This window comes from Peromyscus californicus, unplaced genomic scaffold, assembly GCF_007827085.1.
Source record: "Peromyscus californicus insignis strain IS unplaced genomic scaffold, ASM782708v3 Scaffold_11__1_contigs__length_118956290, whole genome shotgun sequence".
Classification (NCBI taxonomy): domain Eukaryota; kingdom Metazoa; phylum Chordata; class Mammalia; order Rodentia; family Cricetidae; genus Peromyscus; species Peromyscus californicus.
Genome location: NW_026294402.1, coordinates 101,249,026 through 101,535,877, shown reverse-complemented (window position 1 = coordinate 101,535,877; position 286,852 = coordinate 101,249,026). Strand labels below are relative to the sequence as shown.

Below are 286,852 nucleotides of genomic sequence, written 5' to 3'. Positions count from 1 at the left end.
CATAGATTAAAAAGAAAAGTCCCTCTATCGGTCCAGTGAACAGATACTGAATATTGGGAGTTTGTTGGCTAGAGAAATGGCTAATACATGACATGGGCTTTTGAAATATCCCAGAAATCAATACAACTGTCATGTGAACATAATACATAAATGTCCATTTTGGGTTAGTGAACAGTCCATTGTATAATGGGAATATAAAGACATCATAACATTATTTATAAACTAAGACAAATTCTTATTAAATGTGAATCTCAAAAGAGAAAGGAAGAAATTACCAACAGTTGACATTATTCCTCTTTTCCCCAAAAGGCTTGTAATTTAAAATCGGATGAAGGGAAACAAAGTGGGTAAATAAGACACAAAATACAAGACACTATGCTGTAAAAGCAAATAATACATACTTCATATCAAACACTGACTTCATCCCCCAAAGTGCAGACAAAGGCTGGCTCCACGTGGCCGATGTCAGAAGTAAGGACCCATCCTGAAAGAGGAAGGAGTTAGAGAACACTAGGATCTTAGTTACACGTGCCCACAGTGGACTAGAAAATAATATATTCCCAGGGGCCTAAAGGTGGTTCTTTTTTTACAGTTTACTTACTGTATTGCATGTATGTATGATATGTAGGTATGGTGGCACATGTGTCATGCATATCGAAGTCAGAAGACAACTTTGTAGAGTTGCTTTCTCCTACTTTTACATGGGCTCCAAGGAACAAACCCAGGTAGTCAGGATTGGCATGGTGAGCACTTTTACCCATTAACCCATCTTGCTGGCCTAGGCTTTTTTTATTTGTTTTTCTTTAGTTGAAATAAGGTCTATGTACTTGGGGCCTAGAACTTACTCTGTAATCCAAGTTGGCTTTGAACTCACAATCATCCTGCCTCAGTTTCCCATGTACCACCACACACAGCTAAAACTCTATCAATAGCTGGCCAAATATCTCATACTCTTTGAGACATGAGTCAACATCAACTAGACTTTCTAGTTAATGGCTCATGTAAAATCCAATAAAAGGTAAGACTCCTTAACTCTGGCTCCCCAGTCCATACCAAACTGGGAGCAAACGGGAAGGAACTCTCACCCTGGAAGGTTCAAGGTGTGTGATGGCTGAGTTGTGACAGTTGTAGCTGGCCTCTTCCTGTCCACTGAATACATTGTAGAGCTTCAGCTGCCCTGTACAGGTACCAAGCATCAGGAACCGCTCCCGAGCTGAGAACGCACAACACGTGAAGCCACTCTCATCTTCATTAGCTTCCCGGAACACGGAAATAGGACGAAATCTACACAAAAACAGAGAGAAAGTGCATACATCAGAGCAAGGAATATCCGGGAACTCTGGAAAACAAACTTTGCTAGAGAGTATGAGAGAAGAGCATTATATTTCAAAATGTGAAGTCACTGAATTCTGAAACATTACAGTGACCTTCGGTAGTTTAAATTTTCAATGAAAAAGTGTGTGGTCCCATGATCTGTGTGTAAGATTTGTAAAGAACCAGACAGAACACAACATGGACAACACAAAAGGCAAATTTGAGAACTGGCTAGAAACCGTGAGTTGTTAAACCGTGAGTTGTTTAAGTTCTAACAAACATACTGGTTATGATGATAGCAAAGGGATCAAAATACTGCCAAGAACCTAAAACGAATCAATAATTGACTTAATTAGTTCACAAAACACATAAAAATGATGTTCAGTGATACTTTAGGCCAACAAATGACTTAAACTAATCACTCAGTGATGATACTGACCAAATACTGATTTAAAAAAACAATCATTCCAAGAAGCATGGGGAACCTCTCCTTACCTGCTAAAAATAAGGTGCCTATCAAAGCATCCGCCATCTACCCCTCCATATTTTGGAAATGATGCCCTGCGGTTTAGCCTTGAGGTAAAGTTTATTGGCGCTTGCCGCCTCTGTTTTGGCTCAGGACACTGGTGAGGAGTAAAGAGAGAAAAAGGTGGACAGGTGGCAACGGGGTTCTTGCAGCGAGCATGTTGCTCTCTAAGATACTCTGTGATGATACTGTCCAGCGTAGGTGGGGAAGGAAGATGTCTATCCAATTGTTTTTTTATGGCAGGGCTCTGGCTGTATGCGCCGTGGTCCGACTTCTGCCGCAACACTCGAATTTTCCTGCCATTGCACGGTGATGGCCTCTCCCTGATAAAACTGATCCTACCAATCAAAGGGGAGTTGCCTGCATATGATGGGCCAGGCAAAGCCAATGAACCCTGGGGGGGGCGTGGCGGAGGATGGGCAGGGGGCGCAGAAGGGGCAGAAGCACCCACAGCAGCATGGCTGCCCAGTCGACTTGCAATGCCATTGGCAATCCGAGGGGTCCGGGGAAGAGAGACAGGAGAAGCAGCAGCAGTTACTGGGGTGAAGGCAGAAGAGTGTGAGGCAGCAGTCATGGGCAAGTCAGCCTCTCTGGTCAGCACAGTGGCTGTCTCTCCAAGCCCTTTAGAAATGAGATGGTTCCGTATCAACAGGAGCAGTTCTTTCTCAGGGAAGGAGATCCTGGACTGGGCAACAACATCTGCTTTCTGTAGCCGTGCCAGCGACACGTCAGTGCCAATGAGAAGAGGCTTTCCTGACACTCGCTCAATGAGCTCAGCGGCGTATTTGCAGAACTTGACATGGTCGCTACGCTTGTCCTGCAGCACTGGCTCCTTCATCAGCTGTTGAATCTGGCAGCTACTAAAAAGGGGCAATTTGCTGATAATCTGTCGAACAGTGCTACTTCGAGACAAGCCCACTAGGGCCTTGCAGGCCAGGGCCCGGATCTGGTCTGCATCTGTGATAGGCATCTTGATGGACAATAGGGACAGAAGCACCTTGATGCCATTGTTGGACTGGACCACATTCCACATCTTGGCCAGGGTATGCTCACTGCTCTTGGGGGTCTGAGACAGCTTTCTCCGAGGAGTTCCAGAAATAAATTTACCAATACTGGATATTCGGTTATCTGGGCCACATACACAATTGATGATAATTTGAAGTGCTGACTTCTGAATTTCAGCATCATGGATAAAGAACTCACCCTCAGCCACTCCCAAAATAATGCTGATACCTGTAACATTTAAAAAAAAAAAGTGTATTACTCTTCATAAAACTGAAAGCTAGGAGGACCTAAAATGGACCTAGAATTTACACATCCATCTTTATTGTGCACTACTAACAGCAGCCAAGTTATGAGATCAGTCAAATAAATGGGCATGGCAAGATGGTTTATTGGGTAAGAGCTCTTGGCATCAAGCCTGCTGACCTGAGTTTGACCCTCAGAACCCACATTTGTAGAAGGAGAGAATTTATTCCAGCAAGTTGACCTCTAACCTCCACATGTGCACCATGGTATGCAAGAACACACACAAAACAAGTAATAAAATGTAAAAAGAAAAAAATAGATGGATCTTAAAATCATTTTAAATAAACTAGCCCATATGCAGAATCTAGAATTAAAATGAAACAGAAAAACCCACACATGCTAGGACATGACATGCTGTGGGATAATGCTCTTGTATACTGTAAAGAGTTGTCACTAAAATTGGTTTAATAAAATGCTAATTGGCCAGTAGCCAGGCAGGAAGTATAGGAAGGGAGGGCAGACTAGGAGAAATCTGGGAAGAGGAAGGGCAGAATCAGGAATCACCAGCCAGATGCACAGGAAGCAAGATGAGAATGCCGTATTGAGAAAAGGTACCAAGTCACGTGGCTAAACATAGATAAGAATTATGGGTTAAATTAAGTGTAAAAGCTAGTTAGTAATAAGCCTGAGCTACTGACTGGCCAAGCACTTATAATATTAAGCCTCTGAGTCAATTATTTGGGAAGCAGCTGCCTGGGGGGTATTTGGGAGTTGCTTGCAGGACAGAAACTTCCGCCTACAAGGACGCCAGTATTCAGAGGCTGAGGCAGGAAGATACCAACAAATTCAGGGCAAGCCTTGGCTACATAGTAAATCCCAGGCCAGGCTGGGCTACAGAGTGAGAATCTGTCTCAAAAACAAACCACCACCAAAAAAAGGCATGGGACTAGAATGGGGCCTAAGAAAGAGGAAAATGAAGGTGACTGTTTTGTTTTTTGTTTTTTAATGGTTGGCTTTTTGCTTTGTTTGTTTTTTTTAGACAGTCTCTCTCTTCTTAGCCCAAGCTGTTCTGGAACTCACTATGTACACCAGGCTAGCCTCAAACAAAAAGATCCACCTGTTTCTGCCTCCCAAGTGCTAGCACTGAAGGTGTACAACACCATGCCCAGAGAAGGAAGAGGTCTTGAAAAAGGCAACACACGAGGGTGATGGGGGAGAAAAACAAACAAATAAGTGTTTGTCCCATATGGAAAATCTAAATTTAGCTATGTGTAAGTATGACATGAAAGTAGAAAGGGGACAGGAATATTGGAAGAAGGAAAGTGGAAGGCATATATGAACAAGGCACTATAATATACGGTATAAAATACCATAAAGAAACACATTCTAGCTGGGCAGTGGTGACGCATGCCTTTGATTCCAGCACTCAGAGCCAAGCAGATCTCTGTGAGTTCGAGGCCAGTTTTGTCTACAGAGCGAGATCCAGGACAGGCTCCAAAACTACACAGAGAAACCCTGTCTCGAAAAACCAAAAAAAAAAAAAAAAAAAAAAAAAGAAAGAAAGAAACCCATTCTATAGGGCTTTAAGGGCCAAGGAGACAGCTAGGAGGGTAAGAAAGTTTGCTGTATAAGCCTGATGACCTGAGTTTGATCCACAGAACCCAGATAAAAAGCTCAATGCTGTGCTGTTCTGTAACCGCAGCACTTCTACAACAAGACAAAGATAAGAGAACAGACTGGTTGGAAGCTAAGCACCCAAGCAACAAGATAGGTCGTGTCTCAACAGGATGAAAGGAGAGAGTTAACACCCAACAGCTGCCTTCTGGTCTCCACATGTGCTTCATCTACAGGTGTACACACACAGATTTTTAAATGTTTTTAAGTGAATTCACCTCAGCAGCCTGCTCTTAATAATGTGTGTTTTCTGTTGTTGTTTTTTGAGACAGTTTCTCTATGTAGCCCTTCTGGTCCTGGAACTCACTATGTAGACCAGGCTGGCCTCAAACTCAAGAGATCAGCCTGCCTCTGCCTTTAGGGCAGGGATCAAAGGTGTGCGCCACCACCACCCAGCAACATTGTTTTTTTCAAACACAAGCTTTCTCTTTTCTCATGTTTCTTAATACTCAAGTTACCAAACTCTTGTTTATCCCAACTTATTAATTATCATAAAGGTAAAGTTCTGGGAAGTGCACACATCCTAGACAGAAGTATCTGACCCATTCAGAAATCCTAAATTTCTTAGCATGATTATCTATATGAACTGTATGGTGTCAAATACAAGGACAAACAAGGAACCCTCCTCCACAACCTTCTATTCCAGTGGTTCTCCACCTTCCTAATGCTGCAACCCTTAAATACAGTTCCTCATGTTGTGGTGACCCCCAACCATAAAGTTATTTTTGTTGCTACTCCATAACTTGCTGTGGGATGGTCTTTCTGTATGCTGTGAATGTGTTGCTACCATTGGTTAATCAAGAAGCTGCTCTGGCCTGTGCTAAGACAGGATATAGCCAGGTGGGAAATCCAAGCAAAGATACAGGGAAAAGAAAGGGGAGTCAAGAGAGACGCTGCAAGCTGCTGGGGGAGCAGTATGTAACAGAATACAGGTAAAGCCACGAGACACGTAGTGATACACAGATTAATAGAAATGGGTTAATTTAAGATGTAATAGCGCCGGGCAGTGGTGGCGAATGCCTTTAATCCCAGCACTCCGGAGGTAGAGGCAGGAGGATCTCTGTGAGTTCCAGGCTAGCCTGGTCTACAAAGTAAGTTCCAGGACAGGCTCCAAAGCTACACAGAGGGACCCTGACTCAAAAAAACAAAACAAAACAAAAAAGATGTAACAGCTAGCTAGCAATAAGCCTGAGCCACAGACCAAACAGTTTGTAATTAATATTAAGCCTCTGAGTGATTATTTTATAAAAATGGCTGCTGATCAGGTGGGACTGAGAAACTTCAGTCTACAAAAACTGATTTTGCTGCTGTAAAAAACTGTAATATCTGATATGCAAGATATCTGATATGTGACCCATATAAAAGTCATTTAACCCCAAAGGGATCTAGACCCGCACACTGGAAATTGCTGTTGTATTCTAACATCCTGAAATTAGGTTACAAACATGACCAGAAAAGCAAAGGCAAATTATCACACAACAACAAAAATGGCAAGGTGCAGGCTTGAGAGATAGCTTAGTCTGTAAGAGTCAAGAGTAGTAGCATATACTTGTATCCTAGTACTGGGAAAAAAGAAGAATATTCATTCCCAAGGCTCAATGGCCAACTAGCCTAGGCTACGTGGTGAGTTCCAGGTATCAAGAAGAAATATGGTTAATCCCTGAAGAATGACACTTGATGCTGTCCTCTGGCCTTCACGCACACGCATGCACTTGAATACATTCATTAAAACTAGCACAGGAACAAGGTGCAACCTACCTACAGTGGATATAGTGGAGCCAGCCTCGTCCAGGACATCCACTGACTCTGCCAATTGGAGCTGGATTTTTGGCACCACAGTGAGAATAGCCAGGACATCCAAAGCAAAGCGCACAGTGTCATTCCTAGACAGGAAGAAGAATTAATCAAAGGAGACTACAATACAACTACAAAACACAACTTTAAAAAAATAAAGAGGGCGGTGGTGGCGCACGCCTTTAATCCCAGCACTCGGGAGGCAGAGCCAGGAGGATCTCTATGAGTTCGAGGCCAGCCTGGACTACCAAGTGAGTTCCAGGAAAGGCGCAAAGCTACACAGAGAAACCCTGTCTCGAAAAATCCAAAAAAAAAAAAAATAATAAATAAAAAAAAAATAGAGATATAACAGATTGGAACCACTATTTGAAAGGTTCTAAAATACTTATTTTCTAAAATATTTAAGACTAAGAATATACTGGACACTCAAAAATAATCTGAAAATATGAGATACAATTGTAATTACATTTACTTATTCACATGTGTGTGTCACAGTGTATACAGTCAGAAGACAACTTGTAGGAATTGGTTTTCTCCTTCCATCATGTTGGTCCCAGAGATCCAACACAGGTCACAAGGCTTGGAGGCAATTTCTTTTCCCACTGAGCCATCTCACTTGCCCAAAAAAGGTTTGTTTGTTTGTTTGTTTGTTTTTTTAAAGATTTATTTATGTCAGGCAGTGGTGGCGCACACCTTTGATCCCAGTACTCAGGAGGCAGATGCAGGCAGATCTCTGAGTTCAAGGCCAGCCTAGTCTACAGAGTGAGTTCCCGGACAGCTAGGGCTACACAAAGAAACCCTGTCTCAGAAAATAAATAAATAAATAAATAAATAAATAAATAAATAAATAAATAAATAAATAAATAAATAAACAAACAAACAAACAAACAAACAAACAAACAAACAAACAAACAAACAAAAGACTGGATGTCTCCACATTCCCAATCTGGTGCTGGAGCCCTGGGGAACTTCCAGAGACCTGCTGGTCTTCAGTCTATATCCTTAAGAGTCCTTAGGAAGTAGATTCTGATAGGAGCAAATGAATGCCAAAGCAACAAGAGACATTTAAAGCCAGGAATGGTGGTGCTCTGAGGAGGCAGAGGCAGGAACGGGAGCAGGAGCATCTTCATTAGTTCAAGGCCAGCCTGGTCTATATGGTAGTTCCAGGACAGCTAGGGCTATGTAGAGATCCTATCTCAGAAAAGATGAGGAACAAACAAGTGTTTATATAGGCCAAGAATTCATTATCCAAAATTCTCTGGACCAAAACCACTTCAAAATGACAGTGCTTTTGCAATTTTAGAGTACTTGGACAGAATCTATCACTTGAGAATTACTAATCTAAAAATTTAAAATCTAAAATGCCCCCAAATCAATCATAGCTAACTACCCTGTAACCAGTGACAATCATTTAAAAAAAAAAAATTATTCTATAGGAAAGGGTTCAAAATACAATTATGTGAAAGAGAAAATGTAGGATACAAAATCTAAAATTTGAAAGAACCAAATATTTATAAGAAGGTGGTAAACTATCAAGATCACTTTCCAAATAATCTGGCAACATCTACTAAAGGTGAACATGAAGAAGATACAGTGTATCTTGGGTTCTACACACCACAGCCTCAAGAGACACCAAAAGACATTAAATGTAAAAAGGAAAAAACAAGTGTCAGACACAGTTAGGAGACTTATGCCTATGATTCCCAGCACTGGAAGCAGGCAAGCAAGGCTGAAGCAGGAAGTTGAAAAAGAGCCTGGGGGCTGGAGATAGTTCAGAGGTTAAGAACACTGCTCTTCCAGAGGTCCTGAGTTCAATTCCCAGCAACCACATGGTAGCTCACAACCATCTGTAATGAGATCTGGTGCCCTGCAGGCAAACATGTAAGCAGAACACTGTATAAATAATAAATAAATCTAGAAAAAAAAAAAAAAGAAAAGAAAGAAAGAAAAAAGAGCCTGGACCTAATTCTTTTAAAAGAGAGAAAGGAAAGAAAATGAAGAAGGGATGGAGGGAATTAGAGGAAAGAAAGAGAGAACAAACTCCCACAAGTTGTTCTCTGACTTTCAAACATTCACCTTACCACTTATTTACCCCCACACAAGTAAGGAAGTAAGTAAATAATAATTTAAAAGCCAAAATCACACCTTTGAGAACATAGAGACAGATTAGCAATTAGTCACTTGCTACCAAGCCTGACTCAGTTATGATCCCTGGGACTCACATGGTAAAAGGAGAGAACCAACACCTGTATGCTGTCTCTGACACACACACACACACACACACACACACACACACACACACACACACACACACACTCACTCTCTCTCCTCTCTCTCTCTCTCTCTCTCTCTCTCTCTCTCTCTCCATATATAAGTAAAAAATATTTTTTGAAAAATCACATTATAGGTGGGCATCACAGCACACACCTTTATTCCCAACACTCAGGAGGCAGAGGCAGGTAGATCTCATTGAGTGCCAGGCCAGTCAGGGCTACAAAGTGAGACACTGTCTCACAAAGTATAAAATAGTAAAATAAGGAGGCTAGAAGATAGATCAGGGGTTAAGAGCACTGGTTGTTCTTCCAGAGAACATGGGTTCAATTCTTAGCACCTACATGGCATTTCACAACTGTCTGGCTCCAAATTCCAGGAGATTCGATGCCCTCTTCTGCTCAAGATCCTAAGCTCACATAAGAACACATAAGCTCACACAACCACACAAATAAAATATATAATAAAAATAATAATAAAGGGGGGATAAAAACATAAAATAAAATCACATTCTTTTTCTTTCTTTCTTTTTTTTGTTTGTTCCTTTTTGTTGTTGTTGTTGCTGCTGTTGTTGTTTTGAGACTGGGTTTCTCTGTGTAGCCCTAGCTGTCCTGGAACTCATTCTGTACTCTAGGCTTATCTGGAACTCAGCGATCTGCTGCCTCTGCCTCCCAAGTGATGGAACCAAAGGCATGTGCCACCACCACCCAACCCAAAAAAAAAAAAAATTATCACACTTTCATACTTAATCTTCTTCTTTCACAGAATCAAGTATAAAACTTCAACAAAAGCTTGTTAAACATGTATTATGTGAAACTGAACTTTAGTTGAAACTTCTAGTCCCACCTTGCATAATAGGTCTTCCAATTGCAGGCAATGGAAATAAGCTGCAATAAGAGCTGTACACAGGAAAGCTTGAGGAAGACTTCAGCAGGTTCCCAATACAGCTGAGCTGGGCCATATTCTATCAAAAACTCCATCATTTCCACAATCTGCTCATGAGTGTATGAGCATGCCTATAAGGAAAGGTATGTATTATTATAATACATAAATGCACCATCTGCTACTTATCAATGCTTGCCAAAAGATTTTAATAACAGCTTTCAATTACCACAGTTCTTGAGTCATCAGTCTATATGTAAAACAATGCCCCATAATGCTTAGTCCTTTATTTGTAAGGGCACACATAATTTAAAAAAATAATAACAAAAGGTTGATTTGTGCATATTTCTAAAGGTTGAAAAAGTAGCACCATACAAACAGGTATCAACTTGAGATTTTTGAAACATGCAGACATTAATCTTGATCCCAAACCTATCAAATAAGTTCCAAAATGATAGAGAGCTAGAGTTATGGACACATCCTTTCCAAAGAGAACTTCTGCACAGGAGGCAGGGTACTTAGCACTTTTCACAAAAGCAAGCAGTCTGACTCACCCTTCAGTCCCTTTAGTTCTGGTCTACCACATTAGTAGTGACTCACAAGTGGGAACAAAAAAGGTCCTTGAAGTTCATCTATTACCTTCACTTTTAATTGTTCTGCTTTCATATAGGGCAGGTAAAAATGCGTAAGTTTGTCCTACAAACATGACACTGGGCTCAGATGGGATTTCAGACTTGGAGCTGCTGCTGCAAGTATTATTATTATTATTATTTTTGTTTGTTTGTTTTTGTTTTTGAAGACAGGGTTTTTCTGTGTAGCTTTAGAGCCTGTCCTGGAACTCACTCTGTAGATAAGGCTGGCCTCGAACTCACAGAGATCCACCTGCCTCTGCCTCCCAAGTGCTGGGATTAAAGGTGTGCACCGCCACCACCTGTAGCACGAATCTTAATAGTTCTTATTAATAAAAATAAAACCTGAAGCCAGGTATTGGGGTGAACGCTGGAAGATCAGAGAAGCAGAACAAGCTACAGCCACCTCATCTTGCCAATTCCTCAGCTGATCCTGTTTCCTCAGACTGGAAACAGAGCTCTGAGTCCTCATCCAGAATGAATCTCAGCTGAACTGTTGCTCAAAAGCCTAAAAGCTTAAAAAGGCTCTAGTTCCTGGTCCTCATGCCTTAAAAACCTTTCTGCTTCCTGCCATCACTTCCTGGGATTAAAGGAGTGAGTCACCATGCCTGACGGTTTCCACTGTGGCTTTGAACTCATAGAGATCCAGACAGATCTCTGCCTCTAGAATGCTAGGATTAAAGGCATGTGCTACCACTGCCTAACCTCTATGTTTAATATTGTGGCTGTTCTGTTCTCTGACCCCAGGTAAGTTTATTAAGGTGCACAATTTTGGGGGGAACACAATACCACCACAACCACCTGGCTTTTTTTTTTTAGTAGTATTAATTTTTAAGACTGTGTCCTGGGTCAGGATATACTTAAGGTTTTTTTTGTTTTTTGGTTTTTTTTCTTGGTTTTTCGAGACAGGGTTTCTCTGTGTAGCTTTGCGCCTTTCCTGGAACTCACTTGGTAGCCCAGGCTGGCCTCGAACTCACAGAGATCCACCTGGCTCTACCTCCCGAGTGCTGGGATTAAAGGCGTGCGCCACCACCGCCCAGCTGGATATACTTAAGTTTTACAGCACTTATCTGGTATGTTATGAGACCCTGGTTTTGATACCCAACTCAGAAACAAGAAATAAAAAAATAGAAGACTAACTGGTCATGGTGGTACATGCTTTAATCCCAGAATTAGGAAGCAGAGGCGGATAGTGCTCTGAGTTCCAGGCCAGCCTGGTCTACATAATAGAGACCCTGTGGTGGCCATTCTTGGTTGTCAACTTTACTACATCTGGAATTAACTATAACTCAATCAGCCTAGCACATTTATGAGAGACTTTTTCTTAATTAAAACATTAAGTGAGAAGACCCACTTTTAATATGGATCTTTAGAGGTAGGAATACACATTTAGTCTTTTGAGGTGATAAGATCCACCTTTAATCTAGGTCACATTTTCTGCTGGCAGCCTATAAAAAGGACATGGAAAAAGGAAGCTTTTACTCTTTGCCTGCCAGCTCTTGCTCTCTCTAGCAAGTCCATTCCTTCACTGGCATTAGAGCCTACTTCTTCGGGATTCCGTCATGTACTGAAGACCAGCTGAGACATTCAGCTTCATGGACTGAACAACTACTGGATTCCTGGACCTTCTGCTGGTATACAGCCATTGTTGGGACTAGCTGAACCAGCCTATAAGCCATTCTAATAAATTTGTGTGTGTGTGTTTGTGTGTGTGTGTGTGTGTGTGTGTGTGAGAGAGAGAGAGAGTGAGAGAGAGAGAGAGAGAGAGAGAGAGAGAGAGAGAGAGATCATTCTATAAGTTCTATTCTTGTAGAGAACCCTGACAACAGATTTTGGTAACAGAAGTGGTTCTAGAGCAAAAGAAGTATAATGATGATTTTTTTGTTGTGGTTTTGGTTTTGGTTTTAGCTTTTTGAGACAGGGTTTCTCTTGTGTATCTCTGGCTGTCCTGGAACTCTATAAACCAAGCTGGTATCGAACTCAAGAGATCCGCCTGCCTCTGCCTCCTGAGTGCTGGGATTACAGGTGTGTGCCACCACCGCCCGGCAAGGACAAATTTTTTAAAGATCTGGAACAGGCTTTCTAATTTGCCAATACCTATGGTTATTGTAGTCCCTCCAGTTAGTTACTGAAGCCTCTCCTAGAAGACTGGAGAGCATTAAAAGCCCATAGTATGAACCATTTTACAAACTTAAGGAGGCAAATGCATTTGCTTATTCACCAATTCTAGAGGCAATGGATTTGGTGACTCTATATAAATCTTTTGAAGTTGGGCAGTGGTAGCAAACGCCTTTAGTCCCAACACTAAAGAAAACAGAGGCAGGTGGATCTCTGTGAGTTCAAGGCCAGTCTGGTCCATAGAGCAAGTTCCAGGACAGCCAGGGCTTCACAGAGACAAAAAAAAACAAAAACTTTTGACAGTTTGTGGAAAAATAAGGAAAATGATGATGCTAGTTGGTTGTTCCTAGCATCTCTGGAAAAATTGGTAAAGGATTGGAATACACTCTGTGATAAAAGTAACTCACTTCTAGCATGAGAGAATACAGTGAAGGACAACAATGTGATAAGACTGACCAGCTCCAGATGCACACAGTCTAAAAGTTTCTAGTGTGCCCTGGTAGGAAATCTCTCCAGCAGCCACACAGCTTAAGTTTAGAAAATATACAAAAGCACTCATTATTAAACTGGCTGAATTACGAAGAAAATTAATTCCCAGCCTCTGAGGGTTAAAGTAAGGGTACTGATAGGTAAGGAATGGGATCCTGTAACTTGGGATGGAGATGTGTACAAGACCCTATTTAAAGCTGACAACTTTAGCCGGGCGGTGGTGGTGGCGCACGCCTTTAATCCCAGCACTCGGGAGGCAGAGTCAGGCGGATCTCTGTGAGTTCGAGGCCAGCCTGGGCTACAGAGTGAGTTCCAGGAAAGGCGCAAAGCTACACAGAGAAACCCTGTCTCGAAAAACCAAAAAAAAAAAAAAAAAAACAAAAAAAAGCTGACAACTTTGAACCCTCATGATTCTCAAGAGTTTATCTCACCTCAGGGAGTAGTCTCTCCATCTTCAACAGATGTACTCCCCCATCCCCTGATATAATTGCCTTTCCTCCGTTATCTGAGGAAATTAATCCTTCATTGTCTGCTAAACCAGCAATGACTTTCTCTGAAGAAGATGCCAGGCAAGACAGTACTAATGTCCCTCAGGGCCCACCAAGAGTTGCCTCTAGACCTATAACCAGACTAAAAGCTAAGCAGGCTCCTGGATGGAAGACAGAAAATGTAGTCCATGAGGAAGCACACTAAACTACTAAAGAGCTTAATAAGTTTGCTAATTCATTCAAATAGAAGTCTGGGGAATATATGTGGGAATGGATTTTAAGGCTGTGGGAAAATGGTGGAAGAAACATAAAACTAGACTGGGCTGAGTTTGTTTGGATGGGTCCACTGGGTGGCAATTCTAGGTTTAATATGGAGAATATGCAGTTAAAAAGGTGTCAAAATGCTAGGTGGTAGTGGCACAAGCCTTTGATCCCCAGCATCAGGGAGGCAGAGGCAGATGGACCTCTGTGAGTTCGAGGCCAGCCTGATCTACAGAGCTAGTTCCAGGACAGCTACAGCCACACAAAGAAACCCTGTCTCCAAAAACAAAAACAAGGGGTTGGGGATTTAGCTCAGTGGTAGGGCGCTTGCCTAGCAAGCACAAGGCCCTGGTTCGGTCCTCAGCTCTAAAAAAAAAAGACAAAATAACAAAACCAAAACAAACAAACAAAAGATAGCAAAAGTTTGTTTAAATGGTTGGCTGAAGCATCTGTCAAAAGATGGCCTATTGAAAAGGAGCTGGCAATGCCTGATATCCCTTGGCTTAGTGTTGATGAAGGGATTTTAAGGCTCAAGGAAATTGCAATGCTAGAGTGGGTAAGCTGTCTAAAACCTAATCCCCCACAAGGGGAAGGCCCAGAAGACATGGCCTTCACTAATCCTATAAGATGCAAAATGGTGATGAGGCACCAGTACATTTGTAGAGCTCTGTTGTCACCTTTTTCCTTGTACCAGACCTTAGGGTTGGAGATACTGCTGCTCAACTGGATGAATTAAATGCAATGGGTTAAACTGAGCCTCAAAGTAGCAGGGGCCACCGGGCGGTGGTGGCGCACGCCTTTAATCCCAGCACTCGGGAGGCAGAGCCAGGCGGATCTCTGTGAGTTCGAGGCCAGCCTGGACTACCAAGTGAGTTCCAGGAAAGGCGCAAAGCTACACAGAGAAACCCTGTCTCGAAAAATCGAAAAACCAAAAAAAAAAAAAAAAAGTAGCAGGGGCCAAGTGGCAGCACTGAATTGCCAAAAGCAAGGTGAATATAGTTATCGTAATGGGCAGCAAAGACAAAATAATGTCCATAATGGCCTGACCTGGAATGGGCAGCAAAGGCAAATAGATTTTTATGGTTGCATGACTCATATAGACCTGTGGTACTGGCTAATCAGTCATGGTGTTTTCAGGACTAAAACAGAAAAGAAGTCTACCACGTTTGATTTACATAAGCAGAAAATTTCTCAAACAGAGCCAGGCGGTGGTGGCGCACGCCTTTAATCCCAGCACTCGGGAGGCAGAGCCAGGCGGATCTCTGTGAGTTCGAGGCCAGCCTGGGCTACCAAGTAAGTTCCAGGAAAGGCGCAAAGCTACACAGAGAAACCCTGTCTCGAAAAACAAAAAAAAAAAAAAAAAAAAAAAAAAAATTTCTCAAACAGAGAAAGACTACAATTGGACTGCAGCAAGAGAATCTTCACCTATGAACCAATTTCCAGATGTAAGCATTCTTCCATGGCCTTTGCATCAGCTCCTGCCTTTAGGTTCCTGCCATTTGAGTTCCTGCCCTCACTTGCTTCAATGATGAACAGATATGGAAACAAATAAACCCCTTTCATCCCCAAGTTGCTTTGGTCATAGTGTTTCATCATAGCAGGGATAACGCTAAGACAACCTGTCTCAAAAATAAAATTAAACAAATAAATAAATAACTATTCTCTTACCTTGTATGGAGGTTGAGGGTGCACAAGAATACCACCCTCAGTCCTCTGAAGTGACTGCTTGACTTGTTCCAATTTAATGGCCAAGTGAGCTTCAAAATACTTTCGCAGAGCCATGCAGGTATGTTTGCCAGTTTGGCGGCTAGCAAATATTTCATCATCACTCAAAAGTGCACCCTGGTCTTCCAAATTTAAAATCTCCAAAGTACTGATCTATTAGTGAACAGGTATGAGATTGAAAAGGAGATGGGGAAAGAACACACAGAAGAGAAAAGTAAAAAGATAACAAAAAACGATTCTGGTAAATGTTTATGTTCAACAGTACTGACAAGTATACCCATATATACAACATGCTAACAGTCATATGAAACAAAAAATGACAGCTTCTAATCATATTAAAATATATACAGAAGGTGAAGTATAGTGGTATATTCTTGTAGTCCAACACTTGAGAGGCTGAGACAGGAAAATACTAAGTTCCAGGCCAGCCAATCTACATAGCAAATCCAAGGCTAACTTGAACTACAGAGAAATTGTCTTAAAAATCAAAAGAGGGGTTGGAGTGATGGCTCAGCAGTTAAGAGCACTGGCTGATCTTCTAGAGGAGCCAGGTTCAATTCCCAGCACTTCCCAGCACCAGCTCACAACTGTCTGTAGCTCCAATTCCAGGGGATCCAACACACTCACACAGACATATATGCAGGCAAAACATGAATGCATGTAAAATAAAAATATTTAAAAAATCAAGAAAAGGAAAAAAAGGTACACCAGCCTAAAGTTGTTGCCATTTGAAAAGATCAAAATTAAACAGTTGCAGTGTGTGGTAGCCCACAGTTGCAATCCAGCTCCCAGCACTTGGGAAGCAGAGCCAGAAACATTGATACAAGTTCAATGTCAGCCTGGTCTACAAAGGGAGTTCTAAACAAGGCTACATAGTGAGACCTTTTCTCACAAAAGAAAGAAAAAAAAAAAAAGATGAAAAAAAATGTTTATCACAGCAACCCTCCTACACAATTACTATGTCAAGATAGATAGATAGATAGATAGATAGATAGATAGATAGATAGATAGATATGCATGTCTACAATGGCATAGAGAACAGGGCTAGGTACAGCCTTCAGCAGTATAGTAAATACGCATGACACCCTGGGTTCAATCCTTAGCACCAAAAAACCAAACATAAGAAAGTAAGAAAAACTCATTAAGTAAAGGAGAAAAATACATATACAACCAAAGCCCAAAATGCCAATCAAAAATGTACCCAGCTGGGTGCAGTGATATGTATCTATGACCCCTGCACTGGGAAGTAGAGGTAGGAGAGGTAGTAAGTAGTTCAAGGTCATTCTTGGTTATATAGCAAGTTAGGGCCAGACTGGGCTACATGAAACCTTGATTCAAACAACCAAAAAGAAATTTCTTCTCTTCTACATAATGTCTTTCAGGATAACCAAAACAAACAAGAACCCTACAGCTAACTGAAGAGCCAGTGGAAGAACCTCACCAAGTTTACTAGGCGACGAAGACCATCATAACGGTCAAAGAGCTCCAAGACAGCCCGGAATGAGAAGCAAATTGAGAAAAACATTGTAGCATGGCAGCATCCTGAAGCATGAGAACATTCCATTAACCATAGGGTATAGTTCACCACATCAGATAGAACATTGTGGGGATGCATGCAAACCTGCAAAAAAGTAAATAAATTAAATAAATATAAAAATATATTTTAACATTTGGGGCAAATGTTTCTTTAAAAGGGATGAAAAGTTCACCAGTGTAGATAGAAAATTTTATAGAATACAGTGATCATTCTAAGTCAATTCTAGAATATAATCAATTTCAAACCTGAAAACTACCTAAATTTAATTAAGTACAACCTATACTTACCGAGAGCCATAAAATACATCATTTAATGCTTCTAAAATGCTCAGTGCATAAAGTACTAACATCTTGCTTAATAATTATAAAGAGGCTCAGAGAAGTTAAGGACTTTTTTTTTTTTTTTTGAGACACAGTCTCACTTTATGGCCCTATCTGGCCTGGAACTCACTATAAAGACCAGGCTAGTCTCAAACTCACAGAGATCCACCTGCCTCTGTCTCCCAAGAACAAGGAGTAAAAGCATGTGCCACCATGCCCAGCAAGGACATTCTTAAAAGTGGCGGAGCTTACTTTAACACTGTCTACAACTGTACTACTATCTGCTGCTCCAGTGATTCATACATGTGTATGTCTCCTATGAATTAAACAATTAACTGTCAAACATTTCCTAGTTTTGCTTGGTACCTTTCTCTACATTTTAGCCATAATTAACTTTGTGCATATAAATAGTTTAATATTCACAAAAAGTAAAATTTTAATTATTACGGTTATCTTAGTAAATGAGCAAAGACAAAGTCAACACTCAAGACATCACCAGGTTTACTTAACTTAAAAAGTCATGTACATACACAATATTAGAAAAATATTCCTAGTACAGAAATAAGCCCTCTCCTAGAAATACCCAGGGGAACCATCACTTTTCAAATTTAAAACCCACTCACTTTTTTAAAAAAATGATCACTAACATGAAAGACTTAGGGAAAAACAACAGACTCAAATTAAGAATGAGAACATCTGGGGCTGGAGAGATGGCGCAGGGGTTAAGAGCACTGGCTGCTCTTCCAGAGGTCCTGAGTTCAATTCCTAGCACCCACATGGTGGCTCATGACCCTCTATAATAAGATCTGATGCCCTCTTCTGGTGTGCAGGTATACATGCAGAGCACTCATATATAAAATATAAATAAATAAAAATAAAAAAAAGAATGAGAACATCTGAAATTAGTTTACTATCTCCATCACAAATTATTTAACATATATAAAGCATTACCTGTTTTTACAGTAAACTGACTTTAAAATATAATACAGCAAAAAAAAAATTTATATATATATATGTGTGATATATATATGAATAATACAGCTCTACCAAAACAAATGAAAAGTGTTCGGCTACTAATCATAATGCCACAGAAATCAAAGAAAGTAAATAAAGCTTGTGGAACATCTGTCCTGCACTTTCTCAAAAGAGTTAAATTTTTCTAAACAATTTTACATTTTAGGATGCTTTATGAGGATAAACATTCACATCTCTCATGTCTTTCCTAAGAATTTCATCTTTCAATTGTTCATTTCTTCTTATCCAAACGCTGATCTGGGAATGTGCTATTTTAAAGAGATAGTCCCCACCAAATCCCATTCTCATCACATGAATGGACTAGACTTACTCTCTCCATAGCATCCTGGTTGTAGGACAGGTAATACAAGCACATGGATACACCAGTTGCGGCCATAGAAGGACGAGGAATTTCCAGTAATTTCTGAACTCCACCATGTGCAACAAATTCTGTAGCAAATTTGTTATGGAGCAGGAGAGATGCTAGGTGCTAAATAGTAAGAACACAGGTTACAGGAATAATCAAAACATCACGAATCTCTTAACATAATGTCAGCTTCTATAAAGAGTCATCTATGTAGAGAACCACCCTCTCACAAAAGAAAAGCTAGAGTAGAGGGAAAGGAAAAGGGGAAAAAAAAAGATGGGAGAAAGAAAAAAGAAGAAGGGCTGGGCCAGGCAGTGGTGGTGCACGCCTTTAATTCCAGCACTCCGTAGGCAGAGAAAGGCTGACCTCTTTGAGTTCGAGGCCACCCTGGTCTACAGAGCAAGTTCTAGGACAGCCAAAGCTACACGGAGAACCAATGTCTCAAAAAACCAAAAAAAAAAAAAAAAAAAAAAACCAAAAAAATGGGCCGGGCAGTGGTGGCGCACGCCTTTAATCCCAGCACTCGGGAGGCAGAGCCAGGCGGATCTCTGTGAGTTCGAGGCCAGCCTGGACTACCAAGTGAGTTCCAGGACAGGCACAAAGCTACACAGAAAAACCCTGTCTCGAAAAACCAAAAAATAAAAAATAAAAAATAAAAAATTGAGATACTTTATTGTATTTATTTATGTGAGTGGCTATGGTGTTACATGTAGAGGTCAGAGGACAACTTGCAAGAATTAGTTTTCTCCTTCCACCATGTGGTTTCCAGAGATCAAACCCCAGTCATCAGGTTTGGCAACAAGTGTCCTAACCCAGTGAGCCATCTTACTGGCCCTAGATACGGTATCGACTGGCCCTGAAGACTGGCCTTGAACCCACTGCCTCCCCAAAGCTGGGATTACAAGCATGTACCACAACACCCAGTCAAACTTTTAATGTTAAAGTTTTGTTAATTTCATTTTAAGGACAGGGAGTCCAAGAAAAGTGGGATGTTCTTTGTATTTCTGAACCCAAGCGCCTCAAAGACAGGGCCTCAGGAGAGCCACAGCTCCCCCTCCTGTATCCAGAACAAACAATACAAGTTTGCAATTACATACTTGAAGAGATAAAGTCAATGGCAGCATTAACAGGTATATACCCTCTTCAAAAGTTCTCAAGACCTAGAGCTGGACTAAGTCTTACATAAAATTCAAATTCTTTCCTTCATTATCCTTGTTTGTCATAAAGGCCTCTACCATTCTTCCCTCAAGAAGCAGCTAAACTAGGTATCTATTCCCAGCAAGTTGGGCCACATGAATGGTTTTCTCATAATGTCACTAACATACCACCATGACAATTCACCATCACAAAAGGTGGAGAAATAGAATAAGCAGGCTTAACATTTACCAAGAAACCTAGTTTTATTTGAATCCTTACCACATACAAACCCACTTTATCTCACCCTGTGAGCAGATCCTGTCTGTTTTCTTTCTTTTTTGATAGTCTGGGCCTGGAACTTGCTCTGTAGACCAGGCTGGCCTCAAACTCAGAAATTTGCCTGCCTCTGCCTCCTGAGTACTGGAATGGTGCAGTACCATACCTAGCCTCAATTTTCTTTTAAACCATTGTTTCTATTTGACTGTTCCTTTCTGTTCCCTTCTCTTACACAGCTTGAATCTTCCTTTTGTACAAAATGATATACCCAGATTTGCGCGTGCACGCGCGCGCAAGAGAGAGAGAGAGAGAGAGAGAGAGAGAGAGAGAGAGAGAGAGAGAGAGAGAATGATGAATATGTACGCAAGATAGTATGTGGTTGCCCAAGCAGAACATCAGATATCCTGGAGCTGGAGTTACAAGCAGTTTTGAGCTGCCAAATATGGGTTCTGGAAACCAAACTAGGCATTTTAACAGCTGAGCTATCTCTTCAGCTCCAATTTTGTTTCTAAGGATCTTTTTTTATTCCTTGTTCATACAAATTTCATTATCTTTTGTCCCTTTTGTAACTTTTTAAAGGAACAGATGAATGATAATTGCAATTGCAATTCCAAGGAGAGTGAGCGAACCCTCAAAGCCACTATCCAATTGCACCTTGTTCAAAGTCAATGTTGTAACTGAATGCAGTATTTCTGGGCCACTGGACACAGCTCCAACCTCCAGTACCATTCCACTGTTCAAGACATAACTCGAGTACACTCTTTAAACAAACAGATACAGACAGAAACAGACAAACCCCACAACCACAGATTACTCCAATTCCGTCTGATCTCAACCGAACTTAAAATGTCTGAAAGACAAACTTACCCATTTTGAATTCCACTTCAACATACTTTATAACTGTACTACTGTTTGATGCAGTAGACACTGGTGACATGAGATTAACTTAATCAAAATTAACTAAAATTTAAAGCCAGGCCTGTAGTAATTCACAAATGTAATCTCAACACCAAAGAGGCTGAGGCAAGAGGACTGCTGTAAGCTTGAGGCCAACCTGGTCTAATATGAGTTCCATGCTAACCTATGCCTGAGACCCTGTCTCAAAAGTAAATAAATGAAACTTCAGTTCTTCAGAGACACTATATTTTAAAGTACTGAAAAATCACATATGGTTGGCCAGTACTGCTGTACTAACCGCATTTAACATGAGTTTCATAAACATCAAGTACTAATAAAATGCTCAGTGACCTAATATTTTTAAGAACTTTACCTTGCCAGACGGCGATGGCGCACACCTTTAATCCCAGCACTCGGGAGGCAGAGCCAGGCAGATCTCTGTGAGTTCGAGGCCAGTATGGTCTACAGAGGGAGATCCAGGACAGGCACCCCAAACTACATGGAGAAACCCTGTCTCAAAAAAAAAAAGAAAAAAAGAAAAAGAACTTTACCTTGAGTGCCTCAAAAGTAAGCAGGACATCATTAGTCTGTTTCAGATCAATATAAAACATCATCAATTCTCGTGATCCAAGTTGCATGAATATGGGAAGTAACTGAAATGAGAACCAAAAAAAAAGTCTTAAATTGTGGCTTTTTCACATTCCCTGTATTTTATGAAGGAAAATTATTAAAGAAATGAAACCACAAAGAATAAAAAGAAAGTTAAAAGAAAATTAAAAAAAAAATTGAACCCCCCCCCCAAGAATATGTTCATATGTTATGGTGGGTTTGAATAGGAATGGCCCCCACAGACTCATGTGTTTGAATACTTGGTTCATAGGAAGTGGATTAGGAGGTGTGGCTTTGTTGGAGGAAGTGTGTCACTAGGGGGTGGGCTTTGAGGTCTCAGAAGCTCAAACCAGTTCACTTCATGCCACCTGTCAATCCAGAACTCTGAGCTCCTTCTCCAGCACCATGTCTGCCTACATGCCACCATGTTTCTTGTCATGATGATAATGGACTAAACCTCTGAAACTATGAACCAGTCCCAGTTAAATGTTTTCCTTTATAAGAGTCGCCGTGGTCATGGTGACTCTTCACAGCATTAGAAACCCTAAGACCTATCTATGTTCACATACCATATGCTTATATGGATACATTTTGAGCAAACCAACCTTTATCAGGAGTGACCTGCAATAAAACGTTATTTATTTGAGAAAAAGACCTTTCTGGAATGGAGTTAAGAGTATGTCAGTGGCTAAGATATAACCATAAAATGCCCTAGAGATAAACATAATAGACCCAAAATGTGAACACTACCTTATCCCAAACACTTACCTCCTGATACTCTCCTAGAGGGGTCAGATACTGGAGAATAAGTCGCTGTTCAATAGCAGGAGTCATAGGATAGAGGGTATAATTGGTGCCAATCACCCAGGGGGACATTTCCGACCAGCTGCTATTAGACAGCTCAACAAACACACGATCTGGGTCAGAAGATGAGAAACCCAACTTCTGCTTGGCCTTCCTAAAGTTCTCTCTGTCACCATGCTTTGTAGACTTATTCTTCTTGAATCCTGAGGCTTCCTCAGGCTTAGTGGCTGAGTTCACTCTACTACTGGTCTTGTGACTTGAATCCAGACGAAAGGAGATGTCCATATCTCTAGAAGCTTCTTGTTCTCCATCCACAACATCTACTGCCATGTCACCATAGTCCATATCCACAGCTTCCTCATCCAGAGGCAAAAGTGGCTCCGAAGAAAGCTTCCGTGGACTAGGACGCTTATTTTCCTGGCGCAGAGCCACTTCCTGAAGTTGTAGCTCTCTCAGTCTGCGAAGCACTATTGCCACCTAGCAACAAATATTTGAGTAAATGAGTTATTTATTCTGAATTTTAATTTACATGATTTTTACTAAATAATTCTTTTCTTTTGGTTTGTTTTATGAGACAGAGTCTCACTCTTCCTTTACCTCTCAAATGCTAAGATTTGTAGGCACATGCCACGACAAACAGCTCATTATATATTACTTCCCTACTAAAAAGAACTCAATACTCACACAGTTAGCCCAATGTCTGGGAATAGTAAAGATCTGATAAATTAGTTGATTTGATTTCTATATTTTGATGAAATAAGCTAAGGCTAAAAGTGTATTTTAAGTGGCGCGTGGTAGCTCACACCTTTAATGCCAGCACTCAGGAGGCAGGTGTATCTCTATGAGTTCGAGGTTCAAGGCCAGCCTGATCTACAGAGCAAGTTCCAGGATAGTCAGAGCTGTTACACAGAGAAACCCTGTCTCAAAAAAAACAAAAAACAAAAACAAAAACAAGTCTATTTTAAAATATGTATGTGTGTGTTTTTTCCTAGAAAACCAAAACCAGAAGATTTGACATAAAACACACCATTTACAAGTGGTCAGTTTGGGCCAAGGTAGACTGGGCTATGCATCACACCTAAAAAAAGCAAAAACTAGATTTTTAATTGGCTTTAAAAATCAAAACTAGCCGGGCGGTGGTGGCGCACGCCTTTAATCCCAGCACTCGGGAGGCAGAGCCAGGCGGATCGCTGTGAGTTCGAGGCCAGCCTGGGCTACCAAGTGAGTTCCAGGAAAGGCGCAAAGCTACACAGAGAAACCCTGTCTCGAAAAACCAAAAAAAAAAAAAAAAAAAAAAAAAAAAATCAAAACTAAAGATTTCAAAACCTTACTGACTATATATTGTATGTCACTAGCAACTACATAATCTAATTTCCAGGTTTGCCCTTTAAATCTTTTAGTACTGATTCTTGGGGCCAATATTAGGAACTGATTCTATGTTTACTTGAGTGCAATGGTGCATGCCTATAACTTCAGCACTTGGGAAACTGAAGCAGAAGGACTGTTCCAAGTCTGAAGCCAGTCAGAGCTACATAATGAGTTCAAGACCAACCTAGGCATACAAAAAACAAAAACAAAAAAAAGATGTCTTTTTTTAAAAAAAGAAAACACACAAACCAAAAAAAAAAAAAAAAAAAGGAATAGCAAAGATATAAAGAATGATACTACATTAAAGAAAGGGTTTCTATCTGGATTTCAATATGAATTGCATTTCTTTTAAAATTTAGAATAGTGGATAAATGGAAGGGAGATGAGTAAACTAGTGAGTCTAATAAAATGTTAATAATTCACTCAACTGGTACAGATTCAAATATTCACTAAAATTCTTTCACCTTTGCTACATATTTCAAAATCTTCAAAACATAGAGGTTAAGGAGAGAAATGAAAATAGGACATAGGTTTATATGTTATGATCCTGACAAGATAAAAAAAAGTTTTAATGTAAAAAAAGAAAAGTAAAATCAAAACTCTTCACTATGGAAATAAATCTTAAAGTCTGATATAACTATGTTCTAGTACAAGTTTTTGATATTCAGATTCAGGTAGCAAGTGTGCAACAATTCATGCTAAGATGGTCCTTACCAGCTGTGAATTTTCATCTCTGTAGTTGGCAGCAATATCTTGATTTTCCATAGCACCTCCTAACAGTCCAGTAGAATATGTCCTCAGTGGCTGATCAGCCTCTCGGGCCCATTTGAAAAGATTTTCAACAATTCCTTCCTATAAGAAAGGACAAGAAATAGTGCAATTCAGAAAAGGCCATTTTCATAACTAAAATTATAAGCCAACATTTCTATCTCATGACAAAAAAAGTTAATGTCTATTTCAGTGATGGACCATAGATGGTTCAGTCGTTAAAGAGAGCCTGCTGCATAAGTCTCAGGACTGAAGTTCAGATCCCAGCACCCACATAACAAGCCAGGATCCCACACATACCCATAACAACTCCAAGGGAGTAAAGAAAACGAGGACTGCTGGGCCACCCTGGCTTCCAGCCCAGTAGAGAAAATGGTCCAAGGAAGACTGCCTCAAAGAATAGGCGGACAGTGATTTGGCAGGCCACCTGATACCCTCTTCTGGCCTCGAAGTGCATGTACAGGCCTATACCTACACATGTGCACACACACACATTTAAAAACTGTATTCCAGTGTTGTTCATAAGAGTAACTAAGTTTAATCTCCATTACCACAAAGGAAGAAAAGGAGCAAAAACTTAAATGAAATCATAATATACTTTTTAAAACCTGATCTTAAGATTCTGAAAAACACTATTTCACCCATATAGCAGGTAGCTATCCAAATAACATAAATAACATACTTTTGTTGCTTTTGGAGATAGAATCTTTTTTTTTTTTTTTTTTTTTTTTTTTTGAGACAGGATTTCTCCATGTAGTTTTTGCTGCCTATCCTGGATCTCGCGCTGTAGACCAGGTTAACATCGAACTCACAGAGATCCACCTGGCTCTGCCTCCCAAGTACTGGGATTAAAGGCTTGTGTCATCACCACCCGGCGGAGTTAGGAATTTATGTAGACCAGGGTGGCCTTGAACTCCAAATTAGCAAAAGATGACTTTGAGCTCTTGATCCTCAAACTTCAACCATCCCCAGGCTGAGATAACAGCTGTATACCACCTGATTCAAATAACTAGTTTTTGAATTTGTCTTCTGTCTATCTAGAGCACACATTACTACCTAAATAAGAAAAAATTAACAATTACTATAGTAACAAACACAAATCCAACAATTCAATCCACTCGATTCAAAAACACAATGACTTTTCTTCTATTAAGTCACCTTTTCTTGAAAGACAACTGCAGTTTCTAGACCTGGCATGATGTCCAGTAGCAGTCTGCAAGCTGCAGTATTTAAAGGGGGCTCTCTACTTGTCATCACATACGCATTCACCAGCTGGAAAGAAAAGGGAGGAAAGGAAAACAAAGGGAGGCATTGGGGGAGAGGGGGTAGACATGATCAATGTACAATACATACACATATGGAGAGAGAAATGTTAAAAGGAGTCTAATCAACTCGTATAAATATGTGTTAATACTTGCAATTTTTAAAAAAGATATAAAGGAGTACTATTTGTTCTGGAATTAAATTCAATCAAAATTAATTATTAATTATTAAACCTATTTTTTAAACTTCCTTTATTATTAAAATAAGTTAACAACATCCTTAATTTGATTGCATTGAACTGAATATATCCCCCATGGCTTTTTTTGGGGGGCGGAGGTGTATTTTGAAATAGGTTCTTACGTAGCTGAATCTGCACTACATCTCCTCCTTCAGCCTGCCAAGTGCTAGGATTGCTTACATACATAAACTATCACACTGGTTCCCATCATTTTCTACCTCCACACAGAAAATAATTTCATCACAACCAGAACTTTGTCAAAAAAGCAGCTCGATTACTTTTTCAATAACCAAATTTAAAAAAAAAAAATCTAACCACTCTATTCTCAACTTTAACAAAGTTTTAAGGTGACAGAAAACTATTAAATAAATAAGCAAATGTATGATTATCTTCTGATAATTTCTGGAGGAAAGAAAAAGCAAACCTACTGCATTCATGAAATCATCATTCTTGAAGAGTATTCTCAGCAAGTGGCCCAGCATACACTCTGGATCAGCTCGACCTACCAAAAGAAGAGGGAGGCACAAAAGAATAGGTAATCCTGTCAAACAAATCAGACCTATAGAATAACATCTGGGTTCTTATAAATATAACTAATAAACTGTCAGCAAAAATAAACAGAAACAAAGACAAAATTCTTTGAGTAAGTTTAATAAGAAACATTTTTAGGACTAGACATGGTGGCACACATCTTTAATCCCAGCACTTGGGAGGCAGAGACAGGAATAGCTCTATGAGGCCAACTTTACACACCCATCTAGAGTTACATAGTGAAATCTTGCCTCAAAAAAAAGTAGCAACAATAATTTTAAAGAAAGAATCATTCTCTAGGGGCTGGGTAGATAGGTTAGTCACTAAAGTATTTACCACGAAAACATAAGGACCTGAGTTTAATCCCTGAAACCCATGTAAAAAGCCAGGCATGGCGGTGCACACTTGAAATCCCACTACACCAGCCATCCTAGCCAAACTGGGAGCCCTAAGTCCCAGCAAGAGACCCTAAGAACCAGATGGATAGCTCCTAAGGGACAATATCTTAAGGTGACCTCTGGCCTCTTCATGCACACAAACCAACAAAAAAGTGCACTCACATACTAACATGTATATGAAAATACATGCTGTAGAATAATCCTTCTGTACCCTGTGAATATGTATTATTCTAACTGGTTAATAAAGAAGCTGACTGGCCTATAGCAAGGCAGGATAAAGTTAGGCAGGACAATCAAACTGAGGATGCTGGAATGAAGAAAGGCAGAGTGACAGAGTTGCCGACAGATGCAGTCAAACACAGCTTCTTGGTAACCGCCTTTTCTCCGACGAGCTCTGCTGACAATGAGCAGAGGCGTGACAGGTTTCCTTGGCTCAATGCTATCGGCAATAAAGGGTGGCTCTTTTTAGAGGCCCTGCTGCCAAACACTAATGGTGTTCATAAGCAGCTGGCGACACACTGCTGGGTAACGGCCAGAGTAGACCCAGAAACTTCCCTGAGGTGGGGCAGTAAACATGGCTCCCAGATCTGGTGGTAAACATACCTCTGCCATGAGACTAGGCTCTCAGGGAACCAAGGAGAGCACCTAGAAGAACTACAAGACACAAAATGTATATTTTACTTGCTTAAACATATAACAAAAGAATCATCTTTGGCTGACTTGTGTAAAATACACAGCCTATACTGTATTAATACAGATATGTAGCAGAGTGGTGGTGGTGCATAAGCCTTTAATCCCAGCAATCGGGAGGCAGAGCCAGGCAGATCTCTGGCCTGGTCTACAGAGTGAGATCCAGGACCGGCACCAAAACTACACAGAGAAACCCTGTCTCAAAACAAAACAAACAAACAAACAAAATACAGATATGTATGTTACCTTTAAAAGTTTATGTATTTTCAGAGCAAGGGGACCAGACACAAGTAAAAACAGATGGTCCAAATGATCCAGCATCCAGAACAGCTTCAAGGATGCTGACTGGGATGATCCAGCCTCATAGAATACTGCAGCCAAGACTTAACCATTATCCTAAATTTTCTCACAGTCCAAAGATTACCAGCATCCCCAAACAGAAAGTAGTCTAAAGAACTATGCCCACATTCCCAAAAAATGGGTTATCGATGTTTATTATCATTAAAGGGGGGTTGGTTACAAATTGTTATTGATCACAGTCAAGAAAAAAGCTAAACAGAGTTAAATTCAAAGATCTCTTTCTAAAGGAAAAAAGGGGGATAGGATATAGAAATGAAAGGACAAAAGGGTAGATTATTGAATCTGCTTTTAAATCAAAACAGCAACTACTAGTCTTAAATATTTTACATTGGTATGGATTTTTGTATATTAATATAAATTTAAAGGTAATATTGTACTTTATATTTCTACTCTTTTGGGTTATTGTTCTTATACAACTCATTTAAAAATGTAATGTATAATTAAAAAATTCAGCTTAATAGTTAGCTATATTAGTCAAACATAATCAATCATGTTAGATATGTTTTCAAAGTCATAAACGGATATATTTAGATAGATAAATGGTCTTCAAACACTTCAAAGACCTACAGAATATGGCATTTAATATATTTTTCTAAGGCTTTTCATGACAGTGAGACACGTCTGCTCCAAGCAGCACAAATCTACTTCAGAGAAGATGATGGGCATAGAAAAAACTCCACATGGAGTTTGTTTTCTTTATGGCAAAAGTTAGCCATGTGGGCAAAGAAACTGCCCTTGCCTCAACTGCTGACAGTTACTGTCCAAACTGAACCAGCAGGATGCAAGAAAGGCAACTGCCGAATTTTGCCAAGACAAGGTAGGACAATCCTTCAGAATTCCTGCTTCACCGGAAAGTCTGTCAGATACACTAGGCCTGTGGGCCAAAGATGGATGCCCAAACACTACAGCAGAACTTCGAGTGACTGTTCAGGCAGTGAGATATCCCTATCATTGGGCAACATTTCACCCTTCTGGGATCTTTGATAGAGCTGAAGACTAGAAAGTTAGCTATAGTTTTACTTAGTTATGAAGGCAAATTAGATAACAAAACTTGGGACTCACAAAGATAAGATAGATGATAGCATGTTTTCCTTAATTTTGCCAAATATAAATAAAGTAGATATTGTAACTAATTCTTACTTAATAACTGTTTGTTATATATAGTTTTACTATGTTAAGGTTAAAACCTCCCTTTTAATTAGACAAAAAGGGAAAAATGCTGTGGAATAATCCTTCTGTACCCTGTGAATATGTATTACTCTCATTGGTTAATAAAGAAGCTGATTGGCCTATAGCAAGGCAGAATAGTTAGGCCTGACAATCAAACTGAGGATATTGGGATGTAGAAAGGCAGAGTGAGAGAATTGCCAACAGATGCAGAGAGAACAAGATGGAAATGCCGTACTGAGAAAAGGTACCAAGCCACATGGCAAAGCATAGGTAAGAAATATGGATTAATTTAAGTGTTAATTTAAGTGGAAGAGTTAGCTAGTAACAAGCCTGAGCTATAGGCTGAGCATTTGTAATTAACATTGAGTCTCCGTGTCAGTTATCTGGGAAGCAGCTGTGGCACAGGGAAACTTCTGCCTACACATACACACACAAACATATAATCCTCCCACCACCCCCACATACACACAGAAGGAAAGAAATTGCTGGTAGTGGTGGCTCAAACCTTTAATTCCAGCAACTTGAGAGGCAGTGGCAAGTATATCTCTTATGAGTTACGCCACCACACCTGACTTATCACAAATATTACAATTTTACTAGAATTGTCTCACTTGGAGAAATAGCAAAAAAAAAAAAAAAAAAATTGAGAGGGTCTCAATATGTAATCCTGGCTCCTGGCTAGCCTGGAACTCACTTCATTTAAGTCAGGCTGGCCACAAACTCACAGAAATCCACAGCCTCTGCTTCCAAGTGCTGGGATTAAAGATGTGTGCCACCATGCCCAGCAAAAATATAAGAACATAATTACCACAGAGAGCCAGGCAGTGGTGGCATATGCCTTGAATCCCAGTACTAGGGAGGCAGAGACAGGCAGACCACTTGAGATTGAGGCCAGCCTGGTCTACAGAGCAAGTTCCAGGTCAGCCAGGGCTACACAGAAAATCCTATCTCTAAAAACCAAAGCGGGGAAAAAAAATTAACACAGAGGACACTATCAACTGTAAAGTACTATTAGCAATTTTCCTTTTAATTGTTTTTTACTATTATCTGTGTGTTGGAGGGACGTGATGTATATGTGTGTATATGAACATGCCACAGTACATCACAGCACATGTACAAAACTTAAGACAACAATCTTGAATGGTTCTCCCCTTTACATTTACATGACCTCTAAGGGTCAAACAAAATTCAGCCTGTCAGGTTTGCAGCAGGCACTTTTACCCACCAAGCCATCTGCAAAGCCCAACAATTTTCTTTTATAAGAAAAAAGAATACATGGGCACAGTAGACCATGCCTGTATCTCAGCTAATCATAAGGCTATGGTGGAAAATCAAGAGTTCTAGGCCTGTCTGAGCAATATAGCAAGATCCTCTTTCAAAAGAAATAGAAAATAAAGTCTCAGACATAAGAGTATACATCTTACCAGGATGTCGATCATCAAATGGGTCTGGATCTCCTTTACGATATTCTTCAGTTTCTTTTTCAATTAATTCTGACATCCTAGCACAAGAAGAAAAGAGTCAACTCTGAACAAGCACACAAAAAATGCCAGGCATTGTAGTACACACCCAAAATCCCAACACTCAGGAGGGTGAGACAGGAGGCCTGCTTTTAAATTCAAGGGCAACCTGGGCGACACAGTGAGCATCATCAGGCCAGCATCATCGAGACCATGTTAGAAAAAAAAGCAAAAATAAAATTCAAAAAAATGTACTATCGACAACAATCAATCAATAGTCAAGGTGTAAAACATAGAAAAACATGAGTGTCCTGAATAACAAAATCTAAATAATCACCTCATAGCATAATTTCCACTCTTAACCTTATTCTTCTCTAAACTTTCTTGCATCACAAAACATTACTATCACCTCAGAAACTTAAAGTCAACAAATCCTCATTAAAATCTTCATTTTCAAATAGGCATGGTAGCACATGCCTGTCTGTTCTCACAGCAATCAGAAGGCTAAATTTCAAGGTTGAAGCCACTCTGAGCTACACAACAAGTTCAAGGCATCTGGGATTGAAAAAAAAAAAATTCATTCTCCTCATCCCACCTCAGCAATTCCTGTAACTCTACCTACCAGACATCTCCTGATACCAATCATCTCTAAATTTGACCACTGCTATCCTTAAACAGACCACTACCATTTAACTATCTGAACTACTTCTAATACCCATTTTGCAGCTCCTGCGTTCTACTTCTCTGTTTTACTTAACACATTTCTGTCTCCAGCTTCCAGAGACTAACTATATTCCTTGAATTAAGTCCAAGTACTACACAGCCTGAAATTATCTAGCTTCTACCAGTTTTGTGATTGCTTCTTCTATTCTCTTTTATTAAACTTCAAACACATGACCCTCTGCTATTCAAAGAACCCAAGTACATTCCTACTTCAGGGCCATTTCGTTTTCTCTTTGTTAGCCTATGTTCCTTCCACCATCTAGGCCTCCACCAGGGCCCCAAGTAACCATTCTGCTTTTACTTACTAGACATATGTTTTGCCTGTTCTAGAATTTTACATAAATAGAATCATATAAACTTATCATGCCAGGATCCTTCTGGAAAAACATCCATGCTGTGATATCAAATTCCTTTTTATTCATGAACTTTTTTTGATTCTTGTGTGTACAGGTGTACATGTGTACATACATGTGGAGGTCAAAAGACAATCCTAAGTATTATTCCTCAGGAATGCAGTCCACATGGCTTTTCTTTGAGGCAGGGTCTCTCACTGGACTGGAACTCACCAAACAGGATAGGTAGGCAGATCAGCAAGCCTCAGAGATCCTCCTTTATCATCCTTCCCAGCACTGGGATTACTAGTATACATCACCAAGCCTGACTTTTTTTGTTTGCTTGTTTTAAACACTTGGTTCTGGGAATCATACTCAACACTTGAAAGACAAGTACTTTAGTAATTAAGCTATCTCCCTCAGCAACACCCTCCTCCCCCATTTTATTCTTTTGTGGCAAAATCTGATGTAGTCCAGGGTAGGCTCTAACTCCTTATGAAGGTGAGAATGACCTCACACTCATGATACTGATCTCTGCTTGCCAAACAATGGCATTAAAAGTGTGTGTCACTATGCCTAGTTCTATTCCTACACACTTGATGAAAACAAGAAAATTACTTGAATATCCTAAACAAGTCTGATATTTTGGTCTTTTTTAGAGAGATTTTATATATAGATTTTAAGCTTAGTTTAATCCTTTAATCTATTATAATAGTAACTCTCTAACTGTATGCTATCTACCTCCCAAGTCAAACTTGCCTACATGATTTAGCTATACAAACCTAAATTCCTCACTTTTTATTACATTTTTCTTTCTGTATATGTATGCATGCATGTATGTGCAAGCACATCATGACAGCATATGTGGAGGTCAAAGAACCGCCAAGAGTTAGTTCTCTCCTTCCACCATGTGGGTCTCTTGGATGTCCTGAAACTCTATATAGACCAGGCTAACCTCAATTCATAGAGCCCCACCTGCCTAAGGCAAACATCACCAAGTCCAGCTAAATTTCCCACTTTTCAAATAGTATGTACCTGTGTGGGGGTTATGTGCACATGAGGGCAGAAAAAGCAGCTTCACCCCCAGGAGCTGGAGATATTGGTGGTTGTGAGCCACACAATATGGATATTGGGAACCAAATTTGGATCCTCTCAAAGAGCAATATGTACTTGTAACCATTGAGCCATTTCTCCAGCCCCATAAATTTCCCTTTCTTCTAGTTTTAAACTTTTTAAAATATTTTATTTTTATGTGAATGAGTGACTATCTGCATGTATGTATTATGTGTACCACATGTGTGCCTGGTTGCCCATGGAAGCCAGAAGAGGATTCAGATCCCTTTAACTAGAATTACAGAGTTGTGAACAGCCATGTAGGTGCTGGGAATTGAACCCAGGTCTAGTCAGTACTTTTAACCACTACGCCATCTCTCCAGTCCTGAATTTTCCTTTTCCTATTTTTTATTTTTATTTTATTTTACTTCTTTTGCTATTGGGTCTCGCTACATAGCCCTGGCTGTCCTGGAACTCACTACATAGGCCAGGGTGTCCTCAAACTCAAAGATCCTCCTGCCTCTGCTTCCTAAGTGCTGGGATAAAAGGCACACGCCACCACATCCAGCACCTTTTCCTTCTTAAATATTATCTAAAGATTTGCAGCCCATATCTCAAAAATATTCTTTTATCATTCTCCATCTCATCTTCTGACACAGTGCCCATTTCTCACTGAACTCAGAACTTGCCAACTGCTATATTTGATAGCCAGTGAGCTCCAGAAATTCACTTGTCTCCATCCGCCTGCATTAGGGTTATAAACACAAACTCGTACCTTGTTGGTTTTGTGAGTTTGTTTGTTTGCATAGATGCTAAAGAGCCTGGTCTACAGAGTGAGTTCCAAGGCAAATAGGGCTACACAGAGAAATCTTGTCTTGGAAAAAAAAGAATAAGAAAGAAAGAAAAATTAAAAAGCAAAAAGAGCCGGGCGGTGGTGGCGCACGCCTTTAATCCCAGCACTCATGAGGCAGGTGGATCTCTGTGAGTTCAAGGCCAGCCTGGTCTACAGAGCAAGTTCCAGGGCAGGTTCCAACGCTACACAAAGAAACTCTTTCTGGGGTGCTGGGGGGGGGATAAGCAAGAATTTTAAAAAATCCGATTCTATCAAAATATTCTTTTATTTCCTTCCAAAACCATTGTGTGTGTGTGTGTGTGTGTGTGTGTGTGTGTGTGTGTGTACATAAGCACATGCATAAGGTCCCTTAGAACTAGAGTTACAGGCACTTATGAGAAGCCCAACATGGGTGTTGGGAAACAAATGTTCCTAACCACTCCGCCATCTTGCTATCACCAATACACCCATTTTTTAAAAATATTGTTTTGTATATATGAAAAGTAAAATAAGATTGTGTGGGGGGAAAAAAAAAGCTATTCTTACCTGGTAAGGATAGGTACCATATCCTGCCCACTGCCATGGTCCTTTTCCCACTGCTCCAGCAGGGTAGTGAGCTCAGCTTTGGAGTCCACATGCACCACTACTGTAGTCATGGCTTGGCCTAAAGAAGTCAAAACAGTGAGAAATGAACAAACAAACACATCTGACATAGTTCCTACAAAAAGAAAAGTGTGAAGGTAGTAGGTAAAGGATAAGTCAGAGTCTGAGGCCAGCCTGGGCTATGTATTTTTACTCCAGCTAGGGACACAGAGAGACCCTGTCTTCAAAATGGGGAGGAAGGGGGACCCTGAAACTAAAGAGATGATAGTTGCCATCAATTGTGAATCTACTAAATACCACTGGGTTGTAAATTTACAATCTTTGGGGATGGGAGACAGGCTCTCACTAGTAGCTCCAGTTGACTTAAAACTCACTATGTAGCCACCACACCAGGCTTACAATTTTTTTAAAGGCAGAATGTGTAATGCCTAGGCTTGTTTTAAACTCATTTTATACCCAAGAATGACTTTTATTTTCTGATCCTCCTGCTTCTACCTCCCAACAAGTAGGATTAAGAGATATATAACCATTATAGAGGCTTGGGCAGTGCTGAGGATTGAATTGAGCTTCATGCATGCTAGACAAGTGCTGTACTACGTAAGAACAGTCTAGCCCCTTTTTATTTTTTGTCATATTTTTAATGGAGGTTAAAAAAAAAAAAAAAAAAACAAAACCTCACCATGCCTTTAAACCTAGCACTTGGGAGGCAAAAGGCAGAAACATCTCTGTGAGTTGCAGGACAGTCAGGAAAAGAAAAAGCTAGGCATGGGAATGCACATCTTTAGTTCCAATACTTGGGAGGCAGAGGGAGGTGGATCTCTTAAGTCTGAGATCAGCCTAGTCTACAAAATGAGTTCCAAAACAGCCAGGGTTTTGATAAACAAAACAAACAAACAACTATAAAGGAATGCACTTAAGCAATCAGCCTTCTAAAATACATACACTGTTACAGTTTTGTGCTTTCACTTACTTTTGGTTGACATTTTTGTTTTGTTCTTTGACAGTGACAGGGATTGAACACAGGGCCTTCTCATGTTAAATAAGAACTCTACTGCTGAGTTACATCCCTAGCCCTTGGTTTATTCATTTTATTGTTTAGTACTAGGAATTCTAGAGTCTCAGATATATTAAGAAACCACTCTAACACTGAGTTACCTCCCCAGTGTTTGTTTAGGATTATTAGTTTTGGTTTTTTGAGTTGTTAATATTTTGGTTTGAGTTTTGATCTTTTTGTTTCTCTGACAGGGTTTCTTTTTATATAGCCTTAGCTGTCCTGGAACTAGCTCCGTAGGCAAGGCTGGCCTCAAACTCACAGAGATCTGACTGCCTCTGCCTCCCAGTGCTGGGATTAAAGGCTTTTGCTGCCACTACCACCCAGCTTGTTTTGGTTTTTGTTTTGTTTTTTTGTTTTGTTTTGTTTTTTTTGTTTTTGAGGGGTCTAGTTCCCAAACCGTCCTTAAACTCACTCTGTCACCATGTAGACCTTGACTGAGCCTTCGATATTCCTGGATCAGCTTTAAGTCCTGGGCCTTTAGGCCTGCCATACTAGGCCCACTGAAGTAGTTTGAATATAATTGGCCCACATAAGCTCATAGGGAGTGGCACTATTAGGAGGTACGGCCTTTTCGAAGCATATGTATCACTGTGGAGGTCTCCTATGCTCAAGATACATCCAGTGTGGACACAGGCTCCTGCTGCCTGCAGATCAAGATACAGAACTCTCAGCTCTTTCTCCAGCACTATGCCTGTCTGCACACCTCCATGTCCCACCATGATGATAGTGGACTAAACCTCTGAAACTGTAAGCTACCCCAATTAAATGTTTTCCTTTATCATACAGAGTTGTCATGGTATCTCTTCACAGTAACAGAAACCCTAAGACACTCATGTAGCCTGTGGTTTGTTGGCTTTTGTTGTTTTTATTTTTGTTTTGAGACAGGGTGTCACTATGTAACTTGGGCTTGAACTCAAATTCATGATTGTTCAGCTTCAGCCACCTGAGTACTAGGATTACCACACCTACTGCATTAACATACCATTTTCAAGGTTCCTCCACCTATTACCACAATTTAAAGAAAAGTTTTTCAGACAGATTTTCTCTGTGTAGCTTTGGAGCCTTTCCTGGAACTCACTCTGTAGCCCTGGCTGGCCTCGAACTCACAGAGATCCACCTGCCTCTGCCTCCCGAGTCCTGGGATTAAAGGCGTGCGCCACCACCGCCCCGCAAGAAAAAATATTTTTAAGAAAAAATAATTTTTAAAGAACAAGAAAGTAGTTGGGCAATTGTGGCACATACCTTTAATCCCAGCACTTGGAAGGCAGAGGCAGGCAGATCTATGAGTTCGAGGCCAGCCTGGTCTACACAGTGACAGCCAGGTCTACACAGAGAAATTTTATCTCAAAAAAAAAAAAAAAAAATGTAATGAAGGGGAAATTCAAGGACATTAAAACAGTAAAATTTTATAATTCAAGTTAGAAACACACACAAGAGTTGCAGATCCAGGACAGTGGTAGAACATTTGCATGTTATTACAAAACCCTGGGTCTGAACTTTAGCATATATTTAAAAAGCTAGTCTGGCTGTGCTGTGGTGGCACATGCCTTTAAATCCCAGCACTCGGGAGGCAGAGCCAGGCGGATCTCTGTGAGTTCAAGGCCAGCCTGGTCTACAGAGCGAGATCCAGGACAGGCTCCAAAGTTACACAGAGAAACTCTGTCTCAAAAAAAAAAACAAAATAAATAAATCAGTCAGTCTGGTGGTGGTGCATGTCTTTAATCCCAGCAGAGGCAGGCAGATCTGAGTTTGAGGCCAGTCTTGTCTATGGAGTGAGTCACAGGACAGCAAGGGCTACAGAGAGAAACCTAATTCCACAAAATAAACACAGGGAGAAAGAATATACAGGAAAGCAGTTAACTGTTTAAACTAAAGGTATTCACTTAATTTAGCTTTTCTACTAGAAGGGTTTTTGTTTTGTTGTTTTGTAAGATTCCATTTCAAAAAACAAACAAATTCAGGATCAGAGACAGGAGGATCTCTGTTAGTTTCTAGGCCAGACTGGTCTACAAAATCAAGTTCTAGGCCAGCCAGGGCTGTTACACAAAGAAAGGGTGTAGGGTGGTTCCTAGGTTCTGTCATCCCCAAAACATCATCCAAAAAAAAAAGGTTAGAACTGAACCAACTTTTTGGTCAAACTAATTTAAACTGATTCTCAAATATATTTTGGTTGGTTGGTTGTTTTTTTTTTTTTGAGACAGGGTTTCTTTGTGTAGCCCTGGCTCTCCTGTAATTCACTCTGTAGATCAGGCTGGTCTTGAACTCAGAGATCCGACTGCCTCTGACTCCCAGAGAGTTGGGCTTAAAGGTATGTGCTACCACCACTCAGCTCAAATAATTAAATACAAAAATCAAAGTGAAAACTTTGTGCAGAATTGCCACCTGTGAATTTAAATGTGTATGCATAAACCTCTAAAATGAAAAGAATACCCAAGATATAGATGAGTTATTATGGCAAGTAACTGTGTGTAGGATGTTTTTTATTACACTTTATTCCATTCTACCATTTGCCCACCATTTTGCAACTTTTTTTTGTTGTTTTTTTTTTTTTGGTTTTTTTTGTTTTGTTTTGTTTTTTGTTTTTCGAGACAGGGTTTCTCTGTGTAGCTTTGCGACTCTCCTGGGACTCACTTGGTAGCCCAGGCTGGCCTCGAACTCACAGAGATCCGCCTGTCTCTGCCTCCCAAGTGCTGGGATTAAAGGCGTGCGCCACCACCGCCAGGCTCATTTTGCAACTTTTAAATTAAACCACAAAATAGGTCCTCTTCCCACACTATACTTAATGGCTATTTCAGCAAATATTGCCCCCATATCTAAGATAAAGTCCATGTTAAAACAGATCCTAAGGCAAAGAGGAAAGGTGGGAAACAGCACTCCTTTAGGAAAGTTGCAACCTTCACTTAAAAGGAGCTGAGAGGTGTAGCTAAATGGTAAGGCCTGTCCCTGAGGCCCTAAATTCAATTCCTAGCACGAGGAAAGAAAGGGAGGGAGGGAGGGAGGGAGGGAGGGAGGAAGGAAGGAAGGAAGGAAGGAAGGAAGGAAGGAAGGAAGGAAGGAAGGCCAGCCAACTCGAGCCTATGGTGCATATCTGTATCACAACACCAAAAAAGCTGAGTGGGGTGCATTCGCAAGTCTGAGGCCAGCCTGGGTTACATAGATTCTATTTCAAAAGACTTAAGGGAAGGAGAAGAGAGGTCCTGGGTCAATCCCCACTAGAGGGGGAAAGGGGAAAATTTCGAATTTACAACTTTAAGCAAAAACTCAACACTCTGGCACATGATCATATATAACTTTATTACTGTCCATGACTATCTGCTTTACAAAAACAATATAGTGGTAATAAACCAACTCCAATCACTTCAATTTAACACGGAGTTCGTTTTATTACATTTTATTAAATTTAACAACTGAACGACAATGTAACAGTAAAATACTATGCTCAAGAAATGTGAAAAATCCTTCAGATTACCTTAACACCCAAAAAATATATCCCCACTAGAAAACGGTTAATGAAATACTGCTACATACAAACACAAATTTTGACATCTGGAAGAAATATACTATAATGACTCCTAAAGTCAAAATACATACGCTTATAAAAGCCTTAAAGGTAAATGCCAGGAAACCCAAGATGGGGAAAAAAGCCTTCAGGTGACGCTACCAATGAACCTCTCACGCTCCACATTAACAAAGGGCTTGCAACAGGAAGATAGTGCTATAATAAATTAATAATTAAAACATGCAGGCAAGTTAAAAGGCTTCGCTGGAAGGAGTTATGGAAAACAAGAACGCCAGGCATTAATGGTGCACGCCCTTAATCCCAGCACTCGGGATGCAGAGGCAGGCGGATCTCTGAGTTTGAGGCCACCCTGATCTACAGAGCGAGGTCCAGGAAAAAAAAAAAAAAAGGCAACACGAGGTAGACAAAACGAGTCGTAGTCATTTACGCAAAAGTCATTTACTACTACACACACTCTAAGAGTTAATTCCTCAACAAATAGGAAACTAGAGAGCTATCACTGCAGTAAGAGGAAACAGACCGACACCTTCTAGAAGCAGGAGAGAGTGAGCGTGAGAAAGCCCAACAGAAAACAACAAAAAGCCCGGCAGGCAACCTTAGGTCAGTCTCGGCACCCGCACACCTCTCTCCCCGTCCACGCTGCACCCGTCCACGCTGCACTGCATTGTACAAGTAGGAGGGGTTCCCGGAGAGCTCCTCCCCGTCGCCCGGTCCAAGAGCAGGGCGGTGGGAGGCGGCACGAGGCCGAAGGAGGGGAAAGCCCGCCCCGGTGACTGAGCCTGGAGGCGGAGACACAGTCCGCGAAGGGGTCCGTCGTGCGGCGGGGAAGAGGGAGCCCCACGCCTCGTGAGGGACAGAGCAATTGAACGAGCACCTCCTTCAGGTAGAGGCGAGCACACCCCTGCCCCCCCACTCCGGGCGGAAGAGTTACTCCAAGGAAGCTTCTTTAGAAGACCGAAGGAACAACCTGGAGGCCCCGCCCCCGAGCCCGGGATCAAAACCAGGAAAGTCCTGTCAGGCCCCGGGCCCAGCCTCCCGGGTGGTCCTGCCCGCCCCCTCGCCGCCGGCAGCCGAAGCAGGTGCCGCCCCTCCCCCAGCGAGGCGCCCACTCTCCCGCCCAGCCGGCCGCGCGCTCGGCCTCCTCGTGCCCCTCCCGGAGAGCCGGCTCCTTCCTCTCCCGGCTTACCTTCGCGGGCGGCTCGGCCGCTTCTCCCCCCGACCCCTCCAGCAGCCACAGTTCACACACACCGCCTCTGGTCCCGCACTCACTCTCCCTCACTCACACACACAGCGCGACCACGGCTCCTGAGCGGCCCACATATTATGCGTCACTCGCATGCTACGTACCGTGCGCGCGCGCGCGCGCGCAAACTTGGCGCGAGGCTCGCGAGCAGGGAGGGGGGAGAACGTCGGCGCCGGCGGAGGAACATCAAAGCGCTCCTGGGAAATGAAGTTCCGCGTTTCAAGGGCGGGGAAAGTGGGGGCTAGAAATACCAGTAAGCACCTCCCCAGCGCATTGGCTTCTGGAATCCGTAGTTTTCTGTAGTAAACGTGCATTCCTGTGTATTTACTGGCTACTTCCAAAATCGGGAGCGAAAAGTGAAGGAAGGAATCGATCTTTCTAAAGCAGAACTGGCTACAGCTGCCTGATAACTTGGTCAATACTTAATTCTACCCTGTGTCATCGGAAGAGCTCAGTTGTACTATGATTGACACATAAGCCCTAGAAAATGCCAGAGTCAAAGAATGCATTTCACACAAATGTATCAGAAATTACAGTACTCGTTAAGAAGAAACTCGCTAGTTTTCCTTTGGCTTTCTGTTCAAAACAAATTCGGCAAGACTCAAAAAAGCATCGTATTATATGTGAGGCAGGTAATTTTTTTAAAAAGCCCTTCAGCGAAGACTGGACTGACCACAAAGGTCATCTAATTCGATTTCTTAATTTTAGAACTGAGGAAAGTGTAACCCAGAGTAAATGACTTGCCGAATATCACCAGGCAAAGTGAAGAAGCATCAGGAGGATCTATCTGACTTTGTCCCACAGATCCTATGTCAGAGCATGGAAGATAAACTCCACAATTGAGCAGAATCTTGACAAGACCTACCCCAACGTCAGGCCTGATGCTCTTGGAATTATTATCATTATTGCTCTTGGAATTCTCAGTGTGTTCTGTGCGTTTCCATAGAGTTCCCACAGTCAATACTTTCACATGGAGATTATAAAAACTGTGGGCCTATTGTTATGAACAGATTCTATGACTGTTAAGCCAATAGCCACCAGGCAGTGGTGGTACGTGTGAGTTCAAGGCCAGCCTGGTCCACAGAGCAGGTTCCAGGACAGCCAGAGCTACATAATAAAGAGACCCTGTCTTCAATAACAAAACAAAAAAAAGATACGGATTTGGAGGCTGGAGAGATGGCTCAGCAATTAAGAGCACCTGCCTCCTCTTCCAGAGGACCAGGATTAGATTGAAAGCACATGGCAGCTCACAGTTCCAGAGGATGAGATACCCTCTTCTGGCCTCCAGGCATCATGCATGCTTGTGGTGCACCCCCCAACATACATGCAAACAAAACACTCATACACATAAATCTTTAAATTTCTTTTTTTTTCCCCCTTTGGATTTTTTTTTAATCTTTCAAGATAGGTTCTCACTATGCAGCTGTGGCTGAAATTGTACCTCCTTACGTGGACCAGCTGGGATTAAAGGCAACCAGCTCTAACTTCAAAATCACAGAGAACCACTTCTGCCTTCCAAGTGCTGGGATTAAAGGCTTGTGCCACTATTCCCAGCTACAACATAGACTTCATGATACTTCCAATACCACTTCAGGCAGCTTTCCTGCCATATACCCCCCTGGGCTGTGAACCCAAAAAGTAGCAGGATGGATCCTCTAGGTATCCTCCCTAATTCCTTGGATACCTTGCCTCTGCCTGTGGTCAGCTCTACAAGAGCCCTTGGGGGAACCCCAAGTCCCCTTTATCAAAGCAGGAGTCACTGCCCCACTCTGTCACCAGAGGGCACTACTCCACTTAGGAACCCAGTCGGGGTAGGGGGCTGGGTTGGTGGCGGCTCTAAGGGGCATCAAGGAGAGGTCTGGGACATTTGGAGACTCAGAGGAAGTACAGGGCCTGTCTAGGAGCAACTCCCCCAAGAATCTCCACCCTAAACAGGTGATGGCAGTACATGCTTAGAATCCCAGTACTTTGTGTGGAGAGATAGGGATCAGAAGTTCAAAATCATCCTTGGCTACCTAGCATGTTTAAGGCAAACCTAAATATGAGACCTTGCCTCCAAGAAAATACCAAAACATCTACCCTGTACTCCTGCAACCCTCCTTCCCCCACTGTGAACACCGTGTAAACACAGTCACATGCCTGCAGACACTCCAGACTCTCATTCTGGGAGGAGCAGTGGGGTGGCACCCAGGCTTCCCTAGCTACACATCCCTAGTGTGATCATTGCAGAGTTCACAGGAGGGGCGTTACCTACATTGCTAGATGCAAAAGCAAGTATGTGTATTAGGCACTAGTCTTCACAGCCAATACTTTCACACCTAAGCACATATAAACATAAAACCACAGATAATCCAGGCCTGCACACTTTGCTTGGTTCTGGTACATTTATTCTGAATCCTTGAAAAGGATTGTTCTGATTTGTCTGTTTATTTTTTGCCTCTTTGGTAGAATATCTGTGACCTTTGTCCTACCCTGCTCTACACATTTCTCCCTACCTTGTGGTACAACTAAGAAACCCCCAGCATGGTGGTGGTGGTGCAAACCTTTAATCCTAGCACTCAGGAGGCAAAGGCAGGCACATCTCTGTTAAGCTTGAGGCCAGCCTGGTCTACAGAGCAAGTTCTAGAGAAACCCTGTCTCAAAAAACAACAACAAAAAAGATGACCCCCAGCTGAAAGAGGAAGGAATCATAGAGCTCCCCAGAGTCAGAAAGGACAAGAGCCCCAGCTCTGTCCCCAGCATCAAGGCTTACAGTCTTAGACATAATCTACCTCTCCCTGTCCCAAGCATACTCATTATTTATAGGAAAATCCACAGTAGCAAGTCCTCTGGGCCTCAAGCTCCAGCTCCTTCTATAATTACTTTTCTCCAAGTGCCTCGTCTCTAGGTTCACCCAACCCAGGTGTTTCTCCCCTGGTGCCACCCAATACCCCCTGATTTCTTCCAGAACTCACTTGGGCTAGAAAATGAGCATCCCCTTATGCTCTCCTGTTAACTGGAGGACACTAAACTACCAGTGTCACAGAAGTTACTGAAAACAGTAGTGCTATCAGGCTCTGGGGATCCCTACCTATGCAAAAAGGAAAACTCAGTCATTCACTGACCTACCCAGCAAGATCCAACAGTTCTCCAGAAAATAAGAGGAGGAACACTACCCTATTCACCCAAAATGTATGCAGAGGCCACTCCTGCCTAATTATATCCATGTACAACACTTCATTTTACAGAGAAATAAACTGAGGATCTACAGATAATAGTTTAATCCTCTACCTTATCTGATGAGTTCAAAACAACTTCATAGAGGCCAGAAGGAAATAAGGCAATGACCTCCATCTCTACCCAGCTCCCACGTCCCTGGGCCTCAGACATAGAGAAGAGCCTTGCATAATTATTGAGGACAATAATAATAGGAAATGATTAGTGTTCCTGAAATTCAAATTGAGCTGACCATCTGACAGCCCTGTGTCAGAACCACTACTCAAACACAGACTTCCCAGGTCTCCCATTTCTGCTCTTTCTGGAACCTCACTTCTTCTGAAAAATGGTGAGAAACAAGTTAGAGCTAGCATGGTAGCACGTGCCAATAATCTGAGCACTGAGGTTAAGGCAAGAGGATCAAGAATTCAACGCAGAGGGGAAATGGCTCAGTGGGTAAAGGCTCTTGATGATTAGCCTGATGGCTGAGTACAATTCCTGCGACCCACATGGAAGGAGATGAGCCAGAGCTGTCCTGTCCCCTATAAAATGTAATTAAATATTTGAAGAGTCAAAGACAAGCTTTGGTTGGGCTGGAGAAATGGCTCAGAGGTTAAGAGCACTTGTTGCTCTTGCAGAGGACCTAGGTTCAATTCCCAGTACCCACATGATGGTTCACAACCATCCATAACTCCAGTTCTAGGGTAACCAGAACCCTCTTCTGACTTCCCTGGGCATCAGACACATACATGTGGCACACATAACATGCAAGCAAAGACTCATACATGCTGTGGATAATCCTTTTGTACACTGTGAAGATGTGTTGCTCTCATTGTTAATAAAAAGCTGATTGGCCAATAGTTAGGCAGGATTTTCAGGACAGAGAGAATGCTGGGAAAAAGGTCAGAGTCAGAGGAGACACAGAGCAAGCAGGATGGGAAGTACATTCATGAGGTAAATGAGCCTCAGGGTAGCACATAGATTAATAGATATGGGTTAATTTAAAATGTAAGAGTTAGCTAGTAACAAGCCAGAGCTAACGGTTAAATATTTTTAATAAGTCTTTAAGTGGGTTATTTGGGAGTAGTTGCTGGGACACAGAGAAACTCCGCCTACACATACACATGAAATAAAATAAATCTTTTAAAAAAATACTGGGAAAAAAACAGGCAAGCATTGGCTCTATGGTAAGACTCTATCTCAAAAAAAAAAAAAAAGAAAGAAAGAAAAGAAAAGAAAAGAAAAACAATAGGGGCCTGGAGAGATGACTCAGAGATTAAGAGCATTGGCTGCTCTTTTAGAGGTCCTGAGTTCAATTCCCAGCAACCACATGGTGGCTCACAGCCAACTATGATAGGATCTGATGCCCTCTTCTGGCATGCAGGTATACATGTAGAGCACTCATACATAAAATATAAATAAATAAATTTAAATAATAATAAATAAATAAAAACAATGGTTTTCCAATCAATATTATTAAAGACAAGACAGGTTTGGTGGTGCTCTCTTTAATCCCAGAACTCAGGAGGCAGAGGCAGGCTGATCTCTGTGCTTTTAGGGCAGCCTGGTCTACAGAGCTAGTTCCAGGACAAACAGGCTACACAGAGAAACCCTGTCTCAAATAACAAAACAAGAAAATTTGGATCAAAAGTTCAAAGTCATCCTGGACTGTTGTGGAACAATCTTTTTCTATACTTTCATTGATTAATAAAAAGCTGACAGGCTGGTTGGTGGACAGGAAATTAGGTGGGAAAGCAAAACTGAGAGTGGTTGGAAGAAGGAGGGCAGAGTCAGGAGTCGTCAGCCAGAGGGAGATTGAGTTGGACAGACAAAATGGCATAGAGGTAAAGGCCACGAGCCTCAGGGCAATACATGGATTAATAGAAATGGGTTAAGTTGTAAGAGCTAGTTAGTAATAAGCCTGAGCTATTGGCCAAGCATTTATAATTCATATTCAGCCTCTGAACCTGTTATTTGAGACCAGGTGGCCAGGACAGGAAACATCTGATTACAGTGAACTACATAGAGAAGTTTCAGAACAGCAGCCTGGGTAGACTATATAGCAAGAATCAGTCACAAAACAGATTATACAAACCAAGGAGTCTGGGCTCCCTTTTCAAAAACTTGATTAATAACAAGGCTCAAACCCTGTCTGTGACTCCTTCTGTGTCACTGATGGTTAGAGATAAAGAAACAATTTATTTTATTCTAGTAGAATTTGAAGAAGTAGATGGGTCCATGGTTCAGTTCAGATTTGGAGGCAAACAGACCAGGCCTAATACTGCTTGTGCTGGCTAGTTTTATGTCAGCCTGACACAACTAGTCATTTGGAAAGAGGGACTCTCCATTGAGAAAATGACTATAATAAAATTGATCAAGGCTGGGCAGTGGTGGCGCACACTTTTAATCCCAGCACTCGGGAGACAGAGCCAGGTTGGTCTCTGTGAGTTCAAGCCCAGCCTGCTCTACAGAGCAAGATCCAAGACAGCACCAAAGCTACACAGAGAACACTCGAAAACACACACACACTCACTCACACAAAATTGTCCAGTAGACAAATCTGTAGTGCATTTTCTTAATTATTGCTTGACACTGGAGGGCCTAACCCATTGTGAGTGGTGCTACCCCTGGGCTGGTGGTCCTGGCTGCTATAACCAAGTCGTGAGAGAGCAAGCCGGTAAACAGTGTTTCTCCATGGCCTCTGCTAGTATTCTTGTTTCCAGGTTCCTACCCGATTTCTTACCCTGGCAGCCCTCAGTGCTAGACCTATAAGCTGTAAGGTGAAATAAACCCTTTCCTCCCTGTTACTTTTTCTCACAATAGAAAAGCTAAAACACTGTTGCTCCTTTGTACTAGCTCTGGGGCTTTAGGCTACTTCATTTTTCTTGAGTTTTGATGATGACAGTGGAGTACAGGCTTTCCACATAAGAAAAATGAGCTTTATATCAGAATAATCCTAGAGCATATTTTCAGCTGCCCTGAAAAAATAGAATAGCCTCTTTCTTTTGAAGAGAAAGAGGAGTTTGAAACAGGATTTCACATAGCCACCCAGACTAGGCTTGAACTTGTTCTAAATAGATAGCCAAGGATGACCCTGAACTCCTGATCCTCTTGCCTCTATCCCCAGAGTTCTGGGACTACGGGACCATACCTAGCAAGGTAGAATAGCCACTTCTCGATCTGTTTCTCCATTCTTTGTCCTAGCAGAGAACTTTCTCACCATTGAAAGCCACACCTCTAATCGAAGTTGAAGGATAGTAAAGGACGGGGAGTCTCTTGGATGTAAAAGGAGACATGTTCACTCTTTCCACAAACCAACCCATTCATACTGACTTCCTGTTGAGCTGCTGTCTATGTTTCAAATCCTTGCTCAAAGCACACTTACCTCCTTCCCTGGGATTTGCTGGCAGAACAGTGATGTTGTTATCAGTAGAGGCCAGAGAGGATGGCCAGAGATAATATACCATGCACTACTCTTCACAGTGTACTTGCCCCACACAAGGCAGGAACTTAAGCATGAAGGGAGCCGAATGTCCTCCAGGTCCTCCCCCATCCCCATTCCATCTCATTTGATCCCCCCTCCCCCAGTGAATCCCCAACGCTTCTGACTGCTGGAGTTTTGCCCATTCCAGAGGCCATGCTCCAGCAGACTTGGAAGACGGGGTGCAGGATTTTGGTTTTTTTTGTTTGTTTTGTTGTGTTTTTGTGTTTTTGTTCTTTTTTGCCTAACCAATCAGTTTTTGACCATACATACATTGGCACAAACTCAGCTTGTGGCAGATCCGTCATCACCCCTCACCTATATATAAAACCTATAAAGTCTGCCTGCTTTCGTTTGGGGGTGTGATTTGTCTCGATCTCTGGGACCAGAGGACCCGTCGAGGAGGTGCTCTGCTCAAATGTTATACTTTTTCAACTCAGCTTGATCTGGCTTACTGTGTTGGCAGAAAAAACTTATTATTGACGGGGGTTGGGGGGGCAGAAAAACCTATTAGTTTATAGCTATAAGATTTCTACAGAATGCAGAGACTCTCTGGTCTGACTCATTGGGAAATGCTCTAGGGAGTGATTGGGCAGAGCCTATGGAAAATTCACACCATCAGTTCTTTCATTTCAAAAGAACAGCCATGTCTAATGAGAAGATCCTGGTCTGACCTGATCTCCCCCTTCCTCCCCTGCCCAATTCAGACACCACTACCGTCACCCTATCTCTCCACAAGTCTGGATGATGAACCTGGGCCTAAGATATTGCCAAATACAGCCTGGAGTACCCACTTGGGCCTGGAAGCCAAAGCCATCGAGGAGAGACATTGCTAGGTGCAGAGGTTATCCTGGGCTCTTACCGAAGGGACAGCTCTTCTTCATTCCCTAATAGGTGGGGGTGTAGCTCTGTGAAAAGTCACATGATGTTCCTGAAGGGAGCCCCTTCTGCCCAACTCCTGATCACTGGGTTCAGACTTGTCACAAGAGATTTTTGTGAAGTCACAAAGCTGACTCCCTCTACACAGGGCCAAGGACTAGGACAACCAGGGACTAATTGGATATGACTTAATGAAAGGGAGGAGTTCAGAAAACAGCCTTTGGACCAAAGAGAGGAATGTGGAGCCTGAAAGAACTCATTGGACCAGCCTCAGTTTGAAGTGGGTGAGGGGATCTGTCAGAGACCTGGGTTTGAGGACAGTTTCTCAGGCTTCATCACTACCTGATGGGAGCTTGGGATTTTGGTCCTTAGCTGTGTGCCTGACTCTTGAGACTCCTTTGGGGGACCTTCCCTAAACTGAATACATATAAGAATCCCGATTGTTAGCATTTATTCCATGGGAAAGGGAAGTTTAAACCTTTGACCCAGAACCACTTTATCCCTTTAATGAAATCCATATAGGATCATCAATTTGTTTTGTCTGCTTCCTGGGCAAGAATGGGCAACCATATTTTGCTACATTGAAAAGCAGCCCTGCTGGAGATGATAGCATATGTCTATAATTCCAGCACTTGGAAGATGGAGGCAGGAGGATTAGGAATTCAAGGTCAACCTAGAGTGGAAAAAAATAAAAATAAAAGGGAGGACATGACTACTCCTAAAACCTCGGGCTAGTCTGAACTACAGGAGACCCTGTTGAAGAAGACGGGGTGGGGATGAAAGAGGGAAAAAAATAAAGAAATTAGACTACTCAAGCCGGGCGTTGGTGGCGACGCCTTTAATCCCAGCACTCGGGAGGCAGAGCCAGGCAGATCTCTGTGAGTTCGAGGCCAGCCTGGACTACAAAGCGAGTTCCAGGAAAGGCACAAAGCTACACAGAGAAATCCTGTCTCAAGAAACCAAAAAAAAAAAAAAAAGAAAAAAGAAAAAAGAAAGAAAGAAAGAAAGAAATTAGACTACTCAAAGGAAAAACAATGGCAGCAGAAAAAAATGAGTGCTCAGTGCCCATGGTCTTCTAAATGTAGAGACTCACCTCCTGAAGAGCCAACCAGAGGAGAACACAGGATGAAAGAGAACACTCAATTTATAAAGGGTGGAAAGGCAGTCACTGTTGTGGAGGCCACAGTTTTTACGATGAGAGCCACTGACAGAAACCATGTTTTTAAAAGCAACTAACAAGCCGGGTGGTGGTGGCACATGCCTTTAATCCCAGCACTCCGGAGGCAGAGCAGGCAGATCTGTGAGTTCAAGGTCAGCCTGATCTACAGAGAATTCCAGGACAGCAGGGCTACATAGAAACCATGTCTTGAAAAAAAAATTTTTTTTTTGATAAAGGCTGCAGAGAAAGCTCAAGTAGTGGAGTGCTTGCTGCTCTTTCAGAGGACCTGAGTTCAGTTTCTAGTACCCACACAAGGCAGTTCACAACCACCTGCAACAAAAACTCCAGGGGATCCAGTGTCGTCTTCTGGCCTCCATCAGTACTTATAGACATGTGACTGATGCGTATACATAACTATAAATAAAGTACATTTTTAAATGAATAAAATCATGTTTCAATGTAGGATTCATGAGCCCCTGCTCTGTACCTAGCTCTATATGTGAGATCAAAACAGGAACAAGAACAATACGCCTTGCAAGGTAATGGGAGACCAAAACAGGAAAAATGTGCCTTGCAGGTCAAGGGATCTGTTTGCAATTAAGACAGTTAACAAGTTCCTGCCGGGCTGTGATGGCAACTAACAAGCTGGGCAGTGGTGGCGCACGCCTTTAATCCCAGCACCCGGGAGGCAGAGCCAGGCGGATCTCTGTGAGTTCCAGGCCAGCCTGGGCTACAGAGTGAGTTCCAGGACAGGCACCAAAACTACACAGAGAAACCCTGTCTCCAAAAACCAAAAGAAAAAGAAAAGAACAAGTTTCTATCTACCCTATGTTTGTTTGACCCATCCGCACTGATACCATCTGTCCTGGGTGTGCTTAATGACATGTGGGTAGGTAGGAGGTACATGGTAGGAAATATGTCAGGATGTAAGCTTGTCCCTGATTGGACCAGATGGGAAATATATATTATACTATGCCTTCATAAGCCTCAACAAAATGTAAGTAGTCACCATTTCCTGGGAACCCTGGAATGGTCCTGGCCAGAGCCCATCATCCTGGCCAGTATTTAATTAAAGCTTGTTTCAAATTTGGCTCAAAAATTGTGAAACTAGTCTTTCTCTCATAATTCTCAGGCTCAACACATACCCTTTGTACCTTGAGGTAGGAAGGATGTAGCACATTGTGTACTCTACTGGCCTTGTTTCAAGGGCCCACAATCCAGGAACTGAGAAGTCATACCATCCTTTAAAAAGAGGGCTAACCAGGTGGGGTGCTGCATGTCTTTAATCCCAGTACTTGTGAGGCAGAGGCAGAGTCAGGTGGATCTCTTGTGAGTTCAAGGCCAGCCAGGTCTACATAGTGAGTTCCAGGTCAGCCAGAGCTACATGGTGAGACCCTCTCTCAAAAAGGGGGGGGGGAGGAAGAAAAAAGAGGGCTATTGGTGCTTACTTTGGCAGCACATATACTAGAATTGGAACGGTACAGAGATTAGCATAGTGCCTACTTAAGGATGACACACAAATTTGTAAAGTGTTCAATATAGTTTAAAAACAAAAACAAAAAGATGATTACTAGGGCTGGAGTGCTGTGAGAGAATTGCTTGCACTGCAACCCCACTGTGCCAATAAAGCCACCTTGACTCAAGGACTTAGTCAGCAATTGGCTGACTGGGATTAGCCATAGAGTTGTTGGAAGACTAGAGAAATTGGAGAGAGGAACAGGAAAAGAGAAGGGACTGGGAGGAGATTTTCTGGGACTTTTGGATGGGGAAAACATGGAGAATAGGGTCAGCCGATCGCTCCAGCACTGTTCCTTGGATTTATCAAGTTTTTATCTCAATTTCTGACTCCTGAGATTTAATTCTGTTTACCAGAACAATTTAGGTAAACGCTATGCTGGAGTGTAGCTCAGTGTTAGATCATTGGACCAGGATGTCAATGTGTTCCATCCACAGCATCAATGAAGGAAAAAAATAAGAGGAGACTGGGACGGTGGTGGCGCACACCTTTAATCCCAGCACTCGGGAGGTAGAGGCAGGCGCTCCATAAGTTCGAGACCAGCCTGGGCTACAAAGGGAGTTCCAGGAAAGGCTCCAAAGCTACAGAGAAACCCTGTCTTGAAAAAACAAAAACAAAAACAACAAAAAAACAGAAGAGGAGACTGTATCCTGACCCCTTCCCAAATGAGAGGGGAACACAGAAGACTGAGGACTGCAGCAGAGGAGCTGGGCTCCTCTTCCTCTCTGGGTCTGCAGGCATGGACTAGGAGTCATTCATTTTTCTAAGAGTAGGTTCACATTGTGTGCCTCTGGTTGGTTGGATCCTCCGGCTTGCCTCTGCAAAGTCCGGGGAACCCCTTTCCTGTCTCTCTCTCTCCAAACCCTGCCCACTCAGAGTCTCTGAACAAAGGAAGGCACCAAAAAGCCCAGTTCCACGTTCTTGGCAACTCTTGAAATGCCCCCTCCATGCCACCAGCCACCCAAGTTCCTGCCTAACAAATCAGCTTTTGACCATACTTGGACACAAACCCAACTTGTGGTGGACATGTCATTACCCCTCATCTACAGTCTATTAAATCTCCCTGACTTAGCTCAGGTGCATGACTTCTTTGGCTTCATTCTCTGAGACCAGTGATCCTGCCCAGGAGTTGCTTTGCTCCAGATACCTGCCGTTATACTTTTTCAACTCAGCTTGAGCTGGCTCACTGTGTAGGCAGAGAAAATTATCAGAGGCAGAAAACCTATTAGTCTCCTATATGACCAAGGAGTCCTCTTGGCCATTTTATCACTGCCTTTAAGCCATGCCTTCATGGAGGGCTTCTGGATCTGGCCTCAAGGAATAGAATACTATGACCCTGGGAAGTTCCCTCATCTATTTTCATAATTATGTTTTTGCTTCATCTATGACCTTTAAATTGTATTGATACTACTTTTGCACAGAATTTTTTCCAGTAAAATTTTGTGCATAAGTAGATAAAGAAGAGGCCGGGCGGTGGTGGCGCACGCCTTTAATCCCAGCACTTGGGAGGCAGAGCCAGGCAGATCTCTGTGAGTTCGAGGCCAGCCTGGGCTACCAAGTGAGTTCCAGGAAAGGCGCAAAGCTACACAGAGAAACCCTGTCTCGAAAAACCAAAAAAAAAAAAAAAAAAAAAAAAGTAGATAAAAAGAGATATGTTGTGATTTGAGAGACATGACAGGGCAGAGTCCTTCCAATTCTGAGAAGTCCCTAGGGTTCCTACGAACTCAGTCTGAAAAATGTGTACCATGGACCTTCCAGGTTTGTCCTCTTGCATCTGTGACAAAGCATGTCTTTTATGAAGGATGGGAACAAGACAAAAAAGTGCCACCACATTCAAAAGCCACCTCAGTCCTGCTCAGAATATCTCCTTCACTGCTACTATTAGTATCTGGTTTCAGATCAGTTCTTTTCCAACTGGCACATATTGTCAAGCCACCTTCACCTGCCTTTTCACTCTCAGCTTTACTTCCTATGGGTTCTGAAATCAGCATCTGATTTATTGTGGCCCAAAGCTCACAATAGTTAGGATAACACCCAGGACCCTACACGTGTTAGGCAAACTGGGCTGTATCTGCAGCCTCATATGGTAGGCACAAGTCATGAGCATAAGCTACCTCTCTGTCCAGCAGACAAAGGATAGCAGTCAGTCTTTTTCTAGATACCTGACTCTGCACTGTGATCCCTGTAGACACAATTGTCATTGTTGTGCCCCACCACACACACACACACACACACACACACACACACACACACACACACACTACTGGAGATCAACCCAGGGCCTTACATGCCAGGCAGATGCTTAAGCAAATGAGCTACACCCTCAGCAGTCCTTGTCCTTATTTAGATGTAGGGAACATACTTGATTTCAAAGGGTGTCCTGCATTAAGAACAAACCCTATTCGTTTTCATTACCCCTAGTTGCAAATCAGAAGGGAGGCGTCAAGGTGGGCTGCCTACTCCACAAGTTAGGCAGGTCTAGACTTAGAAGCTTTTGTTCCAAAGAATAAATGAGAAGCCAATAGCCTTAGTTCATTCTAAGGAGAGCATCAAGTCAGGAGAGCAGAGCCATAGTGGAATGGACCTTATTACAGGAATAGAGAGCTGCATGGTAGCTGAGGGCAAATACTAGTTTGCCCTTTTGGCTGCAAAGGTAGAAGAAAGAAGTACAGAAATTCCCCGGGACCAGACAAGGAACAGAATAGGACTGTGTGGTTGTTTGAATGAGAATGACCCCATAGGCTCATATATTTGAAAATTGGGTCCCCAATTGGTAGAACTGTTTGGGAAGGATTAGGAGGTGTGGTCTTACTGGAGGAGGTGTGTTACTGCAGGTGGGAAGTTTCAAATCCCCACACTATTTTCAGTTAGTCTTTCTCTGCCTCATACTTGTAGAAGATTGCTGCTTACTGGTTGCTATCAATGGCTGGCACAACTTGCTTTATTACACAACCCAAGGCCTCCTGCCCAGAGATGGTACTTCCCAAAGCTCCTCCCTTGAATCAATTATTAATCAAGAAAATAACCCACAGATAGGCCCACAGGCTAATCAAATAGATGCATGCCTATAATCCAGACACTTAGAAGGTGGAGCCAAGAAGATCAGGAGTTCAAGACCAGCCTAGGCTACATATAGTCTGAGGGTAGCTTGGACTACATAATACACTGCTTCACAAAACAACAAAATAAATGTTTATAACATGGTCAAAACTCATACTGAGTATAATAGGAAGAGTGAACTCCAATTTTAGATAATAGTACTGCTTAATGTAACTTCATCAATTTTTAAAGAAAAAATTGAGGGGTTGGGGATTTAGCTCAGTGGTAGAGCACTCATCTAGCAAGCACAAGGCTCTGGGTTCGATCCTCAGCTCCAAAATAAAGAAAGAAAGAAAGAAAGAAAGAAAGAAAGAAAGAAAGAAAGAAAGAAAGAAAGAAAGAAAGAAAGAAAGAAATAAGAAAAAGTTGAGTTAAGGTCTCATGTATCCAAGCTGACTTCAAACATATTATGTGACCTGAATGAGAAAAGGAAATCAAAGGGGAAAGGCCATGACTGATCCTAGGTATGGTGGAGGAGAACGCTTATTGTAGATAAAAAGGACAGCATATCAGAGGCAGAGACATCTGGGAGAGTCCAGAGTGGACATGGTGCTGGGCCATGTGAGGAGAGGGGGAGGGGAAGGAAGATGTAAGAGAGGCAACCAGGTGCAGCAGCCAGAGGGGGGCAAAAGGTCAAAAAGGACGGGTAACAAAAACGGCTGTATTGTAGAGAAGAGCCTCTGGCCACAGGGTATGCTACCCATATCCTGTAACAGGCAGGGACTAAGGGATGCTGCCATTTGTCCCAGGGTTTGAGACTTAGCATAACCAAGGAAGACCTTGAACTTGATCCTCCTATTCTGCCTCCCTAGTGCTGGGATTATAGGAGACACCACCATGTCTGGTTGTGCGATCCAGGGGTTCAATCCCAAGATTTGGTACAGTTTAGCAAGCATGTCACCAACTGAGCTACATTCCTGTTTCATCAATTCTAATAATTATATCATCATGGAGTACTTAGTCGTATTTTTCTAGAATTGAGAATTTGATCCACAGCATGGTCCAAAAAATTCACTGAAGGCAAGTAAAATAGCTCAGCAGGTCAAGGTACCTAATAGGTTTTCTGCCCCACCCCCATAATAAGTTTTCCCACTGGCTCAGTAAGCCACATCAAGCAGAACTGAAAAAGCGTAACAGACATATTGAGCGAAGCAACTCCCGAAAGTTCTCTGGTCCCAGAGATCAGGGCTGGAGAAGCAGCACACCCAAGCCAGGTGTGCAGGAAAGTTTTATAGACTGCATGTGAAGGGCGATGATGTGTCCGCCACAAGCTGAGTTTGTGCCCAAGTATAGTCAAAAGCTGAGCACTTGGGTGGGGACTTGGGTGGCTGACAACTTCAGGGGAGCAAGCTGCAGTAGCTGCCAAGAGTGCAGAAGGGGGCTTCTGGTGCCTTCCCTTTGTTTAGAGACTCTCTGGATAGGTGGGGTTTGGAGAGAGAGAGAGAGAAAGAGAGAGAGAGAGAGAGAGAGAGAGAGAGAGAGAGAGAGAGAGAGAGAAGGATGAGGAGGAGGAGGAGGAGGAGGAGGAGGAGGAGGAGGAGGAAGAACAGGACATTCTGGATCATACAGGGGCAAGCCAGAGGATCCACCCGAACAGTACCTTTGGCTAAGCCCAGTGACCTGAATTTGATCCCTGGCACCCAAATGTTTGAAGGACAGAAACAATTCCCACAGTTGGTGCTCTTTTTTTCTTTGTTTGGGGGGGCTGTTTGTTTTTTTAGATAGGTTTTCTCTGTGTAACAGCTCTCTCACTTTGTAGACCGTGCTGGTCTCAAACTCAGAGAACTGCCTGCCTCTGCCTCCAGAGGATTGGGATCAAAGACGTGCACCATCACCACTGCCCAGCCTATAATCTGCCCTCTTATCTTCACAAGTTTGCTGTGGCACATGTTAATCCCATCTATTGAGAATTAAGACCACCAGCAAGGTTTAAGGCCAAATTTGAAGCAAGCTTTAATTAAATACTGGCCAGGTGGATGGGCTCTGGCCAGGTCTATACCCAGGTTCCCAGGAAATGGCCCCTAGTCACAGTTTGCAGCAGCTTAAGAAGGAAAACCCTTGGGGGCTGGAGAGATGGCTCAGTGGTTAAGAGCACTGGCTGCTCTTCCAGAGAACCTGGGTTCAATTCCCAGCACCCACATGGCAGCTCACAACTGCCTGTAACTCCAAGATCTGACAGCCTCACACAAACATACATGCAGGCAAAAGACCAATGCACATAAAATGTTTTAAAAAGGAAAACCCATAATTCATTGCATTTCCCATCAGGTCCAATCAGGGGTAAGCATACATCCTGATGCACCTCCAGCCTATATCCAGTCAGGGGCAATCCTATATCCTAACGTATTTTCTGCCTGTGAAAATATGCGGATGGGTGAAACAAACTTGTTTAGGGAAGTAAAAAACATGTGGCTTGTTATCTCCCATAAACAATACCCCCAGCATTTCAGGAACTATCTGTCCTTAGACAAGGGGCTTGCAGATCAGAGGCATTTTTGTTTCATGGGTCTCTATGGCATAGTAATTAAAACTTAAAATGTATCTTTGGTCTCATATTTCCCCTTTGAGTTGTATCCTGAGTCAAATCCGTGACTCTATGATGGGTACTTGTTTATATTGGGATCTAATAAACATCAGCTTAATGGTACCAAGACAGGAATTATCATTTAGTTAAGGTATCAGTGATGCAAGAACCAACAGCAATTAGCAGAAGCAGAAGGGCCAAAGGTCCTGTGATGGTTGACATCAGAGTTACTATCTAGAAGGGACCTGGAAATGAGAATGGGGACCAGTTACTTACTTCATCTCAGGTCCCCTTTTTTGCTACGAGTTTTTTTTTTAATATAGCCAGGTTATTTCTAATGATTCCTGAGTAGTTTGTATAGAAACAACAATTTTCTCTCAAAGCTAAACAATAACATCTTTATTTTAATCGAGCAGGTTGTGTGCTCTGTCATACTATAGAACTATTTCAGCTAATGAATCTACCTATTGATAGATATAAATCTATTTGGTTTTAACAGGTAAATTCCTGGTATGCCAATAGGCACTATAAGTAGCTATTTATATATGCCAGAGAGTTTCCTTTTGTTCTAACATTTCAGCCTGTTGGGGGGACAGGGGGCAACCTACTCTCTTCTGTAACTACTTCCTGCTAAAACTAGGACATTGTTGTCAGGGTCCAGGAAGGCTGGAACGGTAGTCAAAGGCAAGGAGGAAATTCAGGCAAAGGGACATTCATCAAAAGCATCTGGTTCACTGACCCAGCTGAAGAGTCAAGGAGCATTCACAATGACTGGACTGGTCCACATCTGCTTTCAACAAGTCCAGGGCTCATACTTGTTTGCAGTAGGTTGTAGTCAGAAGCTGATGCCTAGTTGTGTCTGTCAGTCAACTGGAAATCTGCTGAGACAGATATAGACTAGGGAGGGACAGAAGTTAACACTTAGGAACTTAAAGGAAAATCTTACATTTGGAACTTCCAGGCCCATTAATCCTAGTAGTTGGGGGAGAGAAGGAACTCCAATACCATCTTCAGGAATAGACAGGTGGGGAAGGAATCTTAGGCTGTACTTATCTGGAGTCCTTTTGATCTATGAGAAGTGGATCCAATTCTTATGACTCCTTTGATTCTCTGAAGCTTACATAATTTTTACAAAAAGACATAAAAGTTTTAGATATATTAGCATTACCAGTCTGTACTGAATTCCACATTGTAGAAAAAGCAGGTAACAAGTGTCTGTAAAACAGCTGGAGTAGCTCATACCTTTGAGTTCTAGCAAGAGCTATAGATTTGTCTTAAAAGCATGAGCATGTTTTCTCTGTCCAGCAAGCCAGATATGGATTAGACTGAAATGTCTTTAGCCCAGTGAGAAGCACCATTAAGACTATATTTAGAAGACAACCAAAAGAAATCTAAAATATTGAGCTTATGACTAAACAGTAAGTAGTCAGTGGTCTACCAGCTTATCAGAACTCTATTAATCAATGTTAAAAGTCTGAACTTTTGAGATCTTAGTGTAACAATAGCATAGAAGGGAAAAGAAATTAGAAACAGTTTTCATTTTTGCATATCTTAAATCACTTATTTAGACATTTACAACTTGCATTTACATCTTGAATCATTTTCTGAGATCCTCAAAACTTACTTAAGCTTTCACATCCACAAAACTTCATATAACTTAGACCCTCAGAACTTACATAGACATTAACATTTTTTATTTCCATTTAATCATTTAACAGAAACATAACCAGTTATTACTGAGAACAGCTGCAGCCAGCTTGTTAGCTCATTTCACACATAAAAATTAGGCTTTGCCTCTTCTAGAGCAAGGCAAATCTGTCTACCTTCTCAACAGGATACCTAGTAGCTCTAGAAAAAGCAAGGCCTAATTTTTACATATGAAATGAGCTAACAAGCTGGCTGTAGCCTTGGGGGAGAATTTGGTTGCTGGCCGCTGCGAAGCTGACAAAGATATAGTTAGCCTAGCAATCAACACCATCAGAGATCTGAGAAGGATAAATTATAGCTTGAAGTATAATCCAAATGGCCAATGTACCAACTAAAATTACAGAGACCAGTCCATTACCCAGGCAGTCATCCCAGACTCCTGTGCTCTCCATGGCACTGGGGGCAGAGTTACCAGGACAGCTTCAGTCTTTGGCTGACAGGTCCAGAAGGTGAGAGGATTTCCTGTGGAGAAGGAACATGGGAGAGACTGACTTTACTTTGTCTAGTAAGTAAGTGGGGCAATCAAATCTTCAGTGTCCTGCTTGTACAATTTGGGCCAGGTCCTGCAGGCAAGTGTTGCATTGGGGCAGTCTTGCCCAGTAGTTAGCATTACCACAATCCAGGTAGAGACATTGTGATGCCCTTTGATCTTCTTTGAAGACCTTAGGGTAACTGCTAGGAGCTGGGTGTCTCTGTCTATCATAGTCAGCTTTTTCCATTAAACATTTTAAATTCCATATTCATCACTATTATCTATTAAGTATATCTGAGCTAAACCTATACTTAGCCTTGAAAACATACCTAACATGACTACAAGTTTGATTATTATTTTTTTTGGGGGGGGGCTTCAAGACAGGGTTTTTCTGTAGCTTTGGAGCCTGTCCTGGACTAGCTCTGTAGACCAGGCTGGCCTCAAACTCACAGAGATCCACCTGCCTCTGCCTCCCGAGTGCTGGGATTACAGGCGTGCGCCACCACTGCCCAGCAAGTTTGATTATTATAGATGACTGATTACTGATCTGTTATTTCTTTTATTTATGTGTGTATGTATGTATGTATGTATGTATGTATGTATGTATGTATGTATGTATTATACAATATTCTGCCTGCATGTGTCCCTGCAGGCCAGAAGAGGGCACCAGATCTTATTACAAGTGGTTGTGAACCACCATGTGGTTGCTGGGAATTGAACTCAGGACCTCTGGAAGAGCAGTCGGTGTTCTTAACCACTGAGCCATCTCTCTAGACCCTGATCTGTTATTTCTTAATTATACATTATATATTTTTTTTTTTTTGGTTTTTCGAGACAGGGTTTCTCTGTGTAGCTTTGCGCCTTTCCTGGATCTCGCGCTGTAGACCAGGCTGGCCTCGAACTCACAGAGATCCGCCTGCCTCTGCCTCCCGAGTGCTGGGATTAAAGGCGTGCGCCACCACCGCCCGGCGTTATATTTTTAAATGAGCTGAATAGGTATAATACCTTAAACAAGAGTAGAAACATATATACAGTATAACAAAAATAACCTTAAATTTGCATCAATATACAAAAATCCATACCAATGTGAAATATTTAAGACTAGTAGTTTTTGGTTTCAAAGTCGATTCAATAATCTACCCTTTTATCATAACATTTCTATTTTAAAAGTAGATTCAATAATCTACCCTTTTCTATATCCCATCCCCACCTTTTAAAAAAAAATCACTGAATCAAACCCTCTTTGTTTATTTTCCTCTCTGACCATGACCAATAACTTATAACCAATCCCCCTCAACAATAACAAACATCCATTGAATGACCAGAAACCAACCACCTCATCTCTTGGAAATGTGGGCATCAGGTTCTCTAGACTGCTTCCCATTGTAGGGGGTGGAGGGTGGGGTAGGAGGAGGGGTGGCATCTCTAGGGGATCCTTAGGAAATTGGGAAAATGCTCAAGCCCTGGAGAACTAGCTGCATTATTTTTTTGTTTAGTCTCTGTGTGATGGATGGGAAAGTATAGAGCTTATCTGAAGTCTTGCCTGGAGTAGTCTGTGAAGCAGAGCCATCTCAGATAGCAGCTTTAAAATTGTTCTGGGTGTAGATTTTTGAGGAAACTGTCACTGGGGCATTCTGAGAGGATGGATTATTTAGGCTATTTGTCTTGTCTTTATTTATGTCTGGTCCTTTTGTTGTGAAAGCATACAAACTTTTAAATGTAATATACATATCTATCCATATTAACACAAGTATGGAATGTACGGTGTGCACAAATCCAGCTAAAGATGATTTGTTTTATGTTTGAGCAGGTAAAAGGCATCTGTCAACTTTGTAAGTCTGTTTGGACTACATAACCAAACTGTTATGAGGACTCTGTAGCCAACAATATTTATCATGTCTCATCCAGTCTCTGAGCTCTCCCCATGTAAAGGGATCAGCATATGTGTCACATGTCCTGTAGCCTTTCCTGGCTTTCCCCCTCACATCTGCAGCCAAGATTTTCAGGAGGTCTCCCGCCTTCAAATCTGATCTTTATTAATTTAAGAAATCCATAGTATTTCATTTTGTAGAAACAAAAGCACAACCTCTCTCCAAAGGCAACACATTTCCTGACTTCCATTCTGAAGCCAAGACATCCCTAAAAGCATTTAGGCTGGTTTAATTCAGCAGTTCCTTCCACAATCCAATGTCTGTCGGCAGTTGCCATTCACTCATCAGCACTTCAAAAATTCAAAGTCAACAAAGCAACATACAGAATCCAGAAGCCTGGTGTATTTCACATTCTTACATGGCTTTTTAAATATTATTTTACTCTTTCTTTAAAGACTTTATTATTTTTAAACTATTTATTTATTTATTTTTATGACTATTTATATTTATTTATTTTTTCTTTCTTTAGCTCCTAAGCACATTTTCAAGCACATTATAACCTGTTCAGAGGTTTTCTTGGCCTGGACCTGGCTTTCCCCCCCGCAAGTCTGCAGCGTTCTCTGACTGTGTGAGCCAAAACCTAAACTGTTAGGCAGCAGCTGGGCCCTCGGCCACGCAGCTATGGTGGCTGGCTCTGCCTGACTAGGTTCCCTGAGAGTCTAGCCTCATGCTGACGGGTATAGGCAAGAGTCACATTTACTGCCCCAGCTCTGGGAAATTGTTGAATCCACTTTTTGGAGTCCCAAGGAGCAGCAGCTGACTGTTGTGAGTGCTTTTGGAGAGGCCCAGGTGGCAACTGTGGTGGTGCTGACTGGTGTGACTTTTCTGTCTATGTAGTCATGCCGTGCATTGGATGCCAAATACAGTTTACAATAACTTATTAGCTTTCATAAGACTAGGACTTGCTGGGGTAAGGCTTTTGAGCAGGGACTGGGGGAGCCTAGAGACTAGCATTGCCCTACACAAGTTAATAGGCACCACAGCCATATGTTAATGGAAGTGCCACAAGTTCCTTCTGCCAGACATAAGAATAACTCCATTTTTATCAAGCAGGAAGTTTCTTCAAGCTCCTGAAGGAATGGGGGCTTTTGTCTAATACCTGACCTTGGGAAAAGGACTTTATAGCTTTATCTGTTAAGTTTCAGCCTTAAAAAAAAAAAAAACACTTTCTTTATTTGGTTTTTCGAGACAGGATTTCTCTGTGTAGCTTTGGAGCCTGTCCTGGAACTCACTTTGTAGACCAGGCTGGTGTTGAACTCACAGAGATCTGCCTGGCTCTGCCTCCCAAGTGCTGGGATTAAAGGTGTGTGCCACCACTGCCCAGCAAAAAAACAACACTTTCTGAATTGAGGCTTCTTTAGTATCAAAATAAAACTTTCAAGTAATAAACACAGTCCACAGAGACTGGGAAGTTTCCTGATCCTTTTATAGTACACCATTACAAAATATAACAGTTTCTTAAATGACTCAGTTTATCAATATAGCTTAAGCTTAACAAAGTTAGCAAAGACAAGTAGGCTAGACATACATGCTCAAGCATGAATATATCTTAGGTATGTCAGTGGTTCTCAGCTTTCCCAATCCCTTCAATACAGTTCCCATGTTGTGGTGACCCCTCAACCACAAAAATCATTCTCATTGCTATTTCACAACTGCAGTTTTGCCACTTATGAATCTCATTGAAAACATCCAACAGGCAAGTGGTCCTAGGCTACCCCTGCAAAAAGGTCTTTCAACTCCCAAAGATTCATGACCCGTAAGTTGAGAAGCTGCTCCAAGCCTTTGCCAGACTGCTTAGGTCATTGTCTTGCTGCATCATAAGATAGGAACATCACAATTTCTGGTGTTTAGTATTTGGTGCTCATAGCTGTGGCCTTAATTTTTAGCTTTTTATTTATCTTTAAGTTCAAATATTAATATAAAACATTTTATAAACTTAAAATATCACATTACCTTATAAATTTAAATATTTTAAAAGCTGTTCCTTAAAAATATCGAGTTTTTTAAAATTTTCTGTAAAACTCCAAAATTTCCACTTAAAAAAGTTTAAAATCTCTCAACTGTGTGTTCCTGCCCTATCAAAAATAAAGTATCCTTTTTTTACTTCAAGAGGGAGAAACCAGGGCATAACTGCAATCTGCCTAAGGTCAAGCCAAGCTCCAACAGTGCAAAGAATTCAGAGCTCAGTATCTGGGATTCATTCGCAATCCTTTGGGTTTTCTCAAGAGGCCTGGATCACCTCTTTGGCCCCACCCTCGGCAGCATTACACGTAGCCTGCCTTCTGGATCTCAGCCTGCTCCGTTTCATTGTGGCTGGTGCTTCTGGTGACTATCACATGGCACTGGATGAAAGGTTTACAACATGCCCCCATGGTCAGGCGTGTTCGCATATGCCCGACGGACACTTCCGCCTAGCCAGTTCCAGGTCAGGATAGCCATTTCCGTGTCAGGGCATCTCGCGTGACCAAGATCCGTGATGTTCCATTGGCTACGTAGTTGCGCAACGTGGCCATGTGATCTACGCGCTTGCGTGTAGTAGTGACGTTGATCTGTCCACGCCCAGCCTTTAAAATCTGGCGCCATGTTCCTGGTTCCTTCTTCTTCTCCACACACGTGCTTCCCGCAGGCCTGTTCACTCTCTGTCCCTTTATCTTTAATAAAATTCTTATTAGCGGATTCTGTCGTGTTTCCTGACATTTCTGTGCAGGGTAAGAACACAGCGCAGCCGAAAAACTAACACTGGCATTTCCAAAACTGCTAAGGTCCACCATTGCAACTGGGCTTTCTTTAGAAACTCTAGCCCTGTGACAATTGGAAAGCCTCGGCTGTTCCCCATTACCCCTTAAAACCAATTCCACCTGGGGGACTCTTAAATTACAAAGTTTAGCTGCCAGAGCAAGGTACATTCTTGCATATAAATACATGGAGGCGCACCTTAAATACCTTATTAAACAAACATTGTTTTTGAATCCTATCTTTCATAAATCTTGTTTTCAAGACAGGACAGGAATTATCATACAAAAATCCATCCTAATTCAAAATATCTTGGAGCCCTTCTGTTGTGTCCTTGGTAGACCCACTCCATGTGGTCACCTTTAATCAAGACGGTGTTGTAATTACATGACATTTGTCTTCTCTAACCCTAGCAAAGATGGCTACCAGCCATGTAGCTACCCAAAGATGGTGAAGTCATATGATATGCATCCTCTCCAATACTAGCAAAGATGGCTGCCAGACACATGGCTGAGCAAAAATGGCGAAGTCACATGACATCCACCTTCTCCAACTCCAGCAAAGATGGCAACCAGCCATGTGGCTGCCTAAAGATTGTGGCAATCCAAAATGGAGTCATGCCTGTGTTTCCTTTCAAATTACTTATGCATAGATTTTTAATTATCAACTCCTGGTGTTACTAGTTTTAACTTTTTCCATATTTTACCATATCCAACAAAATAAACTAATAAATCTCAAGGTGCAGAATGTTCACATAAAGGAAACCTCATGTTTTGGCTGCTCTGCTCTGCTTTCTTTTGCCTGTCACTGTGCCAAGCAGTTCAACTGACACAGTGACAGAAGAAACGTTTAAACATGCCATAATCCACCTCTAGAGCCAGCTTTCCAATAAAGAACAGCATAAAACAACTTTAATGTTATCCACACCCAAAAGACATCTGAAAGCCTACTAACCCAAATCCAGTGACCAAATTGCTCAGAGAAAAATTCTGAGCCCTGGCCATAAATGCAGCCATGGCAACGGTGGTGATTGGCTGCTGTTGGCAGCAGAGACAGCAAAAATATCCATCCGACCCATTTTTGTCTCAGCTCCATGCCTGCAATAAAATTTATGGACACAACAGAAAACACAGACATAATTTTCCAACAAAACCAGGAGACACAGGCCAGGCAGTGGTGGTGCACACCTTTAATCCCAGCACTAGGGAGGCAGAGCCAGGCAGATCTCTGTGAGTTCGAGACCAGCCTGGTCTACAGAGTAAGTTCCAGGACAGGCTCCAAAGCTACACAGAGAAACCCTGTCTCAAAAAAACCAAAACCAAAACAAACCAAAAAAAAAAAAAAAAAAAAACAAGGAGACACAATCCTACAACCCTCTTGAGAAACAGACAAAACATTCCAACAAGACAAACTTACGAACACACCAGAAGACAAAGACAGACAAAACTTTTCAACAAAACAAGCATACACAACTTTCTTGAGAAATAGATGAAACTTTCCAACAAGACAAAACATTCCCTGGGAAACAAAACTTTCTAACCAGAACCAGTACCAGAATCAGATGGGTGGGAGATGCCTTGCTATATGCCCTAGACAGGAGAATATTGGGGTCCTGTCCAACCCCCTCCATATCCCACATAGGGAACCCCAAAACAGAACCAGACTATGACTCACCAGGAAGCCTCTGTAGAGTCTTGCTACATTTCTCAACTTGGAAGTTCACTCCCATAGTCTGAGAACTGAATGAAGACAGCCTCAGAGCCATGGAATGTCTCAAGGTGCGTGCCTCCTGAAGTGGCCCCTCAGGCCAGGAGTTCCTGAGTGAAGGTCCAGCTTTAGAATTTGGGTGGGTGGTCTGAATCTTGCTAGGGCATCCAGAAAATGTTAATCCCACCAATCGAGAATAAAATCACTACCACAGTTTAAAGCTAAAATTGAAGCAAGCTTAATTAAAGGCTGGCTAAGTGGATGGCCTCTGGCCAGGTCCGTACACAGGTTCCCAGGAAATGGTTCCAAGTCACAGTTTGCAGCAGTTTAAGGAAGAAAACCCAGCCAGGCATGGTGGCACACACCTTTAATCCTAGCATTCAGGAGACAGAGGCAGGCGGATCTCTGTGAGTTCAAGGCCAGCCTGGTCTACAGAGTGAGTCCCAGGACAGGCTCCAAAGCTACACAGAGAAACCCTGTCTTGAAAAAACAAACAACAAAAAAAGAAAATCCATAATTCATTGCATTTCTCATCAGGTCCAATCAGGGACAAGCATACATCCTGACATATTTCCTGCCTGTGAACCTCCCACCCACATGTGATCAGGCACATCCGGTGCAGATGGGTCAAACAAACTTGTTTAGGGGAATGAAAAATAGGAGGCTTGTTGTCTCACATAAACAATAGCCTCCAGCATTTCAGGAACTATCTGTCCTTGGGCAAGGGGCTTGCAGATCAGAGGCGGTTTTTTTTTTTTTTTTTTTTTGTTTTGTTTTGTTTTGTTTTGTTTCATGGGTCTCTATGGCATAGTAATTAAAACTTCAATTGTAACTTTGGCTCTCATGCATGTGTGTAGAAGCACACATACAAAACAAAAAAAATGAATAATGTAATTAAATTATTCCCCAGTAATACAAAGGCTAGGAGTTCAGTGGTAGAATGCTTGCTTAGCATGCTTGATTTCCTAGTTTGATCCTAGCACTTTATAAATCAAAATAAATTGATACAAATGTACTACTATGATACAGGATGTTAAAAATGGGAGAGGCTGTTATGCCTAGATCTCAAGGACTCCCAAAAGACTACCAGGAAGACCGAATCCCGCATATAAAAGCAAAGAGCCTTTATTTCAAGCTCCAGAGCTTGGTCCCTCTGTCTGTCCGACACAATGGTGAGAGCAGAGAGCCTTGAGCTCAAGTGGGGCAGAGTTTTTATCATAGCAGAGGTTGGGGTGAAGGGATTTCCAGGGTCCAGGACCCTGATTGGCTGACAATTGTCTAGGGGTATCTGTAAAATGAAAATAGGTGTGTGCTAGACTCAAGGGTATCTGGCCACCTTATCTAATGGTTTGAATGTTTGGGATGTCAGGTGCTTCCTCATCCCTGGATGGATCCCTGGGTGGTATCAGCTTAAGGCTTTTCCTGGATCTGGGTGTTGCCTGCCAGTAAGCCTGTCACAGAAACTGTGTCTAGGTCCCTAAGCCTGTCATGGCTGCTGTGTGGTCTAGCTGTTTTGGGGCCCTCCACAGAGGCATCACAAGTGTGGAAGCAAGGAATTATACACTCTGATAAATTCTGCTGTGAACTTAAAACAGCTATTTATATGAATACAAAGACAAAACCTCAACCCATGGATTTTCATAGGTCATATGAAATAACAGATAAAAGGGCTTAATTTGGCCCAGATGAGTTTTCTTTTAAGAGGAGGATACCTGAGCTTGGGATGCAAGTGTTGGTATTATGTACAAGGTCCTGGGTCTGATCCTCAGTACCGCATAAACTGTGTGTGGTAGTATATGTTTGTAGTCCCTGTATCTAGGAGGTGGAAGCCAGGAGGATCAGAAACTCAAGGTCACCCTCAACTATTTGTCAATTTGATGCCAGGCTGAGATACCTGAGACCTTGTCTCAAAAAATCAAAAACAAAAGGGAGTGGTGGTGAGCACCTTTAATCTCAGCACTGGAGAGGCAGAGGTGGGTGGGTCTCTGAGTCTGAGGTGGGCCTGGTCTACAGAGTGAGTTCCAGGACAATGTAGAGAGACCCTGTCTCAAACAAACAAACAAAAACATGAAATGGGATAGCACCAGACACTGTGGTACTCATCTGTAATTTCAGCCCTCAGGAGGCTGAGACACCTAGGAGGATGGTGAGTTTGATGCCAGCTGGGACTAAATAATAAGGCCCTTTTCAAAGGAGAGAGACAAAAATAGACAGACAGATAGACAGACACTCACTCACACATACAGACACACAGTCATTTTGCTACCCAGGCTGGCCTAGAACTCTTAGGCTCAAGCAAACCTATCTCAGCCTGCCAAGTAGCTAGGATTACTGGTATGCACCACTGCACCTAGCTGGCTTTTGTTTTATTGCCCTCTCTGACCCATGTTTCCTCTCAGCGGCTACCCATGAGAGGGAAGTCCAGAGAATCAGGCCTTTATCTCAGTATGCTGAGGCATCAGAGGCTTTGTCACTAGCTCAGCTACAGGGCTTAACTGGTGATAGTGCAAGCCAGGCCTCTGGGAACAACCACTGATCTCTGTCAGGATCAGGGTTCTATACTCAGCTCAGACATCTGAAAGGCATTGGGTACCTACCCTATTTATGCCATCCTATAAACAGGGTTATGGCTTGAATATGAGGTAACCCCATAGTCTCCTGAACTCATCCTTAGTTAATCGGTGATTGAACTAAAGACACGGTGTTCTATCATGCTCTCGCTGCCTTACCCCTGAGTGGGTGGGTTGTTTTATACAGAGGAGGATGGAGCCAGTCACAGTGGTCTAAAATTTCTAAAACTGTAATTTCAGAAGTCTGGAGCCTTAGGCAGAGGTATCATGAGGCATTCTAGGCTAGCCTGGACTATATAGTAAGACCCTGTATCAAACAGACAAAAAAAAAAGAAGAGGAGCAAAGCTACCAACACAGGAAGTGCATTCATTTTTTATTCTAGCTCAGGTGGTGGCTGTGTCTTTTCCCCATTGGCTGGAACCCAACCTCACAATCCTATACAATTGTCTGAAGAGTTGGCCCACTACACCAAATGGAGGATAGGAAGGGGATCACTGCTTCCAGGAGAAAAGGTCACTGCTCCAGACCATCAAATATCTGGAATGGAACAGTGGGCCTTTGTATAAACAAAGGCGGAGAAGATTAAAACATTTGCATAAAAGTCTTACAAGGTGGGGGAGATAAAAAGATCATACTTCCTGGTCCTAAACAGAGTTTTATAGTATTCGATAGAAAAGACATCTGTTTGATATTTCTTACAATATGTAGCTAGGGCCTTCCTTGAAAATTCAATCCTCCTGCCTCAGCATCCTGAGTGCTAGGATTCTAGGTATATGCGACCACACCCAGACTTAATATGAGTGAAGTATTTCCTCCCTTGAGTTCCTGCTGATAGTTCTGTGCTCACAGTAGTTATGGTTTTGTTATAATTACACTCATGTGCTTGTCTCGCCCAGGAGTCTCATGGGCTGTGGGGCTTTGTCTTTGTATAACAAATCCCCAGAGTCTGTTGACTGAAATGGAATCCCCTTAGGCATATGGGTAGGTTGGGGAGCCTAAAGATTCCCTGCAACACATGCTGACTGGACCAAATATTGTACCAGACTTTCAAGGTATGGAGTCTGACCCAGCTGGGCCCATCTGGAGCAGAGACAATTCTACTAAGAATGAGATGTTGAAACCAAGATAATTGCAAAGGTGCAGCTGAGTCTGGGGAGGTCCAGCCAGCCTTACACAGATTGTGCAATTGCCTTAAGAGTGTGGAGGTCGGCTACATTTCATATGAACTAAATAGACCTGTACGTACATTTAGCAACCTAAACTTCACATTTAGTGTTCTTTTAGTTTAATATTAGATTCCATAAACCTACAATTGATAGATTTCATGCCCTTTTAGGTATGGAATGAGATACTTAGAAATACTAACAAAAAAGTATTCAAAAGGTTAATTTTGCTTATAACAATAAATTAGTTCAAATTCCAGCTTTGAGCTTTCTTTTAATTTAATTTATTGTTTTTTTTTGACAACGGGTCTCTGTATTCTAGTCTAGTCTAGCTCTTGAACTCATTAATTATGTGGACCAGGCTGGCCTCAAAATCTTAGCATCCTTCTGCCTGAGCCTCATAAATACTGAGACTACAGGTTTCAGATGTATGCCACCATGCCTCACTTTGTTGATGTTTTGTTTGTTTGTTTGTTTGAAACAGGGTATCACAGTACCCCTGGCTGGCCTCCAACTTGTGATGTATCTTAAGATGACCTTGAATTTAGGATTCTCCTGCTGTGAGGGCTAAAGTTATCTTTTAAGTTTAAATTACTGTGCATAAGAAAACTATAAAACAAAAATGCCTCTACTCTATAATCCTCACTTGTCCAAAAACAGATAACTTCCTGGGAATGCTGGGGACTGTTCATGTAAGATGGCCTCATGGTGGTGACACACTCCTTTGATCCCAGCACTCTACAGGCAGAGGCAGGCAGATCTCTGTGAGTTTGAGGCCAGCCTGGTCTACAAAGCCAGTTTCAGGACAGCCAGAGCTGTTACAGAGAAACCCTGTCTTGAGAAACAAACAAAACAAGATAACAAGCTACATGATTTCACCTCTATGCACAAGGTTGTTTGCCCCAACTGCATACGATATGCTTGATCACACATAGGTGGGAGCTACATAGTCAGGAACATCAAGATGTATGCTTGCCCCTGATTGGAAATACATAGCCTTGTGGAGTTTGCCTTTATAAGCACCTGACTAACTTGGTTCGTGGCCATTCTCTGAGAACCCCAGGTATGGACCTGGCCAGTGTCCGTTGTTCTGGCCAGTGTCCGTTGTTCTGGCCAGTGTCCGTTGTCCTGGCCAGTGTCCGTTGTCCTGGCCAGTGTCCGTTGTCCTGGCCAGTGTCCGTTGTCCTGGCCAGTGGCCGTTGTCCTGGCCAGTGTCCATTGTCCTGGCCAGTGGCCGTTGTCCTGGCCAGTACTGAATAAAGTCTACTTCAAATTTGGCTCAAAACCTGTGCTAGTAGTCTTACTCTCCCTGGTGGGATTAACACTGCTTCTACCTCCCAAGTGCTAGGATATGGATCAATGCCTTATCATGATAATTGATTTGCAAATATCTTTCCCATCCCATAGGTTGACATTTCTTTACTAATAGAGCCATTTGATATACAGAAGTTTTTAGTTTTGATGGAATCCAACTTACCTTTTTTATTGCTTGTGCTTTCATTATTATATCTAAAGCCAAAACATTGCTAAATCCAATGTTAAGCTTTCCTCTGTGATTTCTTCTAACAGTTCTATAGTGACAACTCTTAGGTTTTCTTTTTGTTGTTGTTTGTTTTTTTCAAGGCAGGGTTTAACTTTGAAGTTTGTTTCTTTCTTGTCTTTGAACTTGGAATAGTCCTCCTGTCTCAGCCTCTGGACTCCTGAGATGGTGAAAGTGAGGCACTCGCTCAGTTCCTGAAGTTTCTGTGTTGATTTTTAGGGAGAGGTGTCTGGATGATCTGTCTAGTGATGACTGGTTGTTGCAGTCACCTAGAATTACTGTACCTGAATTCACTTTTCCCCTTTATGTATAGCAATTTTTGTTCTAGGGGGTTAAGTGTCCCAATATTTGGTGTGTATGTATTTACAGTTGTATTATTATTATTATTATTATTATTATTATTATTATTATTGGTTTTGATGCCTGTCCTGGATCTCGCTCTGGCCTTGAACTCACTGATATCCGCCTGGCTCTGCCTCCTGAGTGCTGACTTTAAAGGCGTGCACCACCGCTGCCAGACAGAAGGAACATCTTTTAATTGAACACTTAAGACTTTCAATATTCAGGGCTACTACTGAAAAGTGTGAGCAAATGTCTCCCTCTGTGTCTAGAGGTTTGCTGGTTTACTGAGTTAATGCTTGACACTCTTGGTGAATTCTCATTTGTTTATTCTTCTTGTGCGATGTATTCTTTTTGGAACTCTCTTGCTTGTGTGTATCTTTCTTCCTCTTCTCTATGCAGATTTCCTTTAAATATCTTTGGCAATACTTACCAAGTGGTCATGGTTTGAGTTCATGTTTATCATGGAAAGCTTTATTTCTACTATTTTAATTTAAAAATGTACTTATTTACTTAGTTATTTGGTTTTTGTAGACAGGGTCTCACTACATTGTCTAGGTTGGTCTCAAGCTATCAGCAATCCTCCTGCCTCCCAAGTGCAGGGATTAAAGACAAAACCACCATGCTTGGCCAGAAAAAAAAAGAGTCGGATCCTCTGGACCTAAAGTTATAGATAGTGAGCCACCCAATGTGAGTGCTAGGATCTGAACTGTGGTCCTCTAGAAAAGCAGCAAGAGCTCTTAACCACTGAGCCCTCCTCTTTTAGTTTTAAAGGATATCTTTGCTGGATATAGTCATTTGAACGACAGCTGATTGGTTTGGTGGCTTGAAATACATCAGCCTATATTTTCCTGGTATGTAGTGCTTTGAAGTAGCTTTGGACTTCTCTTGCTGTTTCAGTATTCTTCCTGTGCCCTGTGCTCTTGGCATGTTAGCTATAATATGATGCTTAGAGGTTCTTCTCTGGTTATAGAGCCAAAGATGACTTTGTGCTCATCTTACTGCTTCCATCTTCCAAGTGCTGGGATTGCAGGTATGGACATTATGTCACGCTCTCCCTTTGGGGAGTGTCCTCCTAGACATGGATATCCATTTCTTTCTCTAGATTTGAAATCTTTGGGGCTACAGAGATGACTCAGTGGTTAAGAGCATATGCTGTTCTTGCTGAGTACTGAGTTTGGATCCTAGCACCCATGTAAGATGACTCACAATAACCTTTAAACTGTAGCTCTAGGGAATCCAGCACATTCTGTCTTCTACATGTACTGGCATACACATGGTTTATACTCTCACAGACATAAACTTGTGAATAAAAATACTTTTTTAGGGCTGGAGAGATGGCTCAGAGGTTAAGAGCACTGACTGCTCTTCCAGAGGTCTTGAGTTCAATTCCCAGCAACCACATGGTGGCTCACAACCACCTGTAATGAGATCTGGTGCCCTCTTCTGGCCTGCAAGGACACATGTAGGCAGAATACTGTATACATAATAAGTAAATCTTTTTTAAAAAAATACTTTTTTAACAAAAGAATCTCATTATAGATAGATGGTTGTGAGCCACCATGTGGTTGCTGGGAATTAAACTCAGGACCTCTGGAAGAACAGCCAGTGCTCCTAACCTCTGAGCCATCTCTCCAGAGCTCAGTTGGTAGAGCATGAGAGTCTATCTCAGGGTGGTGGGTTCAAGCCCCACATTGGGTGCCACTTCTTACCATCAATCCTCGTGAGTCTATTAAATGGGTAACAGAATTTATTAAGATATAAATTGAGGAAATACACTTATGATTACAGAACAGAGTAGAGAGCAGAATTAGTCCTCTGATCTGACCAAGAATGAATCCACCTTGGAAGCAGGAGCAGGGAGAAGGGCATGTCATGTGACCCTTCTCCAACCCCTTATAAGAGGTCACTGTAAAATGTCAGGAAGCACCACCTCCTTTGGGCCTTATAGCCCAAGGTCATGGGCGGAGCAAATACCACTACAAAAGAAAATTTAGGTTTTTTGAGACAGGGTTTCTCTGTGTAGCCTTGGATATATTGGAAATCACTTTGTAGACCAGGGTGGCCTAGAACTCACAGAAATCTGCCTGCCTCTGGATTAAAAACTTGTGCCACCTTTGCCTGGCAGGTGCTCTAATTTTTGTTGAATACATTTTCTTTGCCTTCAATTTGTATCTCAGTTCCACCTTCTAGAATACAGATTCATTGGTTTTGTCTCTGTGTTCTAGACATCTTTGTTGTTGTTATTTTGAGACAGAGTTTCTCTGTGTGTCCCTGACTATCCTGGAACTCCCCCTGTAGACCAATTTGGCCTTGAACTCAGATCCACCTGCCTCTGCCTCCTGAGTGCTGGGATTAAAGGCGTGCGCTGCTGCTGCTGCTGCTGCTGCTGCTGCTGCTGCTGCTGCTGCTCAGCTGTCTTAAAGATCTTAAATGCTGTGGTTATGATTTTTAAAATTACTATCTAAATGTAATATTTCTTTAACCTTGTTTTCAACCCCTCATATTTTCTACTAGTTGGTCTATTTTACTGTGATGCCTTCCTTTTTTATTTTTTCTTTTTCTTTCTTTCTTTCTTTCTTTCTTTCTTTCTTTCTTTCTTTCTTTCTTTCTACCTTTCCTTCCTTCCTTCCTTCCTTCCTTCCTTCCTTCCTTCCTTCCTTTCTTTCTTTCTTTTGACAGGGTTTCTTTGTGTAGACTTAGTTGTCTGTACATGAAATTCTAAACAGTCTTAGTAAATAAGAAACACTGAGCCAAATACAGAGTTAAAGCCAAAGAGATCAGATCAGAGCAAGAGCCACGACTACCTTATCTGACCACCTCGCCACCATCGCTTCCCCCAGGAGAGAGACTTTCTTCCTATGTAACTTGTCTTTTTATTGCCTTTCTGTTCTGCCTTCTCATTGGCTCTAAAACCAACTACATGACTTCCTCATCACTGCCTGTCTATACAGACCTCCAGGTCTCCATGGTTGGTACTGGGATTAAAGGTTCGGATCACCATACTTGGCTGTGTCTTCGACCACACAGAGACTCTGCCTGCCGTGTGATCAGATTGAGGGCGTGTGCCATCACCGATGGACTTCTGCTTAATGGCTCGCTTTTACCTCTGATGTCCAGACAATTTTATTTATTAATATACAAATAAAATCACATTTCAGCACAAATAAAATATCACCACAGTTGTCCTGGAACTCATTCTTTAGACCAGGCTGGCCTTGAACTCAGAGATCCACCTGCCTCTGTCTTCCCAGTGCAGGGACTAAAGGCGTGAGATGCATCACTACTGCACAGTGTGGTGCTTTCCTTTAACTTCATCGTTATTATTAGTTCCCATTTTTTATTTTAAGTTTTTTAGCTCTTTAGTTGATTTATTAATATCCTTGAGCTTTTGTAATTTTTGAGACGGGGTCTCATATAGCCTTTAATTCCCACTACTGTCTCCCAAATGTTGGGATTATAGGCACGTTCTACTATCTGGCTTCAGTCACCCTTTCATTCACCAACGTTCCATGTTTTCAGCATTTCTATCTTTTTGCTGAAGTTCTTGTCCAAGTCTTCACTTTATCATTTAGGTCTTTTTTGTTGTTGCTATTAAACAACAAAACATTCTTAGAAACTACTTAAAACCTTTCACCATTCCTTATTGAACTCACGAGATAGTCTGCACATAAACTGCAAACTTGGGGAATTTTCACTGAGGAAAGATGAGTTTACTGTAATCTGATCTTTTACAAAGTTACTGCAAGGGCCAGCAAGATGGCTTAGTGGGTACAGATGCCCACTGCCAAGATTAATGACCTGAGTTTGACTCCCGCACCCACATGTCAAAAAGAGAGAACCAACTCCCACAAGATGTCCTCTGAACCCCACTTGTGCACATCTCCAATATATATATATATAAAATATAATATATAATATATCTAGTATATATATTATATATATAATATATAATATATCTAATATATCTAATTCATTTGAGGATATTATGAACCCAGAAAATTGTGGTGAGGATATAACATCATTAAGTAGTCAGGGAAGAGCCAGGCAGTGGTGGCGCACGCCTTTAATCCCAGCACTCGGGAGGCAGAGCCAGGCGGCTCTCTGTGAGCTCGAGGTCAGACTGGACTACAGAGTGAGTTCCAGGAAAGGCACCAAAACTACACTACACAGAGAAACCCTGTCTTGAAACCCCCCCCCCCCCAAAAAAAAAGCCAGGCGGTGGTGGCGCATGCCTGTAATCCCAGCACTCAGGGAGGCAGAGGCAGGTGGATCTCTGTGAGTTCGAGGCCAGCCTGGTCTACAGAGCTAGTCCAGGACAGGCTCCAAAGCTACAGAGAAACCCTGTCTCGAAAAAAACCAAAAAAAAAAAGAAAGAAAGAAAAAAAGTCAGGGAAGTTCCCGAAGGGCAGCAGTGATGTCATAGAACAATGGCTTCCTAGGAGGAAGGAACAGAAGGGACTTTCATCACCAGGGGAGCCAATTTTGGCCTCTGAAACTCCAAACTCAGTTGTAGGAGAGAAGGGTAAACATAGCTGTTTTGATAATTGGGCTTTGCATCTTCATTTTTGGGGAGATGTAAATAAAGCTCCTTTCTTAAGTCTCTGGTCAGCCTTCTATGTCTCATCTTTGTCCCTCTGGTCATCTTTAGGACTATTATCTGAATATATTTAAACTTGCTTTATAATTTTGAGAGCTGGTCCTAATAGTTGGACTGGTGGCCCACACCTTTAATCCCAGCACGTGGGAGGCAGAGGCAGGCAGATCTCTGAGTTTGAGGCCAGCCTGGTCTATCTACAGAGTGAGTTCCCAGACAGTCAGGGCTACACAGAGAAATGCTGACTTGAAATCCCCAACCACCCCCCATAAAAAAGAAAATGAAAAGAGAGGTGGTCCTCCTACGTTGCCCTGCTGGCCTGGTGTTTACTAGGTTGGCTTCAAACTTGTGACAATCTTCCTACCTCATTCAGGCGTGTATTATGCTCAGTTTTTGAGCCTTGCCTTTTCTTTTCCTTTTCTGTTTTTTTTTTGAGAGTTACTGAAGGCAGTTTATTAGAATGTGGGGTAGGTTTTCAACAGCAAAACCTTCACATGTTTCCATTTCTGGCTCTAAGCAGAGTACAAATATTTATTTATTTAATTTATTTTTTAATTACACTCATGATATTCATTAATTACACTCATGATATTAATTACATTTGTGGTATTCATTAATTACACTTGCAGTATTCATTCAATAATTACATTTATGATGTTTATTAATTACATTAATTGTATTGATTTTTTATATTCATGATATTATGTCCTGATACTACTGTCCATTTGTGGGTTTTTTTCCACCACACAAAACAGAGATTCTGTACTTAGGAAATCATTGCTCTATATTCCTTTATTCTCTATCTTGAGTTAACGTCTAATCTTTCTGTCTCTATGAATTTGAATGTTCTATATATTTCATGTAATACAATTCTATAGTATTTTGTCTTTTTTTTTTGAATGTAGAAACATTTTATGTACATCTGCAGGAGAAATAATACTCAGATAGCCTGAACATAAAAACAGGTTTTAATTTAAAAGTTCAGAGTTATATTAAACAGTAAAATATTTTTTCTGTAGAAAATAGTATAAATGATAACATTTCCCAATAAGCCCTTTTAAGTCAAATGACAGCCAACTCCTTTTGTTTGTTTGTTTGTTTGTGGTTTTTTTTTTGGTTTTTTCGAGACAGGGTTTCTCTGTGTAGCTTTGTGCCTTTCCTGGATCTCACTCTGTAGACCAGGCTGGCCTCGAACTCACAGAGATCCGCTTGGCTCTGCCTCCCAAGTGCTGGGCTTAAAGGCGTGCGCCACTACCACCTCGCACCTTTTTAACTCTTGAAGCCAAATTTGCTTTATCTGTCACCCAAGGGTTTCTGTACTAGGAGGCCACTGGGAAAATGAAAGACTGACCTCAGGCTGCAAAGGGAAGTAAACCAGGTTTGAGGCATGCTTTGTCTATTTACAGCCTAGGATTAACTTGTTCTTACAGCAGCAAAGAATTTCCAGAAACGGTGAGCATGCTGCTTTCTATGCCCCAGTCCTTCTTTTCAAGAGGGTGCTGAACTGCCTTTAGACTTCAGAACACATTTGTAAATCCCAGAAAAATAATCCAAATGGAAATTTTTGTGTATTACACAGTGATTAAAAACTTCAGATGCTTCAGAGCTTTTCAGAAGAGTTGATTGGAACAAGGTGAAGAGTATGGAAGAGTCTCAGAAGTCAAGCTGGTGAGTAAGAATGGAAAATGGAGAATATGTAAAATTTATGTTACCTTTTTTGGGATTATCTGCGTCATATCTGAATTCCCAAATAGATAGTTTGGGAAAGCACACCTGAATGTTGATAACCTAATTTGTTCTGAAAGTAGCCATATCTGATATGTGGAGGTGTGAAAGCCCAGAAGTGAGATGGAGTTCAGAAGAGAATTTTTATACTATTAATTTCATGAGGAAAACAAAATAAAACTTTTAAAAAAAATAGACCCAATATTTTCATCTTCCACCCATATTCACTTCTTGCGGGGAGAAGAGCGAGCCAAGGGAATGTAGTGAAGAAAGACAACAATACAGTTCATAGGAAAGTGGAGAGTACTTGCTAACAATTTCCAACTCCAGGGAGAAAATCCTGTAACCTTAACCTGCCCCGGAGTGTCAGTGATTAAAAAAAAAAAAAAAAAAAAAAAAGCCCCCATCCTCAGCCCCACTCCCCCGAGATTCTGCTACTCTTCTAGATGATTCTGAAGACAGCTTCGAACAACAGAAAGCGCTAGGCGGGTAGGGATGAAGGGCGAAAGAGCAAGAATTACATGGCTCGCATCAATTCAAGGGAGAATAACTTCTTTTGGAGGCCACAGCCGTGGTAGCATTGACTATCGGCAGCAACGAGCTTACGCCAATGTAGTCTTTTATATTCGCGTCAGATCCTTCCCGGTAAGTTTTGATATTATCCCAAAACTGAGAGTAGCTCAGACTGTATTGTACAGTTCGTGTGTGTATTTGGTGGCTAATGAATGCAAATCCATTCACATGGACCCACCACTTCCAGGCAGATTCTGGCCTGGGATTTTTATTTTTATTTTTATTTTTAATCTCGCTTATTCCTGAACAGGTCCTCTGTAGCAAATGCACCTTACTCAATAGGCAAGAATCACTGTTTAGTATCCGTCACAGGGAAAGAACAACAGGGCTCACAGCGGAACTTTGCTGCGGGTGGCTCGTGTTCCCGTCCGGGTGGCCGGGAGAGCGGGACGGGAGGGGGAAGCTTTCTGGTGCGGACCGCGAGCGGAGGCTGAGAGCGCCGCCGCCGGAGAAGACCGACCCTCGGCCAGAGCCAGCCCGCGGCGCCCGGGCCTGGCTGGCTGCTTCCCGCCTCAGCCGCTGCTCCGGCTCCCGCCGCCGCCGACACCGTCCAGGCGGGCGCGGCGGAACGCGAGGTCCTTCGGCCCAGCCCGGTCCGGTGCGGCCCGGATCCGTGGCACGGGAGGTGAGAGCCCTTGCGGTCCCCTTACTCCCTGCCGGGGCCGCTGGGACCGGCAACAATGGGGACGCGGCCAGGGTCCCCGGCGTGCAGCAGCCTGGGGCAGCCAGCTACTCCTGACGGCTTGGGCCTTGGGGGAGCTGAGTCCGACCTGGGAAACTCCAGTGACTGGAGGCTTAGCGGGGGTCTTGGCATCCACCCGGGGATTCAGTGGCTTGATATTTGGGGATTTCGTAGTCAAGGAAGGGAGTCGTAATTACCGAGACTTAACTACAGTGGCTGTGCGCTCTGGATGCTTGATACCGGCGCCCTAGAAGCTGACCATATCGTGGCGTGGTTTGAGTGAGAGTGAGTGGTTGTAATTCGAATTTTAGGGGCCTCTGTGGCTTGGTCCCTAAAGCACACAGGGGCGCGTCTCCTCCGTACCCCCTCGGGAGGTCTTGGAATTTATTAGACTGGGCTCGGGCTTGGGGAGAAGAGGCATGGAGAGTTTAGCTTCTCTGAGGTAATTGGTGACTAGTTCCTGGAAAGGCAGGAGCTTAGTTGGGCACAAAAGAGTTGAGCAAAGAGCTAGATGGATCCTTCGAGACTCAGATGTATTCGAGTTGAGTGGTTCTCAGGTAGGAAACTTGTCGCAGGAGTAGTGTTGGCTGCCTTGGGTTAGGATGAGGCCGATGTGAGTTGTGAGCTGGGAGGGAAGAAGATGGCCGGCAGCTGCTGGGGTCGAAGAATTGGCTTTATGTGGGTCATGGTGGCGGTCCGGGAGTAGAACAAGAGCACTTTGCAGAGTGGGCTTCCTGATAGAGAATGACCTCTTACTGCGGGGGAGTGGGTGACTCAGATCTGTGAGATTGCTGCTCTCGCAGGCGGATGTGGCTGACTGTGTTGGTGTCTGGACTTTGAGGCTGGAGTGGGTATTTTTTTGGGAGGGGTGGTAATGAATTTGTTCCAGAGGAGAGGACAGTGTGGACCTTTCCTTCCTACTCCAAAGTCAAAGTGGTGGCTGTCGCTGGCAGTCATTTAAGTAAGGAATTTCTTAGTGGTATTTGAATCCAAAGCTTTTCTCTGTTCATTTTTTCCCTTTTCCCCTCTTTATTGAACTGTGACTCATACTTTGTTTTTAGCACTGTGGCTATTGTTTGTAACGATAGACAAACTTAGACCCAATAATAATGTTGTAATCCTTGGAGCTTTCAGTACAATTCTTATAAATCCAAACTAATTTAAAAGACTTCATTAATTTGTTTTCTGTTATTTTAATATATGTAACTATAGAGGATGTGAAAAAAAAAACATCGTTTCTGCTGTTCAAAGCTCTTTAGATCCCTAAATCCATGACATTTCAATATCTCTTACTGCTGTGAAGTGATTCTGTTAAATCTTTGTCATCATTTCAGCATCCTTGCTAACTCTCACAGGACATTATCCTAACTATAAGTGCTATCTGTCTTCAGTGCTTTTGATCTGTGCGTTGTGTTTCCATGTTACAGTCTATAGCATTGAGAGGCAGTGTGTAAACTCTAGCTGTGAGTCTTACAGCTGGGCATCAGAGCTTTGGATGCACTATTCAGGTAAAAGTTGGTGTGTTGTCATATGTATTAAAGGGAAAGCTATATGAACAAAGCCATATCAGGATCAATGTACCATCTGAATTTATCTAGAGTGTATAGGATGTATTGCCTATTTGCAGGCTAGTATTGTGAAGTGAGAAGTGAAGTACTTGTGTACCTATACTGATAGTTCTAATTCTAGGTATTTTTTTTTCTTTAAATTTAAGAATAATTTCTGTTTTCAGGTGGTGGCACCCCTGCACTTGGGGAGGCAGAGGCAGGCAAATCTCTGAGTTTCAGGCCAGCCTGGTTTACAGAGTGAGTTCCAGAACAGCTAGGACTACACAGAGAAACCCTGTCTTTAAAACAAAAAGAAGAAGAATTTCTGTTAAAAAGTTCTCGTTCTCTCTCTCTCTCTCTCTCTCTCTCTCTCTCTCTCTCTCTCTCTCTCTCTCTCTGAGACATGATTTCTCTGTGTCTTCGTGGTTGTTCTGGAACTCACTCTATAGACCAGGCTGGCCTTGAACTCAGAGATCTGCCTGTCTCTAAAAGTTTCTCTTAAAAAAAAAAAGATTTGTTATTATTATTATATTTTGTGTATATGTGGGTATGTGAGGGTGTCTGTGGAGGCTAAGAGGTGTTACTCTTTTAGGAGCTAGAGTTACAGGCAATTGTGAATTTTGATGTGTACTTGTGTACCTATACTGATAGGGTGGGTGCTAATAATCAAACTTGGCTCTTCTGAAAGAGCAGTGCTCTTAACTGCTGAGCCATCTATCCAGCCAGGAGTTCTTTTTTGTTGTTGTTTTTTTTTTTTTGAGGGGGGACGACAAGGATTCTCTGTGTAGCCCTGGCTGTCCTGTACTCACTCTGTAGACCAGGCTGGCCTCTGCCTCCCAGGTGCTGGGATTAAAAGTGCCACCACTGCCTGGCCCAGAATTCTTCTTAAAATTCCTTTTTGAGACAGTGTCTCACTATGTAACTCTGACTGCCCTGGAATTCGTTATGTATGTCAAAGTGACCTCAAATTCACAGAAGTCTGCCTGCCTCTGCCTCCAAGTGCTGGGATTAAAGGCATGTGCCGCCATGTCCAGCTATGGTTTATTTTTAAAACAGAATCTCAAACTGTAGCTCAGGTTGGCCTAGAACTCACTGTGTAGCCCAGACTTCAGCCTGGCCTTCAACTCAGGCAATCCTCCTCAGCCTCTCAGGGTTGTGATTATAGGTTTATACTCTGCAAGTCATTTATTCATGTATAAACTTATGATTTGCTGCCTTATCCCAGTAACTGTGTTAGGCGGCTCTAAAATGATATTTTGACATTCTAATAGTGCTACTTTACAGTTAAGAAGTAGCTGTATGAAGTTATGAAGAACAGTTATGAAGAAGTGACTCAGGTATAGCAAGGTTTATGAAATAGAGCAGTTAAGTATTCCCACTCCCCCAGACAGGGTTTCTCTGTGTAGACCTGGCCATCCTGAAACTTAACTATATAGACCAGGCTGTCCTCGAACTCATAGATCTGCCTGCCTCTGCCTCCCAAGTGCTGGGATTAAAGATGTGCACCACCACCGTCCATCTTAAGTTTTAATAATTAAGTACATTAATTTTGAGTGATGATAATTGCTTGTCTTCATGTTTTCATGCAAAGAGCTTAGCATGTGTTCACACTGGTATAGGGTTGCATTATTTTATCTAAATATACCTGTTAAATTTAAGTACTTCTGTGGGGAAAAAAAACCACAGGGTAAAACATTTTGTTTCTGTGTGCTTGAGTTAGCAGTGATTTACAGATAATATGTACGTATTTAGGTTTTTGAGGAAGCCATCACACTCTCCCCTCATACTGTGGTTTTGGAAAATTGACTCTGTATTGATGGTTTTGAGTGTTGTTCCCTGTAATAACAGAAATAAGATGGAGGGAAGGCCCCATTTCTTCCTTTTCCTTCCTTCCTTCCTTCCTTCCTTCCTTCCTTCCTTCCTTCCTTCCTTCCTTCCTTCCTTCCTTCTTCCATTCCTTCCTTCCTTTGTTTCTTTTTTTGTTTTTTGTTTTTTGTTTTTGTTTTTTTTTTTGGTTTTTCGAGACAGGGTTTCTCTGTGTAGCTTTGCGCCTTTCCTGGAACTCACTTGGTAGCCCAGGCTGGCCTCGAACTCACAGAGATCCGCCTGGCTCTGCCTCCCGAGTGCTGGGATTAAAGGCGTGCACCACCACCACCCGGCTGTTTTTGGTTTTTGAGACAGGGTTTCTCTGTGTAACTTTGGAGCCTGTCCTAGAGCCTGCTCTGTAGACCAGGCTGGCCTCAAACTCACAGAGATCTGCCTGCCTCTGCCTTGAGTGCTGGGATTAAAGGTGTTCACCACCATGCCCAGCTAAGGCCCGATTTCTTATCTTTTCATGCATAAAATATAGACTAAACCCAAGTTTTCCCTTAGTTAACCTTCATCCTAGTAAAAATTCTTCCTTTGCTCTCTTTTTTTTTTTTTTTGGTTTTTCGAGACAGGGTTTCTCTGTGTAGCTTTACGCCTTTTCCTGGAACTCACTTGGTAGCCCAGGCTGGCCTCGAACTCACAGAGATCTGCCTGGCTCTGCCTCCCGAGTGCTGGGATTAAAGGCGTGCGCCACCACCGCCCGGCTTGCTCTCTTCTTTTTATGTGTCCTGATGAATTAAATTTAAAATCAATATACTTAGATCATAAATTCTTTTAAATAGCACTGAGATTTTTATTTCATCTGGCAATTCTTGGTCAAAGAAAGTAAAACTGGTTCATACATTGCTTTGAAGACAAGGTGACTACTTAAGTATTTTTGACTCCTTGAGTGACTCAGCTTCACTTCAGTTTGAGAGAGATTTCCTTCTTTTTTGTTACTTTTGAGACAGGGTCCAGATGTAACCCAGGACTGCCTGTAACTCTGGATGCCTCTGTCTCCACCCACCAGTGTTGGGATATCAGGCCTGTGCCACATCTGGCTAGACTTTTCAGTTTCTTTAGAGGACCTAGTACAATGGGAAGAACAGTCTTTAGAGTCATTCTCCTTTGCTGCTTTTGTTATTTTGAGATAGGGTATCTTATAGCCCAGGCTGGCCAGGGTCTCATGTAACCCAGATTAACCTTATGTAGTTAGGATGACCTTAAACTTCTGATCCTCCTCCCTTCACCTCCTGAGTGTTAGTATTTCAAGTGTGCACCATATGCTGGCATATATTGTGCTGGGGATCAAACCCAGAGCATTGTATATGGCACTTGTATATAGCACTCTACCAACCAGATTGCATCCTAGCCTTTACTTTTGCTTCTTGCTTGCTTTTTTGCTCATTTGTTCTTGAGACAGGTCTTACTATGTAACCCTGACTGGCCTTGAACTTGCCATTCTCCTGCTTTAGCTTTCTAAATGCTGGCATTACTTGTATGCACCACCAAACTATTTCTTGCCTTTGACCCTGGGCAAGTGGTGTGTATGTGTGTACATATGCATATGTATGCATGTTCATGTGTGTATATGTGGGTGTGGAGGCCAGAGGTCAACCTTGGGTATCTTTTTTTTAGGTTCTGTCCACCTTGTTTTTTGAGATAGGGTCTCTCACTGGCTTCCTTAAGTAGGGTAAGTTGATGGCTAGCAAGCCCTGGGGATCCTCTTCTTTCTGCCTCCCAGTTCTGGGATTACAGTCACATGATACCATTCCTAGGCTTTATATGTGGGTTCTGGTGATAAAACTCATGTCTTCATGTTTGCACATCAATCACTTCACTCTTAACCTCTCTAACCTTTATAGGTTGTAGGACGAATGGAGATACAGGCATATCAGATGATCAGCGTTGGCTATTAATAAAAGGTAGTGTTGTGTATTACTGTAGAGGGGCTGCTGCTATACCACCTCCTCCTCTTCCTCCTTTGCTTTTTCCTTTTTGAGGCAGGTTCACACTATAGCCTAGACTGGCTTTGAACTTGTAGCAGTTCATTTACTTCATCTTCTTGAATGTTCAGTTGCAGGTGTCAGCCACTGCACCTGGACTCAGGAGCTGCTATTCTAAATAATAGTAGTAAAATGTAGCTCGGTGCTTTGTAGAAGTGAGGGACTCAGTTACCTGGTCTGATGTGGAAGGCAAGAGCTGTCCAATGTGCATCTGCTGGTGCTCAGATGGGAGGAACTGTTGAGATTGTCTTTTTCTCGTACTGGTAAGTAGGAGTGCACATATAAAGCCCAACACCTATAGCTTTTTTTCTCTGGCAGTTTCTGTGGCATGTCCTTGTTTGGGAACAGTGAACATGCCCAGTGACAGAACACATCTCTGGCTTTCTTCTGTTGGCTTCTGGGAACCTGTCTTTGGTCTTTCTGTGTGGAGGGCTCCAGATGTTGGAGAGATTTGTCATCTAATTGGGCTACTCTGATAGAATCTAACACTCTGTTCAGACATTTTGTTTTATTCAATTTTTGTCTCTGTGTGTGTGTGTGTGTGTGTGTGTGTGTGTGTGTAGAAGGACAGAGGGGTATCAAATCAAATCACCTGGTACTGGAGTTACGGCAATTGTGAGCTGCCTTATTTAGGTGCTCAGAATGTGCTCTTAACCACCTAGCCTCTTCCCAGCCCTCAGACATGTTTTTGATGGACCAAAGGTTGCAGGCTTTGTTAGAGAATTATTCAGTCTATTTATTTATTTATCTTTGGTTTTTTTGATATAAGCCCTAGCTATCCTGAAATTCACTCTATAGACCAGACTGGCCTTGAGACTCACAGATCTGCATACCTCTGCCTCCCTAGTGAAAAACAAAATTCCAGTAATAATCAAGGGGAAAATTAAGGTGTGACCAAAATGATTTGACATAAGCAACCCTTAAATCCTCTGCAATCTTACATTAGTGAAATCTACTGTTCATTTTAGAGATGTCTTCAAATTCCAGTTAAGAGTAAATAACGTTTACTGGCCTGGAAATACCATGAGCATCTCACATGTCTCTAATCGAACCTTTTATAAAGATTTTTCAACCTGGCCCTTCTTATCTTTTAGTTTCTCGTCTAACGTAATGATACTTGCGACCAAGTTATAAAGTTGTAAATGGTTTTGATTCTAACTTTTTAGAGGCCTAACTGAACTCATTGTCACCATATTCAGGAGGTAAGACTGTTTGACCAAACTTTATTGGGGAATTTGAAGTCAGTGATTTTAAAGCTGTTCATACCAGTTCTCTTCTTGGGCTAATATTGTACAAATGCTGAATAGTGTATGGTCAACTTTAAGACTTGAGCCAAGAATTCAGACATCTCCTCTCCGTATTCCCACAACTTCCTGAGAGATTGAGCTCAGGCTCTATGCATGTTAGGACAAATATTCTACCACTGAGCTTCATCCCCAGCCCTGTTCTTTTTACTTGTTATTTATTTTTCTGCCACCTGCATCTAATGCAAACTTCCCTTGGATGGCTGTCTGTCCTTTGCAGGCATTGCAGTTTGGGGTACTTCTCTAACAGTCATACTGAGTTGTTCAGTTTTGGCATTTTTTAATGTGGTTGTGTACACCTTTAATCCTAGCACTCAAGGCAGAGGCAGGCAGATGGATCTCTGTGAGTTCAGGCCAGCCTGGTCTACAAAGCAAGTTCCAGGACAGCCAGAGCTACACAGTGAAACCCTGTCTCAAAAAACAACAACAAAAATATGTGTATGTGTGTACACTGCATATATGCCTGGTGCCCTCAGAGGCCAGAAGATGGCATCAGATCCCCTGGAACTGGAATTAACAGGTGGTTGTGAGCCACTTGATGTGAGTGCTGGGAACCAAACTTGGGTCCTCTTCAGGAGTAGCAGGTGATATTAACCACTGAGCCATCTCTTTAGTCCAAGGACAGGATTTTTAAATTTTATTTCCCTTTTCTCTCTCTCTCTTTTTCTGTTTGTTTTTCAAGACAAGGTTTCTCTGTGTAACAGTCCTGGGTATCCTGGAACTCACTTTGTAGACCAGGCTGGCCTCAAACTCACAGAGATCCGCCTGGCTCTGCCTCCCGAGTGCTGGGATTAAAGGTGTGCGCCACCACTGCCCAGCCCCTTTTCTCTTTTAAAAATATCTGTTTATTTACTTACTCTGTGTGTGTAGGTCAGTTGACATGTGGAGGTCAGTGGACAACTTGTAGGGAACTTGTGATTCTCTTACCTTAGTCTCCCTGGTGCTGGGATTACAGATGAGTGTCACAACACTCAGTTTTGTTTACCTTTATATCCCAATACCTAACGGTTACTGGCACAGAGTAGCTACTTGGCAAATGTTTGTTGAGGAATTAAATGACCTCTGCTTGTGGATGATCTGAAATCATTTTGTGTGTAGTGGTGTGATGAAGGTCCTGACTTGGATGCATCGGGTCTGCATGGACTCTAAAGCAGGCTCTGCGTTTGTATTCTAGATTACTAGAGGCGTCACTTTACTTTACTGGGAAAATAGTGTTTATTCCATATCTTCTTCTTTAACACAGGGTCTTGCTGTGTAGCCCAGGCTGGGTTTGAACTTGCAGTCCTTCTTCCTCAGCCTTACAAGTACTGGGGATAATGGCATGTGCTACCAAACTGCCTGTGTTCATGGGTTTGAGGGCTGGGGACTGTTACTTTCTCTTTTTGGGTCTTAGGTTTCTTTGGTAGCCAGTGTGGCAGCTCCTCATTGGTATTGTTTAGATTGTCCACTGACTGTTGATTGTGCTAGGCATTTGCCCTCATTCATAAAAAGTGGCTAGTTTGTACCACTAAGTCCGGACAACTGCTGCGAAGCTGCCCCGTTTGGGAGTGGGAAATGAATTCAACAGTAGGATGTTGTGCTGGTGGGCTTTCTGGAGGCCTCGATAGACTCATCGCCACTGAACTCCAGAAAGAGGATTATTTTACTAAGCTTTATTCGGGAATTTGGATTCAGTGACTGTGGAACTGTTTGTACCAGTTCTCTGCTCAGCTCAATACTGAAGTTGATAGATTGTTCTACGATGCTTCGGGTTCTATTTGTTTACCTAGAAGGCACAGAAGTATGTTGTACCCCTACTCTTGATTATTGAGAAAATTTATCTCTGTCTACCTATCTCCTTCCTTCCTTCCTTCCTTCCTTCCTTCCTTCCTTCCTTCCTTCCTTCCTTCCTTCCTTCCTTCCTTCCATCTAACTATCTGTTCAAGCACACATGTCATGGCACATGTGTGGAGATGAGAGGTAAACTCAAGGGAGTTAATTTTCCTCTACTTCCACTATGTTCCACCATATGTGTTCTGGGAATCAAACTCAATTTGTCAGGCTTGGCAGTAGGAACTTTTCCAGCTGACCCATCTCTGTAGCCTTCACTATCTAGTTTCTTCTTTTCCTTTCAATTCTTTTTTTTTTTTTTGAGACAGGATCTCATTATATGTAGACTTGGCTGGCCAGGAACCCCTCACTATGTAAACCAGGCTAGCTCTTGACCTCACAGAAATCTACCTACCTCTGCCTTCCAAATACTTTCCTAATGTTGGAATTAAAAGCATGTCTTACTACAAGATACTCTCAGTAGTAAAATACACAGCAGCGTTTAAATTACTGTGATTTTCTGGGTGTAGTGGCATGACTTTAATGCCAGCAGAGGCAGGCAGATCTCTGAGTTCAAGGCCAGCCTGGTCTACATAGAGTTCCAGGACAGCCAGGGATATACAGAAAAGCCCTGTCTTGAAGAACTCTTCCACCCAAAGAAAATACTGTGCTTTAATTTTCATGGGTGATCAGATTATATAGAAATCCTTCTGAAAGCTGAGTGTTAATAAGCTTATTGAAACTTCAATAATGCAGTTACTGTTTTCATGCAGGTAACAAACATATCAGACTGAAGAAAAGAAGAAGAAAACATGAAAAAATTACTACAATTAGGTTTAGCACAAAAATTGACATGATATACAGAGGAAACGTGAGGCGAAGCAGAAAGTGCTTTAAATTGACAACAGCTATTAAGTTGAAGGTATTTTTGTGAGCAATGTTGCAGTATTGAGAAGTTGTTTTAGTGTAAGTTGGATGCAATAAAAACGTGGAAAATTTCAGCTTTCGCAGACACACTGAAGGTGCTGACACTCACAGTTTGATGAAAGCGCTGAGGAGTACAGAAAATCCTTGCTTTCCTAAGTTAAGCATAGCCCATGTATGTGTCCTTTTTGTTTGTTATGTGTTATTTTGAGACAGTCTCATTCTATAGCCAAGGCTATCCTAGAAATCCTCTGGCCTTAGCCTTTGTGGTAGTTTGAATGCAATTGGCCCCCATCATCCCAAAGGGAGTGACACTATTAGGAGGTGTGGCCTTCTTGTTGAAGTAGGTGTGGCCTTGTTGGAGGATGTGTGAGATGTCTTTTGCTCAAGCTACACTCAGTGGGACAGACAGTTAATTTTCTGTTGCCTTCTGATCACTATGTAGCCAGTGCCACGTCTGCCTGCATGCCGCCATGCTCCCCATCATGATGATAATGGATTAAACCTCTGAAACTATGAGCTAGCCACAATGAAATGTTTTCCTTATAAGAGTTGCCGTGGACATGGTGTCCCTTCACAGCAATAGAAACCTTAAGACACCTCCTAAGAACTGAACTTATAGGCATGAACTACCACATCTGACTATGTTGTACTTTATGGACCAGCGAGATGGCTTAGCTGGGAAGGGTTGCTTGCCACTAAACCTGATGACTTGAATTTGATCTCTGGAACTCAGGATGGTCTGACTCTACATGCACACTCCATACCCTAAATAAATAAATAAATGTTGAAAAAATTATATAGCCAGAGATAGTGGACTCATAACCCTGGCTCAGGAACATAGCCCTGACTCAGGAACTCAATATATAGACCAGACTGGCTTCAAACTCACAGATGTACCTGCCTCTGCCTCCAGAGTGCTGGACTAAAGGTATACATCATCATCACATCTGACAATAAAATAATTCTTGATGATCTAATATATTCCCAGGAAGCTTTATTCAAAATATAGAAAGTACAGAGAAGCCCTTCCTTAAAAAACCAAATAAATAGCTGGATTATGGTGACATACACCTTTAATCTCAGCACTCAGGAAGCAGAGGCAGGTGGATTTCTGGGTTCGAGGCCAGCCTGATCTACATAATAAGTTCAAGGACAGCCAGGCTACACATAGAAACCCTGTCTCTAAAATAAACAAACAAACAAAAAACTCCAAAAGCAAATAAATAAAACAAAATATAGAAAGTGATAGACATTGTATCTTAAACATCTATCATGTGAAGGTAAACACAGGCCTCAAGAGATCACTTGCCTTTGCCTTCCTAGTGCTGGCTTTAAAGGCATGCACCACCACTGCCTGGTTAATTTTTTTAAAATTTTATTTACATTGATGTTTTACCTGCATATATGTCTGTATGATGGTATTAGAGCCTTTGGAACTGGGCTTACCGACAGTTATGAGCTGTCATGTGTGTGCTGGGGATTGAACCCAGGTCCTCTGGAAGAACAGCCAGTGCTCTTGACTGCTGAGCTATCTTTCCAGCCCCTTGTCTTTTATTTTCGTAAGATAGTCTACAACTCACGCTGTAGACCAGACTGGCTTCGAACTCCCAGAAATCTGTCTGCCTCTGCCTCCTAAGTGCTGGGATTAGAGGCGTGTGCCACCACCATCCAGCTCTTCAGTGATGAGGACAAATAATACTTTCTACGTTCACCCAACCTGAGGAAGACTCCTTTGCGTTTTCTGAAGCTTTCCCTCTGTTTTATTAGTCGAGAGTTGCAGCAGGTAACTTAGTGTGAGAGCTTTTAATGGGCTGGCAACAAGGAGGACTCCAGTCACATGACACAAAGTGTCTTCCACAGAAGTGTCTAATAGGAGCTTTTACCCCCCAGATGCCCACACAGTGGCACCCTGCTCTCTTAGATCAGAAAGCAGCTAAGCAAAGAGCTCCAGAATGTAGGAGTTCAAGGGGAAACAATAGAAAGGTTCTCAGGGAAGAGAAAATGGGGAATTTATGGAACTTGGGAGGTGGAGGCAGGAGGATCAGGAATTCAGGTTTCTCTTCCACTGTGTATGAAGTTCAGGGCATCCTAGGCTACATGAAACCTTCTCTCAGATAGGGTATGTAGATAAACATAATAATAATAGGACCTAATAGGAACATATATGATACCATGCCCAAATTTTATGGATAGGAGATTTCTGGGGGATCCTCATAGGGGGAAGGAGGGAGGAAGGGAGATGGGGGCTTATTAGAACAGCTTAGTGTGATCCAGCTAGTCCACCAATGGCTGTCTATCAACAGAAGGTCCGAGAGTCCAGTCCACAAGGCTGGATGTTTCAGCTGGTCTTCAGTATATACACTGGAATCTCAAAAAAGTAGTCTGAAATGTCAGTTAAGGAATGGACTTACCAGCCAGAGCAAGCAGGCAGAGAGAGGGCACACTTTCTTCTTCTATGTCTCCTGTACAGTCTGCCAGCAGAAAGTGTGGTCCAGATTAAAGGTGGTTTTTCCCACCTCAGAAGATGAGGATTAAAAGTGGGTCTTTGATCATTGCATGAGTTGGCTGTTTGAAACCTGGGGCCTATGCAGGATCGCTTGGCTTGGCCTGGGAGGAGGGGACTGGACCTGCCTGGACTGAGTCTACCAGGTTGATCTCAGTCTGTGGGGAAGGCTTTGCCCTGGAGGAGATGGGAATGGGGGGCGGGCTGGGGGGAAGGTGAGGGAAGCGGGAGGGGGGAGAACAAGGGAATCCGTGGCTGATATGTAGAACTGAATTGTATTGCAAAATAATAATAAAAAAAAATGGGGAAAAAAAAGTGGGTCTTTGAATGTCAAGTGATTTAATTAGAAAAAAAACCTCTCACAGGTGTGCCAGCTGCTTGGGTGTTAGTTAATTACAGATTAGTCAAGTTGACAACCGAGAGTGGACGGCCACCACACACGGTGAGCATCTTGAAACTGAAAGAAGTCCTCACAGTAACTCCTAGAAGATGGCCATGGTAGTAGTTCTCTCTCCCCATCCTTCTTTCCTTCAAAGAGTTATTTTGGGCTTTTTTTTTTTTTTTTTAAAGATTTATTTATTTATTATGTATGCAGCATGTGTGCCTGCAGGCCAGAAGAGGGCACCAGATCTCATTACAGATGGCTGTGAGCCACCATGTGGTTGCTGGGAATTGAACTCAGGACCTCTGGAAGAGCAGGCAGTGCTCTTAACCTCTGCGCCATCTCTCCAGCCCTATTTTGGGCTTTTGAGACAAGATTTTGCTGTGTAATCCAGGCTAGCCCAGACTTGGTCTTCCTTTCTCGCCTCCTCGGTGTTGGGACTATAGACATGTGCCACCATACCTGGCTTATTTCCATCTCCGAGAAGAGGAAATAAGCATAAAGAGACTTAGTCACTTGGGAAATATCACTGTTTTAGTTCTGGCTGGTATGACATAGGGAAACACATTTATTCTCAAGTTCTGGAGGGTGGTTTTCCAGAGTGGGAGTACCGGATGATTTGATCCTTGGTAGCAGCTCTCACTCTGGTTTTCAGGTGATACCTTCTTACTGTACCCTCCAACAGTAGATAAAGAGATCATCCCTTGATGTTTCTTTTAAAGTACCACTTTATTTAATGAAGGCTTGTACCTTTGTGTACCAGTTACCTCCCAAATGTTCCATCTTCAAATACATCTGAAGGTATTAAAGATTCAATGTAAAAACATGAGAGTTGGAACTGGAGAGATGGCTCAGCAGTTAAAAATACTACTCTTGCAGAGGACCAGGGTTCAGTTTCCAGCACCTACGTCAGATGGTCCAAAACCTCCCGTGACTCCAAGAGTATCTGATGCCCTCTGGCTTCTTTGGACACCTGCATACAGGGGGTACACATAAACTCGTGCAGGCACCTATACATATACATATATGTATTTAAATTTTGAGGGTATAGGGCTGGAGAGATGGCTCAGAGGTTAAGAACACTGGCTGTTTTTCTAGAGGTCCTGAGTTCAAATCCCAGCAACCACATGATGGCTCACAACTATCTGTAATGAAATCTGGTGCCCTCTTTTGGCATGCAGGAATACATGCAGGTAGAACATTGTATACATAATACATAAATAAATCTTAAAAAATTATTTTTTGAGGGTTGAAGGACACAAAAACATTCAACCGTATCATTCATTATTGGTAGTAATGGGATCTGTGTTTTCAGTGACCCCAGATTCTGACACACTTAGAAACAGTCTTCAGCCGTTGGAACCCCAGCCCTATGTGCTGGCACTCTCTAGTTCCAATGACTCTCCCGTCTAATATACGTTGATTCTGTAGGGTTTGACCCTTGCTGATGCCTTTCTTGGAAACATACTCTGGTCTCATTCTCCGCTTCCCTCTGACTTTCCGTGCAGACTCCTTTTCACTCCTGGGTTAGCTCCCCCTGACTGTTGTCTTTTCACCATCTACCCTCCTGAGTATCTTCCAGCACTTGAGGCTTTGGCCACCAGAATAGAGTGAGAACGCCCAAATCTCTGACCCCAGTCTGTTTTTTAGTTGCCCTTTTGTCATTTCAGTGTTAGCAATACTGTTACCAGCTTGTTGTTCAAGTTGGAAGCCAGGGTCATAGAAAGAAGCTTAGGTTTTGGAGCTGGAAGTCTGTCAGAATTACATTCTACTGTTCCCTACCTCTGTATATTTGGGGGAAGTCACTTAATCTCTTTCAACCATAGATTCCTTTTCTTTGGAATGACAATAATAGTACTTCCATGCTGGTATTGTGAACATTCAGTGGAAGAATATGATAAGGCACTTGACAATTTGATGACTATTTATGGGACCCTTGCTATATTCCAGAAGTGTGGATGCTGGGACTTAGTGATGAGCAAGTCTCATAGGGCTCCACTGGCCATTGAGTCTTATGATTTTATTTCCTTAGTCCCTGATGTTCTTTTTGCCCTTCTCATTGATGTTATTAGAGTTCAAGGTCTCATCACTTTGTGCCCAGATGGCCACACAGCTTTCTACCTAATTTCCCTGCCTTCACATAGACACCAGAGTTGTTTTTTTTTTTAATTGAAAATTCATATGAAGCCACTTGCCTGTTTGAGATCCTTCTGTGGTTTCAGAAGGAGCAAATGGATTGTGGGGAGGATTTTGTGTATACAGTTATGGGAGGATATACTGAGCTTAAGAACTCACTGGTATAGTTGTTGAAGCTGCCAGAGGCACAGACAGACAAGTGGAACTAAGAGCTGCACATTTGCCGTCCTTGTTCAAGACAAAGCTGAGGCTCCTTAGCAAGTGCCCAGGATATGTACAGTCGGAATCTCCTGTGGTGCCCTCTGTTATTCTCCATTCTTCTCTACCTTCAAGGAACAGTACTTCTGTATATGCTGTCGTTCCTAGTTCCTCCCCTCTTCAGAGCTCTGGATGGTCTGAGTATCCAGCTCACATAATGGAATTAATTGTCCAATGTGTGACTTTTTTTTTTTTGGATTTTTGAGACAGGGTTTCTCTGTGTAGTTTTTGGTGCCTGTCCTGGAACTCACTCTGTAGACCAGGCTGGCCTAGAACTCACAGAGAACTCACCTGGCTCTGCCTCCCGAGTGCTGGGATTAAAGGCATGCGCCACCACCACCTGGCATTTTTTTTTCTGGTTTTTACATTTTTTTTAATTGAAAATAGTTTTCATACAATATATTCTGATCATGGCTTTCCCTCCCCCAACTCCTAGATCTTTCCCACCCTTCCAACTCCATGCCTTTTCTTTCTCTTTTTAGAAAGTAGACAGGCAAACAAACAAGAACCCAAATCAGAAAATATATATATGTGTGTGTGTGTGTATAAATTTATATATGTATATATATATTTATATACACAAATGCAAATGTACATGTGCACACAGACACAAACCCCATAAAACCACAAAGTGTTTTGTTTTGTTTTTGAGACAGAGTTTCATTATTTACCCCTGACAGGCCAGATACTCTCTCTGTCGATCAGGCCTGCTTTAAACTCACAGAGATCCACCCACCTCTGCCTACCAAATGCCAGGATTAAATGCACTATTTAAACATGAATTATGTGACCACTCTATCTTTTTTTTTTTTTTAAGATAAAAAAATTATGTGTGTATGTGTGCTCTTGGTGCCCTTGGTGTTGTGCGCTGTCATGTGGGAGCTGGGAAGCAAACCTGGGGGTCCTCAGACAGTGCTCTTAACCATGGAGCCTTCTCTCCAACCCTATAGGGTGTTTGTGTTTTGAATGTTGACTTTTTTAGTAAAAGGAAAAAGAAGGCAATTTATTCACTGTGGACACAATGGAAAGAGGGACAAAGAGATCTAGTGACCCCCTGAGGTTCTTGTTTTGGAGATAGTGTCTCTGTAGCCCTCGGATGGGGGTGGGAGCTGTGAACTCTTTATTTCTGTTAATGATCATCTTGCTTCTCTCTACTTCCCTAGTGCTAGGATTGAAATCATCTAACAAAAGAATAAAGAAGATAATATTAACTTTTTTTTTTAGGTTAAAGTACCAACCAGAGATAAAAATTGCTTATTTTTGGATGCATTTCTCTCATGTTTTTGCCCCCTGTTCATATATAAGTACTTGTTTTATTTAAGTTGGATTCTAAATATAAATTCTTATTTTCTGCTGGCCCTCTGTTGTTTTTGCTCTTTATTCTTTGCCAGGCCCGCAACCCAGCTCCCAAATAAATTATACATGGAGGCTTATTCTTAATTATAAATGTCTGGCCTTAGCTTGGCTTGTTTCTAGCCAGCTTTTCTTAAATTATACCAGCTATCTATTTTTGGCCTCAGGGCTTTTATCTTTCTATATTCCTGTATAACTACCTTTCTTTTCTTCTTACTCCATATCTGGCTGTGTAGCTGGGTGGCTACCCCCTGATGTCCTCCTCCTTGATCCCCGTTGCTTGCTCTTCTTCCTTTTCTCCCAGAGTTCTCCTTCTATTTATTCTCTCTGCCTGCCAATCCTGCCTATTAATCTCTCCTGCCTTGCTATTGGCCATTCATCTCTTTATTAGACCATCAGGTGTTCAGATAAGCAAAGTAACACAGCTTCACATAGTTAAACAAATACAATATAAAAGAATGCAACATCTTTGCATCATTGCACCAATGTTCCACAGCATAAATAAATGTAATACATTAAAATAATATTCTACAACAAGCCTCTGATATATTACATTTTAAAAATAGTCTTGAAAGCCTTAAAGTTTGCACTGTTGTATTTTATATAGTCAGATATACTTTTCCTAAATAGGTCAATTGCCTTTTTGGCAGTGTGATCTGTTTTAGATATTGGTAGTTTTCTTTATGAACATCACCAGGTTTGTCTTGCCTGCTCAGGTTAAGGTGAAATAGGAATCACTGATAACCTAATTGAATGTGCCATACCAGATTTCTTTTCTTTTTATTTTTTAATTTTTTAAAAACTGTGGGTGTGCATGTGTGCATGTGTGCACATGGACATAATACAACACAGTATAGGTGTGAAGTTGAAAAGCTTTATGGAGTTGGTTTTCTTCTACCTTTACAAAGATTCTTGGCTTCAGGGGATCAAACTCAGGTTGCCAGGTGGGCAAGTACCTTTACCTGCTGACCCATTGTGATGGTTATTGTTTAAAGTCAATTTGACAGAATCTGAGATCACCTGGGAGAAGGATCTCTGGGTATGCTTATAGGGAATTAGCTTGATTGTGTTAACTGAGGTGGCAAGGTATGCCAGCTGTGGGTGATGCCATCCTCAAGGCAGAGATCCTATACTGTATAAGAATGGGAAATGGGAGCTGAGCTCTAGCATGTGTGCATTCATGCATTCGTTGTTTTCTGCTTCCTGCCAGGGGAAGCAATGTAACCAGGTGCTTGGAGCTCCTGCTACCAGGACTTCTAGCAATGATGGACTATACCCTAGAGCTAAAATTAATCCTTCCTCCCTTGTTGCTTTTGTCAGAGTAGTTTATCACAGCATTGAGGAAAACAACTAAGACAGCCATGTTGATGACCCTGCTATCCCATTTTAAGGCAGTCTCATGTAGCCCAGGTTCACTTCTGTTATTATTCCTTAAATGATCTGCAAAGAATGCCTTGTGAAGTATACACAGGCCCTGTTTCCTTAAGAGAAGCCAGCCTGAGTAGTAGCCAGCATCAACAATATAATCTATTCAATAGGAAAGTATTATTCTTTCACATTTAAGGTTTCTAGATTTTGTCGCAATGGATGCTCCTCCCTAGGTCATTCTCTCACTTCGCTAATCTGTCATGAGGAATCTGGAGTCTTATGTAGACAAAGCATTTGTCTGTCTCTCTCTCTCTCTCTTTTGGTTTTTCAAGACAGGGTTTCTCTGTGTAGCTTTGCGCCTTTCCTGGATCTTGCTTTGGAGACCAGGCTGGCCTCGAACTCACAGAGATCCTCCTGGCTCTGCCTCCCGAGTGCTGGGATTAAAGGCGTGCGCCACCACCGCCCGGCTGCATTTGACTCTTGCTGCTTCTGTTAGCTTCCCTTGTCTCAACATGAAACTCATTTATGCTTTAGATGTCTTGAGTTTAATAACATCGGTTGCTTGCACTTGATTACCCTTTGCTGCTTCTCATGGCTTCAGAGCCAGTCGGTACACTCCAGAACCCACTTGGTTTCTTTCTTGACTATGGCGAGCCATACAATGTGGATTATTCTAGATGTCTCCAATTTTTTTACTTCCCTATAGTTTTTTTGGTTTTTCAAGGCAGGGTTGCTCTGTGTAGCTTTGGTGCCTGTCCTGGATCTCGCTCTGTAGACTAGGCTGGCCTTGAACTCACAGAGATCTGCCTGGCTCTGCCTCCCAAGTGCTGGGATCAAAGGCGTGCGCCACCACCGCCTGGCTCCCTGTAGTGTTTTATTCAGTCTTTGTAGAATTGGTTTGTCTAGTTTTGTCTGAGAAAAATTCCTGTTTTCTGTTTTTTGAGCCCATTTTTAAACTTAACTTTTGGGTAAAACTGTATCCTAGCTATTGTTCCAGAGATGAGCACCCTGAGACAAATTTTACTTGTTTAGTAACTAGACAGCACAGATCTTGGACTATGTCATACATATAACTGGAAATAGAATCAGGCTCTCCTTGACTGGAACATTGGTTATAAGAGAGCCAACATACTGATGTGTACTAAGCTGTCTCATCTACAGGGCTTCCAAATGAGCTGGTACCCAGCTTATAATGTTTCGTATTGTTGTGTTTTTCGAGACGGGGTTTCTTTCTGTAGCCCTGGCTGTCCTGGAACTTGCTCTGTAGATAAGGCTGGCCTCGAACTCACTGAGATCTGCCTGCCTCTGCCTCCTGAGTGCTGGGATTTAAGGCGCGCACCACCGCGACTGGCTTATAATGGTGTTTTCATGAGTGATGCTGAAGTATGTTTCGTATCTCTGGACTTGTTTGTTGTGCTGGGTTGTTGCATTTTTATTATGTTTCTGGGTTGCATGCTGTGTGAATTCTCACAGTCCCCAGGGTTGTGGTGTCATTGTCCCTTTTGTAGGGGTGAGGAGAAATAGAGCACTTTGCTCCAGTAAAATGGTGTCATTAAACCAGCTTGCTGACACCAAAGAACTCCTGTGGTAGGAGTATTGCCTTTTCAGTGGCTAAAAGCTGAGGTGCGTGTGGAATCTGAGAGAGGATGATAGGAGCACTGTTTGCCCTGGTTAGAGACCAGGAGAAAAGAAACTGTTTTAAACCTCTCTAGCTGCCTTCTGTCTTTGCCTTTATAAGATAAGGTCTCATCTAGCCTAGGCAGTCTTGAACTCCCTATGTGGCAGCTGAAATTGGCCTTCCACTTCTGACCTTTCTGCCTCAGTTGCTTGGGATTGCAGGTGTCAACCACCATTCTCTCATTTTCCCCAACCTCCAATTTTCAAGAGGTTTTTTTGATTGTTTTTGTTTCAGTTGGCTTTGAGCCCCATTTCCTGCTCCAGCCTCCTGAGTGCTCCTATTCCAGATGTGTGCCACCATTCTTGTCTTGACTTTTTATTCTGTTCTCCATCTTGATCCACTGTCTACATTTCTTCCAGTTTCCTTTTTTACCCACCGAGTCATTTCACTGTTAATCCCACCAGGTGAGAATAAGACCACTAACCACAATTTTTGAGCCAAATTTGAAGCAAGCCTTATTTAGTACTGGCCAGGATAATGGACACTGGCCAGGTCCATACCTGGGGTTCCCAGATGATGGCCAGGAATTACGTTAGTCAGGTGCTTATAAAGGCAAACCCACAATATATACTTCTGCCTCTGTCCAATCAGAGGCAAGCACACATCCTGACGTACTTCTTGCCTATGTATCTCCCACCTACATGTGATCAAGCACATCCTGTGCAGTTGGGGCAAGCAACCTTGTTTACAGAAGTGAAAACAGTTTGTTTTTGAGACAGGGTTTCTCTGTATAGCCCTAGCAGTCCTGGAACTCACTCTGTAGACCAGGCTGACCTTGAACTCAGAGATTTGCCTGCCTCTGCTTCCTGAGGGCTGAGACTAATGGTGTGAACCCCCACTGATTATTGGGACCTAGCTGCAAGAAGTGAATTGCTGGAGGTTGTGTCTTGCTTGACCTTGGCCTTTCTCAGTTTGTACTTTTGCTGTTTTCAAGCTGCCATGAGGTGAACAGTTGTGATTCACCAAGTCCTTCCACCATGATGTTGTCATCAAATAGCCAGTTGACCTTGAACACCTGATTCTCTTGTCTCTACCCCACATCAAGTGCTGAGATTACAGTTGTGTGCCACCATGCTGTCTATGATTATTCTTAGGATGCCTGTATTTTATTTACTATAAAAATAGTAAAGTTCAGAAGCTGGGGAGATAGTTCATTTGTTGAAGTGCTTCCTATGCAAATATGAAGATGTGAATTGAATTCCTTGTTAAAAAGTTGGGCATGGTGGCATTCCCTTGTAGTCTAAGTGCTGGGGAGGTAGAGACAGGTATATCCTTTGGGCTCTCTGACTAGCCGACCAGACTTTTCCCTACTGAGCCATTTTGCTGGTTGCTATCCCTGGGTTTATGCTGTTAGCTATCACCTTTGACTTAGCCGGGCTGTTCTGTAACCACGAGTCACAGTAACTCTTCATTCTTGCATGCTGTGGTGAGTGGGAGGGTTGATTAGCTTGTCATCCCTTTCTTTATCCCTCAGTACCCTTCTAAGTTTTGGATAGACATTTTCATTTTGGCTGCAGTGCTGGGAAAATTTATACTTACTAGATCACAAGAATGAATGTTTATTGACTGTCTGCTGACTGAGGATCAGAGATTGTACCTCATTAGCTTTCTTGCTCCAAAGCAGCCTGGAGTCTCTGTCTTTAAGATTTGGAAGTTGTCAGCCTGGACTACAGAGTGAGTTCCAGGAAAGGCGCAAAACTACACAGAGAAACCCTGTCTCGAAAAACCAAAAAAAAAAAAAAAAAAAAAAAAAAAAAAGATTTGGAAGTTGTGCCAGGCAGTGGTGGCGCATGCTTTTAATCCCAGCACTCGGGAGGCAGAGGCAGGCGGATCTCTGTGAGTTTGAGGCCAGCCTGGTCTGAAGAGCGAGATCCAGGACAAGCACCAAAACTACACAGAGAAACTCTGTCTGAAAAACAAAACCAAACAAACAAAAGATTTGGAAGTTGTGTCTAGTGTTTCATTTCTACTCTTGATTTAAAAAAAAACTACATTTCATATGTGTGTGTGCACACACACATGTGGAAGTCAGAAGACCAGTTAGGAGCTGGTTCTTTTCTACTTAGTTTGGGTCTTGAGGGGTCAAACTCAGGGCTTCAAGCATGGTGGCAGGTGTCTTTGCTCACTGAGCCATCTCCTTGACCCTGCTCTTCACTCTTCACTCTTGTCTTTTTTAAAAATCTTTATTAATCTCACATATATATGTATGATATCTGAAAGAGTTGCAATGTTTGCCTTTGAGGAGGGAAGGTTTACTTTTTTTTTTTTTTTAATGTGCATTTAATTGCTGCTTTGCCATGGGTGTTGGGTCCCCTGGAACTGGAGTTACAGACAGTTGTGAACTGTTATATGGTTGCTGGGAATTGAACCCTGGTCCTCTGGAAGAGTAGTCAGTGCTCTTAAGTGCTGAGCCATCTCTCCAGTCCCTCAACTCTATTGTCTTATATATAATAGTTGCTAATTGTTATAGGTTGATATAGTGAACACTAGTAAGTCTGGGATTTAATTACATGGTATCAATTCACCCTGTAGCTTCAGGTTACTCTTTTTGTGTTGCTGCTGTTTTGCTTGAGAGAGAGAGACATAGTCTCTCTGTGTAGCTTAGGCTCTCCATCCTCCTGCCTCAGCCTCCCACATGCTAGAATTATAGGCATATGCCACCATTCACTTCTAGATGTTACTATGGTAGGCTGGGAATTGAATCTAGGGCTTCGAAGCGCACACATTTTGTCAAGGAACTACATCTGGTTTTGTTTTGTTTTTAAAGATAGGGTCTCGTTATGTAGTCTAGGCTGGACTTAAACTTGATCCTCCTTAAGTGCTCAGATGGCAGTTGTGTGCCACCATGCCTGCTAGATGGTGCTTTAAACCGTACCAGGATGAATGTGTATCCTGGGTACCTCGGGACCAGATGAGAGTGTGAGTGTATTTAGGCAGGTGTTTAGTCTAAGAGAGAAGAGAGTAAATTCTAAATCCCCCAGTAAGGCAATAGAATTGTTTTTCATTTTTCTTTTAAGGGTATGATTTTATATTATGATTAGATGCGATTTGATATTTATTAAAATGATGCTGTCTTAGTGGCCCCAGATGACATTTTTGTTGATTCTTTCTGCTTTGGAGACAGATTCTTTGCTTTTTGTTCTACAAGCATGTATCTGTACCTACCTCCCAGTGCCTGGCACAATGTCTTTATACAAAAAGGACTTAGGCGTTGGACTGAATAAGTTGTTAGCCAGCCACTTAACCCTTCATCCTTCTTTTTTTAATCTTTCTTTCTTTTCTTTTTTCTTTTGATTTTTTCAAAATAAGGTTTTTCTGTGTAGCTTTGGACCCTGTCTTGAAACTCGCTCTGTAGACCAGGCTGGCTTCGAATTCACAGAGATCTGCTTGCCTCTACCTCCTGAGTGCTGGGATTAAAGGCATGGGCCACCACCTCCTGGATCATCCTTTTTTTTTTTTTCTTTTGGTGTGTATGTGTTACATGTGTTTATAGGTGTTAATGTGTATGGGGTTGTCAGTGCGTGTGATGGAAGTAGACATTGGGTATCTCCCTCAATTAATTGATCCCCCCCCCCACCCACCCCAGACAGGGTTTCTCTGTGTAGTTTTGGTGCCTGTCCTGGATCTCGCTCTGTAGACCAGGCTGGCCTGGAACTCACAGAGATCCACCTGGCTCTGCCTCCTGAGCTGAGTGCTGGGATTAAAGGCGTGCGCCACCACCTCCCAGCCCCAGTCAACTGCTTTTTGATCTTAGTTGACATAGTTTTTCAATGAAACTGGAGCCTGACAATTTGGCTAGATTGGCTGTAGAACAATTTCTAGAGATTCTCCTGTCTCCACCTCTCCAGTGCTGGGTTACAGGTGTGTGCTACTGCACCTGGCTTTTTATGTGGGTTCTAGTGATCAAACTTAAGTCTTCGGTGCTTGTGTGACAAGTACTTTACTGACTGATCCGCTGCAGTTCCCCCCTTTTTGAAATTTATTGTTTGACAGTTTTACACATCTATATAAAGTATTTTGATAATATTCACCCCCGCATGCCCCCTCTTCTCCCTTCTCCACCCCCCCCCCATTCCTAACACCCTCCTGTTTCATGGTTTTGGTTTTCTTTCATTTTGTGATCCACTGGGGTTAGGGTTACTTACATGAGCATTGGTTAGGGTTTTTTTACCAGAGCATGAACAACTCACTGGTGGTTATACCACTGAAGAAAATGACCCTCCCTCTCCCAACAACCATTAACTGCCTGCCAATAGCTCTCAGGGAGGGTGGGGCCTCAGGTGCCCCTTCCTTATTTGTGATGGAATGCTGACAGGCCCCGTCTTGTGTAGGTGGCCACAGGTGAGTTCATGAGTGCACCGTCAGGGCATTTCCAGAAGACAAGCATCTCACAGCTCTCCTCTCCAGCTCAGATTACCTGTTTCCTCTTCTAGATCCTCTGAGCCTTGGAGAGGGTGACAGAGAGAATCTTATTTAGGGCTGAGCATTCAACAGTCACTTTTTCAATGTTGACCAGGTGTTGGCCGCTGTATTAACTGATGCCCACTGCAAAGCCTGAGAGCAGCACTGTTTTATGGACATAAATATAAATATTTAGAAGGCAGTTTTACAACATGTTGTCTGTTTAGCAAAACAACAGTAGTAGATACCCTACAACTTCTCTAGCTGTTTTTTTTTTTTTTTTTTTTTTGTGGTGGTTGTTGTTTTTTCAGGGGAGGGATTCAGTCATTAGATTTTTGACCAGGTTTACAGTTAGTACCAAGCTTTTTAGTTTTTAATTTTTTTGAGACAGATTTCATGTAGCATAGGCTGGCCCTAGGCTCTCTGTTGCTGAAGATGACCTGCAGGTGTATGCTGCTGTCCCCTGTTTTATGTGGTGCTGAGACTGAACCCAGAGCCTTGCATGTGCTAGGCCGGCATCTTGTCAACTCAGCCACATTTCTAGCCCCAGCTGTCGGATACCCTTTTCTTAAAAATATTTTCTCAAAATATTTTATTTCAACTTTTACTCCTTGTTCTTACGACTGTCTTTTGTGACAGTTCTGAACTTTATTCTCATTTGACCCAATTCTCTACCTGAAGAGAGGTGGGATTCACATGACATGCTATGTGGCTACATGCAAAAACTATGTTTTTATCTTTGCGCTCGCTCTCTCTCTCTCTCTCTCTCTCTCTCTCTCTCTCTCTCTCTCTCTCTCTCTCTCTCTCTCTCTCTCTCTCACTGTAGCTCTGACTATCTTGGAACTATGTAGACCAGGCTGGCCTCGAGCCACAAAGATCCCCCTGCCTCTGCCACCTGAGTGCTAAGATTAAAGGTGTGCACCACCACACCTGGCAATGAATGGCTCTTAAAAAAACAAACAAAACTTTCTTTAAAGCTCACATTATTTATTCATTCATTCATACATTCATTTATTCATTCATTTAGTATGCACACACACAAGTCTGTGTGTGCCTGCTAGTGAAGGTTGGAAGACAATGTGGGATCTAGTTACTGTTTCTGTGATGTGAATCTCTGGGATCAAGTCAGGCTGTGGCCTTAGCAGCTTGTGCCTTTATCCACTGAGCTACCTCACCAGACCTGTGGCCTGTCTCCAGACTGAGTCTGCAGCTCCTTTTTCTTCTTAAATTTACAGAGTAGGTTTTGTTCATCCTGCAATACTGTTCCTCAGAGAAGTTACAGGATCAGTGTGAAAGAGTAGCCTTTCTTCTTCGTTATGTTAACGTTAGGAAAAATCTCCATTTTCTTTCAGATATTTTCTGGATAGTCCATATCACTGGTTTCTTCAGTATTTATGTCTATTATAAGGCCAGAGACAGGCGTACAGGACAGGGTTATGTAATTTTGGTTGTATGTTGTTCAGGGTGGGGGCATTAAAGAGGGAGAAGAGAGCGGTTTCATGAATATGAATGAGAGAGCAAAGGAGAACATGGATTAGAATAAACTTTGGCCATAAAATAATAGTGGCATGTGTAAGCTAGGTAAATTACATAAGTCTCCTAGAAGACTCCTCAGATCTGGGCCATATCTATACAGAGACAGAGGAAGCTGATTAATCCAATTTTTGTCTGCTTGTGGGATGCCACTTATTTATGTTGGTGATCATGCCTAGAGCCTTTCAGAGACAGCCCAAGTGAGACTGCTGTTAATTCCTGCTGGGCTCAGGGGAAGAGAAGTAGACCCATCTCTTAGCCAGAGGATAGCCTGCCCATGTACAGGGACACTGGGAGACTTAATTAACCTTCTTAACCCCAGTTACGAAAGTCTGAAAGGAAAGGAAGTGCTTGCAATTGTTATACTAACAATGGAGCCTAGGTAATATTTCAGATCTGTACTTCTAAATAAGATGTATTTATGCTTGTTAGACTGTTTAAACCTTTGAAAAACTAGGAACAGAAAAGTATTTCTTTCCTTGCTGCCTTTATTTTCCAATTTTTATTAATTTATTTTTGAGACAGGGTCTTGCTGACCTGGAACTTCCTGACTAGCATAAACTAGCATTAGAGTAGCAGTTCACTGATCTACAGGGGTGAGTCACGGTGTTCAATTTCTTGGAGAAATTGTTTTGCCTGTGGTGGTATACACAATAATTTTAGCACTTGGGGCACTGAGGCAGGAGGATTGCTAGTTTGAAATCAGCCAGGGCTACATAGTGAGAAACAGCCTCAAAAGTGGGGGACAGTTTGTTTACTACTAAATACTCCCATCTCTTTGTTTCCTAAGGTTTGTTTCTTCATCTTGGTTTTTCTTGAGACAGGGTTTCTCTGTGTAGACCAGGCTGGCCTCGAACTCAAAGATCTACCAGCTTCTGCCTCCTGAGTGCTGGGATTAAGGTGTGAGAACCACCACCAGCTTTAAGATCATTGTTTTATATAACCGCAGGTCAATTTTCAAAAGTCACAAAGTTTAATATTGATATAATGCTGTTAACTAACTCACAGTTTTTGCTCAATTGTATTAGTTTTCCCCTATACTGATGTTTAAAAAAATATGTGTGTGTGTGTGTGTGTGTGTGTGTGTGTGTGTGTGTGTGTGTGTGTGTGTGTTATGGCATAACACAGGTGTAGAAGTCAGAAAACAACTTCTGGGAGTTGGTTCTCCTGCCTTGTTGAGGCAGGGTCTCTCATTGTCTTCTGTAGCCTGGCTGGCCCCAAGCTTCTAGGTGATTCTCCCATCTCTTCTTCCATCTCTCTGAGAAGTGCTGGGATTACAGATGTGCACCATGCACGTCAAAATTCTTTATTTGTGGCTTGTAGGGATGGAACTCAGGTGTAAGGCTTGGGCAACAAGTGCTTTTACCCACTGAGCCATCTCAACAGCCTCCATATTGACTTTTTATGACTATTCTTTCTTCTAGGTCCAATGTCTAACCCACGATTCTATACTGCATTCGTTTTCTCTAATAGTTCTTGAGGGAGTCTTTGCCATACATGGAGATGTGTTTGCAGTTAGTCCCTGGACCATTGTCTTTCTCAATACTCATTCTGATCTTGACTTTCTCTTGACATATTAGGGAAAAAAAGATCCCACTGCTTTGAGAGGAAAGGGCTTGTGTTTGAACAGAACTTACTCCTTTAATCTTAGCACTTAGGAGTCTGGAGGCTGAAGTAGGAGGATTGCTATAAGTTTAAGGCTAGCATGGGGTACATAGTGAATTTTAGGCTATGCTGGGTTACAAAGTGATGCCCTGTCTTAAAAGCAAAACAAATTTAAAGGAAAAATATGGGATAGATATCAACTAAGGAAACAAAAATTTAGTAGTATATAACAATTTAGCTGATGTGGCAGTACATGTCTGTATTCCCATCACTGAGGAGGTAGGGGCAAGAAAATCAGGAGTTCAAGGCCATACTCAGTTATGTAGTGAACCTGGGATCAGCCTGGGCTACTTGAAACTCTGTGACACAATAAAAAATATTAACAGAAACAACTTGTATGCTATGTAGAAGTAACCGTCTTATTCAATAAGAAACACAGAACCAGCCGGGCGGTGGTGGCGCACGCCTTTAATCCCAGCACTCGGGAGGCAGAGCCAGGCGGATCTCTGTGAGTTCGAGGCCAGCCTGGGCTACCAAGTGAGTTCCAGGAAAAGGCGCAAAGCTACACAGAGAAACCCTGTCTCGAAAAACCAAAAAAAAAAAAAGAAACACAGAACCAATGCAAAGAGGAAAGCCAAGAGGTCAGAGCTAAGAACTAAAAACCTTACCCTTCCTCTCGTGGTGGTCCTACCTCTCCGAAAGAGACCTACTTCCTGTGTGTCTGTCTTTATAAAGACTTTCTGTTCTGCCTTCTCATTGGTTGTAAACCCAACCACATGACCGTCTCATCACTGCCAGGTCTTCTATGGTTGGTATTGAGATTAAAGGCGTGCGTCTCCAATGCTGGCTGTATCCTTGAACACACAGAGATCTACTTAGCTCTGCCTACCAAGTGCTGGGATTAAAGTCGTGCACCACAAATGCCCAGCTTTCGCTATGGCTTGCTAATAGCTCTGACCCCCAGGCAACTTTATTTATTAACATACAAATAAAATCACATTTCAGTACAAATAAAATATCACCATACTATATAGATGTAGTGATTTAACAATAATTATTCTGGGCAGGGAAGTTGGGGGTTGCATGGTGGCACATAGCTTCAATCCCAGAACTTTGAAGGCAGAGCAGGCAGATCTCTGTGAGTTCGAGGCCAACCTGGTCTACAAAGTGAGTTCCAGAACAGCCAGGGCAACACAGTGAGACAGTTTTAAAATAATTACGAAACTGGGTGGTGGTGGCGGCACATGCCTTTTAATCCTAGCACTTGGGAAGCAGAAGCAGGAGGATCTCTGTGATTTCAAGGCCAGCCTGGTCTACAGAGTGAGTTCTAGGACAGCTGGAGCTACATCATGAGACCATGTTTTAAAAAAAAAAAATTATGGAGGGGCTGGAAAGGTGGCTTAGTTGTTAGAGCACTTGCTGTTCTTGTAGAGGAACTCATGTAGCAGCTCACAAACACCTGTGATTCCAATTCCAGGGCATCTGACACCCTCTTCTGGCTTTTTCTGTAGCCAACACTTGAGTAGTGCACACAGGGACATGCAGGCACTCACATATATGCATACAATAAATTTTTTAAATTAATGGTTTATGTGATTAGCATCAATTCAGAAATCAATGATTTTTTTTAAATTTTATGTATATTAGTGTTTTTGCCATGGGAAGTTTCAGATCCCCTGAAACTGGAGTTGCAGACATTTGTGAGCTGCATACATGTGGGTGCTAGAACTTGAACCTGTGTCCTATGGAAGAGCAGCCAGTGTTCTTAACTGCTGAGCCATTTCCCTGGCTCTCAGAAATCAATGATTTTCATTTATATTACTAAAGGATTCATATAGACTCCCTGCCACAGTCCTTTTTTAGATTTATTTTATTTTATGGGTATGATTATTTGGCCTTAGCTGGCCTGGAGCTCACTATGTAGACCGGACTGACTTGAACTGAGAAACCCACCTACCTCTGCCTCCAGAGCGCTAGAACTCAAGGTGTGCGTCACCACAGCCGCTGTGTGGGCAAATTTCAGTCTAGGTTTATATCATATCTTCCTATCTTCTCAACCCCTGTTGTTATGGGTCGCCATCGCCCTCACCGCCCCCCCCCCCCCCCCCCTCAGCTTTTCCCTGTGGCTATGATTCTGTGGAGAATGAAATGCGTCTTTGACTGGTTTCTCTTAGTGGCTTTCCAGAGTTTTATACTGCTGTTCATTCAAAAATGCTTCCAACCCATAAATAACAGTTTAAGTGAAAATTTTCTTTTCAAAAACAAACAATTAGAGTATAATCATTTTACACATTTGAAAGTGTCTGGATAAACAGAGATAGCTGAGTTCCTAGCTCTTCTGTATGTAAATGCTTTGTTGTTGACATTTTGCCTCGTTGAAATATGGGCTCCATGGAAACAAACTTAGAGAGAGAGGAGTCTTTTAATGGACTTTTCAGATAATTGTGTGTATTCTTTGATACTTTGCCACAATTCTGACAAGTAGTGGTTTCTTAAAAGTTAGCCGCAGTATGGAATTTGAAAGTATGTCAAGGAACTTTCTGTATTCTGTTATATAAAAATCCATTGGTGTGTTTTGCACTTTGAATGACTTTGAAAACTGTGCATGATTTTGACCTTGTGGCTGACTCAAAGGGGACTCAAGAACCTCTTCGCCACCCTTCAGAAACTGCTGTTTTGAATCAGGAAGAGATCTTGAAAACTGACTTAGGTCCATCTCTCTCCTGGGCTGGAATAAGAAAGGTGGTTGAAACTGAAGGAGAACTGACTTCCCTGAAGTCGTGGAGCTGGCGACCTTCAGAGCCTTGGCTCCTGGAGTCCAGAATTCTCCACTGCCTTTTGTAAATAAAGTCTGTGTTTCTGCTGCATGTGGTGCCAGTTCCCTGGGCGCTGCTCCACAGACAGCATGGCCTCCAGAGAGTTAGTTGTCTCCCACGGCCCACTACTGGGAACCTTAAATGTGCTTATTTACTCTTCTTTCTTTTGTCGTCGTAAGTCCCAGATTGCCAAAAGTCTCATTCTGTTTCCAAGTAAACGTGTCAGGTGCGTCAGTTCAGCTTTGTGGCTGCCTAGATTGTGTCATGGTGTGCTTTTAAGTGACTGATGTTCACTCAAGGTATTTAAGCTTAGTAGGAGTTTGAATACATGTTGGGAGTGATCAGAGCAGTGTCATAATTCTGTATGGAGAGGTTTTGAAGTAACTTTAGTGATCTCTAGTGGGCTTCTGCTAGTGGGTTTCTAGCAGACTGCTCAGATCACATGCATTAAACTCTTTTCTTGTTTTTGAGTTATATAAATTCTTTTACTAGTGGGTTTTGTTACAGGGTATTGCTCAATGCTGTAGACTGAGTGTTTTCATGTTCCCTTGTAAGTTATTAAATCCAGGGTTATGTTTATATTTTGTATGTGTATGTATTTGTGTGTATGTGTATGTAGTATTTATATTTTTAATGAAGTCATATGTACTTGTTATGGAATTGCTCTGATGTCATTTGGGAAAATTTAATACTATTCAAAAATCTCCAGAGTTAATGAGGTCATGCAATGAAAAAGATGCTCTTTCTAACCCAGGATTTTGTTTGTATCCTAGGCTGGTCTTGAATTAGCAATTTTTCTGCCTCTTCTTCCTAAGTTCTAGTATTACTGCTGTGCCATGTCTAGTAGAAAGATTTTTTTTTACTTAAAGACAGGATCATATGCTACCATTACTGTCCATCTTTGAAATTGCATGGACTACTCCACTGCTGGTGTGTGCACCTTTATTTAGTTCTTTGATTTCAGCGTGGGCTTTCTAAGAGTGCTCTGCTTTGTGAACCTGTGTGTGTGTGTGTGTGTGTGTGTGTGTGTGTGTGTGTGTGTGTGTGTGTGTGTGTGTGTGTGTGTATGCGCGCACGCATAGCACATAGGCCAAGGGACAATGCTGGGTTTGTTTCTCAAATATCATCCACCTTTTTTTGAGACAGTGTCTCTCACTGGAATGAAACTCGTTCATCAAGCAGACTAGAGAGTCCAAGGGATTTATCTGTCTTAGCCTCCCCAGCTTACAAGACAAGCACTCTTTACTGACTGAACTTTCTCTCAGTTCCCTGTTTGTGACCTTTTTGAAAATCAGTAATAGTGCCTCTTAAGTAGTTGATGTGGTTCTAAAGAGCTGGGAATAATGTTCATTATGTCATCTCTAGCAAAAAAATTAGTGGCCTGTGGAAGAATGGGTAAAAGAAAAACTTGACATTCTCTGAGAATTCAGTCACTTTCTATTCTTCTACTCATCTGATGGTCTGGGTACCATTTTTAATTTTAAAAGAGCCACACATAATAATTGTACATATTTATAGGTAATATGATAATCTGATACATTTATACAATGTCAAGAAGTTAGCTTTTTTCTTTCTTCAAAAATTATCCGTTTTTGTATTGGGAGCCTTTAAAATCCCTTTTTCCATGTTTTAGAAATAAAATCTATGCTGAATTGTGCACTTTACCCTACTGAACTGTGATACTTGTTATCCATCTTTCCTCTGTGCTCTTCTCCCTTGGCTCTGTTTCAAGTGTCCTGTTTCTTTGCTGTTATAATGTTGTCCTGCTGTTGAGGGTGAGGGTGGTAATGACGGTGGGAACTGCTGATGAGGGTGAGGGTGGTAATGACGGTGGGAACTGCTGTTGAGGGTGAGGGTGGTAATGACGGTGGGAACTGCTGTTGAGGGTGAGGGTGGTAATGATGGTGGGAACTGCTGATGAGGGTGAGGGTGGTAATGACGGTGGGAACTGCTGTTGAGGGTGAGGGTGGTAATGATAGTAGAAACACTGGGTCTTGCCATGTAACTTTTGCTGTTCTGAAACTTGCTGTGTAGACCAGGCTGGACTCAAATTTGCAGTGATCCTCCTGTCTCTGCCAGGATTGCAGGCAGGTGCCACCATGGCTGGCAGTCTCCTGTTTGAGACTGTTCTGAGTAGGGGACTGCATTGGTGTCTCATGTCCAATAGCGTATGTAGTAGTTGGATATTGCTTCTGCCAGGACCTTGAGGGCTGAGGCTATGGTGTATGTTTTGGTTGTTTATTATTTAGACAGTCTCTCTATATGTAGTTCAGGCTGTCCTGGAACTCACAGAAGTCCACCTGCCTTTGCTTGAGTGCTGGGTTTAAAGGTCTGGGCTATCATACCCAGCCTTTTCTTTTTCTTTTTTCTTTTGGCTGAGGTTTTGAAGCAGGTTGTTAACTGAGGATGTAGAAGCCTATTCCTTGTTACTGTGATTGTTACTCCAGTATTACAAACCTTATTTCCGAGGAAAAGTACTTACTCATTAGAAACTTTCTCTAAAGCCAGTTGTGATAGCTTATACCTGTAATCTTTGGACTTGGGAGGTGAAGACATGAGGATCTGGAGTTCGAGGATAGCTTTGCCTACAATGCCAATTGAAGGCCAGTCTGAGCTACTGGAGACCCTGTCTCAAAAACCATTCCCCACCCCAAACAAAAAAGGAGGAGGAGCCGAGCAGTGGTGGAACATGCCTTTAATCCCAGCACTCAAGAGGCGGAGGCAGATGGATCTCTGAGTTCAAAACCAGCCTGGTCCAGGACAACTAGGACTACACAGAGAAACCCTGTCTCGAAAAACAAAGCAAAATAAAAAGAGGGGGAGGGGGAGGGGGAGGAGGAGGAGGAGGAGGAAAGAGGTGCCCTCTATAATTAACAATAAAGTTATGGAGACCGGGAAGGGATGAAGAAGGAGATGAGGAGAAGAGAGGAATAGGTAGTTCTGCTGCATGATGTATGTGGTATAGCAGATTGACAAGTGAGGCAGGGAATACGGACAGATGAATACCCACGGTCCCACGGTATAAAGATAGTTCTCATTTACACATCTGTTCTGGAGGGTTACTGTGGGGTTGGGGGTAGCCTGTATGGACCCTTCAGTTGAGGTCTAAGCGGTTAGTATGGCTAATGGAATTGAGAAGGGAAGTGTGATTTCAGACACTTGAGGACACTTTGCAAAGCTTTTTGAAAGATGTGTTTGGAACTAGACCAAGAGGTAGAGAAGAGCCTAAAAGCAGACATGGCCCCTGAGACCTACACATGAGGCTTCCTACAAGCTTGAGCAGAGTGATGGTATAGTAAACAGTCAGCTTCTCACTAGGTCTAGATCTTGATTCCGTTGATTGGAGAGTGAACTGTTGGGTGGTATCCTATGGCCGTACCTGCCCTATTCCACACAAGGCCCATTCCTTATTCTCAGGGCTGATTCAGGGCTTGGCCTCTGATGCTCACTCTGCCTGAAATACACTCCTGCAGGTGTCTGCATGGCTTTGCTGAGTCCTTTTAGTCTCTGCTTAGTGAGAACTCCCATGACACCCCAGTGTAAAGTAGCAGCTCCCCCTGGCGCACACCAGCCCTGCACACTCCCTATATTCTTTTTCCTCCTGCTGTACCTAGAATAGTGCCTGGGATTATAAATAAGTATATGTGTATATGTAGACATGCAGGTGTGGGCAGGAGATGGTTTCCAGGAAACTGGAAGGAGGAAAAGGAAGGCGTGAACAAGGGAATTCTAAGACATTCAGTTTTTATTTTGTGGCAGTTACTTCCTGGTCAAAGCAGCCCTTGAAATGCCTGAACTGGGCAAAGTCAGCAAACATGTGCCATGGTAGTCTACTCATAGAGAAGACTGAGGTTCAGATTTGGTTAGTCCGCCTTGCTTTCAAAAGCTCCGGGGAATTCACCTTCAGTATCTTTTTCTTGGAAAGATTTGCACTAAGTGAAGCCTTGGTGATTCTGACTGATGCCTCTTACTGTCCTCTTAGGACCCCTATAGTGGACCATGAGTCGGTAATGCCCACTGAGGACTTCTGGGAGCCATGTCAGACGAATCCGCCTCAGGGAGCGATCCAGACCTGGACCCGGACGTGGAGCTGGAGGATGCGGAAGAGGAGGAGGAGGAGGAGGAGGTGGCAGTGGAGGAGCATGGCAGGGATGACGAGGAGGACCTGCTGGACGGTAAGTGCCTCTTTGGATAACAGAGATCGCCGTATCCTCCTTTTCTGTGGAGTTTTTACTGGGAGAATGTGGGATTTCTAGTTGTATTTTTTTCGGGGGAGAGATTGGGAGCTATTGAGACAGGGTCTTGCGCTGTATAGCTGAGGATGGCCTGGAACACACTGTAAGCCAGGGTAACCAACCATCAGTTTACTGTAATCTTCTTGCCTCAGCCTTCCAAATGCTGAGACTGTAGGCATATGCCATTATACCTAGGTTCTAGTTGGGTTTATTGGACCCCCTGAAGTGAGAAGACACGGCAGAGAACCCAGCCACAGAACTTCTGTGCTCATTCTCAGGAAGTGGATGGTTGTTCTTCCAAATAAACCTTGGTTAGTGGTGGAAAAGTGAGAACTTAGCCCATCTTTGACAGAAAGGTAGGATTTTAGATGCTGCTAATGAGTGTAGTGCATATATACACATTGTCTTCCCTCCTGGCTTCATGGAATATTGCTAGGTTCTCTCTCTCTCTCTCTCTCTCTCTCTCTCTCTCTCTCTCTCTCTCCCCCCCCCCCCTCCTCCCTCCTTCCCTCCCCCTTCTGTCCCCCCCCCCCCCCACTCCCTTTCCTCCTTCCTTTTGAGGCAAGGTCTCTATGAATTTCAGTCTGGCCTTAAACTTGACATCATCCTGCTTCAGCTTCTTGAGGGACTGGATTATAGGTATGTTCCACCATACCTGGCTTTACTATGGCATTTTATACATGAGGCTTGAGTACCTGTGGATTCTGTTATCTGCAGGAGGTCTTGGAACCAACTTCCCAAAGATACCAAGTTTTTACTAAAAATTACATGCCTTTGAAGACGGTATGGTTATTTATTTAGATGTGGCAAGAATTTTACTGATTTGTTTAAGAATGGTGTAATTTTAATGTTGAGGTTTTTCCTCTTTTTTTTCTCTGTTTTTGTTGTGCCGGGATGGAACCTGGGTCTGGTATTCTCTAGGCAGTGCTTTACCACCCAGCCAGTGTCCTAATCCTACCTTTTTTTTTTTTGGTTTGCATTAAAAAAAATTATTTTGGGCTAGGCATAGAGATGCATACCTTTAATCTCTATACTCTAGAGGCAAAGGCCCAAGGCAGGGCAGCCTGGTCTCCATAGCAACTTCCAGGTCAGCCAGAGCTACATAGTCAGACCCTGTCTTAGACAGACAGATTGACATATACACACACATACCTTATATGGCTACAGTTCCATTCACTTTCATCAAATAATTTTATTTTAATTTTAGCCTTCATTATGTATACACACCATATTTTCTATGTACACTCAATGGGCATCTAGACTGAAAAATAGGGAATATCATGCTAATCTTCTATCATATAGATTTCAGTATATATGCTGCCAAAGTGAACACTTTGATTTTTTTGAGATAGACTTGCTATGTGATACTCAGATTGGCCCTGAACTTGCTATGGACAGGCAGCCTAGAATTTACTTCTACTTCTACCAACTGAATGCTAGGATTATAGGAGTGTACCACCATACCCAAATATTTGGATTTTTTTTTGCACCGGGGGGGTGGGGTGGGGGTGTTAATTGAACTTTTAAAGCTAGAATTTATTTGTTTGTTTATTTTCCTATCTATCTATCTATCTATCTATCTATCTATTTATTTATTTGGTTTTTCGGGACGGGGTTTCTCTGTGTAGTTTTGGTGCCTGTTCTGGATCTTGCTCTGTAGACCAGGCTGGCCTTGAACTCGCAGAGATCGCCCTGGCTCTGCCTCCTGAGTGCTGGGATTAAAGGCATGTGCCACCACTGCCTGGCAAAATTACTTATTTCTATCACTTATAAAGTTCAAAATGATATAAAATGTTCTGTTAGATACTATCTTCTTTTTCTTGTTCAACTAGGGTATCTTGACTTTTTAAGTTTGATTCAAGACTATTTTGTGTTTCATTACAGTGTCAGAGCTATATGTACCTTCCTGGACTTTTCCTAGAAATAGATACTTGTGTTAGTTGTTGTAACTTACTATTTTAGCTCTTTTTGAAAAAAAATTGGTTTGATTTGATTTGGTGTGTGAGTGTGTGTGGGGTGTGTGCATGTGTGTATATGCATGGAGGTGTCTCTCTCATTTGTGTGCACATGGAGGCCAGGGATTGATATTGGATGTCTTCCTTTGTTTATTATTTATTCTCTCTACTTATTTCCCTTCCCTGTATCACCTTGGCTGGCCAGGCCTGGAACTCAAAGAAATCCACCTGGCCCTGTTGGGGTAAAGGTGCGTGCCAGCATGCTCGACTCTACCTTGTATTTGAGACAAGAGTCTCTCACTGAACCTGGAAGCAAATGATTGGCTAGACTGGCTGGCTAGTGAGCCCTTAGGATCCTCATGTCTCCACCTCTCACCACTGGTATTACAGATGTGTACAGCCACATCTGGCTTTTGGAAGGGGATGGTTAGGAGGTAAAACAAGGGCTAGGGAGATGGCTCAGTGAGTGAGTTAACTACTTATTGTATAAATATGAGGACCTGAGTGCAGATCCCCAGCACTCAGAACAGTTGGGGCTGGCAAGATGGCATAGAGGGGGTAAAGGTGTTTGCCGTTAAGCTTGACCACTTGAATCGACTCCCCCTGACCCACAGAGTGGAAGAAGAAAATGGATTCCCACAAGTTGTCCTTTGACCTCCACATGCATACTGTGGCATGTACATGTACATAGAGACACAATAAATAAAATGTAATTTTAAAAATTAAGAAAATAAAATTAGGAATGTCTAGGAGAATCTAGTCTTAGTTGGTATGTAATATGGTATACCCTGTGATGATTTTGCTATAGTTTATGATGTATAAAGACATTTTTGGTTGTCATGGCAAACCATGGGTTTGTAGGTGTGGTGTGTAGGTTAGGGTGCTACTTGGCATCTTGTTGGTAGAGACCAGGAATGCTTCTAAACATCCTAAGGTACATAGAACAGCTCCCATGCCCACCCCAACTCAACCATTATCTGGCCCAACTGTCAGTAGTACTAAGATTTGGGAATCTTCCCAAAAAGGAGGAGACTGTTTCGTCATTCCTTACAGTTGAAGTGTTCTATCTATTTGGTGATAGAGCTTACTTTCATATTGTCTTTTGGTGATCTTCACTGTTGTGTTTGTTTTCTTTGTAATCTTCTTCCATTATTGGGTTTATTTTGGCTTTCATGCAAACTTTTTTTGTTTGTTTGTTTTGTTTTTTGTTTTTGTTTTCAAGACAGGGTTTCTCTCTGTAACAGCCCTGGCCATCCTGGAACTCTCTTTGTACATCAGGCTGGCCTCAAACTCACAGAGACCCACCTGCCTCTGCCTCCCAAGTGCTGGTATTAAAGGTGTGGCCACTGCTTGGCTTTTTTAAAATGGTGCTAGGGATTAAATCCAAGGCTTCTTGAATACTCTACCACTGAGTTTCCTCCCTCGTCATTAAATTTCTGTGGATAGTCTGCCTCTGAGACAGGTCTCTTCTGTGACCAGGGAGCTGGCCTCAAATTCATTATGTAGTCAGGCTGACCTTGAATTACAATGAACCTTCTCTTTCAGCCTTCTGAGTGTCTGCATTATAGATATGTACCATCTCACTCAGATTTCTTCTTTCAAAAAACCTGTGTGTGTGTGTGTGTGTGTGTGTGTGTGTGTGTGTGCACGCACATGTAAAATCATAAGTTGACATGGATGTCTTTCCTCAGTTGCTTCTTCACCTTATTTATTTATTTTTTTTTTTGAAAGCTCCTGAAGTTGTCATCATTTTGGGTAGATCAGTGAGCTCCTGGCATCTGTCTGACTCTGCATTCGCCTAGAAGTGGAGTCACAGAGGCACAACTGCCTGGAAAGATGGCTTAGTGGTTAAGGCCACTGGCTGCTTTTTCAGAGGACCTGAGTTTGGTTCCCAGCACCCACGTGTCAGCTCACAACTATCTGTAATTCCAGTTCCTTTGGAATCTTTCACCTTCTCCTGGCTTCTGTGGGTACTGCATGCAAGTGGTACACACACACACACACACACACACACACACACACACACACACACGTACATAAAATAAAATGAAAAAAATCAGAATTCCTATATATTTTAAATATATCGTTTTTTGTTTTTTTTTTTTAGGTTTTTTGAGACAGGGTTTCTCTGTGTAGCTTTGCGCCTTTCCTGGAACTCACTGTGTAGCCCAGGCTGGCCTCGAACTCGCAGAGATCCGCCTGCCTCCCGAGTGCTGGGATTAAAGGCGTGCGCCACCACCGCCCGGCTAAATATATCTTTAATTCCAGCACTCGGGAGGCAGGGGCAGGGTGATCTGAATTGAAGGTTAGCCAGGGCTACATTGTGAAACCCCGTCTCTAAAAAAATAAAAGGATGCATTTCTTTAAATTTTGCATCAGGGCTTGTGCGCTTTTTATGTTACCCTATGATATCTTACAGAAGAGAATATTTAGTATTTTTTTAGGATCCACTTAGCAGAAAAATTTGAGAGGCCTTGGATGCATCTTTTTAGAATATTTATTCTCTTGGGTATTTTTTGGGGGGGGAGTTGGGGTGCTAGATGTTGAACTCAGGGCAAGTACTAACTAAGCTGTATCTTCAGCCTTTCATTTTATTCTTATCTATTTTACATGGCATATCAAGATACTGGAGTTCTATAATTGAACCTAGATACAGAATGCTTAGTCCCTTCTAGAAGCTGCCTCATAGCCAAAAAAGCCACTTTGGCCAGAGATTGAAGAAGTACTTCGCCTTAGACTACTGAGTAGGGAAAGCTGTTCTCCTCAGCCTCTGGGTTTCTGACCCTCTTCAGGGAGTTTGCATTTTGCTTTTCCTATGGCTCCCTTCTGTTTGTTCTCTTTGAAATTTGAAGTATCAAGTATGAAGTGTTCTAGGCAGAGAATCAAGGAAAGGCCTCAGGAATAAATTTGATTGAGAATCAGTAACAAAGAGGCCTTTGTGGCTGGAGTATAGTGAGACAGTTACACATCAGAGGACAGAATAGTCTGGAGTAAGATAGGCAAGGTGCTCTAGTTTGCTTTTCTGTTGCTGTGATAAAATACCATGACCAAACACAACCGAAAGGGCAGAAAAGGGTTCATTTGGCTAACACTTCCGAGTCACAGTTCATCACTGAGGGAAGTCAGGTAGGCGCTTGATGGAGGACTGCTGGCTTTCTCCCAGGCTTGTGTTTGCCTACTTTTCTTATACAGCCCAAGTGCACCTGCCTAGGGACGGGCCCACTTATATTAGTTAGTAATCAAGAAAATGTTCCAGCCAGGTGGTGGTGGTGCAGCCTTTAATCCCAGCACTTAAGAGGCAGAGACAGGCAGATTTCTGTGAGTTCCAGGCCAGCCTGGTCTACAGAGCGAGTTCTAGGACAGCCAGTGCTACACAGAGAAACCCTGTCTTGAAAAACCAAAAAAGAAATAAAAAAAATAAAACAAAAGAAAAAGAAAATGTCCTGCAGACATGTCCACAGGCTAGTCTAATGGAGGCAGTTCCTCAGTTAGGCTCTCTCTTCCTAGGTGTACCAAGTTGGCAACTAAGATTAGCCATCACACAGGAGCTAGAATTCTGAGTTAATTAATTTTACCCTCTGCCCCTTTGTGTGTGTGTGTGTGTGTGTGTGTGTGTGTGTGTGTGTGTGTGTGTACTTGTGCTACAGGTATGTGTGGAGGTCAGAGTCCTACTTGGAAGAATTGGTTCTCTCTGTGTGGTCAGGGATTGAACTCAGGCGGTCAGGTTTGGTAGCAAGCACCTTTGCTAGCTGAGCTGTCTTGCCAGCCCCCACAGTTTGTCTGGTCTCGTGGGTTAGTGATTTCAGACTCTTAACTGAATTCTCACCATGTCAGTAAACAGCAGCAGTTTACAGGAAAGGTCAAACTGAGAGCAGAAAAAAATGCAGGGGTCTCCAGAGTTTTAATCGAAATCATAATGAGTGGGTTTGGTTTTATGAAGAATTACATGTAATTTCAGTACTAAGGAGGCTGAGACGCAAGAATCCTGAGGCCAGCCTAGCTAGATAGTGAGACCCTGTGAACTCCTAACTCCACCCTAGGGAGTGTGCATGTGTGCATGTGTGGAAGGTCCTGGGTTCAGACAAAGCCAAGTGCTGCTAGGGGATGGTGGTTCATATTCCAGAACTTGGGAGGCTGAGGAGGGAGGATTGGTGTGAGTTGGAAGCCAGCCTGGTCAATGCAGTGAGAGTCCGTTTTGAAAAACAGCAAACAGAAAAAGGGCTAAGTGTGAGCTCAGTGGGAGAATATTTTGCATGCACAAAGCCTTGGACTCAATCACCAGTATTAGTACCCCCAAAAGTCCTCCACATAGGGCTGGAAAGTTGGCTTTGTGGTTGGGAGTACTTCTTACTCTTGCAGAGAACTGAGATTTGGTTCCCAGCACCCATGTGGCACCTTACAACTGCAACTGTCTGTAACTCCAGTTTCAGGTGGTCTGGTGCCCTTTTCTGACCATCTAGGGCAGCAGGCATGCACATAGTACACATAAATATGTACAAGCAGGATACTTACAAAATAAATCTAAACATTTATTGAAAAAAAAAAAGTTCCCCAAACAAAACTGTACCTGGAAGGAGAGATTACTGAAATCTCTGCTTTTTGTCACTAATGATTAATTTGTATTTGTTTGTGTGTGTGTGTGTGTGTGTGTGTGTGTGTGTGTGTGTGTGTGTGTGTGATATCTGTGTATTGGGTGTCTTCCTCTACTGTTCTCTACCTTAAAGTTTGAAGGTCTCTCACTGTATCCTGGAGCTCCTCATGGCTACATGGGCTGGCTGGCAAGCTCCCAGGATTCACCTGTTACCTCCCTTTAACACAGTTGCAGGTGTGCTCCTCTGTGTCCAGCTTTTTACACAAGTGCTGGGAATCCAAACTCAGGTCCTCATGCTTTCACAGACGTTCCTTTACCCACAAGCCAACTTCCCAGCCCTGTTTTCTAGAATTTTAATATAAATAGAATCATGTAGTGTATTGCCTATTCTCTCTCCCAGTTTAACTTTTTCTCGGTTTAATTATTTTGAGATTCATATTTTTCTGGTTCTAGATGAAAGTGGCATGTTTTTAGTAACAAAAGGAGTTATCAGTTGGACCTGGCATTGTGATGCACACTTTTAATCCCAGCACTCCAGGAGGCAGGCAGACCTCTGAGTTCAAGGCCAACCTGACATATTTAGTGAGTTCCAGGCCAGTCAGGGCTACATAGAGAGAACTTGTCTCAAAACAAAGAAACAACTGCAGAAACATTGACTGGGAAGAGCCTTGGAGGGAAGTCAGGCAAGTGTTAATGTCCCTCTGTGACATTTCATTCCCTTAGTTTCAGCATTGTGTCCTCTATTGAGGGAAGTAGTAGCATTCCCTCCCTCCCTCCCTCCCTCCCAGTTAACCTACTATATGGATGTACTTCAATTTGTCTATACACTTGGTTATCCCATCCCCAAAGGGAATGTTTTTCAAAAGACAGATTTTCTGTAGCCCAGGCAGGCCTCTAAGTGACTGTGTAGTTAAGGTTGGCCTTGAACTCCTGAACTCTTGATCTTTCTGCCTAAGCTTCTTTAGTGCTACAATTATAGCACTGTGCCACCACACCTGGCTCTCCCCCCCCCCCCCCCGAAATAAAGCTGCTGTAAATATCTGTGTGCAAGCTTCTGTGTGAGCTTGGGTTTTCATCTAGCTTAGATAATGGATTCTGAGCCAGAGATGTAGCTCAGTACTTGCATAGCAATCCTGTAGTCCTGGGTTGGTTCCCTAGCACCAGCACCCCGCTCCCCTCAACACACACACAGTGGATTGATCTGTTACTGCTACTGACTATCCAAGTCATGGGAAAAACTGGAATAGAATAAAATTGAGACTAGAACCTGGTAGTGTTTTGTTGGAAACCATATTTTAATCATTAAACATTAATTGCATGTATTGGCAGGATTCACTGAGATGGTACCAAATGTGTACACCTTATACTGGCCATGCCCACTTTTCCTCATCGTCCTTCTCCTCTTGTCTCCTTTTGAGACAAGGTCTTGCTATGTGGCCCAGGTTGGCCTTAAACTCACTATGTAGTTCAAATTGACCTTGAACTCACTCTGAAGTCCATGCTGGCCTTGAACTTGAGATCTTTCCCTCTTAGCTTTCCAGGTACCAAATTCATCCTTCTATACACTTTCTTTCTCTTGGCCTCAATTTTTGAAATTAAAATCTAATTACACGATTTCATCCCTTCCCTTTCCTCTTTCCAACCCTTCCTACACACCCCGCCTTGGTCTCTTTGCAAATTCATGGCCTCTGTTTCTTCTTTGTTATATGTGTGTGTATTAATGTATGCATATATGAATGCATATTCCCAAATATATAAATATAACTTGCTCAGTCTGTATAATGTTACTTGTATGTGAATGTTTTTAGGGCTGACATTTGGTATTTGGTAACCAATTGGTGTGTTCTTCCTCAAGGAAAACTGTATTTTCACTCAGCATTAGTTCTTTGTCTAGGATGGAGATTTCCCTGTTTCCTGTGTGCATGTCTTCTGGTGTCATCCTAGTTCAGGTCTCGATTAGGCAGCCGTATTGATAAGACTTCATAGGTATAGCTTTTCTGAGATTTCTAGGAGATGAAATCTCACAGCAAACTTCTTGTTCTTCTAGCTCTTATATTAATCTTTCTGCTCCCTCTTCCTCTATAATTTCTGAGCTTTAGGTGTAAGAATAGTGTTTTAGATGTGTTAGTTGGAGTTGGGCACCACACATTCATTTATTCTCTGCATTTTTATTGGTTGCGGTTTTCTGTAATGATCTCCATCTGTTACAGGGAGACATTTCTTTGAGGGCTGAGATTTATACTTATCTTTGGGTATAAGGATAAATATTTAGACTGCAGTTAAGATTTTTGCTGGTTTGTAAAGTGACTATTGTAGGCTCCCTCTAAGATCCATGACCTTATACACGCTGGGTAGTTGGCTGGGTTTCTAGTACAGTTGGAATGGACAGTTCCCGCTCTTGTACCTTATTGATATAATGCCATGCTGATCTTCGTTTTAGTTCAAATATATGATAGGTGGGTCGGACTATTGATGGGTAGGACTATTGGTTGCTTCTCTCCCCTGGAGGCTTGCATGGTGCCTTCAGGTGTCATAGAAGGTCGTCCCCAGGGAGGAGGGACTAAGCTAGGATCCTCTAGGCCTGTGTCTGAAATCCATGGTGTCTTCAGCAATAGGGGCTTGATTTCAGCCTCTGGGAGGCAGCCAAGAGGAACAGCAATAGCCTATGTTTTGGTAGTCTCTTGGATTATCCTGACCAACAACTTGATAGGGAACCTCTCATGCCTCATGTTGGGGATTGTGTTAATAGTCTATGACTCTTGTGGGGAGTATTGCCAGCCTAGATTGGAAAATTTCATTTCAACTTAAATCTGTCATACCTCTTACCTCTAGACTTTCTTTAAGACAAAGCATTACTGGCTGGGCTGGGTGGCATATGCCTTTAATTCCAGTACTCGAGAGACTGAGGCAGGTGGATCTCTGTGAGTTCAAGGCCAGCCTGGGCTACAAAGCAGAAGCCAGGACTGTTACACAGAGAAACACTGTCTCGAAAAACCACACACACAGAGACACAAAAGATGAAGCATTACCATTCAGAATAAGGTTATTCCTCTGCCATATATCTAATTGTGGCTCCTGCCTAGTCTACAGATCACTATAGACTTTGTCAAATACAATAGTTGATATTAAGTTCTTGTTAGACAGATACCTAATATTTAGAGTCAGTGAGGACTCAAAGTTGCTTAAAAACCCCAGGGACTATCAATGCCTAAAGTAATGACAGATCCGAAAGGGAACAGAGGCCATCAGGAAAGCAATATGGTTTTAACAACAGCAGAAAAAAGGTAACATTTTTTAGTCATTCAGTAATATTTGCGGAGCCTCTGTTCTTTACTACCCATTAACATGGGCTTTGGGAATATAGAAGACAAAAATACGCTTTTCCCCATGGGATTCTCATTCTGGTAAAGCAGACATTTATAATAAACACATAAATAGTATGTCTGGTTTTTTAATTATTTGTTTTTTGAGATGTATAGCTCTGGCTGGCTTGGTACTTACTGTATAGCCCAGGCTGGCCTCAACTCATGGCAATGCTCTTGTCTCAGCCTCCAAAGTGCTGAGATTATAGTGTGCATCACCATACCTGGTTTATAAATGGTATGTCAAAAGATTTTAGTGCTATAAAGAAACAGAGACTAGATAAAGTCTGAGTAAAATATTAGTGTGAGATCTGAACAGTTAGAGGTTTGCTGGGACATTGCCCAGTAGAAAGAGCATTCCAGTCAGATGGCAAGAGACACTGGAGAGTTTCTGCAGAGCAGCAACAAGATACGACTTCAGTTTTAAAAGATCCTCTGGCTTATAAGTAGAGAAATAGCTCCAAGGAGGGACCAAAGCAGAGGGACCAGTTACAAAGATGTCACAAAAATCCAGGCAGAGCCGGGCGGTGGTGGCGCACGCCTTTAATCCCAGCACTCGGGAGGCAGAGCCAGGCGGATCTCTGTGAGTTCGAGGCCAGCCTGGGCTACCAAGTGAGTTCCAGGAGAGGCGCAAAGCTACACAGAGAAACCCTGTCTCGAAAAACCAAAAAAAAAAAAAAAAAAAATCCAGGCAGAACGTGATGATGGTGGTGTGGTAGAAGTGATAAAAGTAGTTAGATTTTAGTTTTTTTTTTTTTTTTCTTTTTTTGCTTTTTGAGACAGGGTTTCTCTGTGTAGCTTTGCACCTTTCCTAGAACTCACTCTGTAGCCCAGGTTGGCCTCGAACTCACAGAGATCCACCTGGCTCTGCCTCCCAAGTGCTGGGATTAAAGGCATGCGCCACCACCGCCTGGCAGTATGTTTTTTTTTTTTTTTTTTTTTTTTTTTGGTTTTTCGAGACAGGGTTTCTCTGTGTAGCTTTGCGCCTTTCCTGGAACTCACTTGGTAGTCCAGGCTGGCCTTGAACTCACAGAGATCCGCCTGGCTCTGCCTCCCGAGTGCTGGGATTAAAGGCGTGCGCCACCACCGCCCGGCGGTATGTTTTTAAGGTAGAGCAAATGATGTTTTCAAGATTTGTTAATCTGTATTTATTTTATATGTATTATATCTATGCACCATGTGAGTGCCTGATGCCCTAGGAGGCCAGAAGAGGGCATCAGCTCCCCCAGCACCAGAGCCAGACTACTGTGAGCAGCAGCCACATGGATGCTGGGATTCAGACACAGGATTAAGAGCAGCCAGGGCTCTTAATCTCTGAGCCCCGTTCCCCCTCCAGTGGTTGTAGATTTTGTGCAAGAAGTTAAGATGAATTCCAGAATTTTGAAAAACCACTGGAAGATTGCATGTGTGGTCTTTGGAAAGTTTGTGGTGGGGTGGGGGCAGAAACAGATGAGGGCACAAAGGAGTTTAGTTGTATAAAAATTCAATTTTAAGGCTTGTACCTCTGAGTTGAGATGTCTGGGAAGCAGTTAGATGGTTGAAGTTGAGGGGTCTCTAGAGTAGAGATTAAAGCGTGAGTTATAGCTGGGTTTAAGTTGCAAGTCAAGATGAGTTCATCTGATGATTAAGAGAAACAGTGTGAAAAACCAAGCTTTGGCACATCAATGTTTAGAGGAGGCTAGAGGAAAAACAGCAGGAAGAAATGACTACTAAGGTAAAGGGATCCAGAGGAAAAGTGTTGGGGAAGCCAGATAACAAAGCATTTCAAAGAAGAGAGTCTGTAGCCAGCATCAAGTACCCTAGAGCTGGAGTTACACACAGTTATAAGCCACTGTGTGAGTGCTAGGAATTGAACCGCAGTCCTCTGGAAGAGCAGCCAGTTCTCTTAACCACCAGGTCATCTCTCCAGCTCTCCTCTGCTTTTAAAGTTAGGGTCTTACTTGGTAGCCTTGCCAGCTCACTATGTAGCTAGCCATCCTAAGCTGGCCTTGAACAGTCCTCTTGCTTTGATTTTCCAAGTGCTGAGATTATCCTTAATGCCTTGTTAAACAGTTTCAGGGCAGTGATAGATGCTTAAATAACAGGTGGATAGAAATTGGAGACCCTCTAAACAACTCTATGTCTGTGTCTCTGTGTGTTATTGAGGATTGAATCTAGGATATCTTTGATGCTAGGCAAGAGCTCTACCACTGAGCTACATCTCTAGCATTTTTCTTACTTTTAAAAAAGTAAGTGATTTTTCTTTCTTCTTCTTTTTTTTTTAACCCTGTGGCAAGATCTCACTAAGTTACCCAGGCCGGCCTTGAACTTTGAAAACTCCTGCCTTAGCTTCCTTGAATAACTAGGATTACAGGCCTATGCTACAAGTCCCAACTAAGAGTAGATAGCTGGGAACTTTTGCTAGGTAAACGCACAAATAAACAAGTCAATAGTGAAGGGAGAGTTAAGATCAACAGATTTTTTTTTTCTGGTTTGATGTTTTATTCACTTATATTATTATTAGTGCTTAAATTGGCCTGAAACTCCCTGCCTCTGTAGTGCTAGGGAAGTGTATGGGTCACCATTCCCAACAAGGAAGGGCAGTTTGATTTTGTTTTTATCTTTCTCAGTTAGTTAAGTTGTATCCTTTAGCATTATGACAATAAAAATGATCAGGGAGGGAGAGAAACTGATGATGCAGGAAAGACTGGGACAGTCTGTGCTGCCTTGATCCAGGCTGTGGCTATGGCCTTGAATTACCTTCACTGTAAAATGCAGATGCTGAATAGTAGACAGGAACATGCCTCAGGGCAAGACAATCATGTTCTAAACTCTGTGATCTTGGGCAAGTCCTTGATGAACCTTTTAGTTCCGGACCACAAAATGAAAACTCTGGAACCCAAACTCCAGGTCTTTTATTCTGTTCTTGTGTACTTAGATAGGGAAGGATGGGCATTGTTTTAGGAAGAAAAGTACAAGAAAAGGCGATGTCGTTGACTATGGGGAAGCAGTCAGGCCCTGTGACCAAATGGAAGGTGTCATCAACTTCCTTATTGCATTTCAGCCAGGTGAGTTTCAGCATATTGGTGTCTCTGAGATGGTCAGTAGCATTCCTTAAATTATAGTGTCTATTTTTGTTTGTTTGTAGTAGGATCTCTGTGTAGCTCTGGCTGGTCTGGAACTATCTATGAAGATCAGACTGGCCTTGAACCTAGAGTGCCTCAGGAGTGTTGGAGTTACAGGAATGCATAACCACTGCCAGCTAAATTACAGTTTCAGACCAGGTCTCTCCTGAGTTTATTGGTTACCCTTCTTCCCACGCACTAGGAAGCTATACCACTTTTTCTTGGGAATGCTTGACTATTTATTGTTGGACTGATTTTTCAGAATAGCATTAGTCATAACTTCTCAGCCTTTTGGCTAAGATCAAATGTCAAATAGCAAAAGTCAGAATTCATGGCAGCCTCCCTGTTTGAGATGAAACAGTGCCAATTTAGATACCAGTTCCTGTCCTCCCTTTCTCTGCCAGACTGGAGACACAAAGTGGCAGAGTGTTTGGGCATGTCAGGGGCAAAAGATTGTTTTCCAAAGTTGCATCAGAAAAGCATGCCAGACATTGACCCCATTGTTTAGCATGACTTGGTAGGACCTTTAACACTCTTTCCCAATAATTAGGGAAGGGAAGCTTTAGATTGTGAGTTGTATTTGCATTTCTCAAATTATATAAGATGTTGAGCTCTTTATTCCGTGACCATTTTGACTTTTGAGAACTTTTCTTCAAATTTCCTATTGATTTGTAGAAATTCTTTATATGTACGTACAAGTCTTTTCCTTATACATAATATAGATATTCTCTACCACTTGATTTCCCACCACATCTTCCTCCCACTCTCCCCTCCCCACCCCCCCACCCCCCGCTTTTTTTTTCTTCCTGTTTTCCTTTCCTTTGCTTTCTTTATTCTTCTTTTTAAAGGTAGGGTTTCATTGACCCAGGCTGGCCTGAAACTCAATATGGAACAGAGAGGTTGGCCTTGATCTCCTGACCCTCCTGTGCCCGCTGTGCCCCCCAAGTGCTGGGACTCCAGGCATGTGCTACCAGCCCTGGCATCTGTTTTTTGATTTTTTTTTTTTGAGACAGCCTTGCTGTGTAGCCCAAGGTAGCAGCTACTGCTGTTCCTTTTCCTCCTCCCTGCCCTTTTTCTTTTCCTCCTCTTTAGATAGAGTTCCATGTAGCTGAGGCTGGGCTTGAACTAGCAGAAGATGATTCCCTTTGTTACTCTTCTATTGTGAAGAGTTGTGAAGAGATGCAATGGGCAAGGCAACTTTTCAAAATGGAAGCATTTCCCTGGGGCTTGCTTACAATTTCAGAGGTTCATTATCACCATGGCAGGAAGCATGGCAGCAGGCCTGGCAGGCGTGGTTGGGAGAGTTTACAGCCTGATCCTCAGGCAGGCAAGCAGAGAGGGACTGGGCCTGGTATGGGCTTTTGAAGCCTCAAAGCCTACCTCTAGTGACACACTTCCTCCAAAAAAGTCATGCTTGCTTAAAAAGGCCACACCTCCTAATCCTTCCCAAACAGTTCCACTAACTGGGAACCAGGTATTCAAACACATGAGTCTATAGGGTCCATTCTCATTCAAATCACCAAAATGACCTTGAACTCTCCTAAACCTTCAACCACTTCCCAAATACTGGGGTAACAGGCCTGTACCTAAGTCTTAACTTTCTTTTTAATATGGCCAGTCTGAAAGTGCTTCTGCTGTCTTTCTCTGATTAAAATTTAACTCTGTAACTCTTTGGATTAACAGAGTCAACATTTAGAAATTTAATAAAATGGAATAGTTGAAAAAGCTCATGATAATAATGAGTTTATCATTTTGTCAAGCCATAACTTCAAATGTTGCTCTCCTTAGGCTAGGGTATGGAGGCTAATTCTTTAGTTTTGCCTTACATAGCATCTCCTTTTCAATCTGCCTTATTTTCTGTTCCTAAATCAGAAATTCTTAGCATGATTAAGGATGTGAAAGAATCATTTAAACTTTTTAATTACATCTGAATGTTTTTTATAGAAGAATTTGCACCTAGTACTGTTTACTAGTATTGTAATCTGGGAGTTTTGCGGAGTTATTTTCCTCTCACTGACCTCCTTTGTTTTCCCAGCATAATGTCTCCTCTACCAGGTTTTGTCTACTGCCTTTTCTGGACTACAAATCCTTCTTCTGGGAGTTGTTGTGAGCGTTGTTGTGTAGTTTATAGCTTTGTGCTTCGATATGGTCACTGGGGGGGTGGGGGAGTAAGTGTGACTTCTGTCGGCTCTTTCACCTTCCCTTCAGGTTACTGGTTGTGGTGGTTTGAATGTGACTGGCCCCATAATGTCACAGTGAGTGGCACTGTTAGGTGTGGCTCTGTTGGAGGAAGTTTGTCACTGTGGGGACAGGCTTTGAGGTTTCTATGCTCAGGATAGGAAACGACAGACCACCTAGTGTCTCAGTCAACTTCCTGTTGCCTGCAAGATGTCTGCTGGCATGCCGCCATGCTCTCCATCATGATGATAATGAACTGAACCTCTGAAACGGTAAACAAGCCCCTGATTAAATGTTTTCCTTTATAAGAGTTGCCGTAGTCATGGTGTCTGTTCACAACAATAGAAACCCTAAGACACTAACATAGGCAGATGTGTGTGTGTGTGTGTGTGTGTGTGTGTGTGTGTGTGTGTGTGTACAATCTTAGTCAGTGTTCTATTGCTGTGAAGAGACACCAAAACCAAGGCAACTCTTAGAAAAGAAAGCATTTAATTGGGGCTTGCTCACAGTTTCAGAGCTTAGTTCATTATCATTGTGGCAGGGAGGATGATAGCAAGCATGGCTTTAGTGAAGTGGCTGAGAGCTTTAAATCCGCAGGCAGGCAGACAGGCAGGCAGAGAGAAGCAGGCTGGAGCTGACATGGGCATTTGAAACCTCAAAGCCCTCCCTACCCAGTGATAACACCTCCTCCTCCCACAAGGCCACACCTCCTCCAACAAGGCTGCATCTTTTAATCCTTTCAAACAGGTCCACTCTCTGCTGACTAAGCATTTAAGTACATGGGTCTATGGGGGCCATTCTTATTCAAACTCCCACATCTTCCATTTTTTTTCCCTCAATGGTTAGATTGTTCATACTTGTGGAAGTAATCAAGAAAATATTCTACCGTCTTTGTCTTCCTATTCAGATCCGTAACCCATTCCTTTCTACCAATCTTTACCAAAGAGACAAAGGACCTTAGGGGTAAAATTGCTGAGGTGGTACTGTACTCTTGAGGACAGTAACCACCCTGTTGTCACTCAGCAGCAGGTGCCTCTTGGTTCTAAATGAGTGGATGCCCTTTGAGGGTGACCTGCACCGCAGTGCTCTCGGTTCTGAATGAGTGGACGCCCTTTGAGGACCTGCACCGCAGTGCTCTCGGTTCTGAATGAGTGGACGCCCTTTGAGGGTGATCTGGCACCGCAGTGTTCTCCGGGTTGGGCAGTTTCCTTTTTTCCATGTGTGATGAGGGTTAGATGCGGGGTTGTAGATGGAAAGGAGGACACCAAGGTGAATATGTAATCTTGTATTGGACTTCTTGGTTAAGGAGTGAAAATTAGTAGGTCTTTTCTGTTTCTTTTGTGGAGGTTGTGGAATGGGTAGGGCACTTGGGACAGGGTCTCATAGCTCAGGTCGGTTCCCAATTGATGTACCTGATATTGGTCTTGAACTCCTGATCTTAATGAGTTCACCCCTCAAATACTGGGCTTATAGACATGTGTTCACCACCATGTTGTGCTCTCCTTCCCTCCCCTGTCTGTCTCTCTTTTAATTTTTTTTCAATATTTATTAATTTTATATGCGTGAATGTTTTACCTGGATGCATGTGTGTATACCATAAGCGTGGCTGTGTCTACAGAGGTCAGAAGAGAGCATCCCATCCCCTGGAACTGGAGTTATATGAATGGTTGTGAGCCACCATGTGGGTGCTGGGAACTGAACCTAGTTCTTCTGCTAAAACAAGCTGGGTGATGGTGGCTCACTCCTTTAATCCCAGCACTTGGGAGGCAGAGGCAGTCAAATCTCTTGAGTTCAAGGCCAGCAAAGGGAGTTCCAAGACAGCCAGGGACACACAGAGAAACTCTGTCTCAAAAAACAAAAATCAAAACAAAAAAATTTTTTGAGACAAGGTCTTAGTTTTGTAGCCCTGGCTGGTCTGGAACTATCTATGTAGACCAGACGAACCTTGAACTCACAAAGACCTACCTGCCTTTGCTTCCTGAGTGTGGGAATTAGGTGTATCACTGTGGCTGCTGCTGCTGTTGCTGCTAGACTAATTTTTATTTATTTGTTTTTAAAATTTTATATTTAGTTCATCAATAACTATTTCAGTTATTCTTGTTACAACATAAATGAAATTGTTTTTTTGCTTTCTTTGTAAGATTTGACTGTAGATGGGGAAGAATTTCTCTCTATATTTAATTGCAACATCAAATATTTTACTACTTTTTTTCAAATAACTCCTAATAGTATTTAAAGAGTGGCAACAAATGTCTACAAAGGAGCTAAATGTATATACCATGATTATGAACATTGCTCTAACTTCTGGAAAACATGGAGTTCAACAGTAGATTACAGTAGATTAGCAGATTAGATATTACATGGTGAATTTACTTTTTTACATCTTTAAAGTTTTTAATGGTTTTGTTTGTTTGAGAATTTCATATATGGGCGTTTATCTACATCACTCCACCTTCTTCCCTTTCCCCTCGGGCTCCTGCAATGCCTTCTCCTGAAGTCCTGATCTCTTCTTTAATTATTGTTGCATGTATAACCTATTTAGTCTATTTAGCTTTGCTTGTATACGCATGTATCCAAGGTTGACCACTCAGGAGTGGACATCCTGTGTGGGAGTTTGGCCCTGGAGGCATCTCATTCTCCCGCTCTCAGTATCTAATGAATACTTGTAGCTCTTCTCATCTAGGGTTAGAACCATGTGAAATTTTCCTGTCTGCATTGGCATGTCAATTAGTGTTGTCATGATGCTGAGCTTCTTCTGGCAACCATATTGTTCGAGTTCATGGATGTATTCTCCCTGTCATGTCTAGGAGACACCACATATCAACACATACCCTGGGCCTCTGGCTTGTACAGTCTTTCTCCTCCTTTCCTGATGTTTTCCCTGAGCCGTAGGGCTAGAGGTTGCATTGCAGATGTGCCGGTTGGGATTGAGCACCCCATACTCTGTATTTTAACCAGTTGTGGACCTCCATAATAGTCTCCATGTATTGCAAATAGGTGCTTTTTTGATGATAAATGAGATTCGAGACAGGGTTTCTCTGTGTAGCCCTGGCTGCCCTGGAACTTGTTCTGTAGACCAGGCAGGCCTCAAACTCAGAGATCCGCCTTCCTCTACCTCTTGGGAATAAAGGTGTGTGCCACCACTGCTGGACTAATTTTGTTTTGTTTTGAGACAAGATTTCTCTATCTAACCCAGGCTGTCCAGGAATTCGCTCTGTAGACCAGAGTGGCCTAGAACTCAGAGATCCACCTGCCTCTGCCTCCCGAGACTGGGACTAAAGGTGCATGCTACCACCACCTGGCCATGAGAGCTACTCTTATCTGTGGGTATAAGGATAGAAGATATATAGAACATAGAAAGTCTATTTGTTTAGGAAAGTGACAGTCCTAGGTTTTCCTTTAATGTCTATGACTTTTCCATGACTGCTGTAGCCACGAGTAGTTGGCTAGGTCTATAGTACTTAGCATGAATTCCGTCCTGTTGAATGGGCCTTAAGTTCAATTAGCTGTTGGTTACCCCTAAGATAAAAGTGCCACTATTGCATCATTGTGGCTGTCATGCTAGTCGTCATTGTTGTGGGTTGTAGGCTTTTGCAGCTGGGCAAGATGATGGGGTTGACCCTTTGTCTTGGCAGCTTGCAGAGCCCCGTCCAGTACTATGCTTCTCAGGGAGGAAGCTTCCAGGTTATTTCCAGCTCAACTCCTCTAAAGCATGTGGTCTCTTCAGCAGTAGAGCCTTACCTTCAAATTCTGGGAGCCATCCAAGGGCCTGACAACAACTTGAGAGGAGGTTTCTCATGTGTGGTACTGGGATTTTTATTAGATAGTCAATGGCTCTTGGGGTGAAAATACCACTCCGTGTTTTAGTGACTTCTTTAAACTGCATATCTATGTATATACATACATACATGTATGTAATTTTGTGTAGACTTAAAACATTATTCCTGATGTCTTTTCAAACATCTTTAGTCTTATTTATCTTATCATGCTCCCTCTCCTTCTCTGTTGCCCTCCCTCACCCCTCCTCAATTAAAGCTCATTTTTATTTTCATTTGTGTCTGTGTGTCTGTGTGGGTATATGCCACACATGTGCAGGTGCTCTTGGAGGCCAGAGGAGTTCAAGTGGTTATGAGTGCTTTAGAGGGTGCTGGCAAACAGACTCATTGCCTCTGGAAAAGCAGAATGCACTCTTAAGCAGCGAGCCATCTTTCCAACCCATTTCAGATCTTGTTTTTGAAGATATGTTTAATCTAGAATCTGCTAATGCTTTGTAATATAAATGTCATAAAGATTTCTTTTTCTTCCTGGAGAGTAACCATGGCAGAGTTTCAGTCTTTTTAAACTTGTTTTGAAGGTGTACCGTATTTTGGTTTATATGAATAAAAATTCATGTAGGACCTAACTTACTTAGGCCTATTTGCAGATATACTGGCTTGCCCTCAGACCAGTCAGGTTTCTGCTCTGTGGCAGGCACTTGTTTGGGGCATTATATGTATAATGGAGAATGAGCTGTGAAGTCTCTGTTTTGAAGGAATATTCTAGAAGAGACGATAGATGACAAGTGTTCAGTTACGTTACTAAAGTAACTTCATGGGCTGTCAAGATGCTCATCAGGTGACCTAGTTTGCTTTCTGTTGCTGTGATAAAACATTGACCAAACTAACTTGAGAGGAAAAGTATTTATTCCATCTTACACTTCCTGACCTCAGATCTATCAGTGAGAGGAGTCAGAGCAGGACCTGCAGGCCGGAATCTAGAGGCAAGAACTGAAGCAGAAACTGGAGGAACACTGGTCACTGGTTGGCTCCTCAGCTACAACTCAGGTAGTCTTGCCCAGAGATGGTACCACCTACAGCAATCATCAGTCGAAAAAAGGCCTACCTGATCTAGGCAGTCCCCCAATTGAGACTGCCTCAGATAATTTTGGGGTGTGTCGACAGCTGAATTTGTCTAGGAGACTAGGTTAAGGGGCTTACTACTAAACCTAACTACCTCAGTTTGATCCCTAGAACTCATGGTGGACAGAGAAAACTAACTCCCACAAATTCTCCTCCAACTTCCACATGCAATGATACCCACCCCCAAATAAATAAATGTACAAAATCCTTCTATATCCTGATAAGAATTATGTAGACGATAATGGTTAGGACTGAACCCCAGCGGTGGGAGGAGTGGTCCATTTTGCCAGGGTTGTTGGGGGAGCCTTGAAGAAGGCAGGCAGTGTTTGTAGAATCAACTCTTGTTTTTGGTTTTGCTCTTAAAATTGTATTTCACTCTGTTCCCCCCCACACAATACTTTATTATTTTGTTTTTTGAGATAGGGTGCTATATAGGTGGTCTCAGACTCTCTTTGTAACCAAGAGTGACCTTGAACTTCTGATCCCCTTGCCTTCACCTGGGTGCTGGGAGTGCAGGCCTGTGCTACCATGTCCTCTATTCTTGTTTTAATTTTTTTTGTTTTGTTTTTTGTTTTTTCGAGACAGGGTTTCTCTGTGTAGCTTTGCGCCTTTTCCTGGAACTCACTTGGTAGCCCAGGCTGGCCTCGAACTCACAGAGATCTGCCTGGCTCTGCCTCCCGAGTGCTGGGATTAAAGGTGTGCGCCACCACCGCCCGGCTTTGTTTTAATTTTTAAAAGACATTTGCATTTTCATTCTTAGTCTTTTTGTTCCCTCCCTCCCTCCCTTCAGCAGGGTTTCATGTAGCTCAGGCTGACTTGAACTTAGCATGTAGTCTAGGATGACCTTTGAACTTCTGATCCTCCTGCCTCCATCTCCTGAGTGTGGGATTACAGGTGTGAGCCACTACACATGATTTATGGAGTCCTAGAAATTGAACCCAGGGCTTCATGCATCCCAAGTAAGCACTTTACCAACTGAGTGCCAACTCCACCTCCATCTTTTTTTTTTAAGCTTTGAATCAAGTATCACTATAAACCTGCTGGTCTGGAACTCCATATGTAGACTAGATTGGCTTTGAACTTTCAATGATCTTCCTGCTTCCTAAGTAGAGATTATAGGCAGGTACCCAGTTCTCACCCTAATTTTTGTTTTGTTTTGTTTTTAAAGACAGGGTCTTACTATGTAGCCTTGAACTCACAGAGATCCTCCTGCCTCTCTGCCTCTTCTTTGTAACAAGGGGTGACCTTGAACTGTTCCTCCTGCCTCCACCTCCTGGGTACTGGATTGAAGGTGTGTGCCATCACATCGAACCTCTTTTATTCTATTCTGTTCTTTCCCTCCCTCCCTCCCTCCCTCCCTCCCTTCCTTTTGAGATAGCATTTCTCTGTGTAGCCTTGACTGTCCTGAACGCACTCTGTAGCCCAGGCTGGCCAGAGACACACTTGCCTCTGCCTCCCAAGTACTGGGCTTAAATGCATGTGCCACCACAGCCTGCCTTCTTTCATTCTTTTAAAAAATTTCTCTTATTTATTTGTGTGTATGTAGCTGAGGCTGGCCTTAGACTGAAATCACCCCCAAAGCCAAGTGTTTTAAAACATTTATTATTTTTCTTGGTTTCTGAGGTTTCAGGAAGGGCCTGGCTGACTGGCTAACATTCTAGACTATTAAAGCTCACTTTGCATCTGGGGCTGGCAGTCTTCTGTCTCCACCTCCAGTGTTGGATTACAGGCATTTGTCACTGTGCGCTAACCCCAATTTTTTGTGATGCTATTTCATTATGTTCAAAGATTGCCTTGAATTTCTAGGCTGAGATGGTTCTTCTATCTTTTGACTAGGTTTAGTGGTTTACTCTAAAATCCTAGAATTTGGAAGCAGAAGCAAGAGAATACCTTGAGTTCAGGGCCAGCCTGGTCTACAGAGAGAGGCTCACTCTCAAATAACAACAAAAAGGGCTTTGTGTAACTGTAGCACACAGTTCTACATTATTTTCCTCAGAAGATTGATTGTTCATTCTAATTTGAGCAAGCAGTTCAGTCACTAATTGATCACCGTAGTTTGAGTACCTTTGAGTTTAGACTTTAAAAGTTTCATTAGGGAGGGACTAGGTCTAGGATTTATTCCAGGGTAGTTATTCCCACTGCTTTCCTGTTGTCTCAGCTGGTGGGACAGGTGTTAATGAGATCTGGCAGATCTGGAGCTCCCAAATTCCACTGCTCCCCCCCCCCCCCACCCTGTTAAAATGTGTATTTCTTCTGCTTTCTGTTGCTCCTGTCTGCTAAGTCCACGGTGCTGTGTGCAGGCAGGTACAGAGGCAAGTCCTGATGCAGTCATACGCTCATGGGCTCCTTTGCTTGGACTCCCAGCTTTCTGTGCTGCAGTAGGAAACTGTCCCCTAGTGGTGAGGAGTCCAGCTCCCTGTGAGCTTCCTTCCTGAAGCTTATGGTCTCCAATGCCTGACTGGGCTCTATAACCCAGGCGTAAGTCTGTGTATTTGGTGTTTGTATGTGGGAGGTGTGTGCCACCTGTGTAGAGGTCTGGGGACAGGTTGTAGGAGGTGCTTTTGTCCTTCCATTGTGTGAGTCTGGGGACTGAGCTCAGCTCATCAGGCTTGGTGACCCGTAAGCCATGTATGTCATCATGTGTAGTTCTCCACCCCCTCCCTTCTGTTTTTCTTCTGATAAATTACATACTGCATAAACTTGACTCTCTTAACCATTTTAAATGTGTTTTTATAATACCTCAGTTCAGATTTGAGGCATTATATATTAATAAAAATTTAATATATCTTTGGATAGTAGTATGTTAGAAAGCTTAATTTAAAAATTGCTGATTTAGTTGCTGACTTGAGTGCCATAAAAAATATGGTTGAATGAGGTAAGTGTGGTGGTGCACACCTGTAATCCCAGCATTTAGGAGGCAGAGACAGGAGAATCAGGAGTTCAACATCATCTCATGTTACATAATAAATTTTTTTAAAAAAAATGTAATGAATCATTTATCTTTAAACTTGTTATAGAATTTATAAAAGGTGAGGCTACCTGGTAAGGCTTAGGAGGAGTAGGTTTGATGGAATTTAGAGTTAAAGAAAATAGGAATTTTTTTTTAGTGTTCTGGAAATTTATTTTTATTCTTTAAAATTTCATACATGGATACACTGTATTTGATCATATTCACCCCTGCTCCTCCCTCTGATCCCTCCTAGATCCACACCGTACCCCGTGCTCTCCTAACTTTGTGTCCTTTTTATTTTAACCCTCCAAGTCTTTTTTTTTTTGAGACCAGGGTTTCTTTGTGTACCTCTGTTTATCCTGGATCTCGCTCTGTAGACCAGGCTGGCCTTGAACTCACAGAGGTCTACTTGTCTCTGCCTCCAAGTGCTGGGATTAAAGGTGTGTGCCACCACTGCCCAGTTTGATTCAGTTTTTATTGAGGTCTTTCTTTGTTAAACATTCAGCTTCTTTCTTCTGTGTGTGGATTTCTCAGCATTAATGATTGAATGACTGCCATTTCCTCATTGAGTAGTCTTGAACCCTTGGTAGAGCAGCTCGGCTGTGTCTTATGACAGGGTGTCTCCCTTTATCTCATTAGTCTGCATGTGCGCTTTATGCTGGTACCTCAGGGCTTGGCTGTTGTGTCTTTGTACTACGTTTTGAAATCAGAAAGCATGAATCTCCAACTTTGCCCCTTTTACAAATGTTTTTGCTTAATTTTTAAAGTAAAGTTTTATTGGAATATTTTCCCTTATTTGTTTATATGGTTTTTTTGAGATGCAGTGATAAAGTTAAGTACCTGTGATAGAGAGAGACCTTATTACTCGTAGGACCTAAAATAGTCACTGTCTGATTAACTACTGAAAATATTTGCAGATCACTGAACATTAAAGCACCGCTGATTACTCAGTGATAATGGACTGTGATAGGAATAAACAGATGGAGAAGGGAAAATATGTAAAGACACTCAGACTACTGTAGATGCAAGCGGAAAGTTAGGACATGCCCAGCAGCAGGAAAATGCCATTCTGTGATTTGCTTCCAGCGTGCCATGCAAATGGCAACTGTGTACTCTCTGTCCATGAAAGATTTATCTATGGGGCCAGTGAGATGGCTCAGTGCGTGAGTGTGCTTACTGTCAACTTGACAGCCAAGTTTGATTCCAGATCCCATGTGTTGGAAGAAGAGAGCCAACTCCCACAAGTTGTCCTCTGACCTCCACAGATACATACATGCTTGTGCATGAGTCTGTGAGCGCGTGCGCGCGCGCGCGCACACACACACACACACACACACACACACACACACACACACACACGCTAAAAATTTAAAAAGAAATATTACCAGGTGTGGTGGTGAACACCTTTAATCCCAGTACTCAGGAGGCAGAGGCAGGCAGGTCTGTGTGAGTTTGAGGCCAGCCTGGGCTATAGAGCGAGTTCTAGGTCAGCCAGGGCTGTTAACCCTGTCTCGAAAAACAAAACAAATCAAAAAAAGAAATACTTATGTGCATCAGGCAGCCAACCCAACGCAAAAAGGTGTATACTCATTAATTACTATATGAAATATGCAAATGTATTAGCAATTGTAGGGAAATTGACACATAAGTTGTTTGAAGTTTAGTGATCATTTAATTTTATTTTTTCTTAAGACTTTATAATCGACACCTGCTTATAGGTGAGCAACAGAGTACTTGTCTGGCATGCCTAAAGACATAGGCTCAACAGCTGGCATTGCAAAAGTTAAATGAAATAGATAGATAAAATTTAAAAATACATTATTTTTTAAATTATGGAATTTGGAAGGATCGACAGTAAACACAGTGATAAGAAGAACTCTGCTTCCATCTCTTTGAGTAGCCAGCCACTCCGGCATTTATCTTCAAATCTTCCATCCTTAACATTATAACTTTTTTTCCCCCTTTGACAAGGGCTGGCTATAGAATTCATCATGAGGACCAGATTGACCTCAGACTTGGTACTATGCAAGCCTCCTGCTTCTGCCTTCCACTGCTGGGATGACAGGCATGAGCCACTATTCCTAGCTCTCAGATCTTTTTTTTTTTTTTTTTTTTTTTCAATTGTAGCTCCTGGGGCTCAGGAGATGCCTTTAGTAACTCTCTTGCAGGGTACCTGGGTTTGTTCCCAGCACCCACATCACGTGACTCACAACTGCCTGCACTTCCTGTGCTAGGGGAACTGTCAGTTCCCACTTAGCTTCTGCAGGCACCCACACGAATGCAGCATACCCTCATACAGATACACACATGTACAATAGTTCAAAGTAAAATAAATAAAAGGTTGTATTTCCTTATATTATGAAATATTTATGTAATCCTCAGTTATCTTTGAAATTTATTTTAATGTTAATTTATTCATATTTCTACAAGGACTACATATGATTGACGTACCTTTTACATCTCTTTATTGATTTTACTTCCCTTTAAATATTTTTCCTCACAGTTTCTAGAGGAAAAGGATTTTCTGACTCTATAGTTTTATATATTCTAGATTTCACTGATTGTACCCATGTGTCTTGTTTAACTTAGTTCTTTGTCTTTTGTGATTTTTTTTTTTTTTTTTTTTTTTTTTTTTGGTTTTTCGAGACAGGGTTTCTCTGTGTAGCTTTGCGCCTTTCCTGGAACTTTGGAGACCAGGCTGGCCTCGAACTCACAGAGATCCGCCTGCCTCTGCCTCCCGAGTGCTGGGATTAAAGGCGTGCGCCACCACCGCCCGGCTGATTTTTGTAAACACTGAATGAAATCTAAGTTGTGTTGAGATTAGGGTATAAAATTTTTGGTGCACATAGCTCATAGAATGTAGTGTATGCATAATTTTTATTTGTTTGTTTCTTGAGGAAGGATCTGTGTAGCCCAGGATGTCTTCAGTTTCTCTGTCATCATCTTGCCTCAGCTTTTCAAGTGCTGGGATTACATAGTGTGTGTTCCCACACCAGGCCCTGGTATATGCATTTTACCACAGGACATTAGCAAAAACATGCTGCCACTTAGAGGCCACTGACCTCTCTAGTGCAGAAGAAGAAGCAGGTTAGCTGAAGGGTGGGCCCTGGAAGTATATGGATTTGTGCACTCACCGAATGAAGTGTGGTGTGTCCTGTTCTGCATAGGTTTGCCAGTGAAATTTGTGGTGGTGGTATTTATAACTCATTCCCAAGAAGCTTATGCAAGTGTTCTTTGTTTATATAACTTGTGATTGCTACTCATAGAAAGTTCAAGGGCATTCAGGTGAAGGAGAAAGTTCAGGGGTATTTGTGCCTAGGTCTGAACCTATGATTTGCCAGGGTGGTGATAGCCATTGACTTTTAAGCTATGCATATACATTTGTTATGTGACAGAACATGGGGCTCTTTACCTTCTTGTTTGACTATAGGTCTCCCACAGCTGACTGATCTTTTCAAAATTGCTATTACACTCAGCCCCCTGCTGGACAGTAGTAATAGGCTTTATAACTTGGAATGGATATTTGATAGTAAATTTGTTTGTAATTCAGAAAGACTAGCAGTTTGTGCTCTCTCCTCCCAGAACAGCCCACCCTAGTAGAAGCATGATGGCTAGAACAAGGAAGTAACAACAGTTGGCAGCAAGTTCTCACTGCCCAGCAAGCAGATCAATTTCAGCCCCTGGGCTTGGCCTTGCAGATCTGCCCTCTGTGCTGACTCTGTCCTCTCTGCCTACTTTTTAACCTTGCCTCCAACTGTTCCTCCAAGTAGTTACTCAATAAATTTGCTTGTGAAATAGAAACAAAACATAGTAAGATTTGAAGAGCACCAAAGGTCAGTAACCAGGTTTGGGGTATAGCTCAGCCAGAAAACAACAAGGCCATTGTACAAGGAGGCCAGAGAACTAGCAAAAACACGAAGTTGAATTGTCCCAGCTCAGCTGCAAGAATAGTAGGCCAAGTTGTTTCCATCTGCTCTACCCCCAATACGCCACCTCTGTAGGTGCTCTTTTGGCAGGGGTTACCCTCCTCCTAGGGGATCTGCTATTTAAGCAGCTGTTTATTTGGGGGGTGGGGGAGAGGCGGGATTAATGGCTCTCTCTTTTAGGAGATAAGAATTTAGGGCTGCAAGTTGGACAGATGTGAAAATGCTGTTTCATCTGTCTTTGAGAGGAAGGGTGCTGAAAGTTCTTTTGTTTGTTAGGTTTGTTTTTTTTTTTCTTTTTTTTGAGACAGTGTCACTCTATGTAGCTCTGGCTGTCCTGGAATTCACAATGTAGACCAGGCTGGCTTCAAACTCAGAGATCTGCCTGCCTCTGCCTCATGAGTGTTGGGATTAAAGGTATGCACCACTATGCCCATCTGAAAGATAGTTCTTTTAGAGGCAAGCAATTGCCTGGCCTTTCTCTCCTGTGCTCTTTGAAATAGAGGACAGATTTGGGAGAGCAGCTAAAGGCTTGGTGTTCTACTTTGACTGCATTCCTCCTCTGAGATAATTCTGTCTATTGTTAAGATTTAAGATGGCAAACTGGTTTACTTTGAGATAGTGTCATGGGTCTAAGGACACAGTTCCAAGCATGAAGGGACACATATACCCACGTAAATCACATAAATCCAGCTTCCTAAACTGTTCTATGTAGAACCACAGGCCAGATTGACACAGTTCTCTGTAAACTATTTCCATTCTGTTTCATTACTATCAACAGGAGGTCAAGAATCAGTCTGAGAAACCGCCCGCATAAGAGTCTTTTAAAACAAAACAAAACAAAACACAACTTATTTCAGGGCTGGAGAGAACACTTGCTGTTCTTACATTGAGCGTAGTTCAGTTCTTAGCACTCACATGGTGACTTATCCCTTCTTTAATATTCGATACATATTGCTGTGTTGTGTCTCAGTATTCATGAGCCATCTCTTAATAGAACCAATATCCTTTGAAGAGAAAGAGTCTTAAAACTGTCTCTATACATCTAGTGCAGAGTTTGCCATTTGTAAGTCCTTACTAAATGGCTGACAAATTGAGCAAGTTACTACTCCAAGCACTGAAAGAGTAGTAAGTGTGAGCTGCCTCAAACTCTCAAATTCTGGGATTACAGGCATGCACTATCACACCCAGCACTCTGAGTATTCTCAGGCCAGCAAGTCTCCTAACTCCTATTATATTGTTAAATGAATTGTTTTCATTTGTTATGTGCCCTGGTCAGGATTAGATCTAGGTGCACACAGTATCTAATCCTCATATAGCCCTGAGTATGAGTATCACTGTCTTCTTTTTATAGGTATATCTATAGACATTCAGAGAGATATTGCCTTGGGTTATCTTCTAATACGTTGCTGGGTTGAAATTTGAATCTGGGGATGTCTGGCATCAAAATTTACTCGCTCTCCCTCCACCTTCACCCCCAGTAAATCATTTCTTCCTCCCATTTTTTTTCCAGACCCATCCCTGGAAGGCATGTGTGGCACTGAGCATGCCCAGTTGGGGGAAGATGGGCAGCGGCCGCCGCGGTGCACTTCAACTACCTCATCTCAGTCTGAGCCTTCAGAGCAGCTTAGGCACCAAGGCAAGATCCTAGCATCCGAAGACCCCAAAAAGAAGAGAGCTCAGAAGCCCTCTCATATGAGAAGAAACATACGGTGAGTTGTGATCTGTAAGGAGATTTGGAGGGAGTAGACCAGAAATAGCAGAAAAACTAATTTGGGCAAGAATGCCCTCTTTCCAGTAGAGAAAAGTGTCCAATATGAACCCTCATTTATAGTAAAGATGGCATATGTGGCGACGTGCCTGTAATACCAGCACTCAGAAGGCTGAGGTAAGAGAGCCGTGAGTTCCAGACCAGCATAGGTCACGTTAAGGAGACACTGTCTCCAAACAACCACCACCACAAAAACCCAGTAACGAAGGTGAAGTTTGGACCCACTGTGTTGAACTGCACAGAATGTAGAGAAGATACGGAGGGCTTTGACCATTGAGAGGACTTGGGGGCAGCTCATTGATGGTAGGAGCATCTGACTGGACTTTTCTTTCTTTATGTTTCCTGGGTCTCAAAACATGAAGTTTAAAACAGATCAATAAACAGACAGCAGCAACATAAAACTCTCAGCAGAAGTGAGCTATTGTCTTCTTAGAATTCAATTTCAAATGGTAGGGGACTGACCAAGAGTGAGGCTTCTTCCTTGACCTAAAAGATAACCAAACATGAACTTTCTTAACTATCCAAATCCTCAACAACCCTTCCTTCTGCCAAATAACAACTTGTTCTACTAAAGGAGATAAATAGCATCCCCCTGCCTTTGTTACAGTTTTTTGTTGTTCTTCATTTGTTTGTTTGAGACAGGTTCTAACCCAGTAGCTCAGGCTGCCCTGACTGTGTAGCCTTAGCTTTGAACTTTTGGTAATATTTGTACAGCAGCCTGTTAAGTGCTAGAATTACAAGTGTGAGCCATTATGCCTGGTATTTCCCCACAGTTTTCCAAACACATAATAGAAACTTGAAAGTATTACTCTAAGCTCAGAAAATGATGATACAGAATCCCCATTAACCCATTTGTTCGCCTAACAACTTTAAATGTGTCTGTGTGTGTGTGTGTGTGTGTGTGTGTGTGTGTGTGTGTGTGTTTATGCGTGTGCACTCATACCCATGTGTTGTGTGTTTATGGCACAATGCATGCACTTGAATGTGTGGAGGCCACAGCAGGACATCAGAGGATTTTTCCTCTGTTGCTTTTCACCTTATTGCCCTGAGACAGGGTTTTTCACTGTATTGGAAGTTCATTTTGTCCAGAAGCTCTTGGGATTATCCTGTCAACACCGCCCCCGTAGTAGAATTAAAAGCATCTTCAGCCATACCAGGTTTTTTACATGAGTGCTGAAATTTTGAACTCAAGTCTTTTTTGTTTGGTTGGTTTGTTTTGTTTCTCTGTGTAACAGCCCTGGCTGTCCAGGAACTCAATTTATAGACCAGGCTGACTCACAGAAATCCACCTGCCTCTGCCTCCCGAATGCTGGGATTAAAGGCATGTGCCATCACTGCCCAGCCTTGAACGCAAGTCTTTATGCTTGCAGAGCAAGCTTTCCTAACTACTGGGTTGTCTCTTCCTCCCCCAACAGCGCGCGCGCGCGTGTGCACGCGCACGCGCGCACACACACACACACACACACACACACACACACAGTCTTCTCTATGGCCAGATTGGCACCTCACAGAGATCTGCCTACATCTACCTCCTGAGTGCTGGAATTAAAGGCATGTGCTACCATCGCTGGCACAACTTTATTTTTAATACTGGTTCAACTTTGTAAACCATACTATTTTATATTACCCTTGGTCTTTTATTTTTCATTTATTTGTGTGTGTTCCTGTGTGTGAGGGTGTGTATGGAGGCCAGAGGAGGATGCTCAGTATCTTCCTCTGTTGCTCTCCATGTTATACCCTTGAGACAGAGTCTCTCAGTGAACCTGGAGCTCGATGTTTTTCAAGCAGCACAGGAGAAAAAACCAGGCAGTTGTTGCCCAGCAAGCCCAAGCAGTCCTGTCTTTGTCCTGCCCCAGCTTCTTGTATGGTCTGTGCCTTCTCTACATATGGCCAAACCCTGCTGTTCAGTTGGTGCTGGGAATCCTAACTCGGGTCCTCAATGTTTGCACAGTAAGTGCTCTTCCCGTTGAGACGTCTCCCCAGTCCTTTACTCTTGGTCTTTGTGCAGAGTCTGACTGACTGGTGTCTGTGAGGAAGTCAAATAACAAGTAACGTACGGTAGCACAGACCATTTGCACTGAAGTCCCTCTGGCACCCATCCTACCCTCCCTCGTCCTTAAAGACCTAACCTTACCCCTGTGTAAGTTGCATAGGTGAGGCTTTTCTTCCCTTTTTCCCATTCTCTGGTTTGAAGGGAAATCACAATGATGATTTCAGCAGTGGTGTTTCCTTTTTAGTTTGCTGTTACGTTGCCCAGATCTTAAGGGAACCCAAGGGTTGTCTCTGTTGACTGTTTAGAAAGCTACTCCGAGAGGATCAGTTGGAGCCCGTTACCAAAGCAGCACAGCAGGAGGAGTTGGAAAGAAGAAAGCGCCTGGAGCAGCAGAGGAAAGAGTATGCAGCCCCCATTCCTACTGTCCCTTTGGAGTTCCTGCCTGGTAAGCCAGCTTTGTGTTGGAAATGACCAAGTGTTCTAGGAGAAAAGGCCTCACTTGCAGAGTAGCCAGACAGATCTGGATTGTGGTCTCTCAGGAATTCTGAAGGCCTGTTGAGAGTACACAGTCAGAAGAGCTGTCATTTAGAAAGTGGAAATAGATTAAAATATACTTGAATAATTTTATGGAGGCTTCTTGTTTTCCCGATAGCTTTAGATTTTAGCATGCCAAGAGATGAGGACTAGTCTTCACATGGATAAATGGCACAATGTGAAACCCAGCAGAGAAGGGAACTTGGAAAGAAGGCTGGGATTTTTTTTTTTTAAAGCTTTCCTCTGCTTCTAGTCTCAATGACCATTCCCCATTAGAGAAGCAAAGGAGGATGATCACTGGTGATCGATCACTCAGGAAAATATGCTGGAGATAAATATGGGGCGTTTTATCTTTGCACATGTATGCGCACAGAGGCACATTTGTGAATCATGGCACATGTGTAGAAGCCAGAGGACAACGTGGAAACATTGGTTCTCTCCCTATGTTGTGTGGGTCCTGGTGATTACAAGTCTACAGGCTGAGCAGCAAGCACCTTTACCTGCTGAACCACCTCTGTGGCCCTAAATGTGTTTCCTTCCATCTTTCTCTAGAGGAAATTGTTTTACGAGCAAGTGATGGTCCCCAACTCCCTCCTCGGGTCTTGGCTCAGGAAGTCATTTGTTTGGACAGCAGCAGTGGCAGTGAGGATGAAAAAAGCAGTCGAGATGGTAAGATCGGGCCATAGGGGCAGCGGGCATCCCATCCACCTCCTTCTGGCCAGTGTTCATCTTTGCGTTTGCTTCCCTCCCTCCCTCCCTCCCTCCCTCCTTCTTTCCCTCCCTCCCTGTCTCCCCATTTTTGGTGAGGAGTGTGAGATAGGTCTTACACTACAGGTCCTACACTGTAGCCTGGTCTGGAACTCATAGTAATCCTCCTATCTCGCAAGTACTGGGATTACGTGTCCCACCATACCTGATTTGGTATCCTTTTTAAAACTCAGTCTTACTCATTTGGTTCAGGCCTACCTTTAGCACACTTACCTGGGTCACCTTCGCCTAACTTGTCCTGAGAGAAAGAAGCCGTAAAAATGTTTATGAGTGGTGACACGTTTTAGCTCAGGCCCCTTCGCTCTGACAACCAGCGGTACCTGTTCTTGGGGTTTTGTTTCCTTTTTTCTGTCTCAGAGGTGATTGAACTGAGTTCTGGAGAGGAGGATGCTCTGCACATTGTGGACAGCAGTGAGTCTGTCAGCGAGGAAGACGAGGAAGAGGAGAAGGGTGGCACCCATGTGAATGATGCCTTAAACCAGCATGATGCTCTTGGGCGGGTCCTTGTCAACCTGAATCACCCTCCAGAGGAGGAGAATGTCTTCCTGGCCCCACAGTTGGCACGGGCTGTGAAACCTCATCAGGTACAGGCTTGATTCTACTCTCTTTCTTGCTGCAGACGTTGCTGCTGTCGGTTATCAGTATTCTGGCCTGGAGAATAGTTGTTGGATCCCAAGAGTAGCTGTTGGAAAGCCTTGATATTTGAAGATTCCTTTGAATAAGAATATAGTGGGGAGAGAGAAGAGATACGCCTCAGGTTTGCCCTGTCATGCAGAAATCACTGTAAGCACTGGAAGGATGGCTCAGCTCTTAAGAGCACACGCTGCTCTAGCAGAGGACTCTGGTTTGGTTCCCAACACTGGCATAGCAGTTCTGTAACTCCTGTTCTAAGGGATCTGATGCCTCTTGGCATCCATACGGTTCTGTATGCACAGGGTGCACATATATGGACCCAGGCACACACACATAAAATGGGTGTAAATACTAAAAAAGTCACTTGGCCACCATCTTGCTTCTGTTGGATCAGCAAGAAGAAGCTTGGGAGGTATAGACTCAGAAGATGTGGGAGAGTCAGACATCAGGAAATTGAGAGCATTATAATTTGTATTGCTCTAGTGTCTGGAACTAGAGTGAGAAATTGATTCAGTTTCAGGGCTTCCCACAGCAAGAACTATCGGGCTGCTTAGAGGAGGCACCCCCTCAAGCACAGAGCAGCCAGCCCTTGTCAGGAGTTTGATATTGAAGACTCTTGAACTCATATGGGACATTGGACAAGGTCAATGCTATTTTGTGTATTCTTCAAGATGACTGTCATCAGCCAGGGTGACAGAGAAACTTCTGTAGACCAGTCAGGGTACAGGAAAACTTCCATGTCTACTCAGAGCAGCCATTGTGCTTCTTTAGTGACCTGCCCAAGTGAGGAAGACTGACTAGCCCTGGTCTCTGGTAGTGTTTCTGACATTTATCTGGTTTGTCTCTTGTCAGATTGGTGGGATCCGGTTCCTCTATGATAACCTAGTAGAGTCTTTAGAAAGGTTTAAGACCAGTAGTGGCTTTGGCTGTATCCTGGCCCATAGCATGGGTCTGGGGAAAACTCTGCAAGTGATCTCCTTCATTGATGTCCTCTTCCGCCACACGCCAGCCAAAACAGTCCTTGCCATTGTGCCGGTAAGAGCTCTAACTCGCCCCTCTGAACATCTCTGGCTACTAAAATGCTTGTTGAGTTCAGCTCTGAGCTCATTCCTTAAAACTTGGGTGTGCGCGCGCGCGCGCGCGCGCCTGCGTGCCTGCGTGCATGTGCGTGCGTGCATGTGTGCGTGTGTGTGTGTGTGTGTGTGTGTGTGTGTGTGTGTGTGTGTGTTGGGGGTGAGGGGGGAATCTTTGTTTAGTGGGTAAAAGTGACGATGACCTGAGTTTAATTCTAGGGATCTACATAGTGGCAGGCGAAGATTGGCTTCTGCAGGTTGCTCTCTTCTTCATTTACATACACAAAATAAATAAAATGTTAAAAAAAGAAAGAAAAAAAAAAAGCCAACTCTTTGGGGCTTGTCATAGGTTAATACTCTCCAGAATTGGCTGGCAGAGTTCAACATGTGGCTCCCGGCTCCTGAAGCCCTCCCAGCTGACAGCAAGCCAGAAGAAGTCCAGCCGCGGTTCTTCAAAGTTCATATCTTGAATGATGAGCACAAGTAGGTGGCCTACCCTGTCTTCTCTGTCTCATTCCTTTTCAGACTTCTCTGAGACTAGTACAGTATGTCTCTCTGTCTTCCCATGTCCTTCTCTCTTTTTTTTTTTTTTCCGTTTTTTTGAGACAGTGTTTCTCTGTGTAGCCCTGACTGTCCTGGATCTTGCTCTGTAGACCAGGCTGGCCTTGAACTCACAGAGATCTGCCTGCCTCTGCCTACCGAGTGCTGGGATTAAAGGTATATGACACTATCCCCTGGCTCCACATTCTTTTTGATTCTTGATATTTCACTTTTCTGTTCTTGCTTACCTCCACACACCCCCACCTCCAACACACACACACACACACACACACACACACACACACACACACACACACACACACACACACACACACACACACACAGAGCTTTTCAGTAAAGCCAGAGTTATATAGCCTGGGACGTTTGAAGTTTCTTTGTTTTGCTCTAGAATGCTTTTCTGACAAAGTACCTGCAGCCTAGTCACATTTTCTGTGTTTATTGTAACATTCACCATGCCACAATGAACTTCAGACTCTTTGAAGCACTGGTTGATAGTTGACTTTTAATAGTACAACTTCCAAAACTTTGAAAAGTGCATACTTTGGTTTTGTTTTATATTTAAATAGAACTACTATTTCTATTTTCTGAAGTTAACTTGATTTCCAAGAATCTGAAGTGACTTCTTTATTTAAGCCAGCTACCCATGCTTTCCTTTTGTCTCCTTGGCACAGATGGTTTAAAAAGGCTGTTTTCTGTGATGTGGTCCTACCTATGAAAATGAGGAGGCTCCAGGTGACCCAGCAGGGGGTTGGTCACTGCTCTGCTTGCTCTCTTGGATTTCAGAACTATTGGTCACCTGTAGTTAGTGCACCACTGAGAGGACTCGGGTGTGCCAGTGGAGCGCCTGCCAAGGGTCTCTGTCGTCCATTGCCTTTGCCTCTGTACTGTTTGCTTTTGTTTTCATCATGGAGCCTGGTCAGGTGACATGTGCAGTGTTGCCCTTCTTCCCGTGATTTGTGCTTACCACGGGAATTCCTTAGAATGCTCTCTCGAGCGTTCCCGGCAGTCGTAGGTATACACTCAGGGGCTTAGCGTGTTCTTTTACTTTCTGCCATTGAATTATTGATTCTCACTGTTTAGCCGCCATCATTGATCCAGTCCAGTATAAATTAGTATTTCTGGGATACTAGGAAAGTCCTTGAGTAGCTAGTCCAACTTGTGCTTGCTGCAAATGAAATCTTTGGCAATAAAGCATTCCAAGTATTAGTCAGTGGCGCTTTGATTAAAGAATTCTTCCTGAGTAGCAGCAGAAGCAGCAATGCAGTCTTTCTGTTGACTTTTTTTGAAAACTGAAAGCCAACTTTATGGGACGGTTCATAGCTCACAGTTCTCTCCTCACTCCTACAGGACAGTGGCGTCTCGTGCGAAAGTGACGGCGGATTGGGTGTCTGAGGGTGGAGTGCTGCTGATGGGCTATGAAATGTACAGACTGCTCACTCTGAAGAAGTCCTTTGCCACAGGTAGACCGAAGAAAACCAAGAAACGCTCTCACCCCGTCATTATTGATCTGGATGAGGAAGATCGACAGCAGGAGTTCCGGAGAGGTGGGTGGCTTGTCCTGGGACACTCCTGCTGTGTCAGGGGCCAGAGTGGCCAAAGCACCAGTTAGATGTGAAATGAATTGTTACTGTAAACCAGGAAGCTGGTGGGACCACCGCCAGTGCCTTTCAGAAAGTGCTGTGTTTTCTGCAAGCCACACCTGGCCTCAGAGGACCTCCCCTGTCTTTGTGTCTCTGTTTGACTTACCAGACAGCGGAGAAAGTAGCCACCGCCTTTACCACTTCATAGAGATGTTCTAAGAAAGCATTAAGAGAGCACAAACGGTTTGTATTGTTCATATAAGGGCAGGACATGATGGTGTACGCTTTTAAATCCCAAGACTTGAGAGGGAGAGGCAGGCATATCTCTGTGAGTTTGAGGCCATCCTTTCTACATAGTGAGTTCCAGACCAGCCAGAACTACATAGTGAGACCCTGTCTCAAAACAAACAAACAAAAAATCCTCTAAAGCTAATATAAAGATGATGATGATGATGATGATGATGATGATGATGATGATTTGGGCTGTTGAGATGTTTCAGTGGTTAAGAGCACTTGTTCTTCCAGAGGACCCAGGATGACCCAGGGGATCAGATGCCCTCTTCTGACCTCTGTAGGCACCAAGTATACACATGGTACACAGATAGGCATACATACAAACACTCACACATACATAAAATGAATACACTTAGTAAAATTAAAACTTAAAAAATAATTATTTTGCTAATTTGCTTGAGAATTTCATACAATGTATTTTGATCATATTTACCCTCCTTCAACTCTTCCCAGACCTGCCCTCTCCACCCTCATCTCCCTACCCATCAACTGAATTTTCTTTCCTGGCAACTCGAGATCAGTTTATGTTGCTCTTGGGAGTTGGTGTTGTTGACCCTCCAGGGATGATATCATTAAAGAAAACCCACTCTCCCTGTCCCAGCGGCTACCAAATACCAATAACTCCTCAGCTAGTGTTGGGATTCTCACCCAACTTTCCTCCTCCATGCTGGGTTTGCCTGACTTGAACTTGCCCAGGTTTTGTGCATGCATGCTGTCAAAATAACTGTTGAGTCCCTATCTCCAACTGCCCTGCTGTGTCCAGAAAACACTGATTCTTTGAAGTTACCCACCACCTCTGCCTCTTACAATCTTTCTACCCTCTCTTCCACAAAGATTTCTGGTGTGTCTGTGTGCGCGCGTGTGTGCACACATGTGATGTGTACATTCTCTTTATGGATGAGCACACTACAGTTTCTTATTCTCTGCATGTTGACCTGTTGTGGGTCTCCGTGTTAATTGCCCTCTATAAGGAGAGGCTTCTCTGATGAGGATGAGAGATGTACTGAGCTATGGATTTCCATTCTATTTTTGTTTGTTTGTTTTGTTGTTGTTTTTTGAGACAGGGTTTCTCTGTGTAGCTTTGGTGCCTGTCCTGGATCTCGCTCTGTAGACCAGGTTGGCCTCAAACTCACAGAGATCCGCCTGGCTCTGCCTCCTGAGTGCTGGGATTAAAGGCGTGCACCACTTCCGCCCGGCCCATTCTATTTTTTAAGGAGCCTTTGTCCATTGAAAATTTTAAGGCTTTAGAAGCCATTTATTGTATAAGTCTTCATTCTGTGAGATTGTCTGTTCTAGGTTTGCCTCTGTGGTAGACAGAGCTGGAGTGAACATGCCATTTAGCAGTGACTGGTGAATAATTGTGAGAAGACTTTGTCCTTAACTAGCTCCTGTCATCCAGCCTTCAGAAAGACCCAAAATGCTAGATGGCAAGAGCCCACTGTGGTGTCTGAGTTATTCCCATGGATTTCATGCAGACATATTTTTAATCCTAGGCTCACAATTTGTGGTGACCCCTTCTCTGTTCTCCAATTGATTTAAGCCTTAGGATTGCAAGGAATTTTTACTTTTAGCTTGAAAAAGAAAAATTGAAAGTGAGTAAGTAAAATAATGAAAAGATGGGGGTAAGAAGATATACATGCAAGAGTCAGTGTCCAGATTAGCCGGCATCCCACTAAACACACAGGAGCTTGTCTCGCTGCTTCCCTTTTACCAATGGGGGCTGACTCTTGCTTCCCCGCTTCCTTCATTTCTTCTGTCTCTTCCAGGGTTCTCCCCTACTTCTCATATTATTGACTAAGAGCAGACCCTCTCACCCTCTGACTCCGGATCCTCTTCCCTCCTTAGAGTTTGAGAAGGCCTTATGCCGCCCTGGTCCTGATGTGGTGATTTGTGACGAGGGACACCGCATCAAAAATTGCCAAGCCAGCACCTCACAGGCTCTGAAGAACATCCGTTCTCGTCGGCGGGTAGTGCTGACTGGGTACCCTCTACAGAACAACCTCATTGAGTACTGGTGCATGGTGGACTTTGTGCGCCCAGATTTCCTTGGTACTCGTCAGGAGTTCAGCAACATGTTTGAACGCCCTATCCTGAACGGGCAGTGTATTGACAGCACACCTCAGGATGTCCGCCTCATGCGCTACCGGAGCCATGTTTTGCATAGCCTCCTGGAGGGCTTTGTGCAGAGGTGAGGCCTTGTTTTCTGAGTCTTTAGGGGGATGGAGGGCATGCCAAAGCTGTTGTGAAGGGGAAATGTTACCCCTGGAGGGCCTTTCCTAGTGGAGCAGCAATAAAACTGGGTAACTACCAGATGGTGGATGTACTGTCTCTGCTCTCTGAAAGCTTGGCCTATAAGCACTTCGCTCAGAAGTTAGCGTTGTTGCACGTGGTGGCACATGTCTCCTTGTACTCAGGAGCATGAGGTAGGTGAGTCTGAGGCCAGCATGTGCTACTTAGCAAGCTCGAGCCAGTGTTATCTAAAGTCACTGAAACACCTCTTAACTTGTTTAAAAGAAGAAGAAGAAGAAGAAGAAGAAGAAGAAGAAGAAGAAGAAGAAGAAGAAGAAGAAGAAGAAGAAGAAGAAGAAGAAGAAGAAGGAGTCAGCATTCTGCTGACTTTGATAAAAGAATAAATATGATTTTAGGATATTGCTTTACCAGTTTCAGCATCCCAGTAGATGTAGTGTAGGCTAGCCTAAAACAGTTCTTCAGTTCCTCCTGTAGGATGACAGATGTGGAAAAAGGTCAGAGAGGCATCCCTGAATTGGGGCATGAACCTAGAGTTCCTTTGGCCTTAATACTCAGTTAGTCATGGCTTGGGACAGGTTACTTTGTCTGAACCACCCTGCTCTAACAGAAGGATGCGTTGCATGTTGAGAGATTTCTAGAAGATGGTGTGGCAATTGCAAGTGAAGGCCTGTTTGTATCCTGTACTGACCCATATTGGCCACAGTTCCTGGCTATGCTTCCTATAGGCCACTTCTAATCTCTGTGCCTCTGTAGGAGAGGCCATACTGTGTTGAAGATTCACCTCCCTGCCAAAGAAGAGAATGTGATCCTGGTGCGGCTTTCTCAGATCCAGCGAGATTTGTACACACAATTCATGGACCGTTTCCGGGACTGTGGTAGCAGTGGCTGGTTGGGGCTGAATCCTCTGAAGGCTTTCTGTGTGTGCTGCAAGGTGAGTGGGGACCTCAGGGAAGATGGATCAGAACTAAGGGTACACATAATTCCCACTAGGGTGTTGCTCCTGGTGGGAATCCTTGGTGAAGGAAGAAGGAAGTGAGAGGGGCTGCTGCCTCAGTTCACAACACTGGAGCATTCTTTGGAGACTCCAAGGGAGACATGCTGATTGTATGCTACAAAACTTCTGAGGGTGCTGCTCATGTAGTATGTCCAGTGTTTCCTTTAGGAGCACAGCTGCTGCATGGTTGGTGGTGCCCAACTCCACAATCCATCCTTTCTTACTCACTTTTTCTCTTGGAAAAGAATGGTGACGCATGACTATTGTGGGATGGAGGTGTTTACTGCTATGTTACTGAGGCTGGTCCTGGTGGCCTCAGCCTATAATGCTACATTCAGGAGGTTGAAGTAGGAGCATAGTGATTTGGGACAGCTTGAGCTACACAGGGAGACACTGCCTCCAAAAGTAGAACATAAAAGAAGTTATACAAAACGCCTTCTGACTGCTCTGTGTTTAATAGATTGAGATCTCTCGCATCCCTGTGGTGATCCTAGCTCTTTGACTTAGTGTCTCTGGTTATACTCTTGGCAGATCTGTTAAGTGTTGTTTCTGATTCCCCTTACTTTAGTAAGTCTGCTGAAGATATATCTCTGGGGTCAGGTGGCGTCTCTTCAGTCATATTTAGAGTCTCACTATATAGTCCAGGTTGTCTTGGAACTCGCATCCTCCTGCCTCAGCCTCCTGAATGTGGGGATTACTGGTACGTGCCACCATACTTGGCAATGGATAGGATTTCAAAATGTCTCTTTTGTCTTTTGAAAGAGGGTCTTGCTATGTTGTCTTGATTGGCCTTAAGCTCTTGGCAATCCTCTTGCCTCAGCCTTCCCAGGGTGTAGATTATAAGCAAGTGTCACATGGCTTTCAGAATGCTGCTTTGGTAGCTCTGTCTCAATGAGAGCCAAGAGACAAAAGTGGAAGGGCTCTTGTGATGGTGCTCAGGGTTATGGCAGCCTTCCTTCTGTCTCCTTTGCCAGGAATTCTCAACATTTCCTAGGAATTGTTCCTGAAGTCACATATGATTGGTCGTCTATTAGTCAGATAATCTGTTTTTCATAGGGAGGGATTAATTTTGTTTTGTATAGTAGCTGAATGTAGTCATATAAAGAAAACAAAACACTCTTTCCCTGCTTGAGTTAAGAATGAAATGTTCATGACACAAACTTTTTGATTATACACCAAACACACTGGCATTTCCAATTCACGTGTCACGGTCATCAGAGCCAGCAGTGAAATTGCAAGTTCTTTGACTCTGAAGGATTTGGGGGTACATTAATTTTGAGTATGCAATGTGAGCTGTAGCAGATGTTTGTTTGAACATGTTTCCATACTCCTCAGGACACCCTTGGAATGTTCTCTGGTCTATACTTTTCCTTTGTTTAACTTCAGATCTGGAACCATCCTGATGTTCTGTATGAAGCCCTTCAGAAGGAAAACCTAGCCAATGAGCAGGACCTAGATGTGGAAGAGCTTGGCTCAGCAGGGACCAGTGCCCGTTGCCCATCACAGGGCACAAAAGTCAAGGGAGAAGATAGCACCTTGGCTTCCTCAATGGGAGAAGCAACCAATAGCAAGTTCCTCCAGGGAGTTGGCTTTAACCCTTTCCAGGAGCGAGGCAATAACATAGTTACGTATGAATGGGTGAGTCAAACCATCAACAACTTCTGAGGAGGGGTGGTACTGACAGCCTGGGGAAAGGATGGTGTACACAGGGCACCGCACTGCTGGGCCTGTGCAAAGAATGCTGAAGGTGGTCAGCGGGCCACTGCCTTAGAGAGGGGATTTTATTTCCACTCATCCAGCCTTGGACCTGCTCCAATCTTCTCTTTTGTAGGCCAAGGATCTCCTGACTAATTACCAGACGGGAGTCTTGGAAAATTCTCCCAAGATGGTACTTCTTTTCCACCTGATTGAAGAAAGTGTGAAGCTTGGGGACAAGATCCTTGTGTTTAGGTAAGAAGAGAAATTCCCAGTTGAGGCTTGGTGTCTATAGGAAGGATGAATGCAGCACCTCTGCAGTGAGACCATCTAACTTCATACCCGTACCTGGCCTTTTCCAGTGCTCTGTGACCAAGCACTTGGAGGTAGGGCTTTCTGGCATCCCAATGCCCAAACCAGGTTTTTTTCGTTATCATTGGAGATCATATCCTAGATATCCTAGTCCTTCAGACTGTGGCCCAGACCAAACTGGACTAGTTTTTATTTATTTATTTTTTTAACATTTATTTGTGTATTTGCTGTATTTATTTATGTTTAAATTTTTCTTTTTTAAGATTTATTTGTTTGTTTGTTTGTTTGTTTATTATGCGGTGTTCTACCTGCATGTATCCCTGCAGGCCGGAAGAGGGCACCAGATCTCATTATAGATGGTTGTGAGCCACCATGTGGTTGCTGGGAATTGAACTCAGGTCCTTTGGAAGAGCAGTCAGTGCTCTTAATCTCTGAGCCATCTCTCCAGCCCTAAATTTTTCATTTACCTTAAATTTGTGATGCTAGGAGTTGAACCTAGGACCTCATGCATACCAGGCAAGCACTCTAGCATTGAGATTAGGCTTGGCAGCAAGTGCCTTTATGTGCTAAGCTGTCTTGTCCCCTCTCTTTAGGTTTTTGAGACAGGGCTCATATAGCCAGGCTGGTTTGAGTGCCTGATTCTTTGCCGAGTGGTAGGATTATAGGTGCGTATCACCACCCCTCACATTCCTTTTAAAAATTTGAGACAGAGTCTTACTAAGTTCCCTGGGCTGGTCTTGAATTTACTCTGAAGCCTAGGCTGGCCTTGAATTTGTGTTCCTCTTGCTTCAGCCTCACATGAAGGTGAGATTACCAAGCCCGACTAGTTTTTACACTTCAGTCTATAAGAAAAAATACAAAGACTAAAGAGTACATTTGGTTAGTCGGATGTGGTGGCTTTTAATCCCTGCACCTGGGAGACAGAGGCATGTGGATCTCTGTGAGTTCCAGGACAACCAGGGCTATGTAGAGAAACCCTGTCTCAAACCAAATCAAAGAACAAACAAGTGAAAAGACTGTATGTGTCTACAAAACCTAAAATGTTTGCTGTTTTGCCCTTTATAGAGCACATTTGCTGATCCTTCTATCCCTTCCCCCTCTTTTTTTAAAGTAAGGTTTTGCATATAAGGCCAAGTAAGTGATGTGATTTATGCCATGGTGACATTCTAGGTTTGTCTGGGGCTTTGAGTCTCACCAAGACCTGACTATATACAAGGAAACAGGCATGAAGTGGATTGTTTCTGACCACATTGTGCCCCAAGGACCTGGTTTGGGAGCCTCAGATGAGGGCTTCCACCTGTGACAGTCAGTTTCAGACTTGTTCCCTGATTTTACATACTGCTTTTCAAGAACCCAGCTCTCTGAATGTTTTGAAAACAGTCAAATAGATCCATCGCCATAGTCAGATGCTTAAGATTGGCTATTTCCCAGTTAGACTCATTTGTATCTCATGTAGTGTTGGATTGCACTACCAAATCCTACTGAGCATTCAGTTAAACCCCAGAATTTTCAGTGGAGAGATTAAGGAATCAGAGAAATAGTCTTTTGTTTGATTGTTTGGTTGTTTTTCTGTTTTATTTCTATGGGTTGGTGGTAATAAGTATATGGATAACGGCTCCCATTATGACTGAAGGAGAATATCCTTGGTTGTTCTTGGTGAAGTTCCATCTTACAGGGAGTAGGTTGGGGGAACTCCATTTGAAGGTTACACATGAGTGGAAGAGCAAGGGTCCTTGAGGTTTGGGAGCCATCTGAATGACTTTTTCCCTTGCAGCCAGAGTCTGTCTACCTTGGCTCTCATCGAGGAGTTCCTAGGGAAACGAGACGTGCCCTGTCTGCCTGGGGCCGAGGGCCAGGGAGCCCAGAAGTGGGTTCGAAATGTCAGCTACTTCCGTGAGTTTATTGCTGCGTTGTTTCTGGAGTCTGAGCAAGATCTATTTAAGGGCTTCCTCTTCCCCTTTCTCTCTCTCTTTCTCTTTTCCAACTCCGTTATTCTTCAAGTATATAGAAATACGTGATTAGCCAAGAAATAGGGAGTTACTGAAAGGTAGCTTGAGAAAGAACCACTACTAGGGCTGGAGAGATGGTTCAAGTGCTAGGATTAAAGACACGTGTGACCATGCTGGCTCAAAGCTGGCTTCTAAAGAGGGCAGAGTCACTGTGTGGGGGTGGCTGGAGGAGCCTTAGGTAGAAGATGGGAAGAATTTGCAAGTTTAGAACCACTATGGCCTAATGACTGTCCAAATCAGAGTGAGCATGAACCTAGATCATACTTTCTCTATAGGGGAGCTAAATACTCCTAAGGGGATGACAAGTTTGGGAGTGTGTATGTGGGGGGATGTATAATTTATAAGTTTGTGTAACCATGTCTACATTCTATCTATAATATTAATATTTCATGGAAGACATGGTGTGATTGAGAAAAGGTGTCTAAAAGTGAATGGTAATTAAAAAAATAAAAGTTGAGAAATGTTGGCCCTACCCTGTTGACATTTGGCCTAGACTTTGGCTATACGTGTCTAACGTGTGTGTTGTAGGATATTCAGTAATATCTGTATTTTTTTCCAACTTGATGTCACTAGCCTCTTAAATTTTGAGAACCAAAAATGCCTCCAGTCATTGTCAGATTGTTCCCTGGGGGTAGGAGAGTGGAAAAATAACCCTTTGAGAACCACTGGCCTAAAGAAATGATTTAGAGAAATGGAGGTTCAGAGCTTGTGTTTTCTATAGGATTGTCCAATGAGACAGTGGTGAGCTGTGCTTCCGTATTACAAAACTCAGGTTAGAAAGTAAGTTGGGGTCCTGATTGAAAACACGAATACTAGGCAACTAAAATGTCTGCTTGCTATAACAGTAGTAATTCAGTTCCCTGTCTGGTATCTCATATTCTTGACTTGTCCTTTCCCCAGTACTTACCTGCTTCATAAATGAAGGTGATAATTTCTTCCACGTGTGAACTTTGGTCTTTTTGTTCTTAATGAATGACACTGCTTCAAGTCTTTTTCTTTTTTAAAGACAGAGTCTCACTACATAGCCATGGTTGGCCTGGGACTCACTATGTAGACTAAGTTGGCCTTGAACTCTTCTTAGGGGTCATTCTGCCTTTGCTTCCCAAGTGCTGGGATAAACGTTGTGCATTACCATACCTTACCCTTTGGGGTCTTTTTTTAAAATAGCAAATTCTTAACATCAAGAGCTTTATTTAAAAAAAAAAAAGAAAGAAAGAAAGAAAGAAAGAAAGAAAGAAAGAAAGAAAGAAAGAAAGAAAGAAAGAAAAAAGAAAGAAAGAAAGAAAAGCAACAATGTCTTCCTGGACCTGGTGGCACACACCCATAAACCCAGCATTTAGTGGCTGGGTTAAGATGATTGTGAGGTGAGAGCTAGCCTGGACTATACAGTGACACTGTTTAAAAAACCAAAGCCGTCTCAGGGAAGAGGAGTGATGGAAGAACATGGTCTATATTAAAACACAAAATCCTTGGTGTTCCATTACTCACTAGGAGTCCCAAAAGAAGCTGAATGGGCATTTTGAGTCAGTCTTTTCTAAGTTCCATCGGTGAGTCTTAGGCACTCTTTAGTCTAGAAACCCTAGCCTTAGAATTCACTAGAGGAGAAAAATGTGTTTTATAGATTTCTCTCCCCACCCCCACCCCCCCAGACAGGGTTTCTCTGTGTAGACCACCCCAAACTCAGAGAGGTCTATCTGCTTCTGCCTCCCAAATGCTGGTATTAAAGGCATGCACCACCACTGCCTGACTGGATTTTATAGTTTTATGTTACATGTAAGAGTTACTTGAGTCTACTTTCACAGTGCTGATGTCCAGGCTCCATCTTAGACCCATGGTTTGCCCAGTGGGTAGACATTTTGTTTTGTTTTGTTTTAAAAACATTTGGAGGGTTGGAGAGATGGCTCAGTGGTTAAGAGCTCATACTGCTTGCTCTCGCAGAAGACCAGAATTTAGATCCTAGTGTCTACGTTAAGTAGGTCACAAATACCTATAGCTCTAGCTCCTAGGGAATCTGATGTGTGTGGCCTCTGTATGCACCTGCACTCATATGTATATCCCTACACACAGACATAGTAACATATACAATTAAAAATAAAATAAATATTTTTTTTAAAAACCCACGTATTTTTGCAGTGACTTTGCTGAGTTCCTCTGCCCTCATCTATTCATTTGGGTTTGTTTTTCTTTCTTCCTAGGGCTAGATGGTAGCACCCCTGCCTTCGAGAGAGAGCGGCTCATTAATCAGTTCAATGATCCCAGCAACCTCACCACCTGGTTGTTCCTTCTTTCCACAAGGTGAGTGGAGTCTGTCAGGGGGTGTTCCTGCAATTTGCCACCTGGGCAGGTACCGCAGAGTTTCATCTAAATCAGAGAAGAGCTCTACTCAGGTTTGTAATTTATTTTTTGAGGTCAGAAAGGGGATCCTGGGAAAAGTTGTTATGAAGGTAGTCATCATAGTGTCATAAAGTTCTTTGAGACCTTCATTAATAATTGTCATAATTAGATTTTCTCTCAGGGGTGCTTTATGGCAAGGAGTGCTTTGTTACATTAGATGATGTGATATCAATGTAAGGAAAAATGCTTTAGAAAGTGAAAAGTACCCAATCTCAGCAATCAGGAGGTAGGAGGATTTTGAGTTTAAGGCCAGCCTGAGTTCTATCACTGAGTACTGCCTCAAAACATAAGAACAAACCAATACGAAAAACAAATTGAAAATGTAGTATAACTGTAAAAGACTGATGTTTTCTGTTTCATGACAAGTACTTTAAAGGCTCTGTTGCTTTCTACCAACAGTATTCAACAGTGTAGGGGTTCTTTTTCGTTTGTTTGTCTGAAATGAGGTCTCATGTAGCCCATGCTGGTCCTTAGCTCCTGATCTTTCTGCCTGTACTGCTCATAAACTGGGATCGTAGGCTTGTGCCACCATTCCCAGTAGATAGGAGTCTTTCATCCCCATTAGGTGTTAAAGTAAAAACACTGGGAACATTTTATGTACAGACATTTCTACATTCAGAGGGACAGCTCTCTGGAGCTATATGTAGGGTTTACCTTTTCCAGGGGTATGGAGAGCTACAGACACTGTTATATTGAACTTCAGGGTACACTTTTTAATGTTTGAGGAGCAAGCATCGTGTTTACCAGGACAACAAAATCCTTGAGTTTACTCTGCTTGAGACAAAGAGTGATGTTGGGGTAGGAGTCACAGAGGGCAAAGCTTACTAGAAAACCATCTTTAAGACTAAGAGCTCTATGGTTGTTGCTTATGTCTTCAAGGGCCGGATGCTTGGGTGTGAATCTGATTGGTGCCAACCGAGTGGTGGTATTTGATGCTTCCTGGAACCCTTGCCATGATGCCCAGGCAGTTTGTCGGGTATACCGTTATGGCCAGAAAAAGCCCTGTCACATCTATCGCCTTGTAGCTGATTATACTCTTGAAAAGAAGATCTATGACCGGCAGATTTCCAAGCAGGGCATGTCAGGTGTGCCATTTTCCAGAATACTCCAGATATACTTCTATACCAGCTGCCGTCCTATACGGACAGGGTCGAGGGTGTGAGGGGAGGAGCAGGGCTTGGGAACACAGATAGGCTTTGAATCATAGAATGCCAGAAGTTTCTCCCATATCATTCTAATTCAGATCATTAAGGAGATTGGCCTCATATTGTGGAAAGTAAGTTTAATAAGAGGAGTTAGTAGTTTTCTATGCTGTTTCCATTTTATCAGGGCCCTTGGTCTGACCTTTGACTTTGGTGTGGAAGACGTTTCCTTGTTGTCAGTTAAGCCACTTCCTCCCTGCTGACCTGTGCAGTTGGGTTGTCAGTCTTCTCTGGCGTGTGCTGACTTTGTTCTTACCTTTTTCCTCTAGACCGGGTAGTGGATGATCTCAACCCAATGCTGAACTTTACCCGGAAGGAAGTGGAAAACCTGCTGCACTTTGTTGAGAAGGAGCCAGCTCCCCAAACATCTTTGGATATAAAGGGGATCAAGGAGTCAGTCTTGCAGCTTGCCTGTCTGAAGTACCCTCACCTTATCACCAAGGTAAATACCTGATGTACATGACATCCTTGGTATGGCAGACTCCATCAGTGAAGGCTTGTTTGGCAAATCTGCTTCCTTCTGAAGTGGTGCATGCACACGCCTGGGACTGAAGTGATCTTTTGCTGACCCTACCTACCTCCACCCCTTGTCTGGTCTTTGGAGTGTTGAGCTTAGTCAGCCCTGTCCAACAATCTGACCACTGTGAATCTCCCTAACAGAAGGAGGAAGTAAGTTCTGAATGCAGTTGAATTCTGTGAACTCTCTATTCTTTTGGTAGGGAATATAAACTTAGGCATTTGAAACTGATACTAGTTGTGAACTCTATTATTTATTTTTAAGATTTATTTTTACTTTTAGTTGTGTGTATGTGTGTGTCTTTGTGGGTATGTACATGTGAATGCAGGTACCCGTGTAGCCCAGAGGTGTTGGATCCTCCCGTAGCTGGAGTTACAGGTGAAAGACCCCCGTAGGTAGTCTTCCCTCTGGAGAGACCCTCGCCCAGAGATCACACCGAGACCACAAGTCAGATGCAAACAGCAAGAGGCTTTATTCCGGAACACGGGTACCCGGGGCGACACAGTCCCTCCAGAGGCTGAAGAGACTGGCGCGCCGACGGGCTGGAGTGGAGGGTTTTTATAGGGTCGGGCAGCAGAAGGGCGGGTACAGAAGCAAGAAGCATAGTTTACAGGGTTCTGATTGGACGATTCGTATGAGGCCAGGTTCAAACTCAGGACAGCTCGTGGTTTTTCCCCCCGAGCTCGACACGCCTGCTGACTTGGCTCTTGTCTAGGGTACAAGTTGTTTTTCTGACCTTTAGTTCCCTGTTCTGGGGCCAGGTGGCCGACCGCAGACACCCCGCTTGTTCCTGCGCCCATGTCCTCCAACTGAACCCTCCCCGTACTCCTCAGGCCCTGCTCAAAATGGCGTCAGGCCAAGCAAGCATGCTGGGGCCCCTCAGCACCACCCCAGAAGAGTCCCGGGGTCCCGGCCTGCACCTCCCTGCAGGGCTCCCCAGTCCTCAGGCCGCGCCACCCCGACAGGGTCCCCGAGTCCCCAAGCTGCGCCACCCCGGGGGTACCCAGGTCCCAGTTTGCACCGCCCGGAGGGTCCCCGGCCCTTGGCCTGCTCCATCCCGCAGGGCCAACCGGGCTCGAGGACACGGCGGGCCCGGGCTGGGAGCCTGCGGTCTCTGCCCGCCGCGCTACGACGCGGGGCCCGGGCGCGCGGGCCGCTGCGGGGCGCGCATGGCGGGCGCGGGCGGCTGGCGCGGGGACGGAGATGCGGCCGGCCTGCTGCTCCGCTCCTGGCGGCCTTTCACAGGAAGCTGTGAGTTACCCAACATGGGTGCTGGAAACTAAACTTGGGTCCTCTGCAAGAGTAGTATATGCTCGTAACTCTTAAACACAGAGTCATTTCTCCAGCCTCTTTTTAATTTTTTTTTTTTTTTTTTTTTTTTTTTTTTTTTTTGGTTTTTCGAGACAGGGTTTCTCTGTGTAGCTTTGCGCCTTTCCTGGGACTCACTTGGTAGTCCAGGCTGGCCTCGAACTCACAGAGATCCGCCTGGCTCTGCCTCCCGAGTGCTGGGATTAAAGGCGTGCGCCACCACCGCCCAGCTCTTTTTAATTTTTAAAAAGAGTGTGCGTGCGTGTGTGTGTGTGTGTGTGTGTGTGTGTGTGTGTACGCACAAATGTGTGAACTCGTGCATCCACCATGGCATGCATGTGGAGATAAGAGTCAATTCTCTCTTTCTCCCTGTATGTGTATTCTGGGAATTGAACTCAGGTCACCAGGGTACAGCTTACTAGCCCATAAACTACACTCTTGACAGAACCTGCTTACCTACAAGCAGACTTTTTGCCAGTGTTGGAAACAACCAACCTCGTCTTGGTTCCATATAAGACTCACTGTACATCAGTTGTATTTGCACAAAGACTAGTAATTAAACCCAAATGTCTTGTCTCCAGGAGCCTTTTGAGCATGAGTCATTGCTCCTCAACCGAAAGGATCACAAGCTGACCAAAGCTGAGAAGAAAGCAGCAAAGAAAAGCTACGAGGAGGACAAGCGTACATCAGTACCCTATACTCGCCCATCGTATGCGCAGTATTACCCTGCCAGTGACCAGAGCCTGACCAGCATCCCTGCCTTCAGTCAGAGGAACTGGTGAGTTGCTGAAGGAAGCGTCTGGCTGGTCTAGAATCACATTCCTTTCATCTAGTTCCTGTTCAAGCAAAGGGAGAGTGTACAGCCTGCTCTTTGGCTGCTCTGAAAAGAAGGTCCTGCTCTTAGGGTCAGGTGTCAGAGCAGCTTAGCAGCACACGTGTTCTGAATGGCTCTAGTTTTGATGACCTTGGCTGGAGAAATGAGCTGCTGATTTTGCCACTCAGCGGAGCCCTTCTGGTAGAATGGTATAAATTGGTGATTTTATGGGGCAAACTTTAAGTCACATGGGAATGTATATACCAACCAAAGAGGGCATCTTCTTCATGCATCAAGACCAAAGATACAGAACTCAGGAAGCTTATTGACAGGTAGGCTTGGTGAGATGTTCAGCAGAGAGAGTACTCTGTATGCAAGCCTGAGGACCTGAGTTCAGTTCCTGGAGCCTACATGTAAGTGGAAGGAGAGAACGGACTCTGCGTGGAGCTGTCCTCTGACTCCCACACATGCCTTGGCAAGCATGCACAATGATAATATTTTTTCCTTCATTTATTGAAAATTTACTATGTGCAAAGCATTCACACATGGCCTGGCAGAGTGCATTTAAGTACAAAGAATCAATAGAGCCATTCCAAATCAAGTGTAGGAAAAGGCACACACAGATGTCTTGAGGTAGGAAATGCCAACAAGTATAAAAAGTTTTTAAAAGCTTAGCAAGAGGAAGTTAAATCTGCTATCAGAAAACCAAATGTGGTGGTGCATGCCTGTAATCCCAGCACTCAGAATGTAGGGGCAGGAGGAGAAATTTAAGGTTATCCATGGTGAGTTTGAGGCCAACCAGGAGTATATAAGTGGTGGTGGTGGGAAGAAGAGACTGGGGGGTAGGGGGATGGGGGGTGGGAGTTGGGGAGACAGGACAGACATAAATGCAGAGAGAGAGAGAGAGAGAGAGAGAGAGAGAGAGAGAATCTTGATCTTGAATCAGGAGTAATAACTTTGTCATGTACCATCTAGTTGAAAGGTGAGCCAGGAAGAACATACCACTGACCATGGGTGATATTTTGTTAGAAAGAGATGCATAGCCAGATCTCTCTCTGGCTGTAGTACTGTCATAGAAGTCTGGCTTTGTGCAGGGGCTTTGGTTGCTCCTGCATTTGTGCGGTGGTCATAACTAGAGAGACACTGTGGAGACTGACCTAGATAGGAGCAGGAGGAGCATCATGAAGTAGTTTGGAGTAGAGAGGGGCATCTGTGTAACTTACTGAGGTTCGGGATATGTATGAGAGAGAATCAGAGAGTGTGAAATGATGCCAGAAGTTGAGATTGGTGATCATCTGAACATGTGGCATCACATAGGTGAGTCAGGATCAATTCTGCCCTTTGGATTTCAACTTCAATGGTATCAAGAGCTTGCTCTTCCTTTTTATATTTTTGTAGCATCTAATCTTCCCTTTCGATCTAGTTCCTGATGTAGATGGTCTGATTTCTAGAGAAGCAGATGGTACCTTCTATCTCTGAAAGGCATTACTCCACTAACATCTGACTGCTTATCTCTGGAAATGACCTCCTTTCTCTGCTGTGGTATCTCAGTCATGCCTCTAGGCTTCTTTAGAATTGACTAGACTCTGAGTGTTCTTCCAATGCTTCTCTCAGCAATAGCTAGGGGTAAAGGGCATATAGTCGCTCAGTGGCTGTTCTGTCCAACTCTGTAAATGTGCTTTTTTTTTTTTTTTTCCCCCTGCAGGCAGCCAACACTGAAGGGTGATGAAAAGCCTGTGGCCAGTGTTCGTCCTGTACAGTCCACCCCCATCCCCATGATGCCCCGGCATGTCCCACTCAGTGGCAGTGTAAGCGCTGCCTCCAGCACAAATCCATCCATGAACTTCCCCATCAACTACTTGCAGCGGGCAGGAGTCCTTGTGCAGAAAGTGGTCACCACGACAGGTTCGGAATCCCTGCTTGCTTTCTGGGGATTTTTTTTTTAATTTATTTATTTATTTATTTATTTATTTTTTGGTTTTTCGAGACAGGGTTTCTCTGTGTAGTTTTGGAGCCTGTCCTGGATCTCGCTCTGTAGACAAGGCTGGCCTCGAACTCACAGAGATCTGCCTGGCTCTGCCTCCTGAGTGCTGGGATTAAAAGCATGCACCTCCACCACCCGGCCTGGGGATATTCATTCTGTCTATCTATCTATCTACCTACCTACCTACCTATCTTATCTGTCTATCTCTTTAAATTAGCCCTTCCTCCTTTTTTTTTATCCTTAAAGATTTATTTATGTGTATGGGTATTTTGCCTGCATGTATGTGAATGCACCCCATGTGTACCTAGTGCCTGCAGAGGTCAGAAGAGTATGTTAGATCCCCTGGAACTGAGATGACAGTGTGAGCTGCTGTGTGGGTGCTAGGAACCAAATCTGGTCCTCTGTAATAGCAGCAGGTGCTCATAACCATTTATTTTGTGTTCATGTGTATGCCACAGTGCTCACGTGGGCCTTGGGATCAAACTCAGGTTGTCAGGTTTGACAACAGAGCACTTTATTCACTGAGCTATCTCACTGGCCCAGTGTTCTTTTGTAACTTGATGTTCATCCAGTAAGTGTCTGTCAAACACCCTTTGTATAGACCTGACCATATTTGGCACTGTAGATAAATATGAAGGTTCCCTGATCTTGAAGAATTTGCATTCTGGTGAAATATCTTAATATAATATATGGCTTGGGTTTTGTGGTTGTTGCTTTATTGTTTTAAAATGGTGGTAAGTGGAATTCTATGAATACCACAGGGACTCTGGAAATGTTCCTGGAATATCAGTTTGGGTTTCAAAGATATGAATGTGCTGAGCCTGCCTAAACGCAGGGTCAGCAGGGTATAAAAGGGGCAGCCTACCGAGCTAGGAGACCTGAACCCTTAGGATGCTCCTTTTCTGTGTCAGGTTGCTGTAGATTGGGCATGCTGGGCCAGGGAGCAATGGAGGGAGGTGGATGTTTCAGCCAACTCCGATGTTAGTTCTGAGATTCAGAGTGACTGGGGGGAAATGATTTTCCTCTTCATTTACTATTTAGAAGTATCCATGCTATACACATTTTGATGAAAGCAATATATGACATTTATTAACAATTGTGAAATAAACTGAACAAAATCTCTGTTAATCTTATTTCTCAATGCAATCTTGAAATGCTCTTTTCCAGTTGTGAGGTAATGCCAGCAAGAAAGATCAGAGCACTTTTGGAACCTAAAATGATATGGAACAAATTCAAATAGTTCAGAGTGGAGAAAAATAGAAACAACCGTTCACATGAATTTTTTTCCTAAACTAAGAACCCTATGAATTTTTAATTAAAGCAAAAAAATGTTGATCAGAAGCATGGCCGGCTGTCTAAGCAACTTTGGTTTTCATAGTAGTCTCTGATGAGACGATTGTGAAGGCTCTTCTTGTTTAACCATCTCTGATTAGATCTACAGAAAGGCTGTGGGACACTAGTTAGGATCTGGGATGGATGTGAGACTTTGTTTCCTTCTTTTCTCCAGTCATCCCCATGTCATCTAAATGCAAGGTCTGTTTTTCACTAGATATTGTTATTCCTGGACTCAACAGCTCCACAGATGTTCAGGCAAGAATCAATGCTGGTGAGAGCATCCATATCATCCGGGGGACGAAAGGTAAGAGCCTAACCAAGGGCCTTTGTGTGAGAGTGCTAAGCTGAGAATCAGAATAAATACTTACGGTTTAATCTCGAGAGGACATAGGAACCATCCCCTAAGATGGGATGAATAGTGAGAACGTGGCATTTCTATGAGCTGGCATTAAATGAGGATATCGGTCAGTGGCGTAAAAGAAGGCAATTGGGGTTCCCATGTTTCTGTATCTTTTGTTTTTATAGAAAATCTTGGGGTGAATATGTATAGATGTAAAAATACCAAAACTGTGGGAAAGAGTTATGGAGTGGGTTGTGAGCCAATGTATGTGCTGTTGTGTCATTTATATACAATGTCTTTGAGCCAGGGTGGTGGTCCCCAGCTGGGAAATATATACTGTACATGAATTAGTGCAGATGTGTTGCACAACAGAATTTTTAGTGTGGTGATTTTACAAAGCCCAATATTTTGCTAGGCGTAGTAGTACACGCCTTTAGTCCCAGTACTTGGCTGGCAGAGAAAGGCAGATCTCTGAGTTTGAGGCCAGCCTGGTCTATGTAGTAAATTCAAGGACAGCCAGAGCTTATTGAGACCCTATGTCAACAAAACAAACAAACAATTAAAAACCAATAAATAAATAAATAGCCCAACATGTTTCTGGCATTCTTACAGAAGAAGATGATGTCACTGAAATGAAAAACATAGGCTTAATAGTGTAAGGACACAAACAACTGAGTTTGTTTCCATAGTTGTCCTTCTCTAGTGCATGTGTTGTATGCATCCCCACACACTCCAGCTCCCATGGTCTGTCACTGAGTGCCATCCCTGTATGAGGCTGCTTGAGGCTTTATGTTTGGAGGATTTTGCTCTAGTCTCCATTGGATCAGGGAAAAGGACCACAGAGTACACAGACACAGAAAGCTCTCCCCAGCCTGGCAGTGATGGTGTGTGCCTTTAATCACAGCACTCAGGAGGCAGAGGCATGCAGATCTCTGTGAGTCCAGCCTGGTCTACAGAGCAAGTTCTAAGACAGTCAATGCTACAAAGAGAAACCCTGTCTTGAAAAGCCAAAGGGGGGGTGGGGGCTCTTCCTAGTATGGAACCCCACCTTTTAACTGCTCTCCTTAGAGCAAGGATCAGCAGAGTGAACTGTGTGTGTCATGTCTAGCCTGCTCTAGTACTATACCAGAAGTCTATTGTATATTTTCCTTTTTCCTTTTCTCTCTCTCGACCCCCCTTTGGCTTTTCAAGACAGGGTTTCTCTTTGTAGCATTGACTCTCTTAGAACTTGCTCTGTAAACCAGGCTGGACTCACAGAGATCCGAGTGCCTCTGCCTCCTGAGTGCTGGGATTAAAGGCGTGCGCCACCAGCACCGCCCGGCTGTATTTTACATTTTTAATTAGTGGAAAACTGAAGAAAATCAAGGGAAAAATCAAGAATAATATTTTGCGACATGGAAACTATATGAAATTCACATTTTCTTTTCCAAAATAACTTTATTTGAAGTGAAATGATAATACAGGTTAAAAAAGAGAGGTAAGGCCAGTGAGATGATGGAGCAGGTAAAAGCACTCACCACCAAGCCTGGTGACCTGAGTGTCATTCCTGGGTCCCACTTGACTTCCACAAATTGTTCTCTGACCTTTACGTTTGCACCCTGGCACACACCTGCATACATACAATAAATAAATGTAATAATAAGATTGTTTTAATTTTTTAAAAAATTTTATTTTATTTGTGTGGGTGCTTTGCCTGAATATATGTCTGTATGTCACATGTGTGCCTGGTGCCAGCGAGACCAGAAGAGAGTATCAGATCTCCTGGAACTGGAGAGAAACAAGGCAGGTTAGTGCCTTGTAGGAATAGGCTACAGGTCTTGAATTAACCCAACCAAGCAATAGAGGATACTGAAGCATAAGGGTCCATTTTCCAGACCAAGAAGAGGATCTGGGCCAGAGTGCCCGAGAACACAGAGCTTGTCATAGGTCCTGTTTACTTCCATTGTTTTGGTACTTTCTGGAATATTCTCCGGAGGTTAAGCTCTATGAGACAAAGCCCCTTTTTGTCTTAAGTGTTCAAGTTTTAAAACTGCCTGGTATGTGGTAGGTTAGCAATCAATATTTACAGACTAGATGAGTTGTTATGAATCTAGACTTCAGTTTTCCTGACCTTATTGCAGGTGTCTTGTGGGGTGGGGTTGGATCTACTTTTATAGGCACTTTCCAGCCCATGGGGCCTGGAGTGTCTCAGGGCTGGCTACATTTCCTGCAGGCTCTTGACAGTCTGTCTAATACGTCTTAGGGACATACATCCGCACCAGTGATGGACGGATCTTTGCTGTCCGGGCAACTGGCAAACCAAAGGCCCCTGAAGATGGTCGGATGGCTGCCTCAGGTATGGTAGTCTTTTGCTTTCTATTGACCTACTCAACATTTTATTTGGTTTACTTATAATTAATGTACTTTCTGAATAAATAACATATATAAGTTTTGTGATTAGAACATGAAAAAGGGACAGGTGATGAAAAATAAGTTCTCCTTTCCTTCTCCCAATCCTCCTTGGTCCTCCCTGGGTTCTGCTCTGCTTTATTGTTTTAAAGATATCCCACACGTGGTAAAGGGTTTTGTGCACATACAGATGTAACTCTGTGCATTTTAAGTATTTAGTTTTTCTTTGCATTTTCAAAACAAATGCTAATATACTATACTTTATTCCTTCCCCCACCCCTCACCAGGGATAGCTTATTTCTTATCCTTTGTTCTAGACATGCCTTGGTGAAAGTTTCCTATTGATTTACATTTAGGTTATTACTACTGACTTGTGGGGTTGTTTCTGGGACACACTCTTAGAAGTAGAATTTTTGGTCAAGGGTGTATCTGTGGCTCGTGAACAATGCCAAGTTCTCCTCACTAGACGTGGTTTTCATGTATCATTTTACCACTGAGATACGAGAGCCGGACTGTCTTAGCTTTGCCGCTGTAGCCTTCGCTTGTGGGTTAGGAGGAAGGAACTTCTGCATGTCTGTATTTCCTGCACCTATACCCAAGGATTGTTAATTTCCTGTTAATCTCCTGTCTTTTCTTGCCTCTCTGTTATGTGAATTATTGGTAAGCTGAAGATACCACGTTGTTTTATCCATAAACACTTCAATATACATCTCTTAAGATTAAGGACATTTATGTACTAGCTACATCATAATCATACTAAAAGAAAAATTAACAATAATTCCATAATCTTACGTAATATCCAACTTTTATCCAGATTTCCTAGTTTTCCAAATTGTTTCTCATAGCTAGGTTTGGTTCTGTCTTAAACTTAAATAGGCTGCCTTTGAACTTCATTTGTATCTTTTTATCCCTTGGTCACTACCTGTTGCCCCCAGAAAAAAAATCTGACCAATTAGTTTTAAGAAAAATTTCCAGCTAGGCACAGTGGTGCACACCTTTAATCCCAGCATTTAGCACTCACAAGCAGAAGCAGAGGCAGGCAGATCTCTGTGAGTTTGAGGCCAGCTTAGTCTCTGCATAGTGAGTTCCAGGCTATCCAGCTATACATAATGAGACCTGGTCTCCAAAAAGGCGAAGAATTTTCCATTGTTTCATATCCATTATTTCATAGTATTTACTTTATAGAATTGTTCAGACAGAGGAAGGTGCAGGGAAATCCCATGTCCTTTCATGTGGGCTTGTGCATTAGTTAGTCTCCTTGTTGCTATGATAAAATACCTGGCCAGAAGAAACACGAGGGAGGAAAGGGTTGTTATCCGGGCTTACAGCTGAAGGGAATACACTTCAGAAGGAAGTAATGGCAGCAGAAGCTGAGGTGGCTGGTCACCTATGTGCACTCTCAGGAAACAATAATCAGTGGGAATGCTCAGCTCACTTTCTCCTTTTTATTCTGTCTCACACCCTATCCCATGGAATGACGCTGCTGCCCACAGTTAAAATGGGTTCTCACCTCAGTTAACTTAATCTAGAAACTCCCTCGCAGACATGCCAGAGATTTGTCTCCCAGGTTATTCTTGATCATGGTCAAGTTGATAGTCTTAACCATCACAACTTGTTTCTGGAATCAAAAGATTTCTGTCTTTGAGACTGGGGAAAGTTGACTGGATGATATTTAAGTATCAAGCAATGAGAATTTGGGGACTACAGTACAACAAGATTTATTCTTTTAATAGAATTGTTTTTCCCTTTTCATTCTGGTTTCAGTTACCTATATTTTATTTCCAGGTTCCCAGGGGCCTTCTCTTGCATCCACAAGCAATGGCAGACACAGTGCCTCATCACCCAAAGCCCCCGACCCTGAGGGGCTGGCCAGGCCCGTCTCTCCTGACAGCCCAGAAATCATCAGTGAGCTCCAGCAGTATGCAGATGTGGCCGCCGCTCGGGAATCCCGCCAGAACTCCCCAAGCATCAGTACCGCCCTGCCTGGCCCCCCGGCCCAACTTATGGACAGTAGCACCGTTCCTGGGACAGCTCTTGGAACTGAGCCATACCTTGGGGGTCATTGCCTCAATAGTTCCCTCTTGGTGACTGGCCAGCCCAGTGGTGGCAGGCACCCAGTGCTGGACCTAAGGGGCCACAAGCGAAAGTTGGCCACTCCATCTGCCACCCAGGAGTCAGTCCGTCGGCGGTCCAGGAAGGGCCATCTGCCAGCCCCCGTGCAGCCCTATGAACACGGGTATCCAGTTTCTGGCGGGTTTGCCATGCCACCCGTCTCCTTAAATCATAACCTCACCACCCCCTTCACCTCCCAGGCTGGGGAGAATTCCCTGTTTATGGGCAATACCCCCTCCTACTACCAGCTGTCCAATTTGCTGGCAGATGCCCGCCTGGTGTTTCCAGTGACTACTGACCCTCTGGTACCAACAGGCCCTGTCAGTTCCTCTTCCACGGCTACCTCAGTCACTGCCAGCAACCCCTCCTTCATGCTCAACCCCTCTGTGCCAGGGATACTACCCAGCTACTCACTCCCATTCTCACAGCCACTCCTGTCCGAGCCGAGGATGTTTGCGCCTTTTCCTTCCCCTGTCTTGCCCAGCAACCTTTCTCGGGGCATGTCTGTCTACCCAGGCTATATGTCCCCACATGCAGGCTACCCAGCTGGTGGCCTCCTCCGGTCCCAGGTGCCTCCATTTGACTCCCATGAGGTTGCCGAGGTGGGGTTCAGCTCCAATGATGACGAGGATAAAGATGATGATGTGATAGAGGTCACTGGGAAATAGCTAGGATGCTCCTTCCCACCTCACTTGGGGCCCCCAGCAGGGTCCCCCCCAACTGGAAGGCAGTGAACCTGGTCTTTCTGAAAATAGGGTACTTGGCAGGAGGAAAAAGAAGACAAAGAAGAATGGTTGGCCATGATGGCAGGGCTCGATTGCTGTTTATTAGAAAAAGAAAAGAAAAACAAACAGACAAAACCCCAGAAACCCCAACAGAGCCGCGATCGTGGGAATCAGGGACCGAAAGCAGGAATGGAGGGGCGGCGCAGCCTGCCTCTTCCCACCTGCCTTGCTTATGCTGTCTGCTTATTTGCCATCTGAGTGTGGAAGAGCTCACATCCTGTTCTGCCTTTGGGAACATCTCACCCAAGAGCTGCCTTACTGAGTGACTTAGTTTGGCCTGGGGATGGGAGAAGAGGGAGGGAGATGAAGGCGGGCATGGCGAGCAGACTAAGATTCCATATCACCTGGTATCTTTTTAGGAGGTTGGAAGGATGCAGACCAGGGGTGTGTGTGTGTGTGTGTGTGTGTGTGTGTGTGTGTGTGTGTGAAAGAGAGAGAGGGGTGAATGGGTGTGTGTGTGAGAGAGAGAGAGCAGAATGGGTGAAGGTGGGAGGAGGGGAGGGCGGGGAAAACTAAGGTAAACTAAAAGGAAATGAATTTATCTGTTTTGGAGTATAAATCAGAGTGTGCTGGCTTATGGCTACTAAATTGAACATCAGAATGAGTCCAGGAGAAGAGCCACGGGCATCAGTTTCCTTCAGATAGGTGAAGAGAAGGCCAAGCTAACTGAGTCCCTAGTTTTCAGAGCCACCTTGGTTTAACTTGCGGGGAAATCATGAGAGTGAGAGCATTTCCAGTCTCTGACTCTTTCCACAGTGGCCGTCTCTGAGCAGATGTCTCTCTCTACATGGGCTGGAAGTGCACTGCAGTGAGGTCAGTTCTGTGTGGTGGCTAGAAAAGACAGGCTTACCAGGACAGCTCAGCCCCTAGGCTGCCTGGGATGGTGGCCTTTCCTCTTTCCCTCCCTGTTGGAGAGCTCCATGTTAATTTATTTCTTATGGGCAATTATTTATTATTTTCATTTGGGGGCAGGGGTGGTAGGGGGAGGTTATAAGGAAGACAGGAGATAGTAAAGGAAGTTCTAAGATATTCCAGACCCCCTAGCTACTGGTAAAAAAGGGTCCCAGATGGGTGGTGAATTAATTAACCAGGGAAAGAGAATTAGAATTAACCAAGTGTTAGATTAAACAACTATGTTGTGGGGAAGTGGCCTCTCAGGAAAATCAGGGAGCCCTGAGACTGGCTAGTTGGGGGTGGTGAGATTCATTCCACAGAAATTGAAACTTGGGATCATGGACTTTGCTACTGGGAAGTAAATAACCTCCACATTTGGAACTGTTGTCTTCTATGATGATTTTACAGGCCAGTTCTCTCTGCTGAATAGTGAAACTGGATAGGTAGCTGCTGGATTGAGGTAATGGACTATTGGTTTCCAGTTGGGAATTGTCTTGGCCTCCCCAGCATATCAGGTGATCGGTGTGGGCCTGGTTTTTGTCCCCTCCATCTTCTCTGAAGGATCATGGGGAAGCATTTTCTCTCTGTAGGAATCGTAAGTCTGGCTTTTGTTGTAAAAGAACACAAGTCATTCTGATCTCCCTTTCCTTGTTCCAGATGTAAGGGCAGGGGATCTAGTGCTTAAACATAAACACTGGCCGTTTTCTTGGTGTGTACTGTGTCTTGTAGCCCCCCTGCCCCCTGAATATTTCCAGGCAGTTCTTTGTGGTGAATAGCACACATGATGGTGCCTGACATTACCACCTTCCCTTGGCTCCAACTTGATTGGGCAACTGGTAAATCTGTCTCCTAGTCCAAGAAGTATCAACCTCCTGCGACTCTTGACTAGCAATTTCCCATTATTGGGGGGAACAAGGGAGCTTCAAGGCAGACACTATGGGTTTTCTCAGAGAGACAAGGAGATGGCTGATGGGGTGTGTGTGTACTATCCAGTAACACCAAAAGTGGACCTTTCTCTGTTTTCATATGCACCCTGTCAGACACTTAACTCTTCTACTCATAGAAGCCTTAGATCTACAATTTAGCTATGCAAATTATTTTAATAATTTAAAAATAGCAGTTCCAACCAGTGCTTTCTCTGTGAAATGTAGCCCAAGAATGGATAGTCAAGGCTTTTTAATTTGAGTGGGCTCTTAGGTTGAGGCTGGTACAGTGGGAATGAGCTAGTCCAGATCTCTATAATTTGAAGAACACACACAGAACTTGGGTTACATGGATTCTTCTCAGACCTTGGAACACTGAGCTCCCAGACTTGTGTGTGTCTGTGTCAAGTGTGTCTGTGTTTCTGTCTGTGTGTTACATGGATGTCTCTCAGACCTTGGAACACTGAGCTCCCAGACTTGTGTGTCTATATGTATACCCTGCCAGCCAGGGAAACGGGTGTTTCTGTGTTCAGGAAGGAAATCACTAGAAATCATTTCAGTAGGGAACTGAAACCAGTCAGTTTTTAAGCTGCAAGGAAGTAAAATGGGTATTCTGGGAGATAGCATGTGTCTGTTCTACACTCTGTCATTCCAGGGCTTCAACTCACTTCAGCTTAGCAGAGGCCATAACTCTAGGCAAGGCTCCTGGTTAAAGAAGGCTTTTTGTGATAATGTGCACCTTCTATTGTATAGGGGTGGGAGTGAGTAGCATATTAATTCCATGGGCTTTGGCACCCATACCTCCCACCTGACAAACCGAAAATATCTGGCTTTTCCTGTGGGCTAGTGGGGAAATGTGTGTGCACACCAAACATGAGCATGTGATCAGGGGAGTGGGGACTTAGAGGTCTTACTGTACTTAGATTGGAAGCCTTGGTGACAAGTGGTCATGCTGGCTTACGATTGAAATCCTAGACCTCAAGAAGCTGAGACAGGAAGATCAGCTTGGTCTACATACACAGTGAGACCCTGGGGAAAGGCAGACAAAGATCAGGCTCGTGCATTTTCTCTCACTATTTCTATTTGTCTTTCATGGAGTCCAATCACTCTGGTGTATTCTAAATTCTTATTCTAGGGAACACTACTAAATGTTGCCAGATGACACTTGAGATACTTGATTTCCTTTTCTTCTGTCTGTTCCCTCGGGTAGGGATGGAGTAGCTATTCAAGAAAAGGAGGAAGTGAACCATGTTGGGTCAGATCCTTCTTGATGGCTTGCTTAACTCTGAAGTCCTCGCCCCTCTGAGTTATGCTACTTAAGTATCTATTGTTTCCTGGCTTAAAGATAATTCTGTCTGGCCCTTGGAACTCACTTTTCTAAGAATTAATGTGTAGATTATATATTTGTGACTTACAACTAAAAATGAAGTTCCCCACTCTGGGAGCATGAAGCAAAGAGCTGGGGAATGTTTTGCTGATTAGTTGAAACAAAGCATCCGCCATATAGATGGGACTGCTGGTAGCAAGCAGTATCTTTAAGCCTCACATTCATTGCTCTGGAACTGAGTCCTCCTCCCACGGGGAAAGGTTTTCTGGAGGCTTTACATTCCTTGTTTCTAGACTCTTGCTTCCCACCTCCCTTTGGTTTCTACATGATGAGTCCTGAGCCATGGCTTCCTGTGCATTCAGCTAGGTTGCTCTCTCCCTACCATAGCTGCTGAGAAGTCTCCCTAACCCCCAAAAGATGACTATGGCTCCTCTGCTGTCTAATTCCCAGGAAACCAGCACCTCAAGGCCGATCTGAAAATGCTGTGCTGCCCATTGCTCACCATCAGACTCAGTTCCTTCCCACTGACTCCTCTGCCCCTGTGTATTCAATTGCTGTAATCCCTCAATGTCTGTTCTGTGCCCCTGGCTTGGCTCTAGGCCTTTTATGAATACCTGAGTCCTATAATGATGAACTAAGCAGGCAGTGTCCACCCTCTTTGCTTTTCAGGGACCCAAGTCTGCGCCTTTCCCCTGCCACAAGTCTGTTTGCTGTAGTCGTCTGGTGTGCTGGGGAGAGATAGCCAGGCAGGCTGCATAATCTACAATGTAGAGGGCTGAGGGAGGTTCGGGCACTCTGTGCTACCACTACTAGGGTGATGTTCAGATGAGAGGGGACCTCATACTGTGACCTGACCCAGGACCCCCCCCCCAAGAGAGTTCAGCCCAGCTGTGTTTGAGTGAGTGTGTGTATGCGTTTGCATGTGTGTGCTCATGTGCACTGTGGTGTAAAATGACTGTTATCTGCTTGTGTAACTCAGGGTAGGCTGGGGACTCACCAGAAGAATCCCTCCAGCCTGCCCAAAACAGGTTTTTTTCCTTGTACCCTCTTCAGAGGGATCAGAGAGAGGGTCCAGGTGGGTTGAAGGGGTTGTAATGGATAACCACTAAGGCCACACTGCTGCCAGAGGAGTTGGGGGAGGGGGAGGAGATGAGGTTGCCCCAAGGCCCTGGTACCTGGCTTTAGTTTTCTGTCTTCTTTCCTCAGGACGCCCCTGAGGCCCGGGACCTGTGCCTGGCTTAGAGGACCATCTGTGGCTGGGTGATCCAGCTGCTGGTGTGATCATGGGCTTCCCTCTCTCTCAGCTGGGCAGGCACTTCTGCCCCAGAGACTGGGCAACTGGCTGTTTCTATGACGTATTTATTTTTACTTGTGTTTCATGTCACTTTTTTAAAAAAAGCAAACAGAACAATTGTAAGTCAGTATAACTGCCTATCAGTTTTCTTTATTTCTCTTTTTGTAAAATAAAATTTAAACTCAAGACGTTGTTTGATCAAGAAGTTGTCTGGACAGCAGCTTATCTGGATGGTAATGAACACAACAGAACAACAGGCACCTGGACAGCACATGGCAGTAGAATGGGCAGCTAGCAGGATCTGTTGGCAGTGTCAGTCACTGGACTTTTCCTGCTTTTGCACACTTATACCCTGACTCAGAAGCTTGATGACTGTCTGAGCGGTTGGTGAGGAGTGTAGAGGGACCTATGGGAGCCCACAGAGGTTTCCTAGTGAGTTCTGAGCTTGCTTTACCCAGCAGGGCTGTATAAGGGGATGGATTGACCATGTGTGTGATTACCAGGTGTTTGGAAGGGTCTGCACTTGACTGTGCTTTGATCTAGCAAGGGGAAGGCTTTTGCCCTGCCCCTTGGCATTCCTATGAAAAGCCCTTTTGAAGAGACAGAAGGGGCCGGTGGATTTTGATCCAGGTCCCCCCGAAGCCATCCTGTGTTTCTGTCTGTCTCCTCTCTGCTATCTTTCTATCTACTAATTCCTTATGCTTCTCTCCTCCTCTTAGGAACCCTGTAAAAGGTGAGGGTGGGCACCCCACAAATGGTGCCCAAACAGGAACTTGGGTGCAGAGGAAGTTTAGTGAGAATAGGAAAGAACCCCACAGAAGCAGCTGGACATGTCCAGTTTTGTAGTGAAGGATAAGGGCAGTGGTATTTTATTCTTCAAGAGCTATAACTAAGTATAAAGCAGTATAGAAATAGTTAGGCTGCAGTGAGTACCTCTCTCAGTTTAGGTTTCTCACTCTGTCTCAATTTCTATCTATTAAAATTAGGAAAAAAATATAAGGTTAGGAATAGGAATATTGGGTAAGAAGAAGCTTAGGATAAAAGTAGACTTTTCCTAGTGCCAGACCAGAAAACAGCATCCAGGAACAAGCAGCCACTGTGGATTTAGCAGTCTAAGAAAGTAAAGCTACTATGGGGCAGGGAAATAGTAAACAGATTTTTGATGATTCACTGGTGGAAAGTTTTAAAACAAGGGGGGTTAAGGTGGAACTACAAAAAGTACAGAGGTTCTTGGAGTTCACAGAACTGTGTCCTTGGTTTTCCAACTGTGGACTCTGAATGCAGACTCCTGGGGGAGAATCGAGGTTGAAATGCAAAAAATACTATGAAGAATACGGGCCAGAAAAGATTCCAGTGGAAGCTTTTGGCCTGTGAGCATTGATTTGGAACAGTTTAAATCTAAGCCCTGAGAAGCAGGGGAGAGTTTTCCCTGAGATGGATGTAGGAAAGACAAAACCCTCCACTTGGAGAGACAAAACCCTCCACTTCACCAGCAGTGCCGAAGAACACTTTTACAGCATCATCCTTGAGGCAGATACAGGAGAGACAAAACCCTCTGCTCCACCAAGTGCCTGAGAACACTTTTATAACATCATCCCTGAGGTAGGTACAGGAGAGACAAACCCTTCTGCTCAGCCACCAGTGCCTGAGAACACTTTTAGAACATTGAACTATAGGACTCAGTTTCCTTTTGGCAAAAACCGATAGGGAACAGAAGTCTTGGGAAAAATCTAGTAATTTCTCTCTAAAATCCTGAAAGTTTTTCAGGTCTCTCCCTTCCAGAAGGGTACTCATCTTCCTTCTGTAAAGGCAGAATTAGACTCACGGGGGGGGGGGGGGGGGCATCTTTCCAAATGGAAAAGTTGCCTGTAATTGCCCTAGAAAAAAACAACCTCTTGGAATAGGGCAAACCCTCTCTGCTAGTCCTGTCTTCCCTTCAAACCAGTATTTTTTTAAAAGCAGCTTTAAAAAATTAAGAAGGGGGAAATTGTACCCTCAGAAGCTTGATGGCTGTCTGAGTGTCTGGTGAGGAGTGGGGAACAGAGGAATGTCAGCTCCAATGACGCTTCTCCAGAGGAACTGGAGTGAAAGCCACTGAACCAGTGTTTCTGATATTGAGGTTCCATCCTGCAGTCTGGGGAAAGCAGGAGACTAAGGGGGCCCCCAGACTGCTGAGGAGTTTGGGACAAAGATTTTGTCACTATTTAGTAAAAGCTGAAAGGAAATGGAGCTCGGAGCCACACCACTTTTGTTTGACTAGCAGCAAATTGATGCGTGGCTCCTTTAAGAGATGGTTCCTAATAGCTGTGCAGGAAGTTTTTTCTAAGAGCTTTATGGTAATTCCACTCTTGCCCTGAGGCGAGGTTCTCAGGAAAGACCGCCATAAAGTGCTGCTGTAGCTAGGAGTGACCGTTTCAACAGTGCTTTGTTTGCATTGTGGCACTCAGGGGAGCTGCAATGAGTTTGAGTAAAGGGGTAGCCCCCAATTGGCAACGGTCCACACTGTGTGCACTTCTGCTGGTTCTGGAATAGCTGGAAGGGGCCGGCGGGAAAACTGGCTCTGGGGAGTGGCATCGTCCCAAGTGTTACAGCCCCCTAGCAACAGCAGTCACCAAATTCCAGGGTCGAGGGAGTTGGATCCAATGACTCCAGAGCCACTGATGAATTAGGCTCTTGTTTCCAACTGTCAGGGGAACTTTAAGTGTAGCAGGGTCCTAGCTGTTGTTCCTTTTGGGGGAGGGGGCCAAGTAGGCACAGAGTCAATGACACAGACTCTGGGAGAATGTTGAAACAACAAGCTCAGTTTATTCAGTTAGAGGCAAGCCTTATATACTCTCCACCTTTCCCTGGGGGGAAGTCTGATGAATATGCATCTGCTGGTGTGACATGGCTGTCTCTCATTGGTCCAGGTCATCTCCAGATCATGTTTCAGCTGCTGTTGCTAAGGCCCTTAGACAGATCCAGGTTGGCTCTCAGAAAGTATCTTTTTTACTTGGCTGGGCCTCAAGCCTGCTAGAGATGAGTTATCCCAAATATCCACCCTTTTTATTATTTTATAGGACATGCTCAGTGGGAGCTAGGGTGCATTGCCCTAACCTTGTTGACCCCACCTCAGGAGAGCTCAGCATAATGGACTGTGCCTGTCTTAGATTGGCTTGCCAAACAAGCTCATATCTGTCATTGACTACCAGCCCTGGAAGAGCATCAATCCTGGAGAGCTGTCTGGGTGGTGGGCTTTAGGCAGTAGAGTAGCCTTCTGTATCTCAGTGAGCCAATAATCTAGGTATCTGAGAGCCAATAAAACCTATAGGGTCGCCCTTTTGGCCACCTTCTGTTGGTGAACCTATTGCAGAAGATATTTGAACAAGAGAAGGATTAGTCAAAATTTCAGTCTCAAGGACATGGATGGGACCCTAGTCATATTTATATGAAATGTGCCAATTTAAATCCTTCTGGTCATGTATAATCGACCTTGTAGGGGGTGAGGCAATTGCTTAATATCTAGGGTTGCATGCCAATGATGACATGACCTTTACTAATACCACAGTAGCAGGGCAAATAATATATTACCCCTCTGAAGTTTCTTCTTTGTCCAAAATCTCTTGGTCTATTGCCAGATGCACATCTCTGGAGGTTATCCATATCGGTGTGGTGGTATTCTGGGGAAAAATGTAAGCATACCCTCGCCCCCAGGTTAATAGGGGAACAGAGTGTTGTCACTGAAGGGTGATGGGATCCCTTCAATGCACCAAGGACAACGTTGTCTCCCAAGGCAAGTGAATAAGTGTGTTGTCCAATTTGGGCTTTTGTGACAGGATTATCACATGGTTCTTGGCCCATGAACATCTCAAGAGAAACAGCAATATTGTACTGTATATTAAAAATGAGCCTGAGCCTCGGCCTGGTCATCACAGGCAGCTTGCCAGTTAAGGAAGACCACAGGCTCCAACACAGCCTTCATCAAATGGTGCCAGTCATAATAAGTCTGTAAATGCATTTCCCATTGCCGTAGGACTTGCTCAAAATATGGTGAGTCAGGACCTGATTCATTAGCAGCCTTATGGACCAAAGACAGATCTGCAAGAGAGGTAGGTATCCATGACTGGTTAGCCGCATTGGGGCCCACATTAACTGGAAACACCATGGTGGGCATGTGTGGCACCATAGGTGGAATAGGCTGGGAGGTATGCAGAGCAGCTCTCTCGGCAGGCAGACATCAAGGCAAATCACTCTGTGGATACCGAGGTGGGGAGGGGTAGCTGCTCAAGGCATGGGGGAAGCAGAGAGAGGGGCTGCCAGTATAGGCTTAGATGCTGCTGTGATCCTTTCCTCTCTCTTTCCATCCTTTTCCTTTCCTTTATGCCTATTCCCATCCATCTCCTTGCCAGCAGAGGCAGAGGAAATATTAGTCATGGAAGGAATGAAGGCGATAGATAAGTTGGTGTCACATTGTTTCTGACAGTGCTTGTTGTGGGTCTTAATGACCTCCTCAGTAGAGGAGGACTTTAAGCCAGCGATTATAGCCAACAAAATGGGCATGAAAAACAATTAGAGGGTTACTCCTGAGGCCACTTCCTTTTTTCTGGCCAGGAACAGAACTCTCATCCAAAGATCAGGTTCCCATATGTTCTCTCAAGAGATCCATGGAGCAAGCTCCACAGCCTCCACCCAAAACCTTTCTAGTTCTGATGTTGTAGCCCAGAGCCCCTGGCTTGTTAGGAGGGACTTAAGGGCTCCAATAGGGGCCTCTTTATGGTGAGGGAGGAAATTTCCCATAGTGTTAGAAGGTGGGATAAACAACAGTGACTGTGGCTCTGTTTCCTGAGGGTCCAGCCCTTATATGGAAACAGCAGGCAAGCTTAAACAAAAGTATGTGCCACCCTACTGTACAGACAGACTCACAGACAAGACAAACAAAAACAAGAAAGTGGGGGTCCCAGCATTTACCTGCTAAAGAGACAGAAATCGCACAACGTAGAGGGGCCTACTCACCGAAATACACTGCTCAACCAGTGCCGCACATGAGTAAAGGGAGACAAACAGACCCTGTTCAAGTACCAAATTTCCCGGGTTTCAGCACCAGATGTAGCAGGGTCCTAGCTGCTGTTCCTTTTGGGGGAGGGGGCCAAGTAGGCACAGAGTCAATGACACAGACTCTGGGAGAATGTTGAAACAACAAGCTCAGTTTATTCAGTTAGAGGCAAGCCTTATATACTCTCCACCCCTCCCTGGGGGGGAGGTTTGATGAATGTGCATCTGCTGGTGTGACATGGCTGTCTCTCATTGGTCCAGGTCATCTCCAGATGATGTTTCAGCTGCTGTTGCTAAGGCCCTTAGGCAGACCCAGGTTGGCTCTCAGAAAGTATCTTTTTTACTTGGCCGGGCCTCAAGCCCACTGGGGATGAGTCATCCCACATTTAATGATGTTATCAAAACTGACTGTGAACTTCACAAATGAAGCAGCTTTGAGTTCACCTGCAATTTTTAACTGTGGTGATTCTCAATTCATATACTCTGTCTTGTTGGAAGAAAATGTAAATAGTTCTGTTAAGAGATCTGTTTTAGATGTTTGCTAAAGTTTACAAGGTAATCCTATAGAGTTTGCTTTTGAATCTAAGTTTGTAAGAAGTATAAATATGTATAGTAAATAGTTATGCTAGTTGTAAATATGTATAGTAATGTTCATACTAGAATTATGTTGATATTAATGAACCAGGGTTTGGTGAAGCTAAGGGAATCTTTAAGTTTGATGCAGTTTATTTGATGAGGTTTGCATCAAGTGTTTATTGGTTTTAAAAAGGGCTTGGCACAGCTAAGGCTGTTATAGATGTCTTAAGACCCATTCAAAAAGGAACATTCCATCTTGGTCATCCTCTACTCCTTTACTGGGGGATGCGGCAAACTACTTGCAAGCTCTTAGTAGGAACCTGAGTCAGGGTTAGACTCTGTATCCTTTCTTGCCAGAGGCTGGTAGTCAGGGACAGGCAACGTTCTTCTTGTTAGCGCCAACCTAAGACAAAAGTATGCTTGATGGAAAGTGTATCTCCATGATGGGTAAGGTTTGTTTAACTGAAGAAGACAACCTAAGGCAGACACAGTCTATCTGAGGGGCCTAAGGGGCTCTTTAAAATATTAAGAGGAGCTGGGCAGTGGTAGCACAGGCCTTTAATCCCAGCACTCGGGAGGCAGAGGCAGGTGGATCTCTGTGAGTTCGAGGCCAGCCTGGTCTACAGAGCTAGTCCAGGACAGGCTCCAAAGCTACAGAGAAACCCTGTCTCAAAAAACAAAAAACACAAAAAATTAAGAGGAGGGAACCGTGGGAGCCCACAGAGGTTTCCTAGTGAGTTCTGAGCTTGTTTTACCCAGCAGGGCTGCATAAGGGGATGGGTTGACCATGTATGTGGTTACCAGGTGTTTGGAAGGGTCTGCACTTGGGTGTGCGGTATGCTTTGATCTAGCAAGGGGAAGGCTTTTGCCCTGCCCCTTGGCATTGTTATAAAAGCCTTTTTGAAGAGACAGAAGGAGCCGGTGGATTTTGACCCAGGTCTCTCCCAAGCCATCCTGTGTTTCTGTCTGTCCCATCTCTGCTGTCTTTCTATCTACTAATTCCTTATGCCTCTCTCCTCCTCTTAGGAACCCTGTAAAAGGTGGGGGCACCCCCCCCACACACACACACCTGAAGAGGGTTGAGTGCTCTTGCTGCATTTCCTGGCTCTTGGTAGAACAATGAAGCTGACTTGGAGTTGCTGAAACTAGTTAGTCCTCAGCTGTGGGGACATCCTGCAGAGGCAGCCCTTTCTAGGCTGAGTGGCTGGGGTCTAAACCAGCTTCAGTCCCTCAGACAGTGGGGTTGGCAGTTGTGGCAAGCATTTTACACTGCATGAATATCCTCTGGCTGAGTTAGAGGGGCTCTAACAGGTTTTGGAATGGAAGAGGTGGGGAGGAGGAGCCCTGGGGAGATATTCTCTGGCAATTTACACAGAACTAAAGAGCCTCAGTTGGTGATTCCTGGGAAAGAGGAAGGGCAAGTCTGGGCTTACAATAATGGAATATGTGCTATTGAGAGACAACTGGGAGAAGGTGAGTGGATCTCAGACCTGTTAGGAGTGTAGAAAGGGCCTTGCAAATGAGTCTGCTGCCCCCTAGTGGCCACTGGATAGTGCGCAGTGTTGGAAACTCTAGGAGATGAAGCCTGGTGGGCTGATCTCCAGTTGCAGGCCAACTCTCCTACAATACCGTGCTCAAACTCCTAAGGCACATGTGGAACTCCCATACTAGGTTCTGGAGCTCCCAACTAGGCTAAAGGAAGTGAGCAGAGAGAACAAGATGAGGAAAGGTTGTCTCCTGACAATGATTTCCTGAGAGCCTAATCAACTTCCAAGAAACAGAATTAACCATGTGCCCTGAAGGCAAAGGCCATGCACCCTTCTTGTGTCTCAAGAACCACATCTAGTGTATAGTCCACCTGCCCAAACCAGCCAATCGTTGCCCATGTTTGATGTTCACAGGTAAAAGAGCAATAATGAATGACCTTCTTGCTGGCCCTACCCTGAAGACTTTTCAGTAGCCAGCTGCCCACTCTGCCAAACTGTCCAGTGCACTGGGACAGACTTTGTGGATGAGGTTCAAGATCACATGTTACCACGTGGCTGCTGACTTTTTCCACAGTCATCTTTCTGATATACTCTTTGGGGTGATCATCTTTCCAAATAACAACCTTGTCAGAAGCACCAGGATAGTCCTTGGACCAGCCTGTCTTGCAGCAAAATTTATGACCAGCCACGTTTACAAGCGAAGTTACCTTCCTCACCTCCACCATAAATCTGGGCATCTCAGGAGGAGTCCTTAGCGCGGTGATTTGAGGTTTATAGGTCATCAGAGACTAGAGCAAGATTGAACCTGTCCTGAAGGAGCTTGCACTTAGCTTGGGAGTAACCTATGTTATATTAAACCAGTAGACCTCCCAAGTGCCACATCCAGGCCACTGAAGTAGAAGCTTGGGAGAAAGGCATTCACTGGAGAGAACTTCTGGAGGCCAGGGCTTTCATTTGGTTCGCTGTTTTCAGCTCCTGAAGCTGTCCTGATAGGACATGGCACTTAATAAATGTTGGATGGAGGAATGGTCACTCCTATGCTCACCAAAGAGCTGATGGGTAGGTGAGTGGAGACACTGATGTTTGCACTCTCCAGAGGTTGTTCAGAGCTTCTTTGGTTAGCTCGGGCTGGGATTCAGCTTCCTCAGATGTAGAACCTGAGCAAGCGGCCCGCCCCTGCTGGGTTCGCAGGGCTTTCATGAAGCCTCAGTGAGAGAAGGTGGGAAGAGTAAGAATGGTACAATTGTTAAGAGGCCGACATTGCTGGGCTGATCCTCCCGAAAATGCACCAACACTATCCAGTCCTGTCCTGACTTCCTGGGCCTCTAGGGCAGGAACACCGGCTGACTTTGCCGGTGCTTGGCGCCAGCGGTCGCCGCTGCGCTTCCCCTCCCTCCCCGTCAGCCCGGATACCTTAGGGTACTGGTTGTTGCTTGGTCACCTTCAGGAGGAGTTCTGGTTTGTTGGAAGTAGGAATGTGCGTCGTGGGCACTGCTGTCCCAGCCAGGTGTGGATGGGAAGGGGGTGGGGGTGGGGGGGAAGGAGGCGTGCACGTTACCAAGGAGACGGGGCGGGGCAGGCCTCCGCCCTCCGAGTCTGGAGCGCACGCGCCCACAGCCACGGCCACGTCCCGCCGCGGGAGGGGCGGAGCGAGCGGGAGAGGCAAGCGCGCGCAAGCTCCGCGCCCGAACCCTCGCCTGCCCCGGCGCCCGTCCGCGTCCGCGGGGCCGCTGCTGAGGTGAGGGCGGGGCCGGAGGCGAGGCGTTCCCGTCGGGGTGTCGGCCGGGGCTCCCCTCATCCCCTCCCGCCTGGGCCCCGCGGCCGGAGCCGCCCTCTGCAAGCGCATCTGGCCCACAGCCGGCAGGGCCGTCTTCCTGGGCCTGGAAGCGAGGGTGAGGCGGTGCTGATCTCTCGGTACGGCCCGCCGCCTCGGCCTGGGGTGCGGGCACGCCCCGGGTCAGTGGCACTGCGGGGGGAACGGGCGGGGCTCACCTTTCAGCTCCGCTTCCTGGGGCCGCGCGCCTCGTCTCCACTACAAACTTCATAGCGTCTCAGAAGTTGCAGAGGGGCGCGAGGCCGTGAGGCGAGCCGGGGCTAGAAGCCGAGGGCGCGGAGCGGCGCCCTCCCTGGCTCCTAGCACCCAAGTTTGCTGGCGCAGGTCCCTTTAAGGGCCCGGCCCTCCGCAGAGCGCACGTGAGCGGCCTCAGGAAGCCTGCCTGCGTCGAGCCACAGCTCCGACGCTTTCGGGCCAAGGAAGGCATCTGCCCCGGAACTCTGACGTTAGTGGAAACTGAGGCCCAGGAGAGGGCACGCACTGCCCAAGGGCAGCAGCAGCGACTGCGCTGACTCCAAGTGGGGGAGTTGGGCCCGGTGAAGATCCCAGATCTGACGTTGTGAGGCTGGATTTGGCCTGATTTCCGCGCGGGGTCGGAGGGTGGGGTCGGCTCGCGTGTGTTCGGTCCCGTCCAGTGGGCTTTCACTGCTAAGGGGTTGCTCCGGGCCTGGTGCCCCGCTTTGCTCGCTGCCTGTGTCCAGGGCTGAGGTGACTGTTCCTCTCTCCCCCTCCTCCCCACCCCAGCGCCGGAGTACTGGAGCCCTGCTGTACTGGATGCTATGAGTTGCTAAAAGTGAGCCTGGCTTTTTAGGTGAGTGAGCCTCCTCCTCATCCCCTGCCCTCGCCTTTCTCTACGGGGTGTGGGGAAATTTGCCTTGCTTCTCCTTCCTAGGCTGACTAAAGCTGTGGGAGTGGGCAGAAATATATCCCCCCCTTTTCTGATCAGTTTGGGAAGTGGGAGGAAGAGGAAGGTTGGGAGCTAAGTTCCCTTACAACAGAAGTGTGTAGCAATGCCTGTCCCTCCCAAGGCAGGCTGTGGCCTAGATGCTGAGAGCTAGAAGCCTTGAGATCAGCAAGGTCCAACGTGGATGAAATGCCTTTCTGGAAGCCAGAGGAGAGAAAAACTGGCAATGGACGGGAGTCAGGCTTTTTGTGTTTGGATCCAGGTGGCTCTGTGTAATACCTGTGTGACCTTGGACAGGCATCTTGACCTCCAGCCACTTGGTTCCTGATGTGCACCTACCTTATTGGATTCTTGGGAGGATTAGTGAAGTAGCTGGATTTCAACACTGAGTCAGCGCCTAGCATATATTAAGTACTGGGTGCGAGAGTTGTTATCGTATTATCAGAAAAGAAGAATGAAGCAAACTGGAGGCAGGATGAGTAGAGCAGAGAGTGCAAACAGAAGAGATAATGAAGCTCACAGGCAGGAGTACAGAAGGCACGAGGAGACCAGTGGGAGGCATCTCAGTGTCCTGGCACCAGAGTTCAGAAATATTCTTGGCTTCTTTGTAAGGCCAGTTCTGTCTGCTCATTAATGCCAGGAACAGATTTTAGCATGTCTTCCACTTAGAATCTTCAGGGAACAAGCCCATGGAGCTAAGTTTTCTATAGGGCTGTAGCATTGCTTTTTCAGCTCTAAAACCATTTACTTTTTAAATAGGACCCCCCCTCCCCCACAGGGTTTCTCTGTGTAGTTTTGGCGCCTGTCCTGGATCTCGCTCTGTAGACCAGGCTGGCCTCGAACTCACAGAGATCTGCCTGGCTCTGCCTCCCGAGTCCTGGGATTAAAGGTGTGCGCCACCACCGCCTGGCTGAATGGGATTTTTTTAAACTTAGTTTCTTATGTGTATGGATATTTTGCCTGCATATATATGTCTGTGTACCACTTGCATGCCTGATGCCTGTGGAGACTAGACGAGGGTGTTGGGTCCCCTGGAACTGTAGTTACAGACAGTTGTTAGCCATCATGTGGGTGCTGGGAATTGAACCTGAGTCCTCTGGAGGAGCAGCCAGTGTTGTTAACTGCTGGGCCACCTCCTCGGCCCTTTAAAACACTGGGTAGGTGGTGTGCAGGATAACTTAGGGGAGTGGGTTCTGGGGCTTGAACTCAGGTAGTCAGGCTTGGGGGCAGCTGCCCTCCCTTACCTGCTGAGCCATCTCACGACCCTTAAATACGAGTTTTAAATAACTGGAGTGGGAATGTCTCCCTAGTAAAGCTCATGTTTCTCTTTGTTTTTAACTATGGTTCTGTGTGCTGTGATCCCTGGGCTGCTCAAATGAAGCCCTCTCTGAGAGTCTGCCTAGGATGTTTCACACAGGCTTCTGTGTTGGTGCTGGGTTTATTCCTTCTCAATTAGGAGTAACTCCTGCTTTTCCCCTCTTTTGTGTTTCCACTTCTAGCAGCCTTTTCTTCCTGTGTCTTGGTTTCTAGTCTTTGTGGGCTGGCAGATGTGGAGTGATGCTGGTTAGGATTAGTGGTTCATGTCTTGGAAACCCACGTTGGACTTTGTTCTGGCCTCTCGGGCTGTTTTGATCTTGTCTCCTCTGGTTCTGGAGCTCTGGTTCTAGTCCTCCTGAAATCCCGGTCCCCACAGACCAAATGGGCCCACAAACAAACAGGTGTTTCCCATGAAATTTTCTTCCCTGGGTTTTTGTTTCTCATGGTATGCTGTTTGTTAATGAGTGTGTGAACCCCACAGCTGTCAGTTCCCCCTGCCTGCCCCCCCCCCCCAAAGTAGTGCATGAGACTTGATGCTGGTCTGGCAGTATGGCTCAACTGTAGGAAGGAAGAGGCAGAGGAGGGGGGTAGCTCCTGGTGGTATCTAGCCTAGCTTGGGGGAAATCACTCTGGTCAGGGCCTGGAGTATGACTCAGTTTCCTCAGGTATGAGCAGGGCTGCTAGTGCCAAGCAGAGCTGTTCCAGGAGCGTCAATGGCTATGATTAGGAAATAAAGAGGCTTGTGGCTTCAGTCATTTGTAGCTCCCTTTTAGGTCACTGTGTGTAAATACTCATGGCTCCTCCCCCTCCTGGGTCAGAGCACTAAGGCATGGCTGAGGTTGGGCCAGAACCAGCTGGCAGGCAGGGTTAGAGCAGGCTACCAGCCTCCTCTCCCTTCTGTCTCCTTTGCAGCTGCCTTGGGGTGCTGAGAGGGAGTCCCAGAACCATGCCGGATCTCCTCCTACTGGGCCTGATTGGGGGCCTGACTCTGCTGTTGCTGCTGACGCTGCTGGCCTTTGCTGGGTATTCAGGACTGCTGACTGGGGTGACAGTGAGTGCTGGATCACCCCCAATCCGTAACATCACTGTGGCCTACAAGTTCCATGTGGGGTCCTATGGTGACACAGGACAGCTTTTCACGGAGAGCTGCAGCATCTCTCCCAAGCTCCGTTCCATCGCTGTCTACTATGACAACCCCCATACGGTAAGGAGCCTCCATGGGCTTCTGCCTCCTGGATAAAGCTGGGCCAGGTCATGGTGGGGTAGGAGAACTTGGGTTTCCAAGTAAAGGACAGGGAAATCTGAGCTGGTCCTATGGTTACCTTCTCTCTCTAAACTTAAAGCTCTTCCATATTTAGCCTGGACCACTGTTGTATTTACCCACAGCTTCGTCCCTTTGCTCATGTCTGCTCAGAATTTCTGAGTGCAGTAGACCCTAGCTTCTGTCTTGACCTTGATTCTCTCTCTCTTGCTGTCCTTTCTTTTTCTATCTCCATTCGAGGCCAGTGCTCTTAGGCCATCTGGCCATTCTCTAATGGTTAAATCTTGTTTGTCTGCTTTCCATTCCTCAGCTCTCATGCCAGGTCTGTGGACTCTTGAGGAGTGAGAGGGCAGCTTCTGGGCAAGGGGCTCGGACTCCTACCTCTCTAGTCACCATGGTGCTTTTCCGCCCCGTGATATGTCTTTTCTGTAGACCTCAAGCTCCCTGTTGGGAGAGGGCCAGGTGGAGCCAAATACCCAGGATGCTGAGGTCAAAGACTAACCCAGCATCACTGGTACCCTGTAGGCGTCTGGCTGTACAAAAACCTACGGTGAGTCAGGGCTTGCCAATGTAGTTTCCTGCTGTGCAATGGGGTGGTGCTGCCCATAGCTCCATGGGCTGGCAGCTCTGTCAGGGGCTCTTTAGCCTCCATCTTTGAGCCATGCCAGACTAAGCCCTGGGGGATTTTTGTCTGGACTCCTCAGCCTGGAATTCCTTGCCTGGAAAGCTCAAGTGAACAAGCCCTATGTACTGCCTAAAGACAAGGCCTCACTGGGACACTTGGTGAAACAAGGGTGTGCTGATTCCTCTCTCTGCCAGGGCCTGCTCCACTCCTGCATTCTAGAAATGAATTAAACCTGGCATTGCCCTCAGTAAACTGTAGTTAGCCCCATACAGATGATTTGCCGGCAAGACACTGGACTCAGTGTCTTTAGAAGTTTGATTTGGGAGTTATAGGAAGAGTACCTCAAGCATGTGGGGAAGATTCAAAGAAGAGGTAGATGGGCTTTCTCACAGAATCTGCCTCTGCCATGCAGGCCTACTTGACTTAGGAAACTGTAAGAACTGGAATAACAAATGCCTGGAGGAATGGGAGGAATAGGAAGTGTGGCCTCTTGGACATGTGGTAGGTGGAGAAAGGCGGTGAGAAGGTTCCTTGGGCTAATGGAGGAGGTGTAGCAGTTGGGAAGATGGGTGTGGCATCATTCACTGCCTTTGTTTTAGGAAGCTGACTGGAGGGTAGGTGGAGGAGGGAAGAAGATGAGGCATGGAGGCCACTGAAAAGATTGGGCTGGTCAGGTGAGAGGTGTCACAGGCCATTTGAAGGATGAGGAAGCATTGTCTGAGGTTTGCAGTCACATGGCTGGAGATGGCGTTACCTGAAGTCAGAAGCACTGGGGCCCAGGGACAGTGGAAGCACGTAATCCTCTTTGGTTGAGGTGCTCGTTCCAGGACCAGACCGGTCGAGGGTAACGGGTCATTACTGGAGGCACAGTCTGGGAAATGAGGCAGAACTCCAGTAAAATGTACTTTTCTACTGGCATGGCCGCTTCTTCCAATCAACCGCCATGTGGCTCTGTTCAGGAATGGCTGAGCATAGTCTACCTTGGATGCTGGTGCAAGGGAGTCATGTCCTGAGAGTTCAGCCTGAGAGCTGGCAGTCTGGGTTCTGATCGTATCTTATTACTTTTTTGATGTGCGATATTAGGCATATCACAACTTTTCTGAACTAACATTTTTTCCTCTGCAACATCCTGATAAAATACTTGCTTCATAGATAGGCTGTCAAGGATTCACTTAATGATATAAGTGAGGCATTCACCCCAGCACATGGTTCTCAACAGATGTTTAACAGAAGAGGGTGGTGAAACACTCATGAACATGACCTGAGAGATCAGACTGACTTGGCAGTGGACGTCTGGTCAGCCTACAAGATAAATGAAGAGGTTAAAGTGACCACTTCCCTAACTTGGAAACTTGGGTCACTCTGGAAAATACTTATGAGAGGATTATATCTTGGCATGCATTTGGGGTAGCACAGGGACAGTTGGGGCTCTGTCTGTGCACCTGAGCTACACATTGTCTATCCAATGGTGATTGTAAAAGGTCTAGAGAATCATGAACTCCCAGGATTCAGGAGTTCACAGCCATCTGTCTAACTACCTGGTCTACATTCTGGTACTGTAATAGTAAATATAATAGGTGTGCAGTGGTATGGTCGGGGAGGAGACTGGGATGAAGATAGCCTGAATGAGGTACTAATCTTTTTTGTTTTAGTCAATACATAGTTGAGTCCTGGCTCTGTACCAGACCTGTACTTGACTCTGGGGCACTATGATAGGAGACGAAGAGATAGAGTTTGCTGAGCACTTAGGGTGCAGAGTCACGTGGGGTGAGGGTTCAGGAACCTGAAGATGCTGGAGATGAGACCCTGTTTATTCCTTAGAAAAGCTGAGAATCCTTGTTTGCCACTTCCTGGTTGCCTCTGTTAGCAGTGGCCATCATGGATGTATATATAGGGAAAGAGGATACAGGCCAACCTCTTGGGCGTACCACCTCCAATCTCCGGATACAGTACAACAGGAGTCAGATGGGCTTCTCTGTGATTGTGGCAAGAAGTGGTACTCATTCAGACTCTTAAGTAAAGCAGTGAGTAGCCAGGTTAGAGATTTGGCTTTAGATATCGCTTGCCTTGCTGCAGTATGAACCGACAGCTCTCTAGACATGACCATTCCTAGCCTAAGCTGTGCAAGAGGGAAGATGATTCCTGAAAAAGGCTTAGAGAAGCTCTACTCTTTTAGTGTGGGTCTAGAAAATGGCAAAAGAAGAGACACCTCCAAGTCAGGACAGTAGCAGTTGCTGTAAAGTCTTTCATGTCATTTGCTACTTGAGTCCTGAGTCCTGGAGTCTTGGATGGGAGGAAACTATGGAGTCTGAGCAGATGGTTTCTGTGAGGCAGGAGGAAGGATTACATTCTCTGACCCTGAAAGCCTTGACGTAGTTGGGCTAAAGGGGTGCAGGGAGGTGACATGTGTCAGAAAATGGACAAGACCTGATATGGATCACAGGTGTTGTTCTCTCATCAATGGCCAACATTCATGAAGTACAGGCCATTTCCTCTTTAAGGTACCTTGCGAGTAGGAGTGAGTTCCAGAGGTCACAGTCACAGACCTGCCCTACTTCCCATATCTAATGGTTCACACTGCCTCTTGCTAGAGAAGGGTCCTGGCTGGGGAAAAACTGCACTGCTCTCAGCCCTCTTTCTACATTGGGTCCTGGAGAGTTGAAAATTGACTTTAGCCTCTTCTGCTAGGATTAAAAATCCTCTGGGGGCCTTCTGTGTTGGAAGGAAATGAACTGGGAGATCCTGACCACGCTGGCCTGCAAATAGGCCCTTGTGGCTAGGTACTGTCACCATTCCTGTAGGTCTGCCCGGTCCACCACCTCCGTCATACCTTCCACATTTACTCCTCTGCTGTTTGGGGCTTATGCAACCTGCCTGTCTACCATTATGGTACCTAGGTGAGGCAAGAGGGCGTGGTAGCTAGTTGCATTTACCTGGCCTAGGCAAATGGGATCTGCTGTTCACATCCACCGCCAAGCACCATGCTTTTCCCAGGCATGGAGTGATGGAGGAACTGGTGGCATTCTGGACGTAAAGAATACTATGCCCTTCTCTTTCCATTAGTCCACTGAGAATCAAGGCCTAGAACATCAAGTCTGCATGGCCTGAGAGTTTTAAGAGATCTGACTTGGGTCTACACAGTGGGGTTTAGGGCTACCTTAAGGCATGTAGGTCAGATGGAGCCTGGGAAAGGATAAGGAGATAAAGTTTCCCAGGGCTGATCTCTTCAACAGGGTGGAAATATGGGCTGAGCTGCTGTTTCCTGAGGACCCAGACTGTCTCTACTCCAATTAACCCATGGATGGTTTCTGCCAGATGGAGCCAGACTATTGCTCTTTAGTAAGTTAAGTGTAGGAAAGGTCTCACAAGATGAGCTCCTTGCTGCCCTTGGGAGGTTAAGTGAGAGGAGAGGACTCTGGATTCACCCTTCTAGGTCTGAGTCAAGGCTTTAGTTGCTTCCTAGTGTGTGATTCTGTTGTGAGTCATTTGGCCTCCCAGTGAGGCTGTCTCATATATCAAATGGGATTAAAGGCGCCCTCCCGCCTCAGGTGATGAATATTGAACCCAGGGCCTTGTTCATGCTAAATACATCTCCCCCCACCCCAGGTTTTATTTTTGTGGCATCAAAATGATGAGGCAAAGGTCCAATGCCTGGCTCCTAATAGCACATTTGAGACCATCCCTGGCTGTGCGAGCCTTGTGTATCTTCAGGAACACTTGCTCTGAGTGTCCTGAGTTGAAGAGAGACAGTTCAGGGAAAGGAAGGCTGTTGTGTCTTCCTAGCTAGGGCTGAATTCTCAAATTCCCAGGTGACTGTGGGTTGCATGTTGCAATTCCAGAGCTTGTCTGCTTAGGTTTGAACCTTGACTCCAACACTGCCTTGCTGTGTGACATTTGTTGGGTAACTTGGTATCCTGGGCCTCAGGAACAAGGTTGAGAATAGTACTAACTGACCATACAAGGCTATTTGGATTTGATGAACTTACTTGTGGAAAGCAGCAAGTAGTAAGGCCTTGTCAGGTGCCCGCTATCAGTAAGGTATGCTTCTGGGAGTAGGAGAGAAGGTTCCTACGGAACTAAAGATGGCAACTCTCAGAAAGCTCCAGAACCTCTTTTAGAGTTGACATCCCAATGACTCCTTCCTTCCTTCAGAGCCTAAAGTATGGGTCCTGTCTCCTGGCCTAGTTGTTGGCATTAGCCTATATTCCAGCTGGTGACTACCCCATGTTCCTTCACATAACAGATAAGTTGAACACACGTCTTGGTATGTAGACTGTATACCAAGTCTGGGTAAAGGAGGCCTGGTATCCATCTGTGATTGGCAGATACTACTACAGTTTAACCCTGGGAGTGCCAGTGCAAGCACAGGGCTCTGTCTCTATGTCTCCCCTTGCATTGGTACTGTGATTGAGAGCTGCCAAGAAAGGGATCAGGGCAGTCCTCTGGGCTTACTGGCAGATGATAGACATATCCCTATTGGCTGAATGGGTTGTGGGCTTGAGGTTGGCCGTTTCCAACTCAACCCAGTGTGCCAGCTGACATAATTTCTCTTTTCTGAATCCTGAAAGATACCAATCTTGTCCTATCCCTATACTTTCAAAGTCTCAGCCAGGCAGTCCCTTGAGATGCCTCTTCACCGTGGCCTAATGGTTGTCAGAGACCTCTCTGGGAGGGACATTGGGGGAGCATCAAGACGGACTCATCCCTGACATCTTCAGGTTATAAGCAATTGCTTTCTTCCCATAGTACTGAGACTGCGGAGGCTGTATACCTTGAAGGAGATACGTTGACGCCTGGCATGCCCTTGTCTCTTCCTTGGTAGTCTTGTTTTCTTTCTTTCTTTCTTTCTTTCTTTCTTTCTTTCTTTCTTTCTTTCTTTCTTTCTTTCTTTCTTTCTTTCTTTCTTCTTTCCTTTCTTTCTTCCTTCCTTCCTTCTTCCCTCCCTCCCTTTCCTTCCTTCCTTCCTTCCTTCCTTCTTCTCTCCCTCCCTCCTTTTCTTTCCTTCCTTCTTTCTTCCCTCCTCCCCTCCTTCCTTCCTTCCTTTTGTTTTTTCGAGACAAGAGTTTCTCCGTGTAACAGCCCTGGATGTTCTAGAACTCATTTTGTAGACCAGGCTGGCCTTGAACTCACAGAGACCCACCTACCTCTGACTCCTCAAGTGCTGAGATTAAAGGTGTGCTCTATCACTGCCAGGCATGATAGTCTTGGATTTGATGGTAGATCTTCGGTGGACTTTCCTTTCTTCAGTGGTGATGGTTCTGCCTCTGCCCTCTCTCCCTGGTTAGTTCCAGGCTGGTGCAGTTCTGGTCCAGCTCTTGCTCTGGTCATAGGTACTCCACACAGATTTGATATGAGTAGGAAAAGTAGACAAATAGGAGACCCAGGGTTTTGTCTCGGGCTAGATCACTGCTATTGTACCAGCTTTGCCACTTCCTGCAGTATCTTCGTACCTGTCCTGTCTCCTTGCTGGTGACCTGGTTCTGCTACTGGGGAACCTCCTACAATGTCTTCTAAGCACTGTCCAGGATAGGAAAGGGACCAGATAATGACCTTACTTGTGGAATTGGTAGACACAGAGACAAACCGAGTCAGTGAGAGCTCTTTTGTCCACACTACTCTGTATTACCTTGGAGAGGAGCATTTCCCTTCCTCCAGATAATTAGATTGTGGTGTAGGATTTGTGTGAGCAGTTGTATGCCTGCTTGCACCATTGTTAAACGTGCCCACGGAATCTTCTGTGTAGGATCCTAGACTTTTCTGCCTTGAGGCTGGAGTGGTGGGAGAAATGAGAAGGCTTCATTAGAGTGTAGTGGAAGACCTGTTCCATTTGTGTATATTTGGGGATCAAAGAGGAAGGGCAGCTTCCAGGAAAATAGCAAAAGGCTTTGAGGAGAGGAGTTGAGCTGAGTCTTGCAGGATGAACTGGAGTTTTCTAGAAAGAAGACTCAGATGGGTTGAAGAGGAACATTTCAGGCAGAGGAAGTAGCTTACGCAAAGGGAGGCAGCATGGGAAGACGTGGCATGTTTGGCTACAAATAGCTACATGTGGGTGTATATGGGGGTGTGGTAGGAGAAGAGGTTGGCAAGGCGGGCTGGGCCAGAGCTGGGTTCTGCCCCTCCCTCTGCCACATACCCAGTGGCTGCCTGCCCAGGTTCTGGCCCGGCTGATTCCTGGTCCTGAGGTGAGTTCAGTGTCATGCCTGACCTGTTTGACTTGGAAGTTTAGTTTCGCCATAGATGTGAACTGGGAGTCATTGAGAGGTTCTAGTCATGTTTCAAGTATCTTGGGGTCGAAAGAGTGTTTTGTTGGTAGTTCCATGGGGGCTGCTGAAGTGATCTCAGGAAAGACCTTCGAACCCAAATTAAAGCAGGCAAGGGATAATGAGGAGCTAGCGCTCGAGTGACATGTGACCTTCCATCTTCCTCCCGTTTCTCCCTCTAACTTGGGTTAACACTTTTTTCTCTTTTATCTACTCCCCTCCACCTAGCATAGCTTTCTTTGGGGTCAGGTGTCTTCCCTGTCCCTTGGCCTGTCAGTCCTGGCCTTACTGGAGCCTCCTGCCTATATGGCCATTGCAACTCCTAGGGTGTAAGTGGTACAGGTGCACCATCTAGAGACAGGACGTGGTACTGCAGTAATGTCATGTTTGAATGAAATGGGAGGGGCTTAAGGCTAAATAGTCTTGAGAAGGATAAGACAGCAAATTTTGGAAGAAATTTGAGGAGAGGAAAAATGTTACAAAGCCACCCTGAAATGTTCACCAAGAGAGCATTGAACCTGAAGGATGGGTGAGGAAGGACTATGTTCAAAGATTAGGTTGGATGGGCATTCTAGACCTGGGGCTGTTATTGGGACAGTGTTACTGTTATGAATAACCAAAAACAGTTATGGGGCATTTCATTAGTGCCTTTGTGAATTATATCTTTTATTTGAAAGCACATAAGGAAACATCAAGGAATTGGTGCTCTGAGAAGCCAAGGGACTTGGCTAGGATCACATGGCTCAGGTTTCACTCCCTGGCCAGCCTTCCTGTAGCCGTGGTTGTGAACATTGCGTTATACTGCCTGTCACTAAAACTCCTAAGTTAATGCTTGCTGCCACTGGGTTCAAGGAAGCAACAAGGTCAGAACCTTGAGAGTTGGCTAATCCTCTGGGGTCTGCTCAGAGGTCAGAGCCTGGAGCAGAAAGTTGTGATTCTAAGGCAGGGATAGGTTGCCAGAGTAGAGGACATGGAACAGGGCTAAGGAAGTCCCCAGGGGTGATGACAGGTGTCAGAGGGCACAACAGGGTGTGGGGACGGTAGAAGCGGATGTGTAATAGTAACTTCACGGTGCTGAGAAAGAGGGCTAGGAAGGTCGAGGGGAGGGGTCGGTGAGCTCTGGAGGGAGAGAACTGAAGGGCGCCTGAAGATCAAGAAAACCAGTCTTAAGGCCCAAGACCTGTGGTGAATGTCCTGGACTTAGGAACACCCTCCCCTGGGGGCCTAGGCCAAAGGCTGGTACATAGATGGCAGGAAATAGACATGGGAAACAGAAGGTTGGACAGACTGCCACCTGCTGCCAGAAGTGAGCACTGGTCCTCTAGGCCTTGGGTCAATCCTAGGAAGTATTGAAAACTCAAAACTCACTGCCTCTGGCTGATGGGAGCCAGAGGAGAGAGGATCAGGGGAGAGAGGAGTAGAATAGAAAGTACATTCGTCGGGGACTGGGAGACATGGAGGAACCAACCGTCTGGAGTATAACCCGGAAGGGATTTGGAAAGTGGGCAGGTTTTAGGTAGAAAAGATGTAGAGGCTGTTGTGATAGTGTCTCTCCCTATCTGTGAACCTAGAGGAGATTCCTCTTCAATTTTTACCTCACATCCTGACCCTCCACTGCCAATGCTAACTCCCCACCCTGGCCTCTCCTATGTGTCCCACTGTGTACACTCACACACACTTGTTTTCATGGAGGAACCAGGAAGACGCTGTTGTAGGCTTTTTCTTTGTTCTCACTCCTCAGTTCTGCTGCTTTGCTTCCATGATTTCTCTGTTAGTGAAGCTTGCTCCTCTGGGAGATAGGAGGGAGATAAACTAATTGGACTGTGCTGGATCCAGACCCCAGGATGGGCTATCTGCAATCCTGCTGGAGGCCATCTGAGACTGGGACCCATAGAAGGTACATCAGGAGATGGGAGGTCCCTTGGCAGTGCTGTGAAGGGGGTGAGAGCTCAGATATCTCTTGGTTCTTCCCTCCCCAAGACTCCTGGAGGGTAGAGACCAAGTCTTTTTCTTTCTTTTTTTCTCACCATGATTCCTGAGTCATGTTTGCAGCTTAGCATGTTTGCTGAAGGAATGGATGGGAGTCCTGCAGCAGAATGCATAGGCAGGAACCATAGCTAGTTTTGGTAGGGAAATGGTTAGCTCCACTCTGGTGTCTAGGGCTCTGTAGCTTTTCAGAGCAGGTGGTTCCTCCAGGGCTGAATTAGCCAAAAGCAGAGGGCCTTAGGTCTGAAGGCCTCCTTCCTTTGCTTGGCACTGATCCCATGCTCTGCCTCCACAGGTGCCTCATGAGAAGTGCCGATGTGCAGTGGGCAGCATCCTGAGTGAGGGAGAGGAGTCACCCTCACCCGAGCTCATCCACCTCTATCAGAAATTTGGCTTCAAGGTATTCTCCTTTCCAGCACCCAGCCATGTGGTGACAGCCACCTTCCCTTACACCACCCCCATATCCATCTGGCTGGCTGCCCGCCGAGTCCACCCTGCTTTGGATATCTACATCAAGGTGAGAAATGGAGGGTGGACAGTCAGATCCCTTGGGTGGGAACTGAGAGGACTGCCCAGGGTGTGAGGAATAAGTAGTTTGGAGAGAGTAGCTCTCTGAGACCCTCATGGATCAAGCACCTATGTCACCAGGAATATTTGCAGAGACTCCTGGCATCTCTTTCAGATGTTTAAGGTCTTGGGGTCAGACCATCCCCAAGAGCTTGTTGAGAAACCTGATGTGGTCAGATTGGCTCTGTCTCTCCTCACCCTGTCCCTCTCCTGCTGGAGGCCTAACAAGCTCTCAGTGGTCATGTGTCACCCTGGCCTTGATGCTACATTTATTTCCATCCCCATGCCCCTAAGGACTTGAACAGCAGTGGCAGGCTTTGCCTCTTTCGTTTCTGACCTGGAAGGAAGTAATGCTGGCAACCTATCCTGTCTGGAGGAGGAGGAGAGTCAGCCACCTAGAGATCTGACAGGGGTCTCTGTCTACAGAAGTCTTAAAAACTTGACCTGTCTGCACCACTTCTTTGGATGTGTTCTAGGCTTGAAAGCTAAGGAAAAGACCACAGTTTGGGCTTGGAAGTGATTGTTTGTTCATTTGTTTGGCTTCTTTTTATAGAGTCTGTCCTGAGTGCTCTTCAGGACACAGTGTGGAAGACTAGTGCATGAAAGAGGTATATACAGTGAGGTGACGAGGAAAGGCAGTGCATACAGGGACATGGAGGAAATAGGAGGAGGGTGGGGCTTAGAGATAGCGGGTCACTTCAAGATGGACTCCTAGGAGAGCTGTTGCAGAGAAGGTAAGGCTGTCTCATCAGGGCAGGGCAAAGAGCAACGGTGGATTTGTTTGGAGATTTTTGTTTTTTTCTTTTTTTCCCCCCCTGAGGCAGGGAATTGTGTAGTTAGTCTGGTTTCAAACTTGCTGAGGGTAGCCTTTAACTCCTGCTTCTCATTTTTCTACCTCTTAAGTTTTCAGTTGACAGCTGTACTCCATCCACCATTCCTGTCAAGGAGCATAGGTTTGATCTTAATGTAGTTAGGGGTATGATGCCACACGCTGTGATCCCAGTTTCTTGGGATGCTGAAGCAGAAGGACCTAGAGTTTGAGTCCAGCCTGGGTTACATAAAGAGATCCTGTCTCAAAGAATTACAAATATCTTTCTGTGTGTGTCAGCTATATAAAGCTTGAAGGCATGTATGGGGCCTCAGATTCAATCCAGTCCCCAAAACAAACAAAAAAACCAAAACAAACATAACAATCAATGCAGTGCTCACTTGAAGCTGTCTGTTCAAGATGGGCTGCCCCATTTCTGAGCATGGGTTAAGAGATGAGGAGTGTGCTCAGGAGGCAGTCAGGATCTGAATGGAAATGTCCACAGGTTAAGCTGCCTCCTCTTGGTGGTTGATGCTCTTCCTTCCTACAGACAGATTGGGTTGCCAGCATTACTTTCTTCCAGGTCATAAGTCACTGGGCCAGAGACTGTAGTGATGCAAAACCAGCACAGAGATTGGCAGCCTGTTTTATGGTGGAACTGTTGTACTAAGGCTGGGTTGGCTGTTAGGAGGGATGAGTGGGGGTGTCTCAGAGGCTGTGTCTTTTTTTTTTTTTTTTTTGGTTTTTCAAGACAGGGTTTCTCTGTGGTAGCTTTGGAGCCTGTCCTGGAACTCACTCTGTAGCCCAGGCTGTCCTCGAACTCACAGAGATCCTCCTGCCTCTGCCTCTGCCTCTGCCTCCTGAGTGCTGGGATTAAAGGCGCGTGCCACCACCGCCCGGCCCGTGTCCTTTTTTTAAGGTAGTTGAAAGCATAGTGTTGCTTTCTATTGAACTGTAGGAGTCTAAAAGAGGTACCTGGTTTGGGGTAAAACCGGTTCTGTGGGCTAACAGTGGAACTGCTCGACATCTGCATGAGGTGTGGAAATGGCTAAGTGGCGGTGATGTCTGTCATCAGAGGTAGGGAAGAGGCTAGGGAAGAGAAGGGCAAGTTTTTCCTTTGTGAGCTGGGAGATGGTGGCCTGGAGCACTGCGAGAGAGGTTGTGCTTCCCTGAGCCCAGGGGTAGGAGGTGGGAAAATGGGTTGGTTTGATGGCAGGAAGTGAGACACCAATGTCCTAGGCCTGCTCTGCATGGCACCTCAAGGGAGGACTGGTGTACCGTGTTTGCCATCTCCTTTTATCTATGTCGTCTTTGGTCTTGATGGCTAATCTGGAGGACCATCCTCAGGAAGATATTTCCTGGGTTCCAGACCTCGGAACAGGGTGTGTGGCGTGTGGTTTGGTGGCAAGCGACTCGGCCACCAAAGCTTTTTCCTGGCTTCAGGGGTTTATTTTTAGATACCTTTGTCCAAATTTCCCGGCCCCTGACTGCTTCACAGGTTGGCTGGTTTTGACGTCATCTCTTTGATGAAAGCCCTTCCTCCTCCTGCGGGAGCCTGTCAGCTGTGTTCGAGGCTCTGTTTTCCTGGGGTGCTGTCAGAGACAAAAACCAGGGGTTTGGGGCAGGGTGAGGGCCGTCCCTTTCTTGTGCTTAGCCTGGCTTTGGGTCCTAGGAAACTAAGTTGAGGGGGAGATGAGGAAGAGGCTGGGTGGCCATAAGTGCAGTCCTCAGCACAGGGGACAGAACAGAGTCAGGTCACTTAGGTTACTAGTGAGACACCAGCACTTGTGACTCTCCCAGCTCAACAACTGGCTGCTGTTGACTTTGTGTACACACACACACACACACACACACACACACACCTCTCTCTTCCCTCTTACTCTCACTTTCTTTCTCTGGATTTGGGATTGCTGTGAATGTTCTCAGATGAAATGACGGCAGCCATCAGCGTTCTTCATGAGGGATGGTTTTGCTGCCAGATAAAGGGAGGGTTGATTGTCTTGGCAATCTCACCTGCTGCCCCAGAGGCTGAGGGGAGTGTGTGTGGGTGGGATGAGGGGAGTAGGAGGTGTGTGGGTCTCAGAGAGCTTTGAGTTGGGAGGTGGAAAGCAGCTGCTGTCCTGGCAATTGCACATGTGCCTAACCCCTGGGGCATTAGTCTCATGGGACAGCAAAGGACCTAGGGGTCACTGCAAGAAGCCCAAAGAGGAGTGTTTTTCAGGCTCCTCTGGTTTCTGGAAGGAATAGCTGTAACCCGTCTTTGTGTTCTGCATGACAGCCTCTGGCGCTCTGGCCAGCCTTTCTCAGCTTGGCAACGTGCCAGACTCAGCTGTAGAAGCTGGAATTTTCCTTTTTGTTTTATTTGTTTGTTTGTTTTTTTGAGAAAGGTTTTCCCTGTGCAGCTCTGGCTGTCTTGGAACTTGCTATGTAGTCCAGGCTGACTTCCAACTCAGATTCGCGTGCCTCTGCCTCCTCAGTGCTAGGGTTAAAGATGTGTGCTGCCACCGCCAGGTGCTGGAATTTCTGCCTTCAAAAATACTATTAGGAATCCCCAGGCTGAACACTCTGGGACAGTCTGTGAAAGGGCTGCCTGGGTACCATGTGACCATCTGTGTATGTAGATGTCCCAGCATGGCCATGGTGCTTCATTGAAGTGCAAGGGAGGCGGAGACCATTCCTTAAAATTACAAGACTACAGAAGAGATATGTTCAAGTATGAGCCTAGAGCAATGGGCAAAGACCTCCCCCGCCACCAAAATTCACCTCAGGTTAGAACTAGTCTTTTTACGTGTCCAAGGAAGACTTTGGGCACATGCGGCCTCCAGGACTGAATGGTGAAAGTGAGAATCCTGTGTATGGTATTGTGTATGAAAGGTCCCTAGCATGGGCTGTGGCTCATGACTGGGGACATGAGTAGTCGATGATCGGGATCATTGAAGGGATTAGACTGACCAAGCTACCTTACTACCCTACCCCATGATTAACTCCCCTTCAGCAAGGTCTAGAATATTTTCCATAAACCCCTTCTAGGGTCTTTTATATCCAGGAGTTTCCAGAGGAAGGATCTTGTTTTTTTTTAAAAAAAAAAAAAAAAAAATTGCTTAAGCATCTTTTCCCAAGCTTAAGGAAACAGGGTCTTATTCACGCAATGGCTGGTGGTAGGCAGCCCCAGACATCAGTCATGGTTCTTTCACTATAGTGTTGGAAAGAGAGCTGTAGGAGGAGTTGCCAGAAAAGATGGTTTCCTTGGAGGGGGACCATGAAGGCCAAGTCCTGGGACAGCTGTATTGACTGGGGTTGATCTAACAGGGGCTTACTTCTCACACTGCTCTGGGGTGGGAGGGAACTAAAGGCTGTGCTGAGGTGTATCCTGTGGCTGGCAGCTTGGACCCTTCTTGTTTCAACTGTAATCATTATGCCTCAGGGTTCTTTAACCCAGTTGAGGTCTTAGCCTTTTGTCTGGAAGAAGGCTTCTGAGGCTAACTGGTTTGCACACTTCTGTAGTAGCTGAGGTGAACCGCTGGGAGGGCCCTCCACCCCTGCCAGATGCGTGATTAGTCTGGATTTGAGGATGCTGTGTAGCTGCAGTGTAAGTAGGAGGGACAGGCACCAGGTTGCTTTCAGAAGAGGCATTTGTTTCTGAAGAAGCATCATTCTAATAGAAACTGGAACTCAATGGAGGCTTGAGGAGCTTCAGGTTGGAGGTCTGTCTGGGGTGGAGGTAACTGAACTCTTAAGTGGTGGGTGATAGTTTGGCCAGCTAGGATCTAAGGAGCAGGGCACAGCAAGGTGCCTGTGGAAGTGAGTCAGCCCGATGAGCGGATGAAGCTTATAGCAGCCTGTTCAGAAACTTGGCCCTCCCACTCTGCTCCGAACCCTGTGTTTGTGTCCTCTCAGCCTGCTTTATCGTCTGTGAGGGAGTTAGTGGGTGGGGCTGGGTCCAGAACACTAGTGGAGGTCTATTAGGCCCTGGCTGTGGGAATCCAGATGAGGAAGCCCCAGGGGAAATTTGAGATCTGGTCATCTCTCACTCCTTGGCTACCATCTTGGCCCCGCTAACATGATAGAGTTCCAAGCTCTTTATTTTAATAAGGAGTGCTGGGCTACTGTAGGGTTCGACATAGAGAATGTGCTTAGCATACCCAGGCCATTTCCTTCCATAGCACCAAAATTCAAAGAGTAAGGTGGAGGCCCTCTTGACATCTCAGCTTAGTCTCTTATTCATCAATTAATTGCTGAACCTTCCTTTGGATAGCACTGTTCTGAGCATGGGGATTAGTTAGAAGATAATCACAGGGGTCTTAATTAAAGCAAGTGTGCCTGAATAGATGGCAAAAGCCTAGAGAAGGGGAGGTTACCTAAGGTCAAGGGATGAAGTAGTGGGTGAAGCCAGGCGTGAGTGGAGGTGGAACCAAGAGGCAGAAGACTTGTGAATTTGGGCTGTACTTGGAACGGTGCCATGGTGGGCCTGAGATGACAGCAACATGCACCAGCTTGACACTCAGTCCCCAGCACTGGTTGTTAGCGTTGGAGCCTGAGGCTGCTGGTCTGTCTTCCCATTTTCCCAGCAGGCACTCATTAATGGTGGCCTTGCAGCTGCTCTGGGCACAGGAAGCAGCTGCTCCAGGCACCTTATTGGGCCTGATGTCCTCACCCCTGGTGAGGTTGAGGCTGCACCATTCCCAGGCTTCTGTCACTGGGTCTCTAGAGCAGAGTTACAGCCTGCTAATTGGGCTGCTCCAGCATGGAGAGGAAGGCACTTGTAGTCCAGGACATAGGATTAGGTGACAAGCCCTAGACTCTAGAGTCGTACCCATTGCCTCATTGAGAGCTTAGCCATGTCTGAGAGTGTGGGGGTGGGATGAGGAGGGATGGACTCACTGGGAAAGGCACAGGCAGCCGTTTTGAGGTGGTAGTCAGGACAGGCAGTGTTATCTAGGTGGGAAGGCATGTCCAGAAGAGACATTAGAATCCACTAAGACTAGAGGGCCCAGGAGGAGTACCAGAGTTTATGGTCAAAAGATCTGCCTGGGTCCTGCAAATACCAGGGAGCCACGGATAGTATCTGAGTATCTGCCATCATGCCAAGGGGTATGTCATCTGAGTGACAATGTCCAGGCTGGGCTTCAGAGCAGGAGATGTGAGTGCTGGGAGATGAGAAGGAAGAACCGGAGGTCATAGCCAAACTCAGGGGAAGAGAAACAGAACTCAGCTGAGAGTAGTAGTGACTGCTTATTCCTAGATGCTCCGAGCCAAAAACTATAACAGAAGACCTTCTCACATGCACAGGCATTCCTCGGGGAACTGTTTCTGGAGATTGAGATATATGGAGACCCATGGGGTACTAGACCTTTCTCCTTGAGGCTCTCTGGATTCACCTCTTCTTTCTCCCTCCCCTAGGACTGAAAGCACCAAGCCAGCCTTTGCTGGGGTGGCATGGGAGCCACCACTCTCAAAATACCAGCTTGAGTATTGTAAGCTTGGCATCTCTCTAGGACCCCAGGGGCTGAGGCTGTCTGAATGGTGCTGTTTGGTTGAACCATCACCAGTTCAGAGAGAATACCTTTACTAGACAGGTGGGACTTACCAAGGAAGAGAGAGCTTCTCCAGGTTTGGGACTAGGGAGTAGAAAGGATTCTGAGAAGGGAACTTTTTCATAGAACAGATTGAGTGTTCCCTTTGATGACACCCTCAGATAAGAGGCTACATGTCTAATAAAGCAGGTAGAAAGGACGTCCCTGAGAGGTGGAGAAGGGGTCCAAGTGCCAGTTGGAACTGGGAAATTCAGGGCTCCTCCTCCCTCATTTTCTCTCTATCCCGCTTTCAGGTGCTTGGCTTCATGACTCCACATGCACTGGGCAGCCTTCCTGCTGCTGAATAATCAGCCAGGCAGGGCTCAGGGTCCTTGACTACACAGACACTGCAGAGTGGCTGAATCTTTGAGAATGGGTAGATTGTGTAAGCTCTGGTAGGAGGGCTATCATCAGGAACATCCAGTTTGGGAGGTAGAGTCATGGCATCCTGTGGCTGGCCTACCCAGAGCTCTGGCTGAATGCCTGTGGGCTACTACTCACTTCCAGACTCCCTAGCCCTCTGCTCCCTTTCCATAAGGACCCCAGAGCAGGGCTGAACTAGGGTTTCATATTGTCCATCTATGCCCTGGAGAAAGGAAAGGCTAGACATGGCTGCAAGCCCAAGGCTTCCCTGTCTGTCCAGAGACCAGAATGTAAGAGGACCTATGTCCCATGTACCTGCTTCCAGGGAATCATCATTTCTCTGCTCCTCAGTCCCCAGCACATCCTGATACCTGGCTGCTTCTGAGCACCCCCTCCATGAGCCACCTAGGACGCTAGGGCCTGGGTAGCACCAGGGAGATGAGCAGAAGTGTAAATTGTGGCGAGCTGCCGGCTCTGAGGTGAAAATGAAAAGTCTTCAGTCAACAGCGGCAGTAGGCACAGCAGGCTGGGGTGCCAGGCACAGCACCCCACCTCCCCTCCTCACTCCTTCACACTCCCCCCCCCCCCCCCCCCCCCCCCCCCCCTGCAGTCTTTCCCCAGGCTCCTTCCCAGGTCTGGCCCTGCCTGCCCTGCTCCTTTGTCATCCCTGCCATTTGGGGGCTTCCAGGCTGGCCCTGGGCTAAGCCTGATTCTAAGAAGGTCTTGACTTTTTGCTTCTGTTGTGTTTTTCTAATTTGTTGACTGGCACACAAAGAAGTGGGCTGTCCTTGAGTGAACGTGGTGTTTACTGATGTTTAAGGTAGGCCTGTCCATCATCCGTTCTTTTGTGGTTTTCCACATATGCAATGCCTTGTCTTCAAACAATAGTGCTTTTGTTTTTCCTAGTTCCTCACTTCTCTTGAAAGTATCTATTCTTCTTTGATTTTATAATTGGAGACACTGAGGCCCAGAGAAAAACCACCTGCTTGTCAGTAGCTTAGGCTCAGATTCTAGATCCTTGTGTGGGGCTGTCCGTACCACTTCTGATGCTTCCTCCCTCCCTGACTGGCTTCTTTGCTTACACTTTTCAAGGCTTTGGGTAGAGGTAGGGTAGAGTGAGGAGGGGCAGGGAGGGAAGGGAGGAAGGTACTCAAACCCGTCAGTTGGCTTTCTCTGCTCTCATCGGGGTTCCCCAGGACTTGACACAGGTTCGGGTTCTGGGCCAGAAGCTACTGTGAAGTCTGGGGGAGATTGGGGGAGAGGGGTAAGGGAGGGGGGAGAGTTGATGGAAGTTCCTGGACAGAATAATAATAATGTGCTATATTCTAGCTGCGGCCTCCCTGCTGTGCCTCCCCCAAGCACTTTGCACATGCAGTGCAGACCGGCTGCCTGAGGGACCTCCAGGGTCTGAGCCCCCACTTGTGAGGACCTCTGTGTGCAGGCGGGAGCCTATCGATGTCCTTGTAATTAAAAATGAGCATGCCTCACTTCCCCCAGCGAGGAGAAGCTTCCACCTCGGGTGGGTTGCAGCAGCTGCTGGCTGGCTGTGTGACTGCCTGTTTGTCCAGCCTGGTACAGGGGTGAGTGAGACTGGGCAGCAAAGGGTGAGCAAAGAGGTAAGAAGGATGCATCAGGCAGAACTCACTTCTTTATGGGCCTGGAGCTTAGGTAAGAGATGTGTGACCCAGGCCTTGACCTGCACCCACGGCTTCTTCATTTGGGGCATTTGCCACCCATCTCTAAGTAGATCTAGTAGTCCCTGAGCAGCCTGGAGGTGGGATTCCCCTTAAGTTTCTAGCCTGACCTCACTGCTTCTGTTTCTTGCCCTTCCACACTGCCAGCTGAAGTCAGTATACAGGCTGATGTTCTGAGAGCAAAACAAAATATGCAGATCCTCTCTCTTACCTCCCTTATCCCTGAATTCAGAAAGATCTACTTGTGTGTCCTGAGAGGAAACCTTAGCCCATCGTACCAGCCCAGCTCCTTGTGGGAGCCCTGGGTAGTATGGGCAGACACTTGCCCCTATCCAAGAGATAGGCTTAGCCTGAGGTGAAGAGTAAGTTCCCAAGGTGGCTGAGATACCCCAAGATGGTAGCCTTGTGTAAGGTGGTGAGGTCCTCCCAGTACTTTGGGATAGGTAGTCCATGTTAGTAGAGGGGAGAGTAATAGTGTGGGATACGCTGAAATCTCCCTTTCTTATTTCTGATTCTGGCAGGCCTGGAGGTGTGTCTGAGGGACTGGCATTCCTGAATCCAGTTTCTAGCAGTTCCCGCTAAAACCTTGGCATGGCTGCCTGACTTCTGTTAGGTGGCATACACTGTGGAGGTCTGTGTCTTTTCCCCCTTCAAGAGGACCTGATGGTCTGTGTGTGTGTGTGTGTGTGTGTGTGTGTGTGTGTGTGTGTGTGTGTGTGTGTGAGAGAGAGAGAGAGAGAGAGAGAGAGAGAGAGAGAGAGAGAGAGAATGAGCTGCCCTAGGGTTGGAGTTTGTCAGATGACCACTAGTCTAATGGCCAGGAAAGATCTCTCTGTCTTGGCCTTGCTTCCACCTACTTTTAGTTTCTTGGGCTGTGGTATTCCAGGGCTGATCGGGACTTCAGGCCTATCTGGGCTCCCTTTCCCAGCAGTACTAGGCTCTTGTGGCATTGAGCTGGTGTCCTTGGCCATTGGCAGTCTGCTCTCCAAGGGCTCCCTGGGGCTAACTGAGGGAGAGGCAGCTGGCCTCACCTTCCTCCAATGATTTTCCAATATTTTCTGGCTCGTCAACATGCTGTTTGGGCAGTAACTCCTGCTGGGTATTGAGGACCCAGAAGCCAGCCCATGGCTACCCTCTTTTTCCCTGGAGGCTGCACCTGTCTAGCAAGGAAAAGGTTTATTCTTCCTGCCTGATCACTCAGGGACAGGGCATGTGCTGGTTCTGCCCCCTTGCTCTTTTATCCCCAGATCCCATTAGACTCATCCCTGCTTGGTGAGCAGAGCACAGAGGGGAGAGTGGTCTCCCAGGAAGGACGACAGGGACTGCTATAGGCCCCTTCCTTGCCTGAGGGCTAAGGTAGAAGTTTTAGCCCTTTGCCTTCTTCTGCCCCTCCTTTCCTGCTCCTGAGTCTGAATTTTGACAGGACCCAATATGTGTTATAATGATTTGGGGTTGAGCAAGCTATGGGATTTTAATTAGCTTTATGCTTTCCTCCAGCAGGGAGGGCCAGGGCCTGTTAGATAGCAAAGGGTGGACCACTGCTGAATTCAGGTCTGACGCAGGCCTGGGCAGTTAATGTTTTGCTCCCTGTGTAGGAGGCTGCGAAGAGGTAGGGGTGCAGAGAACTGTAGCCAGGCCACAGTTTGCTCTCCATCCCCTGTCTCCCCCTTCTCTCTGTTCTCCCGATGGCTTTGAGATGAAGGCGATGGCAAGGATGGAGGATGCAGTTTCCATGGTAACAGGCTGTCCACAGCCAGGCAACTTCAGAGCTGGGCTCTCCGGAGGAGGCAGATGCGCAAAGCAGCCACAGAGCTGCCTGCCAGTGAGGGGGCTGGCAGAACAGGTGGCACAGGGTGGCTGTCTGGTGCTGCCCACCCTGATGCCCAGCCTAGAAGAGAGGGTGGAAAGAGCACTACCCCCTCTTCTCTATTACTGTCAGAGTCTTCCAGAAGGAAAGGTTGGGAGGTAGCCTGAGTTTGGTAAGGATCAAGACTGGGGTAAGAGCTTCATTGTATCTGTAATCTCTGGATGGACATAGACTTTACTCTTATTCTTGAGATGGCCGTTGGTCATTCTGATGCTGCCAGTTGGACTCTCAAATGCTCAGAGTTTGATGATGTTAGTGAATGTCATGCTTGCTCTGACTGTATCTGGGGACTACTTTTTAACTACTAAGGAAGGAACTGGACCTTCTTCCGGGAGCCCCCATGGCTTTGGCAGCCTGGCCCAGTTTGTTGAATGGAGCACAGGTTTAGCAGATACCTGTCCTCAGGTGCTGGCTTTGGAAGAGTCCCAGAGCCTGGTAGCTCCTACTTTTGACAGTTATGATCTGTCACTTCCTTGACAGTACATTGTCCTCAGGCTTCTCCTGAGGACTGGGCCTTCAGCAAGCATGTCCAGAAACAAAGCAGCCATCAAGAACAAAACAAAAAGCTAAAATGGTATATATAGAGATGACATGAGACTGGATATGGAGGAGGCCTGGAGAGCAACCAGATTGGCATGAAAGATTGAAGTCAAAACTAGTCAAAGTAATGACTCTGTTTGACTGACCTTAGAAGCATCAGGGCTAGGGTGTTTCACTCTGTGTTTGGATGCTCAGGAGGAAAGGCTTTGCCTGGATTACTTGTGGAGATTGAATGTGAGCTGCCACTAACCTAGGCTGGGGCACCTACCTCCACCTGGCCTCCTGGATATACTTTCTCTCTAGCTGGCTCTGAGGGTCCTAGCTAGGTCCTTCTTTCAGACTTCTTATCCCTTCTTTTTCCCCTCCATGGGCTCTTTTTAATTGGAGGAGGTTCCTCAACCCTTGGGCTGGCCAGGCTGGCGAACAAGTGGAGTCCTGGAGTGGCTTCTCTGAACCAGGCGATAAGTCTCTCATTACTGTTAAGTGGAAGGCTCATTTTAGAGCTCACGGTGAGAGCCTGGCAGGTACTATAAATAGCCATGTTGTGAAGGTTGGCGGGTGAACAGTGACAGGGCAGGGGCCTCACAGTTGTCTTGGTGGGTAATTGTGCCCCATCACAGGAAAGGGAGGGCAGACTCTAGATCGAGAGACACCTGCTCCCTGTTCTGGTGGTGCCCGCCTGCCTCAGGCATAAGTCTGCTGCTTTGATGCACTAGGGGCTAAGAAATATTGGTCTGTGTCCAGGCAAAGGGGAATGGAGTGCCTGTCAGAACTTGGGGCCCTAGAAGCTGATGCTTTAGCCCATTAGGTAATAATATTCAGTGCCACCTCATGTCCTGCCTACCCTCTAGCTCAGATTCTGCTTCTTCCTCCTTTGGCAGAAACCCTGGCCTCAGGTGTAAGGAAGTACAGGAGCCATATTTGATTAGTTTCAGAGTTTGACAGACCTAGCCATGGGAATGTGGTAAAAGCAGTTTGTAATTGTAGTAATATGTCTATAGACAGGGGCCGGAGGCCCCAGCTTTAGGGGCACTGACCTCACCTGGTATTTCTGTGTCAGTCAGCATTGTCCAGGGGAGAGGGGGATCAGGCCACAAAGTTCTAGCATAAAAAGTCAGATAGGTCAGATCTTGGCTTGAGTGCCTAAGGCCATGGTCCTATTTTATGAGGCCAGCTACTTAGTCCTAGACACGCTCATAGCATTAGCAGGACCAGGCTCTTGGGATGTTTTAGCATCTGACTTAAAATGCTAATCTGAGGATTCTCTGTCATTAGACTGCTGCTCCTGAAGTGTAGGGGCCTGCTCTTGGAGGGCTCCTCATGTGCCTCCTTCAGTAGGGGTTGAGACTTGGAAGAGATGGGGATGGAATGCACAGCTAACTCCTCCAGAAGGAATAGGCTGTAGACAGTTCCCAGGGTTCCCATGGGACAAGCTGGTCAGAGGCCTATAGTGCTGATACCACATTTTGCAACACTGGTAGGAACGGAAACTATGTGCTCACCCTCGGCTGGAGATCTACCAGCAAGACCAGATCCATTTCATGTGCCCACTGGCACGGCAAGGAGATTTCTACGTGCCGGAGGTGAAGGAGACAGAGCGGAAATGTCGGGGGCATGTGGAGGCCAGTGACACCCCGATGGATGGCACAGGTACCAGACGTGGGGAATAGGGTGGGCCTGCCTGGAGTCCCTCTTCTGTACAGCTGAGGATACAGCTGAGGAGACTCCTCTGTCTAAGGAGCTGGCCTTGTAGGTAGATTCTACTTGGCAAAGGAGCGAAGGTGACACCTTACATCAGGATCCACATGCAGAAATTGCCTGTTCTCAGACATGTGCATCCACATAAATGTGAATTCCCACATGTTCTCCAGGTAACAAGACCCTGTCTGAATTCCTTTCAGATGCAATAGTAATTCTTAACGTCCTAGGCAGTTGGGTGGAAGGCATCTGGGTGGGGCTTCTCTGGAAGTGAGACTGAAGTAGGTCTGAAGGTAAGAAAGGAAGCAAGGTGTTCCCGTGTCCGGTGTGAGCTCCTTCTAGAGCTCTTGCCACCAGAGCCAGCCCGTGCCAGTAGCTAGAATGCCCTAGGCTCAGGCCCACCAGCCATTTGCCTGGTTTCAACACGCTGCCATGATCTTGTATGACACTCAACGGGCAAGGAACCCTGTTGGTAACATGCCAGGTAATCCTAGGGGCCCCAACTTTTGGCTGTTCTGTTATGGGACTCAGAAATTCTAGGGGTGATAATGGCTGTGGGGAAAGGAACTGTCCCTCTCCTTTACTTCCCTGAGAGTCTTTCTGCCCATCCAGTCTTCAGCAGCCAAGGTCACTCTAGAGAGACATGTGTTGGCAGGGGCTGATGCAGGGAGGGTACTGGGAGGCAGTCTCTTCTCCCTTGGGGCTTGTGTCCAACATAGTTAACTTCATCTGCCACTTAATTACCTCCATGGGGTACTGCTCCCTTCTGTTTGATAGTGCCCGGCAGATACTCTCTGTGCCCCTACTGTGGGCACTGGACGTAGCACAAGGTCAGTAAGCCCAGGCAGCCCCCAGAGTCGAAAGGAGGAGTGTCTTGACCTTCCTACAACCTTACTCTGCTTCCTGCCTCCTTGGCCCACCCACCCAGTTCCCTTCCCTCCCAAACACTGCCTGCCAGGAGTGTTAAAGGACGGCTTGGCACTCACTCCATACAGCTGGCTGCAGCCACAGCTCCCACACCCCTGAGGTCCTTGGCCTGTCCTCCCCACCGGTCTGCCCACCCACTCCCTACTGTGGGTGCTGTGGGATCTGCCCACTTCTGACAGAGGCTGTGCTGACTCCCAGGGCAGCCTCTCTCCAGGTGCATGCCACTTACACAGCAATGCATGGTGGGTGCCTGACCACCCAAGGCTTGGCTTGTCCCTCCTTGCCTCCCTGCTGGGGCCCTGACTTGGACTGGGAGGTGAAAGGGGGTGATTAGCTGCCTTGTGCCTGTTATTACATTGATGTATTATTTAGCTCCACAGAAGCGATGAATATTTGATCTCCTTGCATTGGCTGTTGGCAGAGGAAGAGGGAGGAACTGGGTAAAGGTGGTAGCTTCGCATCCCCTGCCTAACAGCCCTGGGAATTTAGGTGCTCCTTTGCTTTGTCTGGGATCCTCTTTCAAGGGACACAGGCTCGACAAATGGACCTACCTCCTTTTGTAGGGCTGTAGGGATACCACTGCCCTGCCTTGAAGAGTTCCTTTGTAAGTAGTGTCCATCTGTTCCCAGCAGCTGTCTTCATCTGATGTTCTGAGCCTGGGCTGGAGGAAGCACTCCTGGACTCTGTCTTCTGATCACTCTTAGCCCAGGAGTGGGAAGGGAAGAGGCTGGTCCCTAAACCCAAGGGGCTTGGGTGAGCCATTAGGTGGGTGGGTAGATAGAACTTGACAGTAATGGGGTCAGGGAGAGACTACCCCCCTCCTTTATGCCTTTCAGACCTGCAGCCCTTGGGATACCGATATCACTGTGAGCGAGTGAAGAATTAGAGTCCTGCCCAGGGTCAGGGGATCACCCATAACTCAGTACTCTTCTGGCATGCTACTGTGGGAGCCATACCAAAGGCCCCAGAGAAAGGAGAGCCCAGGGCCAGCAGTCTTACACTTCCAGGGCTCACCTCACCTTTGCTAGTAGGGCCTAGACGGCAGGATAGATGGGTGCGCAGTCCCTCGTATTGCTTCCCCTCACTACCCTAGGCCCCAGCTGGAGGCTCAAGGACAGCTCTAGACCAATGCAAATACCAAGAAGTGAGCTAGCCTACCCTCACCTTCCGTGATGTTTAACGGCTTTCACAGCTGTGCCTCTCTACTTGATGACGTGCTGGCCATCTCCCAGTCTGGAGTCCTGTGCACAGTCGGCCTGGGCTCTTTGTTCCCCCTTACTGTCTTCCACCTGCATTCAGTGCCTCTGATCCAGTCGGGGCCAAGGGGTTGCTCCTGGACAGGGCATACAAAGGACCGCTTACTTGGACGATATGTAAGGAGTAGAAGGGGCAGATTAAAAAGCATCAGTGGTTGGAGTGGGGACATGGTGGGTAAGGGTTCCCTGGGTTCACTCAGGCATAGGAGGAGAAAATCCTTAATAATCTTCGTCCTAGCACTCTCCTTCCTTTTGACTGGGTAAGTGTTTCTCGGGATTTCTTCATCCTCTTGTTTTAGCTCCTCCTTTACATGGGATACAGTGTGGTTAGGGGAAGGAGCCAGCTGATGTCCTGAATATCACTGCTCCTTGGGGAGACCTATGTGGGGGCATGGACTGCAGAGTAGTTCTCTTGGTCCTTTCTTCAGCCCTCCTGCCTCACGGGCAATGTCCTGGACAAACCATTCCCAAGCCTGAAAATGAGTGGTGGAGAGGACACTGTTCGGGCCTCCTTTGTTCTCCCTCAGCTCCTCACCCTTGGGCTGAGTGGCCCTTAATGGATGTGGGGGTAGGGGTCAGTGGCTTTGTGAGAGTGCAGGGAATGGGAGCTAATTTAGGGTAGGGAGAGACGTGTGCAGCCAGCTGCTCCTCTCCTGCTCTCTCTTCCACCCTGCAAACTCCCTTGGCTCGATCCGTGCTGCCCCAGTCAGAGCAGAGGGCAGAGGGCAGCTGGAATGGGCCTCCTAAGACAGGGTGGCTATATTATTCATGAGTGGACTACGCATGCTCAGTTCCTGAGCTGGTGGTAGAGCCCTTGCCCTGACCCTGAAGGAGGTACAGTTGAGAAGATGTGGTCGTTGGCTAACCAGTGCTCCCTTGTCCTGGCCACAGGAGCTGACACAAGTGATACAAGTTCTGTGAGCCTGGAGGTGCGCCCTGGCAGCCGGGAGACCTCAGCCACCACACTGTCTCCCGGGGCAAGCAACCGTGGCTGGGATGATGGTGATGACCGCAGCGAGCACAGCTACAGTGAATCGGGTGCCAGTGGCTCGTCTTTTGAGGAGCTGGACCTGGAGGGCGAGGGGCCCTTGGGGGAACCCCGACTGAGCCCTGAGGCCAAGCCGGGGACTACTCGGGAGCTCAGCACCCCTGAGAGGGGTGAAGAGTAGCCACAAGCCCTCAGCCCTCTTGTGGTGCATTTGCTAAGGGACTGAGCAAACTCTCCAGCCCCCTTTTTCCTTAACCTGCCCAGCTTGGGCTGGGAGTCCCAGGGCCTGAGTTCTCCTACCCCAAGCCTAAACCTCCTCACTGCCCTTTGGGCTCCCAGGGCCGAAGGAGCCAGAGACTGTTATCTGCACCAGCCTCCTGGGCTGCCAGCTTTTTGCAGACTCATTGGAGCTTCCAGAACCCAGAATAAAGTGAATTACTTTCTTGTTTCACCTGGATTTGAGTTGTGTGTTTGTTCTAGCATGGGGAGTGTTTGTGTATAGCTGGGGTTAGGCAGGAGCACCCAAACCCAAAGAGAAGGAACATGACTGAGTACTCTGATCAGAGGGACGTTGGAGGCCCTGCAGCCCCTCTTGTGTCACCCCAGTGGAGAGTCACCCCTGCATTGCAGCAGCCCTGGGGGTCTCCTGCTGCTGGACAGCAGGTCTCAGGAGTAGGCAACTCAGACTCTTTGTGCCCAGAGATGCCTTTGTGTCTGTGGCGTCAGAGTGCCTGTGCTCACGCTGGGACCTTCTCAGCAGGTGACACCCTCGCTGGGCCTGCCAGCACCTTCGTTCCTGGGCATGTGGATGTATGCCATGGGTGAGGCTGTGCCCATGTGAGCTTCAGGATGTGACTGTGGTTGGACATGGCTGTACATGTGTGGATGGCTGTGTGGCTATGTATGTATGTTGCTGTTCCTTCTGTTTATATGATTGCATTTATATTATATACATATTATATATGTGAGGCTAGCTAGATGGAAGCATTTATGTGGACTTTGTATATAGACAGCTGGGTGTGCCTGTGTGTATAGTTGCATGTTTATGTATAAAATGTGTGTTTTACTGTGTCTCCATGTATAGAGCTATGAGTGTAGCTGTGTGTCCGTGATTACAACTATGTTGGGGTGGGCATGTTTGTATGGCTGTGTATCCGTATGTATGTATGACTGACTGTGGCTATGTGGCCAAGTCTCTATGTGCAGTTGTATGTATATGTATATATGCAGATCCTGGGGAGTTGTCCGCATGTATGGTTATGGCTACGTTTATATATGTGTAACTGTGTACCCGAGTACAGCTATGTCTGTTTGGTGAAATGTGTCCTTGTCTGTGTGCCCAGCCAGGAGTGGTGGCTACAAAGCTGAGTGTTGTCCTTCATCTTGTGCTGCAGTGGATATTGCAGCTTGGTTGCTGCAGGCCATGTGATGGGCTTCTTGTGCTGCTTCTGTGTACATCAACATCTGTGTAGAAAGTCCTGTCTTTGGTGAGGCTGCCTTGGTGAGTGGGCTGGAAGTATGGCTGGGATCTCTCTGCAGTTTCTCACCTCAGCACCTTCCTGCTGTCAACCCCTCTGCTCCCAGAGCCTGGCCCATCACTCACTCACCCCAGGGAGCAGTCTCTCTGAGCCAGCAAAAGGGTGAGAGCAGCCGGTGGCAGAGCAGGATCTGGAGGACGGCATGTCTGTCCCCAGCTTTGTCTGACAGCTCTGAGCCCTCACCCTGCTACCACCGTGTCTCCCGTTAGTGGTTGGGCTTGTTTGGGTTTGATGTGTCTGCTTTGTTTAAAAGCTGTGTTCTCTACAGAGCAAAGGGACATCCAGGTACAGTGTCCAGGAAAAGGGCCCATCTTTGCCATCCCCCTCCCCCAGATACCACATGCCCATGTAGGGAGCAATGCCTAAGGGGTCTGGGCATGGCATTTCGTCAGCATATGTCTGAGCTGACCTGGCTCCCACTGACACCTGTGGAGGACAGGTTAGTGCTGGAGGGTTGGGTAGGGATGCTGTGTGCCCTAGTGCCTGTTGGGGTGTACAGATGCTGGGGCCAGATGGGACAAGCTCAGAGGCCGAATCTGAGCACAGACCTCCCCAGATCCTTCAGCACAGCCTGGCACCACAGAGCTTATCCACCACCCCCTACCCAGGGGTGTCCTTCCCCATCCTGCTGTGGGAGGGAAGAGTCAAGAGCATCTTCTCAGAGCTGTCCTCCCTCTGCTCAGGCTCCTGCTCAGGCTCCAGCTCCTACGCAGCAGCCAGTTCTCCGAGCCTTTCCTCAGCCACCTCCCCTTCTAGCCCCCCTCCCCCACTCCCTGCCCTTCTAACCCTTAACCTGGGCCCATCAGGTCCCTCAGGGTTAATTCTAGTCCTTTGCCCTGAAGCCCCTCTGCCCCCATGGCCTGATACCCCTACAGTAAATGCCCTTTGCACATAGGAGCAGAGATTCATGGGGGAGGGGCAGGAGCTTTAAAGGTCATCTACAGGAAGAGGAGGCCCCATCCTCTGACCTCCCCCTCCTCCTAATCTTTTCTTCCTAGTGACTCAGGCCTTAGGTCTCACATGGGGCCTTTCTTCTGTGTAGACTGAGCTGCCGTCACTGGGTGGAGAGAATGGTTGAGAAAACAGCCAAGTGCCCCACCTGCCTCCTGTGTACCCCTTTACCTATGCTCCAGTGTTAGCTCTCAACCCCAGGGTCCACCTCTTACTCTGTGGCATGTAGGAACCCATAACACCATGCTCGCAGTGCTAGCTCAGTGACCTTCCCAGGCCAGTGCCTCACACCCTGTTCCTGCCCGGTCCCAGTCTGAGTGAGGGCCAGAGGGGGCTGAGAGGCACCTGCTCCAGCGCAGAGTGGGAGCGCCCGAGGATTCAGCACCACACGGTGGACAGCTCCAGGCCCTGCGGATCTGTCAAGAGCGGGATCTGCTGAGGCTGCTGGAGGCGCTGGGCTAGGAACCCCGGAGAGGTCCGGCAGAGCGGGAGGTGCAGGCCGAATTGGGGCGGGGGGGGGGGCGGGGGGAGGACCAGGAGTCCGGAGGAACGGAGGAGGGGCTGGGGGCGGGCCGGGGCCGGGGGCGGGGCAGGCCGCGGTTGAAAGCGGCAGGGCGGGCGGGCGGAGAGCGCAGAGCCAGCGAGAGAGGCTGCAAGCGGGAACCGGAGCCCCGCGCCAGAGCTGGGCGCGCCAGGTAGGCTTAGCCTGTGGTGCCGCGGTCACTGCCAACCTTTTTAGCCTTGACCCCACATCCCGGGGCCCCGCGCGGGTCCTCGAGTTCTGGAGCACCCGGGCCGATGCGTCCAGACAGCGCTTTCTGGGAGCTCCGGGAAGCGGGAAGACCGTCCCGGGCGCCCCGCCTTTCTTCCCAAGAGAACGCACGCCCTGCATCGCGCTTCCCAGTTCCTCCTGCTCCAGCGTCCTCTGGTCCTTCTTTCTGTCTGTGCTTCTGTCTTTGTCTCAGCCTCTCAGGTTCGCTTGCCCTCTCAGGTTTTTCTGGTCCTGCCCCTCAGCTGGACTCCCAGGTTCTGCCCCCTTCCCTGCCTCAGCTTCCATCAGGGCCTCCCCTGGGGTTCTGCCCCTCTGTGTTAAGTCTTTACTCCTGATTCTTTCTCCTGTTTGCCTGGCTGAGCTGCTTCTTTGGGGTCCTCACAGGCTCCCAGTTCCCTTGCCCTGGCACAAGCAGAAGACTAGCCCGGTGAGCAGCTTTGGTCTCTGTGGCCAGGACGGGGGTCCTTGAACTAGTTGCTGTCCTCTTAAGCTGTAGTTTCCTTTCCAATCCCGAGGAAAGATGTGTCTCTCTCCCAGTTTGCATGATCTCAAGAGGCTGCCTGTGTAGGGTTAATACAGGGTGGATGAGTAGGTACAGCTGACAGGATGCACGCTAAAGAGGATGGGAGGGGGAACTCTAATGTCGGTCAGAGGCTGAGAAGGGGAAGGCTGGAAATGACATCTGCTGGGCTTGGAGTGAGTGAAGGAACGGAGGAGACACCAAGTCTCCAACGGCTTCCCATGCAAAGCTTGGGCATCCGTAGCTCAGCTCCATCATTGTTCAGAGATCTCACCAGGTTAATTGTCCCCCACCTGTGACACACTTATATCCACATCTCTTTACCCTGCTGATTTAAGACATTTCATTACATGGCACCTTCTCTGGGGCCAGTCCCTCCACCTTGCTATCTCACTGGGCTGAGGGTTTTCCATTTCTTTTTCGTTTAGGAGACTTTGGGGACTGGCCCTTTAAGAACCAGAGTCTAGGACCCTAGGCGTCCACCTGGGCTTCTGTTTCTCTCGGGCTGGAAACTGTCCCATAGAGCCTCTTCCCTCCCTGTGGTGGGTCTTCCAAAGCCCCTGCTCTGCAAATCCGAGGCTCAGGATGGGAGCCGGATCCCTGAGTGTGTAACTGCCATGGCCTCAGCTACTTCTGAATGGATCTCCTAGGAGGTTAGTGTAGGCCCCTCTGGTTTATGTAGGATTTGGCAATGGCTGGATCCCCTGCCCTCTGCCTGGGCCCCCAGTCCTCCCCTCCCTGCCCTCTGCTGAGTTTGGTAGGGACACGGAGCCCATCTCTAGCCAAGATGATGGCAAAGCTGAGAGACAGACCTCTATGGGGGTAGCCTGGGAGCTTCCCAGAATAATTAGTGACATCACTGTCCTCATGACCCCTGAGTACCTGGGAAGGGGATGTGGGGAGGAACAGAGTCAGAGGGGAAGCTGGAAATAAAGGGGAGCGGCCACTCTGGTTCTACTCTTCCCTGTTTGTCGGTCTCTATCTCTCTGCAGGAGCTGGCCCCCTTCTCATCTCTCTTCGTGTCTGTCCTTTCCTGGCCCCTGTTTCCTCCTCTCTTTGCCTTTGCTGAGTCTGTCCCCATCTCTTGAAGACCCTGCTCTGCTGGACCTAACCATCCCCTCTGGGGCCATGGGATCACTGTTTGGGTTTCTGGTACTGCCGCTGCTGTGGGGTGCTGTGGCTGAGGGCCCGGCCAAGAAGGTGCTGACCCTGGAGGGGGACCTGGTGCTGGGTGGGCTGTTCCCAGTGCACCAGAAAGGTGGCCCCGCAGAGGAGTGTGGTCCTGTTAACGAGCACCGGGGCATACAGCGCCTAGAGGCCATGCTTTTCGCACTGGACCGCATCAACCGCGACCCCCACCTGCTGCCCGGTGTGCGCTTGGGTGCACACATCCTCGACAGCTGCTCCAAGGATACACACGCCCTGGAGCAGGCGCTGGACTTTGTGCGTGCCTCACTCAGCCGTGGTGCTGATGGCTCACGCCACATTTGTCCTGATGGTTCCTACGCCACCCACAGCGATGCTCCGACAGCCATCACCGGTGTCATTGGGGGCTCCTACAGTGATGTCTCCATCCAGGTACGTGGAAATCGCCCCAGTGAGTATTGGGAAGGGAGGCCGGGAAGGGAGATCCAGCATTCCTGATGAGCAGGGACTTCCTGGATTGGAAGGATACCAAGCATCATCCTTTCAGTAGTTCCTTACAAAAGGGCAAGAAAGTTCCCCTGGCCATATAATAGGGTCTGTTTCTAGAGATTCTGTAAGAGAAACTCCTCTCGGGAAAGGAGAGAAAACAGAAGCATACTGTTACACACACACACACACACACACACACACACACACACACACACACACACACCCCTGATATTAAATGTCCCAAAAGGGTTACTAGGCAGCCTCTGAAGTCAGCCTCAGGATTGAATTTTGGCTCCCATTATACTGACTGCATGACTTTGGACAGGTTCTTTCCTTTTTCTATGTCTCAGCTTCCTCTTTATAAAATAAGATTAATAACACGTTCTACGTTTAGGTTCGTAGTGGAAATTTCGTGAGATGACGAGTGTGTGTCATGGCGCCTGGCGGGTCATAAGGGCATAGTCGATATGAGCTGCTATCAGTATTAACCCATTTTATAGGCAAGAAAACAGGTTCAGGGGGAAGCAGGTAACCAAAAGGAAGTATGAAATCAGGGCTCTCCAGCTACTCGGCCAGATCCTTTCTATTTGGATTTGACAGTGTAGACAGAAGCCTGGGGCGGCCAAAGAAACAAGGGGTGGGGGGAGCCAGGGGGAAGAGAAGTTGGATGAAAATGTAGATGGGGAGGGCAGTCTAAGATCTTCAGGTGATGCAGAATTTGAGGGAGGGGAAGGCTGGGGAGCCCACCACCACCACCACTCGTTCTTCCACAAGGGGTCAGCAGAGGGTGCCCCTGCAAGGCTTCAGCTGTGGATCCAGCCGACTTTCCACCGCACTCTGGACTGCGCGCTGGCCTCACTTGGCTGCTTTGGCCTAACTGGGATCTCCCCTCTTCCTGACCGGGTCTCCTCACCGATGTCCTCTCCTGTCTGTGTCCAGTGCAGGTGCAGAGAGATCAGAGCAGAACTGGAATCAGGGCTGGGGCCTATCTGGGGACCTTGGTGACGGCCTCACTTTCCTTAGGTCATTGCCATTGAAGTGGGGTTTAGAGCCCTGGGATGATTGTGTAGGAGAAACGAAGCAGAGTCAGGACCTGGTGGAACCTGTCTTGCTAATCCCAGCTGCTGGAGATGTTAGTGGCTGCTTGGACAGGTGTGGCTATGCCAGCACCTATATCTGTAGTGCTGGCTTTGACACGGAGGGGCGGGCAGCCTCCTATGGCTGTCTTCAGGGGACTCTGGGGTGCTTTACCAGCAACCCCCCTTGCCACAGTTTTCTCCAGGGCCTCATGCACGTGTCTCCAGAAGCATGGTCACCTCCATCCTAACGGTGCCTCCTTTCTCTAACGGTGCCTATCTTCCAGAGTCAGGCTGCTTTTTTCTCCTGTCCTGGTCAGCAGAGTCCAACCTTTAGTCCTTAGATTATGCTGGTCCATTAATGACTGTCCCCCCACCATTCCAGCCCCTCTACCTTCCACATGCTGCTGTCAGTTTCCACATGCTAGAACCAAAGCCTCCACACAGGTCATTTTCAACGGCTCAGCAACTTGTGATTCAAGCCCGAGAACCTGAGGCTCAGGGAGATTTTTACTAGAGGGGTACGGAGGAAGAAAATGTGGGAGGAGATACTTGAGTTCTAGACCATTTGAGAGCTTACATCCCACTTCAGGGTCTTAGCCCTCTCCTGTAGGATGTGTACTTCTGTTTATCCATCATCTACCAAGCTCTCGGATGAACCCCATTCTCATGGCCATGGGGACCAAAGGTTAAGAAATGGGGTGTGAGGCAGTCAACAGTAGAGCAGGAAACCTTATTCATTTTAGGCTTAGGTACCCAGTTGTGACCAACTTGGGCTTCCTGGGCCATGGACCCTTGGATCTAGGCCTTTCTATCTGGGGTGACATTTCTCCATCCTCCCATGAGAATTGGCACTAAAGGGGGGGGGGCTACCTGCCCCAAACAATGAGAGAGGTTGGCATCTTGGAGTATCCCAGATGCCGCCCACTGCCTCTCTATACCGGTGCAGCCGAGTGCTAACCTCTCTGTGCCCCAGGCCTTCCTTGGTTCCCGTGCCTTGTATCTGGTTCAGGTGCAGCTCATGGCCCTGGGTGTTCTCCCTCTCAGTCCTCGGGGAGGAGAGAAATTCTCAGTCCCTAGGCAGAAGACACACCAGGTTCAGACTCATAGATAGGGAACCCTCAGAGGTGACCTGTGGGCCCTTGGTCCTAAGATTCTGTAGGTGTGGGTACTGCCTTAGTGCTTGTTTAAACGGCTCTCTGACCTTTACCCTCTCTAACCTTGCCCAGGTGGCCAATCTCCTGCGGCTGTTTCAGATCCCACAGATCAGCTATGCCTCCACGAGTGCTAAGCTGAGTGACAAGTCCCGTTACGATTACTTTGCTCGCACTGTGCCCCCAGACTTCTTCCAAGCCAAGGCCATGGCCGAGATTCTCCGCTTTTTCAACTGGACATACGTGTCCACGGTGGCGTCTGAGGGCGACTATGGTGAGACCGGCATTGAGGCCTTTGAGCTGGAGGCCCGTGCACGAAACATCTGCGTGGCCACTTCGGAGAAGGTGGGCCGTGCCATGAGCCGGGCAGCCTTCGAGGGTGTGGTACGAGCCCTGCTGCAGAAGCCCAGTGCCCGGGTCGCTGTGCTCTTCACCCGGTCCGAGGATGCCCGCGAGCTGCTTGCGGCCACCCAGCGCCTCAACGCCAGCTTCATCTGGGTGGCCAGCGATGGCTGGGGGGCCCTGGAGAGTGTGGTAGCAGGCAGTGAAGGGGCTGCGGAGGGTGCCATCACCATTGAGCTGGCCTCCTATCCCATCAGTGACTTTGCCTCCTACTTCCAGAGCTTGGATCCCTGGAACAACAGTCGGAACCCCTGGTTCCGCGAGTTCTGGGAGGAGAGGTTCCAGTGCAGCTTCCGGCAACGAGACTGTGCAGCCCACTCACTTCGGGCCGTGCCCTTCGAACAGGAGTCTAAGATCATGTTTGTGGTCAATGCAGTGTATGCCATGGCCCATGCGCTACATAACATGCACCGTGCCCTCTGTCCCAACACCACCCACCTCTGTGACGCCATGAGGCCTGTCAACGGGCGCCGCCTCTACAAAGACTTCGTGCTCAATGTCAAGTTTGATGGTAATAGTGCTGGCCGGGGTCTGTTAGCCTGCTGGCCTTCAGGTCCCACTTCTTGCTAAGGAGACATAGGATGCTTACAAGGACATAATCAGGGTCTGCGTAAGTTAGGATAAAGGGACAATAAGCAGAGGACCCCTGCTGGAGTCAGGAATGAGGTTCCACTTTTTGAGAATCTTCTAGAAAGTGGAATCTGGCCTGGTCCTGACTCTAGGATCCCTGCCTACTGCTTGGACATTACCCTCTAGCTACTGGCTCTTTATCTTTCCACGGGAACCCAAGCAATTCTCAGGCAGAGTGAGAGTCCAAATCAGGATAGGTTGAGGGTGAACCATAGGGAAGACACCCTATATTGGTGAAACTTCTATTATTAATCTTGATGGATTTTGTAAACGTGATTTTTTTTTCCTTTGGATACGGTCATGCTATATCGCCTAGGCTTACCTCAAACTCACTGTATAGCCCAGGATAGCTTCAGACTCAAGGCAGTTCTCCTACCTCAGCCTCCCAAGTGCTGGAATTTAGGTGTGCACCATCACATCAGTCTTAATTTTGATTTTTCTACTCGAAGTAGCCAAAGTGCTCTCAAAGCAGAAGTTGAGGTTCCAGTTTTAAGGAGAGCAAGAGCCGCATAACCACTGTGCCTGGCTTCAGGAAGAATCTTTGGGGGTGCCGTGGGAGAAGCTGCCAGGACAGACAGAACATAGACTCACTGGTCAAGACTTAGACCAAGTGGACAGTTGTCTGCAGCATCCTGGTGGTGGAAAGGCTCTTTTTGGGGCCTCTGTGGGTACCAAAATCTGAGGGTGCTGATCCCTTATCTAAAATGCAATAGATTTCCCCAATAACCTTCACTCATCTTCCTGTTGCATCCATGTTCCAGGAATCCAACTTAGGTCATTAGGCTGGACTGCAAGCCCATTTATTTGCTGAGCCATCTCACCAGCCCATAACTGAATGTTTAAAATAAACGTTGTGGCTAGGTGTGATGCCTCATGCCTGTAATCCCAGCGCCAGTGGGCAGCACCAGGGGATGTCTGTGAACTCAAGGCCAGCTGGGCTGCCGAGTGAGACTCTTGGCAAAAACAAAAGATATATCGATGGTTTTTTTCCCCTCTGGTTTGGAGCTGGCCAGCTCTGTCGCTGTGGAACCTGTGTGGAGCATAATTCCACTAAGATCAACACCCAGAGCTATGATAGGATCAGGTAGGGGGTTCGTGCTAGAGTCTGGGGTCTCGTGGAGTTGATGTTGGAGCTGTTGCTGGGCTTGGGCATAATTTGTGGTTGTGTAGGGTTAGATTGTGAGAACGTGGAGTCTAGGTGGAAGAAGCAGGGGCTGGGCAGATGAAACTTGAGTCCAGTCACTACTGCTCACTCAGGAGGCCTTCAGCATCCCACATGCTGGCTGGAACTCTGATTTCTCACTGGGCTCAAGGGTGGCTGTAGTCCTGCCTCCTGAGCCTGGCTGAGTGACAGGAGGTTATTAGGGGACAGAGAGTGGCAGTGGTCATCCTGTGGAAGGCTCTGGTTTCAGGTGGCCACTGAGGTTGGGATTCAGTTTGCAATAGACCAGTTAGGACCGACTGGGGCTAGAATGGGTGTGGCAGCTAGAGAATCAGTTTACCTTTGGGATCTCTGTTAAGTGTTTGGGCAAGAGCTATGTTGTATGTTGTGATAAAGTTAGAATTGGAAGAGACTAAAGTCTAAGATTGGGTTTGGCAAGTCATAAGAGGATTGGTACAAGCCCATTTGGGGCTTTTGGTGGTGAGAGCTGAGGTTTGATATTGGAGTCTAGGGCCGTAGTTTGTTATAAAATGCCTTAGCTAGGGTTGAAATGGGCTTCAGTGTTGGAAAGAGGTAGCCTAGCTCTGGGGTTCAGGTTCCAGCTGAGGGTGAAGGTTGAGGTCACATCAGAGTAACCCACCAGTCTAACCTCTTCCTTCTCTCCTCCATCCCAGCCCCCTTCCGCCCAGCGGATACTCACAACGAGGTCCGCTTTGACAGCTTTGGTGATGGTATTGGCCGCTACAACATCTTCACCTATCTGCGGGCGGGCAGTGGGCGCTATCGCTACCAGAAGGTAGGCTACTGGGCAGAAGGTCTGACCCTGGACACTAGCCTCATCCCATGGGCCTCCCCATCAGCCGGCCCCCTTCCTGCCTCTCGCTGTAGTGAGCCCTGCCTTCAGAATGAGGTGAAGAGTGTGCAGCCAGGTGAGGTCTGCTGCTGGCTCTGCATCCCCTGTCAGCCCTATGAGTATCGGCTGGATGAGTTCACCTGTGCTGACTGTGGTCTGGGCTACTGGCCTAATGCCAGTCTGACTGGCTGCTTTGAGCTGCCCCAGGAGTATATCCGCTGGGGTGATGCCTGGGCAGTGGGACCTGTGACCATTGCCTGCCTAGGTGCCCTGGCCACCCTCTTTGTGTTAGGTGTCTTCGTGAGGCATAACGCTACACCCGTGGTCAAGGCCTCTGGTCGAGAGCTTTGCTACATTCTGCTGGGAGGTGTCTTCCTCTGCTACTGTATGACCTTCATCTTCATTGCCAAGCCTTCCACGGCAGTGTGTACCTTACGGCGCCTCGGTTTGGGCACGGCCTTCTCTGTCTGCTACTCAGCCCTCCTCACCAAGACCAATCGCATTGCTCGAATCTTTGGCGGGGCCCGGGAGGGTGCCCAGCGGCCTCGCTTCATCAGCCCCGCCTCACAGGTGGCCATCTGCCTGGCACTTATCTCGGGCCAGCTGCTCATTGTTGCTGCCTGGCTGCTGGTGGAGGCACCAGGCATCGGCAAGGAGACAGCCCCGGAGCGGCGAGAAGTAGTGACGTTGCGCTGTAACCACCGTGATGCAAGCATGCTCGGCTCACTGGCTTACAACGTGCTCCTCATCGCTCTCTGCACGCTCTATGCCTTCAAGACCCGAAAGTGCCCGGAGAACTTCAATGAAGCCAAGTTCATTGGCTTCACCATGTACACCACCTGCATCATCTGGCTGGCTTTCCTTCCCATCTTCTATGTCACCTCCAGTGATTATCGGGTGAGCCATCTGTTGCGAAAGTAGGAGGGGGTGGAGCACTGGACCCACTCTTTCCTGACATCTTGTTCTATCTGCTGTTCACTCTAAAGTTTCAGGAAGTCAAGTGGACCCCGATGAAAAGTTTAAGGGAGGAAGAAAGCTTGGAGAAATGTGCAGGGAGGTGGAAACTCGCGGAGGGGGCGGGGGTTGGTGGTCAGATGTCAGGACTCTGATGCTGTCCCCTGACCTGGGGTTGCAGAAATATGCTCCAGAGAGTGCAGACTCTGCCCAGTTCCAATGAGGGGTCATCTGGAGATGGGGGAGGGGGTGGTCAACAAATGAAGAAAGACAGAGGGCGGGGGAAGAGCTGCTGGAAGAGGGCTGAGAAACGTTAGCGTAGGTGACAACTGGGCTTCAGTTGGTGGCTTTCAAGCAAACAGTTCCAACTGGCACCGAGTGTCTCAAAGGGGTGTCCTCAGCTCCAACTGGCAACAGCTACTTCAGATGAGATGGCCTGGGAAGGTCTCTCTGAGGAGGTGGCAGGTGAGCTGAGCTCTGAATAATGAGAGGATCATCTTGGCTAATCCTCATGACTCAAATTCCACAGCTCCCCTGTTTAACTGATGAAGTAGAGATTCAGGGAGAGTCAGTCCCAGGCTCCATCACTCAGCTTGGGAGTCCAGAGCAGGGTCTAAACTGATGGTCCGAACGATGAAAGGAACTGGAAAATTGTGGCAAGAGCTCTGGCGTGGGCCCTTTCCCAAGACAGAGGTGTGGTGGCGCACTGCTGGGGGTGGGGGATTGCTGGGCTCGGCTGCTCTGCCTGCACCTGCTGGGCCACCTGCTTGGGTAATGGAGGCCAAGGCTGGGGAGGGAATCTGCTCTGACTCAGCCTGCATTTGCATATGATTTGCATTTGCATGCCTATCATAGGCAGCTAAAGACTCACCAGAGGTACACAGTAGTCAACCATGCATGTATACACATGTGCACAATCACACATGCCTGCATACGTGAAGATGCATACACATTCCCTTATGCATCTACAAGTGTGTGCACACACGTCCTGGCACACATAGAACACACCCAAATCTTGTCTACACAGACATCCCTCCCCTCCCACAAACACTTGCACATACTCCTCTGCATACTCACTACCACACACATACACCCACACTGATATGCGTGCATCTACACGAACGTACTCCATACCTGCACCCCTTGCATGCGTACACCCCTATGCATACATGCACCCTTTCATGTCCACAGTACAGCTAGAATCCTGGTGCGCCTTGGAAAATTGTTAATGGGGGGTGGGGGGACGCCTGACATTGGGATCGTTATCCTTCTTTGAGGCTTGGCCAAAGGACCGTTCAGTGGATGCTTACTAGTTTTCCCAGCCTCGGTCTAGGGAGGGGTCATAGGCCCAGGTCCAGGCATTTGGAACATCCTCCTTGACCTGTGCCTGCCCATTCACTCACCCCTCACAGGTACAGACCACCACCATGTGCGTGTCGGTCAGCCTCAGCGGCTCTGTGGTGCTCGGCTGCCTCTTTGCACCCAAGCTGCATATCATCCTTTTCCAGCCACAGAAGAACGTGGTCAGCCACCGGGCACCTACCAGCCGCTTTGGAAGCACTGCCCCCAGGGCCAGCGCCAACCTTGGTCAAGGTTAGCATCCTCAACCCTCCCCTCCCAGGCGTGAGGTCCGCTCCCCGGGGCTTCATGCTGAGATTCCTTGTCTGGGAATGGGATACTCTTAAGATAACAGTGGATACAACAAGAGGCATGGTGGACAGCCCTCCTTCTCTTGCTGCCTCCTGGGGTCAGTCCCAACCTCTGGTTACCTTTCCCTAGGATCTGGATCCCAGTTTGTTCCTACTGTTTGCAATGGCCGTGAGGTGGTAGACTCAACAACATCGTCGCTTTGAAGACCCCACACTCCTGCCCTGACATGGCTGCTCCCGAACCCAGTGTAAACCCTCTTCCACGGCCAGGAGGAAGTTAGCTGGAGCACTGCAATAATGCCCACCCCATGCCCGCCCCCAGAGTCACTTACCCACCTACTGATTCCCCAGCCCTGTAGGTAAGAAGCCAGGGTCCTTAGCCGGGAAGCCTCTGCAATGCCACCATCCGTCCTTGTAGCTATGCCCCGTGTTTGCCAGGCCTGGGACTCCGAGGGGAGAGTCAGGATCTACTGTGCTCTAGAACAGCGTGGCTGAGGATGGCAGGCCCAACCCCCATCAGCAAAGGTGCTTCCAGTCCAGCCCCTGCCCAGGCCTTTTTAATTTTTTATAAGTTACTCTGGGATGGAGAGGACGGCGATCGTGGGGATCATCCCCTCCCCATCCTCCCCAGTAATCTGTCTCGTGGTTTATTTTGTATTATCTGTAAATAAAGTATCTTTATTTAAACTTTTTTTTTAATTTCATAGACAGGGTCTCATGTATACCAAACTGGCCTCACACTTGCTGTGGGGCTGAGGATGACGTTAAACTTCTGACTTGCCTGCCTCCACCTCCCAAGGTCTGGGGTTACAGGCGTGAATCACTATGCCTAGTTCTTGTGCAGGGGTTTTATGTGTGCTAGGCAAGGCAGAATGCTACCACTTGAGGTGCATCTGGAGCCCATGTCTTTTTGTTGTTAGTTATTTGTGTGTGTGTTTGCGTGTGTGTGTGTGTGTGTGTGTATGAGTGTTTTGCCTAGATGTAAGGTTTCTTTTTTGTTTGTCTTTGTTGTTGTTGTTGTTGGGTTTGGAGGGGGCGGTTGAGACAAGGTCTCTCTACTTTCTATGTGGCCCATGGTTGGCCTAGAGCTCACTATGTAGACCAGGCTAACTTTAAACTTGCAGAGATCCACCTGCCTCTGCCTCCTAAGTAAGTGCTGGGATTAAAGGTGTGCGTGTAGGTCTTCTGTATCACATGCATGCAGTGCCCACAGAGGCCAGAAGAGGGCATCAGGTCCTGTGTGGGCTCTAGTTACAAATGATTGTCAGTTGTTATGTGGGTGCTGGGACTTGAACCTGAATTCTCTGGAAAAGCACCAAGTACTCTTCACCATTAAGCCCCTTTATTTGTTTATTTAACAATAACTCTGACTTGGGGACTCCCTCCTCGGTCTTCCAATATTCATTCTGCTAATGAGTGTTGACTCTGGGCAGTGTCCAGTGCTAGGTCCTGGCAACCACCAAGAGAGGCCCAGCATTGCTTGGTATGGAGGCTGAAAAGGAGTCACTGAAGATTGGTCAGTACCTTCTAGAATTATCTGGTCCTCTAGGAGATGGTTTTCCTGTACCAGCCTACAGGGTAGTGTGGGAAGTAGGACAATGACTGACTGGCTGGAATTTGGACAAGCCAGAGCCAGGGTGAGTGTTTGGTGCAAAAGGGAACCAGTAACCGGCATGGGACTGAATGTTGCTTCTTCACAGGTACATACAAAGCCACAAGAGGGGCTCACAAGAGGGGGTGAGGCGGGGGGGGGGTGTGAAGACACTGGAGCTGGAAAGGCCGTCTGTGGATGGATCCGGCAAGAAGGCACCAGAAAAGGGTCTGTTGCAGTCTCCGGAGGGCTTCTGACCTGAAGGGTTGGTGGCCTGGTGGCCAGGCCTGGCATGCCTCAGGCATCTACCATGTTCGCCACCTGGAACTCACCAGTAGAGGGCTCCAAGGCCCACCCTCAGCTTCTGCTCCCAGGGCAAGCCTCTGCAGCTCCCATGGCCGAGAGGATGGTGAGCCCTGGGCTGGAAGACTATGGCTACTCCAGGCAGGGCTTCTGTGGCTCACAGGGACAAAATCCTGTGTGAGAAAACCAGCCAGAGACATGTATTTTCCAATGAACTAATCTGCATCAGTGGGCTGGTGAGTTTCTGGAACTTTGGGGTAACAATTTTTAAAAGTGGGGGAAAAAAGAAAAAAGAAAACTTCTGGAAAGGCTTTTCTTCAGCCAACATGTGGGGTGGAGGGATCAAAGAAAAATGGGATGTGGAGGTCATAAACAGAGATTACCTTTTTTTTTTCTTTTTTTGGTATAGATATATGTTCCACACAGTATTTGGGAAATACCTTTACTAAAAGTCTTTGTTTCTTAGATAAAATAATAACTTTTCTTATTTAACCTGAGCCTCTTGCATTTTCTTTTTTTTTCTTTTCTTTTTTTTTTTTTTTCTTTTCGAGACAGGGTTTCTCTGTGTAGTTCTGGTGCCTTTCCTGGATCTCGCTCTATAGACCAGGCTGGCCTTGAACTCACAAAGATCCGCCTGCCTCTGCCTCCCGAGTGCTGGAATTAAAGGCGTGCGCCACCACCACCCGGCACCTCTTGCATTTTTATCAGCTCATATTGCCAAGACTATCCGAGGAGCTGGAATAGAGGTGCTGACTCCCTGGTCCCAGAGAACACAGGCTTGTTCCCAGGGGCAGGGCACTAGGGTGCCCAGAGCAGCCATCCTGTTTCCAATATGTTGTTTTGGTTTTTCCTGAGTCTTCCGGCTGAGTCTTCCGGCCGTCCTCCACCCAGAGGGCATTTGATTTCACTCTGAACCCCTGGGAAAGTTAAGAGTATCCTTGTTGGTATCCCTCAGGGATTTTCTTTTTAAAATAAGCATGTAGTGTGTGTGTGTATGTGTATATATGTATATATGTGTGTATGTATGTATATATAGTATTGCTATATATTAGTCATGGACACACAGCTAAACAATTACAAAGGGTATGTGGCAGTAGAGCATCTCAGTCTATCCATGCTACCATCTAGGGAAGAAGAGCCTGAATGCTGGGAATCTGGAGAGAAACACAAGAAATGGGTGGAGAATTCCTAAGGCCCAGTTGTCTCATGTGTCCACTACACCCTTTTCCCCTGCCCTCTTCTCTCCCCTGCCCTGTGGATACAAGCTTCATGATTATAGTCTGTGGCTGCCCCTTCCCCACCCTGTAGTGTTGTGGCAGTGAATCTGTGAGTGCACACTCATTGTGCACACTCGTGCACGCTATCAAGGTCACAGGTCAGTTCAGGTGTCATTTTTCAGGAGATATCCATTTTGTTTTGGGGGGACAGCTTAACCTAAAAATCACTGATTATAGGCTGGCGAGTCCCAGAACCTGCCTGCCTCTGCTTCCCCGGGCTGGGATTACAGGCACAGCCACCACACTGGCTTGTTACCTGGGCCAAGGATTGAGCACAGGCCTTTGTTCTCGCATTGCAAACACTCCACGGGCTAAACTCTCACCCAAGCCCCATGGGCAGTGAATCTTCTACTCCTCAACTCTCAGCTCTGACCACGGATTACGAAGATCAGGCCATATCTTCGTATCCCAAGCCCCACTTCCGGTCCTCAGTGTCTTGGATTTATGTCTCTTTTATTCTTCTGTCCAATGCCACATCCCACATCCCACAGAGCCTTGACACGTCTTCTTAAATAGGGACAGGAGCATAGGGTCCCTGCTGGGTTTGTTTCTGCTAAGCATGGAGTCCTCAAAGCAGCCTGCTTTCTGGGGTCTGAGGACCAGATATACCAAACATTTGCGATTCATCCCTGGAAATGTCCACCGTGGTAAACTGACCATCTGACTATCACCCCACATGCTTTGCTTGAAGAACCGGAGTTCACACAATGGTGTGGGTGTTTCACTGATGGCTTTGTTCAAAGACCTTCCCAACTCCATTTCTGTCTTGTATCTGTCCCTCGCATTGGCCCTGTGAGAACACAGGGAAGCCCTTCATTCTGTCTTTGTGGACCTGTATCTTACTGGTCCCCAAATCGTGGAGCTTGTGGGAGAGAGACTCAGGCATCTCTAGTCCCCAAGACCTGGCATGGCAAGAGTAGGGGGATGGTCACATCACAAGGGCAGTTCTGATGATGGATGCTCCCCCACATTTGAGCCCTGTCCAGGAGCACACCCTTGAGACAATAACTCTATTCAAAAAGGAGGGTGGGTGGTGATCTACTGAGCATAGGTGTGGTGACAAAAAGAATGAATGGAGTCACAGATAAAATCCATACTCTCGCCGGGCGGTGGTGGCGCACACCTTTAATCCCAGCACTCGGGAGGCAGAACCAGGCGAATCTCTGTGAGTTCGAGGCCAGCCTGGGCTACCAAGTGAGTTCCAGGAGAGGCGCAAAGCTACACAGAGAAACCCTGTCTGGAAAAACAAAAACAAAAACAAACAAAAAAAATCCATACTCTCCCATCCCCCAGCATCCCTGGGACAGGACATTCCCCTGAGTGGCACTCAGGGGCACTCGACTTCCCCATGCTGTCCCATTCCAACTAATCTGTCTTGCCTCCTCTGCTCCCGTGAAGCTCACAAGAGGGAAGGGAAAGGATGTTTTGCCAAGGGCCTCAAAACCCTCTGAAAACGTCTCCACCCCAAGTCTCACCAGAGAAAGGGAAAAACCTGTGCCCATGGGCCAGTTAATCATGGCAAAGTGAAGTGTCCTCAGTCTGAGAGAGGCTAGCTGTAGGGACAGCAGGGCCAGGAGAAAGGGAGGGATGAGAAAGGGAGGGAAATGGGGAAGATAGGAAGGAAGAGAGAGAAAATGGAAATGAAACCCTGAGGGCTCTTACCAAGATGTCAGGACTGCTGACGGTGATGGTGGTGATGGGGGTGATGGGGATGGGGGTGATGGGGATGATGGGATGGGGATGGTGGTGAGGAGGAGGATGGTGGTGATTGATGAGGATGATGGTGATGGTGGTGGGGATGATGGGGATGGTGGTGGTGATGGTGGTGGGGATGGGATGGGGATGGTGGTGAGGAGGAGGATGATGGTGATGGTGGTGGGGATGGGATGGGGATGGTGGTGAGGAGGAGGATGGGGATGGTGGTGATGGGGATAATGGTGATGATGGAGATGTTGATGGTGGTGGTGGTGATGGGGATGGTGGTGATGATGATGATGATGGTGATTGGATGATGATGATGATGGGGATGGGGATGATGGAAATAGTGATTGTGTTGATGAGGATAGTGGTAGTGATGGTGATGATGGTGATGATGGGGGTGGTGATGGTAATGATGGGAATGGTGATAGTGATGGAGATGATGATGATGGGAATGGGGATGGAGATGATGATGATGATGATGGGGATGGGGATGGTAGTGATGGGGATGATGGTGATAATGGTGGTGATGGTGATGGAGATGATGATAGTGGTGATGGGGATGATGGTGATAATGGTGGTGATGATGAGAATGGTGATAGTGATGGAGATGATGGTGATGATGGGAATGGTGATGGAGATGATGGTGATGGGGATGGTGATGGAGATGATGGTGATGATGGGGATGGTGATGGAGATGATGATGATGGGGATGGTGATGGTAGTGATGTGGATGATAGTGATGATGATGATGGTAATGATAATGATGATGGTAGTAGTGATGATAGGAATGATGGTGATGATGAAGATGGTGATTGGATGTTGATGGGGATGAGGATGATGGAGATGGTGATTATGTTGGTGGAGATGGTATGGTGGTTTGAAAGAAAATGGCCCCCAAAGAGAGTGACACTATTAAGAGGTGTGGCCTTGTTGGAGAAAGTGTGTCATTGTGTGTGTGTGTGTGGGGGGGATTTGATGTCTCTTTTGCTCAAGCTTCCCTCAGTGTGACTGCCAGTCAACTTCCTCTTGAGTACAAGATGTAGGATTCTCAGCTATTCCTCCAGCACCACGTCTGCCTGCATGCCACCATGCTCCCGTCATGATGATAATGGACTGAACCTCTGAAACTGTGAGTCACCTCAATTAAATGTTTTCTTTGTAAGAGTTGCAGTAGTCATAGTGTATTTTCACAGCAATAAAAACTCAACTAAGACAGATGGTGATGATGATGGTGGTGATTGTGATGATGGGGATAATGATGATGATGATGGTGATTGTGATGATGGGGATAATGATGATGATGATGGTGATTGTGATGATGGGGATAATGATGATGAGATGGTGATTGTGATGATGGGGATAATGATGATGAGATGGTGATTGTGATGTTGAGGATGGTGATTTTGATGATAATGATTGAGACAGCATCTCATTATGTACCCCTGGCTATCCTAGAATTCACTAAGTAGGCCAGGCCAAGCCTTGAACTCAGAGATCTGTCTGCCTCTGTCTCCTGAGTGCTGGGATTAAAGATTGCTTCACCATTCCTGGCCTAGGATTGTTTTTTCCTTTTCTTTTCTTTTTTTGTTTTTTAAGAAAAACTATTTTTTCCAGTATTTGCTCTCTGTAAACCATTTAAGCATTGCATAAAAGTACAAAAAAGAAAATCAAAGTATTACCTCAAGTTTCATGATTCAAATATAACCGTCATTAACATTTCTGGTACAGCATGCTAGACATATTTCTATGCATTTTTACAGATAGGAGAGATAGAAATACTTTCATAAAAATGGGATCATGCCATATGTCTATTTTTTTAGTGAATTTAATTTTACTTGACTCTAATTGAAGAAAATGAATCCGAAGTAAAATTGGAAGGAATTCTTGAACTTCACATACATTTCTTCACCACAAAACATGTTTTCTCTCCCAGAATGAGCCCTCTAAGCTTAAGAAAAGAGCTGGTGTGACATTTGAAGGTAAACATTCCTTCAGTCTCCAGAGTTTGACCCATTGTCAACCTTCTTGCGGAATGACTCACCTACAGGGCATGCTGGGGATGTGCTGACACTCTCAGGTCCACACACAGGACACAGGGACTGGTCCTGTGGGTCCTGTCATTCGGCAGTGCTGCTGTAGAGTCAGGCAGGCTGGGAATCCCATCGCTATGGAGGAATGGGCTCCTGGCTTCACCATGTCACTTCTCTTCTGATTTCATGCCAGAGGGTGGAGAGTTTTATCATTTCCCTTCATGACTTTGGTCTTTCATGAATTAATTTCTCAATGTGGTGTGAGATAAGAGTCAATATTACTCTCCACGACACAGATACTCCATTGCTTCAGTGTTTGCAGACTGAGGTGCCTCAAATTGCTTGGCCAATAACAGGCATCTGTTTCTGGACGCTACTGTGTCTCAGTGGTCTATGTGTTTATCCCAGCGAACACCGCCTTGTCTGAGTCCTCCAGCTGAAGAGAAGTCTTCAGATGAGGGAGGCTCAGCCTCTTTGGCTTTCTGCTCTCTCTGCCTAACACTGCCTTGGTCTTTCCAGGTCCTTTACATTTCAACATAAATTTTGGTACCAGCCCTTCCAGTTTTGGGGAAAACCGGAATTTATAGATGATTGCAATCTTAACAATACTATTCTTCAGCTCACAGGCTTGGCGTCCCTTGTCCTTTATTTCAGCCTTAATCCCAACGCTATTTTCTGCTCTCCAGTGTAGCAGTTTTACAATCATCACACTGAGTTTATTATTAGGTGTCTGATTTTTTGATGTGACCAGAAGAGATTTTTCCAAGTATCAGTTCATTTTTCCAGTTGTTTTTCTGCTAGTGTATTAATGCACAACTAATTTTAAAATTGTGGTAAATTATAAATGACAGAAAATTACCACTTAAGCTATGTTTCAGCACACCACATAATTACCCTCCTATGTGTGAGGTTTGGAAGATCTCTCAGCAATCTCGGGGGAGATGATACACTATTAGTAACCATAACCGACATGCCTTTGAACAGCTAGCCAGCCCCTGTAAATGCAAACCGAAACGGCCTACACATCCCTTACTCCCAGCCCTGGCCGTCACCGTTTTACTCTCTGCCTCTGGGAAGGTGTTTTGTTTTGGGCTCTTTAGTTTTGCTTTGCTTTGTTTTGTTTTTGAGACTGGATCTCATGTAGCCCAAGCTGGCTTAAATTTGCTGTATAGCCGAGGTTGACCTTAAAGCCTGGGTCCTCCTGCCTCCACGTCCCAAGTGCGAGGCCTCCAGGCATGTGCCACCACGCCTGGCACTGCTTCTGTTTGTTTGGCCGTTTCAGATTCCACCGACAGATGAGATCACGCCACAGTCTGCTTTGTCTGACTAGTCTGTTGCATTTAGTTGTACTCCAGACTCATCTCCACTGTAACAAACAACAGAATTTCATTCGGGCTTATGGCTGAATAACCGTCTATTGTGTCTAAACATCTCATTGGAAAAGCACATTTAACTATTCATTCTTGGTTAATTCCATTTCTTGTAAATAATGCTGCAATGAACACGATGCAGGTTCCTCCTCCCCCCTCCCTCTCTTCTTATTCTTTGTTTGTTTGTTTGTTTTCAAGACAGGATCTCACTCTGTAGCTCTGGCTGCCCTGGAACTCACTATATAGACCAGGCTGTCCTTGAACTCACAGAGATCCACCTGCCCCAACCTCCCAAGTGCTGGGATTAAGGTGTGTACCACTATGTCCGGTTCTCCTTTTACTCTTTTTGACAGGTTCTCACTATATCGCCTAACCTGGCCTTTTAAAACTCACAATCCTCCTGCCCCAGCCTCCACGTGCTGGGATCATAGGTGTGTGCCACAGTTCCTGGCCTTTTGATATCTCTTCATTGTACTAATTTTATTTCCCTTTGGTATTCACCAAGAAGTTGGGTTGCTGAATCATATATATGGCTTCGTTTTTAGTTTGGGAGGAACCTCATACTGTTTTCCACAGCAGCTGTACCATCTCACATCCCTACTCACAGGGTATGAGGACTCTCTATTCTCCACCCCCTTACCGACACTTGTTACCTTTTCTGTGCCGTTCTAACACGTGTGAGGTGGTAACTCTGGTTTTCATTTGCATTCTCTTGATGACTAGTGAAGTTCCGTACCCGATATGTTTTCATCGGAGAAGTATCTATTCACGTCCTTTGCTCATTTTAAAGATCAAGTTGTTTGAGGGTGGAGAGCTGGTTCAGTTGGTAAAGTGATTGCTACACAATGACTGAGTTCAGATACCCATGTAAAAAGCTGGGCACGCTAGTGCACACCTGCAATCCCAGTGCTGGGAGGCCGAGACGGGAGGACTCTGGTGCTTGCTGGCCAGCTGGTCTCTGTGACTCAGTGAGTTCTAAGTTCAGTGACAGACACTGTCTCAGAAAACAGCTTGGAGAGTAACGGAGGCAGATGACCCAGTGTCAGCCTCCTGCCTGCACATAGGTGCCTGAGCATTCCATGGGCATATCCCACGTGCACGTGCACGCATGCACACACCTCAAAGAGAAAACACTCAGCATTTGCTTGTTGCTATGCAGATTTATTTTTGAGGCCTCTATTCTGTTCGATTGTTCATGTGTTCTTATGCTGCTACTGAACTGTGTTATTTCTATCTTCTGAAAGATTTTTAAATTCAGGTACTGTGAGATCTCTAGCTTGGTTCTTTTTGATCAAGATAACTTTGGGAGTTCAGGGTCTTTTGTAGTTTCATGTGAATTCTAGAATTATTTCTTTCCTGTGCCTGTGGAACCGCCATTGGAACTTGGGTAGGAATTGGCATTGCGTCTGCGGATCACCAGATTGGATGGATATGTCAATTTGAATTCTTCTAATTTACTGGACGTGGGTTGGGGTATCTTTCCCTTTATGTCAAAAATCTTTTTGATCAGTGTTTTATAGTTTTCGATGTGCTGGTCTCCCACCTCTTTGATTAAAATTACTCCTAAAGAGGCTAGAGAGATGGCTCAGTGATTAATTAATCCAGAGGACCCGGATTCAGTTCCCAGCCCCCACATGGCAGCTCACAGACATCTATAACTCCATTTTCAGGGAATCCGATGCCCTCTTCTAGCCTCTGAGTTTATCAGGCGCTCACATGTACGTAAGACTTCCCTGCAGGGAAAACACACATGCATAAAATTAACAACCAAACTACCCCCAGGAGTTGGAGAGACGGCTCAGTGGTTAAAAGCACCTACTGTTCTTGCAGAAGACCCACGCTGGTTCCCAGCACCTACACAGTGACTCATAACTGTCTGTACCTCCAGTTCCAGGGGATCCAACTCCCTCTTCTGGTATCTGTGGGCAACTAGGCACAGGTACATATGTGTGCCTATACATGCATGCATATAAAATAAGCATAAATACATATTTAAAAACTGTTCCTACATACATTGGTTATAATAGTGCAACTAGGTTGCTTTGTTGACTTTGGGCAGTAATTCACTGTTAGTGGATAGAAATGCTACTGATTCTTGTATGTGGACTTTGAGAGCTTATTCGGAGCTCTTAGCAGAGTCCTATAGCCACTTGCATATTCTTGGCTGAAGAGCAGTCTCTGTGAGGAAGGCTGTCCTCACTGAGCACTCTGGGAGTGGTGAGGGAAGAAGGGGGCAACCAACCCCACTGGCCAGGTGAGCCAGATTATCCTTGTTGTTAGTGGGTTGCTGGATAGCACAGCCAGATCATCCCCACATCCTTCTTGGTTAACGTTGTAGCCTGCAATGTCTACATAAGTCTCACAGGGTTGGGGTTTATTTTTTTGGTTGACTTTTGGGGTTTCTGTATATAAGATCACATCGCCTGTAAGGGGAGACAATTCTATTTCTCCCTCCTGGACTCCAAAGCCTTTTATCTCTCTCTCTAGCTTAACTGTGCTGGTGAAGACTTCCAACTGATTCATTCAGTCGGTGTTTGGTGCTGTGGAGTCCACTTTGCCCTTATCACTTCTGGTGCTGACTTTCCCTGATAGACGAATGTTTAAGCCCTCAATTATAATACTGTGGATTCATATTTCCCCTTGTGGTTCCCTCAGCTTTTGCCTTATATACTTTGATGCTCTGATGTTAAGCCTACACATATCAAAGATTACTGTTTGTTTTTATTTTGTTTTGTTTCAGGACAGGGTTTCATGTAGCCTGAGATGGCCTCAAACTTGCTATATTAAATTGTCCAGCCTTTTAGGTTGTTTATTCCATTTTTGTCACAGCAAAGCAAAATGAATAACATAGGAAATTTGCACATAATTAGAAGTATGTTTTACTGATTTCTTAGGCAAGCCATTGAGACGGTTCAGTGGGTAAAAGAACTTGCTGTGCAAATCTCATTGACCTGAGTTCAAACCCCAGATACCACAGTGGAAAGAGAGAACCAGTTCTGACCTCTACATGTGTGCTGTGGCACACAAACACTGCCCCTTACCATGTAACATGCATGCGTGCACACACACACACACACACACACACACACACACACACACACACATACACACACACACACACACACACTGTGATAGTTTCGTTTGAGTGTGATTGGCCCCCATAAACTCGTAGGGAGTGGCACTATTAGGTGTGGCTTTGTTGGAGGAAGTGTGTCACTGTGGGAGTGGGCTTTGAGGTCTCCTATGCTCAAGCTCAGTGTGACACTCAGTCGACTTCCTGTTGCCTGTGGATCAAGATGTTGCAGCTCCTTCTCCAGCACCATGTCTGCCTGCAAGCCACATGTTCCCATGTTCCATCATGCTGCCATGATGATATGGACTAAGTCTCTGAAACTGTAAGCTACCACCTCAATTAAATGTTTTCCTTTATAAGAGTTGCCATGGTCATGGTATCTCTTCACAGCAATAGAAACCCTAAAAAAAAACCACACACACACACACACCAAATAAATAATAAAAATTAATATCAGGCGTATTTCAACATAATTAAATTGGCAAGATTAACAACCACTTGACATCTAAAACAAATCCCCTACGCCACTTTTTTGTTTGTTTGTTTTTGTTTTTGATTTTTGAGACAGAGTTTCTCTGTGTAACAGCCTTGACTGTCCTGGAACTCGATCTGTAGACCAGGCTGGCCTTGAATTCACAGAGATCCACCTGTCTCTGCCTTCTGAGTGCTGGGATTATAAGTATGGGCCACCACTGCCCCGACCTACACACTTTGTAATACAAGCTGAACTCAAACTTATGATAATCTTCCTGCATCAGCCTCTAAAGTGCTGGTAACATAAGCCTAAGCTGCCATATCTTTGTTTTGTTCGTACCCCCCCCTGCTTTTTTTTTAAAGACTAGATAGTGGTCTTCACTATCTGTAAGCTGCCATATCTCTGTTTTCTTTTCTTTTCTTTCTTTCATTTTTTTTTTTTAAGGATGATAGTAGTCTTCACTGTCTATCAGGTTGGCTTTGAACTTGTACAAATCCTCCTGCCTCAACTTCCTGAGTGCTGAAGTTACTGGTGTGTCCGCCCCCTGCCCCCAGCTAGGGAGATGGAATTTCCAGGGTACCCATCACTGCTTTCCTGCAACAGCGGTTGCAACTGGCTGATATTTTACTTGTGTTTTTATGTCTGTGTTTATCATTTGAGAATGGTCTCGTTTCCTTTCTTGTAACACACTTGTCAGGTCATTCCTTTACCACAGAGCACTGTGCAGTGTTCCGGTCTAACCCTGAGGATCATCTATTGTTCAGCATTTTGTAGACCCTGTCTTGTCAAACTCTGATTTTCCTTTGTGTGTGTGTGTGTGTGTGTGTGTGTGTGTGTGTGTGTGTGTGTGTGTGTAGGTGAGCACAGAGTCCAGAAGAGGGCATGGGATTCCATAGAGCTGGAGTTACAAGTGTACACATGGTTGTTAGATAATCCCATGTGGGTGCTGGGAACTGAACCCCAGTCCTCTGGAAGAGCAGCAAGCACTCCTAACCACTGAGCCATCTCTCCAGCCCCTGTAGAACCTGTCTTGGTGGTGAGGTTGTCATTGCCTTCAATGCCCATTTTACCCTTTAAAGGCACATGTGAATGCTTTTACTGTGTTTTTGTGTGTTCTTAAAAAAAAATCAAAACAGTAGATTAGGGCCTTTACAAGTCCCCTTAAAGAAGCAGGTGACAGAGTATGGAAGAGCCCAGTTCTGGAGTCAGAGGCTGCATTTGAGCCTTGGCAGTCTCCTGCTCTCCGCCCTCTGGGCGTTCTGTTCTTCAGCTCTCCCCATCTCTCACAGTCCTTCAATCCTTGTGTCCCCCCTGGGATGCGGTCCTCTCTTATCCCTGATGACTCTGACTGTGTGAGCTTTGGGGGATGAAAGGAATCAGTTTGTCTTCATTTCTCCTGTCTCAAGAGATGATTAAATGTCTTTTAAGACAGGCTCCTTCCTGTGTTACCTTTCACAGCTTTAGTTTCAGCCCACAGCTTCCTTTCATGTCAGGTGTGTCCGTTATAAACAACATATGGTTAGATTAAAAAAACAACAACACGAGGTTCTGTTAATAGATGAATTTTACCCATTTCCCCTTAATACAGACTCATTCTCATCTGGGGGGGGGGTCTTCTTTCTTTCACCTTTTCTTCATTTTAGCAAATGCTGATGACTGCTTCCACCTCAGCCGCTGTCTCATGTAGAGAGCCTGAGTAGGGGCGTCCATCTGCTCATGAACATTCTCCCTTTCTTCTTCAGTCACATGGGACACTTAGACCTCCGTTCTCCTGAAGATTGGACATGGATGGCTGGGCAGTGGTGTCGCAGACCTTTAATCCCAGCACTGGGGAGGCAGAGGCAGGCGGATCTCTGTGAGTTCAAGGCCAGCCTGGGCTACAGAGCTAGTTCCAGGACAGCTAAGGCTGTTAACCCTGTCTCGAAAAACAAACAAACAAACAAAAAGGGTAGACACAGCCATTTACCTAACTGAGCCAACACAGTGGGTCTAAAGAGGCTGGAGACACAGGTCATCCTCAGGATGCAGCTTCAAGCCGCAGCCCTCGGAAAGAGTGAGACTAGAGATTTGGGAGACGGCTCAGTTGGTAAAGTGTCTGCTCTGTGATCAGGAGGTCCTGAGCTCAGATTCCCAGCACCCGTGTAAAAAGTTGGGTGCTGCCCAGGGTCTCTGTAGCTCCAGTGATGGGAGGTGGGCGCAGGTGGATCTCTGGAGCTCATTAACCAGCCAGCCAGCCAGCCTAGCCGATCCAGGTTCAGGGAGAGACTCCATCTCAAAAGACAAGAGGATGGTCGAAGAAGGCACCCGACATTGACTTCTGGCCTCCATGTGCACTTGCTTACACACATGCATGTGTCCACATGAGCATATGCCTAACACACACACACACACACACACACACACACACACACACACACACACACAAACTGGAAGCGGAGTGATATTTCTAAACGGCAGGTTAGAATCAGTAGATTCTTTTTTCCATCCCTCCCTTCCCATTAGCATAAGGACAGTCACAGGAGCTTCCGTGCCCACATGGGATGGCGTGGGGCGGAGTGGCCAGGAAGACCAAACACACACATGGAGGAGACATGCTGCCGGAAGTCCACCCAGCAGGCTGTGTGTGAGGGGAAATGTGCTCCGTTAAGCGGCTGAGATCTGCAAGATGTGTCCCAGTAGAATCTAGCCTGTTACTCTATGGCCAGATTCAGTCATGGTGGCAATTATGGTCTTCACAGCTGGGAGGGTCATGGAACAGTTCTGGCCAATGAGTAAGTGGATACTGGGCATGTGTGTCTTTTAGGTAAGGTCTTTAAAGGAATTAACTCAGTGGACATGAGCAGTTTCTCTTTTTTGCTCTTCTTCTTCTCAAGTGTCACATGGGGGCTGGGACTATGAGTCATCTTGACAGCAAGAGGGCCTGAATTTACCCTAGAAGAACCACGGGCACAAGGATGGAATGGGACCACTCTGCTGAGGACAGATGTGGCGGCTACACTTTGGACTTCCCGTGGCTGCCCTTCATTTTCAGACGGGAAAACAAGTTTCTGTTTCGTTTCAGAAAACAAGTCAACGATTTGGGGGGTTTCTATTCTTAACTGCTTATCACAAGTTTTTACTGTGGAAGCTTTAAACTCTTCAGACATGGGGTGAGAAGTCATCCCCCAGCTTTAACAACAACCAACTCATGGCCAAGTGTGTTTACCTCACACCCCACGTGTTAGTCATTTTTCTTGTTTTTTTTTTGTGATGAAATGCCTGACATAGCCACTTGAGGGTGTTTATTTTGTTTATTTCAGTCAGAGGATACAGTCGTCACGGTGGGAAAGGCACAGTAGTGGGAGCGATGTGTCTGGTCACATGCATCTTCAGTCAGGAAGCAGAGGGAGATGAGCCCTGATGCTCGCTTCCTCCTTTTGATTTAGTCCACAATCTCAGCTCCTGGGATGGCCCTGCCTATGTTCAGTCAAACCTCCTTGGGAATACTGGCAGACACATCCAGAGATGTGTCTCCTAGGCGGTTCTAAATCCAGTTGAGTTGACACACCAATCATCACATCCATATGGCCCCTTCCTGGGTGGTCCTCACAGTTGGCCCTGCATCTCTCCTGGATGCTGCCCACTCCCGACAGGTGAAACTCCTGGTGCCTCCCACTTAACCCCACTTTCTATATTGCTCATGGCCTCAGGCGGTGAGATTTTCATATTCTCCTTAGCTTCTTGGCCACATCTCAGGCCTCTTTTAACCACAAATTCTTTTCTCTCATGTCTTGGGAGCCCAGGAATCTTGGCAGTCCCGTAATGGAGGAGGGTTCTGGGTTCATGAGGGCAGCTCCCAGACACAGCACCTGGGCACCTTGCGACCTCTGAGGCACACAATCCCCAGACTACACCCATCTCCCATTGGGGTGACCTACAGGACGGAGGGAGGCGCAGGCGGGGCTGTAGCAATAGCTCAGTTTCCTCATGCTCTGTCTTGTGGTTGGGATTTTGTCTCTCCCTATGTGACCACAACGTTCTTTCTCTGGTCTTCTTACCTTCTTCCTCCGGTCATCCTCTGTACTCCAACTACGAGAACTTCCTTTTGATCAGAAGTCTCAGTTTCCCCAACATATCTACTAGTATCCCTTTAACTCTCATTCTCTTTAGTGTCAAATTCTAGGCTAAGTCTTTTATTGTCACGTGAATTCACATATCGCAGCTTTGGCAGTGACCAGAAACCTTCCTCCCTTTCAATACGCTCCAGCTCCTCTATACACCAGACATTTGCTTCTAGACTTTCCATCAAACTCAATTTTCAGAAGCAAAGCTAATCAGACTTTTTTGCTTAAGGCGATATCTATCTATCTATCTATCTATCTATCTATCTATCTATCTATCTATCTATCTATCTATCTATAGATATATATATCCAGAATATATATCCCAGAATCTGCTTTGTAGCTGTGCCTGTCCTTGAACTTCCGATCTTCCTTCCTCCACCTCAGAGTGCTGGGATTCCAGGCACATGCTCCCATGCCCAGCTTTTGTAGCACTGGAGATCAAACCCAGGGCGTTGTGCATGGTAGCCTATGCTTACCAGCTAAACTATGTACCTAACCCTGACCAAAGACTCCTTCCTGGATGCCAGGCGTCATTTCTACCCTGATGGGATGTGGACGGGGATTGTGTTCTATCCAGTCAATGTACCTATGATGACATGGCAGTGCCTGTGGCCACCTCATCTTGGATTTGTATGCGTGACACAGAAAAGCAGAAGATATGACAGGATAGGGACCTTGGAGCTGTGTGATCTGAGCTGTTTGGTGATTTATTAAGTGAGGAGCTTTGAGAGCACAGGGTAAGACTTTGGGGACAAGGAGACTAGATGCCATCTGGGGAGTCATTGCATGATGGGCCTGTAATGTACTGGATACTTAAGAATCCTATGTAGTCTGAGCCAGTCCGAGGGTTAATACATCTCTTTATTAATAGGAGAACAGTCTGGGGCACACAGCTCCTGGTAATGCATACGTCACCAGGGGAAGTAGCAAGAGTGAAGTTCCAGGTCCTCCCAGAGTGCACTAGGACCCACCCCTGCCCTGAAGCTGCAAGCGTGCCCCTTCCCATACTGAGTATTTCAGTGGATATATTCTCAAGAGTTCGTTATGCAGCTTGGTTCTGAGCAATGGTGAGGAACAGCAGGGGCCTGTGGGGTCTGCCTTTAACGGTTTCACCTGTAACCTCTTCCCTGCTGAGGAAAAGGGCTCATCTGAAAGGCTGACACTGGCCACAGGTCCGACTGCCAAAGGGAGCATCTCTCCTCACTGCCCACCTGCTCACTTCCTCTTCCTTGGAGCTCTCTCTAATGCACCCCTATAGCTCCAGATCGTCCTTGGTTTCGCAGGACCCCAGACTACTGGCAGGACGGACGCCACACCGTGGATCTTCATCCTTCTGGGTCCAGCTTTGAGTCTCCATTGTTTGGACCTGTATGGTCTCATCTTCCGGCTACATACCTGGTGGGACAAGAGACCCTGTCTACTTCCCCCCTCCAAAGCTCTTCCTATACCCGCCGCTCAGGGACCAGGAAGGGCTGTGTCTTTCTGAGCCGCACTTCACTGTGCACTCTCGGGTCATTGGAGAGCACAAAGCTTTGATGACCTTGAACCTTCTTGGTTCAGGTTGGAATTCTACATGGCCGTCTCCAGGTAAGATTACAGAGGCTCATTGAAAAGCATTTACCTTGGCAGGTCTCAGTTGTGACCACACATTGGATTTTTTTGTTTTTTTGTTTTTTTGGTTTTTCAAGACAGGGTTTCTCTGTGTAGCCCTGGCTGCCCTGGAACTCACTTTGTAGACCAGGCTGGCCTTGTACTCACAGAGATCTGCCTACCTCTGCCTCCCAAGTGCTGGGATTAAAAGTGTGTGCCACCACTACTTGGCACACGCAGGACTCTTGATGCTGACCTCACACCAGCACACTCAAAAGGAGAATCTCTGGCTGGATGATATTTTTCAACGGCTTAGGAGAGGCTAATGTTCTATCAGAAGGAGGATCAGAGTCTTCAACCCTTGCCAGCCCAGGTTGTAAACACTTCTCCCTGTTGAGATGGCAACAACACGGCCAGTCTGGGAGGACTTCCCTCATGCTCAGTTTCATGTCTTACCCATCTCACCTCACTCATTTCATGGAAAGTGGGAAGAGAGCTGTATCTGGAGTTTGTAGAGGGGTTCCTTGGAAGAACAACATCCATTCAGAAAGTCAGATGCCCAAAGGCATCACTGTCATCTGTAGCTATGGGCGGTGGTGAGAACAAACTGAACTCTGAGCCCTCACAGCGGCCTCTGCTACTCCAGAAACTACTACACACACACACACACACACACACACACACACACACACACACACACACACACACACACTTACACTATGCACACACACACTTACACATATGCACACACACACACACACACACACACACACACACACACACACACAGAGGAGGAGTTGGGGTTCGAGAAAACCTTCTCCAGCAACAACTCCATGAAGACCTCTGCCTTTTGCACACCTACTCGCTGCTCCTCCTGCCCTCCATGCAGAGCCAACCACCCACAGACTCTAGGGAGAGGAAAATTTGAGGCTTCTTAGATTTTCAGAATGGAAGTTCAGACTCCTGAGGGATCCAGGTGAGAGGCACCTCAAGCTTAGAAACAAGGCAGAAATGATGAGAGATGAGGCAAGTCTGTGAGAGACCCAGCAAAGCCGAGTTCCCGCAGCAGCCACTGAGGCTGGCCCAGCAGAGGCCTGAGGAGGGATCAGCACAGCTGCTTCTGAGGACAGTAGGATTGGGAGGCTGTGAGCCCCAACCCATGGCCTCCAGTCCTACCCTGCTTGTGTATCCACCCCAGCTGCCCCTCTCCACTCCCAAGCCATGCCTGCTTCTCCCAGGGAGTGGCCAGCAGAGGGAGGGAAGCCTTGATGCTCAGCCTCAGGGGACAGAGACAGCAGTCACAGCTGCTGCCCCTCCACTCAGCTCTGGCCATCCACAGGGGCTGGCTCTGGAGCACAGCTTTCCCCACAAGCCCACGGGACACATGTGTGCCCTGCTGCTGCTCCGCTGAGGTGTGCAGTCCTCCTGGCTCCCTGCCAAGCCCTGTGCTGGCCCTCAGGGCCCTGTGGTTCAGGATATGGAATCCCTGGTTTCCCAGATGGCCCTGCTGCAGACAGACTCTTTTAAGCTGAATGGAGATGCTTCAGCAGCAGTTGCAGAGGAGCAAAAGGCAAGGCCTGTTCCCATGCTGGCGGGACCTCAGTCCAGCTGATGGAGGCGCCAACACCTGGCCTGAGCCCTTCAGTCCCTTTTGTGCAAGATTGGCTAAGTATGACATTGGGAACAGGGGCCTAGGGTGGGTCTCAGGACAAGGGCACTATGCCACACCAGGGAATATTTCTGAACGGAAAGTAAGGAAGTTAGAGGCTAAGTTCCCTCTGTGGGTCCAATATCCACAGGGTGAGTATGATCAGTAAGTGTCTTTATTGGGAGGGAGATCCAGCCCCCCATGGCTTTGCCAGCACCCTAGGTCATAAGAATTTCGATGTCAAGCTCCAGCTGGCTGGCTCTGACCTCATAGTGGCCCCGGATCATGCCTCGGGTTTGGCTGGCATGCCAGCGCCAGTGAGCCTGGATGATGCAGGCAGCTTGGCGTGCCTGGAGGAATCGTCTGCGGGTCTGCCACATGCGGACATGTGCCTGCACCGTCACCACTGCCCATTCCTGGCAGGTGTAGAGTTTTAGTGCCAAGCACCGCCTTTGCTCCAACATCTTGGTTTGCACTGACCTCCACCAGCACTGGATGGCCCATGCTCCAAGTGCTGCGTGCAGTAGTGTTCGTCGGACCATGTTGCCACGCCACCATGACTGAATCTTTATGGCTGTCTTCTCTAACTGATCGGAGGGGAGGAAGAATGTGGAGATGTTCAGTGGGGCTCTCTGCCATTTCTATCCCACTTCTGGTGCTTGGGAGGAAAGGGGACTTGGCTTGGGCTGTCCTGCCCTCTTGTCTCTAGACCCCAACTCATCTTATTGCCAACCCCTACTCACTTTTACACACTGCTCTTTATCCACTAGGCAAGTCTCTTCTGAAAGGGCTGTACTCACAGTTTGTATGTCCATGGCCTTGGTCTTTAGAGTCCACTCATCTGTCATTTAGGCTGTCCTAGTTTTTGGCCCCGCCCTCAACTATTAGTCACATGCCATCATTGGACTCCGCCCATCTGCCAGGAGCCTTCTCATCAGGCCCTGTTTGCCTGCATTTTTAGCCACAGCCTTGCCTCCTTCTGGACTGGGCAAGCTCTTTATTCATGTACTCCCATCCTGGGGGTATACAGTTTTCTGTGGCTTCCAGTTACTTCTCAGACTCATCTCTACCCCCTGGTAGCAGCGGAGAGCCATAGAACTTTCTTGCAGGTAGGAAGGTCTTCAGTTAAGGCTGCTCAGAGCCGTTGTGGGTTTGGGCAGGCTTCAGTGTCAGGGTTCCTGGGAGGGTGCCAAGCGACATGAAATAATAGAAATGTGGCTTTTTGTCCAAATCTCTTAGCTTTGACGAGAGAGGGCCTCTGCCCTGTCTTCCCTATGCTCCTCTGCCATGTCTCGCCGGGCTTTGTGTGGAAAGACAGCTTCTTTGAGTATGCAGTGAATTGAGCTGGGCCATGGCTGGTTTAGATTAAGAGCAGAGCCCTGTGTGAGTCACAGTTGCCTGTGAGAGCAGGGACTTCTGCTATTCCTGTCATTCTGCATCTGCTGTGTTCGTTCACCCTTTGTCACAGCGTGAAGATGTAAGGACAGAGGTACTGCTATTGTGACATCAATGTGTCCCACAGAACCTGGCACCAAAAGTATGTGGATTGTGAAGGAAAAGTGAGGTCTGGAAAACAGAGAGCCAGAAACCTACTGGAGAAAACCCTTCCAGCTGCCAGCTGCATGATTCCCCAAGCTGAAGATTCTATTTTCATCAACATTTCAAAATTGATTTATTTTGCCTGGTAGTGGTGGCGCACGCCTTTAATCCTAGCACTTGGGAGGCAGAGGCAGGAGGATCTCTGTGAGTTCAAGGCCAGCCTGGGCTACAGAGTGAGATCCAGGACAGGCACCAAAACTACACAGAGAAACCCTGTCTCGAAAAACCAAAAAAAAAAAATTGATTTATTTTTTACATATGTGTGCCAGAGTGAATGTCAGTGTACCACATGCATGCAGGGGCCTGTGTAGGCCAGGAGAGGGCGTCAGGTCCCCTGAAACTAGAGTTACAAGGTTGTGAGCTACGGTGTGGGTGCTGGGAACCAAATCTGTGTCCTCTACAAGAACAGTAAGTGCTCTTAATTGCTGAGCCATCTCTCCAGCTCCTTACCAATGTTTGGCTAAAGTTGAAGTTCTTTGTTGTTGAAAACATACTTAGTGATGCAGGGGTACAAGTGTACACATAGATCATTGCCTTTCTTTTTTCTCCACCTACTTTTTTTTTAAAATGTAGAACTGGGAATTAAACCGCGAGCCTTCTACACGCTAGGAAAGCACTCTACGACTGAGCTATATCTCTAGTCATTCTTTTTTTCTTTTATTGATGGGGGTTTTTTGAAATAGAATTTATCAGAATTGGAGCTGAAGATGTAGATCAGTGGGCAAAGCGCTTGTGCAAGTCTAAGCTCCTGAGTGTGGGTCCTCTGCACCCGTGCAAAATGCTGGCCGTGGTGGTGTGCACCCATACCCACATACCTGGGAGAACGGATACAGACAGGGGGCTCCGGGGTGCTCACTGGCCAGTCAGTGCAGCCAAAATGGTGAGCTCCTAGTTCAGTGAGAGGCTGTCTTAAAAGCTGGGAGGGTAGCCGGGCAGTGGTGGCGCACGCCTTTAATCCCAGCACTCGGGAGGCAGAGCCAGGCGGATCTCTGTGAGTTCAAGGCCAGCCTGGTCTCCAAAGCGAGTTCCAGGAAAGGCGCAAAGCTACACAGAGAAACCCTGTCTCGAAAAAACCAAAAAAAAAAAAAAGCTGGGAGGGTAACTAAGGAAGGCTTCTGAAGAAGTTGACCTCTGGCTGCCACATGTGCAAGCAAAGGTGAGCAACTCCCCCCACCTGCACATACATGCAACACACACACACACACACACACACACACACACACACACACACACACACACACACACACTTTTTAAGAGAGTTTCTCAGAATCTCTGATTACTGGGCCAAGCCCAGGAGAATAACAATGTGTAGGTTTGCAAGAAAAACATCTCACGATTTAAGCATCCCAAGTGTCAATAATATTTTTTTCAGAAAATGATATAAAATCATTGTATGAAGGAGTACTCAAAGTAAGTAAAGCTTAAGGTGTAGGGAAGTATTACTGGGGTGGGCCAGTTAATGTAATGAAACATCATGAGCATTCAAAAGCTGGTGACTGGCTGTGACGTCCTGCCCTAAAGGCTCACTTGACTTTGTATCTGCAGTTCTGTGTGCTTTGTACTTTTCTGAAAATTGACCTTTTAAATGCTATAAGCTCCAAGCCCTACAAAACCTGAATCTGTCCCTCCACGCTGGGAGCATGCCATTGTGCAGCCAGATCTCCTGGGAGCTCACCAAGTACTGTGTTTCTAAGACTCAGCATTGGGATTGGAGCCCAATGACCCAGGGACAAAAGAAGGATCAATATAGAGACGACAAACCCTGTGGGATTTGGGAGGCCATTCTGGTTTCAGCGTGATTGCTCCTTTTTCTACGTGGGAGGTTTTTGGGTGTGGATGGCTGTGGGACCATACACAGTCCACAGCATCTGTTTATGTGTATTTGAGGCTCCTACTGCCTCATACACAGCATGGAGCTATCCATCTGGATGTGTTGCAGGTCCAGCCAAGCAAACTCTCCCCATCGTGTTCAAAGTCCTAAAAAGAATTCACCTTTCTCCTGTTGATGGCTCTCTAGCTGGGTTGTCAGTCACCCCACAGGCATTTGTCTTTGTGGTGAACCCCCAGTGCTGACATCAGAAGTCCATTCCTCCAGGACGGATCACACAGAGGGGGCTGTGGACATGACCATCTTTCCAGACTCAGTCATTGGACCAGGTTGTTGTGACCCAAATGCCACTTCACTCCCCATTTTCCTTATGCATCTCCCCCTCCATCCTGGCTTTGGGGGAGGTTGCCATGGTATCCTGGCTTCACTGCCTTTCCAAATGAACTTGAAAAAACCCCGTTTGTCCTTTTATGCTCACATATTTTTCAGTTACACAGTGGCAGCTGGCGTGCTGGGGAGTACGTGGTCTGACTCTGGTTTGAGTGTGCTCTGTCCTCTAGAAAGTTCATGTCTTGTAAACTTGGTCCCTAAGATGGCTCTGCTGGGAGATGAGACATCTACAAGTAAGGTCTTAGTGAGAGGCCTCATTATTGGGGTGCTGCCCTACAAATGGAGTCCAGAAAACCCCCAGTCAAAGCTGTTGAAAATGAAACCGATTTCTGAACTACCCTCTGGCTTCCCCATAGCTCCACCATTCAGATGCCACCCACCCTGAGCCAACACTGGTGACAGGCCCTTGAGTCTCAGTAACTATGAGTTAAGTGAACTTCTTTCTTTGTAAAGGTGCTTGCCTCCAGGTCCTCTATTACAGTAATAACAAAATGGACTAAGTCAAGAGGTGGTAAGAACTCCCTGATTGGTACTAAGTAGTCATAGACCATGAAGTTTGCTGTTTCATTATAGCTCCCTCCCCATACACATACACTGAGGCCGGAGGGAGGATGTAGGATGTCCTTCTGTATCGCTCTCCACCATATTCCCTTGAGGTGGGGTCTCTCACTGAACCTGTAAGCTAAGCTAGGTAGCCAGCAGGCCTCAGCTGTCTGTCCTATCTGTCCCCCACAGTTCTGGGGTTACAGGAGTCCATGCTGCCAAGCCCGGCTTGTTATGTGGGTGTTTGGACCTGAACTCAGGTCTTCAGGCTTGTCCAGTAAGCACTCTTACTCACAGAGCCATTTCTCTGCCCCTCTGCTTGCTTAATTTTTTTCTGATTAAACATATGATGTATTTCTTTTGCTAAAATTTGATATACAGAAACATCAAAAGGTGAAAGTAAATTTCTTAGGAAATTTGCCCTCAAATATATCCCTCTGTGCCAAGCATACACTGACTTCATTTTTCTATTAAAGTAATTAGATAACTTAGAGCATACACATGTACGACAATGCCATAATAACATTCATTACTTTGTATGCTAACCTAAAAATTGATAAAGAAAAGACAAAAGTTAAAAAGATGGACACACTCACATGAAAATGGAGACATTTGGAACCAAACTTTCCCTTGGCAATCAGTGTTTGCTCCTTTAACCCCTGCTGCGCCTAGCTTGGATGGTTCCCAGGCATTTATAAACAGCAATCTGTGGCCTAAGGAAATAGATACATTTCCTGGTATATACTTATAAAGAAGTTATATTTATGTTTATAACATATAATAGATGCATTTCTGTGTATCTTTTAAAATCAAAGTTTAAAAGCATCTCATAACATCAGGCATTTAACCCTCTAAAAGTGCCCCATCCAGAGGCTTTGGGCACACTCATTGGTGTTTAAGAATCACCTCCACTTCCCAGTTCTGTTTTCACCTAAACCAAAAAGGAGCTCCGTGTCATTGAGCGGCCGTCCCCATCGCCTCTGCCATCCCAGCCCTCAGTCTGTGTGTTGGCCTGTTCTGGAAATTTCATCTAGGTGGAATCATATCGCTGGGGCCTCTCTTGGCTGACCTCTTACAGTTAGAGGAATGATTTAAAATGTCATCGATGTGGCAACACCTGCCAGTATTTCGTCCATTTTTATGGCTGAGTAGCATCCTGCTGCGTGGCCATATCACATTCTGTTTAGATATTCATCCGACGGCGGCGGCACTTGAGTTATTTCCACCTTTTGATGACTGTTAATGGTGCTGCCACAAACAGGCACGTACGAGTCTCTGTTCGAACACCTGTCTTCAGACGCTGGAGAGATGGCATGGCAGTTAAGAGCACAGACTGCTCTTCTAGAGGACTGGAGTTTGGTTCCTAACGCCCACATCAGGTGGCTCACAGCTGCCTATAACTCTAGTTACAGGGACTCCAACAACTTCTGATTTTCATAGGTACTTGCACCCACATGAACACATTCACATATAGGTATATGCATACACAAAACTAAAAATAATAAAATGAATTTTTTAAGAATGAGAGGGAGAGGGGAGCTGGGGGAGGGACTGGGAGGTGAGGAGGGAGGGGAAACTGTGGTCAGGATGTAATATATGAGAGAGGAATAAAAAAAAATGCAAGCCTCCACACAGTGGTTTCTGACTCCCGAGTGCTGGGATTGCAGGTGTGCGCCATCACCTCCCGGCTCTGATTTTTGTTTTTACACAACTGAACCATTTTCCATGCCCATCAGTCTCTGCATTCTCATATATACTTGGTATAGTCCCTTAAGACATTATAGCCACCTTGGGTGTGAAGTGGTATCTCACTGTGATTTGGGTTTTCACATTCTTGGTTTTTCGAGACAGGGTTTCTCTGTGTAGTCCTGACTGTCCTGGAACTCACTTTGTCAACCAGGCTGGCCTCGAACTCACAGAAATCCACCTGCCTCTGCCTCCTGAGTGCTGGGATTAAAGGTATGCACCACCACTGCCTGGCTCATTTGATAACTTTTTTTTGTTTTTTTTTTTTTGTTTTTTTTTGTTTGTTTGTTTTTGTTTTTCGAGACAGGGTTTCTCTGTGTAGCTTTGCGCCTTTCCTGGAACTCACTTGGTAGTCCAGGCTGGCCTCGAACTCACAGAGATCCGCCTGGCTCTGCCTCCCGAGTGCTGGGATTAAAGGCGTGCGCCACCACCGCCCGGTCCATTTGATAACTTTTTAAGCAGTGTCTATCAAAGTTCTTCTCGTATGTATCCAGCCATAGGCTCCTATGTTTGAGTACTTGGTCCCCAGTTGGTGGAACTTGATGTTTTAATGGTGGAGAAAGTGAAGTTACCCTTTCACTTATGTTATTTGATATATAAAAGTTTTTAATTTTCATGAAATCTGTGATGGTTTGAATGAGAGTGGTCCCCATGGGTTCATATGTTTGAATACTAGGTCCCCGGTTGGTAGAAATGTTTGGGAAGGGTTAGGAGGTGTGGCCTTGTTGGAGGAGGTGTGTCACTGGACACAGGTTTTGAGGTTTCAAAAGATGCGTGTCACCCCCAGTTCCTGCACCCCACAACCTGCCTCCTATTTGTGGATCAAGTTGTGAGCTCTGTGCTGTCCCTGCTACCATGCCTTTGTTCCACCGTCGTGGACTCTAACTCTCTGAAACCATAAGCCCCAAATTACATACTTTCTGTTCGAAGTTGCTTTGGTCATGGTGTTTTATCACATCAATAGAAAAGTAACACAAGATCCAACATCTGTTTTGCCTTTGTTGTTCGTGCTTTGGTGTCCTAACCAAGAACCTTTGCAAAACCCAAGACCATTGGAGTTAGTTGCATGCTTTCTTTTAAAGGAATTGTATATTTTTTATCTTTTACGGTAACATCTTCAATTGACTTTGAGCTGATATTTGTAAATGATGCCAGGTTAGAGCTTAACCACTCACCTTCATGGTGATACCCAGTTGTTATGATGTTTTTGGTAAAGAGAATACTACATCCCCCCCATCTTTGAACTCTTGTTAAGAAATCAACTGAGCGTAGCCAGGTTAGGTGGCACATATCTTTAATCCAGCACTCAGGAGGCAAAGACAAATGGATCTCTGTGAGTTTAGGGCCAGCCTAGTCTACAGAGCGAGTTCCAGGCCAGGACTATGTAGAGAGACCCTGTCTCAACCTCTCCCCTCAAAAATGAACCAAACGTAGGTGCATAGGCTTATTTCCAGTCTTTCCATTTCATTTCAGCAATGTGTATGACTTCTCTTCTACCAGTACCATACTGCTTTGATTACTGTAGCATTATAATAAGAGTTAAAATTGGCAGTTGAGAAGCTTAAGTCCTCCAGTTTGTTTTGTTTTGTTTTGTTTTTCCAAGATGTTTTTGGCCCGTCTGAGTCTTTTGTGTTCCATATAACTTTTGTCATTAGCTTTTCAAGTAATTTTTTTAAAGACAGTGGGAATTTTAGTAAGGATACATTGAATCTATAGATTATTTTTCTACCTGTGAACTTGGGATGTCTTTGTACATACTTAGATCCTCTTCAACTTCTTCCCATAGTGTGGTATGGCTTTCTGAATACAAGTTTTTTGCACCTGCTTGGTTAAATTTATTCTTAAAAATTTTATTTTTTTGGTGCTCTTGTGTTTTTTGTTTGTTTGTTTGTTTGTTTTAGTTTTTCAAGACATTGTTTCTCTGTGTAGCCCTGGCTGTCCTGGAACTTGCTCTGTAGACCTGGCTGGCCAAGAACTCACAGAGATCTGCCTGCCTCTGCTGGCATTAAAGGCAGTGTGCCACCACCTCCGGCTTTTAGTGCTCTTGTTTATAGAACTGTAGCTGGAAGTTTTCTCCATCCTGCCCGGTCCCACCAGGCCCCATGTTCTTCCAGCCTAGTGGCCCAGCTGACGCTTATAAAATATTTACTCAGAGGCTTATATTAATTATAACTGTTGGTCATTAGCTCAGGCTTATTACTGACTAGCTCTTATACTTAAATCAAACCATTTCTATTAATCTATGTTTTGCTACGTGTTCTGTGGCTTTACCAGTCTGCTGGCATGTTGTTCCTTCAGCTGCGGCTGGTGTCTCCTGACTCAGCCTTCCTCTTCCCAGAATTCTCCTCCTCTGCTTATCCTGCCTATATTTCCTGCCTGGCTACTGGCCAATCAGCATTTTATTTATCACCCAATCAGAGTAACACACATTCACAGCATACAGAATGACATTCCCATCATAGAACTGTTTTCTTAATCTCCGTCTTAAATCATTTATTGCTAGTATGTAGAAATGCACATGAGTTTTACATGTTGGACTTCCAGCTTGCAGATTTGCTGAGCCAGTTTCTCAGTCCCAGGATTTCCTTAGATCCTCCTAGACTTTCTGTCCCAAGGCCCTTTCATCTGCAAATGGAGATTGGGTCTGTCTTAGTGTGCTTCCTTCCTTAATTCTCTGGCTAGAGTTTCCAGGACTATGTTGAGCAGCTGTGAGGAAAGAAGCACCTGATTGGCTGACTAGCTAGACGGGCTGTCTAGTGAGTCTCCAGAGAGCCTCCTGTCTCTAAGTCCCAGCGCTGGGATTGCAGATGTGTGTCACCATGCTGGTTTTGCCATGGGTGGTTGTTACCTGAGTCATCTCCCCAGCAGCCCCTGCTTTTTGAAGTAGGGTGTCACTATATAGCCCCAGCTAGCCTCAAACTTTCAATTTAGCCCAGGCTAGCATATGGAGTATTGGGATTATGTAGGTAGGTAAGGGTGTGTGTGTGTGTGTGTGTGTGTGTGTGTGTGTGTGTGTGTGTGTGTGTATACACCATGGCCCAGCTTCCTAGCTGACTATCTCTTTTTAATACACATTTATTTACCAATTTCTCACTTGCTCTGTGTGTGTGAAAGAGAAAGAATTCTAAAAGATCACCCTCCTTCCTCAGAATGTTATTGCTAATTGTTTTAGTAAATTTTCTGAAATAATTTTATAAAAATCTACATGTTTTGTCATGTAGCTAATGATATCTTTGTCCTGTTATCTTAGTGGCCATTTTGTGGTTCAACAGAGATTTTCTTTAAGGCAAAGAAGTAAGTGTCCCACCCCAAATCCCAGTATTTGCCGAAGTGCTCTATGTGGATTTGGGGGGTATTCTTTGGCTTTCTGCCAGTTTACAGCTGTGAAGAACTTTATATTAGCCTTCACTTTCCGCTTGTGCAGAGTCTGAAGGTTAACCAGAAGAAGGGAATGAGGTGGCGCCATAATGCTTAGGCATTAGACCTTGTCCATTGAGATGGATACTGCATGAATAATGGAGACATTAAGGCCATGGGAACAGCATAATTCAACAGATAATATGAAAACACTTGCTATGAACTGAAATGCTGTACACAGCCACTCACCCCATTATGGAGAGTTGAGCCAAAAGAACAGGTCACATTCTTTACTCAGAGCCAGGGTGAGAATGATGTTATTAATATCTATACTTGCTGAGCCACACCTGTTAGACTAGCTTGTGCTTGGCCAGAATTATTTATACCCTCAGCAGGTTGTTCTTCGATGGCACGGACCCCTTCCCTATAATCTAGGCACACGACATAGATGCTCACACAGACAGAGACACAGGTACACAGGCACAGGAACACACAGCACAAGTCAGCCATCTGACACCAACCATCTGGGCCGGAATCTCATGCAAATGTCTCATCAACCCAAGGCTACGCTACAATAGATTTGTGTGTTTGTTAAATTTGCATCCGCCTGACAACTTGAATGGATAGAGCTGGGATGCTCAGTTCACCACCTGCCAGTAAAAGCAACAGGTGTATGGGAATAAACACAGCTCACCTTTGTTGGGATGGACATGTCCTAATGGGGGACGGAGGGAAGGGGGCTTGGCTAGCTGTCTATAAAGAGACACTGGAGCCATGCTGTGCTTTCTAGACACTGTGTTGTGATTCTTTTTAACTCTTGGGAAGGTCAGATATAGATAAAACACCATTAAAGTCACTATACACAGGAATTTCAGTGGATAGATGGATATAATTGGGAAGCAACATTGTAGGGTTGCCTTCAGGAAAGGGCTCCTCACCTGTCTCCAGTTGGGTGACCAACAGATAGCATAAAACAAAACAACTGATATTTTAAATTCATAGAGGGAGTTGTTGGAGAATATAAAGATAATACTCCCCATGGAGACATTACTGATTACCCCTGAATTACCAATATGGGCTATGTGACTGTGCAAACCCAATTACTGTGAGGAGAACAGTGATAATATGGCCTGGAATTTAGTGTAGTTAATGTCCCAGAACAAAGGGACATCTACTAGACAAGGATTTTAGCAGTCTAGGGGCCAGAAGCCTATGGGCAGAGGGAATTGTACACCCTGTATAAAGAAACACTGTCTCCCAGAGTATCACAAAGGCTACATGCCTTGGCTCATACCAACATTGCCATTCTTAAGACAATGTTTACCTGTAAGGCTGATATCCACAGATATCCAAGACATTACCTGCTCTGGTCCACCCACATCGACTGCTCTTCCAGGCTCCCTAATGCAACCATGCAGCCTTCCTGAGCTTCCTATAGCCTTTATGATTGGCCATTTGGTCACATCTTTTCAGATGAATGCATTCCACAAAGATGAGCCTGGATAGAGGATTTCTCTCTTTGCTACAGGGTGGATCAAACACACAATTCATTTGTGACTATCCAAGAGTCAGTAAAAACACGGACGGAGGGCCTACTGTAAGCCATCGTGTTCTGCATGGCCAGGAGAACTGCATCTAGTTCCACAAGGTGGTCATGGCAGGGGAGTTGGTTCTGCAGCCCTGAGTTCTGGTGGGAAGGCGAGGTCATGACCTGGCAGTTGAAGTCTGCTCAAAATGATGCTACAGACTGCCAGCAAATGCTGATGCCTTCCCAAAGGAGAGGGGTAGTTAGAGGATGCAGCTAATAAGCACCATGGAGATGTGTAACGTGTGCAAAGCATCCCATCTGTGTCACTGATTGACTTAGAGCACTAAGGCAGCCAGTACTCTGCCCTAAGGGTGAGGAAAAAGAAGTAGGTCCCGGTGTTTGTAGTGTGCCTTCCATAGGCACTGCGCTTGCCTGGCAAGCGGGCCTGTTGCCCGGTTGCTGGACTATGACTGGGAGTCCTTCACAGGGGGCTGTTTGTCCTGGTAGATGCCTTTGTAGCTCGTCTGACAGATGTCCCACTTCTGTCCTCATTGGCCATCAGTCTGGTGCCGGAAGCCTGCTCTCATTGTCTCCTGGAGTACTAGTGAAGATCTGGCCTGGGGAAGCTGTTGGTTCTTCAGATGGAAGGCATAGATTAACACATATTGCCACATAGGAAACTAGTTAAAAAGTTTGGTACTTACAGATCCTGGTCAGGTGGGATCAGTGAGTTGGGCGAGGAGTGTATCTCTAGGTCACCAGATGAAGAATGAAGAGTCAGTAGCTTGTGGGTAGGTAGGTGAAGAGGGAGGGGGAGAGAGAGGGTGAGGGAGAAGGAGAAGTGAACACACACGCCAGCAGTGTGTATAGGGAACAGGGTGCGGATCACTTTAAGTTCAGTGCTTGAATGCCCACATAATAGAAAGAGGGAAGCAGTGAGCCCATTTGCTAGGCAAAAAAAAAACTGCCTGTAAGGTCCAAGAGAGCAACGGGCCATACCATGCCTGGAAAGACAGCATTCCACATCATCCAATCCCTTCCTCTGCTTCCTACAGTCTGTCTGCCCCTGTTTCCATGATGTTCCCTGTGCCTTAGAGGGGCTGGCGTAGCTGTCTCATTTAGAACAGCCTCTTTGTCTCAGCACTCTGACCAGTTATGAGCCTCTGCAGTAATGGGCCCCACTGCAAAAACAAAGTTTCTCTGACCACAGCCAACAGCAACCTTCATCTAGGGGTGTTGTTGTTTGTTTTTTACTCTTTTGGGGGACCCGCCACCCAGTTCCCAAATAAATCACACACAGAGGATTAATCTTAATTATGAATGCCCAGCCTTAGCTTGGATTGTTTTTTTTTTTTTTTTTTTTTTGGTTTTTCGAGACAGGGTTTCTCTGTGTAGCTTTGCGCCTTTTCCTGGAACTCACTTGGTAGCCCAGGCTGGCCTCGAACTCACAGAGATCCCCCTGGCTCTGCCTCCCGAGTGCTGGGATTAAAGGCGTGCGCCACCACCGCCCGGCTATCTTGGATTGTTTTAATCTTAGCTTTTCTTAACCCATTTGTCTTTTGCCTCTGGGATTTTACCTTTCTCTGTTTTTGTATATCTTTCTTTCTTACTCTGTTGCTGGTTGTGTAGCTGGGTGGCTGACCCCTGATGTCCTCCTCTTTCTCTCCATCCTAGATCTCTCCTCCCAGATTTCTCCTTCTGTTAATTCTCTCTGCCTGCCAGCTCCACCCATCTTTTCTCCTGCCTTGCTATTGGCCATTCAGTTCTTTATTAGACCATCAGGTGTTTTAGACAGACACAGTAACACAACTTCACAGAGTTAAACAAATGCAACATAAACAAAAGTAACACACCTTAGAATGGTATTCTACAACATAAAGGCATAAACATAACTATTTAGAAAGCAATTTGCAGGTGCATCATGTCCATTTAGCAAAAACAACAGTAGTAGCCTTCCCTCCTAGGACCTAGGACCTCCCCAGTCACAGGCCATGTCTATAGTACCAGGTCAACAGCACCAGATGCGAATCCCTTCCCATGAAGCATGCCTCAAATCCAAGCAGAAAGTAGTTGGTTAACCCCATCACAGCCATGCCGCTGCTGCACTCTTGAACATATTTTGCCTGACTGGTCAGTAGTTTAGCATGTAGGCATCACAGCTGAGTAAAAAGATAGCGACATTTTCCCCGAGTGGCGGGCATAGCACCTTCTGAGAATACTAGCCAGCAGGGAGGAAGCTTCCAGTTCAGTTCCAGCTTAATTTCATTGTGTCTGCAATCAAAGCACGTGGTGCCTTAAACAATAGTGTCTTATCATCTAGTTCTGGGGGGCAGGAATAACAGTATCAATAGCTTATACTGTTTTGGGGAGGGACCTCCATGGACTCTGGCCAACAGCTCATAGAAAGGTAGCCTGGCCGGGCACTGAGATCTTCCTTTATATCCTTATGGATCCTGGGAACGGCTTTACCCACAGGTAAAGCATGGTATGGCCCGTTGCTCTCTTGGACCTTACAGGCAGTTTTTTTTTGCCTTCTGATACCCAGCAGCGATCTTTGATGCATCATTCCCATTGTAAAGCTCCTCATCTCTCTTCTGTATGCATCTTCCAGAATGACAGGAAGGGGGAGCTGGTCAAAGCCTGTGTTCTCCAAAACGTCCAATCCCTGGGCTCTTCCACCCAGTGGTTTCCGTTTGTTTTGTTTGTCTACCATTACCGCTTGCGCCAGGGGGTAGTGTCTAATGGATTTGCTTTCAGTGGTTTCCACAAACACCCCTGGGCAGCTGTGCAGTGGAGTCTGGCTAAATAAAGGCAAGCCCTCTAGGCCAGGACTGCGGGGGGACATCAGATGGATAAAGTAAGTGATCACAGTTCTTTCAGAGTAAGTCCGTGCTGGTGTCGCTGAGCCTCTGCTGCGGTCTGTAAGGCTGCCACTGAGCTAGGGAGCAAGGGTGAGATGGGTCCAGGGTGAGTTAAACACACTACCAAGCTCTCTGATCACGAGTCAAGGTTTGCCCTGTTCGGTTTTCCTTCATTAAGCACTCACCCAGCTGCTTTAATCTTTTGACTGGTTTCCAGATTTCAAGAAAATTGACTCTGACAGTTTTGGACAGTATTTACTGTTTTAGTAGAGGGACTTTTTATTTCAAGTACTAGAGATCAAACCCAGGGCCTCATGAACACTGAAAAAGTGCCCTCTCTGAGCTGGGTACCCACTGTTGTGTTTTTAATACGGTAGCATTGACCATGAAATTGCTTTCTCTTTTTCAAAGTATGTCAGGACAGAAATGACTTTTTAAAAATGGTGTGTGTGTGTGTGTGTGTGTGTGTGTGTGTGTGTGTGTGAGAGAGAGAGAGAGAGAGAGAGAGAGAGAGAGAGAGAGAGAGAGAGAGAGAGAACTAACAATTGCTACCTAACAGTTTCTGTGAGTCAGGAATCCAGGAGAGTTTTACCCAGATGGTTCTGCCTTGAGGCTGCCATCTACATGATGTACATGATGACTGGATTGTTGTCATCTCAAGTCTGGACTGGAACTGAAGAAGCCCCATCTAAGCTCATGCACCTGCCTGAAGCTCATGTGCATGCCTGAAGCTCACATGCCCATCTGAAGCTCATGCGCCTGTCTGAAGCTCATGCGCGTGCCTGAAGCTCATGTGCCCGTCTGAAGCTCATGTGCCCGTCTGAAGCTCATGCGCATGTCTGGTGGCAGAAGGCTTTAGTGCACATTGGTGTTCTTGTTTCTTTGTGCTTGATTTTCACTAGACTTCTTGACTCTGTGAATTTAAAATTTTAATCAACCCCTCATCAAAAAAGCTTCTTTTTGCAGCAGAAGGAGACCATCACAGAAAGCCCTATCTAGTCAAAATGCAGAGAATAACTGGTCATGAGATTCCCAGCCCCAAAGCATACATTTGCAATACCACTTCTACACTTAAGACTCAGGGAACATCTGGGGAGAGGGGGCAAAGAGATTGTAAGAGCAGAGGACTTGGAAATCTTCTAGGAGAATGTGCCTTCTAGCTATGACAGGGAAGCAACACCCATGACATCTCAACAACATGGCTGCCTAAACAAGACCTGAACAACTCCAACAACAGTTGGCATCCCAACTCAGATGGGGGAAGACTCAAAGGCCCATAAGGCCCCATCCCTAGAGGAAGAGCTACAAGCGATTGACATCTGCTGAGAAAGCAGGATGAGTTTTCCAGCAGGAGGAGACCCCTAAGTGTTATCCACTACCAACTGGTCAGCTCTAGAAACATCCATGCAGGCAACACTGAGCAGACTCAGCAGTTTGTATTTAGATGTTGATTTGTTATATGTTGATGTTGCCTTGGATTTGGGAGGGGACAGACATTGAAGGAGTAGGAGAGAGGAGAGGGAGGGGAGAATGATATAATTATATTTTAATTACATAAAAAATTTAAATATAAAAATGTCATCATTTTGGAAATTTCTCAGCCATGTTTTTCAGCAAACAATTTTTCTGATTCCTTTTGCTATGGTTTGGCTAAGTGCCCTGTCCCTCACAGATGGTGGTCTCTGATCAAGGCTTGGTCCTCAGCTGAGAAAATGATGGGGGCTTCACAAGGTGAGACCTAGTGTAGGGGCTTAGGTCACTGGGGGCATGCCTCCAAGCAGGCTGTGAGGCCATGGTCTCCTGCTCATTCTCTTTCATCTCCCTGTCATGACATGAGTGGTCGTCTTCTCTGCAGGCATGCCCAGCATGACTGCTTGTCACAGGCCTGTCATCCACAGATCAGCAGATCACAGACTGACACCTCTGAACGCATGAGCCGAAATCAGCCCTTTCTCTGCAAGTATTGGCTGTAGTATCAAAAAGCTGGCTCGACTTATCTCCCCTCCTTCCCTCCCTCCTTGCTTTCCTCCTCCTCCTCCTCCTCCTCCTCCTCCTCCTCCTCCTCCTCCTCCTCTTCCTCCTTCTCCTTCTTCTCTCTCTCTCTCTCTTTCTCTCTCTCTCTCTCTCTCTCTCTCTCTCTCTCTCTTTCTCTTTTTTGTCCTTTGTAATTTGTTAACCTGCCAGTTATATTTTTCAACTCCGACACTGTCATGTTCATCTCTAGGAGTTCAATATGGAACTTTTAAAATATCTCCATGTCTCTATATTTAAGCTTTTGACCATATGGAGTGCAGTTACAGTAACTGTTTTAATGTCCTTGCTTTCTAAGTCTGGTATTTGGGTCAGTTTTGATTGACTGTTACCCCCACCCCCCAAATATGGGTGGTATTTTCCTGTTTCTTTGCCCAGTAATTTTTTGGTTGGATGCCAGTCAAAGAGAATTGTACTTTGTTGGATGCTAGATATTTTTGTGTCCCTATAAATACTCTTGGATTTTTCTTCCCTTGGGATACAATTAAGATACTTGGAAACAGTTCGCTTCTCTTAGATCTGGCTTCTAAACTTTATTAGGAAACGAGAGAGTCGTGTTTAGTCTTCCTTATTCCTTGCTGCTGACAGAGGCCATTCTGAGCACCATATCTGGCTTCCTAAGCTGTAGGTCACGACCTCCAGGGAACTGAATGTGGGGACTGCACAATATTGAGCAAGAGGAAAAGGTCACTGAAGGTGCAATGACCAAACATGCGTTCGAATTCCGAGGTGTTGGGCAGAGCTTACCCATGTTGCATTGCACAGCTTCCCTGCAGCGTTGGTTCTGAACATGCAGCATGGCCATCACTCTGGCAGGTGAGCAGAGGACTAGGTTAGTACCATGGGACCTCCATTTGGGTTTGGGGTTGTGCACACACCCCTCTCTCGCAATAATGCACTTGGCAGCCCAGTTCCTTCACCTGTATATATTACGCAATCTATATTATGCACAATACCCATCTCCAAACAATGCACCTAGTGATCTCAGAACCCTCTGGAACCCACCTGCATTAGGCTATGTACATTTCCACCTTTGCTCAATGTTATACGTTAGACAGCGTCTATTCAAGTACATTCCCAAAGTATCTAGGTATGAGGAACAGAAGTACCAATCTGGCCTGAACTGGCTTACCATCTTATGCCTATATACAATTGGGCATGTATATCATTAAAGTCAGATGTATCATGGGAAGGGACATGTTCAGTAGAGAAACCATTATGTAACTTATCAATGAAAATAGAAAACTACCCAACTACACCCCTTAGTAACCAGCCCCTCCTCTTGAACCCCGTGAAAGGAAGACCTGACTAATAACCAAGGCCCTTGCGTGTCCTTACTCACACACCCACGTCAATCTTGACAGTGCATCTCTCTATAAGCTGCACTCTTGCTTTGCTCCAAATGAAATTATCTTGCTTTTTTCACAATTCTGTGTGATCCCTGATTTTCTTTTTTTGTTGTTGTTGTTGTTTTTGTTGCTTTTCGAGACAGGGTTTCTCTGTGTAGCTTTGCGCCTTTCCTGGAACTCGCTTTGGAGACCAGGCTGGCCTCGAACTCACAGAGATCCGCCTGCCTCTGCCTCCCGAGTGCTGGGATTAAAGGCGTGCGCCACCACAGCCCGTTTTTTTTTTTTTTTGGCTTGTTTGTTTTTAAAAATTTATTTATTATGTATACAGTGTTCTGCCTGCATGTATCTTTGCAGGCCAGAAGAGGGCACCAGATCTCATCACAGATGGTTGAGAGCCACCATGTGGTTGCTGGGAATTGAACTCAGGACCTCTGGAAGAGCAGTCAGTGCTCTTAACCTCTGAGCCATCTCTCCAGCTCCCTGGTTTTCAGTTCTTTGGATCAGACACCAAGAGCCTGGAAATATCTGGCCCCAAACCCAGCCACCAGCAGCATCACCAGGCAATAGCACCAAACAGCCTGAGACACCTAGGCTCCAGAGCAGACTGCGGTGTACTTTGACTCTACATCCGGATTCTTCTGCTCTTATAGAAACAAAACCAAATACTGAATTCTTTCCTACAGTCATTCTTCAGCTTGTATCAATTTAATGTATCTTTGGACTATATAATGTTAGAATGTTTAATTTGGGGAATTGCTATTTGAGTGGCTGACTTGACTTTCATTTTAAAAAAAAATCATTAGATGAATTTTGGCTTGAGATGAAGGCAGAATTTCCAATAATTTCTGAAAGATTCCCAACATACTTTTGTTGTTTTGTGCTATGCATTTATGTGATGCTATTCACATAAATTGATAATTATAAGATGAAAATATTGACCAACTTTGGAAAGCATTAACAATGCTCTTCATCCCACAGTGTCAACTATCCTGCCAAGATTTAACTTCTTTTGCAAAACTAAAAAACTACACTCATCTCACTAGCGAACAAATTTGATTCATCTTTAATACATGATAAAATATATACACATCTACATTTATTTAAAATAAATTCTTTTATGATTTATTATCAGTAAATAATTGCTTCATATATCTACTTTTAAATACCTAATATCCAGGGTCACCTAAAAGTTTCTGGGGTGAAAGGGGTTATAAGTAGATAAGTTTAAGAAACCCCGCTTTGTCCGGTATCTCCCATCCACCTGATCGGGGTGCTGCTCCTGACTGTGTGGGTACAAGACATTGTCTCAGTACCTGTTATTTTCACCTGTCTCAGGTTTCAGGCAGGTCTGGATGGCGCGCTACTGAATACTCAAGGAAGGATCATCTAAAGATCTGCAAACCTCTCTCTCTCTCTCTCTCTCTCTCTCTCTCTCTCTCTCTCTCTCTCTCTCTCTCTGTCTCTCTGCAGTTTTCTTCTTTCCCGTGGTCTGCACTATGAATTCCAGCCTCCTTGGCTCCCCTTGGTTCCCAGTCTTATTAAACTGCATTAGATGATGCCAGATTGTTAGTTTGTTTTCTAGACTATGTAGCCCAGGCTGGCCTCCAACTCTATCCTTCTGCCTCAGCCTCCCCAGTGATGAGATCACAGACATGCACCACCACACCAGGCTCAAGTTGCTCTTTTGAGAGCTGTGTGGAGTGAACACACATGCCATCCATGGCTGAGAACACTGATCTCTGCCAACAGTACTTATTATCACACTTCTGCAAGATCCTTCTCAATCTCCAGTGTGGAAGGGATTCCCCACAGTCACTTTACTTTGCATTCTCAGAACAGATTGAGCACATTTTTCTAGGTTGATTGATAAAATATTTGCTCCTCTATTCAAATCTTTTTGGCCGATCTCCTATTTGATTGTATTTTACTCTGTGACAATTCCAACTCTAGACATGGAAGCTTCATCTATCAACTACTTTGTAATCCCGCCCCCTGTCTGTTTTATTTTCCTTTCCTTTGATATGTTTCCAATGAAGCCTTTAAATTTTGATATAGTCAAAATGTATATCTTTTTCTTTTTATTGTTTTCATTTGGGGAAGGGGGGAGACAAGGTCTTGCTATGTATCCCAGGCTGACCTTGAACTCCTTGAACTCCTGTATCCACACCCCACAAACTGAGATTATTACAGTCATGAACCACCATACATGGCTGTAGCTGTGTCTTTCTTTCTTAGTTTCTAGGTTTCTATGTGGACTACATAGTTCTTCCAAACTTAAAAACTAGAAGGTTCTGGGCCTGGTGCCATGGCCCTGTAATCCCTTGTACTTAGAGAACAAAGCAGGAGGTTCACAAGATCAAGGCCAACCTGAGAAACTTAGGGAGGTTCTACCTGGGAAAAAAAAGGGGGGGGTGGGGTGGGGGCTGGGATACCATTCAGTGATCGATGCTTGCCCAGCATCTATGAGACCCCCAGGTTCGATCTCCACTGGTGGGTTACTGGGAGAAGAGACCTGCTGTGGGCAGGCAGCATCTGAGAAACTTTGTCTTTCATAATCACAGAACCGAGGGAGTCAAGGTCCTAATAAAGGCTGCACCAGATGCCGGCCTGTTGCACACCCCTCTCTCAGTGCCCCTGGCACCAGCGCTGTGACTTCCTGGAACAGAGAGTGGCAAGGAGAACACGGAGGGACCGTTAGCAAGAAGGACTGTCAGGTGAACCCTGGCTGGGGTGCATGTGAAGAGATGTCATCTAGACTGTTCTTTGTGTGAAGGGACATGCTAGAGCTTTGCTGGTGGCTCCTCGCCATCCCCAGCTGGATCCAAGTCAGAAACCCCAGGAACTGGGAAGACTCTCTCAGCACCCTAGGAAGGGTCTAGACTGTCCTTGAGTAGATGAGAGGGTCGGGTAGGGGAGGAGTAGCTAGGAAGTCTGCCGTCCTGTAACCCAAATAACAAATACATAAGACGGATGGAAGGGAGCTGCTCTGCATGGCCGGATGGAAGCAGTTCCTAGAAGTAGAGGGTTGCTGATGACAGACCCCAGTGTCAGGAGTTGAGGTAACTCTATAGGAACTGGTCAGAGGGACTTCAAAGCTCCCCGCCCCAAACAGTGTAACATCATGTGTCTCATCAGAACTAGAGGAGAAGACCATATTTCAGAAGACACAACATACCTTAGAGCAGTGGTTCTCAAACTGTGGGTCATGAGCCCTTTGGGGGGGTTGAACGACCCTTTCATCGAGGTCACCTAAGACTACTGGAAGACACAGATATTTACATTACAATTCATAAAAGTAGCAAAATTGCAGTTCTGAAGTAGCAACAAAGTAATTTATGCTTGGGGGGTCACCACAATATGAAGAATTGTATTAGAGGGACTCAGCATCAGGACGTTGAGGACCACTGCCTTAGACGGTAGATAGAGAGAAAGCAAGCTAGAACCAGCAGAACCCCTCCTCCCTGCCGGCTAGCCTTTAACGTGTGGAAGGGGCTGTGGGGGCTGCTGGGGAAGAAGAGCTATTATCAGTCTTGCCCTGCTGTGAACCATGGGCCAACCATAAGGCAAGGTGTGTCCACCTGTACAGTCGTGGCTTAACTGTTATGGGGGTGACCAACTGGCCTCCGATTGGATCTGAGGCTTACTCCATGGTTGGGGAGGGGACAATGCCTGGTACTGTAAGCCTGACTAACAACCCAGGCTTTGGGAGGTCATAGTTAGGAAACTTATTACTGTTGCTTACCTAAATTGACAAGGCATCAAACTGCCTTCTGAAGAGCTATGCTCATACCTATAACTCCTTACATTGAATGGCAGTGAATGCAGAGACTCACGGGAGCCCAAGAAGCTGAGAACACCAGCCCTAAACGAGACATTTACACTTCCTCCTCTGTAGTGAGATAATGCGTACCCTAACAAACTTGCCTGGGGATCAGAGGACAGAGCCAGCCACTAGATTAGACACAGAGGTCAGACAGTGGTGGCATTACACCCTTAATCCTATCACTCAGGAGGCAGAGATCCATCTGGATCTCTGAGTTCAAGGCCACACTGGAAACAGAGCCAGGCAGTGGTGACACACACTTTTAATCTGAGTTCTGGGAAGCACACACATTTTTTTTTTTTTTTTTTTTTTGGTTTTTTGAGGCAGTGTTTCTCTGTGTAGTTTTGGTGCCTGTCCTGGATCTCGCTCTGTAGCCCAGGCTGGCCTCGAACTCACAGAGATCTGCCTAGCTCTGCCTCCCGAGTGCTGGGACTAAAGGCGTGGGCCACCACCGCCCGGCTTTGTTTGTTTGTTTGTTTGTTTGTTTGTTTGTTTGTTTGTTTTCACACACACCTTAAATCCCAGGAAGTAATATGGCAGGACACAGAAAGATATATAAGGCATGAGGAAACAGGAACTCTCTTGATACTGAGGATTTCCTAGAGGTAAGAACTTGTGGCTGGCTTGCTCTGCTTCTCTGATCTTTCAGCTTTTACCCCAATATCTGGCTCTGGGTTTTCTATTAATAAGACCTTTTAAGATTTGTGTTACACTCCTCTGATGTTCATGGAGCTTTATGGATCAAAGAAGAGGCAGTATATGCAAGAGCTGGAAAATAGGGTGAAAACGCAAACTGCCGTTCTCTGGACTCGATAGAACCATTGCTCTTAACTCACAGTACGGCTGCCTGCCCTGGGCTCACCTAAGACTGGCCCTGTCAACAGTGCTGGAAGGGGGTGCTCACAGGGCCATGCCTTTTGTTGCTGAACTGTTAGCTGGTGAGCAATTCTGTCTCCTGTCGTGTACACACTGCTGAGCCCACCAGGCTCCTACAGATAGCGCCAACGCCATGGTCACGCAGAGGGTCCTAGTTAGGCCCAGTGAATCACAAAAGAAAAAGAAATAGACACGAACACGAGAGGGATTTGCAGGCCGTAGTGGAGTGGGGAGGATGGTCAGGGTGGCCGTGAGACAGGACAGGGTGAGAGCAAGGGTGGCCGGTGTGCATTGTGCATGTGCGTGAAATTACCCAAGAACAGGTTTAACTAATAAAAAAGTGAAATAAGATGCCGAAGGCAAATACATGGGGAGCCAGGTTTGAGAATACTGAGGAAGTGAGTGGCCCCCTAGCAAAAAGCACAGCCCCGAAATCAACCAGGAAAAAGAAGAAAACCCGAGCAGACCAACCAGTGGAGTGGATGATGCTGCCCTGTGTTAAATGATGAGCTTTTCTTAGAATAAAACTTGTTCTTATCATGTTTTGGGGGCGGGAAGGGGTGTTGAGACAGAGTCTCTGGTAGCCCAGGCTGGCCAGGAACTCACTGGTAGCCTAGTCTGGCTTTGAATTAATAGCAGTCCCCCCGGCTTAGTTTCTTAAGTGCAGGATTATAGATGTGTGCCACCACACGCAGCTCTTTATTCTCACTCTCGATGTCTTGTTCTTCGGACTCACTGCTGGACCCTACTTTGTGACGCCTCATTTCATGTTTTCATTTCTATAATCAAGAGTGAGCTTGTCCTATTGCCAAGGCCAGCAAAAGTACCAGCCAACAGGTCAAGTCTAGCCTGTTGCTCATGTGACTTGAGAGTGCTTTTTACAGCGCCTGGCCCTTGCCGGGCCAACACAGTAAAAGGAAACGAGGAAGTATGTGGTGGAGAGATGGGAGAGGAAGAGGAGCCGAGCATTCTGTGAGCTATGAAGAGAGGCTGAACTGGATGGAGCTGCTATGGCAGCGAGGTGCACTCTGATGTGAGAGCCCTGCACAGTCACCTGAGACCGTGGTGATGTCTGGGTCCACCGTCCTTATGCAGCCAAGGACTATGTTGATGTCAGTGGCCTGTGTTACCCTCGAAGGTTAAGGATGTCTGGGATATGTAATGCCTCCAGAAGCCATGTTGATGCCTGAGGATCACCCTAAGCTGGCTCCACTCCCACCAGCCACTATACAGTGGTAAGAGCGGTGACATGGGCGTGGGAGAGGAGTTGGCCCTGATGGCATGGATGTGGGAGAACCCTCACTGGGGTGGCACAGGAGAGCTGGCCCTGGAGGCATGGGTGTGGGAGAGCCAGCCTTGCCCTTCACTGGGGAAGTGCAGGAGAGCTGGCATTGATGGTGTGGGCATGGGTGAGCTGGTCCTCCCCTCACCTGGGCGGTTTGGGAGAGCTCATGAGGCTGTTTTTGGGAGAGCAGGCCCTGCCCAGGGGCATTGGAGAACTGGCCTGGTAGTAAGGCATGGACAAGCCAGACTGATGCCTTGGGTGTGAGAGCTGGCCCTAGCCATCCCTGGCTGCTGCAGGAGAGCCGGCCCTGCCCCTCACCTGGGCAGAGGGTGAGCCATCTCTGGTGATGTGGATTCGGGAAAGCTGGCAGGCTGACCAACTCAATTACCATCCAGGCCCTGATCCAGGGCTTTAAATTGGCCCACTCTAACATCTTTCCCATCTAGGAGCTGTTGGAGGCCATAAAGGGCCCAGCCCTGCGGATCCAAAGCTGGCAAGATCCCCCCCGCTCCCCCGCTTCAGGGCAAGAGCAGGATATCTGAGAGTCTCTGTGAGGGTCCAGGATTGACATTGAAGCAGAAGCCAGAGGACTTGAACTAGCCTAATGATTCGTTGCGATGAACATCCTTAAGGAGAACTGTTTGGGCTGATTTGGCAAAAGGGTGTACAACACGACACACTGCAACTTCCAATGCCACTACAGCGAATGAGCCCATGATAGATGCAGGAAAGATGGGGGAGTGGAGCGGTACATGCACAGAAGACCACGGTTGACGGAGGAGCAGGTCGTTGCCCAGAGGGGTTGATGTTTTCTGGTTTTTGTTTTTATTTGTTTATTTTTTAATAACTTTTGTTGGGGGAGGCTACCAGGGTGGAGGGCAGATATGGAAGGACTGGAAGGAGAGTGGGATTTGGGTACACGGGGTGAAATACCCAAAGAGTCAATAAAAAATTATATTATAAAAAGTGGTTTTTACTTTAATTAATTGGTAATATAAATGAATATTTTGCTTATGTGTATGTGTGTATATATGTATGTATGTATGTGCACCACATGCACACCCAGTGCCTGCACAGGCCAGAAGAAAGCATCGGATCCCCTGGAACTGGAGTTACAGGCAGTTGTGAAGCACTGTGTGGGTGCTGGGAATGGAACTCAGGACCTCTACAAGAAGAAGAAGAAGCATCTTAACTTCTGAGCCATTTCTCCAGCCCCTGCTCTTTACTTTTTTTTAAAGTGGCTGTGAAAAAAATCAAAATATTTGACAATTACCTCAAATTTAGATTTCAATGTCTATAAATAGAGATGGACTGAATATCACTATGTAACTTATTTAATTAAGAGGTTGGAACAAGGGCCATGTGCTTGCAAACCTAGAGTGTCTAGTTCTTAGGTTCTTCACAGAAACCTAGTCTTACCTTTCCTGGGGAGCCTTCTTTGATCAATTTGATGCTGCAATTAAGCTGCTTTGATAAAATGGAAGGATTCCTTTTCCTGTCAGGTAGAACAGTTGAAGAGCTTTAGATCGCAGGGATGCAGCTCATGGTTAAGCGCTTATGCAGGCACAAGGCCCTGGATTGGGGGTCGGGGGAGGAAATGATGGATCTTTGGAATTATCTCCCCTATACATTCTGCATAAAACTTAGTTATGAAACCATTAGGTCCTAAAGCAGTGGTTCTCAACCTTCCTAATGCTGTGACCCTTTAATACAGTTCCTTATGTTGTGGGGACCCCCAACCATAAATTATTTTTGTTGCTACTTGGTAACTGCTATGTTGTTATGAATTGTAATGTAAATATCTGATATGTAAGATATTTGATATGTGACCCCTGTGACAGGCCGGTCCACCCAAGAGGTCACAAGCCACAAGTTGAGAACCACTCTTCTAGGGCAATATGTGTAATTTTTTTAAAAAGATTTATTTATTTATTATGTATACAGCATATATGACTGCAGGCCAGAAGAGGGCACCAGATCTCATTACAGATGGTTGTGAGCCACCATGTGGTTGCTGGGAATTGAACTCAGGATCTCTGAAAGAGCAGTCAATGCTCTTAACCTCTGAGCCGTCTCTCCAGCCCAATATGTGTGATTTTTTCACCCCCTCTCTCTTTATCCTTTAATGTGGGTCCTAAGAGTCCATATATTTTGTTGGTCTTTACAGACAATCAGCTTTTGAGCTTCATTATATTTCCTGAAACTGCCACTGTTTGCTCTTCCATTTCATTGACTCAAAACTCCTGTCATCTCCTCGTTCCCATTCATTTTGTTTTTATTTTTATGGTGAATGCTAAGTTTTCTGTCTTTCTTCCACAACACTGAAAGCATCTGAGGGTGAAGTCCCTGCCAGTTGCAGTGGCGACTGGGGATGGGTTTATTTCATATTCATGTGCTTTTGAAATTTCACTTGGATTTTTTCCATCTATCAAGGGCTTTAACTTCCAGTGAGAGAAGACATTAAGTTTTTAATTATTATATTGTGATTTTATAAGATATGGCCACCAAAAATACTTTTAAAATTACTTTTGTATTGCTTTCAAGCATCCTGTGGGAGCCAAGTGTGTGGCTCCTGTTTTACTCTTCTGGGGCGAGTAAGTGGTCACACCCTATGTGAAGGAGCTGACACTCCACACAGATCGGGATTCTCGTTTCCCTCCCTCCCTCCCGTCCTGCCTCCCCTTCCTTCCTCCTTTCCTTTTGCACAAAGACGAGTATGATGTTGAAGAACACTGAGGGGATGGCCATTGCTTTCCGCTGATATTAACAGGATGTTTCCTAGTCTTTCCCCTTATCTAGCATATTAAAATCCTAATCCAAGTGCATTTTTAAAAAAAGATTTGTTTATTTATTTATTTGTTTATTTATTTATTTATTTATTTATTATTTATTACGTATATAGTGTTCTGCCTGCAGGTCAGAGGAGGACACCAGATCTCACCATAGGTGGTTGGGAGCCACCACGTGGTTGCTGGGAATTGAACTCAGGACCTCTGGAAGAGTAGCTAGCGCTCTTAACCTCCGAGCCAGCTCTCCAGCCCCACCAGGTGCAGGTTTTTTAAATCGAGAATTTATTGGACTTACAATGTATATTATTAATTACGTGATTTCAGAAAGAAAAGAAACAGCAGGTTTTCCCGCACACTCAGATCCGAGCCTATAATACATACGTGCATAAGAAACCAAATGTTCAGTATAACATGTAGAAAGGAGAACAAGAAAGGTACACACTAGGTGGTGAGGAATGGCTGGGTGCAAGTGAGACACGTGAGTCCTCAGAGAGCTTAGGAGGCTGATTCAGCCCTGTCATGGATTTTTAGGGGGAGTTTTTTTTCTTTTTCTTTTCTTTTTAATTTAAAGACATTTATTCGTGTATTTCATATATATGAGTGCTCTGTCTCCACATATACCAGAAGGTGTCAGATCCTATTACAGATGGTTGTGAGTCACCATGTGCTTGCTGGGAATTGAACTCAGGACCTCTGGAAGAGTAGTCAAGTGCCCTGAACCACTGAGCCACCTCTCCATCCTCTTTAGGGGGCAGATTTTGGCTAGAGAACAAGTGCATAAAAATTTATTTGGTAGTGAAAGTGTAAACCCAGTGTGAGCATGTCGCAGGGCAGGTCTTCTAACCATGTAGATGTTAACTGAGACGTGCAAACTTCACATGTGGTTAATTTTGCTCTGTGTGTGTGTGTGGGGTGTGTGTGTGTGTGTGTGTGTGTGTGTGTGTGTGTGTGTGTGTGTGTTTTGTTTCTGTTTGATTCACAGGTTCTTTCTGATAAAGTTTTAATAAATACTTAAAAACTATTATTTTTTTCTAAAGGAATGACTTTTCCCTCGCAGGCAGGATTGCACAGTGTTTCTTTTTGACCTATTAATATGGCAGATTGCATTGACAGATTTTTCTACAGTAGAATCCTCATCACAACAGTAGACCTTGGCCATGTGATACTTGAGCCCCTCCTCATGTGGTGGGGACTACCCATCTTACCTGTGTTGGTAAGACAGTCTGTCTCCAGTTATAGACCTGAGATGCCAGGTCTTCACTCCCCAGCTGTTCTGGTACTTCAGTGGATATGAGACCCGGTTTAACCCATCAAACCTGTGAGGTGTTTTTTGTCTGAGCTTGGGATCCAGAACACCAGGATAACACTCTCTGCACTGGTGGTAGCATCCTCAACAGTGTTATCTGTCACCGTGGGTATACAACTTCTGTTGATCTGCCTATTTTCTGGGCTTGGTCACCAGACTTCCTAACAGTTGGTGAGTGACTGAATATTGCTTCAGTATGTGCATGTTCCTACTTAAATGAAAATGAACCAGGATATGTTGTTTGTAATTACAAGCAATGGCCAATCTCTATGCATTGGTGAGATAGTTATATTCATTCGTTTGTTATTTGAAACTACCACGGATTCGGGTGTCAATATGTGTAGATCAAGTTATTCTGATCATTTCTTACGTTTGCATCTCCTAATCTGATTTTAGTGCCAAGTACGTGCTTTTCGTCTTATTGTGTTGAACTCACGGTCCACTGGGCTCAGCCTCCCCTATAGCTGGCACGTGTCACCATGCCCTGCCAAGAACGTTTCTGTAGGAAAACTTCCAGGGGTAGAATAGCTACATCATAGGGTCTGTACACTGTCACTCAATGGATAGTGTCAAATTGTTATCTGAAGAGTTTTTGCCAATTTACATTCTGAGCAACAAAATATATAATGCTGCTTATTTCTCTCCACCCTTGCCAATGCAGAGGACCTGCCACCAATATGTTCCTTTAACTTTTTTGTGGATGAATTAAGCATCTTCGCATATGTTTGGGATATTTTTCTCCAGCCCTTTCTTTTTCTGTGGAACTGTCTGTTCATGTTTTGGACTAGGCAGTTGGTTTCTCTTCTCCTTTTAATTTGGGATATCTTGGTTTAACCTCTGACCTACGGGGATCTGATGGTCTGGAGTTTAGACTCAACTGCCTTTATATTAATGGTAATGGCTGCTGGATCTAGGGCAGCCTTCATTCAGACCTCAAGGGGAAGAAATGTTGTTTTAACTTGGGTACAGCGGCTGTGCCTTAATCTAATGCAACTTCAGCCAGTAATTGTGACTCCACAGTTACCAGCCTGCTTTTCTGACAGCAGCCTGGCTGATCTGGCCACAGCCTGGCTGGAATTCTGTTCCTGAAGGCACCAGCCCTGTCGCTGCCACTAAAGGTAGCTTTAACTAAATCTCTATCATTCTATTTATAACTAGGACTCGAGACTCAAAGGCTGGGGTGAAAAACTGCCAGCTCAGAGAGGTTGAGTAGCACCTAGCTAACCTTCTCTCCTTGCTGGTGTCTTCCCTCCGCCCCCCAAAAAGTCCTTCCACTCCACCAAACAAAAGCCTGCATCACTCCAAATCCCTCCCTACTACTTCCTGTGTGTCTCTATCACGTCCAGATGCCCTAGGACACTCTCTGATTACTTTCTGTCAACTAGTTGCTAACTCAGCCTCCTGACTCAAGGTTAATTTTATTTAACTAATGTAAATGCAAATTTGGGGTTCACAGTGTGATCGAATATCCCCCAACAAGGAAGGGAGCACAGCATCATTGGTTCCGTTTCCTAATTCAAGGCATTTGCTTTCTAGCTGCAGCCACTGATTCTAGAAAGGCTTTCACTGAAGTCTGGCTAAAAGTTACCTATTAATAATCGTCTGTTCTGCAAACCAGGAAGAAAGTGTTGCATAGATATATGTTAGTATTTTAATGATTTTCTGCTGTGGGATGTCTTTCTGTATGCTGTGAATATGCATTGCTCCCATTGGCTAATAAATAAAGCTGCGTTGGCCTATGGCAGGGCAGGATGGAGCCAGGCAGGAAAATCCAAGAGAGATAGTTGGAGGAGAAAGGAGAGAAGGGGAGACACCAAACAGTCGTCCAAGGAGCAACATGTAATGGGACGCAGGTAAAGCCATGGAACATGTGGCAATACATAGATTAATTGTTATGAGTTGAGTTAAGTTATAAGAGCTAGCTAGCAAGAAGCCTGAGCCATAGGCCATAGAATTTGCAATTAGTATTAAGCCTCTGAGTTTTATAGCAGCTGCGAGACCACAGGCCGGGCGGAACTGGAGAAACTTAAGGCTATCATTTTCAGTAGATTATATGAGTAGACCAGATTCACATATCATGTGTAAATAATTAGAAATCTGCTCCCTAGATTTCAATATTTATTTTATTCCCAATTTCTTTTAAAATATTGACTTTAAATACAAATATATACAGAGAGAGACAGACAGACAGACGGACACACAGACAGACACACAGACAGAGTCTTAGTATATAGCCTTTGCTAGCCTGGAATTCACTGTGCATACCAGGCAGACCTTGAACTCTCAGATATCCACCTGCCTCTGTTTCCTGAGTGCTGGAATTAAAGGCATGTACCACAATGCTTGGCCCCATTTAAAAAAAAAAATTTCCAGACAGGGTTTCTCTGAGTAGCCCTGGCTGTCCTGGACCAGGCTGGCCTCGAACTCAGAGATTCACTTGCCTCTGCCTCCCGAGTGCTGGGATTAAGGCATGCACCACCACTGCCCGGCTTAAAAAAAAAATTAAACAAATAAATCAACACTACTTTTTGGGAAAACTGTATTTCCAAAATTTTGAGCATTCCGCTAAGAAGGTTTGTGTTTTGCCTTGTTTCTTTTTTAATTATGTTTTTATTTATTCTTTGAAGATTTCATACAATATATTTTTGTCATCAACTCTGAATTTTAATGGATAAACAATGTTCCTTTTGACAAAACCACATAAAGAAGGAAGACATTCAAAACATGCATTTCCCAGCACGGCGTGGTTTGGCTGACGAGGAGCGCCCTCTAGGGGAGGCAAAAATAGCAGCAGCCGCTGGAGGATTTGTTTGTCCTTGCTGGTTTGTGTTTCAAACCTGGGTTGAATCGGAATCCTTTCAGACAATGGGCCCATGCTGGAAGTATTAACATTGTTCAGACCAGATGATGGGATGTGCTCTTTGTTAGCTCAAGGCAATCACAAACGGCCGATCCCCAGTGCATGGGATCCTGGTTAGCTTTAAATGTCAACTTAGCACAGTCATCGGAGAGGAGAACGTCAACTGAAGAATTGCCTGGATCAGATTGGCCTGCAGGGGTGGGTGTCTGGGGGTGGGGGTGGGGGTGGGGGTGGGGGTGGGGGTGGGGGGGTTGTGTTGATTGTTAATTGATGTAGGAGGGGCCAGTTCACCCTGGACGGCACCATTCCCTGGACAGGGATCCTGAAGTGTCTAAAAAGCTAGCTGAGAATAAAACAGTCTATGAACCAACAAGTACTAGTCTCCATGGCCCCTGGCTTGCTTGCATGCTGTGTAGAAAGTTCCTTGGTTGGTGGTAATGCTGTGCAGAATAGCAAGCAGGCCCACCTTCAGCCTTGAGTTCCTGTCTTGACTTTCCTCAGTGATGGACTCTGTGTGGCCTAGGGTTGTGGCCTAAAACAAACATTTCTTCCCTAAGTTGTTTTTGGAAAGAGTATCTCACCACCACAACAGAAATGGAACCAGAGCACATGGGAAGCATATTGACTGAGTACAGGGACACATTGGCCCATCACTCACAGGAAGGTGACCTTGGTCGAAGTTAGGGTAGCTATTTGCCTGTGACATTTGCCTACAAAGGGATTTCAACACTTTGTCAGCAAACACCCAGAACACAAGTTCTGAGCTTAGTGTTTTTTGGAAACCATGACCATGCTCTCTGACTAAGGACAGACGTGTGTCTATAACCTGTGCTGAGTGGCCTGTACTAAGGATGTGAAGACCAATTTACTTAACTCAATAGTTATTTAGTGAGCACCCACTATGTGCCAGACACCATTGTAGGGGCTGGGGTCGCAGCAGTGACAACATGGGCAAGATTCTAGCAGCTTCAAGTAGTGCTGGGGACAGAGATGAACGGAGCGGAGCAGGGAGCAGGAGCATGCCAGGGTGGAGAAGAGGCCTCAGTTTTAGTCACGTGCATAAGGAAGCCCCATTGAGAGGTCAACTGGGGGATGACCACATCTAGTCCTGACTCATGACCGTGTCCAGCCTGTGTGAGGAACACTGCGGCCACCCCTCACTAACCTATGAAATATTGCAGTCTAAAAGCTCTCAAAACCACCCAGTAGCCAGCAAGAAATGGGTGCGTTTGAGAGGAAGAATGAGATCAACTTTGGGGACACTGGTGTGATTCTGCTTAGCTTCCTTCTGTTATGGTTTCGTTAAACCCCTTTGTGTGGTTCTCAGCTTACTCGTTATCTCAAACTTTCTCGTGTGAGGTGCCAGTTTCTGACGGAGCGGCCAAGGGTCCTGAGAATTCTTAGCTGGATATGTGAGAGTCAGGGGTGGAGTGTGCCGAAGAATGGCTTTGCTGTGGCAATGTGATACCTCAGTGCAACACACACACACACACACACACACACACACACACACACACACACACACACACACACACTGAAGCTCATATGCATCTTGGCATGAATACCAAGGATCTTCCTGGTCCAGGAGGGGCTAGAAGGCTGTCAGGACAAACTCCCGTCTCCTCTCAGGTCTCGACGGGGGCATGCGGCTTTCTGACCATCACCCCCTCCACATACTATGCAGGCTCTAGACCCCTTAGCAGCAGTCTAGAACTGGCTCCCCTGCAGTGAGGCATCCCACGGTGTGTGTGGCAGTTTCTGAGCCTCTCTGTTGTCCGAGCTGAGAACCACATCATCTGCATCTAAAGTGGCTCATGGTATCTTTACCAATTGGATCAATCAGTCCTTGACCTTGATTTTCTCCTGTTATGTATCTGTGTGTGCTTTTCGGAGCACTGTGCACCACAGAGCAATTACCATTCCTGACCACTCTGAAGCCCCTTGACTATGAGGAGAGCTATTGTAATGCTGACCACATGCCTGTTGCTTAGAAGGACACAAAAGGCCAGTCAGAAACAGAACTGTTTACACTTTGATCTCATCTCCAGCAGTTATCTGTGTTCCCAGAAAGAGGAGGAACCTGAGTCTGCATTCTGCGAAGAGTCGCTGGGACTCTGAGGGGATGGAAGCCCTATACAAATTGGCCAGTTTCTTCTCTCAGGCTGAGGAACCCAGTGCTCATTAACGTCTGTAGTGAGGAGCTCTGACTGCCAACCCAGCCAGCTGGTAATGGGCCAGATTTCATTCTAAGGTTGAAGACGGAAATAGTCCCAAAGAGATTAATAATTGGCATATATGCAGTCGGTAAAATGTAATGATTAAAAAGCAGGTTGGTAGTTTTAATTAAATACGCCAAACAGATTTGTATAATATCTTCAAAGGTCAAAATAAAACAAGGTAACACAGAAAGCTTAAAAACATCAGGAGAGGGGGCTGGAGAAATGCCTTTGCAGTTAGGAGCACTGGTTGCTCTTCTAGATGACCTGAGTTTGATTCCCAGCACTCACGTGGCAGCTCACAACCCTCTCTAACTCAGCCCCAGGGGATATGATGGCCTCCCCTGGCCTACGTGGGTACCAGGCACAGACATACGTACAGGCAAAACACCCACACACATGAAATAGTAAAAATATAGAAGACAAGGATAGATAAAGATATGTCTAGCAAATTTGAACAAAGTGAACTGTTATAACAAACAAGAGTTTAAATGTTATAAATAAGAGGGATGTTTCACAGTACGCGTTGGCCAAGTCCTGACCAACCAAACCTATTGCCTGTTTTATTTTTGTTTGCTTTTTGTGGAAGAAGACCTTGAACTCCTGATCTTCGGCAGCTCTCCAGAAGTCTTCCAGGCCTTTGGTACTGGATCAGGACTGCTGAGGTACTCAGCCTTGAAGTCAGAGGGTTCTCAGCCTCTCTGGCATGAGGCAGCCATATTTGGGCTATTCCATCTGTATCATGTAAGCCAATCTAGTAATCTCCCTTTAAATAGATCTTCATGCCATTGGTTGTATTGTTCTAGAAAACACTGAGGAATATAAATGGTGGTGTGCTGAAGCCTAGGAGAACCTGCTAAGTCAGGAAGTCCTGCAACTCGCCCCCTCACCTGACACTGGCTGTCACTGGTATTCACGGAATGTCACTGGTCATCATGGAGTTGAGCCCTGAGTGATGAGCACACGTGTGTAGTAATTCCTTGCAGAGCTCACATCGGTGAGGAACTAGGGCTTGGGAATGGACACTGTAGAAATTACAAACTTTCTCACAGTACCCATCCATTCTCCTTTGTGTATGAAATCTTGAAAATCTGTATTTATCTATGAGGAACATGCTTGAAGGCCTACAGGAGTGAAAAAAGACTAGACTCGAAGATGAGGGTCGGAACCAATAAAAGACATGGCAAGATGAGCTAGGAGCGGTGTGCCAGACCAGGGGCATTGTGGTCTTAACCCTCCGTTTTCTTTATCACTATGCAAGGACGGGACTCTATGGGGACCACACGGGAGCGATAAGATAGGGCACATATTTATACTTACACCTCTAACTTATTTCTGTTGTTCTTGTAGAGGTCTGCTTAGTTTTGTTTTAACATGTAGCTCAGGCTAGCCTTGAATTCACTAAGTAGCCCAGCTGGGCTCCACTTCTCCAGCTCCTTGCCTCTGCCTCCTGAGTGCTGGGCCAACAGACATGCGTGTAATTTCGACAGGCAGAAAACGGATAACCGTTACATCCTTTCCACAAGTCTCTTCCTGAAGAAGATTCAGCTGCGACCAGTTTCCTAATCCCTGGACTGTGGTCACTCTTGATCTCATAATGTCCCCTTTTCTCTTCTTTCTCACGCTAGGTGGCTCAACCATCCAGAAGCAAGCTAAAGGAACTTATTATTGTTTGGGGGTTGTAACCATATCCACCCATTTGGCAGGGAGTTGGTAGCCAAGCAAGAGAAAAGTGAACTGTCAACCAAGGCGTGCCTCTTCTGCCCGCAGTGGCTTGCTTCCCTCTTAGGCCAGAAGCTGGGCAGTCCTGGCCATGGCTGAGTACTCTCCCAGCAGCTGGACCTTCTATTTCTGAACATCCCACCTGTAGAGGGAGACAAATGGTAATAAGTCACCACTGCTGGCTGCTCCCACACACGGTACACCTCCTCACAGATGGCTGATTGTCTCGTGGGTGGACGTTTGTCCAGAGTATAGGTATTCCTGTATGGCTGCATGCTGTTAATGGCTAGACATCCCCATGCATGCCAGCATAGCATAACAATTGTCAGTGACAGGGCATCTCCGTTTGTGATTGTACATTGTCTTGCACCATGCACGCTTCCGTCTGGATATCTCCACAACCGTACAGGGTAAGGAATGTGTTGATTTATGTGACCATCGTGACAAATCACCACTCACTTGCTGACTAAAGGCAACAGAAATATGTTGTTACAGTTGTGCAGACTAGAGTCTGGGGTCTGCAGGCCTTGACACCCCTAAAGCTCTAGGGGAGGAGCTTGTCTTGCCATATCTAGCTTCTGGGGGTCACCAGCATTCTTTGGCTGGAGGTCACACTTTCCAGTTCTGTAACTATCTTTATGTTACTTTCTCTTTTTTGTCTCTCTCAAAACTCCCTCTGCCTCCTCTTGTGTGTGTGACATGCATGTGCATGTCTATGTGGGTGAGCACGTCCACACAGGCATACAGGCCAGAGGATGACACTGGATATTGAGTATCCTGCTTTATCGACACTGTGCCTTCTTCCCTTGAGATGGATGGGTCTCTCACCGAACCTGGGGTTAGGCTAATAGCCAGCAAACCAGCAATCCCCATTTCCACTCCCTAGCACTGGGGTTTCAGGTGTATGTGACCACATCTGGCTTTTTATGTGGCTTCTAGGGACTTGGACTCTTTATGATTGGGCAGCAAGGGCTGTTTCCCACTAAGTCCTCTCTCCAGCCTTCCCTCCTCCTCCTTCATATGAGAAGACATGTGACTATATTTCGTTCACACCCAGACAATCCGGGATAAACTCCTTTTCCTCCCAAGGCCCATAAGTTAAACACGTTCGCAGATTCCAGGGAGTTGACAGGGATGGCTTCCTGAGGGCCAGCTTTTTTAGCTACCACAAGGCCTATTTTTGAGCTGTCAAATACAGCCTTAGAGGCAGTTAGATTCGGAGCCCCAGACGATGTTCTCAGCCCCTCCTCTCTTCCCATCACATCTGCTCAGGCTTCAGTGACAGCAAGCCAGATGCATGTGAAATAGAGACACCTTTGGCACAGAGGCCTGACTGTCAAAGAATCCAGCTCGTCAGCAACTGGGCTGTTGCTCCCAATGGCAGACCAGGCAAAGCTCCTGTCTGAAACTGACCCTAGGACTAAGGCCCAATGCCGAGAGAGACAGGAAGGAGCCTATTGCAATCCCCCACCCCACCCCACCCCGCCAAGGGAATGCAGACTTTGGGCTCTGCTCTTCGGCAGCTCCTGCTGAGGTGTTTCCATTCAGAGTCTAGTTTAAGTGAGTCTGGCCAACTGGGAAACCAGGGATTCCATATCCTGAACCACAGGGCCCTGGGGGCCAGCACAGGGCTTGGCAGGGAGCCAGGAGGACTGCACACCTCAGCGGAGCAGCAGCAGAGCACACACGTGTCCCCTGGGCTTGTGGGGGAAGCTGTGCTCCAGAGCCAGCCCCTGTGGATGGCCAGAGCTGAGTGGAGGGGCAGCAGCTGTGACTGCTGTCTCTGTCCCCTGAGGCTGAGCATCAAGGCTTCCCTCCCTCTGCTGGCCACTCCTTGGGAGAAGCAGGCATGGCTTGGGAGTGGAGAGGGGCAGCTGGGGTGGATACACAAGCAGGGTAGGACTGGAGGCCATGGGTTGGGGCTCACAGCCTCCCAATCCTACTGTCCTCAGAAGCAGCTGTGCTGATCCCTCCTCAGGCCTCTGCTGGGCCAGCCTCAGTGGCTGCTGTGGGAACTCAGCTTTGCTGGGTCTCTCACAGTCTTGGCATCTGTGACTCACTCTCTTCTCAGCTGCCTCTCAGAGTTTCTGCTTCATTATCTAGATCTGAGGTGCCTCAGTTTCACCGGGCTCCCTCAGGTGTCTGTGACTCTCCAAAAGCCTGAGGTCTGCCCCTCCCCAGGGTTTTTAAGCAGTTGGACCCTGGAGAAGGGCTGGACCAGCTGGGAGCTGTGCAATGGAAGACAGGTCTTCCCGGGCTTTGCAACTGAGGGGAGCGTCTCCAAACCCCAAGCCTCTTCTGTGTGTGAGGGTGGTGGCAGTCTCCAGGTCAGCTGGGGCATGGTTTTGGGCTCAAGGTTCAGTCTGATGCCCAACACCATGCTGCAAAGATTTAGCCCCAGACCTTTGAGTTTTGTTTTGTTTTTAGATTTATTTATGTATATATATGCCTGAGGAGACCAGAAGAGCCCCAGAAGTTGGAGTTACAGGTGGTTGTGAGCCAACTGATGTGGGTGTTAGTACTCCTTACTACTGAGCCATCCCTCCAGCCCTCATTGGTTTGTTTCATCTCTATTTTTAGTGTGAGCGTGTGTGTGTGTGTGTGTGTGTGTGTGTGTGTGTGTGTGTGTGTGTGTGTATGCTCATGCTCGTATACACACATGTACGCACGCCAAGTGCAGTGCCCATGAAAGCCAGCAGAGGGTGCTGTATCTCCCAAAGGTGGAGTTACAGGCAGAGTGCATCCTGATGTGGCTGCTGGGAACTGAACTTGGGTCTTCTGTAAGAGCAGTACACACTCTAAAGCACTCAGCCATCTCTCCAGGCCCTGGTTTATGGTTCTTTTTTTTTTTTGTTTTTTTTTTTTTTTTTGGTTTTTCGAGACAGGGTTTCTCTGTGTAGCTTTGTGCCTTTCCTGGAACTCGCTTTGGAGACCAGGCTGGCCTCGAACTCACAGAGATCCGCCTGGCTCTGCCTCCCGAGTGCTGGGATTAAAGGCGTGCGCCACCACCGCCCGGCTGGTTTATGGTTCTTAAGATAGGCTCTGAGCTGTCCTCAAACTCATGACCTTCCTGCCTCGGCCTTGTGAGTGTTGTGATTACAGGCACATTTCACCACACCCAGCTTAGGCCTACAGCCTTGACTCACTTCTTGGTCTGCGGGGGGGGGGGGGGGGGGGGGGGGGGGGGGGGGGGGGTGTCCTCTTTGGGCATGTTCAGATAGCTTTCATCTCTTTTAGTCGAAGCAACGAGAAAGAAACCCTGTGTCGTCATTGTGAGAGCTCCACGTGCTCTCACTGAATAGCTAAGGTCACTGTGCTGGAATTCCATAAGACAAGTCCCTGGAGAGATCACTGGCATGGTGGTGGTGGTGGTTGGGGGGGGGGTGTTTAAAATTGGCTTTGAAGGGCTAAGCCAAGCACTCAGTGAGCCCAAGTGACTCATTCTTTCTGCTCTACAAATGATCCAAATACAAATTTGAAATGAAATTAGATTCTAAGTTGGGGGGAGCACATAACCTTTGCAAACATCTGCTAACTAGGATTTGGAGCCCGATGGGGGCAGGGCAGAAGAGAAGGCTGCACCTGGCGAGACTGTCTCCCAGGTAGGTGGCACCTGCTATTGGAGTCGCATAACTCCATAATGTGTCAGGAAGAAAGGCAGGAAGTTACCGATGCCTTACCATTTACCAGGCATATGCTTTTAAAGAAATCCCCAGGCCTGTGCCAGAGGGTGGGGACAGTTTGTCGATTGTCAGCCCTGGGAACCGGACCTGAGCTGAGGCAGAAGGTGCACCTCAGGAGAGAGGTTCTGTTCTCGACTGGGGTCAGCTGACTCTCCTCCGTTCTCATGAGCTCTTCAGAGCTCTTTTTGCCTTCAGTTCAGCGTTTCAGGCCCTCTGCAGTCCTCAACATGTTAACAAGCAGTGACTGAGGCTAATTCCCTAAAGAAGAGGCAAGTGGGTATACCCGAATCCAGTGTGGGTGTGTCTAGCTTCTTGTTTCTAGTTCTTCAAAGTCCACAGTGTCTGATTAAATCCCTGGACATGTATACACACACACACACACACACACACACACACACACACACACACACACACACACACACTGTAAGGTTGAGAGAATAAATTAAAATGGCTAGAGACCTCCGATCCAAAACAACACACCCAGGGTGAATTCCCTGACATTTCTTTGGCCAGGGTACCCTCTATTTACTTTTCTTCCCTTATAGTACTGACTGTAACTTGTAGCATTCTGTTGAGTAACAGTGGGGAGGGTCAGCTTCCTGGCCTTACTCTCAATTTAGAATTGGCACCGAAGAAGCCAGAAACACAAATGGTCAAGGACAAGAGCCACCCCCTCCCCAAAGTCCTCTTTAGCCAAAACACCCGAAAAATACAGACCAAGATAAAACTGTTAGGTATGACCCCTCTACTCCAATCAAGTGCCCAACAGCCCACTGTGACCCATGCCATCCAAGGCAGAGTGGGCAGCCTAGACTCCTACCTTCCCCAGGTGGCAATAAAATCCTCCAGCCCTCCTGCTGGGATGGTCTCAAAGAAGATTCAGTAGGCACCTGTGGATAGAAACTTTTTAAATGCAGGAAAATTAACATATTTACTATGTTGAGTCTTCCAATTGGCATGCCTTGTCTCTACCTATTTAGATCTCCAATTTCTTCCATATGTCTTTTGTAGTTTTTACCACAAAAGCTCTGTGTATATTTTTTCACTGTACTAAAGATATAAATGGCATTAAAATTTGGGGGAACCATTTGCTCATTCAATGTAAAAATAAAATTGACTTTTTGTATGTCTTGCATCCTTGACTTTGATGATGAATTCACTTACTCGTTCTAGAAGTTTTTGTTTTATTTCTGTGTGTCACATGGGATTTTCTGCACATGAAATTGCATCACATGCAAAGATGGTTTTCTTTTTTACATTATGGTAGACACGCTCTTTAATTTACTTTTCTTGCCTTATTACACTGGCTACTTGTAGCCCTCTGTTGAATAAGATTGAGAACGATTGATATATGAAAGGCTACTGAGTTTTGTCAAATGCTTTTGTGTGTGTGTTATGTATACACATACTGTGTTTTAATGTGCAGATGCATGTATGTGCACATGGAAGCCAGAGATCTATGTTGGGTGTCTTCCTCAGTTGCTGTCCACCTTATTTGTTTGAGACAGGATCTTGTACTGTCTCAAATCTTTTTTTTTTTTTTTTTGTTTTTGTTTTTTGTTTTTTTTTTGTTTTTTTTTTTGAGACAGGGTTTCTCTGTGTAGCTTTGCGCCTTTCCTGGATCTCACTCTGTAGACCAGGCTGGCCTCGAACTCACAGAGATCCGCCTGGCTCTGCTTCCCGAGTGCTGGGATTAAAGGCGTGCGCCACCACCTCCCGGCTCAAATCTTAAATCTTATGCTCTCATGTACTCAGTGACTTGGCTAGGCTGGCTGGGCAGTGAGTTACCAATTGCACCACCTCCCCAATACCTCAAATATTTTTATGCATCAATTAATATGACCATATCTTCTTTGGCCTGTTAATATAGTGGATAGTTGTTAGCTGGGTTTTAAATGTTGACCCTGTGTGGAATAAAATATGCTTGGTCATATTATGTAACTATTTTTGCATGCTAGGTTATAGTTAATATTTCTAAGGACTTTTGCCTTTATCTTCATGAACATAGTTTTCTTTTTGTTAAATTTTTAATTTTGGTATCAGGACAATATTAGTTGCATTGACAACTTGGGAAGAGTTATCTGTTCTTCCATTTCCTAGAAGAGACTGTAGAAATTGGTTTTAATTATTTAAGGGTCTGTTAAAATTGGAGGTGGGGTTTTTTAATTGTAGATTTAATTTCTGTCACAGTATAGCACTGTCCATTTATGTATTTCATATGGAGCAGATAAAAATAGTTTGTATGTTGAGCTATTTGTTCATTTAATCTAAGTTTTCATGTTTACGTGAGTAGAGTTGTTCTGGAAATCCTGCGTTATCTTTTGAGTAGATAGCCGTTCTGCATCCTCTCCTTCCTCCTTAAGGTGTGTCAGCTTCATTGGTCTTTGCCTAGAACCAAGTCTGTGTTTCATCTGCTATCATGTTTTGATTTATAGTTTTATGGATTTCCATTCTCGTCTGCATCATTTCCTCTATTCTATTTACTCTGCCCTTCTTCCCCCACCTCTCGATATGAGAGCTCAGGATGTTGATTTAGAGGTGTTCTAAAATCCCCCTCTCACAGCTTTAAAAGTCTCGGCCGGGCGGTGGTGGCGCACGCCTTTAATCCCAGCACTCGGGAGGCAGAGCCAGGCGGATCTCTGTGAGTTCGAGGCCAGCCTGGTCTCCAAAGCGAGTTCCAGGAAAGGCGCAAAGCTACACAGAGAAACCCTGTCTCGAAAAACCAAAAAAAAAAAAAAAAGTCCCGCACAAATTTTGGTGTTATATACTCACAACTTATTGCCCTGAAAATTCCCTTGGATATGCGAATATTTAGACGTGTGCTACATGTGACCAGCAGGAAGAGAGTGGAAGAGCTAAAGAAGAAATGTGGGACATAAAAGACCAGATGTGACGGCCAGCTACATGTGTGACCTGTGAGGACATAATGTCTTGCTCTTTTCTAATGTGGATGGTATGGCTCTTTTAAATTAGGGCCAGAATGAATTACTGATCCTCCTTCTTGTGTAGTTTTTAACCTGAAATCAATTAAAAGTACATTTGTTACTTTACAAAAGCTATAATTATTTCCTTCTGCTTACTTTATGTAACCTCCTTTGTCTCTCTGTATAGTTCTCTGTCTGAGATAACTACTCCTGCTCACTTTGGTTTCTATTTGACTAGAAGAGTTTTTCCCAACCCTTTACATTTAGTCTCTGTGTATCTTTACTAGTGGCGTGAGTTTCTTGTGGGTAGCCTCACTGGGTCATTTCTTGACCATTTGATTAGAAATTTAATCTATTTACCTTCAAGGTTATAAGGATATGACTGTTTTGCATTATTATTCTTTTCCATCTCTCTCTTCCTCCCCCCTCATAACTTGTGTGGTTTGGTGGTATCCTGGTTCATGTATTCTTGAATTCTATTGCTCTCCCTCAGCCACCCACTTTTTCTATTGGTTTCCTCCTATGGTCTAATTCTTATTTTTGAGAGCTAGACACCTGCTCTTTATTATTGAATGTTTTATTTAATCAATGGCCCCCTCTTTGTGATTGACCATCCATTGCTGCTACTGGCCGCCCCACTCCCTGACTGTTGTGTGACAAAACTTTTGTAGGGAGATGTAACATCCACATCTACTTGCAGGGACTCTGGCCCACTTGAGCTTGATGGGCATGGCTCTGCAGGCCTTGCCCCTTCTCCCATCCCCTCGGCCTTGCTAAAAACCATTAGATTACATTCCTAAAGCTAGCCACCAAAGTCTATTCCTTTATTTGGCCACTTCCTCTTCTTAAGACTGACTGCCAAACTCCAGCTATCATAGTACTGAAATCCAGCAATCAGAAACCCCATTTGGTTCACCTAATTAACATGCCCAGTTAAAACTAAACACCACATCTAAACACGGGGTTATAAGCCACCATTTTCCTATGTGCCACATCTACCTCCCATGTTTGTTTCTTATTCTCTATCCTCTGTCCCTCTGGGGTAACTACATCTTCTTTGTGCTGAGAACTTGGCCTTGGGAGTCCTGAGCCGATACTATGCCTTTTCACTATGATTCACCCCAGATAGGGAGCCCATGTCAGACCAAAGAAGGATACCACCAAAATCCAACTTGGAGAACCATGAGTTTTATTTGGGTTACTTACAGGAATATGGGAGGGGGGCGTTACTTACAGCAGCAGAAATGACTCAAAGACAGCCACATCACAAAGTTCACCCCTGCATGGGTGACAGCTCATATAAGCTGGGAATCAGGAGCACACTGCACAGCCTGCAGCCAGCTCAGCAGGTTAGAGAATATCCTTTCCAAGTGACTCAGTTGGTCAAAACCTTTTCCAGACAGCTCAGCAGCCCTATTGGTTTCTGCTTCTTCCAGGCAATGGCTCTGGTCTTAGAGTCTTTGCAGCTCAGCCTCACTTCCTTTCAGAAGGACTCTCAGTTTTTATTGTTTATAATAAAGGAGGGACCTAGTGAATCTGGTCAGTTTCATGGACTTCCTGCAACTATTTTGAGTTGTTTACCTTCCAAGCTTCCTATAGTATGGAATGTTTCACTCCATGGAGGAAACTGTTACATAACACTCCACCCCTTCTCTGCCTCTTATATTTTTTCTGTTCCCTCTTTTGCAATGATCCCTGAGCCTTGGAGGGGATGACTATAGATGTCCACCTTTGACTAAGAAACAGTCACTTGTTTTCAGGAGCTTCAACAGGGGCTATGAGTT

General features: G+C 45.2%; 5 protein-coding genes and 1 non-coding gene across 15 annotated transcripts in view; 4 read left to right on the top strand and 2 right to left on the bottom strand.

Annotated features, from left to right (window-relative positions):
• Positions 1-40,063, bottom strand: part of Dcaf1 (DDB1 and CUL4 associated factor 1) — a 63,449-nt gene extending 23,386 nt beyond the window's left edge. For both annotated transcript variants that reach the window (XM_052719658.1, XM_052719667.1), the window contains exons 1-16: positions 39,930-40,063; positions 34,113-34,230; positions 30,591-30,667; positions 26,446-26,519; positions 25,675-25,788; positions 24,463-24,600; positions 22,345-22,857; positions 21,519-21,620; positions 18,622-18,780; positions 16,861-17,040; positions 15,363-15,572; positions 9,674-9,843; positions 6,521-6,645; positions 1,810-3,073; positions 1,086-1,284; positions 402-484 (exon numbers count right to left, since the gene is read on the bottom strand). In XM_052719658.1, coding sequence (XP_052575618.1) covers positions 402-484; positions 1,086-1,284; positions 1,810-3,073; positions 6,521-6,645; positions 9,674-9,843; positions 15,363-15,572; positions 16,861-17,040; positions 18,622-18,780; positions 21,519-21,620; positions 22,345-22,857; positions 24,463-24,600; positions 25,675-25,788; positions 26,446-26,519; positions 30,591-30,667; positions 34,113-34,222 — 3,518 coding nt within the window. In that variant the 5' untranslated portion in view covers positions 34,223-34,230; positions 39,930-40,063. The remainder of the gene's footprint in view (positions 1-401; positions 485-1,085; positions 1,285-1,809; positions 3,074-6,520; positions 6,646-9,673; positions 9,844-15,362; positions 15,573-16,860; positions 17,041-18,621; positions 18,781-21,518; positions 21,621-22,344; positions 22,858-24,462; positions 24,601-25,674; positions 25,789-26,445; positions 26,520-30,590; positions 30,668-34,112; positions 34,231-39,929) is intronic.
• Positions 40,064-50,140: 10,077 nt separating this feature from the next.
• LOC128105617 (U6 spliceosomal RNA) lies at positions 50,141-50,244 on the top strand. Its single transcript, XR_008216421.1, has one exon. It is a non-coding gene; the product is annotated as a U6 spliceosomal RNA (small nuclear RNA).
• A 27,067-nt stretch (positions 50,245-77,311) lies between these two features.
• Positions 77,312-174,519, top strand: Rad54l2 (RAD54 like 2). The gene is made up of 22 exons (XM_052719516.1): positions 77,312-77,522; positions 111,036-111,228; positions 139,763-139,961; positions 142,319-142,458; positions 143,100-143,216; positions 143,673-143,899; positions 144,801-144,983; positions 145,371-145,504; positions 146,930-147,126; positions 149,302-149,644; positions 150,460-150,637; positions 152,087-152,338; positions 152,532-152,650; positions 154,482-154,600; positions 156,912-157,011; positions 157,990-158,195; positions 158,582-158,754; positions 160,719-160,915; positions 162,657-162,856; positions 164,485-164,574; positions 166,853-166,945; positions 168,784-174,519. The coding sequence occupies exons 2-22, from the start codon at positions 111,090-111,092 to the stop codon at positions 169,776-169,778; spliced, it is 4,401 nt and encodes a 1,466-aa protein (XP_052575476.1). The 5' UTR covers positions 77,312-77,522; positions 111,036-111,089; the 3' UTR covers positions 169,779-174,519.
• An 8,515-nt stretch (positions 174,520-183,034) lies between these two features.
• On the top strand, positions 183,035-212,352 carry Tex264 (testis expressed 264, ER-phagy receptor). Of its 5 annotated transcripts, none has more exons than XM_052719483.1 (6): positions 183,035-183,165; positions 184,006-184,072; positions 186,395-186,686; positions 195,910-196,131; positions 208,508-208,676; positions 211,799-212,352. In XM_052719483.1, exons 3-6 carry the CDS (start codon positions 186,429-186,431, stop codon positions 212,074-212,076), a joined length of 927 nt encoding a protein of 308 aa, XP_052575443.1. In that variant the 5' UTR covers positions 183,035-183,165; positions 184,006-184,072; positions 186,395-186,428; the 3' UTR covers positions 212,077-212,352. The 5 variants fall into 5 exon arrangements, with proteins under 5 accessions (XP_052575443.1, XP_052575453.1, XP_052575432.1 ...); XM_052719493.1 differs by lacking the exon at positions 183,035-183,165 and adding an exon at positions 183,172-183,319; XM_052719472.1 differs by lacking the exon at positions 183,035-183,165 and adding an exon at positions 183,172-183,341.
• Positions 212,353-214,381: 2,029 nt separating this feature from the next.
• Grm2 (glutamate metabotropic receptor 2) lies at positions 214,382-225,882 on the top strand. Of its 5 annotated transcripts, none has more exons than XM_052719442.1 (7): positions 214,382-214,859; positions 216,105-216,329; positions 216,669-217,254; positions 219,617-220,454; positions 222,410-223,485; positions 224,955-225,135; positions 225,322-225,882. In XM_052719442.1, the coding sequence occupies exons 3-7, from the start codon at positions 216,805-216,807 to the stop codon at positions 225,393-225,395; spliced, it is 2,619 nt and encodes an 872-aa protein (XP_052575402.1). In that variant the 5' UTR covers positions 214,382-214,859; positions 216,105-216,329; positions 216,669-216,804; the 3' UTR covers positions 225,396-225,882. The 5 variants fall into 5 exon arrangements, with proteins under 5 accessions (XP_052575402.1, XP_052575418.1, XP_052575385.1 ...); XM_052719458.1 differs by lacking the exon at positions 214,382-214,859 and adding an exon at positions 214,979-215,079 and having other exon boundaries at positions 225,051-225,135; XM_052719425.1 differs by lacking the exon at positions 214,382-214,859 and adding an exon at positions 214,979-215,079.
• An 18,688-nt stretch (positions 225,883-244,570) lies between these two features.
• Iqcf6 (IQ motif containing F6) lies at positions 244,571-245,611 on the bottom strand. The gene is made up of 2 exons (XM_052729818.1): positions 245,096-245,611; positions 244,571-244,939 (listed from the first exon to the last, which is right to left on the bottom strand). Exons 1-2 carry the CDS (start codon positions 245,198-245,200, stop codon positions 244,571-244,573), a joined length of 474 nt encoding a protein of 157 aa, XP_052585778.1. The 5' UTR covers positions 245,201-245,611.
• Positions 245,612-286,852: the final 41,241 nt, after the last annotated feature.

Coding starts and splice junctions, on each gene's coding strand:
- Rad54l2 (XM_052719516.1), top strand. CDS start 111,090: ATGTCAGACGAATCCGCCTCAGGGAGCGATCCAGACCTGGACCCGGAC. Junction 139,962..142,318: donor CATATGAGAAGAAACATACG/GTGAGTTGTGAT, acceptor TTGACTGTTTAG/AAAGCTACTCCGAGAGGATC. Junction 147,127..149,301: donor ACAGCAGGAGTTCCGGAGAG/GTGGGTGGCTTG, acceptor TTCCCTCCTTAG/AGTTTGAGAAGGCCTTATGC.
- Tex264 (XM_052719483.1), top strand. CDS start 186,429: ATGCCGGATCTCCTCCTACTGGGCCTGATTGGGGGCCTGACTCTGCTG. Junction 196,132..208,507: donor CTTTGGATATCTACATCAAG/GTGAGAAATGGA, acceptor CAACACTGGTAG/GAACGGAAACTATGTGCTCA. Junction 208,677..211,798: donor CACCCCGATGGATGGCACAG/GTACCAGACGTG, acceptor TCCTGGCCACAG/GAGCTGACACAAGTGATACA.
- Grm2 (XM_052719442.1), top strand. CDS start 216,805: ATGGGATCACTGTTTGGGTTTCTGGTACTGCCGCTGCTGTGGGGTGCT. Junction 217,255..219,616: donor ACAGTGATGTCTCCATCCAG/GTACGTGGAAAT, acceptor AACCTTGCCCAG/GTGGCCAATCTCCTGCGGCT. Junction 223,486..224,954: donor TCACCTCCAGTGATTATCGG/GTGAGCCATCTG, acceptor CACCCCTCACAG/GTACAGACCACCACCATGTG.
- Iqcf6 (XM_052729818.1), bottom strand. CDS start 245,200: ATGACAGATGAGTGGACTCTAAAGACCAAGGCCATGGACATACAAACT. Junction 244,940..245,095: donor ATAAAGAGCAGTGTGTAAAA/GTGAGTAGGGGT, acceptor CCCTCCGATCAG/TTAGAGAAGACAGCCATAAA.